Here is a 272,040-nt window from a genome sequence, read left to right on the forward strand (position 1 = left end):
TGGGGAGGAGGTCGCGGTTGATGGATGCGTCGACAAAACGTAGCCGAGACGGCCCGTTTCAAACCGAGAGTCAGCGACGTTTCTTTCAACGACGACCACGATCGTTCTATAACCTCCACCAGCGTGACCATGATGGTGAAAGTCCTCCAGCCTTAACGAGGCACTTATTTTAACCCCAAACTGCGATCTTCTCTTAAACCTAACTAAGCCGTCTCTGTGCCCAAACCCAACCCGGACCTTTGCTGTAGCGTCGTCACATCATAAAAGAGTCGGATGTTTATTTTTCAACGGTGATTTTTAACAGTCATGGCATTTGTCCTGCCGCCGGCAGGGGGCGCTAATTCGGGACACGCTCCTAGTGCTTCGTCTAAGAAGGTACGGGCAAATGATCGATGATCATCATTACATTTTTTTTTTTTTTTTTTTGGTGGAGGACTTGGGAGGACTCGTTGCAGTCGTAGCCCCTGAACACACCTTCTAGACCTGCGCTCCACACATTCAGACCAGAAGGCACGGAAAGTTCGCACAGCTGACGTTATCCGTGCAGCACACGCGCTGATGTTCGCCAGTTGTAACAACTTGCGCCGCCTGCCAAGTTCAGCCCAGCTTGGGGTGTCATTAATTGTGTTCCCATGCCTTTTTAATGCAGCCTTTGAATGTGTTGCGTGGAGCAGTTTTTATGCTCGGCTGTGGCAGAAAAGTCGTTGAATCGATAAAAAGAAATGTGACAGAGAACAATGGAAGCCGGCAAATGAATAAATCATGGCATACATGAAGCGTCTGACTCAGATGTCACTTGTCACTGAAGAGATGAAAAAGAGCAGCAGACAGGAGCATCAGATCTGTGTGGAGCCATGAGGAGACTGCAACCGCCCTCACATTAAGACATGAAATAAACACAATTACAATATTTTGGTCATGTTTTCCCTCGAGGTTATGACTGGGGCCCTTTTATTTACATCGTCTCCGTGTTGCCCTCCTCTTCTTCAGCGGTTTAATGGCACCGACTGGAGAATTGGCTCCGCAAACCGTTTAGCCCGACACGCTCGAATGTTGGAGTGAACGTGAAGGTGGGGGACGGATGCAAACGCAGGGGACGGGAAACGTGAAACGTGAAACTCCTGTTGAAAAGGAAAAACTACCTATCGGAGAAGTGCATTTCTTAAAGCCGAGGTCATTCGGCGACGGAAGCCTGGATGAAAGTATGCACACAACACAAATATGTGCAGACCTCATCCTCGTGTGTGTGTGTGTGTGTGTGTGTGTGTGATGATTATACTGTATATGTAAATTTTTCTGTGCGTAGTTGTATGTATGTTATTTGTCTTTTTCACTTGGTCTGATATTCTCATTGAACATTAATGTTTCATTTGGTTAAGCAGCGTTTGATCTGAGCATGTTCTCATTCTCCTTGTTCCCTCGTTTTTTTTGTTTTTAAAAAAAAAAAATGTTGTTCCAACGTCTCGCACTGATCCATGCAAATAAAGTGAATTTGAATTTGAACTGGAATTAGAGAGAGAGAGAGCGCGGGAGAGTCTGACAGACAGACGGGAAATGTTTCACTGTGTTTTCCCTGCAGGCTGTTCTTACATTTAACTGTGTTCAGCCCACAACATTCACATGACATAAATTATTCATTACATCCACACAAACTGCGTGCGTGTGTGCGCACGTCTTCGTTTGTACGATGTAATGTATGTGTATGTGTGTGTGTGTGTGTGTGTGTGTGTGTGTGTGTGTGAGCTCATAACTCTTTTATACCGCTGACTGTTAGCACAGCCTTCGCTTCTCTTCAACCCGTTCTTCTTTTATGCCGGGATTTGAAAACAATAGTGAAAGCAAAGTGTTTTTGAAAACACTTGAAACATAAACCTTATCTACTAAAGGTGTGAAGCGCGTGCGTGCGTCAGGATCGATATTTAGCTGTAGCTTTATCTAATGGTTTCAGCGGGCTGAAAGTGGACACCTGCTGCACCCCCACTTTATCTCAGAGCACCGAATATACATTTCTGTATGAGCTGCTAAATGCTGCAGAAATACAGTATTTCGTCGAGATGCGGTGATGAACTAGAACATTTTCATTTTAGTGGTCGAAAACAACAGAAGCGTCAGGAACTAGAGAATGTAGCATGTGAATGCAAATAATCGGTGACACTGAGCGGCATTTGCAATAATGATTGCGCATGTTTCTGCTAAAAATGCTTTGAAACTTACTACAGATGCAAATGAGTTCAGCAGCGGAGTCCTGCTGTCACCCGCTGGAGGCTGCAGCGCTAACACGTCTGATACTTGACTCATACCAGTGTAATTGATTGAAGGACTAAACCAACAATCTTACAGTCACAGTGAAGACAGATATCCTATTATTATTGTGCTGAAATAGAGTCAGACTGTGGACCACTGGAAGCCTTGTTTAACAAACATGGCAGCTGCTTAATGTTAGATGAAGAAACTGGTGTTTCTATTGCTTTGAAAGAAAATAAAATACGACAAATTATACTCGTGCCGCAGCGGTGTACACGTGGATGGACTGCTGAGTGGCAAACCAGGCCCGAGGGATCAGGGGACCCCTGGGCTTCACCTTCAAAATGTCACTCAAAGAAACACAAAAATAACCAGAAACAGACACAAAATGACCACAAAATAAAAGATTTACCCCTTTAAAGCGGCACCGATGAATATTTCTAAATTGACACCGATGCTTACTACTTCTAATGTTGTGTAATGTGGTGCCTTTAAGCTCCTAGTTTTGGTTTTCTGCAGCACATTTCCCTGTCTGCTTCGGTCCCAGTGTTCCCAGCGCCCGTTTTCACCAAACAAGCTCCGGTGAAAGCCACCGTCCACCACCTGCTCGGCAGCAACCGGCAGAAAGACCCAGTCAGAGACCAGCTGGCGAACACGGTGGAGCATTTAGCAGCTGAATAGCCAGAGATTTCCCTTCAGGAGCTGGTGGAGACCAAAACCAGAGCTAAACTTGCACCCTTCACAGGGACACAAACACCACACAGGTGGGGTACAAATGTTGCTCCGTGACTGCTGGGTGTGGAAGTGGGCAGTCATTTGCTAACAGGTTAGACGTAACAACTTTATAAGGAGAATACTCAGGCCTGTGGGTTTGATAGTTTGTTATGTAGCACTCCTGCCCCTAAGTGGCCAGAAATATCAATCAATTCAGCTTTAGATAATCATCCATCAGTAATCAGTTATAACTATTCACTGAAAGTTTCGATTGCCTGGAGCCTCCACAGTTCTTCTCTTCTCTATCGAGTTTTAACGACGACGCCTGAGGAAGTCGTTCTTGTTTAACTAGACTGCTCCCACACACACTGGAGCTGCAATGGTTTTATGGGCTGGTAGCTGAATTAATGTGATGACTGATCATTTAGTTGGACAATTCAGTGTAGGCGTCCACTTTTCAATCATTTTTATTAGAGAGGAATACCAGAGTCACTTTGACGGCTGAGAATGTAACTGTGGCTGTGTACATTAAGGCTTGGCGCACACTAGAGGATTTTCAAATCGTAACCAATTTTAAAAACATGGGGGTACACAGACATTACGACAGATGTAACCGATTTTTAATATTTTAATCATAAAAACGCACACACTGATTTCAGGATTTCGGAACTGCGATTCCGGGGACTTGGGACCTCGTGGAAAACATCGTGATCAAACATGACTTCCGCGCAAAACAAACATGGAAGGCGGACCGTCGTCGTCAGCTGGTTGAACTTGTGTGTACTATGTTTTGCACCGAATAACAAATATGAGAAATAACCGAGGTTGAGGTCATGGCTGAGAAGACAGAATCGGCATTGCTTTAGACTTTTTTGCAGCGCGAGCTGGAGGTGAGTTAGAAATAAAGTTTTATTGTTAGGACGCAGCATCTGAAAATCTTGATCTTTACGGGATCTGTATGCTCCGTGACCGCTGTACCAAGTGTGTAAATGTAGGAGGGAGCTATGTTGAAAAATAAATGGTCTAGGTTTTCTAAAATGGACTCCTTCTACCTTAGGCCACGAACTTATCAACCATCCCTCGTATTTAGTGATATATGGGTGGTAGATAATGGATAAAGATAAAGATTTTGTGGTGAACTGTTCCTTTAAAGATGCCTTCTGCACACAGATAACAGCCAAAACAAATGGATCCGCAGGTTTCAGGAGAGGAATATTCGATGCTTGTAAGTTTGCAGAAAGCCAGACACAAACAGAAAAAGAGAAGAAACATTTCTGTTGAAAAATGTAACCAGAGGGTTTTGGTGAAATATTAAAGCTGCTCTGACTCATATTTTTGTTCCTGTAAACCTACAGACGACTTTGTTGTCAGTCTACAATAGGAGGTGTGTTATCATCTGAGCAGAGTGTCCCCATTAACACTCGCTAACCTTCCCCTGAGTTTGTCCAAATAAAACTCTTTTGTTGCTAACTGCTGGACCGTCCTCACAATAATCAGTTCCCTCACCAGAGGCAAGAATAAATCAGAAGTTATTTTATTTGGTCCTTGATTGTGAACCTGCCTTGTTACTGAAGATTATGACGTATCATTCTGAAGATCAGTTGGAGCGATATCCACCTCAAATCTACTTTAGATGAACTACGACTCATTTCCAAGTTCAGCTCCCCTCTGATTCTCCCTGCCTGGTGGGTTACAAGGGTCATGATCATGATCAGGGGCCACAGGAACAGACACCGGGCTTTGAATCCAGGCAATTTGGCAGGAGGAGGCCATATGGCTCCTGTTCTTTCCTCCCTACACAGGTTTCATGTAAGTGTCGGACATTAATTTAAAGTCGTAACGTTCGTGCACCAGGCACCCAGTGATGTAGTGGTAACTAAAGAAGTTGGAAGACTTTAAATATTCCACCAAAAAACCCAACAAAAATCTAGACCTGCAAGCAGGTAAAGCAAGGTCTAAGGACCCAACACGTCTCAGAACCATGGGCATACCGACTCAGGGCAACCAGGAGTAAGGTCCAAGGTTCGAGGTTTGATGTCTCTATTTGTCACATGCACAACAGCTACAACCATGGCATTGCCATCATTGCTGGATGGCCATCACCGAGTAGGGTTAAAACAGATTTAACAGGTGTAGGATGAATCCTGCTGACCTCAGCGATCCCCCTGGTTTTCATCTATCACTGTTTTGAGGTTGACGTTGCTGGTTCTTAAATTATTGAATAGGTTGCCATGAAATTCGGCTCAGATAAATAACTTTTCATCTATCATCTGGTCAAAATTTCAGTTTATCCAATACTTTGGTTTATGACCCATCGGCCTCAGCTGTTCTTTGTTTTTCATTTTCATTTTGAAAGACAACATTCGAAGTGTTGATCTTGGTTGTTCACAGGAAAAGTGACAGAAACAGTTGTGCTAAAAATCAAAAAAGAGACAGAAGTTCAAACCCCTGGCTTCTTTCTCATCTCCGCACATCTGACCAATCACGCTATGGAGTGTGCGTGAATGTCAGAGTGTCGATTTCAGAGCGTTACAGAAATGGTCGGACACGGAGCCTAGAGTCGTCATGCTGCTCGGACTTCTGACCTTATCTCCATTCCGGTTTTCTCTCTGAAATGTTGCTGGTATGGGATCTGAAGCTTGTGTGAAGTTGAGGGAAGACGGGGGGGGGGCAAAGTCAGAGTTTTTCTTTGCTCCAGTTGTCACGTTTGCCCGGTTTCCAAGGAAACTGCATCATTTCCCGTCAGATGTAGCCTGCTGCTGTTTTCACTGTGTGTCGACAGATTAATGCTTCATACTGGGAAGAAGAACTGAGGCCTTACACATATGCCAGTTTAACCACAATCCGCAGGTGTTCTACATGCTTGTCTTGTATACTGAACAGGTGTAGAATTCGAAATGTAAAAGAGAGACATCGTGGTTTTAATAGCAGTTAGCGCGGGAGCTATTTGTTGACTGAACAGAGCATCTCATTGGTCCTAACCTCATCGGGTGGTTGTAAGGTTTGAACTCTGCCTTAACCCTACTGTCAACTAAACCTCGCTGACTACAGGATGGTGACGAGCTTGTCAGCAAACAAGATACTACAGGTGACTCAAGCGGCTTTGGGGTTGTAGGGAGGTGTATCTTTTTCAGGCTAACAGTTTTTCCCCTGCTTCCAGTCTTTGTGCTAAGCTAGGCTGAACACAACCTGGGCCCGTCTCTGTATCGGCCACACAGGGATGACACTGATCGTGTATTTCCTCATTTGACTCTGGTTTCAGACCAAAAAATAACTGTGTACTGCCTGAGATGGAAAACTTAAATGTCAACGTGTTACTTTAAGGATTAATGTCTTATTTTAGAAGGTATCGAGGTGACTGCTACACCACATGCCTTGAAGCACATTGGTGATATTTTTGTTGTTTTTTTTGTTTTTTGTTTTTGTTTTTTTTACACCAAAAATCATTTGGTTTCTACTGAAAATAAATTTTCATGACCCATTCACAAATTGGCGGATAGCACTGCTGGGTCCTGTCCCTTTTCTAAACTTACTGTCTCCAAACCATGTAGCAGTTTATAATTACAGGCAAAACCATAAATCATTTTGTTGATTCAAACGATTATTTTCAATATAAAGTTAATTTTACGTTATATTTACATCATTACACACATCAATAAGTCATCACATCAACATTCAGGGTTGTCTTGGATTCTAAGTACTTAAGCTCAGTCTCTGGGCTCATACGAACAGTTTTGTTCAGTTCAGTGCAAAACTAGGCCTATAAAAGCACAGTTTAATATCTCAGCAACCAAACATTTGCATCAGATTTAGCGCATCATGACTGCACGTGTGGACTCCACGGTCTTTAGATGAGCTTTTAATGACCCCTACCAGCGAGGGAGCTCCAGTACTACAAGCTGACAATTCAGTCTGTGACACTGGTAATTCTGTATACTCAGTTCAGGAGGGGATTTGGTGTAAAAGATTAATTTGAATCCTTAAGTGCACAAAAATTCAACGACGTGCTGAGTCTCATTAGTTTCCTCCGGCTTTGACATCAGGATGGTTCCAGAGGTTGCGGTTTCATCGCGTGAGAAGAAGCTGAGAAGGCAGCGGTGAGCACGAGCTTCGTGCGTCAACGTCTCCATCTGTAAAACAAACCCCCGTGTTGAAGGGCCCGACTGCTTCCGGTATCTCCGAGACAGAAGAGTGTGTCTCTGTTTGGCTTGTTTTTGTGCCACGTCTGCAGTTTTATGAAGCCGCTCAGAGAGTTGACCACAGCTGTCACACTGCTGAGACTGTAAGCCTGTGTACGTCTATGTGAGTGTGCTCCAGTGAGTTTCTGTAACTTAGTCTTGTATTGCCGCTGACACCGAAACCTTTTTAAAATGTCTGCCCCGATATCTGTTCTTTATAGCAGCGACTAAAAGGTGTGTGTGTGTTTACTGATCATATTCCCTGTGACAGTACAACAGCACTATAAATGGAGTTTAAATTTTAAATGACCTTCTTGACCTCAAACTCACTTTCTTTTTCCATCTCTTTCTCACACGGACACACACACAGAAACACGGACACACACACACACACACACACACACACACACACACAGAGACACACGCACACACACAGTACATCTCTCAGCAGTGTGACAGCTGTGGTCATGACCTCAGAGCTTTGAGACTTTCCTCAAAACAACTGAAACTAGAAACATGACATGGGGAAAAAAAGAAAGGAAAAGGTAAGAAAAAGTCTTTTTTTTTTTTTTTACATGACCAGTCCTGGACCAAACACAAACTGTAGTCCCGCCCACCACCAAAATTGAGACCTTTTGATGGTTGAACATGGTCTTCATCATGGTCGGTTGTCATGGAAATGTAGATGTTCAAATGCCCATATTTGTTGAACACACAAAAATATGTTTTCATGGCATCTGTGCAAACCCAATCTCTTGATTACGGTCATGTGATACGATCGAAAGCTCCAGAACAGATACCAAACTGACCTTGAGGTGAGATTGTTATGTCAAGCAGACACTACATTTGCCGGCACACCAGTTATCCCGATTCTGATCTGGTGTTCCTGTGTATGTTTTTGCTTGTGTAAACATCAAATTCTGGTTTCTAAAAACCGGGACCAGGTCTTATCCTGGTTTAGAGAAACCTAAATAAGCTTGTTGACGTATTTCTGGCTGAAACCACTTTTCTACAACCCTCTGGAATGCCACTGCTTTGACCAACCATACATTCATCCCCTTTCTGCTGCTTGTCCAGGTCCGGGTCACGGTGGCAGCAGACTGAGGCTGAATTCATGCGTGATGCAGGGGGTTAAGCGGTCCAGTCGTACCTGGACTTGTGGTACTGAAAACGAGGAGGCTGCTTAGCTTTTCCTACTGTAATCTTGTTGTCAGTTTCATCCGGAGAAATAAAACCAGCCAAAGCTGAATTACAATTTTTGTGGCCACCATGTAAAAAACTATGTAGCCACCAGATGCATGTCCAGCGTAACTACCCGGATGTCCCTCTCCCCAGCAACCTCTCCACTAGGTCCTCCTAGGGGGTCCCGAGGCCTTCGCAGGCTCCGTTTCCTATTCCCCGTTGAACATGCCAAGAAAACTCCACAGGGATTGGTCCAGACGTGAATGAGCTCATTCTTGATGGACGGCATCCTCACCCTATCCCTGAAGGTGTATTCATTCATTCGTTCAAGTTGCTGGACTATTTTTGCAGACTGTGTTTATTCGCCCAGACAGTGAACTGACTGTACGGACATTAGATTTAAGCTAGATATCCATGTTTGCACCGACCGTATGTGTAACAGCTCGGCCTCGGATTGATCTCGCAACTTGTCAGGAGCTGCAGTTCTCTTTTTTCTTCTTGTCTCTGTACATTCATAGAGTCATAAAGCATTTATTTGTTCATCGTTTAGGACAAAAGCTCCTGACAAAGGAGTACATGCAAATGTAAACGTAATAAGTGTAAATGTTTCGCTCAAGCTTAATCATTTTCAACTCACACGGATGCTTCTTCGCCTCAATTTGTGCCACCTTCAGTGAATTCACGTGCCCTTACGTCGTAGCATTGACTTACTTACAGTATGTGAACCATTTCTTTGTTACATTAACTAAATAATTTGAAAAAAGTTAACATGTTTTCTTGCTGTTTAAACTGAGCGGGAGAATCTGATCATGCTACCTTACGGACATTACCGGGTCCTTTAGTCATGGTTATTGCCTAATGTTGGCCTGTTAGCTTAGCCACACTCGAGTAGGTTTCCTTTTATTTCAGTTAAATTTATTTGTGTAGGAAATCTCTGATGAGAACACAGGAGCCATGTGTGCTTGGACGTGTAATGCATTCCCACATTTACATTCAAAGACAATCAGAGACCTCTTGGAGGATGCAGAAGATAAAACCGGATGAGCAGGTAACTGCTAATGGCCCTGGAGAGCCGTGGTCACAAAGGCATCGCTAGCAGCGGGGGGCCACCGGGCTGTGCTGCCCTGCTGGAACTGCCTTCCAAACCAGAGTGGATTGCTCTTCAAGGTGGATTTAAGAGAAAAGGGAACCCAACTCCACTGCCGGACAGACAGAACTGAACACAAATCCCTCACAGTGAGACTCCCCCCACAACCGTCCAAAAACCCCAACTCCTTCCGACTGCCGCTCCAAACAGAGACTCTTTCCCCAGAACGCAAGTAGCACTTTTACATTTGGCTCCACCGTCCAAACGTGGTACCACTGCCAAACTTCATATTCATATTCATCCTGTATCTCTATTGTCTGTGTAGCTGGGGTTTTGTTGTGTTGTTGTTGTGTCATCCTCTGTTAGTCGTGTGTAGTAATGATCGTTTCGAGCTTAAAGTGGTTGCGTTTGTTTTCTGTAACCTACTTTCAGTCATCTTACACATCCGACTGGTGCTTGTTCTATCTCAGTTCTGGTTAATTCCCTCTTAACGTCCATTTGTGCATTAGAAGAGAAGAGAAACGGTTAGTTTTATTGTGCTGACTCTGAAACTATATTGCTGGTCGAATCATTAAAGTGGTTCTGCATGATAATTCTGATTAATGCCGTAATTCCCCAAGTTGAGCTTATTTTCCTTACACTTAAAATCTGTGATGACTCCGGTTAATGAAGGTTATCATTAGTTCTGATGAGCAGTGGAGCCTGCCCACTGTTTACACCAACGTTATTAGACACAGCGAATTAGGATTTTTGGATGTGCTTGTCCAAAGCGACACGCAGTAAGTGCCTTCAAACTCTGTAGGAAAATAAAATGAGCGAGAGTGTGATCAGAGCTACGTTACACGTTCTTTTTCTGTTACCCCCTTCTCCTACTCTCTCTCTCGGAAGGTCATAGTTCAGATGGGGTGGAACTGGAATGACGAAATATGAAATAAAAGAGTATTTGAAAAAGTCAGGCGCAGTTACCAAAGGTGCTCTCTGGAGTCGAGGGGCCACGGAGCAGAAAAAGCAGAGCGCTCAAGAGCGCTGAGTGCCTTATCCTGACGCCTACATGAAACGTATAGATATAGGCCATGAAATATTAAAAGCTTTATATTACACTCAGGACTGTTGTGCGGCCGGTTGCCTCTCAGCCACACAACAGCTCCATCCGGTAGTCAGTCGGTGTAGATATCAAGCAATAACTCTGTGAGAGGTCTCTGTGAGAACGGGCCCCAGTTTGCGCCTCCCTGAGCATCTGCTCTTCCCCGACCATCTTTGAAAATGTATTTAACATCACTTTCTGCTGTTTTGAAGGTATTTCCAGAGTCTTCAAACAATGTTCCAACCATCTGGAAAGAAAAAATGGGATACATACTATAGAACCTTTACCTTTCACTTTTCTAACCTTTTAATCATAGAATTTTAAGAGTGTAATTAGCCTAATTTAATTTTGACATTTATACACTAATTTGAAGATAACGAACACATTTTGTTACATTTTTAGCCATGTTAGCGGTGTGCCTCTAGGGACAGCGGTGTTGGTCTGCTGGTCCTCCATTTTGGTTCACCTCAGCAACTACTGGATGGATTGCCGTGAAATCTTCTTTCTCCCAGAGGATGTATATTTATGACTTTTCCCTGACTTTAAAAATGGCTTGTGGATTAAGTTCTTAATATCTTTATAGCTTCTAAACAATAGCAAACTCTCAACACATGACAGAGAAGTTATACTTCGTCATAAATTCATTCCATGTATACCAATGTCCATTACCATTAAACAAATCACATACATAACTGGTACCATGAAGGTGCCAGTTTCTAAAGAACATGGTTTTCTTAAATTCATTGCACAAACCATAACATCTATGGTAAGATAACAGAAAACCCAAGACACCCAGTTTGTTACAAAATAGCGTGGGGTAAAAAAAGTACAAATCCCAAAAAATGCGCTCCGAACCCTGACGCGTACTATCGTCTCCAAACCCCTGTAGCCGCTGACAGCCCCACAGCCCTCACAGCTCTGTTGAAATGTTGGGGCAGCCTTCCCCTATCTCTCCCCCCTGACTAAACTGACAAGTTTCAGCCATTTTCAACCCTTTTAATGCTCAGATGTAACATCAGACGGTCATCAAGAATTCATGGAGCTGTAGTTACATAAGCAACCCTTGTTTCAATGTCTCTACCAGCCAGTAAAGGCTTGTGCCTATTTCTTTTTTTTTTTTAATTTCATTTCTTTTTTACCATCCAAAATTGAAAGCAGGGACTTCAGTCTCCCCTCCACGTCTCCACCTTCAGTGACGGCCAGGATGGTGGTTTGGATCTGTCTGAACCCCCACACTGGAATGTCGCAGGGTAGGTCGTAGAGTTCTCACAGATATTTGGTGGGTCCTTCATACAGGATTAGTGGATTTTCTCCGGGTAAAAGAGAAGAACTTCTGCCGTATTGATCTCTACTGACTAGGACCGGGGCTAACTGATACCGTGATAAAGTGACCGTACGTGTCATTTACTGACTGAAAGATGTGGATTACTCTTTAACAGCCACAATCCTTTTCTTACCTGAAGTGTTTTCGTAGACTGAACCTAACCACGGCGGATGTCGGGACCCCCGGTGACGCAGTCCCGAGCTTTGTGCCCCCCTCCGTCCACTCCAACCTCTTCCCCCTGACTTCTGTGCCGTACTTCATGAATAGGAAAAAACACGTCACCAGTGATGATAATCCACACCGCTACGAAAACCTGCAAAGCTTGTGTTGGCAGAAGACTTTGGTTAATATAAATGTACTCTTTGGGAGACAGGGGTGCATAATTCAGTTAGTGAAGACTGACATTATAAAGAGGCAGAGGCATATGTGAAAGCCGAGTTCGCAGCGGGACACTGATGTGCAGGGAAACAGTCAAATTGATCACATCCAGAAAGCTTGGCTCAGTTCAATTCAGCCAATAATACGAAGTACTGTATGTTTCTTTCCTTCTGTTTCCTCAGTTATTTCATTAATTCTTAATCCCGCCCTCCCTCTCCGTATCTCATATCCTTTCTCGCTCTCTCTCTCTCTCTCTCTGAAGCTCTTGCTGAGATAAACTTGTGACAGCAGAAGAGAGGGAACTCAGAAATGTCAAATGCATTTGTGTGTGTGTGTGTGTGTGTGTGTGTGTGTGTGTGTGTGTGTGTGTGTGTGTGTGTGTGTGTGCAGGCAGAATGGTTCTGCTTCAAAGCCCATTTTGAGACAATGGGTGTGTCGTGACGGATTCTTGTCAACCCCCTGTGGTGATACGAGACCCAAGATACGAGTCTCAGTGTGCGTATCAGCAGTCGGAGTGTGTGTCTGTGACTGTGCGTGTGTGTGTGTGTGTGTGTGTGCGTGTGTGTGTGTGTGTGGTAGCTGACTCCAGTCCTCAAGGTAGATCCCTGAAGCTCAGCTGTCAGACTGTTTTACTTTGCCGGTCTTTTGTTTTCATCTCTCTCTTTTCTTTCTTACTATATGTGTCTTTCTCTGTTTCTCTCTCCCTCTTTCTCCTTAACTCTCTTTTTTCTCTTCCTTCCTGATGTAGTGAATCCTTCCTACATGGACGAAGGATGTCATGGTAAACTTTCAGACGTGTGTTCCCACACCAGCCATTTCAAGGTTTTGATCATATCAGTCTCATCAAATCCAAAGCCTCGTTCCTCTGAGCCGCAGAGCTCCACTGTTTTCAAAAACTGCTAGAAACACTTCAGTGAGCCAAACTGTTGCACTGGGTGACATGTTCCTTCATCACCGTGAAAACACACACTGTCGTTTCTTTTGAATTAGCCACACACACACACACACACACACACACCATCCTGCTGCCACAAATGCTAGAGCACCAAATGTGGATTAATCCGCTGCCGAAAATAGTCCAAAACAAATACACTATTCCCTTCCATTTTTTTTGTTTTAAAACTACAGTGTCCAGCTGTACTAGGAAATTACTGAGCCTTTCTTTTTTTTTTAAAAGAAAGAAAGAAACTATACATTTGTGAAGTGTTTTTAAGGATGTACGTCTTCAGTAGGAACCAATGGGCTCGGAGCTGAGAGCGTCAGGGTAAAGGAGTCAGACAATGTTGAGAGACGGAAAAACATGGTGTTGGTTTCGATATTTTAATGGGACTTATCATGGAATAACGCTAGCCCGTCCATTAACCACCGATCTAAATCAGCTGCAGCTAACCACGGTAACAATACTTTCGCCTTTACACTTCCGTTAACAGACAGCAACCCTGTCGCCTGGAAACTATGTTCATGCGACGGCAGAGATGTTCTGCCCGAAGCGTAAATGTGAAATTATGTTTCCTATGAACGTAACGAGACAATTTGGTTGATTAACATATTTAGCAAGTCGGAAATATTCTTAGGTTGATGCTGGACGCATAAGTAAAATCTTCACAGACAATGTATTTTATTCAAATTTATTGAAATTGATGTTGCTGGATAGACGTAGCACTTCCCTCACTCCAAAAAACATAACCCAGGCAGGGATTACCTCCATCACCGCAGCCAAATTGGGAAAAGAAGTTAGTCTTATATCGGCGTCGTTTGTGGGAGACGGGGTTGGAGAAAGGCGGCTGCTGGACGGCGGCGGATTCGCTCTTACCGCGTCAAGTCATGTGTGATTCTGCAGATGGACGCAGGTTGTTGAATAAGACTTTACATTAAAACACTTGTTTGTCCATTCGTCCTTCTTTCCCATTATCATTACCTTTTTATTCATTGACCAATAATCGTCACTGTTTTCGTTGTTTCTTTTGATTTAATTTTCATCATTAAAGAAACATTTAACGTCAACAAAATTTTTTTGACACAGTTTCCGCCCGACGAAACAAAGACTGATCGTAACGCAAGTTATTAAATTTACTCTTGTGATTAACAGCTGCTTAATGGCCATTGGTTACGTTTATAATAATCCAGGTCACTGCGAAAATGAGAAAACAATTATAAAAACCTAATTTCAAACACATTTAAAAAAAGCAGGGTGATTTAAACGCAGTCTCTCTTGTTTCCTGTGCTCGATAGTCATGGTGCCATCGGTGACGTTAAGGAGGTTAAAAATCCCTACGGCCGCTGATGTGTCGTCTGTCTTGAAAAACTCAAACTGACCGGTCACGGCAAGGTAACAAAGTGCAGAGGAAACGGGACAGGTTGCTCTCCATCCAGCAGCTCAGATGGCGAACGCGCAGACGGTCAGAGAATATTCAAACACCCAGACCCGGAGCCGGTGAGCCTGCGGGGGCTCCACAAGCGGGCGACAGGGCTCGGCAGCGGCTGATTTTACACCGCAACATCCCTCACCCAGACAAGAGGAGCTGACCGGGGAAATATTAGAAGTCCAGCTGACGGGAGGGAACAAATGATGGAGAGCATATTTCTCATTTTATCATCCGTGTTCTGAGGGTCCTTTTTCCCATTTTCAGTTTTATTATTTTATGGATTTTTGAACGTGGAGCAATATATGGTCACTGTGATTGCATTGCATCAGCTGTTGCCTTTTGGGTTGTTTAAAACCCCTCTCTACAGTAGCTCAGCCTGTTTCCACCTGATTTTACACACCTCTACTTAGTGCTTACTGACGTCTAATGTAAATATCACTGAACCGTGGTTAATGGTTCAAATCGAAGAACACACTTGTACGGTTAAATGTGTCAGCAGAAATACTTCGTTTATTAATCTCCACGAAAACTATGGGACGTTGAAGACACATTTAAATCAAACAAGGCCAAATACTAATCGTGCTCTTGAATATTTTTGTCTTACGGTGAGGTATGAATCATAAATGGAACGGTTTAAACTTTACATCTCGTGGTTCCCACACTTGTCCACAAGTGCAACAAGTTCAGGTCGAAAAAAATCATAAAAAAAAAAGACTAAGAGCCTCCAGCTTACGTTGTGTCTGTAGTGGCTCTGTGAGTCTTGGAGCTAAATGCTAAGATCGGCATTGTTAAAATGCTCAAAATTGTCAGGTTTTCGTCCAAATGTAGCTGAAATTCGAAACAAATTTCAAGAAAATCAGGAAAAAGAAAATGCAAATTAATGTGAGTTTCCATCCACTAATATTATGTGAAAATTAGGAGTTGGCTCATCAAGATAAACAAGCTGGTGGAGCTGATTCTCCAGTCGGTGCCACCAAACCATTTAAGAACGAGATGAGGTGATTCAAAGAGCTCCAGTCGAAGCTTAAACGACAGGAAACGATGTAGAAAGAGCGATGGAAATGTGGCGTCTCTGTCCATTTCATGTATTTCCACCTCAGCCAGGCATAAAAAAAAATATGCTAATCAGCAACATAAGCACAAATACCAACAGACCGACCCACTGGCATTGCCGGCCCCAGAGCTACGCTGCTAGCATGGCTAATGAAAGCATATTAGCGCCCTCTTTAGTTCCGTCATTGTTATTTTCAAATGGATGAATAACTTCATCAGCTGCAGCAGTGCGAGTGTCAGACTGGCAAAGTGCAGCTGGGATAAAGGCAGGAAGTTATTGAAAATGTGGTGTGTGTGTTTGTGTGTGTGTGTGAGCGCGCGTGTGTGTGTGTATTAGCTGGACAACTCAGCATTAAATCTCATTAGGAAGTGAGGATGAGAGAGCTGGTCTACTGCCTGGGGACACACACACACACACACACACACATCCTGGTGCTCGGATGCTGCTGGCTCCATTAGGAGTGGAACATCCCATAATAAGGATGTGTCTGTTTCCATGGTGATGAATAATATAAGGCTTTTGGCCAAAAATCAATTCAATTATATTGCTGATTCTGGGCGTATCAATGACTTGGACCAAGTGCAAAGTCGGAGGAGCACTCTAAGGTGAAGGTCCCGTTCTAATCAACTTTACTTTTCCTGCCCAACTCCCCTCCTCCATCAGGATCCGTCTCTCTCCATCATCCTCCTTCCTCTCTGCAGTTTAGCCTCCATCCTGGTCTTCCTCTCGTTATGTCTGTTTTGAAAACAATTAGTAAGTAATTATCTTTGTGACTGCCATTCAAAAAAAGTTGCACTTAATTAGCCAACATACAAGAGGAAGCGCTCTGAATACATAAAGAATAAATTACCAGCTGGATCTTACATACTTTCTCGGTTGCTGTCTTGGTTTGACGCCAGGACTCTCAGCGCCTACACGTCGTCTTTCTCTCTGCGATAATTAAAAACACACTCTCTGCCAAGATGAAGTAGGTATCTCTGGTCAGACTCCAGGAAAAACAAAACAAAACAAAACAAAACAAAACATAAAAAATAACACTGTAAAGGCTTTTAGAACAACTTGACCGCGGCGAAGCAGACGAAGAAACGACTGCGGGACCACTCACTGTGACCTGAGTGGAGCATGTTGACCGAGATGGACGTTGTTAGTCCTTACCGACAAACCTCAGACATGGTCTCACCGCAGCAGGGAGAGCGTCCTGAAACGTTCAGTTGCTGGGAACTTGATATATTCACTGTGTGAACTACCCGTCCTTTATTTCTTTGTACGCTGCCGTTGTCCTACACCCGGACCCGCCTGGGGTTGCATTTTCGTCAAGATGACGTAATCCCAGGTGGAGAATCCTCATCTTGGTAGAAACTCAAACTTGCTTTAGCCTTCCACCTGTGTGAGGATGTTCCAGGCCAAGTGAAGCACATCTTGTCCTGGCTTGGGCTGGACAGAGCATCTTGACACCCAGTAGGTGCCACATCTTTACCTGGTGACGGGGTTGAACATGAGAGAGGTTGAACCCATGAGTAAAAGGTGGCCAGAACACTTAACCCTAGGAGGTCTGGGCATGGACGGATTATGAGGAAAATGGGCCCCCCTGGGCACTGATAGGTAAAAGGCACCTTACCCCATTTTGAAGAAGAAGAAGCCATTTTGAGTGTCTGTGTGGTCATTTTTGTGTCTTTTAGCTGAGATTTCAAAGAGGAAACCTTTGAGGACCATCTCAGTAAGGGGCCTTTAGGATGATGGAGCCTCTTGACTTGGACGATCAGTCTCTAACAGGGTCAAGCATTGTATGAAACAGCACCTTGACTTGGGTAGAGCACATCCAACCATCCCGTCAATATTTTAACCAAATTAAACATCCAGCCACGCTGGGCGTATCATGAATTATGGGTCAAAGACCGTTTTTCCGATGGCTGCTCGGTAGCTGCACGAGTCCCGCCGACTAAATTAAGCTTTCTGCCAACTGAATTGAACTTTGACCCAAAATGCGCTGCCCTGCACAGTCCATGGGGGGATTCTGGCATTGATGGGAGGCCGAAGACACGACAGCGGTGATTTGAATTTTCTTGTTACTTACATTCCAAGGTTGTACACAGCTGCTCTTCGTTCCGTGCCCTACCTCGCACAAACTGCTACTTTGTGAGTGTTTGGCGTGCTGCGTGTTGCCGATCCGGACTCGGGTTAAAGAACCGGACCTGGGGAGGCACCTTGACCTGATAAGCCGGACCCAGTTTGACACCTCACTTCGTCTTTAGCTTTCTGCTGGCCGGCCTTTGAACGAGCCACACCGTCGTTACTGGTTTGAGCGTTTGCTCATTTGCTGCCTAATCACAGAACAGGAGTTGACTGGTTTCCAAGGCAGCGATCAATGAAGCGCCTCTACCAATGTCTGACTGCTTGTTATTAATATGTTATTAGAACAATCTTTTATAAGACGTCAGTGAAAGGTAACACACATAAGTACATATTCTGCTCCCCCTAATAGGTTCTGCATGACAGATTTGCTTTAATAATATTTTCATGATCCTTCATATTTTAGCCTGAGACGTCCACTGTGTTGTTTTACGAGTACTCGTTTTCTCCTCCCGGTTCTCACGAGTAACAAATTGAAACAGATACTAAATAACTCCAGTTCACATAAACTCACACACAGTTTTAATAGGATGGCATCAATCAGTGTTTTACATTCCAATAAATCTGGAGGACAACTTCTGTTTCTGTCCCTCTGTATAATAAACTGCGGGACAACAGAAGAAATAAAAAATCTTAGACGCATGAAGAATCAGCTTTAGATTATATTCATTCACTGATAAGTTTTTAATAACGACGAGTTTACCTCTACTGCTGCAGAATAATAGTAATACATTTCACAACAGTTTTCATAACTGTGCTGCATTTGTTGCTGTAAAAACCCAGTCACAGCAGCGACTTGAGCGGCAACTGGGGAAGATAATTACACATGCACGGACCACACGCATGTACACGGTCAGGGTTTCACGACTTCTGCTTTTGACTGGGTCGAGTTTCAAGGTCCATACAAACCAATAAAATAGATTCGTGGATAAAAACAATACCGAAGTAAGTTCTGGCCGGTAGCCGTTCACGCCTGACTCGTTGAATACAGCAGGGTCGCTGCTCAGAGACGATACCCATCGTGAGCAGCTGTGGTCAGAGGGACGCTGCAGGAACGCTGCCCTCCCACTGTCGACGGGACCGGTGCATGATGGGAGGGAGCTTTTCTCTTCTTTGTTTCATAAAAGGTCTGCCCTACATCTAAATACATCTTCTCCGTGTGGATCCCTCTTTCTCTATTTTTTTTTTTTTTTTTTGCTCAAAAAACCACACTTCGGTTTGTGTGTGTGTGTGTGTGTGTGTGCTGGGGGAGGGGGTTTACTTTCAACTCCCGTGAAAAGTGTGTTGCTGTCAGTCCTATATTTCTTTAATCACGCTTTTGTCAGCTTTGTCAGCCATGCAGTAATTTTCCATTTCATCAATATGATGTTTTCTGAGCCGACGTCTTGTTAAGAGGAACTGAAACATGTGTAAAACTCCTTTTATAAGATAAATCGACCCAACGAGCTTTGATTAGCTAACGTTTCCTGTGGTGCTTTCATAGTAAAGGCCCGACCAGACTAAAAAGCATTTAATGTGGAACAAATGCAAGAAATGTTGGGTTGGGATGTGTTCAGACCGGGTGTGTACAAAAAAATTACCAAGACGCCGCTGGGTTTAATATAAATATATGCAGGCCCCCCCCCCTTATGGTTTCCCATCATCCCTTGACAGGTATGTCTATGAAAACAAGGCAGTAAATTGCCTTTCGTGTGGTATCAATACCAGAAGTCTCCATTTTAACAAGCAAGACAAACAAAAAGCAAAGAAAGTAAACTTTTACGGTTGCATTTTTGGTAGAGCTCTTTTGTAAGATGAATGCCACATTTCTACTGTTCCCCACAAGATCATCACAACAAAAGAGCAGCGAAATCCTGGCTCATAATATTCTAAATTGCTGTGCAGCGTTTTGGCCTCTGATAAGCCATCAGACTCGCAGATGTACGACTCAAATTAAACCTTCTGGATCGTATTTCACCCTCACGATCACCGATCAACGCACCAGCCCCTCGTTCTTGCTTTAACGCGGGGCTGTTTACAGCCTGAATGCCTGCATAGTATCCACAGCAGCTTTTATTGCTGCTGCAAATGAGTGCCAGAAAAAAAAAAAGAAAAAAAGTGCAGCTGCTGGGCTCCTGCTCTGCATATTTTTACATGTTATCTTGAGCTTACTGCTGCAAATGAATAGTGCAGAATAAAAAAAGTGCAGCGGCTGGGCTCCTGCTCTGACAAGGTACAAGTAAATACTGATAAATAAAGCAATATTATGCAGAGATTTCAGTTTTCTGATTTTTCATAAATGTGCAAAAGCATGTTTTCACTTTCTCATTAAAATTAAATCCACCACAAAGTAGAGTTTGCAAAAAGTGAAGGGGTCTGAATACGTTCTGAAGCCGCCGTAAATATATGCAGGTATAGATGCTTTACACATTCACTACTGTAAACCTGGCGATGCTGTCCACTGCTGCCCATCAAACAGTTGATGAAACCCGTAGTAAACACATACATATACATAGACGTAGAGTTATTTATAAAACATATAAACATACAGATGTGAATAAAGTCTATGGATGGGAATAAAAGATATTCAAATTCCTAGAAGTAGAATTAAAATGACCGAGAGTAAATGACTTTGACCAATCTTTATGCAGCTCGTAAAGCACTGTTGTCAGTACTTTCACTCATAAGATTAAGCAGAGAGAACACACACACACACACACACACACACACACACACACAAATTTCTTCTCAGTGTTGGTGGTTCGATATCGATCAGCTTTCTCCTCTGTGTTGGGTGAAGGATTCATTGCGGAGCAGAGCAGACAGTCAGGATGGAGCTGTTTTAGATGAAGCCTTATTTAACAAAGTTAGTCCCGCTGGAGTGGCAGTCACAGGGAGACAGAGAAGCAGAAAAAGAGGGTGGTTGAGAGAGGTGCTCGGCCGTCTGCAGGTCGGAGGTCGTCACACAGCGCTGAGCGTGCAGAGGGAGCAGGAGAGGATCCGAGTCTGTTCAGCTCCATTGGGTTCAATTTATTTCTTTGCCGTCAGTCCTACAGTTTTCCTTCATGCTGGTTTAAGGGACAGCAAAAAACATCCGATGCCTTCTTTGATCCACATCTAAAAAACATATTCATACTTTTTTTTTTCTTTTCTAATTGTGGAGCTAACTTTCTCCTCGACGTGGGTAGTTGATAGAATTGCTTCGGTTCACCGTGTCCTGTGGTGTATCCCAGGGCTCCATCCTAGGCCCCTATTTTATTTTTCACTGTACAGGACACAACGAAACTGAGTGCACCCCCCGTCAGTGTCACTGAAACGTCAAGTAAATTACTAGTCATGTCCATTTATTTGTCTTTAGTTCAAAGCCCAAGAAGAATGAAGCCGATTAATTTGAAAAAAACAAACATTTGACCAATTGAACTATAATGATTAATTAAACTATAATGACTAATGAAACTATAATGAACGTCTGTCCACCCTTCATTAGTGAGACTCCTTTCTGTTGTTTTTTTTTAATTTTGGTCGTCGGCCTTTATTTTTTTTGACAGATTAGTTCCTCCTGGACATGGATGGTACCAGTCCAACACAGATCTGTGGAGGGATGTTCTGCTTCTTCACAGATGATTCTTTTCAGATGCTCTTTGCTGGAGGGGTTTAGTTACTGGCACCGGGGAAGAGGTACTACATCTCTGTTGCACTGGCCTCCTCTCCGCTGGATGCCAGTCGCATAGACGGTGGAACTGATTTTAAGATTCTTTTATGAGTTTCTGAAGCCCTGCGTGGTTTGGTATCAGCCTATATCTCCCTGGTCTCCTCAGACTCCTCAGAAGCTCTGATCAGTTACAAAATCCAGCGGTGGATGAGCTTTCTCCATTGCTGCCTCCAGACAATGGAACATCTTCCCCTTCTATTTCCACGGCTAATGACCCACCTTTATATAATTAAGATTTTATATATAACAACTTATGATACGGTTATAAAATAGGATGCTTTGATTTAACCAGTTCCAAACCTTTCTGGCTTTTCACCTCTTTTTTAAAAAAGCGGAGGTAAAATTATCCGGCATTTTATAAAAAAACAAAAACTAAAAGAGCAAATCCGAGAAAAGTCTAAAACGTGAACACAAACTAGCGAATCAGAACTTTTTAAAAAGTCTTTCCCCTCCCATTAATCTTCTCAGGGCCCTTCACAATTATCATATAGACCCTTTTGAGGGGCCCGACCCCCAAGTTAGGAGCCCCTGGAGTAAAACTATCAAAAATTAACCTTATAACTGTATATGTCTACTTCCTGGCTCCTTAGGTCCATTACAACCAGATTTAAACTTGCATTACCTGCATACATCTATATCCTGGTCCCTTTCGTAAAATCAGTGTGAAGACTGTATACGTCTGTTTGCCGGTACTCACCTCAAGCCAGTGCCAAGGTTAATGTTGCAGCTGCAGTTTACATGGGTCTGATCTCCAGTCTCTGCTGTGAGCACACTGTATATAAACCCAACGCCACGCGTACGGGTCCACTTGCTGGTTTCCCGGGTCTGTGCATTAAAATAGGGCTGCGGTTGCAGGCATCCGACTCCTGGGTCTGATCGTGAGCTAACGCTACAGCAGGTCTGATTCATTTCATGCGAATTCTTCCCGCGGCTGCGGCATTTGTTGATGTTTGTGTTTGTGTTCGGTGGGAGCGATGCCAGAATGAAGAATGTGCACTTTTGTATTCGGTGTGTGTGCGTGCAAGCGTGCGTGTGTGTGTGTGTGTGTGTGTGTGTGTGTGTGAGTGTGTGTGTTTGTCCTGCTAATGACTTGTCAGCTTCCACCACAAGTGCTAAAGGTGACGCTTCCTCCCCGGAGAAACGCACACACACACACACACACACACACAAAAAAACACACACACACACACACAAACAAATTTTTACCGTCAACAGGGTCAAAAGGGGTCACATAAACTGACACCATAATAAGTCTCTGTCAGTCTGATCAATGACTGCGCACGCACACACACACACACACACACACACACACACACACACACAGAAAATAAACACACACACACACACAGTAAATTCTAATTAGCCGGTGGCTAAACGAGGCAGTGATCCTATTTACTGCGCACAATACAAAGAGTTTAACTTTCTCTCTCTCTCTCTCTCTTTCATTCCCTCTCTTCCTCTCTCTCCTTCTCGCTCTTCTCGTGTTACCAAGTTTGTTTTTTTCACGCGCCAATTCATTTATCAGGCCGAGGGAGAGCAAACATGAATTAATCAACTTCTGTTTGTTTCAGCACAATTAGTGATCAAATCAATTTCTGCCCTCGGAGGATGGAGGGAGGCAAGGAGAGGAGAGGAAGAGGAGAAGAAGAGTGCAAAATTAGGGAGTGAAGACTGAAGGTAGAGGAAGGAGGGAAAAAAAGGGGAGGTGGGAGAAGTGAAGGAGAAATTAAGGGAAGGAAATTATAAAAAAAGGGAAGAACAGTCGTAGAATGATGGAGGGATAAATAGAGGAGGCAGGGCGAGGAAAATTGTTTGCAAGATTAAATGAAGCAACGATGGAAGAAGGCAAAGAGAAAAGGAGGGTGAAGTAGAGGAAGGGCGGTATGGGAAGAAAATCAGGGATGGATTAGGAACAGAAGGAGAAAGAATAATGAAGGAAAAATGTAGAGGGAGGAGAAATGCAAGCGGAGAAAGAAGAAAGATAGGAGGGAAAAAGAGGAAGAATGAATGACGGAGGAAAGAGTAAGAGAGAGGAAGAAGGTGGAAAAGAGGGAAGACAGGAAGAAAAAGGGATTACAAAGATGTGGGAAAGAGAGAAGGAGTGAAAGACGCAGGAGACAAGCATGAATGGAATAGAAAATGAGAGAAAGGAGGGAAAGGCAGAGAAGGTGAGGACGCGTGTGAGGGAGAGAAGAAAGGAGGAAGAGAAAGGAAAGAAGGTCAGAGAAGATCAGAGGAAAGGAGGAAAGCACCAGAGCTGGAGGTCGAGGGGTGAAGGAAAAAGAAGGAGGAAGGACGGATAAGTACAAGAGGAGGAGAAACAACTGAAGGGGGAGAGAGGGAGGAAAATGAAAGAAGGAAGCACAGGGAGAAAGTAAGGAAGAAGGAGAGAAAGAGCTTGGAAAGGGGAAAGAGGAAATGAGGAAACACATGAGAGGAAAGAACTGCGGAAGAAAAAGATGTAATGATGAAGAGCAGAAGGGAAGGGAAGAAGGAGAGAATTCGGGAAGACAAAGGGAGAGTAGGAAAGGAGGAAGGTAGGAAAAATGAGGGATGACTGGAGATGGAGGGAAGAACAAAGGGATGCAACAAGGAGAAAAAACAGAGAAGTGAATGAGAAGGAGGTGGAAAGGAAAGGAAAGGATGAGGAGAAGGGGGATGACAGGAAGGAAAAAGGAGGTCAAAGGACAAAGTAGAAAGAAAGACTGAAAAAGGAGGGAAGGAGTGAGGGACGTACAAAAGAAAGGAAGGTAAGGAGGCGAAGAAAGAGAGTGAAGAAAGGGAGGATAAAGGGGGAAGGAGGAATGAGGGGAGAAGGGAGGTATGAAGCAAAGGAGGAAAGGAGGAAGGATAGAGAGGAAACCATCAGAGGAACAAGGAGAGAAGGAAGAAAGGAGGGAAGGAAGGAGGACAGGATGGGGAAAAGGGGAAGGGAATGAAGAGAGTTAAAGAATAGGGAAGGGAGTAGAGGAGGAAATGAGGGATGGAGGAAGGAAGAAAGGAAAGAAAAAGAAAGGAATGGAAAGGAGAGGAAGGTGGAGCGATGAAGGAGAGGAGAAGGAGGAGAAGAACAATGAGGACAGAGTGAATAGTGGAGGAGGGAACAGTGAGGGAAAGAAAGAGTGAAGAAAGGAAAGAGGAAAGAAGGCAAGTAAGAAGGAGTGAGGAAGGAAGAATACAGAAGAGACGTCAGAGGAACAAGGAGAGAAGGAAAGATGGAGGGAGGAGAGAGGGAAGGAGGGATGAAAAGAGGATTGATGAGCGCAGGTTTGGTCCGAGCATGTGATTAGCATTTAGCTGACGGAACTGAACCGATGCTGCTTCATCACTATTTACTGTTTCTGTTCACACACACACACACACACACACACACACACACACACACACACACACACACACACACACACACACACACACATGTCCACTTCAACACCAACTCAGGTCAAACTGCTGTTACTAACCCGGCCAATTCCATTTTGATGATGTTCCTGCGGGTCAGAGGTCAGCTCTCCTCTTTCTGTCTCCTTTGCTCCCTTCGTTTTCACTTCCATCCTCCTCTTTTTCACCACTTTTAAAAACTTTATAATTTTTATGAAAAGACAAACATCAGTGTCAAACGTTATTTGTATTGTATGAGCTTCCAACGTTCTGACAGTGTGAACACTTCCGTGACAGATACGCATCGGATCTCCCAAAGCCTTCCCTCCCCCTCCACAATAAACAAAGTAAATAAATAAAACGAGATAAAAGTATTAGACAGAAATTGCAGAGACACTGTAGCTGCATTAAAATTGCATGAATACAAACAAACCACATTTTAAATTTAACTCGAATGCACATTAAAAATATAAAACGGTGTCTGCTGCATTTAAGGTCATCAAAAGATGCTGAGCTTCAGCTGGTGAGCAGCCGCCCCGACGTTGTCCCGTCAGACGCGTCCGAGTTGCTCTTTGGCCCACGTCCGGTGTGCGGCGACGCGCTTTGGCGCCTGGTCTCCAGCCACGGACACCGGGCGCCGTGCAGCCGTGATCCGCGTGTGGCGGACTCATGACCAGAGACGTTGACCAGCTCCGGCGGTTCCTTCAAGCCTCCAGCTGTTACTCTGACTTTCTTTTTTACCTAAACTAACCCGTCTCCATTTGCAGACAGTCCGTCTGACCGTGGACTGGCTGATGCCTAAACTCTGAGATGACGCCGTAACAATTCCTGATGGAAGCCTGGTTCACTCCTGAAAGTAGTGCTTGATCTGTGACTCAGATCTAAGGTCTGACCATATTTTAAGACTCATTCACACATAAACGCGGATAAACCCCAAAGGGTTCATTTGCTTTTTCCTGCCACTTGAAACAGGAGAAGGTGGATATTTTTGTTCTTCCATGTCATAGCGATACATTTATATCCAGCAACCGAGGCCGTTTTAGTAAAACGCACTCGTCTTTTCGGGTTTCGTAACCAAGGGTGACACCGATGCATCCCCAAGGCGCCGTACGTCTGGGTGAGCGGGGCATTTCAGACACATCGTTGGGTTGTTCAAACGCCTAAAAAGACAGGCCGACGGGTTCCTAACAACGACGTGCAGAGGGCCTCCCTGCGTGGGTTGTGACTGTCACGGTCGGGGTGTTGCTGCCGAACCGAAGCTTGCCCCATTTTCCCACTGTTTCCCACAGTCAGCGCTGGTTTCCCTTCGAACCACGGCCGCGGTCTTTCCCTAACCCGACCCAGGCAGTTTTTCGGCCTGGGCCTTGGATTAACCAGACGTGGCGGGTCAGGTGCCGTCAGACCCCCGTTGGACGGCGCTAGCAAACCACTGCATCGGCGTTTAGCTGTTTAGGTTGGACGACGTCTTGGTAAAAAAAATCCTGGTTTCTGTCTCTGAGAAATCCCCACTGCTGGTCTATTTGTTTTACATCAACATGTTGGTGGAAAGTATCCAAGTACATTTACTCAAGTACTGCGCTTAAGTACAGTTTTCAGGTCCTTGTACCAACACCCGAGTATTTTCAATTTATGCTACTTTACACTTCCTCTCAACCACACTCGAGAAGGAAATATTGTACTTTTCACTCCGCTACATTTGTCCCCCATCTGCGTTTACGAGGTACGTTTCTTTTACACACTAAACGAAGGATCCGCTCGCCAAAAAGGGCCCAAACACACCCACACACTTGGATGTGCTTCCTGTTACGGGTCCAATCTGACCCGCTCAGGGCGGAGCCGTGCAGAGCCCTGCCGGGATTCACATGAGGTCAGGAGATCTCGTTTATAATAACCTGCATGCACAGGATGTTATCTCGCCCGGTCTTCCCGGACTCCGTACTTGAACACTCCCAAAAGGGGCACTTCTGCAAAATGAGTACTTTTCAGTACACGTCACTGGTCGTACTTTTACTGGAGTAGAACTTTGAGTGCAGGACTTTTAGCCTCTACAGTGTGGTATTGCCACTTTGACTTAAGTGAAGGATCGGAATTCTTCTCCCACTGTTGCGTCCACAGCACGTCCGTGAAACATTATCATCAATCGTACGTCGTGTTTCAGTGTAGAAGGTTTTCTTTTTCATGTGCGGGACCATTTCTCGGCCAGGAGAGCGCAGTCTCACTTTAAATTTCGCTCTTTGTTGGACCTTGGTGGACTTCGCATCCTGGGAAAACCCGGTTGGATATCAACTCTACCGCGGTTTCCCTTCGAAAACGTTACTTCAGGAGATTTTTGTACCGTTATTTAATTTGACCATCCTTCTAACATGTTTTCGATCCGTCTGTCTTTCTGTTTTTCGCTTCCTTCCTGAGGAGCCCACACGATGGTCCCAAACATTCACATCTGTCCTGACGCTGGCGCTACGGCAGCTGTCCAAAGGCCCACACATCATCTGAGTCCTCGGTGCGTTGTGTGTAATGACCTCCGCGGTCCCTAGGGGGCTCCGGGGGGGCCCCATCCTCTGTAATCACGTTGAGATGTTATTTCAGCAGGTTTCCTCTCTCATCTCGACGCTCACTGAAACAGTATTAAACCCGATCTCCGCTCTCCTCGCTCCTCCTTCACTCAGCTCCGACGGCATCACGCTGCTCTGCATCTGCCGCGACCGTTTTTATGTGTTTTTATTGTTTTTATTGTGTTTTCATCATAAACTGTTTCTGCAAACCAAATCATCCTCGCGGGACAATAAAGTTTTGAATTGAATCGAGGGATTTTATTCAGCAAAAGCTGCCACGGAGGCGCGCCAACGAGCAATAACTGCTAATGGATTTATATATAGGAGCCGGGCGGACTGTGTGTGTGTGTGTGCGCGCGTGTGTGTACTGTAGCAGTGAGTATCTGCGAACCCCTGCTGAATATAAACGACTCAAAATCCAATACTGATCTGTCTCTCTTGCTCTCTCTCTGAAACACACACACACACACACACTCTCTCTTCCTCTCTGCAGTAGTGACCAGTCCTTCAGTGAAGCCGTCCATTTGCTGCATTAACTCCTCCTTCAGTTTCAAACATAAACCCTCTGCTCGAGTCCAGATCTCGCAGGGCGATGTCGCATCGTAAAAAAACAAACAAAAAACACTTCCTGGTTCCTATTGATGCTCAAACGAAGGCGCAGGGGAAGAAATCGGGACTACGGGGAACGAGGAAGCACTAACTGGGCATTTTAGAGGAGAGGAGAAATAAAAATGTTATCGTCGGGGTTTAGCGCCGGAAACATGTCAGGATAAAATCTTAACTACTCACTGTACCATTAAAGAATAAAAAGGATCATTACGAGATCCCTTGAATTAGCCGCGTTTGATCATCCTACACCCCCCCCGTGTTGTTGCTTGACTTTTTCCTCCTCGGCTCACGACAGAAACCGTCCACAGCCGTGCGTCGCAGGAAGCTTCCTTTCCCACTCTTACCAGCTGCTGCAGTGCAGTGCCGGAACAACGTGCCTGCCAATAAAGTTGATTGCGATTGTCAGCGGAGGCTCGTGGATTGGGTTTTGGTGCAGCCTCGGGATAAGCGGGAGTTTTCTGTTTCGTTTTTTCGACACGGTTTATGTCAGCGAGAGCGAATACGCATCCACTTTGCATGTCTTTAAATGCAGCCCGGTCGCCCGTAAAATTGATTTCATACACACCATTGTTCTTTACAGTGTTCCAGCTACACTTAACTGTGATCTGCTCAGTCTATCCGAGTGTAAAAGTAACACTCTCAAGCTGAAACTGGTGAACACAGGAACTGTCACTGTGCTGTGGAAGTAGTTGGTTTTCAACCAGAAGAAAACCGTTGTTCCCAGTTTGAATAATGTCACATAAATGATGCTAACGAGTCTCTTTTGCTGTCTGTTTTAAGCTTCGGCTATAAAGACGCCAGGATGAATCAAAAAAGGTCGTCTTACAGCCTGCGTCGCGTGACTCACACACACACACACACCTGTATGGTAAGAGCACTGGCATCGTGATCAGTTTTGCTGGTGAAACCTCATCATGAGCGGCTGTGGACTTCCTGCTGCTCGATCTGTTACAGTGATGGAAACGCAGCGGCGGCAGAGCTGAAATGTTCATTTGTGAAACGAGCCTTTAAGTGATTTTACACATGAACTCCCTGACATCTAAAGACTGAAATGGCAGGTGAAGGTACCTTTTATATTTTACGTGTTAATTAAGAGCTGTTTCTTTTGTTTCAGTGTTCACTGAATATCACTGAGCTGCCGTTTAATTCCAACCACAGGTTTAAATCGCAGGAGAACATCCTGTCTATCCATCCCTCTATCCATCTATCTATCTGTCTATCCCTCTATCCATCCGTCCGTCCGCCTGTCTACGGTCTCTTTCAGTGTCGGTGTTCATCTCTTGTCTAAATGGCCTGCAGAGATGGATTTTACATCCTCCATCCATCATCTCTGCAGAGAGACGTAACCTGAAGAATCAGCCCACGCCTTCAACACCGCCGCACTCAGAGCGGGGGAGCGTGTGCGCGTCCGGCTGCAAGAGTGCGTATTCACGTGCGCACACCGGGATATAATAAAGGTTAAGCAGAAAGGCAACGTGACTTTGGATGCCTGAAGGAAAGAGAGAAGTGTGTGTGTGCGCATGTGTGTGTGTGTGTGTGTGTGTTTTAGCTCAATAACTACACTTTCACCTCTGTGTAAAAACGACCCTGAACATTAATGTATTCCTCGCTCTTTCTGTGCCTCGTAAAGCCAAGGTTGCTCTACCATCTGCGAGATGACCTCCGCACACACACGCACACAGACGTTAGCTTCCCGCAGCGTTACGCTCTTTCAGTCGGCGGAGAGTGAGCCAAGTGAATTTCGCTGCGTCGCCGCGGTAAAGAAGGTAGACAGCGTAGTTGTGGCCGTGTCTGACGGAGGGAACAGAACGAGCCGACGTGAGGCGCGAGGGCCGAGCCGGCCCCGTTTCCCCAACGCGTCAGCTGGTGAGGAAATTCAAAAGAAGACGGAAATTTGTCACTGTCACACTGGCACGGGAAACGTAAATAAAAAGTGGCCGGTTACACTGGGCTGAAAAACCACCACCACCTCAAACATCCCCCCAAACAACATGTCAGTTCACACCGACGCAGGTTGGAAAAAGTGAAACCCGCTGTTGCACGGTTCGACATCTGAGGTTAACACGACGATCTAATTGCAGCCATCAAAATTTTAAGATGAGATCCTTTTGAGAAAAGAGTTTGCCTCACAATCTCTCTGTTATCCGGAAATAATACACTGGAATTTTGAGATAGATACTGAGTGTTGCCGTCAAGAGATTTTAAATTCTGGGGTAAAATTCTGGCGATCATAGAAAAGATAACGGATAAAAGCTGTTATTTTGAAATAAAAATAAAAAACAGCCTTGAAAACAAGCTTACGTGATAATGCAAACTGCCATAAATTGAAATCTCCAGACAGTGAGACGATTGGAAGCTGATCCAGAGATGAGAGACGACGGATGAGGTACTGTGGTAGGAGTTGTCATTTTAGGAAAACAGCGTGGAAACGAATGTGAAGTTGCTTTCTCAACATAACAGATCAGAGTCTCAAGACAACGACATCATTCGGTTGCAGTCGTAAGGAAAGGTTTTAAAATTTTGAGATTATGACAGAGTGGGTAAGAAAGAGAGGATATAAATCTTGAGAAAACAATTCAGTAATGTCAATCAAAGACATAATTAAGTTGCAATCAGGAGATAAGAGAAAATTCAGAGAATGGGCTAAAAATGTAAATGGGAGAAAAAGCCTTAAAAATCCAAGTAAGCATGATCTATTGTATTTGCAGTTTTAATTGAGATAATAGTTTAAAGCTTGAGATGATCAGATAATTAAGTACCGAGCTCAAGAAAAGGTTTTGATCGCAACATATTTAAATATTGAGATGACGAGATATTTCAAGGGTGACTTTCCCCTGCTTCCAGAAGCGCGTTCTGTTTTACCTGTGGCCACGCCCGGCAGCGATGTCAGCGCGTACCGACGCGCCCCGAAGTACACCTCTACGTCGCTGCAGCGAGGCTGGGGATTGAACTCCCGGAGGTCGGCAGAAACGCGAATTGTAAGAGACGTCCCGCTGCTCTTCCAGGCTTGATGGGAGGCAAAGTTTCAAATCTGAAGATTGTGTATAACTTTATAATTTTAGTCAAACTCTCGAGACAAAAAACAAAAAACAAAACACGAAATAGTGATCACAGGGTTCCTCTCGCTCTGACGTAACTTAGCAACCCTTTTCAGGCTTGAGCTGGTGATGACAGGCGTGGTTGCCGTTGTCACGGCAACAGTAGGACGATGCGAAATGCCAAAACGCCCAGACCCGTATGAGAAGCCAACAACCTGTGGTTTACCCATCATCACGGCCCGCCGGTTACCATAGCAGCGCAGCTGTGTGTGTGTGTGTGTGTGTGTGTTACACTGAGGCACCGTGGACACACAGACAGCCACTCAGACACTCCTGCCAGATCCAGATGCACTGTGGGTACCAGGGGGGCAATTTAGTTCAAGTGCCTCTGTCTGAGCAAACACACACACACACACACACACACACACACACACTGACATGATTCACCGTGCTGAGTTACAACCCAATTTGCAGAGGGAGAGTTTCACTGATGACCTGGCAACCCGGCGGTTTCTTTATTTACTATCTGGCAACCCGACATCAGATTTACTTTCACCTGAGCCGAGGGGACGCTGGGCCGCGACCGCGTGTGTCTCTTGTTTCAAGGCATCCGTCCGCTGAGGTGAACTTCTTGTGGGGACAAACGCTTGAGCCGTTTCCATGGCGATGAGGAGCTAATTGTTTCCGACGAGCCGATTTATCCATCGTGCTCTGCTCTGGACTCGTGTGAAACAAACTGGAGTCTCGTTACGACAAAGCGGTGCGTTGTCATCGGATTCAATGGCTGCATTATCACAGCGCTGTGAGTGTGTGCATGTGTACGTGTACGTTTTTATGCGTGTGTGTGTGTGTGTGTGTGTGTGTGTGTGTGCGCACGCGTGAGTGAGTGTGTCTTCCAGATGGTGACACATCAACCAAGCAGTCATTAGGAGGAAATTAGAATAATGAACAAACTGTCCATTTGTCTCCTCCAGTTTCCTCCAACCAGTTCCCAACCCTATAAATGCAGAAGCATAAAGAGTGTATATGCAGCGTATAAACACCTGTTGCTTTCTCACAGTGGAAAGTTTCAACAACTGGCACCCTCCGGCACCAATAGTCGTAAATTAATGAGAAAGGCCTGGAGATTAATGGGACTACACGGCTAAAGTGGCAACTAATGCCCGTCTGAAGATTTCTAATCCTGCTTCTCTTGTAGTTTCAGTCCCCATTTCCCAAGACGGTTTTTCATGACCCTTGATTGTCACGATTTAAGGCGAAATCCTCTTGTTTACCACAAAAGTCCGATGAGAGGATTGACTACAGCTCAACCTCTGTGCACGCTGGGACAGAACATGTTTAGCCGAGCTCGGCGGGGTGAAACCGCTAGCCTAACTCAACAACCCCGAAGCTAAGTGCCCCCGAAACCACTAAAACAACTGATTGTTACCTTTCCAAGTCCGCACACGTTCAAGAAACACGATGCCATGGGCAAAGAAGTTCTGGATACAGACTTTTCACGGAGGCTAGCGGCTTACCCCTGATTCCAGACTCCGTCGAAGCTTGGCCAAACCGGCTCAATACTCAACTCAATGCACTGGCAGTTTTGTTTTGACTTTTTGCACTTGTACTTCGAGGTTATCTGTGGTATCTGTGTCTGGGGAACGACGAGCTAGCTGCGCGCGGCTATTAATGACATTATAAGGATTTTTGTGGGTGTGATGAGTTTTTGATGATACTATCAGCCAAATTTTTTTAAAAATATTGCAGTTTTCCTGACTCTCAGGTGTCCGTCTTTAAATTAAGGAACCCTCCAACAATTTAAGTCCTTGACATGATCAACTTAGTTTAGCACGAAAAACGGAAGCAGGGGGGAAGCCGCCAGCCTAACTCAAGAAATAGCTGTTCCCAAAACCACCAAAGCTACACCTGTAAAAAAGATTCATCATGTAATGTTCAGTATGGTAGCTTTGGAGTTGTTGGAAGTTTTGTATTTTTTTCTCCTGGAGCTAGCCTAGCAGTTTCCCTTGCTTCCAGTTTTTCGAGCTAAGCTTGACTAAACATGCCATCTTAACTGGATGTACTGAGACGCACTGTTTTTCCACCACTAGCGCAGGCTAACTGCTCCTAAAAACAGAAAAACACCCGTAGCATGGAAATGAGACAGCTGGAGGGTGTATTTTTCACTACTTGGTGGAGCTGAGCTAGCCGTTTTTCCTGCAGGTCTGAGAGGACCTCTTGTTTGGCGGTAGGATAACGTGTTGGTGTCGGTAAAAAGAGTGAATTTGGGTGAATGTGAAGTTTAAAGCGACAATAAATGACATAGTTTGGAGTTTTCAATCCTGATATATTGTGGCTTCGATAACGAGCCTAGTTCAAGAAATTTCTCCGATGCCAACCGATCCTAAAACCACAAACTAAGTCTAATGCGTCTGTTCATTAAAAAACGCATACAACGTGAAAATGTTGCAGCTTTGGAGGTTTTGTGAGTTGTGCTTTTTGGCTATGCTAGGTGTCCCCCTGCTCCCAGTCTTTGTGCTACGCTGGGCCATAGCTCTGCACCGGGTAAAGTCGGACGTCCATCTTTGAGGGATTTGCTTCTTTACAGGCCACGAAAACTTTTCTCAGTGTCAACCAAGTGTAATCAAACCACACACACATAGTCCCGATGACGCAGATTAGCCGAGTTTTCGACAGTTAAAGCTCTTATGAACTAATTTATAACTAAAGATGTTTATGGAGACATACTTATGATTTAAGTCGCAGAATCCAGTACTTGAACTGAACCCTTACTCACCAACTGGCAACTTTGATTTTTGCCTTTTTATTTAAATACCCGCTACTTACAAACAAATATTAAGTGTGTACGTTCTTCTTCTGAGTGTTGGGATGGGGAAATGGTCCCCAAACGAACCCTGAAAAAGTCTGAGAGGTACAATATGTCGCTCAGTCCTGCCGGATGGCCGCTGGTTGGAAGCTCAGCCGTTTCCTGTCTGTGTGTAAATGGTGTGCCACCAGATCACAGTACCGATGCGGAGGCAGCTGAAGGGTCCAGTCGGAGGAGGGTGAGGACCGGCCGACTGGCTTTACGGTGCTTTTCACGGATGAGGTCCCCCCTACGCGGTGGTGTCACGGCAGGTAAAACCATCCGAGCTCGCTTTACTCGTCTTTTGTAGCCGCACCAGTCGCATATTTATCCGTTGAAATGAGAAAAAAAAAATATTTGATGAGTATTTAATAGCTGCCGCTTTGAAGAAACGGCACCTTTTAAGGACCCAGTTTGAAAGAGGTTTTAGTGGGAGACGACAGAGAGCTGGAGACCGCTCTCCGTACACAAACAAGCTCATTCATCTATTACTTCGCCTCATCTGCATAAATTTAAATATGGAGAAAAAGAGTGAGGTGTGAGTTTGTTAGCTCGGCATTGAGCTCCTGGATTGGATCCTGTTATATGTAATGTAGAAGAGAAATGCTCAATTACTCACGTGTGCGTGTGTGTGTGTGTGTGTGTGCAAGCTATGCTAATAATTCTGCGGAGGGTCGAGGCAATCAAAAACCTCTCACTTTTAATCAGCGTCACACAGAGCGACACACACACACACACACACACACACACACATGCGCGTGTACACCTTCTAAACGTTGTAAACCAGTTTGACAACTACAGTCTGGTGGGAGAATACCACACAACCACACACAAACACACACACACACACACACACACACACACATGCACTTGACAAATTAGAAAAATAAGTGGGTTTAAAAAGCTGCATGAGAATGGGTAACGCCGTATGACAGACACGCACGTGCACACTTTCACACACACTCCTGCACACACTGCCGCGAGGATGAATGAGGAAATAAATGACAGGACAGACGGATAAACTAATCAGAGAGAGGAGAGAAGCGAGCTGCTTAACATTGGTACAGTGAGCTGTTCCGCACACGTTGCTCAAAACGAACGCTACGCGGCCCCCTGGTCGCCCCTGATGTGATCTGGCTCCGCGGCCTTCAGCTCCTAAACAGCGAGAAGCGGAAAAAGGGAAAAAAGGAAAGAGCAAAAGGAATACGAGGCAAAAAAGAGGGAGAGACGAACACAAGATAAAACAGCCGACAAGAAAAGGAAATGACAAGACAAAAGCCCTGACTTTCAGCCGCGCAGAATCAATACCTGCCGTTCAGCCATTGTCTGCGGAGACCAGCCTCTGTTCCGCTGTCCACCGACCGCTCGCCATCGATCCAAAGGAGGGTCTCTGAGGACGACCTTACATGTAACTTCATGCGCTTACATGTAACTTCATGCCCCTGCGACTTCGCGGAATGCGAGTTTCTACTCTCGCAGACTTCTCCTGGACCTACCGAGTCTCGGATTGTGGCCTAATTTGTGCGTCGCTTTGGACAAAGGCATTTTCCAAAAGAATAAATGAAGAAGTAGTTGTAACCACACGTGTTGCCATATCAACCATGACCAAAGTCTTAAGGATTACAACCTGAGACTTGCAAATTCAAAACTCAAGACTCGAAGCACAGCTCGGGGGGCCTCTGACGATCCAGCAGCCGACAGAGACTGAACAGTATACTGACAGTCAAAAGTCCGGCTGTGAAACCCTACGCTACACCAAGCCGCTGTCCCACTGCGCAAACACACACACACACACGCCCTCGATGATTCACTTCAGCACAGCAACAGTGAGCCTCTGTTCTTGTTCTGCGTAGACTGACCACAGGATGCTCAGTCTCTATCTGCATCTCCGTCTCTTTAATGTGGTGTAGCTATGAATCATGGATGGATTTGTGCTTTCAAGGAATTTGAAATATTGATGTTTGGATCTCAGCGTGTTCAGCTTTAAGTCTGTCCTCCCTCTGTCACGCTCACTGCGCTTTTTTTCCCGCTGCCACCGCCGCCGCCGCCGCTCCTCCTTCTTCTTCTTCTTCTCCTTTTTCTGCTGCTGCCGCCGCTGCTGCTAGATTGGTGTCAAGTGCAGAGACCACGCACACACATACTCTCTCTCTCACACACACACACACACACACCCGCGTGCTCTTTCTCCCTAGCAAGCGATACACATTCATTACATTTTCTGCCCACTGTGTGTTCTGACACCAATCTACCCTGAGGCAGACGAGTGTGCCACCCACTTAGATCTCTCTCTCTCTCTTTTTGTCTTTCTCTCTCTCCCTCTCTCTATCGCTCTATCGCTCCCTCTCCCTCTCGCCCCGCTGTCTTCCACCTTGATCCAGTTGGCTGAAATAGGACTCTAATTGGCCATGCAATGTCAGAGAGACTGTGTGTGCGTGCGCGTGTAGAGTGTGTGTCCGTCGACTCTGCCCAATAAAACAGTCTAATATTCTCAGGCACTGCTAGTGTGCCCCCCCCCCCCCGTAAGATACAGTGCTCGTTAAACCCCGGTGATTTTGTAAATCTTGGGGTTTGGAACATAAAAAGTTCGTCCCGGTGGTGATGCTACTGGAAAAGGGCACGGAGTCACTGCGATCAAAAGGGGTTCATCGGCCTATGGATCAGTTATTGAATGGGCCAGCTGGTTAAGTCCCGGGGCCCTCTGACCCCCCCAGGGGGGCCTTGTACAGAGCCTCTGTTTGAACGGACTCTTAACATCTCTTGTTGGGAAGTCAATACAAAGAAGTATGGAGACTCAAACCGACTGCAAACAGACGCAAAATGACAAGAGAGAAGTCCCTTTTGATCTATGGCTCTTGCTCTCGTGTAGGAGCGACCGGAGGGGGGGGGGCATTATGGGCATTAGCTCATAATCCGTCCATGCATCCATCTGGAAGTAGTACTCAAAAGCCATTTGCACCAGCTCTCGTTGGTTCCAATTTGGCCTCTAATGGACATTTCACGCATCACTAAATTAAAATGGATCGCACCACCCAAACTAGTCGTTTCGCAGAGGTCGGTCGTCACAAAAAAAAACGTAGCATCCACCGGGTGTAACCGTCGCCTGTCTCGCTGAATTAACTGACAGACGTTAGCTTGCTAACATGTCGCCCGCTTGGAAAAAAAAAAAAATCTTCTCTGATAACAAAGAAACTTGAAACAAAGCAGCACCTACATTTACAAAGGACTGGCAGATATGTCGTGTGCCCCCCTGAAACTGTCATTCTGGACAGTTGTGCTACGGCTTATGACGCTACGGTGACCTTTTGTGTTGACACAGCTGGTTGTAGCTGATTTGAGGCAGCTGATATACACCTGAATCAAGCATTGACTGCTGAAGTCTGTTAGAGCAGCAAATACGAGACAATTACATATCGGTGAAAAGTTTGGGATGTCCTCATACTTCTGGCCACGCGGTGTCGTTTTTCTGTGTTGTCGTTGTTGTTGGACGGATGGACAGGACGACTCGAATCGCCATCCTTTAGCCTCTGGCGGGACAAAAGCATCGACCACTGAAGCATCTGAGTTGGCGTCACTGACCGTGGCATGACAGAACACACCACACACACACACACACACACACACACACACACACACACACACACGCACGCTTCAACTATCGCCATATACGTCAGAGAACAGATAGTTTAGAGGGAGACGCTAACCACACACTCAGACACACACGCATAAACCCACCCACATTCTGAGACAGATGGGCGGGAACACGCCATTCGTTGTAAAATTAATGGCTCATGCGATAGCCAATCAAACGCTTGGCAGGCAGTGTCAATAGGTGGTCAAACAGCTGGCGGCACGAATGCCGATGAGCTTGAGATCCGTCAGTGTCACCTTGGTAACGGCGGGGGAACACCTGACCTTCAACACGCGACCAGACATGGTTTAACGCCACACACGCAGAACATGTGTCATTGGCCTGAAACCCATTTAGTTTCATGTAAAAGACCCCGCGGCTGTTTTTTCTATGGGTCTGCGTTTTTTTCTTTTTTTGCATTTAGTCACAAAATCAGTGGTGGAACTTCAGTACTTTAAATTTGAGGTACCTGCACTATACTTGAGTGTTTTCTTTTCATGTCGCTTTATACTTCTACTTCGTTACAATTCAGACGCAAATGTTGTACTTTTTACCGCGCTCACACTTATCTCATCGCTTGAGTCATTTTCACGTAAAAACGTCAAACGTTTCATGGTTCCAGCTTCTCAGATGCGAAGACTCGCCGCTTTTCCCGTTAATTGTTTCAATCCTTTTCATTCATTTCCAATAATTTTGAAGTTTGAGGGCTCTGGGCAACTGCGGATAGAATTTGTCAGCACTTGCTGAATCATTACAATTTAAAAGATCAATCGATAGATCGAGAAAATAATTGAGAGATTAATCCACAATGAAAATAATCCTTAGTTGCTCAATCACAATTAGCTCCACCTGTGAAAATACTAGATTATCACTTCAATAATCCAATGATAACGGTGTAACACTCACAGGGGTCATTTTTCTGCATTGAGTACTTTCACTTCCAAAACTTTGAGTGCATTCTTTCTCATTATACTTATATACCTTAACTTAAGTAACGTTTTCACCAGAGGACACGTACTTGTAACGGAGTATTAGTACTTTTACTCAAGTAAAGCATCTGACTTTCATGGCAGTCAGCCATCTAATCCATTCCTATGATGATAAAAGGAGTGTCACTGACTAATATCTGGCGTTCCGGCTTCTCCTCTCAAGCCGAACCCAGACGGCGAACAGTGTCTCGGTGAACGAGCGGGCGAAAACAGCCTCCGGGGATCCGGCTGCTCTGTCGTGCAGAGGCACATACGGCGGCTAGCGTGATGCGAGGGCGAGCGGGAACAACGGAGACGGAGCTGTTCAAACAGCCGTGGAAATAACAGCTGGATTTACCGAGTCTCCGATATTACTGCAGAACAAAGTGTCATGGACACCGTGAACCATCTTTATCATCGAGGCTGGTGTAGAAAAAAAAGAAGTCAGGTTTCTCCAGAAGATCAGCAAAAGTAAAGAAAACGTAAAGAGACGCACTGTGTGTTGTGAGGGGAATGTTACGCCAGTCAGTCCTCAAACTGTGGAGACGGTTCCCGTCTCCTCGTCGCTCCACGCAGATCTGATGTCCTCATCTCGTTCGCTGGCTGCGTCCGTCGCGTGCTTCATCTACGTCATGATTTTTCTCACGAAGTCTGTTGCACTTTATCACATCTTTTCAGATCGACGCTCCACCTCGGCCAAGCTCAGAAAACCTTTTTTTTTTTGGAATACTTGTGCGCATGAAAACAGATGGATGGAAAATGCACTTACGCTCGCGATGGACGGGGACGACGCCCGTAACCTTGGTGACTGCACGCCATGAAGATGGCCACAGCCGTGGCCTCGAGACGCTGAGAGGACGTCATGGTTAAAAAAATGCACCGGCGTTAAGCCCACGACCAAAACCTGACTATGTTTTAACAGAAGTAAGACTAAAACTGAGTCAAAATCAGGTGGCAAAATGACAACTGGTTACAAGCTGCGCTAAGAGCATATCATTGATGTCGAATAAGCCTTAAGACATGATGAAAGACAGCATGAGAGGTGTGTTAATAACCCTCCTGTTAACTGAGTGAAATGAGTTCCTAACTTTTAGTGATGTTATTAGGAAATGTGAAATAAATATGTAAATATGTTCGTATTCACATCATAAATATTCATCTCCGTCTCTGAATAATTTCCTCATTAGAAAAACCTCTTCCAGTGTGTCCTCTCTCGCGCCGGCATCAAAGGATCGCGCCGGATTTGGCTGTTGACACAAACGCACACGCGTGAGCAGGGTATCCGCCCCGCCGTCATGTCGGCGAGCGGCGTCCCCAGATTATAGACTCGCCTCTCATCGCACCCTGTAATCTGTGGGTGTCTTTCGCTAACACCGGAACGGCGGCGGCGCGCGTGTGTGTGGTTACTGAGGTCTGTCAATATTTTTCTTCCGCAGCAGTAACGCAGTCAGGGTGTCCCATGTCGGCTGCTCTCCCTCTCTCCGTCTCCGACTGAATCCGAGATTGCAGTGAGGCATCGGCAGAGGGAGAGAAAAAGTAGTCGAGTCTCGGGGAGCGCTCTCATTTCAGCGCCGCGACTCCACGGCGCGACGCCGGCGGTTCCCCGGACACAGGCGCTGTTGAGCCCCACGTCCGGGAGGGTTCGCACGAAGCAGGTCGCATGTTAGAAAACTCCTGAGCTGCGAATACAAAACCGCAGGTGCGGATAAGTGGCGGAAAGCGAAGCCCTTCGTGGTGTAACTGAGTCCTTGGATCTGAGGCGGACATGCTCATGACAGGAAGCGTTACAGACGGCGGCCTCCTCGCGGTGTCCGTAAATTGAAAGTGCTGGTCCGCTGCCCAGACTTGTTTGAAGTTATTCTGCTGGTAACTTGCTGTGACGATTTCAGCTGGTCCAGTTTTGTGGTTCTCGACCTCAGTAGTCTGAGGACACCTGGATTCAAAACGGCACTTCTCAGGCAGGCGCACATTTTCACCATCGGCCGTTGGCTTGCGCGGCGGGTTTTGAACCTCCCTTTCTCAACCCGGTCTCCTCTCGCTGACAACGAGCTACGCTAAATACCGCTTCGCGTCTTTGACAGATTGACAGCAATTTGTCACTTCTGTCACAAATTTTGTTTAAGGGTCGGGTCCGGATTGAAAAGTCCTCTTGGTCCAGATTTGGACCAGAGTTCGCCTGCTGAGTCTATTTCAAAGCCATGTTCACCTCGCACCGACGGGAAATTGAGTCTCCAAGTCGTCCAACCTGCGTGTCTTCGCCCTGTGGGTGGAGACCGGGCCGCAGAAAGATCTGGTCTCCACACGGAGCAGCTCCACCCGCTCATCAGGGTTCAAAGGCGAGATTTGGACACAGCCAGCGGACGCATGCGTGACTCTGAGTAAACGCACGTGGACGAGGACAGGGGGCGCTCTTAGGTGTCCGTCGCGGGCTGACGTGCCTGCATCTTCATGGATTCGGTCTCCGCCAGGTTTGGCCTGACAAGCCGCGTAGCATTGTCCCCCCCCCCACCAGAAGACGACGACCCAACGGGCGCGTCGCCATGAATCTGTAAAACAAAAACCGCAGTAGCTGAAAGGCAGGAGCTCGGAGAGGAGCCAGCGGAGACGTAAAGTAATAACAGATAAAGAAACCGAAAAACAACCGACCTCAGCTGAGACACCTTCATGTGGAGAAATGCACCAACCGGCCCCAGTCTCCACCACTGGGTCACTCTCCACCTCAGCTGGAGAACAGCAGAGTGTGTGTGTGTGTGTGTGTGTGTGTGTGTGTGTGTGTGTGTGTGTGACTAACTGCCTCCCTTGTCTTTCATCCTTCATTTTCTTTTGTGTGGTTTGGAATATATATGATAAAGGTAGAGACAATAGAGTAGAATAGATTTGAGTTGAGTTGGTGGGTGTAGCTTTCATTCAATGAGTCAGCCCCCCCCCCCCCCGCTCTCTCTCTCAGTCAGCGCGTGCCTCTCGGTTGGAGCAGGAGCGGCGGTGGCTCGTGCTCACACGCAAACGCACAGCGCGAGCGGACTCACTGCTGGTCGGGCGGCGCGAGACTCTTCCTCGCCACCGTCGCCACCGTCATCGCCCTCCTCCTCCGCGGACGGGGGGATGCAAACGGGCGAGCTTCATCTTCAGCATCCTCATCCTCATCGTCGTTATCACCATCATCATCCTCATCAGAGGAGCGGCAGCTCTACCGGGGGCTAAAAAGTTAAGGAGGATCCGGTCTAATAACGGGGCACCGGAGGGGCTCGTGCCCGGCGTTAACCCGGGACAATCCGCCTGTCACGGTTCGTTTCTACTTCGGACTCCATGGGAACGGATCCGGTGGCTTTGAAGGGCTTTATTGTGTACTTAACGGATCACCGACGGCGCTTTCAAGGATCGTTTTCCAAACGGTCCCCGGTACGGAAACTGATCCCCGGTGCGTTTCAACGAATCCCAGACTTCACAATGGGTTCCCGGGGTTCGGTTTTTTAACGGATTCCCGGTGTTTTGCGTTGACCACTTTACGTCGGAGCTCATCTCCGACGGTTTAAAACGATCCCCAGATGTGCGTTGTGACGGATCCCCGCCGGTCAGATGGACCGGTAACGGATTCCCGGTGTTTGACAGCCAACTCCGGTGCTTTCCAAGCCGGATGTCTCCGTGTTTAAACCGACATCTGAGGGGTTTCACGGTTCTCGGACGGTAGTGCAACCGATCCCTGGACAGTCCCGTGTGGACTTGACCGAGGGTAACCTCAGCCCCCCCCCCCGGTACTAAAAAAAAAAAACCGAACAAGACAAACCGCAGGTACAAGGCAGGTGCCGACCGTAAAGTTTACCGAGGAGAAGACGCAGCTCTTCCCGGGACCGGAGAGAGTCTCCGCCATCAGAACCGGACCCGCGGGCTCGCCGACTTCCGACGGGGGCGAGAGAAGAGAAGTTACCGGAGGACCGGAGGAGTTGACCTGGATCCTCGCCGGCTGCATTAGGACCGTTAATGATTGGATAATAACGTCCGTCATTAGTACCAGGCTAATCTCATTAAAGCGTTGGATCGATTGCCGGGATTTTAACGGATTTAAAAAAAAAAAAAAAAAACCGCCTCTTTCTCCCGGTTTCCGCTCCGTTCTCCGGACTCCGACTGGAATCAACCACCTCAGCTCCATTTTTCATCCATCAGCCCCATGAGCTGCGGAGCGGGGACCGCTCAGACCCCGATGTTCACCGGTGGGGAATTGTCTCCTCCACGCCGAAATAAACCCGCATGCCGGCCGTGAATTATCCCCTTAACCCCCCCTCGAGAGAGCTAGACCCGGGCCGCGGGGAGAGCGTCATTACCCTCATTGAGCATCACCTTTCTGGAGACAGGTCAACTGAGAGCGTCTGGCATCGGATTGGACCAACTGAGACGCTTCCCTCCCTTTTTTTTTTTTTTTTTTTCTCCAGCCAGTTTAAACTCTTCACCTGGTTGGTTTTGATGTAAAAAAAAAAAAAGAAGAAGAAAAGGAAAGAAAGAAAGAAGTAGTTTAACCAGAAGAATCAAATATACAATTGCAACATAACGTCCCTGAAATAGTCTCATAGGAGACGTTTGGAAAGTTCTTTATTACGAAAATAAGTGTCTATGCTTTAAAAAACCGAGGAACCTGCAGATTTTTCCGACATTGAAGTAACTGGAACCAAAACCTAACTTTACTCCAACAAACGGAGACAAAACGTTTTGCTGCCGTTGGTCATTCGTTTTGTTAATTTCTCCACTAAAATACAAATTTTAATACAAAAAAAAAAAAAGACCTTCTGAAAATACGTTGACCTGGTTCCACGTCCCGAGTCTCCACCTGACTCCGAAACCGAAATGTAATCATAATATTCATCGAGACCTTAATGTTCCGTGAGGTGTTTTCATTTCCCGCTGTATCGCAGTAATAATCCCATCATCGTTCAACGGGGGTTTATTTATGCTTTATTGCAGGTCTGGAGGAGCTTTTAACTCAGAGGAAATTAACTTCATAACTACTCGGGGACACGAACCTGCCGCTTTAAATCCCCCTGCGTTAGTTTAAGCTCGAGTTTAAGGTCCCTGTCTGGTTCGGTTGATTGTTCCTGAGGCTCGAATGGGGATTTCCACTCCGTGGGGAAACTGGTACCTCGGCTTCTATCTGTGTTCGTTGAGAGTTTAGCTTACCCAGCTGATTCCCCGCGAAGGTCTATGGATGGTACGCTCACTGTATAGCCACATCCTCAACGGCATACCTCCTCCGCCTCCTCCTCCTCCTCCTCCTCCTCCTCCTCAGCCTCCTCTACACTTGAAATCAAGCCACGCTGCATTGATTTTTTTCCCTCCTCGCCGCAAACCCGAACCGCGCGCGGCCACCTCGTCCCTTCTGGTTTGCCGGTTCTGTCGCCTGAAATGTGAGACGTGCCGCGGTGTTGGTTTTCGACCTCGAGGCCCAGCTGAAGGAAGCGGCGAGGTCGGAGTTCAGGCGTTCAGAAATAGTCTCAGAGGCGCGCACCGGAGGTTGGACAGACTGAGGACCGGAATCTCCGGGACGATCAGAACCCTCGAACGAATCTCTCCCCCGGAAGAAATCGTCTGTAAACGAGCTGGAATCTGACCTGAGCATTAATGAATGTTTTCTTTGACTCAGAACCCATTTCTGGCTTCGAACCTTGACGACATTTCTTCGTTATTAAAGTGACACTTTTCGCTAAATGGGACTGAACGACACTAGCCCCGGCGCCATGCGAAATGGCCGCGGCCTCTCAGACCAGTGGGCTGAGTCGGTGGTGGTCCGGCCCCGGACCACCGAGCGCCACATCACGGTGCACAAGCGGCTGGTGCTGGGCTTCGCCCTGTCCATCCTCACCCTCATCGTGGTCACGGCCGTGGCCGTGGCGCTCAGCATTCGTTTTGAGGAGTGTGGCGGGCAGGAGCGTGACGGAGCCACGGGGGACCCGGGCTCCCGGGGTTCCGGAGGGTCAGCGAAGCTGAACGGGAGCAGGGGGGAGAGGACGGGGGAGAGGGGGGATGAGGAGGCGGTCCAGCCGTGGAGAACCTCCAGGCTGCCGGGCTCGGTGAGACCACGGCACTACGACCTGCGGCTCGCCGTCTACATGGACAACTTCACCTTCTCCGGAGAGGTCAGCATCGAGCTGGAGTGCATCAACGCCACCCGGTTCATTGTGCTGCACGCTGACCGCCTTGAGGTACGGTGGCCTGTATGAACCCTCTGTGTCAGGAATCGGGTAAAGTTAAATTATCTTTAAGAATTTATATACTGGATGCTCATGGTGATATCTGTGACACGCTGGCCAACAGAAGACGGGCGATTAACAGACATAGTATAAATTCCGTCATGACCTGACATAAACCACCGGGCTTATATCCGGGCAATGTGGCTGGCGCCGGGAGTTTGGCGAGGTAGAGTCGACTTACTGTGCAGGTCATCCAGTAGCCTCTGTTGGTAGCAGCTACTGGTTTAATTAGAGGAAAGCTCCATTGGGGCTGCTCGTCATCTGGCAGGGCAGGGTTATACGACATTGGGTGGTGCGACGCTGCTGGCACCCGCGTAGCTTCCCTTCGTTTTTCAGGATCTGGACGGCACCGTCGGCGCCGTCAAGGTTGCAAAAGGGCAGCGGCACAAATTCCTGTGACAAAGGTCGCCAAAGTCGAGCTTTAAATGAAAGCGCGGCAGACATTTATTTTACCTCCGTGAGAAATTCTCCTGATTTATCGGCCGAGTCCAGTGTGAGATTTCACTGTTGTGAAGGCCGACTGTGACTGAGCCGTCGGAGGAGTTTACCAGTAGTGATCCTAACACTGAAAAATGTCTCTCCGGGGTAGTGCTACGGGAACGACCTTTTGACCCCTTTAAAGTCCAATGGATTCATCCCCCAGCGAGAACCGATGAGCTCAATAAAATTCAATTGATGTCTCCACAGTAGATGTTCGTGTTTCTTGTTTACACAAGGAAAATCTGGCCTGAAATGAGGAGGAATCATGGTTGGGAATCCATGAATATCCACGGTACATTTAATGGAAAGCTGGCAAAATATGTTGTTGAGATATGATGTCATAAGCGTCATTTCCTGGTAAGCGCCGATTCGGGGATTTGCAGGACACGTGGAAACTTTAGGTCACAGTAACCACTCTTTGAAAATTCCAGGATATTTCAAATGGGAATATTTCCCATCCATGCGGCCATTGTGACTCTGTGGGTCGAGCCAAGTTTGCGCTCTCCGCATCCGCTGTTGAGAAACGGCGCATATCAGAGGGCGAGCTGCGCTTTCACGCCTGCTACAGCTTTCCAAAGAAACCCGATCTGTACATTTTTCATTTCAAATGCTCGTCTCCGAACGCAGACAAAACGTAAACACAGGTCACGGCGGCCATTACGGCTCTAACTGCATAGGGACAAGAGTAGAGAGCTCTCCTAGTAATGCGGCGGCGTACACGCTCTACGCCCCGCCCGCTCACTTCTGTCATCCAATCAGATTTTTCCGGAACGTGGGACAGGTACACCCCTGCCCGCGGACGTGTGGTAACTTTCCCGATGACTCTTTCCAAACAAACCTCCTCGTTTGCATCCGGAGGTCTGCTCCCTGTGTTGGAAAACAACCCGCCCTCCAACAAAGAATGTTTATTTCCAGATTTGGCCTCGGAGATTTCCTTAACAAGGCTAATTAACAGTCAAAGTTGCTGTTTCAGCCCAATTTTTGAGACGAGCGAATGTTGAGAGAAAGCCTCAGAGAAACGCCAGAGCAGGCCGGTCATCTCGGATAATGTGTGACGGGGATAAATCTGTGTAATTTGGGCAGAAGCGAATTAAAAACCCCGCAGCCCCGTTTGCAAGTGTGTGTGTGTGTGTGTGTGTGTGTGTGAGCACGCTGTGAATTAAGAGGTGTTGTTGCGGCCTCCTAAGGTATCCTCACAGTTAACGCATTATGAAGAGAAAAATTGTCAGGGTGTGAGAAGGCCAACAAAACAGAAATGTGCGTAAAAATAGGAGCAGCTGGTAGAAATGGGAGGGAAAAAAAACACTCCCGCAAGGAGCGCTTTATTCTCGGAGTCACAGAAATGTCACGAGTTCAAAATACATTCAGCACTAAACAAAAGCAAAGTAGAAAAGTGCTGAAAGCCTCATCGTGGTGGTTTTATATCTCCTTTCTTTTTTATTTGTGTTTACCTGAAATACAAATCCTTAATATTTCCTGCTGAGCATTTTTCAGAACATGCCAAACACAGAGTCAGAGTCTTAGATGGATGTCCTTCACCCGAAGCGACCAATGGTTTCAGTTCAAGCCGCCGAGAGCGAACCGGTACGGTGGCTCTCGAGGGTCAGCTGACCAGCGACGCTACTGATTGCAGTCTTCTATTCAAACTGCCGCACAGCAACGGCTGAGCGTTCAGATGTGTTGACGGCGATCACTTCAGCTGAGAAAGTCAATCCGATCGGCGAACACACGACACAATTAAAAGGAATTTGCGGTTGAGCGGCGCGTTTGAAGGCATCGCGAAGCGTGGACGCTGCGTTCGCTGACTCACCAGAAATCCCTGAAAAACATCCTTTTAATCCCCGCAGTTTCCTCCCTGTGTCAGCAGGCTCTCTGTTCGTATCGATCAGTTCATTCATCAAAGAACAAACACACACTCACGCAGACAGATACGGACACACACACACACACACACGCACGCACTCGGTGTTTGATTGGCTGAGGATTGCTGATGTGTGACAGCGCAGGGCCCCGGAGCTTCCTCCCAGTTCCCACCGCTACCAGGTGCGTTCCCATCATGCACTGCTGTTGACCTCGGAGGATATCCCCACTGATGTTCCTCGGCATCGTCCCTGTTCCTCCTTCCCCCTCACTACTTGGTCAGTTCGGTTCCTCTCCAGTTTGCGGGAAGCCGGTGCAGATTCCCTGGATGTCGTAATACGCATGAAGATTTTCTGGGCAGAGACTCGGGTCAGAATTGCCTTTGGCACCGGCCGAGACCGGCTACACCTACTGAGCGGGAATGAATCTGTGCGTCTTTGTGAAACAGCTGGTGGCGCGGTGACTATCTGCTCTCTTGGCCGCTCACTGGACGGTAATTTCACTGTTGGTTTAAGCGAATGTATTTGTGCCGTCCGCTCCCGTCTCACAGCTGACTTCGGAACCTGTTTGATGAAGCAGTTGATGGTCAGTGGAAGCGGGCTAGCGTGAACTTGGATGATGCACTGTAATGTAGTGTGGTAGCTCCCTCCATTTTTTGACTTTTTCCTCGAAAAGTCAGCGCTGTCAGGACGGTGTGCCGTGGGCCGGCGATACAGATTTGCGTGTCAGAAAAGGAAGTTGAACGCTCCTCTCGGCTGTGCTCTGCCTTAAGAGGAGCACCAACCGATCCACTGACACCTTCGGGGTGATGGATGCTGTTTGAACCGAGCCCAACGAGTGGAAATAGATTGGACGAGATGCTGCTTTTCCTGCAGTCACTCCCGCTTATGCGCAGGCAAACTGAACATCTGTTGAGCTTCCTTGGCATTCAACAGGACACCCCCACCCCCCAAGAAGTGTCTTGCCTTTCTGCATCAGCGCAGACTAAACAAAGTTTAACACGAGGAGCACTGCAGAATTTCTTTGATATTATTTTTAACCATGCACTTGGGGCACACCCACGCAGGTGTTTTCTCTCACTTCACCTGATCAGACCTCTTCTCAGAGCTACGTGGCGGTGTGCAGACCGTGCTCGACTGACACATCCCCCACTTTCTCTCAGCAGTGTTGCACCTGTTAGGGTGAGACTCCTTTTTCTTCAGCGCAGTGAGTTTGGTCCCATTTCATTCAGCTACCAGAAAACCCCCGACCAATCTTCAGGTCTAATCAGCAAGGGTAAGTGAAAACACCCGTGAGGCCTTGTGGTGCCTTCAGTGAGTGAAGCGCTTTTCTTCGTTCAGTCTTAGTTCACCTCGGTCACTGGCTGCCGCTGTTGTTTCGTCACCACGTGGTCAGTTTGACCCTGCGGCCTCAGAATGAAACATGGATGAACTCAGGCAAGATTTCTGCTGACTTTTCTTTCCATGTTTGCTTTCTTACGCTCTTCTACTGGTGCACGACGATGTCTATCAGCAGAACAGTGCGATCACGTCGCCCATGTCCTGGTGCATGTGCACAGTACATGGTCAAAATCTCCACAAGGTATCTCCCAGGCATCCATTTATTTGATGATATGAAAATGAAAATCTGATTGTAGCATCTCTGAATAAGATATTCAACATTTTTATTTTTATTGATACATATGGATCATTCTTGTTTTTTAGATTTACACCAAAAAATAGCCGGAATTTTTTTAAAAGGAGGAGTTCCATCTGAACTGGTCTTCGCCAGGATTCTATGCCCCCATGTTTCCAGCTTTCGACGCTACAGAAAGACACTGTTTCCTGCGCGTTTATCACAATAATTAGTCTTGCCCGGGCAAGCTAAGCTCAGAAAATGCTTCTGTTATTAATTCAGCGTCTGGCACCCTGGCTCCAGACCACTGAATTGCTTCCCGCATCTGACCTTTTTAAAGCGCCCCCAATAGGTCTGCTGTTGTGCCCACTGATGGCACCAGCTTCCCCCAGCTGAAGAACCAATCTACTAAACAGAATAGTCTTCCTGTGATAGAAATGTGTTTTGCTTATTGTTACTTAATTTGGATGTTCGATCGTGGACGGATGGGTCATTCCACAGTCCGTCAGTCTAATTCCTCCTCTTCCTATCTCCAGGTGGACCGGGTGTCCGTGACAGCGGAGGGTGGCGTCGGCAGTCGTTCTAACAACCGGCCCGGGGGCGGGGCCATGCGTGTCCACCGCCACTTCCCCTTCCCGGCCAATCAGATGTACGTGGTGGCGCTGCACCGCGAGCTGAAGCCGATGAGAGTCTACCGGCTGAATGTGAGCTTCGACGCTGCCATCGAAGACGAGCTGCTGGGCTTCTTCAGAAGCTCGTACACCCTGCAGAGGGAGAGACGGTACATACGCTGAAACACACATACTGGAAAACACACACCTTGAAACACACACACACACACAGGAACACAAACACACTCAACCAGCAGGTGGTTTTGGCTAGAAAAGGTCAGAGCTTCACATCCATGACATTGATTAACTCACACAAACCACTCAGCGTGTGTGTGTGTGTGTGTGTGTGTGTGTGTCCCACATCTCAACCCACACACGCGCACACGCGCACACACACACACCACTCAGTCCCTCCCTGTGAATTTCCCATACGCCTCTGCCGCAGAGTGTTTTTTTTCCACATCAGATTTCTTCCCCATGCTGCTGATGGGAAACAGACTGTTTGCTGAAACATTTATTATTTCATGCCTGAGTTCGTGTCTGCGCGGCCTCCATCTGTGAGTGTCTGCCTGTGCGTTACCAGAGCAGCAGAACATTTGATCAACGTCTCTCCCATTTATTGCTGAAACACACAAGTTGAAGATAATTAATGAAATCAGGGGAGGCTCACCTGTGATTGGCTAGAGGAGTAAAGCCGTGTACATATAAGGACCCTTTTCAGACTGAAGCTTCTTATTCTGAATTTTAACTGGAGTTTTAGGTCATAAATACACAGTGGGTATTTATTATTTTCCTGTTATATATTGTAGGCTATTCCTGTGGCTGCTTCACAATAAAAGCCACCCGAAGTTTTACCAGTTGAATCTTTTCATGCGAAGCAGCAGTAGTCAGGAAATGAGTAAGCATTAGCGATAACTTTCTTGAAAACTTTTAACGATTGTAGCTTTGAGGCATGAAAACGTGGTGACCATACCGCGAGACCGTAAACCATAAAACTGAATTATCGCAGAGGTCCTCCACCTCGTCCGTCACCTGGACACTGTTTTCAAGATTTTTTATGAACTATGCGATCAGCAACTTGTATTCTAATCGTATGTAAAACGTGAAAATCTACAACGGGACCATCAGTGATCTGCAATAAGTTGTTTCCCGAAAAGTAATATTTTTTATCTCAAAACTTTCCTGGAGATTAAGAAAAGCCTGTTTGTTTTCATAATCAGTGAAACAGACGACAGCATCATCAGCAAAAATGATGACAATTACTAATTTTTTTTTTTTTTTTTTTACATTTTGAATCTCATTCTCTTGTTGAAGTAGTGAACCCTAGAAATATAGTGTTATAATAGTGTTTAATATTTAGAGAACTGGATCTAATGCATCATCTGAGATCTAAAAGGGTGGACAAAATAAAAGGAACACGTTGAGGCAACCCGGCTAGCCAAAATGTTTTTTTGGTTTTTTTTAAAATTTTCTTGTTGGAGTCATGTCAGAATCATGATGAATGATGAACGGAAATCGACCTTAGTACTTTTAATGGTTTAAATAGCAAGTAATGCATTATCATTAGTAAAGATTCATCGATGAATTGCATAATACTGTATTAGGATATTTTCAAAACAGAAGCCAAATGTCCATGTTTAGTTCAGAGCCAAAAGTCATGTCTTCTGAGTGCATATTAACGCTGATGAATAGTCCAGAAATCAAATGATATTTGTTTTACAATGAAATGAATCAGGAAAAAGCAAAAAAAAAAAAACTCTCTCACTAGAGAAGCTAGAACCAGATGATATTTGGAGTTTTTACTGGAGGAAACCTTGAAAGCTGTTCCATTCAAAACCAAGCAAAACCATTATCAACACTGTCAGATTAACTTTCTGATGACTGACTGATCGATTAGGTAGCCAAAGTTTCAACACTGTGAGCTTTGGAAGGGTCGCTCCAAATTTGCTAAAAGACCAGCGAGCCGCAGCGCTGTGGCTTATGAGACGGTTCTGTCCACCCAGGCAGCAGCGACGTGGTTCTGTTTTTTTAACAGAACTGATGTCATCAAACTGTGACTGCGAGTCAGAGAGCGACGCCGCTGATGGGTCGATGAACAGGGACAGGACGGGACAGTGGCAGCTGTCTGTGCGGTTCAGGATGTCAACTGCTCGCACACAGGGGGCAGATAGTCGAGACCGATGAGAACAGAGAACAAAAAACAACAAGAAATGTTCTCAACTACATCACAATCCTGTGAGATCTAATTAAAACAGTCATGACGTTTGTATAGAGAGAAGTATGCAACTGGCCTCAGCTGAGTTTCATTTTCAAATCCAGGAAATTAAGATTTGTGTACCCATCTGTGGACTTTACTTGTGAAAAGGAAAGTTTGTCTATTTTTGAAAACTGATGGATTAGGACATCATCTCGTGTTTTGTTGTTTTAAAACAACATTTCAGGATTATTTCCACCCTCTGCGCCTCCATAAAAGGCTGATTCTAATGCTGCTGGACCTCCTACTGCTGTATATGATACATAAAAAGACAGTGATGGCATATGTTTCCTTTACTTTTTTGCATCACCGATTTCTTCGTTGGCTTCAGTGGTTTCATTTAAATACACGTCGAGTTGAAATTCACCATCAGTGGTCCCATATTCAGGGGTAGCTGCCGTTCGGATCGATACTGGATCAATGCAACAGCTGATGAACCAGCAGAGCTCGATCACAATGCAACAAGCTCTTAGTTAAAGTTTAATGCTCCAGATGAAAGAAACCTGGTCACTGTCGACTTTTTGCTCTAACCAGATTCCTTGAACGTCACATAAAAAGGGAAACCCAGTTTTATTAGTGAGGCGAAAGGTATTAGAAAAATGTGGATAATACAGATAGCGTTAACTGTTTTTTTGCATGTGACCGTGTGCATTACAAAGAAATCGTCGGGGACAGTAGCCGTGTTTCCGTCAACGTATTTTTATGTGCATTTTGAAGAAATACATTACAAAAGGTTGGTGGAAACGGCAAAATTCAAAAAAACACAACTGCACAAAAAAAGTTTTACACTCACGTGAAGAGGTTTTTTTCAAAAGAGTTCATGGAGATGGAAACACTTTGCGTAACGTAGCATGTACGGCCTTCTGACGATGCTACGCAGCCTAGTTTCTTTGCTTCAAAACAGCTGAAGCGGAAAAAAACCTATTTTGTTTTTCTTTTTGCCTTATTTGCATTTTCTTTTTTTTCTTCCCTTTTTTTTGCGACATTTCAAAAGTTTGCTTCAAATTCGCTTGACAATCAAATGGAAATGAGTGTTGCTGTGAGATGCGATGAGGCGGGGTGAAATTATTAGAATTATCCGTCGAAATAAATAAATATAAATATCTTTGTTTCCTCAGCTGAATAGTAGAATATTTGTCAAATTCAGACACAGAGCAAGAAGAAATGTATATATGACTAACATCCTTTTAAAGGTGTCAGTCTGAGCTCATAAATATGTTAATCTGATGACTAACCAGCAAAGCAAAGACATAAAATACAACACAGCTGATTATTAAACAAAAATAAATTTATTCTGAAGGAAGCTTCAAAATGTCAGATTCACACAATGTAGCTGTCCATGGGCTTCTACTGCCCAAATTACACACTGCTGAGATGTGTGTGTGTGTGTGTGTGTGTGTGTGTGTGTGTGTACAAAGCTCACTGTTAGCTTAAGGATTTGGCTTGATGCAGCGGTGCGGCTAATGCTAACACGCACACACTCACACACACAGACACACACAGACACACTCCCAGACACACACATGCAGACATGCTCCTCTGTGCTATTTGCTTAATATCCAGAGTTACTATAAACCCCAGGCTGGGCTTAAATGCTTAAATGCTGGGAGGGGGAGAATTAATTATTGCTTACAGACACAGACACAGACACACACACACACACACACACACACACACACACACACACACATATATATACACTCTTGAACGCAGTAACACTGTTTAAGTATTGATCTTTATGCAAACGATGGCTTCAATGTTGACGGTGCCGTCGTCTCCCATTTAAAACCAGTTCAGTTCCGGTCTCTGCAGCAAAGTCCGTACGGACTCCACTGACCTACTCACATGACACGTGACGTCAGGACACCGTCGATACTCAGCCGGCGCACAGGAGACCGGACCAGGCGGGTTTTAGTTGGTCCGTCCGCTCAGTTATGGTCTCTGGGCAACGTTTAGCGGAATCATGATTCCAACATAGATCCACGGAGGCTTGAAAACCAACTCTAGAAGCTTCGCATTCGCTCCTTGTATGGGCAGCCACCGCTGTGATCAGCCTCAGTTTATGTCGTTAGCTACATTTGAACAATCTCAACAGCCCCCCCTCTCTAAGCAACTGCATGCTCAACATGTCTAGAGCTGCAGCAATTAGCGGACGACTGTTTTTCCTAATTTCTTCTTTTTTTTTTTAAAGCAGGTTGCCGCCTCTCGCGTGTGAGGATTCGGTGCATTTCTTTGTCGTACATGATGCTGAACGTATCTTTGGGTTCTGGACGGCCGCTGGGACAAAACAAAACATCCAAAGACGTTGAATTGGGCTCTCGGAAACTAATACAGGCGTCACATTCACTATTTTCTGACATTTCATGTACAAAACCATCTTATCAGTCAAGAAAAAAAAACCTGAAGAAGAGTCAGTACTGAAAATGTTCTAAACATGATATTTTGACTAACTTTGTCAGATTTTATTGTTTGTTTGTTTGTTTGTTTTTAAGCTAAGCAGTTGCACCACCACTCTCATACACACATGTGGGCACATGAGTAAGCGCTAGCGACACCGTGATGGCATTCTCTCCGTCCGTCCTGGACTCTGATTAGGTTTCAGTCTGTTGCTCGTCAGAACTGCGCTGTTTACAAGGTTAAGTGCTCCCCTGCGTCGCAGCGTAGGAAGTACCGATGACGTGATTTCTCCTCGGCCCCGGGGACTTAATGCCTGCTGAGCCCCGCGGCTACTAACAAGCCGCACGACACAATCTGAACGCCGTGGTCGCCAGTCGGCGAGAAAAAGGGACTCAATGACTGTCGGCAGCGAACCAGCATGAAGAGTTGCAAAGAGGCGGGAGCCGCGTTTGACAGTTATGCAGGGCAGACTTTATTCCATAAGCTGACGTTTTGGCACAAGCGTGCCTTCTTCAGAGCTTGAAGACGAGAGCAAATCCCGTCACGTATAAAGCTTTTCCCCTTGCAATGAAGAAAACCTCGCAGGATTCTCTATACACTGTGAGACCATACATGCTGTTTATACTGAAGCGTACGATGAAGGGTAGATTTTTCTCACAGAACAATGACGAAGGTTAACAAAGGTAATACCTTCAATACAAAGAGCACAGCCCAGTGTGGGCGCACGTAAAAAAAGTACGAGTACGCGAGGAACGGAGAAGAGTAGGTAAATACTCTGTGTACAATCTGACAGAAGGAAATTCAAAAGATACCATCGAAGTGACCTTGCAGAGAGGAAAACAGCACAAAAAGGGAATAAGAGGAATATCCTGTCGATCAAAAGAGAGGCCCTAGTTCTCTTGACCACTGTCAGAGAATACTTGTCTATTGATCTACCTGGGTACTGTGCATGTGTTGCTTCTGTTTTTTTATTTGTTTGCACAGTTAAAAAACAAACAAGCAATTACTATAAAAATCTGATAAAGGAAAAGAAAGACGCACAAACTGTATATAGAAACGCGCCAGTGCTAACCTGGTCGTCACACCACATAAACATCCCGAATAAACTTCCAAACACAAACAAACGGTGTATAGCTCCTTTTTCAGATGAGCCGACTGGACGGAACTAGTCTTAAAGTTGGCTTTTATTTTGCCGTAACAACCAGCGGTGGTGCATTTGCAGCCGTTCTGTCAGCGGTCTGGTGGCAGGTCTGTAGTTCTTCTCACCAACCGAGAGACAACGTTCGGTGAAATTCTCGATATCCCCAACGTGAACGTGTTTTGTTTTTTTTTTCCCCCCCGACGACGCGACGGACCGTGGACGCAGCGTAACCACCTTTTCCGCAACAGAGTTACCGCACGAGTTTCAAGTAATCTGGTTTATGACTCAGATTTCCAGTCAACCCATGCAGCTTTCCCAACCAGCACGATCCAATTTGTGTCATGTAAATATATATATTATAAAGTGCACTTCAGAGAGGATCCCCCTCGAGAGGGGCAGTGGTCTTCTCTGGACCGAATCACTGTGTCTGGGTGTTTACTCTTCTCTCTTTCTTTTGATGCACAACATTCCTGAAACACAGACTTCTAAAAGAACCCCCCCCCCCAAAAAAAAAAAAAGCAAAACAAACAAAACCCCCAAAAGCCCCTTCGGATCCTGTGAAGAACTTTTTCATTACGCTGCAGCTGTTTTTTGCGGAGCTGCCTTCCTTTAACGAGCAGAGGAATTACAGTTAACGAGGGGTAGTAAGGCAGCTAACGAGGCAGCGTGTGATGAGCAACAGAGATGTCGGAGTGTTAATGAGGGAGACAGACGGTTAACGAAGGTCAGGTGAGAGTCCGGGTTTTTCTTAGAGAGGGTGGAGAGACGCCGATCGGTCAGCAGATCCGCCTCGTCGCCAGCTCCCCGTCCCTCCCTCGTTCTGAGTGATCTACTGTTGCGATGAGATTATTTCAGATCGATACCGCGCGCACACCCACTCTGCAGCGTGTGTGTCGGAGGATGACCTATCTAACGTGGCAGTCAAGCGAGGCGACTTAATAAATGGATTCGGAGGAGGAGGAGGAGGAGCCGCTGTGTGATACGGGTCGTCCCAAATCCAAGACGTTGATGTCGACTCTCTCGCCTCGACCTAAACCCGGACCCTGTTTAGTCTTGAGCCACTGCGGCCGCGTGGCCGTGCAGGTGGCGGCGGCTGTCCGGGTCGTTTCAGAGGGAAGTAGCTCAAAAACTCCTGGACTGAGGACGGAGGATGAACCTCGATGACTTTGCTGATGCCCCGACTTCTCATCTAACGTCACCGACGGGTCAAGATCCATCCCTCTCCACCTCGTCATGTGTATGAGGGACTGACCCCGCCGTCCCCCAAGGCGACAGCTTTCACCTCGCGCTTCATGTTCATATAAACGCATCGCTGAGAGCAGATTTATAAATCCACCCCCCCCCCAGCATGTTTTCTCACGTGTAGACCTTCACAACCTCACGGGGCCTCCAGCATGGATACCAGTTCAGTGGAACAACCTTGTCTTGGACTGACCCTCGATGGTTTCTTCTTCTTCGTGGGTTATGCTTCTCGGTATTCTTGAAGGCGAAAGCGCACTGGGTCCCTGTCCTGCAGTACTTCCTGTAGGTCTTTGTACCGGAGGCCGTTCACACTTTGGAGTTTCCGGTACCTCTCAGTGTGGCTGGACAGGCCGGTACGTGTCTCTGAGTTGGACGTGAACCTTTGGTGGCTGCGTTGCTGCCGCCAGTCAAGCACTGGCAGGGCTGAACTATATTACTCGAGCTTTCCGGTGTAATATTGAATTTCTCGCTAACTTAATTTGGAACGCACAAAATGTCTTCATGGACCGTCGGTGGGTCAAGGTCCACACTTTGAGAAACTTCACACAGGGAGGAACAGTAAGATGAACCAAAGCAACCCCCCCATATCTCCTACATCCTTGCCACCTCCTCCCTCGCTCTCTCTAAGTAAAAGAGCAGAATTGAAATCTGATCAAATGACCCCCCCCCACACACACACACACACCCGTCTCCTCCATCAGTCACATATTTTATATCGAAGATGATGAATCAGCCTCTTCACCAGCTTCCTGTGTAAAACTATAGCTGCAGCAACACACACACACACACACACGCACAGATCGAGGTCACTTCTGGGGACATTACATAGACTTGTATGCGTTTCCTGGAGCCTCACCCTAAATCAGCTTTTGCCCTATTGGTGGACACGGCTTTTGTCCCCAATTGGACAAGCCGCCCCCAAGTAACTGGTCTTTAGCATGAAATTTGTCCCCAAAAGTAGCCTATGACAGACACACACACACACACACACACACACAATGCAGTCTTTTCAATGTGAAAGCGGGGAATTGCAATTTGAGACATTGCTTGAAGAGATCAGTGTCCAACATGGTGTGTGTTTATGTGTGAAGCAGATACAGAAATGAAACGCGCTTCTATTACATGCACACACATTCACAAACACACACACACACACACACACACACACACAGAAGCACCTGACTCAACAGTTTTCCCATCAGTCACATCTCTGAATCTGAATGAGGAGTGTGTTTCTCTCTCTCTTTCTGCGTGTGTGTGTGTGTGTCTGACATGTCACTCAAATGCCTGTACTCTGTAGGAAAGATAATGACAAACATTACAGCAGGAAATGATGTCATTTTTCTTTCTCCTCTGTTGTTCAGGACACGAAGCGCCACCGCATGAATTCATGCATGACTGTGTGTTTGTGTTCACGTGTTTGTATGTCTGTGTGTGTGTGTGTGTGTGTGTGTGTGTGTGTGTGTGTGTGTGTCGTGGTTGTCCGGGGCAACCCTGTTGGCTTGGTGTCGATCAGGATTATTGTGACAACAAGCGTTACCTTGGCAGCAGTGAGTGTTGACAACCTGCAGGACATCCCATTGTGTGTGTGTGTGTGTGTGTGTGTGTGTGTGTGTGTGTGTGTGTGTGTGTGTGTGTGTGTGCGTGATACAGACTCATCCTCCCCTCTAATAGATCCTCTCTTTATCTCGCCCCTCTCAGGCTTTCTCCATTATTCTCTCTCTCTCTGTCAATGGCTGCCTCGTTCGCCCTGTTTATTATTCACGTTTCTCTCGCCCTCCATTCTTCACCTCCTCCCACCTCTCCCCCTTCTCCCTCCATCGTCACCTCTTTACGTTTCTATCTCTTCTTCGCCCTATTTTCTTCTCCCTGTCTCTGTTGTCGACCTCTTCCCCTTCTCACCACTCCTCCTCTCCTCCTTTCCTTTCCTCTCACTCCTCCTTCTCATGCCACCTTCTCTCTTATGTTTTTCTTTCTTTTTTCTCCACCTCTCTTTTCCACCTCTTCCCTTTTTGCATCTTGCCGCTTCTACTGTCAACTCTCTTTTTAGTACTCCCGTCTTCCCTTTCTCCTTCTCGCTCTTCCTCATCGCATCCCTTCCCTCCTCTTCTCCTCTCCTTTCATCTTTCACTCTTTTCGTCCTCCTCTTTTTGATGCTCCTTTTTCCTTTTGCCTCATTTTTTACTCTTATTTTGTACCCTTTCTCTTCCTCCTCCTTTTCTTCCAGTCCTTTCATCTTCCTCTTCCTCCTCTATACTCTTCCTTCTGCTCCTCTGTTCTCCCTTTGTCTTTCATTTTCTCTTTTATTATCCTCTGTTTTTGCATTTTTTGCTGTGATCACATGCCTTTTATTTTTCTTTGCCTCCTCCACTGCGTTTTCTCTCCTTTATCTTTCTCCCCCAGTGTACCTCCTCTTTTTTAGTGCTTAATTGCAACTTCTGAGGATTTTCTCCTCTTCTCTTTCTTTCATCCTTGCTTTCCATCTCTTGCTCTCTCCCTTTCCTCCTCCTCTTGCTCCACCTGTTCTCCCCTCCATCCTCTCCTCCTCCTCCTCCTCCTCCTCCTCCCCCCTCTCCTTCCTTTCATCTCTCCCTCCACAAACACCCGCAGTAAAATGCACGAGCGCGATAGCAAAGTTTCCGGAGGGATTATTTCCTGGAGTTTCTGCCTGTGTCTGTCAGGTGACTGACAGATGAACGTAACAAAGCTTTGATACGAAAACATTTAACGCGGCTTAAAGAAATCAGGAGGAAACAGAAAGTTTCCTGGTGTTTATTGTGGATTATCTCTCTCTGCGGACGCTGTTTTTCATACTGAAGCATAAAACTTCTTCCTCTTTAAAAAGTTCTGCCCGCAGACAGCCGACCTGTCGGCTCTGACTCCAGAGGATTATCCCTTAACCACCTGAACTCTGATTCCACCTTAAATTTCTCCTTTGATAGGTTTGAAAGGTTCAAAAGCTAAAACAAAATCCAGCTTTGTACGACAGCATCACATATTCCTTATGGATTTATTCCAGGTTTTGACGTAGGTGTGTAAAAAGCTCCGGCCGTGAAGCCCGAGCCAGAGAGCAGACGATTTCAGGCCATATGTCAACAAGGATATGATGAAGGGAATTGTGGGTCACTTTAATGCAACGGCAATTCTTTTTAATTAACCCGGTTTAATGACATCGTTTACCTTCTGGGCCGAACGGAGAGCAAATTGAGGTCAGTGATGTTATGATATAGGAGCTGACACCATTGGTAGAGATTTCGATAGACCTCTTCTAGTCAAGCAGTTGTTCCTTTTTATGTCTCCGCTCGCATCAAACCCTTGTGGGCAGTGTTACAAACGAGCCGTCATTTGTCTTGTGCCGTGGCGTAGGAGTTTGTTTGGGGGGGGGGGCTCAGGACTGTTTTTCCCTCAGAGCTTAAAGAAGCCACCATGACGTCAGCTGTGGTTCTATGATCGCCACCTGAACCCAGCCTCTAGTCGGACCTAGGTCATACCAGGGCTAGAGGTGGTCCGACTGCGGGGGAAGTTTTTGGCCCCCGTTCAGTCCGAATGCTGAATATGAGACTGAGTGACTTGTGAGGGTGGATGGTGTTTCCATTTTCATTCCCTAAAACCAGTTTGAACTCCTGCGCCCTTTCACTTTGAGATGACTTCTTTCCATCGTTATCTTTCTTTGTCCGATGACGATATCGCCCACTTATGTCTCCCGCACAGTTACCTGGCGGTGACTCAGTTCAGTCCGATCCACGCCCGGAAGGCCTTCCCCTGCTTCGACGAGCCCGTCTACAAGGCCACGTTCTCCCTCACCCTCCGCCACGACCCGCAGTACACCTCTCTCTCCAACATGCCCGTCGAGAGCAGCTCCCCGTCGAACGAGGACGGCTGGGTGACCAATCGCTTCGCCCGAACGCCCCGCATGTCCACGTACTACCTGGCCTGGGCCGTCTGCAACTTCACCTACAGAGAGACACAGACCGACGGCGGCGTGACGGTAGGTCTCTGCACACACCGAACGCACAAAATAAAACCGTGAGTGCCGCTGGGACTCTGAGTTTCTTTGATGCAGCTTTAGCCTGTTAAGAAAGCAATGCGGCTTTTAAGGCTAAAGGATGATGACAGCTCATATTCTAAAAGTGCGAGCCTCTCTGAATATTTCCGCCGTGTCCGACACAACGCAGACATATGCAGAATGTTTCAACGTAACCTCTCTCTTGTCATGTTGTGGCCACAGATGACGGGAGAGCAGTAAAATCAGGACGACACAGAAAGAAAGAAATGCAGCTAACACACGTAATAAAATGCAATAAATTGATACAGGATGAAACTCGTGGAGGCAAAAAATAATTAAACTGAGCAAGCAAAGTTATTTTGTTATTTTTCTCAAGGTATTTTTATAACTCTCATCTCATCTCTTTTGCTGAGATAAGGAATTATTTTTTTGTCATGCTCCTATTTATTGTTTAAAACTCTTCTCCGGGGATTTTCGCTTAACGTTCTTGTTACGTACCAGACACCAAATGCTGTTGAATCTGCTCTGTCACTCCTGCTCTCTTGACCTCCGGCGCTGCTGCTTGTCTCGAGGCTGAGGGCAAAGACTCCCCGATGAATCCTTTGCGGATAGCTCTTGAAATACAGAAGCGTGTTACCTCGACATAATGACACATTTAAGCCCCGATCACCTCTAAGCTTTGTTTCATATCATTCAATCCCCATGTCTGGGGTTAAAAACTAAATATGAGCAGTGGTTGTTATCTTCAGCTAATAAATGGCATAATGAAGTTTGGATATCCCAAGATAACCAGAGAAAAGAGGTCAGTACAGTGAGTAACGGGCTTAAAGGAGAACTCTTTATAATTTTGCACATCACACAGTTTTCCATCAGGGAGTTGAGTGGAAGAGGTGGTAAATACTCCGCCCCATTTAATATCCAATAAACTGCCACAAATAAGTCAAAAAAGTAGCTGCAAGTGGTGAAGAAATTGTTAAAAGAGACCAAGCCTAAACACTGACATTCCCAGGATCAGTGTGTTGCATGAAAAACAGATTTTAACGGTGTTAACTAACGTTCAGGTTAAATTCGATGCCGGTAACTCCAGCGAGCTGTATAACGTCCCGTGTAACTGTGGAGGAGCTTCGTCGGGTTCTGACCGATGTCCGGATTATCTCGCGTTGGGGCTGGACAGTACAGATTTACAGATTTACAGATGCTGCTAGGAATTAAAAGTGAGTATAACTTGGCCTCTGTTGCCTTCATCTGTCCGTCCTGAGTCCTGAGCTTTGTGCTGCAGGCACCACACTAAATCACCAGACTGCCCCTTTAAGGGGTTTAATAAGATCCGTGTTCTCAAGACCTACATGACTTCATCTGCTGTCACGAGATAATGAGGCCGTGAAATAATTCAGGTCTTGAGAACACAGTTTGTCATCTTGATAAAATGAGAAGTTCAGGCTCTTATCACAGGAAAACAATGCTTGATATCTCCAGATATATCTTAATTAGATGGTTATGTCAGGGTAACTGGTTTAAAATACGACAGATGAGCACAATTTCTCATCTCTAACTAATGGTGGAATCAAAATCTCTGAAGTGTAAATATAAAGATAAGAATTTATTATCTTTACATGATATAATGAAGTGAGATAGCAGAATTTGTTATCTCAGGATAACACAGTAATTAAGATGTGAATTCAAGATAAATGTTTGGTATCTTGAGATAAGAGATAATTAACTTTCTTCTGTATAGAGGGCGACACGGTTTTGTTGCTTCCCTTTCTCCCAGCGTAGTCGTGTGAACACACATGGAAGTGTCGGGAGACCAGTGAGACAAATCTGGCGACTTTCTGGACGAACCTTTGCCACTTTCCGTAGAATAAAGTCGCCAGTGTTGCCCCGCGAACGCGAGGTCGGGCGATCCCTCCGCCGCCGTACCCCACGGCGGCTGACACAGACGTGGACGAGCTTCTAACTAAGTAAATATGGTTGAAAATCGCAGCACAGCCGTCGTCTTCGACTCATGCGTCTGGTGACTCCGTCAGACGGCGTCTCGGTTATAAAATCAGGATTCTATCAGAGCAGAGCAGCAGCCGGGAAGTGACCGCTGGTTAAGACGTGGTCTTAACGGGCCGCGTGTCAGTCACCGTTTCGTACTCGTTACGTTTTCTGAGAACAGAAAAAGAAAAACGTGTAAACGAGAGCAGCTTTATCGTGAATCCAGCTGCATTAAATGACTGTATATGAGCAGGAGAGAGGCAGACAGATAATGGTCAGGCCAGACATGTACTAGGTCTTGACCTGGTCTCATTGGGGGCTAATCATGCTCTACACTTTGGAACTACAGTTCCCATAATGCTTTGGGAGATGTAAACTTCAAATATCAGTGTTGCCATGGATTGAGCGATAGCGTCAATTGCGCGCCAAGGGTTTTAACGTACTTTAATTGTCCCCACGCTCGCTGCTGCTGCAGACTGTGCTGATAAATGAAATAAAACTACAATAACTAACTTTGACTTGGTGTCTTTTGCAACCTCCCGGGTGGCTGCGCCTCATAGTTTGAAAATCTTTGGTTTGAATCGTTTGGGGCTGGGAATCACCCCCGGTTATAAGCACGCTTCAGTCTGGTCAGTCTTGGCACCCAGAACCAGACCGATGAATTTGGGCCAATTGTTTTGCGTCAGTCCAACCACTAGGCTGTTAACGTCCTGGGAGTACGGCTGCTCTGTCCATTTTATTTCTTGGCTTCACAGCGTTTATCATGTCTATCATGTCTGTTATGGTTCTGATTTGAAAGTCAAACCGTCCACTGCTGAATTTGGCTGATAACCCATGATCCTTTAAAGCATTTAAAACCGAAATATGCACACGCACGCGTCCGTGTTCTGGTACAAGGACAAATACATGCACAACCTTGTTTCTCCTCTTCCTTCTTATTCCCCTCCTCTGATCATCTCTCTATCAGTGTGATTACAGCTCATCCATCTCGTCTGCCAGAAGCTCAAGGACAGCACTACAACACCCACCCACACACACACACACACACACACACACACACACACACCCACACGCACACATGCTCGCCCTGCGTATCCTTGTTACTGAAAGATAATTTGGGTGAAATGCTTTTTTAATGACAAATCATATCTGGGTCATTTATAACCATCACCGGCCTCAAACACTGCGTATGAGTGTGTGTACATAAGTGTGTGTGAGAGTGTGTGTGAGTCACCAAAAACAAAAGCTACCACTTCTATTATTTCACATTCATCTCGCACGTAAATAAAAGCGAGCAAAGGTTACACATTATAACCCGGGTTCTGCTTCAGGCAGTGCAGACTCCACTGATGTGACAATTCCCCTTTTAGAGCAGCAAACAGAAATGTAGAAACATGCGTTTTCGGGAACCAGCGGCCAAGCTAGGCCCCTTTCCGTCTGGGGTCTGCTGTATTAGGAGTGTGTGTCTCCTCATCTCAGATTATTTAATCTTCATGAACCAAAACTAAGGACGGCCCCGTACAAATGTGGGCCTGGAGCTCGTTAGCGACATTAGCGTTAGCTCCAAATAAGCCACAATAATTAAATGATCTTCCAGCTCCCCTTCTGGAGCTGACCACTGGGTGGTCTCAATTATTTGTTTTAGTCACGCACTGCATTATATTCAGTGGTGTGTACATTATTCTCATGTATGTAAAGGGGGAGGACAAAAAATTAGAAACGCCCCTGTACAACAACACCTTTAATTACGGCCTCGGTGCTAACCATGAAGTTGAATTTACACGAACAGTTGTATTGGACTGCATGAGATTGTACAGGTGTACCTAATAAAGTGGCCACTGAGTGTACGCTAACCCAGTGATAGAATGATGAATTGTCCCGTCTGTCCCCTGCCTCTTGCCTGTTGTGAGCTGGGCTCCGACAGATAATGAATGAATGGACTTCCCTGGATGTCAGGATCTGACTCCCACTTCCCACCAACCGAGTCTACCTAGAGCTGATGTTTCAAATCAGCAAAATCACTGGGTAATTCATACGCTTACAAATATTACGTAGAGGCATCGAGCTGCTTCCAAATATTCCTATTCTATGTTACCATGAAGTGGAGTCCTACCGCACACAATACGCACTGCACACGCATCATTACAATACTCAATAAGACTAATTTAACTCACGGCAAAACTCCGAAAATTGCTCATTCTCCTTCCTTTTACTCGCTGCCTCAGTTTTAATTCACTTTTTTTGAGTCTATTAGGTTGCATTACCTCACTTTGCCGAGTACAGGTCAAATACTCATGGATCCACACGGGGATCTGAAAAAAAGGAATCACTCACTGGCAAATTAAATCTGCAGATCAGTTAAACTCAACAAAGTGCAAGTTGCAAGAAAACAGTAACAAAAGGCAGAAAAAAATCATCAGTAAAAACCCCATCGGTGTTAAAGAGGGAACAATTAGCAGGTTGCTTGTAGAGCAACAAGGATGCAAAATTCTTGAAGAGCTGATATTGATTTCAGCATGATGATGAGGAAGTGATTAGAATAAAAGCGGGCATGCTCTGGCCAGGTCTTCTGCGAAGAAGACATGAACATACTAACTCAGCAGTCACGATGATGAAATGCCTCCGTTTGTGCATTGATAAATGTTGAATGACTGGATTTTTCTCGCGCAAACACACAGATGAGATACCGTTCGTGCTGTTACATACCTGATAAATCACGAGGGCTCAGCACCAGGGAAGGACAAATTTGAGACCGAGTGTGAGATTGTCCTGTTTGAATAACAATTTTTAAAAGACAGGATATGATTCTATTTGCAGACAAATCGCATGCAGAGCATGAAAGAGATCCAGGAAGTGGCACATGCATATTTTCATATTTACAAACAGTCGCTGGATACGCTCTCTTTGTCTATGTTACAGCATCGCTCTCGTATTAAAATCCTTGTTTCAGCCCGAAGGCAGTAAAGACGCTGCTGTCTGTTTGCAGAGCAGCTTCCTCTGACAGAAACATTAATCCTCCCATCCCTCCATCCTCCTCTTCCAAACCTCTGAAAGAAACAGCTTTATGTGACGGAGTGGGAAAAAAAAAAAAAAATCCCTCCTTCCCCTTCATAACTGCTGAAACAGCTTCATCTGACAGAAACATTCATCCTTCCATCCTCCTCAGAACAGAAGAAAGGGAAGCAAATCATCCGTCGGCATGCTAGCCTCGGAGCAGGAATTTAGTCAGTGTATAAACAAAACGCCATTTACCCTGCACGAACCGTGTGCTGTGTTTTACATTTAAAGATAACTTCAACCTGTAAATCATAAGGGAGAGAGACGCTGAGGACGAAAGGTGTCATTTTCCTGACATTTTTTTCCTGCCTAAGCTGCCATGCTGGCCGCCGCTGCAAAAGTCAGTATCTTATTGTTAATGTGTTGCTACTTGGTTCCTAAGGTGATGCAGAGTGTTACCTAGGTAAATGGTTGCCAACAGATTTGCTCATTTCCATTTTTATTGTATATTTGTAAGAACATTTTACCACATAAAGACATGGCAACTTTCTCCTGCATTAACTACATTTTATAGTGTTTCAAACAGAAGAAACCAATAAATAATATTTGAAAATAAAATGGTTGCCGCATTTACGCAACAAACTTCCCAGCAGGTAAGTTTTCCACATGCACAGCAGTCAGAAATAATGGCCGACTGAGGAAGAGCTGGAAAGATTTGTCAGTGTAAATAAAGTTCAATCTCTATGAAAGAATGTTTGGGTGGCTGGTGAGGTGTTGCTAGATGGCTGCTGGCTGGAACCGGCTCCTCGGTTCCCCTCGGCCCCCGTGTCCTGCTCCTGCTCTCCTCTCCCAGGCCACGTTCTTCCCTTCAACTCCCCAGACCTGCCTTCCTCAAACTGTCCGCCCCATGTCCTTAGACATTCCCACCTTTTCTCATCACCTCACTACTCCAGCCATCTGCATAACTGTTCCCACTTGTCATCAGCCCTGCAGTCACTTGAGCCTCCCCACCTGCACCTCAATCCCTAATCAGCCTTTCACTACGTACACCAGTTCACTCCCTTTATTCCTTGCCAGATCGTTATGTTTTGTCGCTGCGATCTTCACCCCATGGTTCCCGGTTTCTGCCTGCTTTACCTGCATTCTGACCTTTTGCCTGTTTATTGGATTTGGATTCCTGCCTGCTCCTTACCGGATTTGTTTGCCTGGACTGCCTTCTCTGCCTGGACTGCCCCTTGCCTGCCTCATCATCCTGTAAGCCTTTGTACTCTGTTGTGTGAATAAAATTACTGTCCTCCATTAGCTCTGCCTGCGGCATCTGCATTTGGGTCCTATCCCCTGTGTTCCTGTTACCCTGCTAGCTCAAGCCTTGACATGAAGCTAGGGTGTTGCTATGTGGTAGCTATGATTCCCCAGGGGTTTCGTTAGGGTGTTCACTTGGAGGTCACTTGGTGGTTGCTATAATGTAGCTAGTTGCTTGTCAGGGGATTTAAGGTGGCTGCTGCAGGACTGCAAGGTGGCTGCTTGTTTCACTCTAGAGAAGCTGTAAGGGTACAGGGGAATTGCTTTATGGTTGATAGACTGTTGAAGTCAAAGCAAGTGTTCAAAGCGCTTTCTATAACGCGTTAAAAACACTTAAAAACAAAAGCCAGCATAAGAACCATTAAAATGCAAATTAAAGGAAAAGAAACCATTTTAATTGCATCCAAGTTTTTAACCTGGATTTAAGAGCGGTAAAGGTTGGAACAAGTCTAATACTCAATTTTAAGTTTGTTCCAACTCTGAGGTGCACAGTTACTAAATGCTACTCCTCCATGATTTTGGCTTGTGGGAAAAGCAGCCCTCTAGCAGGTGATCTGAGAGGACCAGACACCCTGGAAGCCAGTGAAGAGAGACTGGCTGTGACGTGTCGACTTTTTCTCAGTCTTTTGTTAGGACTCTCGGAGCACTTTCTGAACGAGCCGAAGTTGTCTGAGACCATGACAGTAAGCTAACCTGCGGGAAATGAAAGCACGGATTAGTTTCCGTTCTGTTTTTGAGATGGTGCACTGCCAAGGTGCCGCTTAGCCGTTGCTAAGTTGTTCAGGATGATTTCTGTGTTAACATGTTTATGGTTAATGTAAAAGACAAAGGAAGGTAAAAATGAAATGAAATAAAATAAATCTTTTTACCAACCCCTTCGGGGGCCTACTTGCAGAATCCACTGTCAGCACATTAAATTAAATACTGAGTGTGTCCGAGTTTCAGTGACAGCCTACTCTAGTACTATTACCCTTTCTAACGGTAGCGATAATTTTACCATTCTTAGACATATTCAGTATGGAACAAAACAAAGTGTAAAAACAACATAAAGGTCTCAGGATGAAGGAGTCATTTCCATTTTCTGATGATCTGAGCTACACAAACAGATCTTCAGTTAGTCTGGGACTCTTCCAGGCGTCATTTTCCTCTTCTTTTCCTTATTTCAAAGTGTCCTTTCTCTTTCTCCACCTCCTTCAAAAACAGCTGTTTGTCTTTCTGTTGTGTTGTCTTTGTAATGTGTCGCTGTTAGAATCTCTGTTCCAGTAATGAGCCGCTTTCCCTTCAGGGAGGATTAAAGTCTGACTGAATACAAACAAACAAACAGTGTGTGTGATGACCCACTGAGCAGCCCCTGTTTCAATAAAAAAAAACCCATCTTTCAGTCATTTAGCTTGTTATTCCTTCATCATGTGTCATTTCACCAAATGTCATGAAGCAAAGACTGTCGGTGTTTATCCATCAGCTATTCATCGCTGTGAATCTTCCCCCGTCCCTCCGCCGAGTTTGGTGCAAATCGGTCCAGTGCTTTTTGCGTAATCCTGCTGTCAAACAAACGGACACGGTTGAAAACGAAAAGTAATTATGACAAACTTTCACACAAATGTCTATTAGGATAAAAATCATGAAGTGAGGACCTTTTCTATCCTAAAGGTCATAGGTCAACTTCAACTTGACATCATAATGTTCTGCAAAACTCTTTTCCGGCCATTACTCAACGCCACAACTCAGGAACAGAAGGCGAGATTCTGACCATATTTCACATTTGGTTGGATCCTGAATTGTTGACGCTAATCTTGGGTTCCCCACCTTGGAACTAATAATCGTACGGATCTCCTGTGCTGGCGGGTTGAAAAGTCTTCAATGCATATATTATGAGTCTGGACAGACTTGGCTGTAAACTGCGACTCGACTGGCCGGTGGAGGCACGCCACCACGACGAAGTAATTCTCGCTGTAGTAATAATGGTTTCGTTAATGGTCTTCGATGAGTAAAAGTACCATTGACATATTAACATTCTGTAATGAAGAAAAAGCGAAACGGGAGAGAGCTTCTCCTCCCACGACCAAAGTGAGCCGGGAGAAAAGTTGGGGGTTTTGTGGCACTATAACAAAATCCAGGAGCAGACCATTAAACTTCTGCAATGATATTAAATGTCACATTAACATTCCATAATGATAATAAAGGTCAAATTAATGCTCAGGAATGACAATCTACTGTAGGTCAGATTAGTATTTTAAAATGATAAAGGTCACTTTAACATTTGATTTTATATGCGACACCCATTACTTTAGCTAAGGTTTAACAACATAGATAAATACAGCTCTAAGGAGGTGGACAGAGGACGCGGATCGAAGGCTCATGGAAGCTGTGGTTTAATGCTAACAAAATACTGTGGTTTCAGTAGCGTTGGAAAGGATTGTGAGACTTCACTGCCCAGTAGAGTTGTAGATACCCATTTAATTTAGAATATAGAGAACTTTGTTGCGGCTTTGAGAGAGACTGATGAAAGAAACGCTTTGTTAGAAAACACACTGAAATGCAGAACACAAAATATGCTAACGACGCAGTGCTCAATTCAACTTTATCATATTAGAAATTATTTAACATGCATCGCAAATCATTTGACGTCTTTCCTTGACCCTTTGTTGCTTATTTAAGCAGTTTGGTATCCAAACAAATCGCAACAAGCAATTCAAGCAACAAAGTGTGTTTCAATACTGAGAACTCAGCTGGGAAAATTGTCTTTTTTGTGTATTTGATTGTCATTTTCTTTGAACTTTAAGAGGCTGCAGCTGCACATGTCCTTGGTTACTAATTTTTCACCTCTGATACCATTTTCAAAAATGTATCTGTCAAAAATTCAGTCCGATTATCAGGACAAAGACATTCTGTTACGAAGACAAATGCTTGAAAATTTAGGACTGTCCTGATTTAATGAGGACACTTGTTAGGTGGGGGACAAATCTGTGACAGCTCAGGTTTAGGAGGACTCAAGAGAATGACTCAGAGTCACTCGACTCGGCAGGCAGACACAGGCGAGGGCACGCAGTGGGCGAAGTCGGTGCAAAGGCAGCGGTTGGTAACAGGCAGGCAGGTAAATCAGGCAAAAGGCAGAAGACAAAAACGGGCGGAAAGTCTAAAACAGGCAAGAGAGGCTGGAAAGCTACGGCGTGGAAAGCACAATAGCCGGTCTGGCAGGGACTGAGTGGAAGTGGTCCAGTATAAACACAAAGAGCTGATTAGGGAATAGGGAACAGATGAGTAGGTGAGCGGGGAAGAAGCTTTAGCCTAACCTGCCTCCTAACATGCAGCACTGGCTGCTGCAGGTTAGGAGGGCATGGCAGGGTCTGTAGTGACAGGAGAGTTAGTAATACGGCAGAGGCAGGCAGAGGATAAATGAATGCATGGATGAAATGTGACGAAAATCTGCTTTGACAAAGAAAATACTTTTGTATACTATTGAAAAATGAAAGCCACTGTAAAGTTTAAAGACTGATCTAATGTGTGGTTCTCAAATTCAGGGGTTTTCAATCATTTTTTTCACATAACTTCTTGTTGACCCCCCCCCCCAACCTGGGAATCAGAACCTCCTTAAGGTAACCCTTTTGATTCGTCCTCCTCGCAGGATAAATCTGTTGAGGGGGCTGACTAATGTAATAAGAAAGAAGCAGAAAAACCACAAAGAATTGATTTCCTCTCTACTCTCTACTGCTTTTCTCTCACGTCAGATATTGGATAGTTTTACCTCCTCAGGCTTCCAAATATTACTCACATTAAACAGTGTGAGAACGGAAAACCAAGGGCAACACACACAGGGGTGTATGACGTACATCCAACCACCTATGCCTACTTTCCTATTTCCTGGCATCCACAGACACCAACACGTCACAAAATAAGCAACTTTATCAAAATGACTCCCATGATAGGGACATCACGACGACTTCACTAATTCCTCGATTCCTAAACTCCCAGAGAATCACATTACCACGTCAGAAGAAGGCTTTTATTTGTCTTACGATGCTGAAAAAGTAGAGGAAAACTACTCTGATGGGTCAATCTATACATATCACGTATGGCATTTGCATGGAGAGCAACCTGCTGCCTAAAAACACGTTTGTACAAGTAAACATCATATCTTGGTTTTGAAAAAACCAAAATATGTCATTTGAGTGCCAATTCCAGGTTTTTGATGTCTTCCATGTCGTTGTATGTTGTTTTCTTACGCAGAAAAAAAGAAGCAGGAGCATTTTAGAAAAAGACAGTTATATGGCACAAACACTATTCCAGGAGCTGTTTGTTTTTTGGAAAAAAGCCCACCGAGCAACAAGACTGAGACTCTGCAGCCGAGCGTGCGGCTCTGTGAGGCTGAACTCATTTCCTTCCCTAGAGCCACGCTGTTAGCCTGGCTAAAAACAATTCAAAAAATTCAATAAGCCCCACTCTAATATCCTTTGACCCTTTATCAGTAGTGATGTAAAAAAAAAAAAAAGTAACTTATTCTGAGGGTTCATTTCCCCCACTGTTGTGGGATAAATTTCAACTTGAGACAATGACAGAGTTGACCTGAGCATCTCTGTTTTATGGCACCGTGAACAGTTACGTGAGTAGAAGATGAACTGGTCTCCAAAAGGCAGAATGTAATGCGATGTGCACGATCAGCCGAGACATTAAGCATGGGCACCCGGACCGGTCTGCGGCTACGCAGCCCCATATGCAGCAAGCAGCAATACACAGTATATGCTGACAGCTTTCTATCATAGTCAGCCACCACACGCTTCAACAAGCCCTGGGTACCCATGGCCCCGCACTGGTTCACCGGTTGTCCTTCCTCTGACCTTTTTTGGTAGATACTGACCACTAGATACCAGGAACACCCCACGTGACCCTCCGTTTTGGTGATGATCTGACCCAGTCGTCTAGCCATCACAGTTTGGCCCTTGTCAGTTGCTCGGGTCCTTACGCTCGCCCATTTTTCCTGCTCCCTGCACCTCAACTTCAGGAACTGATTGTCTACCTGCTGCAGGTGTAACGCCATAATTAACAATGTTATTTACTTCGTCTGCTAGTGGCTGTAACGCTCCGGCTTATCGGTATATACTGTAGGCTAGTCTAGAAGCAGGCAGGACTTTGTCTCTCTATGGAGGAGGGGATTTTTTTTTCACCAGAAGACGCACGTTGCCTCTGCCGGCTTGCCGTTCACGCTCTGGTCCCTCTATAGTCAACAATCATCTCTTTTTGTCTTGTTGACATTGACAGAGAGACTGTTCTCCTTGCTCCGGCTCTCGGGCTGTCTCACTTCATCGCAGCGGTGTCGTCTGCAAAAGTGATGATGTGACTGGACAGATGTGTGGCGCTGCAGCCACGGGTCAGCAGTGTTTGTTATGGAGGGAGTAGTGCCTGTCTGAGGCCTGTTGATCTCAAAGTCAGGGACCCACATGCGTTGTGAGGAGAGTGTGTTTGTGTGTGTGTGTGTGTGTGTGTGTGTGTCGGCGTACTCTCTCGGCGCTCGTATCAGTTGCTAAACCATCCATCAAATTACCGTGGCAACCGAGCGTCCATCACCCCATCCATCATCCAAGGGCGACAGACGAAGCACCAGAACGCAGCGAGAGATGTCACGGACGACTGGAGAGATAACAAGGAGAGAGGGGAGGAGAGGAGGAAAGTGATGTAAGGAAGAGAAAGAAGGAGAGAGGAACCAGACGAGAGAGAGTTGACATGAATTAAGAGATGAGCGAGTATAAGGGAATATTTTGCATTTGTGGTTTAATCTGTCTTGTTTTCGTGTCCTGTTTGCCCGAACATTGAATGATGTTCAGCTTTGAATAGAAAATGTCACCGTGGCTTTGGCTGTTTCTCATGTTGATTGACTGACTGATAAGAATGAAGGGATGTTTCAGACCTGTCGGCGTGCCTACCTGACCAGACGCCTTAAAATCAAATCAGATGGAAGCAGCTAGCGTACCAATAGCCTAAGAATTGAAAAAAAAAAAAAAAAAAAAAAAATCTATACTGGCAAATCCAAAACTCATAACCCACCATAAAGGGCGTATTGTCATTTTTTTATTATTTTATTTTTGGTATAGAATAAACAAACAAGATATAATATGTTAATTTTTGAACTTTAGAGGTGCTGCTAGGCGGATTCTGTCTTTGTCGGCTGCTTTCCCCTGTTTTCACTCTTTATGCTAAGCTAAGCTAACTGGATCCCGGCTGTATCCGTAGATTTAAACGGCAGATATGAAAGTGCTATCGACCTTCTCGTCAGTTAAGAGTAGTAAGCTTATTTCCCAAAACGTGTCATTCCACTTTCTTCCCAATAAGTGTAAAGTAATTATATTGATATTTTTAGATCCTGGAGCAGAAGTTTGAGTCATTTTCGCGCATAAACCCGTTAATGAGAGATAGTTTTTCGTCAACGCACGTGTGTAGGGCCGGCATGTAGCTTATAACGCTACACAGGTACAGAGAGCAGCTACCGCATGCACGGCGGACCACGTGAATGTGTCTAGCATTAGATTCCTGAAATTGTGGTCCCTGTCCACTACAGAGTGAGACCCCCTACACGGCTCATATAATGGCCAAGATATTTATTTCCCTTAATTGCAAAGATTTGACCAGTCTTTTTTTCTGACAGATTGTTATTGGAGACAGGCCTTTCCTGTAGTGCTTGTTTTGAAAGTACTGTATGTTTGATGGTATTATGCTAAGAACCCCCCCCCCCTTTTTTTTTTTTTTTGATCTGCTCCAGTTTGCTGTGATAATTTACCACTGCTGCTGTTTGCTGTTAATCTGCTTCACATTAAAAGCTTTCCAGCAGTTCAGGGGGAATAATCCCTTCACCTCTCCAAAGGGATTTTACTGTGAAACATGTGAAGAAAGTGTTTATTTCATTAACAGCAGTTTAATTCAAGATGGCAAAGTAGAATCCACCAGATTAAATGATGAATAGAAATGTTATCTCTGTTAAAAATAGAAACTCAAGAGCAGCAGAGTGATGAATATTACAAGACTCTGTTGTTGTACTAATTGAAAATAGCCACTAACATTTTTAGAGCGCTAGCAGTAGGGCTCTGGTCAGTCAATCCATCACTTTGGTCCAAACTAAAATATCTCAGTAAATTTTGGATGACTTGACATGAAGTTTGATGCAGACATGCATGGTCCCCAGAGGATGAGTCCTAATAACTTAGGTGATCCCTGGGCTTCTCCTCCAGCGCCACCGGCAGGTCAAATGTATCACTTATCCGATGAAATACATCAAACAGCTGCTTGATGGATTGGAACAACATTGGTACAGACATGCATGGTCCCCAGAGGATGAGTCCTAATGACTTAGGTGATCCCTGGGCCTCTCCTCCAGCGCCACCGGCAGGTCAAATGTATCACTTATCTGATGAAATATATCAAACAACTGCTTGATGGATTGGACCAACATTGGTACAGACATGCATGGTCCCCAGAGGATGAGTCCTAATGACTTAGGTGATCCCTGGGCCTCCCCTCCAGCGCCACGGCAGGTCAAATGTATAACTTATCCGATGAAATATATCAAACAACTGCTTGATGGATTGGCACAACATTGGTACAGACATGCATGGTCCTAAGAGGATGAAGCACACAGATCTGCTTGCATGGCTGTATACGCTTGTTTCTCAGTTTTTTTTTCCCCAGCTAACATTTTGACTTGTAATATTCCAGTATTCCATACACAGGGTATTAATAAGCTCTGCCTAAGTGGACAACTTCAGTAGAAACAAAGTCCCTCATTTGTGAATATAAGGGCAGTAATTGGTCAAACTGGCAAACATTCCTCTGATTTATGGAAACATTGCAAACACTGGACAAAGTGGAAGCTTCATCAGTCACTTAAGAGATTGTTTGGAAATTGGAAATTTATACATCCGTACATATATTTTCCAAACAGCTTAGCAGGGTCACGCGGAGCCGTAGCGAATCCCAGCATGCAGTGGGTGAGAGGCAGGGTACATCCTCAACAGGCGGTCACAGAGCTAAAAAAACAGGACCAGCAACCTTTCACAGTCACGATCACATGTCGGGGCAATTTAAAGTTTCCACTTCAGCTGACCTGTGTGTTTTGGGAAATCCACACGGTACAGACAGAACACACAGACTCGGAGGGGCGAGTTTAAACCCAGGACCTTCTTCTTGTCATGCAACGGCGCTAACCACTCAGCCACCCTGGGTAGGTTTTATTTCAGTTGAAGCAGCATAAGTCAGTCCGGGGAGACGCAGGGAATGTGTATATGCTTATACTTTGAAGGGAGAACGCCCCCCCCACCCCCCACCCCCCTATTGAAAAATGTAATGTGCCATGGTTTCTCCTCACCTGGGACAACATGACTGGAGGCGTTTCAGGAATCCTCAGGAGATGATACTCAATTCAGCAGCTCGCTGCCAGTCCACCGAAAGAAGCTACGATTTCAATAAAGCCTCCACTTTCTGAGCAAATATTCACTCTGCTGGCTGCGGCACTCTGAAATGAATTCTGGTGGAGGGAGGAGAATGTGGGGAATAAGAGCAGAGCATTACAAAGTCTGAATTTTCATTGAAAACTCAGTCCTGCCGGGGGAACTTAGGAGCACAGGAGAGGAGAGGAAAGGAGGATGAAATCGAAGAGGAGGAGCAGGATTGCGAGGAAGCATCAGCATAGTTTTAGTATTTGTGGTAGTGTTTATTCATTAGTAATAATATTAGTATTTATTATTATTAGTAGCAGCAGCGTTTGTGTTAGTAAGTGTGGCTCAGGATCTGTTGGCAGCACCTGGAAGTTGCTCCACGTCTTCCCAGATCATTTCCTTCGTTAATTTTTACAATCTATGACGTTGTCATCCTGTAAATTTACCATGCGCTCTATTCTGTACACAAGACATCTGCTGCATGTCTGTCCGGGAAGCGGGAACCCGCCTCAGTTGCTCCTACTGACATGTCTTCCATTTTTTTCCCCCTGCGAAACGGTTTTTCATGGGGAGTTTATCTTTATCCGATTCAAGGGTCCAAGGACTGAGGGTGCTGTAAATATTGTAAAGTCCCTTGAGGCAAATTTGTGATATTTAGTATATTTTGATGGCATATTATTGAATCAGAATCTAGCATCAGATCCAATTAGGTTTAGCTTCCTGATCTGTAATCACCTTTTTGGGCTGAGAGGCAGAAAAAACTGCAGTTTTTGGTGGTAGCGGAGATGCTCACAGCCTGTTGGAGCATGTTAACCTCACAACAGCCAAAAGTTTCACTGTAGCCGCTACAGAATTGAGTTTGTCTGTAGTTTTGACGCATGTCTGATTTTATTTTATTATTATTTTTCTTTCCAATTCCTCTATGCATCCGTCTCAAATCGATGGGCTACTCGCTTCTCCGAGTTGACACGAATAATCCTTCTTTCACGTAGCGGCGATGTGTTTTACAAAATAAAATCCCTCTTTAGCAAAACAAAACTATAATCCACAGGAGTATCCAAAAAAAGATGATCCAGAGTAAATGGATTCCGAAAGTCCAAAGTCAGTGGCGAGAACAGCTGTGTCGAGCCAAACTGTCAGCGAGGCAAGCTCCGTCCTTCAGTGACTGCTGACTACTGGGCTTTTCACATCTGACCTCGGGCTCACAACAGCAGGAGGCTTGCCTTACATACAAAGACGGCATAATTGAATCATGCAACACAACTGACCATCTACAGAGCAAAAAAACATTCACAATTGCTGAACACATATCTTCATGCAGAACTGGGATGGCACTCGGAGGGACGCACGCCTCCGCCAAGGCCAGTGTCTAATGAATGAGCCGAACGAATCCTGCAGGTTCACCCACAGAGCTGGATACTGGACGCAGTCTATCTTCTCCTTAGTGTTTTTTTGCCCCCTGCGGTTTAACAGGTGATTTTTATGTGACACAAACGTAGCGATACCCTGCAGAACCGGGCCTACTGTGCGTTGGGACTGTACAGAATCCGGTGTTGTTATGCAGCTGTGCGAAATCTGAGTTCATGGGAGTGGAACTAAGAGAGATGGCAGAGTGACATTACTGGGACAGCAATGTTTACCTTGTGCGTGCGCGTGTGTGTGTGTGTGTGTGTGAGAGAGAGAGATATGGCTGTGATACAGCAGCATTACATTATGATGCCACTGTGTTTATGTGTGTGTCGACTCGCTTCCATCTTCATGTGAAAAATGATATGAAACGCGTGTGTGTGTGTGTGTGTGTGTGTGTGTGTGTGTGTGTGCGCGCATGCGTATTTTAACTTTGTGCACTGTGTGTACGTGTGTTTCATTGTGTCTGACAGCCAGTCGCCCGTCGTCCTTCGGCTGGCGGTGAGCCGGATTCTCTCTCTGATAGTAAAGACCATCCAACAAGCACACACAGCTGTAGCCGTGCCCGGGCAGATTTTTTATTTATTTATTTATTTTCATTCACAGGGGCTGACACATGCATATTGATCAGTGATGTCGCCATCTCCCATCGCCACGGTAATGTCGGTCTGTCAGCTGATAGTGTCTCTGTGTGTGACCAGTGTGGCGGCTGCTCCATCCGTCACAGACCCACAGGGCTGGCAGCTAGCTGGACGTGAAGAGGGATGGCGTTGTAGAGCGAGCTGCGTTACAGCTAAACAAACGCACGCGGTGGATGTTCCCGCGGTGGCTCGTCGACCGGTGTCAAAGCCAGTTACACCCCAGGGCGTCCGGTACGTGGACTTGTGTGGACTCGTGGCGTTGGGGAACACTGCTGTCCTCGCGTGTTGTCACTTGGTCTGGGCTGAAGACGACAAGTTTGAAGAGTTAAAAAAAATAAATAAATAAAATAAAAATCAGTTGTTCCTCCAGCGCCACCTTCAGGACAAACCTTACATGTTTTAGCCCCACTGATGGTAAGACTCTAAAAAAAGAGCTAAGTCATCCTAACGTTCATACAGAACAATGAGCTCCTGCTAGCAGATGCTAACAGGACCTTTAGACTTGATAGGTCCTTGAGTGCAATTACACAGCGAGATTAGCCCAGTTGACATCAAACTCTGGATGTGGATTGGATCAGGCAGCTGCAGCAGCTCATTTTCTCTTGGAAACTTGCCAAATTGGTTTTAGCTCAGAAGCAGTTTTTTTTTTTTTGTTATTAGAAAATCGACTCAGACGGAGCAGACGTCTGTCCGTCCGTCAGCCTGATAGAATCGCTTCGGTTCAAAGAATCAGTCGGGAGTCACTGACGAGAAACGTTTCTGACAGAGCCGTAGAATCACAACAGACAGGCAGATTGATGCCACAGTAACAAACAGTAATATGGTATCAGGGACAGTTAAAATTATCAGTCACGTTTTTGTTTTTAACTTCATTTTCAATGAGGTTGCCAAAGTTTTCAGTCAGACGGGAAACGCTCTCGTGTGTTTTCTGCAGGCAAACAGCGAGGATCCCAAAGCAGCGGGTTTCCTGCTTCAGTCTGCTCTCTGGGAGCAGAACTGTTATTAAATGCTGGCTGCCTTTTTAAAGCCAACCTTTAGAGATCGTTTAAGGGTTCACGTTTCTCCTGTTGTGTTGGAATCTTTAGCCATGTTAGCTGCATGGACCTAGGGGCGGCAGTGTCGGTTGGTGGATCCACCACTTTGCTCCAGACTGAAATATCTTCACAATTATTAAATGGATTGGCTGGGGATGTTGTACGGACATTAATGATCCACAGAGGACGAATCTCAGTGACTTTGGGGATCCACTGACTTTCCACCGTGTGCCAATAGCAGGTCAGAATTTTAGCTTCGTTGTTCCTGGAGGATAAATCTTAACTTCATTAGTGATCCCCTGACTTTTCCTCTAGCGCCACCACGAGGTTCAGGTTTCTGGCTTTGAATGAAATGTCTCAATAACTGTTCGGCCGATTGCCATGAAAATTTGTTCACATACTCGCGTTCGCATAACTGTAACAACTTTAGTGATCGTTTGCCCAGTTGACCAAATAACCAATGACATTCCCATCAGGCCCCAGCTGTATTTTGTGTTTAGTGCTAGCTGACACATTTTTGACTAAACAGAGAGGGTTAGCATTGTCGACATGACACCCTCTTAACATCAGCATTGTCATCGTGAGCGTGCTAGCATGTGACGTGTTCATCGTAACGATTGACATGGCTGGAGGAGTGGGAGCTATACATATATTAGATAGGTGAGCGACAGAACACTTTTGCACATTGCCAGTAGCCTTTCTAACTGTTTAGCCCGGTGGAGAAAAAGAAGGTGAAGTGTCAGACGGTTTCTGTCACTGTTCTGTTAGTCAAGTTTCGGGGCAGTCGGCGTATCGAAAGAGGCTGCACGCAGGAAGCCTCGTATCCGCCGTAATGCACTGAAAAGTTAACTGTGAGATAGTAACGATGAACAGAAACAGTTTTGAAACATCAGGTAATTATTTAGAATTGTCCCATTAACAGTGATGTGAGTGTAACTCGTGGCTGTGGAGCTTCAGGGACACACACACACACACACACACACACACACACTGTCAGCATGTCATCCCGATGTTCTTTCAGCGAGGTCACTGCACTACCCGAGCTCGCTGATAGGTGCGGAGCAGTCACGTGACCTGGCGGTATTGATTATTGATCGCAACGTTTGCCAGATGAGTGTCTCGTGTGTGTGCCGGGGACGGGCAACATGTTATTTTTCCTCGCATGATCTAATCACACAGCCAATCCTCATTGTGGTCTGTGATTATTGGACTTTGACTGTGAGAAAATATTGGAATTCAACTAAAGCAGAACTTTTTCTTCCCCTTGATTTTTTTTCTCGGCGTCTAAAAGTCAATTGTTTTTTCTGGTGCAGCTGTAAATCCATTTTTCTTTGTGTAGATTTGAACAAAACCTCAACCTGACTCCATTATTTTGCCTGGAGAGCTGAACATGATCTCGGGCCTGATTCAGTTACTCTCTCTGTGGGCTTGTCCTGCGTATCGCCGGCCCGATTCCGTCTCTCTTTGTCTCTGTGCACATTTGGACAAAGAAATTCCCTCAAACTTAATTTCTGTGTCTCTGCAGATTTGAATTTAAACTCAGTCTGCTTGTATTATTTTTTTTTAAGTAAAGTTTAATGTACACTCAGGCTCGTTGTGTTTGTCTCCTTGTAGATTTTATCGCAAACTCTGCCAAATTTAATTTCCTTCTCTGTATAAAAAAAACATGGCTTAATTCCATTTTGTTTTCTCTAGGGCTGAGCATACACTAATTCCATTACTTCTGTATGTATTTGTGTTTAGATCCATCTCAATTAAAATAAGCCTGTTTACATTTCTCTTTCTCTGCGTCTTTGTCTTCAGATCCGTCTCTACGCCCGGCCGGATGCCATCTCTAGCGGAGCAGGGGACTACGCGCTCCACATCACCAAGAGGCTTCTGGGATTTTACCAGGACTACTTTAAAGTCCAGTACTCACTTCCCAAGCTAGGTAAGGCTGCGGACGTCGTCCTCTCCCTCTGACGTTACTTGGCGTCGACGTTGCCGTGAAGGTTTTTCGGTTGCGTCCCGCTTTGTCTCGCCAGGATGGCGTCAGCGGGTTCACGTCCAGTCAAAGGCAGCAGGAACAACGCTGTTCCTCTGATGTTTGATTTTCGTGTCTGCATTCATTAAATAAAAATCACACTGTTCACTTTCTATCCCCCTGCTGAAATCAGGAGAGAGAAAACAACTTCTCCTTCCTCTGCTGCCCATTTAAGGGAAGTCAGCCAACTCTTTGTCCTTTGTACAATTACCGTTGGGTTCATCAATTTGTACTCATATCAGGCAGAGAAAATACTCCCTCCTCCTTTTCTGCCTGCGTGTCAGGGGGCTCTACAGTGTGATTGGGTCTGGGAATTGAACCTTCAGTCAGTTCTTGCACGACCGTTTGTGTTCAGACATTAAACGCCGGTGCATCCGAGGGGTTGAGCTTATTTAGTGAACTGTTTTTTGTATGAAGATGTGTTTATACTTTGCAAAGTAAGGACTCAAAGTAAGAACTGAGCCTAATTGTACTGAAACTCAGTGCCGTTTCTGTCCATTTTTAGATTCATGAAGTAGCTGGTGAAGAAAATTCAAGCGTGCTTTTGTCCATTGCATAATTGGAAGAGCTAAGGTCTTTAAGTTTTACTGTTTGGAGCTTTTTAAATGTACTTGTATGGCATCAATGGCTGGACTTGGTGCACTCAAAGGAACTTAATTGAAGCAGGGAAACTAAGGTACTAAGGAAAAGTTGAAGTGGCAGTTACTGTAAAATGGACGCCATGCAAGAAAAGTGTGACAGTTCAAGTGGATGTGATGACAAGAGTCGTTTCAGCTGAAGCGTAGGTACTAAAAGGAGCCGACTGAGGTGACGATAGCCAAGTTTTGCGCTTTCTCTCTCCAGAAATGTAATTTTGTTGTAGCGGTAACAGCTAAGCTCTAAGCACCTGCTGGAGTTGAACTTGAACCCGAAGATGAAGCACTGAAAGAAGTTGAAGTGGCAGTTAAAATGAAAATCACTGGAAGACCAGTGTTTGTTTGCATTGTGAATGAATGTTGTACTCAAGTTTGAGCTGTCTCGAGGCTTGTGTTCAACCAATTACTGACATTCTTGGCCTGTCAGAAGGTCTTAGGGTTTAAAGACAAACCACACTCTAAATTATATTGTTTGTGCTGTACACACAATCACAAAGATCCTTGTTGGCATGCGATGTTAATGAAAGTGATTTTTTTTTCCCAAACAATACACACATTTTGTGTAAAAACATCTTTTCCTGCTTAAAATGAGCTCGAATGTGTCTGCTCGGATCCGAAAGTTCGGTTCAGCCGGATTCTGTGGGCATGTAGTGGGCAAAACTCCAAGCTCTATGTGGTACATTGGCTCTCACCAACACTGGCAGCGCTGCCTAACCCTAGTCCCAGTTTGTGCTTCTCACACACAGCTGCCGGTGGCATTAGCGAGGTTGGCCAGCCTAATACACCCCGGTAGCAAAACGTCATATATGAACAAGATTTATTTCTCCGCAGCGGCAGTAAACACAGCACATCAGCCCCCCCGATAACTGTGAGTTTAGGGCTGACAAACAGCAACTTTAACCTCAACAAATAGCAGGGCTACAGCTACGCACTCCGCTGAGAGGGAGGGTTCTAGCAGGGAGCCTTTTTGAGCCAGAGAATTTGAAACCCCAAAACAAGCCTCTTCTGCCAAAATGGAGGTCAGTCTCTCGAGTTCGTGAAAACATTTGTGGAAAAGTTCCTGCAGCCAAAAAGAGACATCAGTTGTGGCCAGGCAGCACCCTCGTTTTGGGATGGATGGTAGATCCCTCCACCCTAGTTCCCATTCCACTTTGCAGTGTTACTATATGGTACAAAAAAGGGACATGGGGGAATGATTTTAGAGATATTCTCATTTTTCTGTCTGGACCACACGTTTTCCCTCATACTGTAAATCTTTCAGCCTCTCAGCAGCAGCTCTACCTTATAAAAATGAACATGCAGCTCAGTGCGGCCACATTTGGTGTTTACGCTCCCCTCTTTCCTGTCCAACTTAATGAATCGTGTCAGAGCAATCGAATTTCATCTCCCTGTCCTCCTTCTCCTTCTTCTTCTTGTGTCTTCATAATTGTTTGCGTTCTACTCTTCTGTCCTGCAAGAATCAATTAGCCGTGTCACTGTGCATTTCCTTTCTCCTCTCCACACCCAAACAAGCTAATGTGATCACTGTGGCTCCATATTGCATGTGTCAGACACCTCCTTCCTGTCCACATTCATTCGTCACATTAGAAATTCCCTTTCAGTCAAAGTTTGCCGTTTGTTTCCATCCGCCCAGGGTAGCGTTGACATTTACTTCCCCTCCCCGACCTTTACACAGGTATTAGCTGCATTAACAGGCCACAGAGTCCAGGCCAGGTCACCCAAAGGTGTCAGTTGAAAATCTTGTTTCAAATTATCAGGACACTCTGAGTCTCAGCTGTTACTATAACCAAATGATACTGAACTTTTGGCATCTCCCGAAGAGCTCTGAAAGGCTTTTAGGAACCTAGTGAAGTTAGAAAATAATCACGACCATATCATCTCTTAGAACAGACAGTGTGTGAAAATCTACAAATTTACAGTGGGCATGAAAGGTTTTCATATAACGGCAGTGATGTAATGGAACAAAATACTTATGCAACACAAAACTGTTTTCAAGCACAGAACATGCTACCTAACGTGCTGGCATGTACTACGCATCAAAGCAGCCAATTAGAGGCCTACAGTCCAGATGTGGAGACTCCTGCATAGCGTTGTTAAGCATTTTATACATTTATTAGAGTTATTAGAGACTATTAGAGTTGTTCATCCTCAGGCAAGTGCATGAGAACAAACAAAAAGGGAATCCACACATCAAAACGTTGCTCCTAAGCACTACTGGAGGTGAAAAACTCCACATGGTACCTGTAAGTGGTGATGGCTGAGCAGTATGTCAAGAATTCAATGGCCTGGAGACAGAAAGTCTCCGGTATTGTGCGTCGGGATGCTTCAGCCCCGGGCAGCAAAAACACCTTTGCTTAGCCGTGCCCTTCAGTAAAAACCTGCCACACCTGGCTTCTGGACTCATGCCCGACTCGTGATGGATGACGCACCACAATCCACCCAGGTGTGCTGGTCTGATTCCAGGTTGCCAGCGTTTGCCCAGAGCTCGGCCATGTGCTGCTAACCGGAGTTGACTCTCGCTCCAAATCAACCCGTGCCCCCTGTCCCAAAACCGAGCCAAAAGTGGGGCCAAAATATGGGCCAGAGCCAGCCCACGTTTGGCCCTCCAGGATGCCAACGCTCTACATTTGTCCTACAGAGATGGATATTTTCAACTTTTTTTTATCTGCTACAGTATCTCTGTGATGGAAGATTTGCACTTTAACCGGATTGTGGTGCAAAGTGGATAGAAGAGCCCCTCGGGTCACGGGGCGGTTCGCACCACTTGGTTCTGGTTAAGATCGTGGCAGCTGAGCTCTGTACAGTCTGAGATTTGTGGTACGGACAACTGGAGACACTGTTACAGTGTGTGAGGAGATACAGTAAAAGCTCCTGAAATGGGGTCTGTGTCCTTAAAAGTTCAACTAGATTGTATTTTTTAAGATATTTCTAATATGACGGTAAGATGTTGCCTGAACTGAAATCACCGTCGAACGCCACTATCGAATCGCTTTGGATTAGAGTTGCTGCTGTGCTTTCTTGGCCCGGGAGGTGGTGTTGAGAGTCCAGGCTGGATAATCGGGATGGATACCCTTGTAGCCGTCCTGGTTTCCTCAGTGAGGTCCAGGTGAGGATACAGCAGCTGTTGGAGTTAGAGTTCAGGTACTGTAGGTAATAGATGGTGTGATGACGGACGTTACGCTGCCAGTTTAGCGGTGAATCTTGTGGAACGTGGTTCAGGGTCATTTTGTTGACTGTTGTTAGGGTACCCCAAGAGAAAACCCAGGATTCACAGGAGAGACCACACCTCCCATCATGCCTAGGTGTTCTTGGAGACCGACCAGGCGTGGATAAAGAAAGTTGATGGGAAGAGGATGTCTGGGGTGGCTTCGAGCGTTGCCACAGTGGTCCTTGACTAGAGTCAGACTCTCAAACGGATAGATGGAAGGGTTACTATGTTGTTGTGCCAGTACTCTCCAAATCCCCAAACGTCCTCCCAGCCCAGTGTTTTTGAAGTTTTGAAACTCAAATTAGCTCAAAACTCGAGTGTGAACTGTTCTCAACACATAAATGCAAAGAGAGCAATCTCTCTGTGCGGATTCTTCTTCTTTGATTTGGTTTTCTGTTTTAAACGTAGTCAGATTTTTTTTCTGTTTTTCTTCCAACTGTGTGTTTGTGTGTGTGTGTGTGTATCTGAATGCATTCTTCCATTATGAATCTGCTTTGTGTGTGTCCTCGGTGCTCATCTACATCTATCCACATAACTGTAGATTCTCTGAGGTTGTGTGTCTGCATTCGTGCTGATGTTGACATCAGTCTTTACCGCACCTTGCCTCTTACCCCACCCACTGCTGCCAGCTCTCACTCTATTTGTGTGTGTGTGTGTGTGTGTGTGTGTGTGTGGTCCCACAGCCTCAGGGCTCCATCTGTTGTCATGCAGGGCCTTGAGCTCCCCTGAGAGAGCGAGAGAGAAGTGATGAGCTGAGATACAAATTTAAAGGGACAGAGAGAAAACAGCTCTGTACAGCGGCATGAAGACAAGGATCCATAACAGTGAAGAATAGTGGTCAGAATAATTGAGTCCTTTGTCCTGTTAGAGACGACGCGTAAAGACGCCCAACTGTGTGTCCAACGCTTCTCATCTCAACCCTCGAGTGACACTGAATCCCCTGTGGATATTCATGGTCCCCAGATCGTGAAACCCCCCCTAGAGGTTTCCACAAAAATCTTTCCCTGGAAAAATCCCAGCCGGAGCCGGGGATTCTAGCACGTGCGGCTGCGTGTGTCGCTGAGCCTGCTGAAGACATCATAATCATATGTGCTAAAAACACAGGCTCCCTCTCCAAAAACCCTGTCGATGCAACTGGCCTGGACGTATTCTGAAATGCAACAGCTGCAGTTTCTTTTTTTTTTTTTTCTTTATTTTGATGATCGATTTTCACTTTTTCACACATTCATCACAAAAGACGCAAACACAATCATGCAGATTAAATCCACTGCAGTGCGTGGACGTGCAGAAACACAAAACAAATAAAACAAGCAGCTTAGACAACAGTCAAAGTGCTACGCATAAAACCCCAGCATGACACTGGATGAAATACTAAAAGTGAAATGAACTCATACATAATTGACTGACATGCAGATTATAGTAGATACATTATTACTCATTATGCAAATTGTAGATCTTTACTAAAATACTAATCACATTCCCCATCTCTTTGCTTTAGAAGCTTTAAAAGTAAAGTTTTTTTAATCCTGTTTTCAAAAACTGTAACAGATTCTGAGGATCTCATTTCATCTGGTGCTGCTCCAAATTCCACACGCTGAAAGGATTTCCATCTAAACCTACGGTATCTTTAATCCTCACTGTGCCTCGTGTTATACTGATTCTGGTCTCCAGTGCACCCGGACTCTATGAGCAATGTTTAACCACTCTAATGATTTCAAACGGCCTGTACTGAATTAACAGCGGAGCTGTGTGGCAAAGTATTTCTTGGAATAACTGGGGGGCAAAATCCTAAAAAAAAAAACGAAGCATGTGGTTCGGCAAGTGGCTTAATCTGACTTGCAGGCCTCCAGCCCCCCAGAGCAGAATGTAGGGGTGCTTTCGACGTAGTGGACGCTGAGTTCGGGGCGCAGTGTTTCCGCAAAATGCCCGAGAGCAACTCTGCCATTGCTCGAACCCCGGAAACAAGCACGCAGGAACGGCTGCTCGCAGCAACCGTTCCCTCTCTTTTCCCTCCACCCTGCCTCGCCTCGGGCCGGCGCTGAGACCTTCGTACACTCACAACACCCGCGACCACTCCGGCGTGCTCGAACGGGTAACGTCGAGAAGATATGAGGAACAGCAGGATCAGAAGCGCGCGTGTGTGTGATCGGCACTTCGTAAGAACAACAGTGCGATGGACCAAAGATCATTTTATCAGTGGCGGAGGAAGTGCTCAGGTTCTTGTCTATGACTATAACAAAGCATTCAAACTCCTACTTAGGTAAAAGAACAAAAGTTTTTCGATTTAATTTACTTAAACTGACAAAAATAAAATGACTTATTATGCAGTAAAATGGTTTTTTTTTGAGAACTACTGCATAGTTCACCTTTTCAGGCCTCAGTCAGTTACTTAGTTAAGAGGGGAAGTGTCTCTTTGGTTTAACTGTTTTCAGCTCAAAGACATCTGAAACACGACAACAGGCCCAATAGGTTCAGAACCGCTGGCTTCATTTTTAACCCGGGGTTACGTTTTATAAGCTTATCACATTTTTTAGATAGAATCTTAATCTGCAAAGTCGCTATATCAAATAGATGTGGTGCAGGAAAAAGTACAACATTTGCAAGTAACAAGTGTTAAGTGGCAGAAATACTCAAAATCTTATACTTAAGTAGGGTACTTGAGTAAATTTACTTTCCAGCACTGGAAATGGATGTAATACATGGCGAGAAGCCACTGTATTCCTGGCAAGTAATACTTTTAAAATGACGGGAAACCCCTGGAATCCCGGTGCCACTTGGATCTCGGGCGAACTCCTCTGAGGGACGGTCAGTGTACGGCACAGTAATGAGCGTGCCAATGGGGTCCGGCAGGCGGGGGAACCCTAAGATCCACCGCAGCGGGGACAAGTGAGTCACCCGGGAAAGAGATCCCGCTGGGATCAGTTCAGGGTGTCAAGGGACAGACGGGGCCGGTGAAGACTCCGTGGAGGCTGTTTTGACGGCCCACAGTATTATTATTACTGGAGGTGCCGTTCTGGATCGTTCCGGCCCACTATAACCCAGCAAATCCACAGACAATGTGCTGCAGATGCGGTCTGTGTCTCAAAGAAACCTTGACTCTCACTCCCTCTGAGAAGTTTGAAGTTATGAGTTACGTCTTGACTTTACAGGATTTTGTAACTAACTCGTACGGTGCGTCCAGTTTTTCTAAGTTACAGTGTAACTCCCCACACCGCACATCCTGGGAGGAGAAGCTATAATCCACGGAAAATCTGAATAAAATATCTCCCTTCCTGCGCCTCCCAGACGGACAGAACGGCACCGAGAGAGCTCTGAATCTGAAAAATATGTTTTCGGGAAGTTGGTGCCTGTTGAACTGATTAAGTCGAGTCTCGGAGCAGATGAGTCCACGTCAGACCCAGGTCTAAAAGCTGTAGCTCAGGAAATAACAGATCCAGTGGAGCATTCCTTCATTACTTCCTCCACTTCTTTCCCTCTTTCTTCTACCTTGTAAACGAAACCGAGAGATACCCGCGCCCCTCCGCTCTCTGCAGAAACTCAGTCCCAGCCTGGGAGTTGGTTTTTCTCTGATTCTTTTCAGTGCCGGAGTGCAGATAGCTAAAGAAGCGATAACGGGCCTCCCCGGGCTTCCGTAGGAATTCATTTGACTGTTTCCAGCGGAGCAGAAATCTTGCAGCGGCAGAGCGAGCGGGGGCTCAGGTGATCCGACTGTCAGGAGAATTACACTGAATATCTGAGTGTGTCTGAACGTGTGTGTGCGAACACGCCGAGTGGACTAATGTGTTCTGTTGAGTTCTGGCTCCATCTGGGATCCGCAGAGACACACGGACAGCACCGCCTGAGGTCCAACACACACACACACACACACGCACTGAAACACACAGAAACACACCTAGATCCCTCTACTTGTGTATCTTTTCATCTTTTTTCTTTTCGTCTTTTCTATTTTTTCCCTCTTTGTCTCTCGCCCTTTCTCTCATGCCGTCGCCTCAGGGTGACACGCAACAACAGATGGACTAAAGTGAAACACTCGCGCGCACACAAACAGACACACACACACACACACACACACACACACACACACACACACACACACACACACACACACACACACACACATAGAGCTGCAGGCCAGTCAGCTGTCAGCCTGCTGCTGCCTCAGTGAATCTGAGCGCTGATAGTCTCTTCCAGTTAGTCGGTGTGTCCGGCTCATTCAGGGCTGTTTGAAAGAATTTAGCATTGATATTCAGTTCAAGTGAGGAGGACAATCTTTTCAGACGGGGCCGACTTCACAAAGTTTCCTCGCAGAGCATGAGAGGCTGCAGTAATACGAGAAACCGAGCCTCTGAACATTACGTCGCCATCGCAAAACCCGCGGAACTTTATTTTTCCTTCTAGCGGAGATCGCAAAGTGTCCAAAGATATCAGATATATTGGGCTCAATTTTGGAAAACTGCGCATGAAACGAAGCCCTAAACGTCTAAAACATTTCCATTTGATGAATGGGTGCAGCCATAAAAAAATAAATGACCTGGCATTTTAGGTTTGAATATTTCATTGACTGTAAGAATCAAACTTAAGAGCTGGAAGAAGCTGATACACGAAATGCAAGTATAACCCGACAGTGTGTGATTGAAAAAGCCAAATAAAGGGATTTATGACCCACTAAAAGTAATTTCAGCTTTAAATTTGTTTGAGATCCACAGAGACCCTTTTGACAAATACTCCAAAAATAGTTTATTTCCAACTGAAGACTCAAATCAAGTTTACTGCTATTGTTGCCTGTAAGTTAACTAATGAGGCCAAATGACTGTCCTACTGTGGACAAAACACCGTCTGCTCGTTTAAAGCTTCACTAATCAAAATTTTTATAACAATGGACTAAATGACTATGTGTAATATAAAAGGGGTTGTTTGTACTGATCAACCCATAGAAGATTATCCCCAACCCCCTCTACTCAATGTAGCATTGAGCATTTTTCAGTTAATTGTTTTGGTTTTTACATCCTGCAACTTTAATGTTTCGGTTCAGTTTCGCCGCTCTCATTAATTCTGGTTCCATCCGCTGTAGCCTACACTACCTGCTCAGCAGGAAACAGCAGACAGGCACAGTCGGAGACCAGCCGGCTAACGTGGTGGAGCATTTAGCAGCTGAAGATCCAGATGTTTTCCGTCGGGAGCTGGTGGAGACCAAAACCAGAGCGAAAAGAAGAGGGAATACTGGACTTTGATTTGTTGGATGGCCAAAAGTGTGTCTCCAAATTAGTACTAATGTTTCTCTGTGTGTGCTGGATTTGTAAAATAGGCAACTTTTTATCCTCATTCATCCTCTCAACTGTTGCCCACAAGTGGCCTAAACAAAATAAATCAATACAGGCAGAAATTAAAAATAAAGACGTTCCTGAAAAGAATATTTCTTAACAGCAAAAAAAACCCAAAAGATATAATTTAGGCCAAGTCTTTCCGACAGGCACAAACTGTAGCTATTAAATAAAGTTGTGGAAAGTAATTCAGAATCTGTCCACGACAGTTGGCTTGTCCAAGGCTTGGTCTAAACCCCTGTTAGAGCCTTTTACAGGCACATACAGCATGTTCATTACACCCCACATAATGAAAGTGGACAGAACAAGTAACATACTGGTGATTTATCTATAATGGAGCCTTGCCAGTGGTGCAGCTACAACTTATTTTCCTGATGTTGGCTCCGGAAGAAAGGGCCACTGGATTTTTAAATGTAAAGCTTTTATTAAAATACAGACCAACATTAGAAATAAAAGAAAATGTGTCTTGAGAAGATATTTTTGAGGAATGTCGGTGTTCATGAGGTTGACGCATGTTTCATGTCTGTGTGTTCAAAGCAGCCAAATCAGCAGTGTTTGACAACCTCTGTTCTGGTCGGTTAAATATCCGAACATCACTGATGACCATTTTCCAATCTCCATCAGTTTTTCACTGGAAAGAAGTGGAAGTGCCTCAGTCCATTAGCTGAATTTCTCTCGTTTGAAGAAAACACAACGCACTGGAATAGAAATACGTCCTGTCCAGAAGGAGACTTATCAGAGTTTACAAATCAAATGAAAAAAAACGACATCTACCTTTGTACCAACGAGATTGCTATCAGACCAGGCTGCTCTTAGTGCTTTTCTGCCCTTTAAAGATGCTCAGAGTACATCCACTCTGCAGGCCGTTTCCGTGCTGCCGGGAAAAAAAAGCAGACTCAAAATGAATGAAGATGTTATCGCTGTTATCTACTTCCAAAGTCTTTTAGCAACAATTTCTTTCCACGACCCCACCACAGAAAGGTAATTTGGAGGTTGGTCTGTGGTTCAGAGGACAGGATAGATGAACGCCGGGTCTCTTTAGGACACAGTCTCTGTTTCAAAGCAGTTTGGGAAACAGCCAGAGGTGAGGAATTTATTTCCAGCAGTGAGCAAAGCAGAGCCAAAACCATCCTGGAGAGAGGAGTTTAAAGGGATTATTTCCAAAGAGCTGGAGGACAACAGTCAGTGATGAGCCTGAGCGTCTCAGATCCCGAGGAGATACCGAGGTGAATTGATTTCACAGAAGAGAGCGGAAAGCCGCCTCAGCTAAGGAGACAACATCAGGTTCAGGGTTAACAAGCTCATCACTGTTTTGCAACTAAAACAAAGAACTGTATGGAATTGTTTGTGGGTGTGCTTGAAATGCCTTTTTTCCTAACTAGCTGTGGGGCCTCAGGACGGGGGTGTTGTTTCGAAGCCACACAAAACCTCATGGATGCTTTAGTCGTTAATAAGACGTATTAGCGACTGTTGCGTCTTTGTTAAAATGGCGAAGCGTGCAGAATGCTGGCGTCCGGCCCGGCGCTTAAGTGAGGCCTGCCTGCGGACCAATCGCTCTATCTGGCTGAGGGGTCGACACGTCAATAGCGCCGGCGCTTTTGACCAAAACGCGCCGTCACGCTTGGTCGCAACACCTCTCTGCATGTTGTTAGAGCAATCCAAGTAACGTTGGGGCAGCGCTTTCTCCCTAAATGGGGAATGAGGCTGTACAGAGCTCACTAGATAGTTGCTCGAGACATGTTTTGTGCTCTCGATTTTTAAGTGAACCCTTTACACTCTAGGTATTGAGCCTAGACCCCCAAGAAGTCAGAAAAATTAGTTTTATTTTTGTTTTATTAGTTTTATTAGTAACATTAGAGTAAATGTTACTTTGAGTAAAGGTTTGTTGCAGTGCTTAATCAACTTTTGCCTGTTATTTGATAGTTATTGGGCCGTTGTAAAGTCATTGTTGCTCTCAGTTTCACTGAAAACCTCACAGATTCCACTAGTTAGTTGTGGTACTGTTCTGTAATGAGCGATTATATTTGATGCTTGGAACAACCTACCCGCCAAGAGCCTAAAAAACTGTGTGCAGGCGTCCCGAGGAGAACCGGAGCTGGTTTAAAAGCAAAAAATGGGGTCACAGCAAAAACTGATCTGCTTTAGATTTTTTTTCTGTCTACTGCTCTATATATGATGTTAACCGATAAATAAAAAGTATTCATGGCATCATTTTTGAAGGCATCCTCGCTTTACTTTTAGTGCCTTAAACTTGCGCACAGTGATGCACGTACTATTTAAACTGCATCTCCGTGACATGTGGTTAAAACCTGCCTCACGTTGAAAAATGGAAGCCTGAAGTGAAGTGATGCTGAAGCCATGGTTATAAATCACCTAGATGTCTAAAAACTTAAAATTTAGTCCGGTTTTGATCCGCACGTCTAGACGTTGCCCGGTCAGCAAATCAGCGAATCGATGCAGGGTCATCTATCTTGGAACACCGACAGAAACGCACCGTATCATCTATCACCTTTTTAGAGGGCCAGACAACAGAAAACCTTTTGTGAGAAAAATATTGACAAACTGAAGGCTTGTCGCTACCTGTCAAAGGCCTATTTGGGGGTTGGATTAACTTTTTTTGACTTGAAATGAGTGAATGAAATCAGAACAGAGCCACAGTAGAGCAGCTTTCGCTGATTCCACCACCGTGTTCCTCTGGTGTTGCAGTGGACACTCACTCCCGAGTTGCTGACTGATTTCTTTTGTCGGTTTTTACTCAGGGAGCCGGGGGGGGGGGGCTCTTGTGCAGTGCCCTGTGCCTTATTACAGGTGGTTTTACATGAAAAGTGGCGCTCTAGCCCCATAAGTCCCTGGGGTGGAGGGGGGGCAATCATATTTCAGCGATGTACACAGAGACACGGTTGGTAAACCGGTCAGCTTACGGCTCCTCCGCGAGCCTGTTCCACCCTGTCTCTGTGTCCGCAGATACCTTTATCCTGCCCTGGCAGGACTGTAGATCCGGCATCGGTCAAGACCTGATTGATTGGCTGGCTGATTTGACTCCTTCGAGGGAAACGGCCAACAACAAGTGAGAGCGATGAGTTGAACGACTGGTGGGGAGACGGAGGATTTTCAGTAGTAGACAGTAGGTTCAGTGCAGATCAGTTTTCTCCTCGATAGCAGAAGTCAGTCTGTTTATTGGTTGGTTTGTCACTTCAGCACGCAGACCAAAAAGACTCGCGTGATCTCGACGCCGCGCGTGTGTGTAGCTCTTACTGTCACTTCAACATGAGAACTCATTATGCAACACACACACACACACACACACACACACACACACTTGCTCTGTCTTTAAGAGCACCAATTAGAGACATTTAATCACTGCACTGTCTGGACCAGTTACACTCAGTTTCATCGAGAGAGAGGGACTCAAGAGTTAATGTGAATCAGCCTCAGCTTGCTAACGAACCACGGAGAGCTGCGGCCTCGGCTCATGAACAGCGGTAGATTTGTTTAAATCTATTGATGGATTTAAATGCGTTGAATTGAGTTTGAAAAGCCGACTGCAGCGCTGTGAACACTTCTAATGATTATAAAATACTACGCTATGATGCCAGAGGAGCACTCCCCCAAGGTTCCCGTCTTTATGCTAAGCTAAGCTAAAACGTGTCTCTGGACCGGACTCTGGTCGGACTGTTCCTTCACTTCCATCTGTTTAGCTGAAGGAAGGAAAATGACCTCTTACGTCCCACCGACCCAAACATTTCCCGGCTCGCGCTGCTCGATCCTAAACGTTTATGGAACGGTGCAAAAGACATGTTTAATATTTCTGTTTGATGGAATTGTGCATTTTACCTTTACACAGCATCTATTAAGAGCTGGAACAAGATGATACAGAATATTATACATTACTGTCAGATGGACATATGATGGGTTCAAATTTTCATGCTAAGATTTTTTTTTTTTTTTGCCAGAAATATCAACGTACACGTTTTTTTTTAACCAATATTTGCCAAAAACACTTCCACTGAAGCTGAAGTGTAATTAAATCGCTTTACATCATGTTTATCTTATTTTACTGGATCAAACCGGTAAAAAACATCAACTTTCAACCAAATTTAGCAACATATTGATGCTTACTGTGTCATTTTTCTTTCAGTTTTATCTCAGTAATTTAATTTTCATTGACGACTAATTGACTTTATTGACTTTTTATTAGAACATTTAATCCTCATACAACATCTTTAACACTGAACAGTAACGCCAGTGTTTGCTGAGTCATGGTCATTGTGTACTCCTCTGCTGTTTCTTACCCTCACATCTTACTCGTACATTTGAAGCTGAAATGATTATTCACTTAATCGATTAGTGGATTTACTATTCATCAGCAGCTGATTAATCATTTCAGTGATTCTTTTAAGCTAAAATCGCCAAAGATTCACTGGTTCCATCCTGTCAGATGTAAACTGCGGTGGTTCCTTAGTCCCCAGTGACAATTGAGAGCATTTGGGTTTTGGACTGATGGTTGGACAAAAATACTTTTATTAAAGCTGAAATGTATCATAAAATAACTTTTCAGCGCCTTCATCTTGGATTATTTCCAACCTAACAAACATTGAACAGTGAGCTGTGTGATGCGGCTTTGTTTCATCATGCCGGTAGACCGTGGCACCGTGATATGAGGCTCCCACGAGCCACTGACGCCCCCCCAGCTCTCTGCACCTCTCCGTAGCGTACCTCCTCACCCACGCGAAGGCGTTTCCTGGTCTCCTGGGTCAGGCGGGGGTCCTAGCGACCGGGTGGTGGATGGTTTCAGTTTACCGAGGGGGGAAAAGCAAAGTGGCAGCCATTAATGGTGTGTGAGAGGCTGATTATAAAAATTTACCACGCTGACAAACATCAGACGAAGGGAAAGTGGCTGAAATGTTTCTAGAAAGAATATAGAAGAATATGGGGCTTTTTTCTCGGGGACAGCAGAGGACAAGTGAATCTCTCTCTCTCTCTCTCTCTTTCTTTCTGTGTAAGTGAGTGTAACTCGTCCGGACAGCCAGTGTAGTGATTAAATGTCTCTAATTAGTGCTTTTAAAGACAAAGACAAGACAGGGTGTGAAGCTAAAGCTGCTATTTTAGTGTCACTTCAAGACAAGGAGAGAGCTCCTTATGTAACACACACACACGCGGTGGCGTGTTCACATACACACTAAAGGGCTGTGCACTGTGTGTGTATTGTGTGTGTGTGTGTGTGTGTGTGTGCCGCTCCGCCGCTGTGGACGTCAAAGACGACCAGCTGAACAAATGACAGGAACTAAATTTAAAAAAAGAAAACAGGACAAAGAAGGGATATGATAACCGGCTCCGATCAAAATTTCTAAAAGATGTGCTGTAAGAAACACAGGCGCCGGTTCACCTGAGGAAACGCTGATCGATTGAGGTATCGATCGAGGGTCTGAGCCGATCCATCTGTCTCGGCAATAATGAGGCTTCGTGGGGTTTACAACTGAACTCCTAAAACACCGGTGGACTGCTCTGCTCAGCTGCCGAGCGTATCGAGTTTTAAAAGCCAACACCAGCGAGGTTGAGGGAAACCTGGATTGAACAAAGTGAGGCTTTGTGCCTTTAAGATGTTAAACACATGTAAACTTCACATGACGAACTAATTGGCATAAAAACTAGGCCACGCTTTGGGTTATTCTAGTACTGCTCCAAAGGAAACACCTGAGACGACAGCTTCAGGAATTGTTTCAGATTTAAATAAACTGCCGTCACGTCATTGAAATGCTCTTGAAGCAAGAGCTTTATGTGACGTACGGACCTCTGGCACTGCCCCACTTTTTCCTAGCGTTGTCGTGGTGCGTTGCCGCCGTGTAACTCCGGTTCTGTCAGCACGATATCCCGTCCCCCAGGTCCTCGTCTCATTGGTCATCGGCCCCGTACACTCCCTCCTGATTGGGGGAGAGTTGCGTCATCTTGAACCCTGTCGGGGGGCGGGACTTGGACTCTGAGAACCGGGGTTGTATGTAGAGCTGAACTAATGTTCACGCGGTGGTGTGTTTGCGTGTGTGGATCCAGGTGTGTGTGTGTGTGTGTGTGTGCTGGTTGGTTGGTTGCCTGCTTGTTGACTCAAACCTGGCATCAGAACCAAGGTCACCCACACACACACACACACACACACACACACAGACATACAAACACACACATTTTTTTCCGCCATCTTTTCTCTCTCTGCTGTGTTTCACCATTTTCCAAAACACACCCGCTCTCTGTCTATATATAACAGAACAGCGCGCACACACACACACACACACACACACACGACCACACAAGCACACACACGCAAACACAACCACACACACTGAATCCAGAGTGGAGTTCGCTGGCCTATAACCGAATCAGTGACCCAACATCTGTTGCCATGGTAATGTCTCTCCCACTCTCTCCGTCTCTGCATCCATCTGCTCCCCCTCTCTGTGAAATTCAAATTTTCTTTATTGGCAGAAGCAGGAGAAAGCGAGTGTGTGTTTCCACAGCAGCACGGTTACAGTTACAGTCCCAGAGTTTCACAATAAAACCGCCCTCCATCTGTGTGTGTGTGTGTGTGTGTGTGTGTGTGTGTGTGTGTGTGTGTGTGTGTGTGTGTGCGCGCGCCGTATGCAGTGGTGAGTTAAACTTGTTTAAAATGTCAGTAATTAAATTACATTCACTCGGCAGAGGCTTTTCCTTGTCATAGGAGCCTGCTGTAAGTGGGCTGAAACCTGATACGAACGAGCGCTAGATGTTCCGAGCGCCTCGGTGCAGGTGCTCGGGTCTTTCGCGTCACCACATCAGAAGTCACGACCGCCTGGTGTCGAGGTGTCGCCTGAGGACGTGGAAAGATGGCCGCCGGCTCTGCTGTCCGGACGTCGGCGGGGAGTTTAAGCAAGACAATGTTAAAGTCACAATGACAGACATTAAGCTAAATGTAAAAAAAAAAACCCAGTTACGCTGTTGTGGTAACTGACTTCTGCTGACGCTCCCTCATCAGTTTGGGTTCCCAATGACCCCACTTTGACATACGTATGCAATGGTAACGATAGTAGCAAAATTAACCTCTTTCTTCCCCCCTGTATTTGCTTTAATGCTCTTCTTATTACCTTATTAAAACCCAATCCGTAGAAAACTATTAAAGTGGTGACATGAAAGTGCGTGGAAGGAGCATAAAGCATTGTTGTTGTTAATAAGTACCGTCGACACCCATCACAGACATGGAGGACCTGAAAAAACCGGGTTTTACAGCCGGAGTCTTTTTGATCCCAAACATACCATATAAGATAATCGTCCTCTGAAACGGGCCTCATTTCAAAATCAGATTTATGGGCAATTCTCATTGTTGAGTGAGTTTCATGGCTCTCCGGGACCTCAAGCAGGGTTAGAAGGGTTAGAGGAGTCACTGCTACAACATACTACTACATTTTAGACAACTCTGATCCGCCGGCGGCTTTTTTCCAGTTTGGTACGGAAGAGCACAACTGGCCCTCACTCAGCTGAAAGCAGTGCCGTCGCTTGCCGCTGTTCGTATGTCGTTTCAAAAGCCACAGAATCCACCAGTGGGCTCCAGGTCCTGGAAGCTATTATCGTCGCCCCCCTCCCCCCCACTCCCTTCTGCGCCGAGCCTGGCGTTTCCTCGCGGGGGAGCGGCGAGGCCAGAGCCGAGAGGCCGAATATCAACGCTGTGCATGCTCTACACTCGCACAACTGTCCATTCCGCTTGAATAAGCCGACTGAAATGCTCTTGTGGCTGCCCCGGGACAAAAAATCCCCGCAGCCACGCTCCAAAAAAAGTCTGGTGGAAAGCCTGGAACCAGAGGAGGGAAAGGCTGTTACAGCAGCTCATCCGTACCCTCGCTCAACTATCACATATGGGTGTCACTCTCAGGTGTCCACACGCTTTTTGTCATGTAGCGCATAAAATCGTAACCTATAAAGCTCATAAATACCATTATATAAACAGAGGGATACGGTCCAACTAAAGTAGGTGAAGGATCCGTGCTGGGGTAATACGTAACGTTTGAAGTAAAGTGCTGCGCGGAGGAAAGTCGTTTGGGCCCCAGACGAAGATGTTGATGCGTCTAATGAAAAGTCTGATCCTTTCGATCGCTGCTGGAAAAAACGGAGAGTCTGGCAGGAACTGAGGAAAAACAACAGCCTTAATTTTGATGATTGCGCAGTTACACCTAATCCGGAGGGTTTTGGCAGAGTATGAGGTGGTGAACTTTCTCAGCCTGTGGAGGACTCAACTCATTATTCATCACTTACCTGTAAACATGGAAATTTCACCCATCCTCACCGAAACTAAAAGCAGACGGATGTGTTCCTGCGGCGGCCTTTGAACAGTCGACTGTGCGACGGTACGTGGTGGGAATAATTTCCCATAATTCCTCCACCACTCTGATCAGTGACCAGTGGGCGGAGTCAGCAGGCTCGTCAGCACAGCGGGACTGTTAAAGCTCGTATAGAGACTAATACCTCTGATTTACGCTCTCTTGGAGATCAGTTGACACACACACACACACACACACACTATAAGACATCAGGCCATTTAGTTAAACCTGATTTGGTGTTTTTACACTGTGAAACTTTCCTCTCTATTCTCGCACTCTAACCGGCCTGGTAAATTTCCTTTCAATGGCTCCCCAGTGATTGGTTGATAGATTGATTTTGAGGTCTGGATTAACACTAGTCTCTGGCTAATTATTCACATTCTGTGTGAGTGTTTTCCAGAACTTCGTGCATCAGAAGGTCTTTTATTTTAAAAGAAAAACGTTCTTTCTAAGTTATTGTCTATTTTTCTTCAATCCATCGCTCCTTGATTGGGATAATGTAGCTAAGCAGCTCATGAAACGGCAAACGCCAAGGCAAGTATTTGATATCAGAGGGCCCTTTAATGCCGTCTCGTGCACCGAGACACATGTTTAGGTGTCTTTCTTTCGCGACAAGCTCTGCCTTCTATTATGTCTTACGAGATCAGTGGCTGCCAAACTTCGAGCGAGCGAAGGCCCTCAAACTGCTTCGGAAGATCAGTCTGAGAGGTTCTGAGATAATAAACAAAAAACGGAAAGAAGTAAAACGACAGAACGTCGTCTCTAAATGTGGCTTTTTCGCTGCGAGATACTTTCATCTCTCCTGGACTCTGTTCACTATTTAAATGAAACAATCCAAGGAGGGAACATCACACTTTGGTTGAACACATCAGTTCAATATCAAGGATGTGAAAACCGACAACCGCGATAAGATCTCAAAAGCCTCTCGGTTTCCAGACTCGTTAACATTAACGTGACAGCTTAACGATCCCAATCCACTCCGGAGATGCTGAGGTTCATCTCCCCAAACCCTTTATCTCAGGCGATGGCTGTCACAGCGCCGTGTGCGTCGGCGTCTTAGCGACTGAAATGTCAACACAAACCGATAGCGCTCGTCAGTCAGGCTCTCCGGCGTTCCCCGTTGCTCGCGTGTCGGCGCGTGGTCGGTCATTAACACCCTCCTCCGCGGCTAAGCGGACAAATTAGGACTCGTGTCACCGACCAAATTAGGACGTGTCAGGAGCCACTGTGGTTTCCGTGGCCACGGCGTGGCCTTGGCTTGCCCTGGAAACGTGTTCTGATTCAGGAAGGAGAAAAAAGAGCGACAGCAGAGAGAGTGGGAGGATTGATCGATGCAGTCAAACCTCATGATGTGAGGACGATGACAGAGAGAAAGACGGGACCTTAATTTCCAGGTCGGAGGTTTTTGATTGGACGGTTGTCGGTTCGAGTTCCCATCAATAACTACTCCTCCGACAGGAATTGTGATTTCACTGTGTTTCTTGGCTCAGCATGGAGCTGATTCCTTCACTCTGCTTTAATACTGTATCTGCTCGGAAAAATAAAACACACACACACACACACACACACACACACACATCTTCCCCCTCCCCTGTGTGTTTTAATCAGATCCTCGTGGGACCAGATCATTGTTCTGTCTCTACAGGAAGTGTCTATCAGAGGTTTTAATTTAAAAAAATGAAGTATGCCGGGGGAACGATACGTAAACTTCATCGGGAATAAATTCATACATTTTGAGTCATACCAGTCCCCCAGTGAAGTTTCTCTTCTCAGTGTGAGAAGTCTTTGTTTTTAACCATGGTAACCACCACCTGCTATATAAAAAAATCCCCTCCAGTGTTACAGGCCAGACTGGCTTTTCATTTACCTTCAGGAAACACACCGGGGAGCTGTCCAGTGCCGAAGGTCTCGGAAAACTAGATGGTTTCTCTGCTGATTTCTTTAAATGCTGCTGCTACCACTAATAATAACGAACGGTATTTGGTGTTTCCGGTGAACCGCAGTCAACACGTTCAGATTTATGTTACTAAAGACAGAACTGGTTCAGCCTGAAGCTGCGCACACGCCACTGGACAGCACCTCAGCCGAACAGTGACATCCTCATAATGAGCCCGATCGTTAGCCTGAAGGCTGCTCGGGCAAAGGAGGATTAACTTCATAAGTGGATTAAATCACAGTTAATCTTATAATGGCACAGCAGCGATGACATCCTTTCGTGGTCCAACCTGGATGTTGGCTGCACTTTGGGTTCAATCAGCTGTTTTCGTATGGAAGTTCAACACGATGTACAGTATTTGATTAGAGAATATTAAGGAAATGTTTCATGCTTAATTTCATAGTTGTACAGGGCACGATGGCATCTTATCGTGTGTTTGTTCCACTCAGGGTTAAAACGGCAGGTTTTCAATGGATGTTTTGAATTAGGTTATTGATCGACAAGCGGAACCCGAGTGCAGTCGTAAAATCCAGCTGCCGTCATCAGCTCGCGCAGATCCAAGAAAACAACACACACCACAAAACCACTACATAAACTCACATCCCACAGCAGGTGTGATGTCCGTTTTTCTGCATTACTGACGGAGGGTATTTCAAGCCTACACACACACACACACACGCAACTCACCTCTGCTCAGGACATGAGAACAAAACCAACTAGCTCAGATCACATTGAGAAGTCCTGAGTCATTTAAAACGACTCCCGTGCCTCAGCGGAAACATGAGCTGTAGCTTTATTTCATTTTTATCTCTTATGTCAGCCTTTGCTGGAGTAGAGATCTTCCCAAACTCCTCCCGAACTCGCCCTGATATTGCTTTCAGGTGTCTTTCTGGGGCGGATCCTGGTCCCGAATCCAGAGCAGCAGTCCACATTCGCTGCGGACGAGGCGTGTGATGTGATTAACTAGTGCATGTGTTGTTTTGGACGTTTTCGATGTGCCTGGAGGAAATGTTAGCGAGAGCAGCGCTGACAGAGTTAAATAAAAAGCACAATGAAGCCAAATTACATTTGAAAAAAAGTTTAATTACAAGATTAACTTTTCCTGCCCCCGTGTGTGTGTGTGTGTCTGTGTGATCCTATGAACCGGGCTAATTAATCTTCTGTATTCGGTCTTTCTGTCTCTGCAGTGTTTTGTTTGAAGTGGATAATTTATTACTACAGGGGCTGTTTTCATAGACTTCATTAGATTATAAGGAGTCGTGAATCTTTTTATTATTCCGTTGGTTGTTTCCGTCTACCTCCACCTGCCTGTCCGTCTGTCTCCTTCTAAATTTGATCATTGTCACGCTGAACACATTATTGGCTCCGACATCCCATTGCGATGGTCTGACAGGAAGAAGCAAATTTGTTCTGATGTCACGCTCCAACCTGTATCTCTGGAAGCATCTTTATGCCTTTTTAACCTCTTTATCCTTGTAAAAAAAAAAAAAAAGTGAGAATTCATCGCATGCGAAACACGTGTTTGTTTTTTTTCTCGTTTTTTTTTTTACGTACAGTGAAAATTCGCATCATCGTGTGTGAGGAAATGTGGGGGGGGGGTTTTGACGCATTAAGCAGGAGGAAATGAATTTCATGTGTGTCTCGCCGGCAGCCATGATAAATAATAAATACCATGGTAACTGCTACTTACCATGTAAACTATTCAAACACCGCTTCAGCCACAGTGACTTAATAATTACCTCAGGGCAGCTGCTCAGTGCTGAAGCCTGAAGGCTTTATTTTAGTTTTTCATGAATGGAGACTTTTTTCCTCTTATTTCTTTATTTTAACGAGCGAATAATAACCACAATAATAAAATCTCTATACAGAGCAAATGGACACTAAAAAGATGAGTGATTATATTGATTTGAGCGGAGCGGAATCTAAACTGTGCCTCTGTTCTCTGTTCCCTCCTGGTAAACACTGTGAAGTTTTACCTCGTCAGGCTTCAGAAACGGGTAAAAAATTACTCTTTGATTGAACCGAACAAGCCTGAAAATAAAGTACCCAAAATAGACAGCCTTGTGTTGTTCAACCCTTTTAAATGTAACCATGGCCTCCCTTGAAAGTAAAGTCTTTAAATTTTACAACCGAAAAGTCAGAATGTGTTTTTGGCATCATAAATGGAATCAAAGGCAAAAGGACAAATGATGTAGCTCCAACGAGCCAGAGCGTCCCATGGGTCGCACGGTGTACTTGAGAAGTTCAAGCATTAGTGGTTTTATGCCTTGATATGGCCTTTTGTTTCTTTTTTGTTCATTGGGCCTAATTGTTAAAACTCGCATGAGAAAAGATTTTATTGTGTGATGCTCAGGAAACGTTCTTAGTAGTTTTTATAGTTTGGTTTTTTTTTTTTTCAAGTACGTACAGTGAAAATTCGCATCATCGTGTGTGAGGAAATGTGGGGGGGGGTTTTTGACGCATTAAGCAGGAGGAAATGAATTTCATGTGTGTCTCGCCGGCAGCCATGATAAATAATAAATACCATGGTAACTGCTACTTACCATGTAAACTATTCAAACACCGCTTCAGCCACAGTGACTTAATAATTACCTCAGGGCAGCTGCTCAGTGCTGAAGCCTGAAGGCTTTATTTTAGTTTTTCATGAATGGAGACTTTTTTCCTCTTATTTCTTTATTTTAACGAGCGAATAATAACCACAATAATAAAATCTCTATACAGAGCAAATGGACACTAAAAAGATGAGTGATTATATTGATTTGAGCGGAGCGGAATCTAAACTGTGCCTCTGTTCTCTGTTCCCGTTCCTGGTAAACACTGTGAAGTTTTACCTCGTCAGGCTTCAGAAACGGGTAAAAAATTACTCTTTGATTGAACCGAACAAGCCTGAAAATAAAGTACCCAAAATAGACAGCCTTCTGTTGTTCAACCCTTTTAAATGTAACCATGGCCTCCTTTGAAAGTAAAGTCTTTAAATTTTACAACCGAAAAGTCAGAATGTGTTTTTGGCATCATAAATGGAATCAAAGGCAAAAGGACAAATGATGTAGCTCCAACGAGCCAGAGCGTCCCATGGGTCGCACGGTGTATTTGAGAAGTTCAAGCATTAGTGGTTTTATGCCTTGATATGGCCTTTTGTTTCTTTTTTGTTCATTGGGCCTAATTGTTAAAACTCGCATGAGAAAAGATTTTATTGTGTGATGCTCAGGAAACGTTCTTAGTAGTTTTTATATTTTTTTTTTTTTTTTTTACTAATGGATTTATACGGCAAAAAGTCTGTCTCTGGGTCCCAGTCTGACCTACAGTTCAGACTGTGGCAACCTCCCCAAAACTGCCGCACAGTCCAGCGGCGCTCCTCTTAGGTCGGCTGTAGAAACAGCTGTCGTCAGGTTCGGATACCAGAGCTGAGACAGGTAACCTGTGGTCACAGATGGCCTTGTTTTGTCTCCTCTTCGTTGCCCCCTTTTTGTTCTGGCCTCCCCTCAGGAGCAGCAGGTTCCTCGCTGCCTGCAGACCACCTCTGCGTACGTGCTGGGTAACACTGCAGCCTCCGCGACTACCTGGCCAGGTCTTTGATTCGCTTTTGATCTGCTCCCCTTGGTGGTCTACCAACTCTCCCCAGGTGTCATGCGAGGACATGGTGAAAATGTTTTCTGGCCCATAATGAAAAAATTCCGCAGATCCTGAGTCGGCCCCATCGCGTCCCCTCACTCCGACTCTACCACAGGTTTGTCACACATGATCCTAAATTTTCGTCGGCTAGACAAAGCTGTGTAAAGCTGGCTATGAAATTCACTCATGTGACCGAAGAGTTCTTATTGCTTTCACTTTTGTATCATCAGCGATCACTGGAGTAGGATTGTCCTCCTGGGGGTCCTGTTTCTGGGTCTTGACTTGCCCGAAGAAACGGATCCCGCGGACTTTATTACAGTGTGGACATAGGTGCTGCTGGTAGTTGGAGGTGGACGGGCCTGCTTGGTGCGTCTCCTTTCTCTTGTTGCCTTTTGTCCCAGGCGGTCCGTCTGAGACCCTCTTCATGAAGTGTGACCCCTCTTTGCCTTAAAGACCAGCACCAGTTCTCCTCGGCGCACCTGCACACAGTTTTCCAGGCACTTGGCAGGTAGAACTTGCCACGGTTGCGTCTGCGGATTTAGTCTGTCTCAGTGTCTCCTGTCTCTTCGTGTAATCCCTGACTGACTCCGTGATGCTGAGATCAGGGCTCTGTTGGGGCCAGACCATCTGCTGCAGGACTCCTTTATGACTCTGGCTCTATGTTTGGGCTCATTGTCGTTCCGCAGAATTAATTTGGGAACGATCGGACGCCTCCGGAGAGGAGCTCTCTGCTGGCTCTGCAGAACTTCGTAGCGAGCGGCAGCAGATGTCGTTTGCTTCGCCTCGCCATGCCCAACTGTCAGTCCCAGTACGAACCAATTGTGCTGCATCGCACAAAGACCAGTGACACTGACAGTTTGTCACCCTTTGTCCCCTTGGAGCAATTATGCAGCGATTATGGGTACGCCTTCCAACTTATTGGAACTCACCAGAGTGGCTTCAAAGCTCATTACAACCTATTATATTGCAAACTTCAGTATAAATTATACACCATTATAATGTTTCACAACTTTGAGCCACTCTGTAGATACATAATGACTGTCGGAGCCCGAAAGCCTCACCGGGTCGGCTTTGCGTTGCCGGTGACACGTTCCCACAATCTGCGGCGATGGCATGGTCAAGGAAACACTACGGATCTGGAGCGCGCCCGGTCCACCGCAGTCCAGAGGTCTGCGCCGGGTCAACGCCACGGTAAAACGCACAGAGACGGATGTTGGGGCGGCAGAACGCAAGCGGCGGGCAAAGCGGAGAGAGTGATGGAGGAAGCGGAGAGAAGCAGATGGCGGCGTGAAGGAGTGATTTGTGTGACAAAATGTAAAGAGAAATGAACAGACGGAGAGACAAGAGGAGAGAAAGAAAGAGGAAAAGGAGGAGGTGGCAGGGAGTGAAGAGGAAATGAACAGAAAAACAAAACAGACTGAGAAATAAGAGTGAAAACAGAACGAAAGGCAGAATGAAGACGTTATATAAATACCCCATCTGCTGGTTGAAGAGACTCAGTCTTCTGAGAGAGACGGAGATGTTACCATCCGTCTGTAACATCCTCATTGTTCTGCCACTCGTCACTCTGTCAGAAGCAGATCTGACGTGACGGTGGGGCGGCGTTCAAACAGCAAGCGCTCGCCGCCGCCGCCGCCGCCGCCTCTGCCGTTCCCAATGTAAATATGAGGAATGAAAAAGAGCTGCCGCCACCGCCGCCGCCGCCGCCTGAGTTCAACCATCTTGCACCTTCTCCTCCTCTGCGCTCGGCATGGCCATGGCAACCACACGGGGTGGGGGGATAATAGAGTGATTCATTTTGCTGTTACGTGACAGCAGTTAACTGCATGACAGCTGTCCACCGCTGATAATGGGTGTCGAGCAACATCAGCTCCTCGGTCGAGTCATCTGCTCTGAGCCTTCACACGGCGTTTAAAGGTACTAGTTAGCTCGAACTGCCTCCTTGGGTGTCCTTACTTCACTTCCTGTCTCAGACTAGACAGTCAGCAATGACATTTGAATTGAGTGAAACCCAGTTGAGGACAAACTGTTGGTGAGCACGTTCATGGACACTGTGTTTCCATCCAGCAGTTTTTATAAGCATTTTCGACCTGCACACAGTAAACGGACAGGAAATGCCTGAAAGTTGAACATCAGATCTGTGCGGAGCGATGAGGAGACTGGAACCTTCCTTCACATTAACACATGAAACCAACAGAAACGTCACATTTCCATCATGTTTTCCACACGGTTTAAGTTGGTTTGAGGTTTGACTGGCGCTCGTGTAATTAGCCGCCTCCAGCTGCGTATCTCAACGAACCAACTCCTAATATTTGCATCGTGGATGGAAACGAACATTAATTTGCATTTTCTTTTGATGATTTTTCTGGGAGCTTGTTTAAAATGTGTGCTACATTTGGGTGGAAACCAAATGCAGTCGAAAACTTAAAATGCCATTTTGGGATGCAAAACACATTAGACGTCCCTGTCCTGGTTTGGAAATGTAACCGCTGGGCCAGCGGAGAGCGTGTCCAGTCGCGACGTGGTCACAACGAGCGGCGGTCTACTACAGAATAAATAACAGAGCATTGTAGTGCGACTCGGCCTCTTCTCTACGGATCACTGGGAATGAACAACGTATTGGGAGGGTGACACTAAAAATTGATGCGAGTTAATGCACAAGAGTTTCAGAGTAGGAAAAATCCCCACCGTGACTTTTCGGGGGTCCCCGTGGTATCTCCTCCTCAGCTTCTTGTCGTCAAAAAGCTTTATTCATACCGTCCCACATCTGCGATCACACATTGCCGATACAATGAGTTCTTCCCCGGATCCCTTGAAGGTCGGTGTCAAAGTAAAGCAGTGTGTGAAGACGGAGATCTGAAGGTAGAAGAACTCTCTTATGCCGCCAGAGGGTTAAATTTGCAACAGCGGACGTGGGGCGTGGACAGTAATCCTGCCATTCAAAGCGGTTCGATTCTGAGAACGGGAACAAAGAGCGGGGGTAATTCATGCGAGGACGTAACCGAGAAACATCTCCACGGTGTCAAACGGAAAGTCACCGCAGCATCACTGGAAAAATAGCATTTTCCACTGACCAGGCAGCTAATGAGACTAATCGGGTCATTTATAGTATTAAACCTAGAATTTCCAGGTGTGCTGCGATACTTCAGTTTAAAGGTCGTCTCTGCTCAGCTGTAAAGTGTTTTTCAGCTTTTATCGCTGCGGTGAAATCGAGGCCTCTGATTGGCCGGGCTGGCAGCGAGCCAAGCCAATCAGCCGGCCCCGGGGCGATCTGATGGTCCTGACGGTCACGTCCTCTGAGTCTCCTCTACGCGCAAACACACACATGCACACACACGGTCTCATATATAGATTTTCCACTTGTGCAGAGCAACGGGGAGAGATTTTCAGCTTGTTTCAGGACTGACAGCTCGAAATCGTCACGATCCCTCCAGTTTGCATCTGTGTGTGCGCGCGTGTGTGTGTGTGTGTGTGTGTGTGTGTGTGCGCGTGTGTGTGCGTGCGTACTTCTGTCTCTGTGAGAACAAATCATAAACCCTCACACAGAGAATACTGTTCCTGTTCAGGTTTAGTGTCCACTCAGACCAGACCTTCATCGAGCCATTTTCACAGCACCTTCATTTTTGAATCAAGCAACACATTTCTGCCCCCCTGAGGTTGAACTCTTGACTTTAAGGATCTTTCCTTTAACCCCGGCCACAGGACAAACTTCATATTTCAAGCGCCACTCCTAAGAATAGCTACATCATCTGTGTGTTATTTATTCTGTACTGCACTTTAATATTATGGGGTGTAATGAACATCGCGGCCTCCGGCAGCGCTTGCTGCGGCTGTTTTGTTATTTGTGTGACTGCAGGTTGTCTGGTGGCTGTGAGGGGCGTTTTAAAATTCAAAGTATCTCCTCTGTTCTCTCTTCTCGCGTCTGCTGAATATGGAGCAGCTCTTATCTGAACGAGCTGAAGATAATTGGTGGACAAGTGGAGCTCGACCGCAGAGAGGAAGAGAGAGAGGGAGAGAGAGAGAGGAAGCGATGAAACAGAGACAAACGTCGCAGCGCGAGCGATACCGAAAATAGGGGCGTTACGTGAATGAGTGGCCTTATCTGGGATGTGTGTGGTGGGGACAGAGGGAGGCACACACTTGGGTCCTGCCCCAAAATGTGAAGCACTGAGGAGAGCAAGCAACATGACAGTGAGCTGAGGTAGAAAAATACTCTGATCCCTTACTCAAGTCAAAGTAGCAGGTCCCTGATGAAAAAAGGCTCATGTGATCGTACACAAAGAGCGAATGTTCACACTGAAGAAGCTGGAACAAGTGAACAGGGACTAAATCTGGCTAAAGACCGTGTTTCCACCAGCTTGAACAGCCGTTTTTTAGCCTTTGACAGTCACGACTGAGTAGCACCGCACTCAAACACTGATCAGTAACCACCGGAGCTCTGGTGGTAGACGACCCTCAAAGTCCCGCGAGAGCGCCGGCCGTCGCGTGTCCAGACAACTCAAACAGAACCTCGTGGGTAGAGAAAGATCGTGGCTCTGGTTGAACATTTAAAAAGTCCTCGCTGACTCGGAGCAGGAAGCAACTGCCTTTTTTCAATATTTGACCAACGTGGCGTCGTAGCGTAAAACCTGTAAAACAGCATGTGGGATGCAAGACTGCTGTGGTTTGTACGCCATCCCCCCCGATCCCCTTCCCAATGGCTTCTGTGGAGTCATGTCACTTCCTGGTCTGTAAAAAACATTTTGCCGGTCAATATAGCCCAGGCAACAATAACGTTTCCTCCAAAAACCGTGTTCGGTAAAGTCTCACTGGTATTTTTAGAGTCATCTCAGCCTCCACCATTTCCGCATTTGTTGTTTTTAACGCAGATTGTGGAAAGACAACGTCGACAAAAGCTTAATTTTAGATCTGAGTCTTCTGCAACTTTTGCATTTCTGCTGCTTTGTACTGCTTGTGTATGAAGTATATGTGCGTCTGCTTTAGTGAAGCTGAAATAATGCTGTAATAGTGCAAAAACTGTTACCTGACTAATCTATTCATGTATGCAGCTCCCTGTGTCTCGATTTATGCATATATTTTTGGTAATTGGCTAATTGTTTATTGGCAAATGTTGACTTAAAAGAGTTCTGCAGTGATATAGGATTGCACTTCTGAAACAACGGGGGACTCACAGGAGGCAGATTAAAAATACAATGGTCAAAAAACTCTACACGTATCGTACTGCGACTTAATAGCATCTTTCGTTTGAGCTGGGAAACACCCACATCTTTCAAAGGCCACACCCCAAGTCCTACTCACATCTGCAGCAAAGTCCTTGTAGGCAGGTCTCGCTAGTCGGCAGCCATCTTGGCAACGCCCCCCGGGGCAGTTATTTTGGGCTAACGAGACCGGGCCCCCCTTTCTAAAAAAAATGGGGAGAGAGTCTGGACTTCACTTTCAATGGTCCTAAAGACCGCACGTACCAAAAACCCGCTTAAAAGGTTCGGTGACGTTGACGCTATTTTCCCACAGGTGATACTTCTGCTACGCATGCGCCAGGTTTCGCTCGCGTCGGTGCAACATCAGGACTGGCTTGATATGACGACGATCGGCTTTGGAGGGGGAGGGGGCGGGACGTGTGCCGTAAGTGGTTTGTTCCGCTCGCTTACAACGTCTCTGTTTTCAGTCTCCGAGCCAAAGCAAGAATACCTGAGTGATTATTCTCTCAGGCGCGACTGCGAGAGGTGGCGACAGAGGCAGACGCGTGGGAATCACTCCAGTGGAACCCTCACTCCCAGTGGGTTGAATGAGGAGATTTAATTTGCTGGCTTTTTACGAAGCGAATGCATTGTCAGTTGTCTTTGTTTTTTGGTTCGTTTTTTTTTGTTTGGTTTTTTTTGTTTCTTTTGTTTGTTTGTTTCGTTTCTAAACTGTTTTAGGTTTCGGTCCCTCCATCGTGTGAATGGGGCTCCCCCTGCTGGGACAGACCTGTTGTGCCAACTGGACATCCATAATTAACCCCACCTGTTGATTATTGATTGTGAAATCGTCGATACACACACTGCTGTCATGGTCTTTCAGTTTCCAAGCTTCTCCAGAGACGTTAGGAAGGGAACATTATACAACTGCGTGCAGCGGCTGAGTAGCACTCCATGCCGCTATCACTCTAACTCTAAATCTAAAATCGGTGTAGGAGTTCCCATTAAACAGTTGGACTAGGACAATTCTGTAGTGCATCCTGCACCTGGACTCAGCGTGCACCGTGCTGCTGCAGAGCCCAAACCAGCGAATGCATTATGTCGTTACTTTCCATCTCTGCCAAAAAGAAAGAGAGAAAATCAGTCGTAACAAGGAGGCTGCAAGCGGAGACCGAATCCGGGTGAAACACCAGACCAGCCGCACGAGAGTGACGACGGAGAGTGTGAGGTGAATCTAATTTAGGTTATATTTCACACACACTTGTGTGTGTGTGTGTGCGTGTGTGTGCGTGCGTGTGTGTGTGTGTGTGTGTGTGTATTTTCGAGACAGAAACCTCCTGAAGGGCTCATTCTGCAGTAAAATGAAACAATTCATTTCCTTTTAATTTAAATGTCTATTGAGTATAATGCCCCTTTTGCATATTCCACCTTAAATCAGTCTCATTTGTGTTTCCCCCTTAAGTTAAACCAATTGCATTTCCATTTCTTCCCTCAGCCGGCCAATCACTTCTGCTGTCTGAGCCTAAGTCATGTGGATAATGAGCTGTCAGCCAATCGCACCGAGCCTAGAGGCAGGGGCTGGAACGTGATTGGACGCTGGCTGCGGACGTAGCGCGTCGCCGCTTGGGAATTCTGTTTCCATGGCGACTCGTATGTTTTGTAATGCATTCGTTCGAGCTGCCCGTCGTACTCCCTCTGTCTGTCATGCTCCACCTCCTCTTGGCTGTGATTAGTCGACGGCGGCGATAAAACAAACTCCTCTCGTTATAACATGATGTGTTGGTATGTTGTTGTGACAAGAAAGAGTCCATTACCGCCTGAATGGGCACTGCGGCCCGCGGCAATCATAAAACATGACTGATAAGAGTATCTGGACATGTCGGCGGGCGTTTTCATCTATTACGGCTGTGGGTTGCTTTCGTTTTGCTTGCGGGCCGATGTGGAATCCCTGTGTGTGAATTTGATTTCATCGTTTGTCGGAGACCGGGCTGCGACTCGGCACCGGTCGCCGCAGTGTTGGCAAACCGCGGCCGCAGACGCTTGAGGGGAAGTGCCCCGTTGTAACGCTAAAGTGAAACTCGTTTTTTCGGTCGTGGACCAGGACTTTGAGGAACCTTGTGGCACAACGGAGACAACGCTCACACGTGGTCGCTGAGCAAGTGCGGCTGTTTGGTTTCCGTTGCGGCAGAGGACACTTTGTCTCTGACCCGCAGACGCTTTCTACAAACCGCTACGCCGGCCGATGACTCGGACATTGACACAGAGTCCCCGCCGTCAGTCTGACAGCTGGATGACAGACCATGTCTGAACGGTGTGAGCAGCTTGACGCTTAAAATATGATGTGATGAATTATGTCTGAGGCCGTCGCACGGCAGACCTGTATTTTTCTACCACAAAACAACAGCAAACGTCGACCCCAAAACGGATCTTTTATGTTTCCGTTCGGAGCCCGAGCTCAGATTCTATGTTGTTCTCAACAAAAATTGCGTAATTGAAATTCAGTATTCCACACCAGATGATGTTTGTTGAATTTTATTTCCTGACGCTGAAAAATAAAACCACTCTTCCCCCTGGCAGACTCTGGTTCTGTACGTTTCACCTCACGACCTTCCCGACTTTACAGTTTTTCATGATCGGGAACTGACGCGCACTCCACCGAGTTCACTTCTTCAAGACTCGTCACGTGGTGCCTCTTGACGGACATGCGGCACAGCACAACACTTCATCTCACGTCCGAGACCACAACACTTCATCCACATCTCAGGGTCGACTCTTGTCTCCCAACAAGAAAACTTTGTCGCTAATCACACGCTGACCTAAAAAAACTCCACCAACAACTGGTGGCCTTACAACACGTACCTGGAAACCTTCTGCACACATCCAGCATTCATTGCGTCCGGGGTGGACGTCTGATCATGAACTGTCCGCCTCCACGAGGAGAAGAAATCCTCTGTGGGGCTGAGGAACTGGAGAGCGAGGTGGAAGGAAAAGTGACGCCATCCTGGGATGGGCCGCGGACCGGACTGTGACCGGGAGAGAACAGAGCAGCTGGTATTCAAATTGAATTCAGCTGCCTGAAGCTGACAGACAATCTGTAGGCGACCTTGCCCTTACATCCTGGCATGGCTGAAGTCTTTCCCCGTCCAAACTACAAACGACTGAGGGCAAACCCGCAGCAGAGGCTAATGGGTTTAATTGATCATCGTTTGTTTGTTTAAAGCTTTTCATATAGGCCATCAATCGCCGGGCGAGCGAGGAAGGACAAGTATTCTCTCGCTCTCCCTGTCAGAGAATGAACAGACTGGAGAAATCATAATTAGAACAAAGGAGGAATAACTGCACAAAAACACACACACACACAATGTCCTCAACAGCATTTAGTGTGTGTGTGTGTGTGTGTGTGTGTGTGTGTGTGTGTGTGTGTGTTTGGGTTTGTTCGTCACACTTCTTCATCAGTTGCATGAAAACTGTGAGAAGAAACAGGTTGTCTGTCTGTCTGTCTGTTTATTCCAGATGTTGAGGTGGGTTGGTAGGAAAAGGAGGAAATCCTGTGTTTTTGGAGAATCATAATCACAATCATCTCTGCTTCAACTTTGACCTGTTTTTTCTTTTTAAAGCTGTCTCTTGCGTGTGTCCCAGTTCTATGGAAGTGCAGTAGTAAAGTGTGATAGGACCCCTGTAGGACAGTGTTTGAGGCTGAGTGGTGCGGCGCAACCTGTGAAAGCCAGCCGGCGACCAGAGCTCTTCCCCTGTCATCAATGACACCGTGTATCATGAAGCATGACTCGCCGTCTTTATACCACGGATAAATAATGGTTCTACAACAAACGTCTTATCTGATTGTTTCAATTGTCTTTGGATTTGTCACCATGATGAGCGTCCCGCTGTGGGCGTTTCGAGTCCCTTTGAGGTGGTTTTGTGTCCTTTGTCTGAACCCTATGACTCTCAAACGAGAAATATTAACAGTTACTCCAGTCAGAAGCACAGGCCCCCCCCGACCCCTTGGGCCCAGCTGGCCCATTCGGAAACCCATCCGTGACCGAATTTGACTCAATGTTGTGAAATCACGTTGCGATTTTAACCCGTTTATTCACATTTTATCCCTTGAATTCTGAGTTGTGAAACAACGTTACCAGCCTTCAGGCTGCGCAGAGTTCTGGGTGTCTCAAAACATTTCAACACAGCGGGTCTCCATGACTGCCTTCGCTCCGCCAGAGAGGGCCCTGCTGGGTAAAAGAGGCCACCCTGCGGTGCACGGATTCACATCATGTCATGTTCATACCTGATTAAGTTGCAGACAGGGCTGAGTGACAGCTGCTGCAGAATTCTGCTTTTAAAACACAAAAATCAGGAATCTGCCACTCAGCTCGCTGCTGTGAGGCTGTTTCGAAAACCGACATGTCGATTGTTTCTTTCTCGAAGGTTCATTTTGGCTCTTAACCACTTTTAGGCCCTTTTCTCTCACTTCCCCGCTCTATATGCAAATAAACGTGCACATTACGCCAGGTTTGCAAAGACCGAGTCCGACTATGACAGACAGTCTGTTGTCGGTGTGTTTGTGTGAGAGAGACAGGGAGCAGGGCAAGGAGGGGCTGAGCGTGGAAGGCAACGTGCGCAGCTCTATGATGAAATAGTAAAACAAAAAATAGAAAATCAATATGTGGCGGCCAATCTTGGTATTGTAGCGGGCCGCCACGAATAAGCCAAGGAATGGAAGCACTGTGACAAGTATAATAGTATCCCTGGTTCGTTATGTAACCGTGGCGGGACGAGGATTTCAGTTGAGTGGCCGGGCCACTTGTGATCGGATCACCCCAGACGCATGTTGATGCCAGGTGTGACCGGGGCCCTAGTCACTGTGTGTGTCTGTTAAATCCCCCGCAAAAGAATCCCTGAAACCAGGTGATTCCGGCTGCAACTATCAGTCGTTCTCATTATCTCTATCCGTGGTTCCCAACCTCTGACATTTAAAACAAAGCAATGCCTTCTTGTGACCCCCCCCCCTCAGCAGTAGCACAGTGTATGTCTGCAAGGTGTGACCAAATTCACCAACGAGAAAAAAAAAAAATTCCTTTCTCTAATTCATTTCCATTCCTATTCTCACCACCCCTGGCAAAGGGGATGACCGCTGATCTATATGATTATTATTTTTTCAATAAACTGAATACATTTCTTGGTCCATAAATATCTGAAATTGGTGAAAAGTGCCCGTCAGAGTTTCGGATTACTTGTTTTGTCCGACCAACAGTCCAAAGCTCAAAAGATATTTAATGTTACAACAATACAAAACAGAAAGAAACTGCCAATTCTCACATTTGAGGAGCTGTAACCAGTTAATGGTTTGGCTCCGTAGACGACAGGGACCGTCAGTAATTTCAACACTTTAGTCCAGGCTGAAATATCTCCACAATCATTTGATGGATTGGAATGAAATTGGGTTCCTAATAACTGTGTTTTCCAAAGGATGAATCCAGATTACTTTGGTGATCCCCTGACTTTTTCTTCCGGCGGCACTATAAGGTTCGCTTTTGTGCTTTGGGTGAAACGTCTCAACAGCTATTAGTCGTATTGTCGTGAAATTGCCAATAGCAGCTTCTCTCTGAGCACTTTCTAGTCTTCCCTGTCGGTGTTGGAAAACAGAGCGAATCAAAATGTATCCTTTCCATGGTGCAGACTCACCAAAACAAAAAACGGGCCTCGGGTGGTGACCACAACTAACGCAGCTGACATTAATGGAGACATTACACGTTACATCACAAACGTGCTCCTCATTAAATTTAATGAAGAAATGAAAAGCAATTTGATTGACAAAATACATGGAAAGTAACTAACTGCTATTGGTTCGGCATTATCAGTACATTTCTTTGGCGTTATTTTAAGGCTGAGAAGGTCCCAGCAACTGGTTCTTCTATCCCATACACACCGACACTCTCCCCTCTGCATTCATATGCAGATTTTTGCTCATATTTTTCTCATAGAAATAGTCAGGGAACATGTATAATACCACCGATAGACCAAATGAAGGCATTCCCGAGCACCGTGACTCATAATGGAAACGTAGTCCCATGAAATGCCTGGTCAACACATAGTAATTTAAGATCTGCTTTTGCTTTAACTTTCTGCGGATGACTTCCAATTTTTCTCGGCTAAGTATCCAGCCAGGTAACTCTTACTTTTCCTGTAGTGTGATTTTTAATTACCTCTCTCAGTCGCTAATAAATATTCTCTGTTGAAGTTATTCTCCTTCTTCACCTCCTCTCTCCTTCTTTATCCTTTTCCCCGCATCTTCTCTCATCTCTCCGTCTGTCTGCCTCTTTCTCTCCTACAGATATATGTAGAGTTATCTCTGAAAAATTCCATCTATCCATGTTGTGGGGATAAAAGGATTCTATGGCAGGTTGTTAAAATGACTCATGAGTTTAATTTTAACCCAAAATGGGATTTTCAGTCACTCTGTCACAGCCAGCATCGCCTTTTATTTAAATGTTGGAGTCTCGCTGGATGAAACTGACTGGGAGTTTATTAATGGAGGAACACGTTCATTGTGTGTGTTGAAAAGCCATAACGTGTTGCTGTGTTTTTTTGTTTTGTTTTTTTCTCAGACTTGCTGGCAGTGCCCAAGCATCCGTACGCTGCCATGGAAAACTGGGGGCTGAGCGTCTTCGTGGAGCAGAAGATCCTGTTGGATGCAGAGGTGTCGTCCTCGTCCTATCAGATGGAGCTCACCATGGTGGTCGTCCACGAGATCTGCCACCAGGTACGGAAATTGTTGTCTGTTGCCAGTCAGTGGCCAAAAATTTCAGATTTTTTGATCTTGTAGGTTCTTAGTTGTGTTCTTAGTGTAGGCAGCGTATGAGGTGGCAGCCGTGGCATTAAATCTCTATCAACTGTTGATCAAGCAGCCGGGGCTGAAGATGCAGTAAACTTTGATCTTCATCTTTTCATCACCAACTTTTAACTGCTGGCAAAGAAACTAAACGACCTTTCCCATTTGGAGCTCGGCTACCGCGACGCGGCTATTAGCGTATGATACTGCCGGTAGATGCAGCATCTTGTTTTCCAGCCGCACGGAGCCATCGATTCAGGTTGTTATATAATGTTACTGTCACGTACTTTAAAATTTAGCTTTCTGGGTTTCGCAGCTAGTGTAAAGAGAACCAGTGTTTGCACAGGTTTGAAGGAGTAGGAGACATCTTGTGAAACGAACATTATTTGCATATCCATAGAAAGAGGATTTTTCGCTCAGTCTCACTCAGCGGAGGTGTTGATGTTGAAGCCGCACGTTTCTCTGTTCACTACCGGAGCAGAGAAAGATGTGCAGGAGATTTTAGAAATGCAGCTTTTTCTTACAGAAAGTTCGGCCGCAAGCCAAGAAAAACTGATTAGTTTTATTGACGACCTCTCAAGATGGACTATTTCTGAACATTTCCCAGTTTTCATAGGAACTCCCGAACTTAACTGAACTCCACAGGCATCACTAGATTGCCTCGCACTATGTGTATTTCAATGCAGATCCAGGCGGCACTTTAAAAACTTTGCCACATTATTATTACAATAACTATTTTAAAGGATTCTGCAGCCCTGGCAGAAGTAAACAATATTTGTATGCCTCTCTTTCTGCTTTCTAGTAGTTTATGTTTGATATCTTGACATTTTGCGGCCTTGTGAATGTGAAGCTATTCAAGTCTACATCATTTTGACTTTAAATAGAAAAATAAAAGTTAATAGTACACCCTGACATAAGGATGGGAAAAAAAGAACAGAATTTTCCCTCTCAACACGTACAAATGATCCGGCTGTAAACAGACTGATCGTGACACAAGTCACAACAGCTTCAACTGCGACATCAGTGAGCTCAGTGCGTGTCTGTGTGTGTGCTAAAAAGTTCCCTGGGCCACAACAACAGCAGAGGAGATGAACCTGTTTTTACAGCATGACACTGAATGCATGACAGGCAGACAAACACGATGAGGCAGAAGAAAATTGAAAGGTTTCAGTCAGCAAAGAGAAAAGCAGCGCGAGCGACGCGAGCGGGCGAGCGAGCTCAAACGATAAAGAGAGCCGAGAAGGAGAGAGAGAGCGCTATGGAGAAGGTAGGGCGTAGGAGATGGAGATATGAAGAGGTGAAGAAACAAAGTGAAAGCGAGACAGAATAGAGATGATGTCTGTAAAAGGAGAATCAGAGATACAAAAAGACGAACAAAGACAGAAAGAGAGCAGAACACTGTAAAAAAAAATATATATATATATATAAAAGAACAAAACAATCTGTTTTATTCAGTTCTGATGGTGAGGATCAGAAATCTGTCTCCACTCTTTGAAAAACAACAGTTCTGTTTGAGTTGGAGCTCAGACTCAGACTATTCAAACTGCTTTGTTCTCCTCGTTGGGTTGATGTCACAAATTGAAATCGTGGAGGTACACGACCAGTCAATGACCCCGATCCGTCATTTACATTCACACTGATCATGGTAACCAGTTAAATCACTGAATGTAAACCAAAACAGTGAAACTAATCCCACAGCCACAGTTCACCAGAATTCAGAGGGCATTTCCCCAACTACCCAAACTAATTGTGGTTTCAAGTGGTTTCCATGCAGATACCACAAAGCCAAACTTATGTGAACATGTCCAATCATATTGACCTGTGGAACATCTCATTGTAGAATAATGTGTGTTAAAGCCTGGTCAAACAAGCATCGGACAATGCTGAGGAAACAGAAAACCGCTATGTAGCTTTTTAGCTGTTAGCTACTTTTATTTACCCTCCTCTGTCGGAGTATGAGCTGCTCCACGTAAAACTAATGGCTTTGCAGACAGTTAAGAGACAGGAGTCGATGGTACAAATAAGTCTGTTGAATAAACTGTGTCAACTAATTGTCCCGGTGGCGATAGAGCTCGCAAGCGTGCCAAACGACTGTTAGCAAACAGTTAGACAACTTGTCGGCTTGGAGATCTTTTTTTCCCCTCTTCAGCAACGCTTTCCTGAACACACAACACGCTCGGGGAAGCAGCTTGGAGAGCTTCAGTGAATGACTAGTGCGAGCTCGCAAGCTAGCCTGCTAGCCTGGTTAGCCAGCAGGCTAGCCAGGCTAGCTCGATATCAAGCCTGGCTATAGGTAGCGCACGCTTGTTCCTTTTTACTGTGGATTATAGCTTTATATTGTTTTATCTGTTGTTTCATTTAATGAATCTTTATTTTCTATGTTCTGTAATCAGTGTCAGTTGATTAGGATGGGAGAGGAGAACTCTTTTCTAATTTCCATGATTTTATGGATGAATAAGTTAAACCTTGATTATACAGTCAAAATTTTTGCCTCCACCTCACTACCGTGGAGCTGAATGCAATTTTTTTTTCCGATATCCACAGCATCGAATAATTAAATTTAAATATTTCAACATGGCTTTCTAGTAAAAAAAGTTAAAGTAAAGCCCAGTTTCTGTGGATAATTAATAGACCATTTTCCAGAAGGACTATTCGCTATTAAAGAAACAGTCCCTATGAAAACATTTTACAGTGAGGACTATAGATTATCAAGAATAATGGGGACATTTTTGCTGCTAGAACACACTGATAGTAAGTTTTTAAATGCCTTCTTTTCAATGCTTTGAGCACCACAAACTAAGGTCCATTAATAACCACGATGTAATTATTTGGTGGCAGAAGTTACAGAGGCAGATATCGCAGAACCTCAACATAAAACCAGATCTGTCCGCAGTATTTTTTGTAGTTTTGTTGAACCGGCCTTTTAAATGTTCAAAACAAGCTGAAGTGGTTTAGCTATCATAGTGCTACATGGGATCATTTTGATGATGAAAATGAAAAGCTGCAGTGTATGTATTGCAGTGCCTTTGGCTGACTGAAGAACGTGTCGTTTTCATTTAATTTCCTTCAGGATGTGGCCTCAGAACCACATCTCTCTCTGCTGAGTCTGGATGAATATTACCTTCAGGCTGCTGCTGGTGTGGAGCAGACTGAACAGACTGAATAACAATGTTAAGCTTTAGAGTGTGTTGCTCTACAGTATATTAAGTCTTAGATATTATTGCACATGTCATAAAAATGTAGTAATGGTGTTTTTGTCTGGTTTTGACTCTCTCAGTTTTGGTTTTTGTCGTTTTGTGCATCTTTCCTTATCTGCTTTGTTAGTGTGAGAGAAAGAAAAATAAGTAATGTTTTGTCTGCAGCTTTGCACTCCATTTCATCCTGAAGCCATTTATCTCTCACAAAGAGAGAGAGAAAATAGTTTGAAGCTTTCAATAATCAGCTAGTTCAGTTGTAAGGAGTTTAACGGGAGAACAGAAACAGACTTTATTCAAAATCCTGTTTAAAGAAATGGGTTATCTGTACATGGGCTGTGTGTGTGTGTGTGTGTGTGTGTGTGCGCACGTCTGTTTGTGTCGGCTGTGGGTCCATCGTGTTGTGGGGACAACAGTGTTTTCACGCAGTCACGTCGTGGAGACCGACAGATCTCCAAGGTTGAAAACATTCTTGATAAATGTCAGTTACGAGGGTTATTTATTGATCCAGGGTCAATCCAGATTTCATTTAATTTCAATTTAATCTCGGACTAAAGCATATGAATCTACGTAGCTGATATGATGATGTATATAATAACCTCCGAGCTAGTACTGATTGCTGTTTGAGACTGATTTTGTTTTTGTAAAGCTAACAGATCTGTTTAAATATAGGTGCGAGTTGCCAAGAAATTATATTGACGTGCTTATCTTTCAAGACCACGTCCTTTCTATTGTCTGCATGAGCACCGTTATATGTTGTTCTAGTTTTAATGAAGACAGAAACAGTTTAACTGAAAAAGTGTGTTACAGAATTAAACATAAAGCACTCTCAAATTTGATGACCTGCCGAATATAAACAAGACTAAGAGTCTGCGGCCACACTAGTGCTTTGGCACGGTGCTAACGTGAACACGCTGCCAGGCTCACTGACAATGCTAACATACTGATGTTTAGCAGGTTTAATGTCTAGTATGTTCGCCGTCCTGGTTCAGCACGTTAGCAGGCCAACATTTACCTCTTAGCACTGGCAATCCACGGAGAACATTTCTGAAAAAATGTCACTGGATGATTGAAAACATTGCCCTGCCGGTGTTGCTATGTGAAAAGGTCGGAGAATCGCCGGGGTTACAAGGATTTAATCCTCGGGGCTTCACAAAAATCCCTCCGAATTACCTGCCACCTGGGCGCAAAAATGCAGTCCCCACAGAAGTTCATCATTTACTTCAGGGTCGAAGTTGTAATTACAACCAGGTTACGTTTGGTGAAGAGGTTTTTTTTTGCAAAGCACTCACAGGTAATGTAAAGCCTCGAGAGACGGCAAGTCGTTGCCCTCACATGCATAGGAATACAAGTTTATGTGTGTACGTGTGTGTTCGAGAATATATTGTAGCCATCTGTCAGATTAGCCTCCTCTGGCGCTGCCGTGTGTTTTATGTCGACATCCATCAGAAACTACAGCATGAGACGAGGACTTAAAAAATTATATCAAAATCTGACCATTATTCTGTTGCTGTTGTTTTATATTCCAGCCTGAATCTGAGGTATTTCTTCTATTATCATCTTTCGTGTGTGTGTGTGTGTGTGTGTGTGTGTGTGTGTGTGTGTGTGTTTCCAGTCGACAGCCCGGGCTGCTCATCAGGCTGCTGTGTAGACTCCTTGTCCGGAATCATTATACATACAATGCATAGTCATTTTAACAGCAGACTGGTGATAAAAATTCAAGGGGTGTTGATGTCTTGTTGGATGTATGCCGCTGCTGCTGACGGGTTCAGAGGGCGTACACTGTGCACCGCTGCTGTCGCTGTTGTTCTCAGGAGAGCAGATGGAGGAACGTGGGCTGAAATGTGCCGGCTGACGGGCTCCCCCCCCCCCCCCGTCAGCTGAGGGAAATGCAGATGGAGCTACACAGTAGATCGGTTCAGATCGCTGAGATGAGCGCAGACGTTGCTTTGAGTTGCGGTACCGTTGGTGGCCACTACATGCTGGCTCCGAATTATCGTCTTTCTGCAATAACAGAGTCCAACAATGTTTATCACAACGCACTTTGGCCTCATTTCGTGCAGCGCGTGTCTTGGTGGCTGCTTTGAAAAGTATCGCTCCGTAATTAAGATATTAGGGATTATAGAGGGCTATATTTTGGGCCATATGGGCCTTTTAATTAGAGGGGTCCTGCACAGATGCCTCCTCTGTTCCAACCTTCTGGATAATCCTGGTCCTGCCCAGCAAACATGTCAATGAGCATAAAGCCCAACTAGAGGCTTCAAATATGTATGATGCCATTAGACGCGCTGCCAGCTCTTTATATATGGTCTACGGTGTAAACAGGGGATTTTTGCAGGACATGGGCAGGTAATGTGTCCAGGTGTAATGTATACGACTAATGTACAAAGGCCGTGCAAATAGCGATTAAAGTTACATACAGGAAACTTACCCGGGTGGTTTGTGAAAGTTTATATACAGATGACGAGGCCATGTGTGTCCAAGTGATGTGTGCAGGGTATAGCCAGGTGTGCTCAGGTGATATGAGCATGCTATATACGGGCAATGCATGCAACCCCGACTCTCGTTCATCAGCAGCAATGGCAGAAGTTCGCTGTGGTTATCGCAGACAAACAGCGTGTGCACAAAAATTCTACAGGTAGCTGGATCAAGGCAAAGGCAAAAAGTCAGACAAAGATCTGCACACTGCACTGATAACGCCCGGCAAATTTCATTTCACAGAGCAACGTTTCGACATTGTCACACAGGCATCGCAAAGCAGAGGACCGGGTCTGACGGATCACAACCACCTGGGCGCTGAACGAGCTTGTGTCTTGTGTGAGGGTTTTTCTTTTTTTCTGGTCACGTTCTGATTGACTATTATTGATCGATACTGAGTTAGATTGCCTTGGATTTGCTATTGTTGTCGCATCTTTCCAGACTTACGGTAATTGTGAAAATCAGGTGGATGAAATCTTATGCGAAAGCAGTTTGGTGAGGTTTGACTAAAATGCTCATTCTTTGTCTTGGCTAAAACTACACTAAATGTTTTTCTTTGACAAAGACGAGACTAAGATGCCCGGAGTTTTAAACAAAGAATTGACTAAAAGCAAAAAGAGAGAGGTTGACTGAATTTTACTAAAAGTAACGTGGACTTTCTATCACGGGACTAAGATTAAATCTAAAAATGGTTGACAAAATTAACACTAGTTCACTAGACACTTTGGTCTGGATTGAAATCTGTCCCAAAAGTAGCCTATGACAAACACACACACACACACACACACACACACAAACACACACACACACACACACACGTAAGATTGTGTTTGTCAGTTTTTTTTGTTCAGTTTATTCCTATCAGCTGTCTGTTAATTAAAACAGACAAAGAAAAGCACTGGGACGAGATTCAGGAAAACAGAATTACACTCTTTATCTGTTGATCTCTCTCTCTCTCTCTCTCTCTCTCTCTCTCTCTCTCTCTCTCTCTCTGTCTCTCTCTCTCTCTCTCTCTCTCTCTCACATTAATTCAGGCATATGCAGGAGGAAATAGCACAGTGTGTATTCTGGCGCTCTGTCAGCAGATTCAGGGGCATTCAACACACACACACACACACACACACACACACACACACAAACACACACACACACGTTTGTATCACTGCACTTGTGAGGATTCCCAAATGGACGTACTGCAGTCCCTTTCCTCACATCTTAACCTTGGCCAGGTTAACACCCAAACCGAAGGTCTAACCGTCACCGAAACCCGTTCTAACCTGAACCCTGAAACCCTCTGGAGAGTTCGGTCTGGAAAACCTCATGGGAGTTGATTCAGCCTTGTTGGATACTTACCAACGAATTTAAATCTGAGGAGTTACCGCATCATTTAGATGATGAGACTCATCTGCCTCTCAAAACTAGAGGTCAACATTAGTCCACTTGGATCCAAGTAACCAAGACCTGCACGAGACCAGGTCCAAAATTTAGTATTCAGTCCAGTCATTGTGTATCATCATGGGTCTCTGATCTGCTCCATCAGCTCTGATCATGTGATAATAGTCATCATCACTAAAACATTATTTTGGTTTTAGAGGCAAGACCGATGTGAACTGTGGTACAGGGCTGGATAACCAACGGACAGAGGAACTGAAAAGTTCAACACCTATAGCAACAGAGACTTGTCCAGGATTATTACCCATCCTGTAAACTACAGGGGGAACTGACGCATATCGCTGCTCGCTAAGTGGTACAGCATCATGCTTCTGCCAGTATTGGTTGTTCTCCATTTGTTCGTGTCCGTTTAGGTTCCAGTAGTGGTTGACTCAGTTCTAGTGGTTCTTGAAAAGGGTTCCTAGCAATCTGTAAAAAGGTTCTTGAGGTAGGGCCAAGAGTCTAAAGAGATTCCAGCAGTTCTTGAATGGGTTCCAAGAGTTCTTGTGGAGGTCCATGAAGAGTTATTGAAGGGGAGAGTAACTGTACCCAGTTGAATAATATGGTTTGTACTGCCATCTCAAGGTGACAACATGCATTTTCTACAACCTGATGAATGGTGGTTCTTTATTACCACACTACATCACGAGTACAGCAGATCACACCTCACCCGGTCGGACACAGACCTCCGAATCCAAAGGTGTGTGTGACAGGTGTTTTTCGAAGCTATTCGACCGTCCGACGAGCAGTTTTAAACAAGCACACTGGCTGCGCTACTCAGTTCTTCAGACTGGTGGGCAGTGCCAGACTTTTTTTTTTTTATGCTCTTTGGATGGTTCGTTGACGTCATTAGTGACAGTTCTCAGTTCTTCTAGATGTTCTCGGACCCGGACGACTGAGAATCCTCACAAACAGATCGTTCAGGGGGAATTTGTCGTTTCTGGGGCAGCCACCATGTTTTTTCCAGGTTGACATTCAGTCCAAAGCAAAGCTGACTGACAGCTCAGCAAGACGTGTGTTTTGCCAGTCGGGTAGAGTAAGGAAGGAGAAGAGAACCATCAATCATCTGTTTTAAGGCCTACTGGAAATGACGCCTGTCTCAAACCTTCAATGCCACCCCTTCTCTTCCCAGCTGCCGTGTCAGTGGATTATATACTATATATAAATATATATAAAAGAGGTTAGGTCGTGAAAATGAGCAAGACTCCAACTTAGAGTCACGATGTGTCATTCCCTGCTAATGGGCCAGGTTGCAGTATATGTGGTGCAACAAACTGCTCGAGAATGCGACGTGCGTTTGTTCCTCACAAGAACAGAAATACAAGCGCACACGCCCTCACACACACCGTTGTATGTTCGCGTGGAAGCTGTCGTGCCGTAGACCTTCCTCCGCAGTGTTTCGGTTCGAAGTAGATCATTTATTACTGCAGACCATGTTTGCATAGAGTTCATTAGAATAACAGGAGCCATAAATCATGGCATTGTTCCCTCTCTCTCTACCTGTCTCACTCTATTTCTTGTGTTTTACAATCTTTTCTTTGCGTCATTCCATTTGTTTTATTTATGAGCGAACGTACACAAAATTAAACATAAACCTTATCGTGTTACGTAGGTCAAACGATAAGGTTTATGCGGGTCACAGTTAAAACATCCCTACAGTGACAGAACAAACTTAAAAATAAAAGAGAGAAAACGCTTAAGGATTAATTTTACTACCGAGGAAAGTATTTTTTTTTTTTGGAAGCTTTATGAAGCTGGAAACAAACAGCTACCTACAGACTCTTTTGCTGTTTCAGTGCTGAAGGACAGGAGCGTTTAATCAATGATAATATGTGAGAGGAATACAGTTATATTTAGCTCTGTGTGTGTGTGTGTGTGTGTGTGTGTGTGTGTGTGTGTGTGTGTGTGTGTTGTTCTGCCTCCTGCTCATGTCCGAGGCTAATTAACAGACCGTAAACAAACATCTAACACCCTGAGTGTGTGCCTGTTTGTGTGTCCATGTCGGTTACTGTGTGAGGCTTATTAGCGAGGCTGAACACACTCCTGCAGTCACTACACAGTAGGCGATCACTCACACACACACACACACACACACACACACACACTTTGCACTAAACAGATATAATGAACCACGGACACAGTGATGCTACGCTTACACTCCAAATGGAACTGCAGACCGCGAAGGAAAGTCAGAAAATATTGAGAAACGAACTGATAAATTCCAGAAACACAAACAGAAACAATGCGGAGTGACCCCCCCCCCCCCCCCCGGCCCCGTCTTTTAAATAATAGAAATACCATTCTACCATCCCAATGCACTTTTGTCATATTTTATTTAAAAGAACCTCTCATTTATTTATGGGTGTATGTGTATGTAAGGTCGAGTCACTGCAAGATACGGTCGGGGCTTATTAGACGTGTCATGTAGTTCATTACAGTCTGGAAAGTACCGTCTTTAACATTCAGTGTAACTTACGGTGAAGATTTAACCCGTCTCATCAGACTCTCCCTGTTTCAGCCTGTCTCTCTTCAGGCTGAACCGTTTTGCTCTGATTCGGTTTGCGCTTGTTTATTTTTAATTGACAAAGCGCATCGAAACACGCCGAAGGACGTACACACACACACACACACACACGCGCGTACACACACGCACACACGTTCACTGAACTGTGTAGTTTTGTTGCTGTAAATCAAAGGTTTCATGGATGTGACAGATTGGTTTTGCCAGCTGGCTTTATATAGCAATTTAAACATCACAAACGCATGCACACACACACACACACACACACACACACACACACACACGCATGCATGCACACACACAAACACACACCTAGTGAATAATGGGAGTGTGGCAGGACTGTTGGGAAAAAGAAGAATATAAAGCGAAACAATCAGAGTCACAGAGCTGAACACAGTAACTGTCTGTCTGACAAACTGTCTCTCTGCACAAATCTGTCTTTCTGTCTCGTCTCTTACTTTGCCACCCCCCCGCCCCGTTTTCCAGCAGGTTACCGACCAGAAAAAGCCTCGACCAGAAATATTTTGTGTCTGTTAGAGTGGGAAATTAACTTGCCAGCAACTTTTCTATGCAAAGAGCTTGTACAAGATGCGTTTTGTTTTTGTTTTTTTGCTAATAACGGCCATTTGACAAAAGTGCAAAACAAAATAGTTTCAAAAAACCAACAACAGATCTTGTAATGAACTTTATAATAATAAGGAACTTTATTTATGCAGCACTTTTAACAAAAAAAAAGTTACATGGTCGACCCAGGATTAAAACATTTCAGGACTGCAATGAGGAAAAAAGGAAAATAAAATCAGGCAATGAAGAACAATGCAAAAAGAGGATGGATTGAAATCAACAGTATTAATTTAAAAACAACGAGAACGGCTGATGTAGGCAACTGAAGCTGACTGTTAAAGTTAAAGTCTTGCCTGAGTGTGAACAGAGCAGACTTTTCAAAATAATTTGCACTTTCATCAGCTTTATCAGTGACTGAATGTTAAAATGACATTCGGTTGGACGTTCGCTATAATTAGGCTGGACCTCTGTCAGAGTTTTGAACATCGTTTTCAGAGATTCAGTCGTGTCGTTGTCTGCAGAGAAACGCTGAGAAAAATACTTCAGTCTAAAGCCCCAGGATGAAGGTCATCCATGCTGTCTCGTCCCATCTGTACCACCCTTGGTTCAGCTGGTCAGAACTCAGCAGCAGCTGTGTCCAAATGGTCAGGAACTCCACAGCCAGGCTCTTGGCCCAGTTCAACGAGTCCAGAACTCGGTATCGAGCCTCTTAGTTTGGATCCAACTGGTCTAGAGCTCAGCAGGCAGTGTTTTATCCAGCACCGATCCAGATACTGAGGCTCTTAGCTCATGTCCAAATAATCTGAACTTCACTGATAAACTTCACATCTTGACCATTACCCTAGGTCCACCTAGTCCAGAACTCTGCACCAAGCCTTCAAGGCCAGGTGCAACTGGCCGAAAACGCTGCAACAATCCTATTAGCCTGGATCCAGCTGGTCTTGAACTCTTCAGCAAGGCTCTTATCCTCCATCCAACTGGTGCAGATGCTGTGTGGTTTCTGACCCATGTGTCCAGAACTCCCCAGCCAGGCTGTTAGCTGTGACTCCAGGTCGATCCCACTGGTCCAGAACTTACCAGGCAGGCTCTTGCAACATCTCCTTCTGATCCAGATGCAGCTAGGTTCTTCTCCTGGATCCAACTGGTCCAGATGTTACTACTTTCTTATCCCTGCTCCAAATGCTTCAACTGCAGCTGACTTCTTTTTCTGCTCCCTGTCGGTCTCTAATTCTGCAGCATAGGCTATTATCCAAACTCAAGTTCCAAAACTAACCAGCATCTGGCCAGTGGCCACTGTTAAATCCCTGACCTAACAGCAGTCACACAAATGCTTAATTAAGCAGGAGAGAGACTTTGTTGCAACTGTTGTTGATAGTTTGAAAGTGTGAAAGTCAATATAGTTTGACAGCTGTGTATGTGTAAACAGAATTTGTGTCAAATGACAAACAAGACTCATTCCTCGTTGGCTGTCATAGAGCTGCGAGACGCTCCGTCCAAACAGAAAGCGAAAATCAGATTCAGTCCCTCTGCTGAAGAGAGGGATGAATATTTATCATTGAGGGTCAGACGGAGGGAGGAGAGGAAGAGGAGCATGATCAAAGGCACAAATCTGCTCTGTTCTCAGAGGCAGAGAGAGAAAAAGAAAGAGAGGCAGAAAGAGGGAGGTGAAGGAAGGGAGGCATGAAGGTGCTGATGTTGAAACAAGCTGGGAAAGAAGAAACAGTAGAGTTTGTCCATTCTGTCATTTTCACTTGTTTTAATTCAGTGCGTCATTGCATAATTAGTTTGAAATGATATGCGTGACGCAAGCAACATTATTTTAAGATCGCCGGCAACTGTAATGTAATTTCTATAAATAAAAATTAGTCCAATACACTGCCATGTCACTGTAACATGGTTCCACTAATGCTGTTTGTTGTCGCACAAGGAAAATTCTCCCCGAAGGTTCCTTGGAGCAAGACGCCGGCATTGCTGCTGCTACAAATACTGATCTGCATTTAACAAGTTGCCGCTCTACCTGCACTAAGTGGCTTTTGACAATTGGGAGTAAAAGCAAACCGAAAAAGAAAAAAAAGCCCCGATAACTAACAACACACACATGCGCCATCCAGTTTTCATGTCTAGCTATGTCACCTTGAAGTATCACTCACAGCAATGAGCATTATGGGCAGCAGCGAGTGTTTTCCCTGGGTTTTGCTTCTTAGGCTACAGACCCTACCCCCCTCATTGGCAGAGGTTGTTGGAGCTGTATGCAGCCAGGCAGAAAGGGTACAGTATGTAGTCACTGCTCAGGTCTGAAAATAAACTGCAGTCTTCTGTGCATGTCTTGGCAGGAAAAATCTGAGTAATTGATAAATGTAAATGTGCTATATGCATGAAAAGTGCCGTAAATAACCTTCACATACCCAGCAGCCTTCCCCTCTGGCTTTTCCAGCAACGTGTTAACAACACAAAGACCATTTGTTTCCCTTTTTTCTTCAAATTTTTTACCCCTTAATGTAACCTACTTCCCACCCGGGACACATGGACATACACGATGAAACTGGCACACATCTATACCCAACCCACCCTTAAAGAATCCCTGTCCTGATCTAAACATCACTATCCCGTGGATGATTAAACGAACAAAGTCCTGTCCTCAGATAATCCACAGAAAGGCTACATAGGTAAAACTTACAGATCATTTATGCCATTAATCGAGAAAAAAGACAAATGTTCCCAAGGTCCAGGCCCTTTAACTCTAAGGACGTGCCCAACATTTACGTACCTACACTTTTATGCCCACTTGATTATTTAACCCCAGTTCTGTTCTTTTAGCTTTTGTTTGGGTTTCCATTAACTCCTGAGAAAAATATCTGTCTATTTAACTTCTAAATTTTCCTCTTTCTTCGCCAGCTAGTCGCGCACTTTGCTGGCTAGCGTTTGGTGCAAGAAAGGGTCAAAAGTCCAGCAGCACTCGTAGTGTAAAGAACAACCTGTTGCTTGGTGCTGGGCAGGTAGTGTAATTGGGTTTACCAGAGCTTGGGGGTTGATGAGAGTGCTGAGACTCAACCATAAATAAATGTGCCATAGAACCAAAACTCCAAAAGCTCCATGAAGCCGCAGAGTTGGTGAGAAATCTCAGCGGCCTTCTTACTACAATTGACAGATTCCATCTGAATCGTCTTCATTTATAATGATTCAGTTGCTTTTAAAGCCAAAAAAATTGAATGGCCTATGACTACAACCTCCATGCGCCCTTCGCTTTATTGTTGTGCGACCTCTGGCAGCCATTGTCATGATGACGGGTGCAAAGGAGGAAGTCAGGTGATGCGGTTTAAAGGGCAACAAAGTCTCCGTTGGGAGGAGCAGGTTGGGTTGAACGGATGGGTCAACAAAACACAGAACTTTCACCTGGGAGACTGCTGTTTGTTTCGCACATGAAACCGATAGTCAACGTTGTTTCCTCTATCCATGACCGCCCCACAACCTTAACTGCGCGTTTACTATTGTAACCATGACAACAGAGGTCCTCTAACCTTAAGGAAGCACTTATTTTAACCCAAACCACGATATTTTCGTAAACCTAATCTAGTTCACCGTTCCATAACCTGAACTGCGTGTATTATTGTTACCATGAAGACGAAAGTCCCGTACACCTGCCGCTGGTACGCTCCTACAGGCCGTATGGGACAAACGACCTATGTGGTTACCTGGATTGGAGACAATCCAGGGCAGGATCAGTGCTACTCATTTTTTACATTGTAAAAACTGCATCAACATTTATTTTGTGTTGGCAAAAATGAACACCATCCTATTTGGGACTTACACTGTTTAGATTGTGGACAGATAATGAGACAATGGGCCCCTGGGCACAGACATTAATGGAAGAGCCAGAGATTAAAAAGGACACAACATTTCTACAAATGATGTGGCCTGCTTCTCTTCTGTAGTCGTTTGATCGACTTTCCAACAGGAAATATTAACAGTCATTTAAAGCAGAGGGCCTTGCACAGGGACACCCAAACACCGTTTGCCACTGGGCCTGTGCCCATTAGGCTTGCTCAGAAATCCAGCCATGATTTCAGAGTAATACAAAAATTAACAATTTCAAATGTTAAATATAATATGTCTCAATCCTCACGTAACTTTAATATTATTTTGTACCAACTCACTGGGTGGACAGTTTTCACAGGATATCCTCCCTCTTGGATGGAGCAGTGACCCCCATAGAAAAGGGCTTCTGGGCCCCTTTAACTCCCTGCCAGACCATCCATGAGGCCAAGACTCTGTGTGTGTGTGTGTGTGTGTGTGTGTGTGTGTACGTCCATTATTGCGATGGCGGTTTCACAGGTAAAAGCTGCGTTTCCGCCCAGCATTCATCCATCATCTACCAAATCTTAGCCAGAGACCCCCCTGCATCTCTCTGTGACTCTGTTTACTGACTCATCATCGTTCTTCCTGATGTCGGACTTTTCTTTCCTGAATCCTCCGGCTCAGCAGTCCTTCGGTTCAGCTGTGCATCGTTTCCCCCGTCGCCAGCAGTTCGCCAGCCCCACCCACGGCGCGCTCGTGTGGCCGGAGCAACAGTGCAGCCGCAGCAGCCTGAGACAACTTCCCGTGCAGAAACGGCTGACCCGCTGGAGGCGTTTTTTTATGTCTTAATGAGACTGAAACAGGATGAGAGATGACAGAGCAGCTAATGAAGACAAGTGTGTTGTAAAAACTACAGACGTCGTCATTTTTAATTATTAGAGAATAGCACCAACTATAGAGGATTAGTCATCTTCATTGAGTCTGTCACTATGAAGCAAAAAATCTCTCCAGTGTAAAATTAATTATATTCTCTATTTGTCAGGAGGCTTGAACAAATTGTACCAGTATGAAATGAAGGGTTTGATGAAAACTGAAAAAGAGGTAAAATCCTCTCGAAGCAGGAGAACAAAAATGAAAATGTAAACTGTCCTGTTTAATGAAAGAGCAGCTCAGCAGCAGTTTGTCTGATACAGAAGAAAAAAATCCAGAACGCTGGAAACTGGTTTTAGTGCAGAGTGGAGACCGGTGCTTTGATCAGAACGCTCAATAATTAAAGAGAAAGGCTTTTTAACGGAAAGATCCCTCCGAATGCCCTGTTGGTGAGCAATGTTTTCGGTGGTTTTTAGCTCCTTTTTCTTCTTCCTGGGAGCACCATGCCGACGACACAAGAACCGTTGGATCCTTTTTAACCATGTTCACTGGCTTTAATCCACCCCAGTGGCGCGTACGGGAGCGTATGACTATCCGTGCACAGCTGGCCCTGGGTCAGAGCTGCGCGTGGCGATCGAGAAGCATAGAGTGTCCCATGCAGCCGCCTTGCTGTAGTTCTACTGCGGTTGGAGGCAACGGAGAAATGTTGTCGGACATTTAGTTGCAACGTGCGGCCACTCCGCCCTCTGATTTCAGTCAGCGGACGAGAAATGCGTTTTCATGCTTGATCCATATTCCTCGACACGCAAACGGGGGAATTTTACGCCGAAAAGGCTGCGCCCTCGTGTATCACAGACGGCCGAGGCCTCGCGTTGGCCTTGGTTGAACTGCTGCGTGCGTGTTTGCAAAGACAGAGGAATGGATTTTTTCTCCCGTCATTCACATTGGAAGTGCGTTAGGCAGGGATCATTTAATGGCCAGGATGAACATCACATGGGCACCTGACTGCTGTCTCGAGACAGACTTGTTGGGCCTGCCCTTTAAAATTTGGTTGGGCTCAGGGAAACACTGTGGCCCTTCTTTGGAGGACAGCCTTGGACAGCGGCAGACTTGACTTGACCCCCTGGCTCACAGGCTTCACTTCATTTGTTCAAGCGCTTGCATGATGTTTAATTTTACAAGTTTGCCACTTGCTTTCATTCCTAAAAAATATTTGGCCACACAACCGGAGCGTGAGCTGCTACTTCTGCGTCAGATGTAACTGGAGGAAATCACTACAGCAGATAAAGTCATCCAGTTATATCACTTTATTTAACAGCATTTCAAAAAGGGGGACTTCAGTATTTAGCTAAAGCAGTTGCATTGTAGTGTTTCTGAGAACTGGAAAAAGGCTTCTTTGTTTTGGTACATTTTGTTACAGAAATACACGCGAAGACTCCAGAGTTCCTGCCGGTTTTGATTAGAAGTACCAGGGTCGCGGTTTCACCCTATTGACCTTAATAAGGGTCGTTTTCTATGTTAAGCAGCTCCATTGTAGTTTTCTTTGGTGCAGCGAAAGAAACTATCTTGAGACACCGACAAGAAACAAGAAGAAAAGTCAATTGTCAGCTTACTTGCAGGTGTTCAGTTTGTAGAAGTTGCCGCTCCAAAAGGAAGAGAGGGAAATGTTCACTGCTGTGGTAAAAGAGCAGCTTCTGAAAACCTCAGCATTTATTTAGCAAATTTGTTAGGTGAACTGCCGACCCCACGCACCTCATCTTGCCGGTACAACTTCACCTGGCGGAGTTTTGCTTTCCATAAGCCGCCCCCTCGGTCTCCGGCGCGACTGCAGCTCCGCCTCGGGGAGTTGAGCCGGCGCCCGCTACGCCAGCCAGCCAGCGGCCGCAGCTGAGCGGTCTGCCAGCTCCCACAGGGTGGTCGGTCTGAATCCCTGCCCAGGCGCAGGCTCGGCCCTGCCAGAGAGACAGCAGCAGAAGTCGGTATGCGTGTCTGAGCACATTCTTCCGCTTCACTGCGTCTGCAGGCTTTAGGAGCTGTGGTCTGCGTGTGTCCATGCAGGCGGAGGAGGGTGAAACCGAATAGGTTCGTCGGGCGGTCTTCGACGGTAGAAGTACACCAAAATAATTGAAATGAAGTAGGTTTTTTTTAAATAATTCTGGCTCTTTCAGCCTCTGCTGAGAATTAAAGTTAGGCAGAGCGAGAAGCAGCGAACAAACAGGAGAGCGAAGGGAAATGTCAGTCACGGACGACACCTGTTCATCCCAGGCAGAGCCGGTGAGAGGTCCTGAGTCGCACTCGCGTCATCTCAGGGGGCCGGATGGTGAAGAACGGGTGGTCTTAGGTCACTGGAAACACTTGAAGTGGATGTATGGTTGCAGAGTTAATCGTGGAAAGGCCAAAAACACTGTGCATTGAGAACATAGCTCTATATCATTTGAATTTACAGTTAATTATCATGCATGATGAAGTGTAGCTGGTAGGAGGCTTCATACGTGGGGTTTTTTTTAGTGAAATGAGCTTTTGAGAAACACCTTAGAGTTTCTCTTTTATTCATTTATTTTGGCCCTTTCCTTTCCCACGTTTGGCCTCAAACTTGCTCCCCGTGTTGTCCACATTATACCTTCCAGTGGCTCAACAAGAACCACTCAGCACCGCTGGTAGCGTTGCCGCCTGGCCCCTGGAGACACGGGGCCTCCTGCTGTGGGCATATGTCCTGACCTGCAGGAGGCAATATGGTCTTGTTTGTGTCATTTTATTTGTATGCTGACTGTGGCGTATAATTCTTACTATGTCACTATGCCCACTCTTTGTTATCACTAAATAAGAAAAATGCTTGAATGTTCACATAAATACTGTTTATAAAATTGGAAACTGTTAGTTCTGTCGTAAAACCTGACATGAACATGAACCAGGCCTGAGACATGAAAACACTTCTAGGGGGGAACCATGATGTTTTGTTTTTTTTAAATGTATAAATGTTTGGTTCTCAAATTGATCGAATCTCTGACAACAACAAAAAAACAAACACTTGAATCTGTCCAGAGATGAAATTAAAGTTTGGCCACGGTGACAGTTGCATCGGTCACGTAGCACAGAGTGGTTCCCCGTGTTTACAGTTTTAGCTTTTTCTAGTTCTACAATTTAAGCGCTACCACTGCATCTCCTCCACCTGCTGGTGTTTGATCACCGGCCTCAATCTGCCACCTACGCTCCTTGAAGTGTGTTTCTTCGCCCTCGCTGCCACATTGAGACGGCAGCCACCGATTTCCACCGAGGTGGATTCTGACTCGTCCTCCTTCACTTTAAAGGCGAGTCAACCCCCGGTCGCCCGCTTCTGATGAGGCGCTGTGGTGGCGCCCGCTTTTGCCCGCGACGACTGTACGTTTTCACACCTGCACTCAGAGCCCGTCCACTTGTGATCGGATCACCCGAGACGCATGTTCATGCCAGGGTCAGAAAGGGGGGGCCTATCTGTCCCAGAGCTACCGAGACCAGTTCTGTTGCAGGGCTGAGTTGTATCCTTTACAGCGGCAGATTTGAGAGTTTGGGCTACATAATTACACTTGACTTGTTCCAAGTGGAGGGTAAATGATCCTAATATGACTTTAAGACTACACACACTCATACTTACACACACACACACACACACGCTCTGGATTTTGCCATGCTGACTTTGATCAGCCGAACGTCAGTTTACTGTGGAAGCACTGCACGCTGCCAGATATGTACACTCTCTCACACACACACACACACACCGTGCAGAGGTATGAAAACTGCAGCGTGTGCCTCTCCTGCAGACGGAGGCTTTGATGAGGGTTTGGAGTGAATTAAGCGGTGAACTTTTTCTTTTTTCTTTTTTTTTTGTCAAAGATCGTCAGCCATCCACTCCACAGCTGAAAGTTTAAACGGAGAACAGTCGGACTCAAAGCTGGCAGGGACACACGTTTGTTCCCCAACGCTACACCGTTTTCAATCAAACTCTGTTGCCAGGAAACAGCCTGGGTCCAAACGTATTACTCTTGTGGCCAAACGATTCAGTATCAGCAAAGTTCAGTCCGCAGTCCCATTTTTTACGAGCTCCGCCTTTATTAGACCCGATTGTTGGTTTACCCCGACGAGGCTCCGAGGCACCCTGAGAAAAGACTCACCACCCAATCAGGTGGTAGCACGCCCCGTAAACAAGAGCCAAACCCGCTGCACTTGTGAGCAGCGCTGCCGGCTGCCCCCGGGTATTGCTGATGAATAAGACCTGCGTCGTCATGCCGGCTCAAGGCATACGCTCTGCTGGCTGCCGCCGGTTTGGCACCGTCAGGCGGAGAACGAGTCGGTCCTTCAGGAGGAGCAGGAGCAGCAAGTCCCCTCCCTGCCTGCTCGGAGTTGGAGTCGGGCTGGATTTACTTCTCTGTGCTTCGGCATTTTGAGTTTTTTGTCATGCCAGCGCCGTGGCTCTGCAGAGGGCAGTGTTGGTCTGTCGGTCCGCCTCTGGGGTCCAGACTAAAATAGCTCAACAACTATTGAATGGATTGCACTGAAAATTTGTACAGACATTCATGGGTCCCAGGGGATGAATCCTAATGACGCAGGCGATCCCGACTTTTCACCTGTTGCCACCATCAGGTTGATATTGGTGGTTTTGAGTGAAATGTCTCGACAAATATTGGATAGATCCACATCCAGCACCATCATTAGGTTCAATTTTTTTAGTTCTTCGAATTGTAAAGAGAGTCTCAAGATAACCATAAACCATGCCGTAGTCACTACAAGTGCTTATTGTACCGCAAGATATGGTCTTTGGCGGGAAACAAATTTGTTATTTTTGTGTGACCATTCCACCAATAGGTCACGTTCGTGACTTGCCGGATATCCGCTCGCAGTTACATTCGCAGTTCCTTCAAAAAGAAGGTTGCAGTCGCACATTGACTGTATATAAACCGAATTTCTAGGAGCCATGTTCGGACATACGCATCAGCCTCAGCTGTACTTTGTGTTTAGTGCTAATTAGCTAAACTAAGACGGTGGAACGTGGTCAAAAATTTCTAAACATCTGCGGCGTTTGGTGGACACTTGACGAATAATCATCATTTAGCACCGGGTGTAGATTTGCACAAAGGTATTTTTGACATCTACGAAATACAACACATTGCCCTGTGGGAATGTTACCAGAAGGTAGCGTACACTCGCAGGATTATATGTTTCTTAAAGCCACTTTGCGAAGTTTGGAGAGCACTATACAAACTTGCTTTCGGACATAGGCTAGGTCTTGTTCCTCTCAGTAATGTTTGACTACGAGAAAACCCTCCTCGGCGTGGAACTCTGAAAGGTTCGGAAACTCGACCCGTCTCAGGGTGTGAACCAGTTTGCTTTTATTTGGACATCGCTGAATCCACCAGAATTTGTCTACCGGAGTTTATAAATGTTTTCAGATGAAATGATTCTATCTGACAGAAAACCAAAGGAAAATAATGTCTTCTCTGTGTCTGTCTTGCAGTGGTTTGGTGATCTGGTGACTCCGGTCTGGTGGGAGGACGTCTGGTTAAAAGAAGGTTTCGCTCATTTCTTTGAGTACGTCGGCACTGACTTCCTCTTCCCAAAGTGGAACATGGTGAGTGAAAATTCTAAGTCTTAATTCGTTTCAAACCGGGTCCACAAGTGCTCATCCCAACCGCTGGTCTTCCTAGCTGGCTTTCGGCTACGTGCTTACACTTTAAGTTAGAGACTTCAGTCAAACAGACAATTTTGAAAATCTCCAGGAGATGATTTTTGTTAGTTTTATGCTCTATAAAATATTTAATCTTTTATATCCTTTTTAATGACTGAAGAAAATGGGACACAGGCCCCAAACCATGAATTTTTGATACTTTTTTAAAAAAACTTTCTGAACAGTATGTAAGACAAAATAATCCAGGATTAAAGGTCCACTGATGATCTTTTCAGAGCTTCAAACCACAGGTGTCTTTTAAAGCGAATGGAGCTGAGGAATTTAGCCAATCACTTATCATATCTGTGTGTGTGATGTGATGTGTGGTGAGTGCAGAATTCCTCAGTATTTGATAATAGGAGTCTGATCTTTTATCCGAGAGAAGCAGGAAATTAAGCTTTTTGTTCAGCCGGTTCAAGTGCATCCGGATATCCCACTCATGAAATTTGTTTTTTCTGCCCTGTGACGGTTTCAAGTGAGTCGAGATTTTTAGCTCAAAGCTCCAGTTAGTCACATATGACTTCGACTTTTTTTTTTATTTTAACGTTAGAAAACAAAGACCTGATGTAAAAAGAAAAAAAGATTTGTTTTAAGAAATAAAACAAACAAACTGCGATATTAAATCGAACTTTAAACCAGTCACAATAAAACTGAAACTGTCTGCATTGTTAGATGCCACTACAGGGGATTGGAAACATATGCTGTCCTTTAATAATTTAGTTGAAGTGACACTTTTAAAACTTAGCACAAATAGACTGTAGTTAAAGCAGTAAAAACAGTTTAAGGTTTGAATCGACACGAAACTCTCTCGGTTGAATCATCGGTGCAAAATGAAAAACTTTGTTAGAAAATATCTGGTTCTTTGATAGGAAGTTAAAGGTACAAGCCTGTGGACATAAAGACTTAACTGATCGGCTGGCTGTTATTTTACATATCTTTATATCGTCAACGAATCCCACGAAAAGACCTAAACCAACAGTGCGTCCGTCCGTCTGCGACTACTGTCTGACTTCCCTGCCCTGGCCGTCAAGCCCACTGGTTCCCGCTGAAGACACACATCTCGTGTGTGTTCACGGCCGCGAAGGAACATGCCACGCATCAGTCTGAGTTTTTGGAGCCGAGGAGTGGGACACGTCAGGCTTTGGATGCACACACAAAACTTGGTAGCAGGATACGTTCATTGTTTTTACATCAGTAAAAGTACGGAGCATCATCAGTCATCGTGAGACAAAGCGAAGGACTGAATGATCCTTTATTGTTTGAGTGAATTCTTCTGTCTCTTGGGATAAATAAATAATCCAAAAACCACTTGGATTGTTTGAAAAATGTCACAAAGCTTAAAGCGTGAAACAGGACTTTTTTTTTTTTTTTTGCTCATGAGAAGCTGACATTGTGGAGATGCAAGGTTTTCACAAGACAGTGACGAAAGAGAAAAATTACACTGGAGGAAAATAACTTCCAGGACCAGCAGCTCTCAGCCGGATGGGAATGTTCGAAACACATACTCCCAACCACAGATCGTTCCGCTGCTGGGTTTCATCCAGCTCTTTGTTGTGTAAAACTTTACATAACTTATTGCAGCGTTTGGGTGTTCGGTGTGTATGTAAGAAGACAGTTAAAACTGGCTTTTGAGGAGGAGTAAGTCCTGACTGTGAGGTCTCCTCCTGAACTCTTCCACCTCCGTCCCCTCGCACGGATCGATATCTGTTTCCTCCTTTTCTAAAAGTGTGTTTTCTTGCAGTTCAGCAGTTAATATTCCGCCCAAATGCGCAGCAGGTAAAATCCCGTTCTGTCTTATTCCACTCCGGTTGGTAAACAAGTTGATGCAGCGAGGGTGAGTCGGTTCGAAACAGAATAAAATTAGGAGCGAATCCTTCCTCAGATTCGCTCAAAAACTCCCAGAACCTCCGCTCCCTTCCGATTCCCCCTGAAACTCATCGAAAATTCCCCTGAGAAACAGTGAACACCGCAGAACTTTAAATTACAGCTCACACTCGCTTCCTGCTCTGTTTCTGCCAATGTACATTGTGATTTACTTCCAATAGAGAATGTGTTTACACCCAAAACACCTTATCTTCGGCACGCACGCACGGCCTGTTATACTGAGCGACATGACATTTTTAAATCCCTGTTACTGCGGTTCTGCACGGCTGGACGCTTTAATAGAAACAAAGTGTTTCTCCAATAACAAGCACAACGATGATAAAGCGGTCTGTTCCTGATAAAGCAGTTTATTTATGATACAGGTTTTTATTTAAAAAGCAGTTTCCATCAGCAGTGAGTCAGAGCGCTGCAGGGGGAAGAACTAAACACAGCGGGGGAAAAAAATGAAACGAATAAAAATAATAGGAGGAAGGACATAGCCCGTCGACTGGTTCCCTATTACACCCAACCACTTAGCCAACAGGTGTTATGTTATATTATTCTTTAACTGAGCCGATCTGGGATTACGGTGCTTTATAGTCATCTCGGAGCTAATGTGTGCGTTAAAATAACTGCCCATTCAGGGCTTTAAAACTCAGATTTAAGAGACCCAGCACAATGGCATCAATTTAAAGCAGACATCAAGGAACATCTGCAATGTTTTGGAGCCACGGAGCCGCACGCAGCACACACATTGTAGGCAGACTACAGTGTTAAATTGTGAAAAAAGGTTCATTAATTAAAGCTAAAAGGAACCTTTGGCAAACACGGCACTTTGCTTGGATCTTGTTGTGTCTGACTGTGGTCCAGCATGATCAAAATCCTTCCTTTAGTCTTAATTAATAATTAATAACAAGAGCTTAAAAGTTAATGTAACCTCTCTCGGGTTCTACCCGACTAATTTATGTCTTTAGCAGAATTACACCACTTGGTTTCTAAACGTGTAATAATAGCCGGCTTCTCTCGTATTTTCAGTGAGAGGCCAAAGTTAGTGTCTGTTTCTCTTCCTTCATCCTACTTTCTACTACTTTACGCTACTTTCAAAACAACAGCAGATTATGAAAATGGGACTTTTCCTACAGCCGCAGTCAAACATTTCAATTAGCTGCATTTTCATTTTCATTTTAATGACCAAATACCAGTTCCATTTGTTTTTCTTCAGACGCCATTAGTGAGACGGCGACCTCACTTGTGAACTCACGTCTACCGTACGCAAAGAATTCCCCAGCAACACTGTCCAGCAGGCCCTGCAGGATTGGCTATATCTGGAAACTGGCAGGATTCACGTTTTACTGGAAGTGGTTTCAAATAGTATTTTACGCAAGAGAACGCTTCAAGGATGAAGACTAACCGGTTGGGTTGGGAAATATACCTTATGTGGGGTTAAGCGGCAAACGTCCTTTGGAGAGCAGCGTCTGGCGGCGTCCCGGAGCTTTTTGCTGGGACCTTCTTGAGCAGAAAGAACCCAGGTCAGAGGTCAATGCCTACCAGCACATAACTGGTGTGAAACAAATGGGCTTCCAATTGAAGATATGAAACAGCAGAGGACAAGCGATATTCATCTTCTCCTCTCCTCCCTTCCTTTCTTAGAAATACACACTTACCCAACGAGAACAGAGACTGTTGTATCCACCCTCCGCTTTTCCGGATGTGTTCGGAGTCTGCTGAGCTCGTGGTTGGTTGCGCCTGAGGTTTAACTGGTAATAGATAAAATCATGTATCCTGGTATATGTCATTTTATTACGTGACAAAGTCCGATACACATTATGACACATTAAATATTCTGAGGGCAGTTTATGGAAAAAACAACCATCCGGTAAATTTAACATCACAAATCAACAGCACACTGATGCAAAAAATCCTGCCAGTCTAATATTATCATTAAAGTATTAGTCTGATGATATTTTGTATTTTTCTTATACTCACAAAATTTCCATGAATCGACAACATTAATTGCATCCTGCTGGCGCGTATTTCCTGTGTCCCCAAACCTTAAAAAATGTTCCTCCTCCGAGACACAGAGCTCCATTATTATCCACAAACTATTAGAAACACATCAGTGAGCCAAACTGTTGCTCTGGGTGACGGGTTGCTTCATCACCATGAACACACACACACACACACACACACACACACACACACACCGTCCTGCTGCCCCAAATACTCACTAGAGCACCAAATGTGGATTAATCCACTGCTCAAAATAGTCCCCAACAAACGCACGGTTTCCTCCCGTTTGTTTGATTAAACGTTAGGGTACGGTGAGCAGCCGTTTGAGGAAAATTACTGAGACTTTTCCAAAAAAAAACTCAAGTATATTTTTTGTGAGGTGAGTTTTTACAGATGTCAATCATGGGGAGGTCAAAAAGAATTGAAAGGTGGGATGTTATGACAAGAACTAAAATATCGAACTGTCACTGCCACAACGGTGTAATACAAGCAAAGATATTATGAGAATAAATACTTTGGGATAATCAGTATGACATCAACAACAATAATAATAATTATTATTATTGCTGTTGTTGTTGTTAAGTGTATTTTTATAGAACATATCAAAATCAGCTGAAAATGTTTTATCAAATAGTAAGAACAAAGGACAAAATAAAATAACACATACACAATAATATATATTAACGCATACATTCGCACATGTATAACACATATAGTAGATTTATACTTTACGTGAACAGGAAAAACGGGATGTAATGATAAGTTGCCGGTATAACTGTGAAACAGGTATTCAGTGCCACTCTGTGTGATGTTAAGAAGTCATTTCAAAGTCTTAAATTTAATGTTGATGGACCTGCGGAAAACCCTGCACAGTGTGCGACATACCGTCCAATTCTACCCGGTAACAAGCCATGAATCGTCAGTATTGTTGTGATGGAAACCTTCAGTTTAATATATCCAGAAAGGTGGTTTAACTGTGGACCTGAACTATATTTGAGTTATTCCCATTTAGCCAGACAGTTAGTAGTATAAACTGGACATTTGGAGTCAGTGGTCAGTATGACCGCGTCACGCAGAGAGAACTGTCTGTGGCCCAAACACGGCAAGTTTGAACGACGCTGAAATGAGGGTCACGGTGAAGGGAGGAGAGGAAGAGGAGGGGAAGAGGAGTGGAGGTGAAGCAGGATGGAGGGAGGAGACGAGCAAGCGTTAAAAAGTGGCCCCTGAACACAGTCCAGTACCTCCATCTGTGTGTGTTTGTGTATACACTGACTGTTGGCCTATTAGCCAACCCTCCACATGTGGGTCCATCTGGTTCATAACGACCATATGGACCAGGTAGACCCCCTTTCTCTCTCTCTCTCCAGGTGATTTAAAGTCTTTGTTAATTAGAGCCGATGTCTCATTTAGTCTGATTGTTTTGTTTTTTTTCTCTCGCCGAATAATTTTGGTTTCATCCAAATGTGCCATTTAAATAATTAACTAATTGTGTAATTTGCGGTAAAGCCCTTGAGTCTGTCTGTTTATGATTGTGTGTATGTTTCTGTTGACTCGCAGATGAAAACAGTAGTTTGTCTCCACCCAGGAGTTAGCCAGATCCTTTGAAGAGGGATCAGTCTAGCGCTTGTATGAAGAATCTGTTTATCTGACACATCGTTGAGTTCATTTGAGATTAAACTGCCATCACTCACAAATCAGATATTAGACAGGTAGACTACTATTGATGATAAGGAACAACTTAAACCTTAAGTCTGAATCACAGAATTAAACAGTTCCTACCACGCAGTTTTAGTTTTAAGTAGTTCAGACTAAAACAGTCACATCTGCCAAGAAATAGTCTGATCCCAGCAGAAACCGTAAAGTCAAAATAATTCGTGTTGATTTTTATGTTCATTATAAACGTAACATCTTGAGAAAATTTTGTTTAACTAGATGTAGATTCAATAAAACCATATCTATTTAATAAACAACCTTAATCCATGTATTACACAGGGTCACATTAGGCCAAGAATTAGCCAGATCCCAACAGATACTGTTAATTTTAAAAAAGGGTTCCCGTTCATTCTCTTCATTGACATCTAAAACTTAATAACCCACCAATTCCATTGCATAACAAGATGGAGGTTCATTAAAACCAAATCTCCATAGTAAACACTGTAATCCATGAATTAAACAGAGCCACACTTCTTCGGATTTAGCCTGATCCCTGGGGTAATTTGGACAGAGCTCGTTAAAGCTCAACATGTTTGCAGATGTCTATTAAAACCCTGAAACCAGAAGAGCAGAGGAGGAGAGGAGAAGAAAGAACAGGAGTAATGGGAAGAAACGAGAGGAAGACAGACAGAAAAAAAAAGAGAGGGAAAATGGAACAGATGCAATAAGGAAAATGATGAAGGAAGGAAATGAGGAGAGGGAACAAGGAGATAAAATAAGGGGAGGAACTAATTAGGGAAGTAAGGGGCTGAAACCGGCGGAAGAATGGATGAATGAGGACCGGAAAGGAGAGGAGAGAAAAATTAGAGGAATGAAGATGAGACAACAATGAGAGAAATGACAAGGAGAGTAAATGGACAACAAAGAATTACGATAATTAAAGGTTAACCAGACAAATTACACAAATAAACCTTTGTTTACTGAACCAGCTGTTCAACTAAATGAGAATTTGTGGACCGACTTTGTTTTCCAAAGTTAATTAACTTAACTGGAATCTGTTGAAAGCTGAGCATGAAGAAAACAAACTCTGGATTCCAAAAAAATAACACTGTGGAAACTATTGATCATTTTGTGGGAACAATTACCAGATCATTTACCAACATTATGGGGACTCCTGTGCGGGGACAAACATCTGGTCCCCCTTTGTTAGTACTAACATCTGGTTTCATGGAAGCTGAGCTGGGAGAGAACCGAGACAAACTCCAGATTCCAATAATTACTGTGGAGAGCGTTAATCACATGGTGGGCACTCTTACCTCATCATTACCTCGCATTATGGGCACCCGGCTCCCATGTGGGGACAAAAACCTGGTTCCATTTGGTACAGGCACGGTTTTATGGTTACAATTAGGTACAAGATTGGTCCAGGGTCGGTTGTACATTGCAGTGGTTACGGCTCATCGTCAGCCTCCAGAGAAGGAATGTGGATACGTTGTCTGAGTAAGTGACAAAAAACAAACATGTGTGTGTTCTCAGGAGAAGCAACGCTTTCTGACCGACGTCCTCCACGAGGTGATGCTGTTGGACGGTCTGAGCACCTCCCACCCGATCTCCCAGGAGGTGGAACAAGCGACGGACATCGACCGAGTCTTCGACTGGATCGCCTACAAAAAGGCAAGTGCCTGCTCATGCCCGGAAAAAAAACCACAGTGAAATTGATCTGTATTCATTCATCCCAATCAAATGTGGTGCTGGAAACACGGTGGAATCTAAAGAACCAAATACCCATGTTGGTATTGGTTTCTCAAGCCTAATGGGTGTTAGATCCCCAAACCCTACAAAACTAGTCTTTGAGATACTCAGGGGCTCTGTTGTCAAAGATATTATGACTCAAGCTGAGATGTAGTCATCCCTCAAAGGGAGCCACGCGAGACTGATGAACTGCTGTTTGCTCATGTGTGCTCTTGAGTTTCAACTCTACACAGATTTCTGAGTAGCTTGTTATGAGATATCTGTAGTTCGCATTTTAAGTCTTGTTTTTCCCCAGACCTTCAAACCACAGACAGATTGAGGAGTCAAAACAACAGCAGTCTCAAACGTTCTTCATCATTTAAATTAGCTTTTGTTTTCTTTTTAAACAAAAAACCAGGTTCGACAACTAGCCAAGACAACTAGCCAAGACAACTAGCCAAGACAACTAGCCGAGCGAGCTAACCTGGAAATAAATGAACAGTGTCAACAAACAGTGCCACGTCTCTATTGTGGAGAAGGCTTTAATCAAACAGACCAGGGTTATGTAGCATTAAAAAGTGGGACACAGTTAATTTGATAGCTTTGGACTCAAAGGGCAACACTGTCAGGACAGTTTGAAACCGGTCACCGGCAGGAACTCACATGTCAAAGTTCACCAAACTTTAACTGTCCTCAAAAGCTCAGCACTGATCTACTTCGTCTCTGCAAGCTAATGGACTGATCCCTGCAATTACAATGAAATTTAACTCATTTGCGTCACGGTAAAACTTGAGAGGATGTTTTGACCTGCCGTTGCATTAAAAAAGTGTGTTTCTCTGTGCTGTCTGTAGGGGGCGGCGCTGATCCGGATGCTGGCTAACGTGATGGGACAGCCGCTGTTCCAGAAAGGTCTCAACGTAAGTTGACGTCGTCCTGCGGGCCCAGTTGGCCATACAGACGTTACATATATCTGAGGACAGCAGGGACAGCCGGGGTTTTGGCTTTAGATTGATTTGTCCCCAACACAAATGGAAGAGCTCAGACTGTTTGGGACGTACTGAGCATACAAGTGGGCGGCAAATTGGTGGATTTGGGTGCAAAAGGCGGTTTGAGAGGAGGTTCTGCCACTTTTTCCTCTGCTGTAAAACCACGTCGCTGGTTACAATCCTATTTACTTTAACTGTCCGGACTACAAGTCGCGTACAGCTGCAGTTTCTTTGAAAACTACAAAATGCAAACTCTTTAGAGCCACTTAAGTGTACGTAGGTTAAATTTGCGAGATTAAAATGATCGATTTTGGACATCAAGGACAGTATCCAACTTTAGAAACATACTGAGTTAGCGAGTCGGTTCAAAGCCTTCTCCCCACTGCCAGAAATGTAAACCAACTCCACAAGAAATACCGAGAACTCGATGTCGGTGTCTTCAGCGGTAGCTAGATATGTATGTTTGCAGGGTGACAGCAGCTAAACATGAAATAATAAAACTTCAGTTTAATGAGGTACCATAAGTTTCTGTTTGTTTTTACTAAGGGACGAGTTCAAAGAAAAGGGAAATAAATTGATCCATGGTGGCGCAGGGCAGCGCTGGCTTTTGTACAAAGTGATGAAACATGGATCAGAGAGAAAGAAAAAAGTAATTTGTGGGGACAAAAATTCTTTTTTTAAAACTCCCACCGTCGCCTGTTAACAACTCCATAATAATTGAATATTGAAAGTATTTTAAGTTTAACTTCTGAGGTTTGATTTTTGAAGCAGAACAGTCATAAATTTGTTATATCGACTTTACCGACTTAAACGCACAGCAGATAACATTATTGGTGTTAACAACAGACTGCGTTGCATTATTTATCATTTAGCTGTATGTGGCTGCTAACTGGCTCTCTGATCGTTCACACTGGTTAATGTTGATGTCTCAGAGAAATCGGAGCAGCGAAAACTGCGAATGAACTTGGTCAGAGTTTATTTTCCAGCAACAAATCACTTTTTATCCACAAAATTGGAAGAAATCGGTTTTCAGTTACTTCAAAAATGACGTCATTGGATTTAAGGTGAAAGTGGGTTAAATTCTGTTTTTATTCTGGATAAAGTTACGGAAATGTGCATGAATCCCCCGCACATGCACATACAGACATAGGCACACTGTGTCCTGATTTTCCTGCAGAAACTGTCAGTGACCTGGAACACACTGAGAGCCAGATTCTATATAAAAACCCTGCTGATCCAGATCCACACAGTACACTGTGTGTGTGTGTGTGTGTGTGTGTGTGTGTGTGTGTGTGTGTGTGTGTGTGTGTGTGGGCGTGGGTGTGTGCGCCCACTACAGGTCCATATACAGTGTGCTGAACATTACGCCACGCTACCTAATAAGAACATCAGTTTCAGTCCTCAGCTGCATAGAAAAAAAAAATCTTGGAAAAATATTTTCCTCGGCAGTTCAAAAAAAAAAACAGGACTTTCACAAATACAAACTCATTTCCAGAGCTTTTTTACGGTCTAATCGGATGCTTAGTGAAAAATATAGCATATAACGAACCATACAAACCAACTGCAGTGAAGGATATGAAGGAATCTCACTCTGACAGTTTGTGATATGACAGGTGCCTCAGGCCAAATAATTTAGCCACAACACAACTCCACAAAACTGAACTAAAACATAAAAAAAAGGAAGTGGCAACAGCTTTCATTTCATTTGCAGCGTTGTTTCAAAAGATAAGGGTCTCGCTTCTCTGACGATATGATGCGAACATTTGCAATTATTCACTGTTATGACGGGCACTGCAGCCGATGGCGTCCGCGAGCCCACAGAAAAGTTTTCAAATGTCTCAAATCCCGTTCAGTAATTGAAGGCCTCACGTGGATTTAAGCAGTGCAGTGAAATATGATATTTTATGTATTAAGGTCACGGCATCTGGAGGCAAACCAGAGTACATCAGATACTGATTAATGGACCTCAGCTCAGGTTAGGAGCCCCACGGTTCAGCCTCTGTAAGAGGACCGATCACTGACCGCTGCCACTCCACAGCCATGTTCCCATCCCTGCCGTCCAGAGACGGGAAAGATTCCCAGGTCTACAGCATGCAAGCGTACACGTCAGCGGACGGCTCTCGTTGGTTTTGCATAGTCCTTTCCGTTAAGTCTGAGCGTCTTTGGTTTGTATTATTGAGGACAAAAGTTGGATGTATCACGGCTTATAAATTAAATCAGAGTCACACTAACCGCCCCCCCAATCTGCTCGATACTCTCCACAGTAATATTTAGGAATATTTAGGAGTTCACTTGCTTCCAGCTCAGCTTTCGTAAAACCACGTCTGAACCCTAAAAAAGTTGGGGAACCAGATGTTTGTCCCCATGTGGGAGGCGAGTCCCCGCGATGTCGGTGTTGATCGGGTCATTATCTCCACAGTAATTTAATAACTGACGAACAGCTACAAGTCATCGACATCAACAGCTACAACTTTCTGATTAAAAACCACTGTTTAAAAGGGGAGACATCGGACTTAACAGAACATTTCATGAAAAGCCAGTAGCTCACTGAGGCGTCACCTGCGTATCTGATGACCAGGGAAACCGCCGCTCAGCCACTTGATGGAACATACCCACATTTAAAGGGGTTTTAACTGGTGCTGTCATATATATTTATGTCAGATCTGTATAGAACTATATGCCTAAAATTTTGGCTCAATTACCCTGAACGAGGGCGCTTGGTCGACGTGAGGCGTGCGTATCGGTTTGCCTTTTCAGGCACTTCCATCTCATCAAGCTCCAATTCAGACAGAAGAAAAATCACTTTCCCAGTTGTAGTTGTTACTTGATGGTTGTCTGGAAGCTATTTGCCAGTTGGAAACTGGTCATTACAGTAACTCTGACTTGACGACTCAACGTCAGTTCCTAATTTTTTCATGCTAGGTGATTCTAAATGAGAGGCAATGACAGCCCGAACAAGTGGTGAGATTTGTCAAGCCGGGTGGAGGCAAGGTTCGCGTTGATGCACGAGTGGAGGAGAGAGGTGTTCGCCCTCTGTCGCACAGGCTACAAGAAACTGCTTCTGTCCTGAGCAAGTGCCTGTTGAGCCTGACAGGCATACTGATGAGAAAGTGAATTAATGTTCGATGGATCCACCAGGTGCTGCAGGTCCGTCCGGTCGAAAGAGACGCTCACGGCGCGGCAAAACAAATTACACACAAATGTTTTAGGCTTTTTCTTTACAAGGAGTTTGCTATTTTTCACATGCAAAAAAAAAAGATAATGTCACAAGTGAACTGAAACCTTGCACAAGCGATGCTGCACACGCGAAGCGCTGTTTCGCGTGGGTTTGATTATAATACGTATCTGACGTCAAGTATCAGATCACTGTCAATAAAGTGCATTAATGAAACGTATCAGCAATACAGACGTTTACGTGGCATTTAAAACGATTTTGTTTGACTTATCGTGACGAGATAACCACGTTCATGATTATCTGTTATTTCTAGTTTGACATTGATCTGTTGAAATGTAGGAAACAGTGTTCTCATGTTTTCAGGGTCGTTTCATGACAGACTCTGTGTGAACTGAGCTCAGAGGAACCCAGGCCGATAGAGAAAGACATAGATTCACTAGTGGCCTGTTGAGAAACCTGGAGAAAAACCTTTATTGTGTTGATGGAGGATGGTTCACATCTTCCTCTGATGAGGGACACCAGTCCTCGTTACCATGCTCTAAACCTGCGTCTGTACAGTCAGAAATCTTTCACTTTCACCCGCGTAGCTGCTGATAACAGGTCACTCACACCCACCCTCCTCTTACTGGGTGTTTCTTATCACCGGACACAGTTTGGCTCCGGGTGTATCATGCTGTTAAAACTGCGTCTGGGTGGGAATCGGGATCAGACTGTGAGTATTGACGGCGGTGGGGGGGTGTTTTATCTCTGCTCGTGTCAGCTTCAGTGGAGGTGACAGGGTCCAACTTATCAAAGCCACACACAGACACACACACACACACAGATACACTCTGTTGTTATCATGTGTGTCATCTTGTCCCAATAAAGAGCTCCTTCTTGCCGTATCAACCTCCACACACACCAGGAAAGCTGACTGACTGGCTGTGAGGGACACACACACACACGCTCGCAGAGGACAGAGAAATCTCCCCTATCGCTGAGAAGCAGATTTCGGCTCTTCCTCTGTAGGTGTTCTGCGTTATCTCGCAATGCTACCCGGCCTTTTTCTGGTTTTATTAAGAACCGAACCATCCCTAAGCTTTAACGCTCCCCGATTCTCTGCAGCAGGAATGAGTTTTTTTCTCCCGACACTGGAAACGGACAGAGATCAAAACAGGGACAAAAGTCACCAAGGAACTACAGGTTTTGAACGGAGCCACCGCGCCACTAAGCCCCTTTTGAACTGGGATATTCTCTGCGGGAGCTTCTGAGTCTTCACTTTGTTGATTAGCTTGGAAAATAGAACTTCGGAGCGGGGATTGAGTCCAAAGGGCTTTGGACTCAACACAGGAGCTAAACCCGCTGCGCCACGGGGCCCCGCTGGCTTGTCGTGTCACTGAGACTCCATGTTCATGATGTTTGAACCCACGGTTTCAAAGAACAGTCATCCAGCGCTTTCAGTAGATTTTTTTTTTTTTTCTTCAAGCTTTTTAAGGTTTCGCACTCATTGTTGTATCTTAAATTTACAGCTTAACTCGGCGATAGGTGTAAGTTCGCGGGGACACAGGAGGCATTTCACCCGTACGATCGAGTCTCCTACAAATTATCTGCACACGCAACCAATTCGCACTCGTCAATATGTTTGGGGGTAAACGTCATGATAATCAGATCTAGTCTCAGCCTGAATCGCTCCCCACATCTCATGCCCGACTTATTCCACGTCTGGCGCTGTGCCCACTGGCTGCTATTTCGGCCGGTCGGAGACCAACAGCGGACCAACCGGAGCTTTGTCGGCAGGATAGAGAACGTGGACGTCATTTGCCTACATGTCTAACTACTTAGCCGCATCCAAGAGAGACTAGCGACAAGGTGAATGGCACCGACACAGCTCTGCCGGCTGATGTAAGTGGATTTACGGAAATAACGAATCATAAATCAACGTATTTCTTTGATCGTTGGGAGAAACGCCAGCTACTCCCAGCAACGGCAACCGCAGCTTCTGCGTGAACTGAAAACGCTGCTGTTGCCCGGACAAAGCAAAAATATAAAGATGTGATGATATATATGACGGTAAACATCGTACATCGTGATTTAGACACTGTCTCACGCTTCAAGTCCACAATCTTCTCCCAGGTCCTTAAAGGAACCGTTGGACGAATTTGGGAAAATGCTTATTGTTTGTAGCGAAGCGAATAGAGAAGACAAGACAGACACACACACACACACACAATGCACAGTGGTAGTAGGTGAGCAAAGACAAGTCATGTGACGTCATTTTCCCGTGGCACGGTGTGTGTAAGCTCTGCGGACTGATCTGTTTTCCCGTTGTCGCTTTCAGGATTATCTGCTGACTCACATGTACAGCAACGCAGCCAGAGACGACCTGTGGAGCAAACTGTCTCAGGTAACGCCCGCCGTCTGTCCTCCCCCCTGGCCCGCCGGCTTCGTCGGGGCAGACCAGTCGGACCTCCAACCCTGTGGCAGTGCCTTGCTCTGCGGCAGGGATCTAAACCTGTAACCGCCCCCCAATTCGGCTCGTCGGCCTGAATGAGGCTGATAATTATTAGACGAAGCCGTTGTAATGAAGACGCTCATTAAGACTGACTCGATGAGAGTCTGTTTGCCACGGTAATACCACTGACAGGTGGAGGGGAGGCTTGTTTGCTTGTTGGTCCTAAACACAAGAAGCTTCTGGAAAATTGTCGCTGTAATTAGATTCATTTGCATTAGTGCAGTCGATTAAACAGAGACTTAATTAGCCGCCAGCCAATCAGATTTTTAATCACCTGAAAGTCAGTCATTGTTCTCTCAGTAAGTGATTTTGAAACAGATATTGGTTAAACTCTTACTGGGTTATTGATGAGTTTTTCAGATGGATAATGATCCCATTAATAATGTAAGTAATCACCCATTAAACTCATAGTGTAAATTAGTCATTATTACTCATTGATAATTCATATTTTGTGATTTTGTGTCCAGGCTATGCGTTCAGAGGGGCGGGACATCAACATTGGCGAGATGATGGACAGGTGGACTCTACAAATGGGCTACCCTGTGGTCACCATCAGCAAGAACCAAACGGAGCAGCTCCCCACGCACTACATCACTGTCGGCCAGGAGCACTTCCTGTACGGACTGGAATTCAGGAACAACCTCAGGTCAGGCGAGGTTTCAGAATCCGTCTTTACACCGCCAACGTTCATGCTAGTGGTGTCAGAAGGTCTGAAGCGGCTCGTGGCGGGTTATCGTGAGGCCGTGACCTTTCACCTGTTAAAACACAGAGGGAAAATCAACACGGGCACGTATTTAGGTGATTTATTGAGCAGAGAAAATACAAAACCGCCGCTGCTTACATCTTCTCAAATGTGGAGATTTCCATTTCTCACAGCAGAGTTCAAACTTGAATGCTAAAAAGAGAAGCGTTGATACGACAACTTATGGGCTCTGGTAACTTGTGCGTGCATTTTGTTCATGGTTTTTGGCATTTTATAGGACATTTCAGCGATGAATTGATAATATACAAACCAAACGGTGCACCAACAAACTTTAAAAAAACCACAGAGTCGACAGCTTTCGTCAAATTGATGCGAGACGTCCACTAAATCTCGGTTGCTGCTTCAGCCCTAAAGGTTTCCTGTGGATTACTCGCGGTCCGTCCGGTTAACTAGCTCGGGAACCAGCTAGTTTTATTTTTGGAATCACACGTGCACTGACTGCTGAGGGCGGCGGACGCACAGCGAGCGGCCGCAGAGGAGCAGCTGGTGTTTCTAGTTATAGCGCAGCAAAACAAACCGTGGCCCGAGAGGATACGTAACGTTGTTCCGCTTCATAAAAAGAAGCCGCTTAACAATGCAGTCCCACTCCGTAACACTCTTGACATCACGTCCTGTGAATCCTTCGTGTCGAATTGCAGACTCTGCCAGTGACAATGAAAACGGCCATACTGAGAGGCAGTTGGCTCCTGCTAAAAATGCCGTCCCGATAGTATCAAATGAATGTTTGAATCTCAGAGATTAAAACTTTCCAGGTTTGCTTACATATCTGTAAATATCAGGAAAAACAGACCGGTATCCTACTTCTCCTCACATTCCTTTCCACATGGAATGGAGCGAGACACATTCGGCCTCCGGTGGCCGACGGACCCTTCGAGTTCAGTCGGAATCGCGAGGTTCTCCACTGCCCAGCTGGTTTGAGAGAAGACAGACCCCTCGTTCGGGTTCTTGTTCTACAGCTGCGCTGTGACGTGATAGAAGCAGCAGAGAAGGACAGAGGCTGCGTGACGACAGTGACAGAGCTTGACAGTAAAATGTCACTGAAACGCGGTTTAATTCACGACTTTGTGGACTTAATGTTTACAACACAACCCATGCTGCTTCCTGCTTCCTGCTTCCTGCCTCCTGCCTCCTGCTTCCTGTTTCCTGTTCCCTTCCGCTTCTGGCCACACCGCACCTGTGCATTTTGCCAGGCGGGTTTTCCGCTCTCACTGCATCCTAACTCGGGTTGTGACTGGTCTACAGACAAGAGGCTGGGTCCTGGTCTCTCAGAGTTTCAGGTTCAACCTGGGAGGATGACCCCTGACCCTCAGGGCCACCGAAACATTAACCCCACTGGTTGAAACGCGGACGTCTCTGGGACACTAGCCAGACTTTAGGCTCATATTGGCTCATTCACCGCTGAGACGATCCTCCTGGAACGTTTGTCTCCCAGTGATCGCGCTTCATTTTCTCCTGAAAAAGCGCTTTTACGGTTTTCCTTCACATTCTTTACCACCTTTACATCTTTTATATTTCATTTATATTTGATTCACATGATGTTTTATTCAGATGCTTCACTACCTCTGGAGTTTATTCTCTTCGCTGTTTTATCGACCCACTTTCTCCTTCCATCAATATTTCATCTTCTCCTTTCCTTTTTTTTTTTTTTACCTGTTGTTCACTTCTTTTCTTTTCCTCTTTTCATTTCAGTTCTTTCTTTCTTTGCATTTTTTCATATTGCAATCACCTACTCGTTTCTTTTCTTTTTTTTTAGCTCTATGCCCCCCCCCCGCCATCCCGTTCTTCTTTCATCCGCAGTCTTCTGCGTTTCACCTGAGCTCCTGTGCACAGCGCCGCTCCCGAGCTCTTGTCAGTTGGTGAACTGAAGCCGTTTGTTGCGGCTGAAGCTGAACTCTTGTTGAGTCTCGTGGGGGCTGCGTTCAGACACGCTCGGTAGTCTCAAGGCGTTCGCCAGCACTTGTAAAAGAGAAACTGCTGTTGTGCTTTTAGCCGAACAGTCGCCGCAGCCGAACGCGGCAGCGGTGGATTGAATCAGAGGCCTGCGCTGCTGTTTGATCCTGCCGAGCTGCGCTCAGAAGCACAGCGGTGTCCCGCAGTGTTACAGGCTGTTGACTTAAGCTACTGAAAAACATGGACTTCTTACAGGAATGAATATATTCTTTGTAGAGGAAAGAGCTGAAATATCACTGGACTGCCAGTCACTTCTGTCTTCGCTGGTGACGCTTGAGCAGTGTCTGAGCTGTCCAGTCTGTCTAAAATCCTCGAATAACTGGGCACCTCACCACCGTCTGCCTTTCTGGGGGAAAAGAACAATGTCCGTCAGCCGCCGTAGCCAGACTTTAAACCTCCCAATAGTGAAATAAATTCCAACTGCTGGTGTGAATGGCAGTTTCTTTCCATCGAGAGAGTCAAGCAGTTGCTACACTAGTTGTCCAAGGCTTTTGATACTAGCTGTTTTCAGTGAGGCTTGAGGATTCTTCTTACACCTGATTGAAATCACGCCTTCCTGGTAGAGTTCAGGCCGTCGTATCACCTCCCCAGAGGGTTGATAACGGTGTCACACAGGGATCGACATCAGCCCCCTCTGCTTTTTTTTGTTTGTTCGGGTTTTGTTTGTTTTGTTCGCGCGCATCTTCTTGGCGTTTTTATGCCTTAGTTAGGATATCAACCGTAGAAAGATGACAGGAAATAAGAGATGAGGTGAGAGAGCTGGGAAAGGACATGAAACAAAGGCTCCCACCTAAACCTGACCAGAGACGTTGCAGCTAGCCCTAGGCCACCAGGGCGCCCCAGGCCGCCTGCTTTTTACTCTGTACAGAGATATTTAATTTTCAGCCATCTTGTACGTCACTGGCTCTCCAGGTTAGTCTAACCAGACGTCTTTTATCAAGAGATTTAGCGCTTGACACGGCTCCTCTCTGGCGACACAAAAGGCTTCATACAACTTTTTTCTCATATGCAGTCGCACTCCCCCACACCTGTAAACAGACTTTGATGACGTGTAAAATTGGCGGAGCTCCCCTTTATATTTACAGCTTGTTCTAAACTACAGAAAAGAGCAAAATGTTTTTTTTGCATTTCACGAGAGCATGCGGCTTCGATATTCCCAGTGCCATCTGTACGGGACGTCTAATAGATACGGTGCAGCATTGTTTGTACCGGTCCTGCAAAACTCACAGTGAAAACCTCGCTCAACTGCAAGAGGATTCCTCTACGCCAACTACACTGGTTCACGGAGACGCCCCGTTTGCTCAGGCTGCCGCCGCCACCCGTTGTCTCCTCTGGACCTTGTTTACCACAGTGCCATTCAAGGCCATTACTGCAGTTAGCTGCTGCGCTCACCGCTGTGAGTTATGTGAGGGCGTCGGCATCCCCGTGTTTTCATTTAGTACGGTCGTGTTGCTGAGATATTTAACACCCTCGCTCGCGTTCGGAGCCAATAACCACGGCAGCGGGTCACAGAGTAGGTTCGTTTTGAAAGGCTGAACTGGGGAGGACTGGTTTCCAGTAACGCGCGCCTTGGTAATGGAGTGAACTGAAAAGCAACCAGAGAGGCTCATTCTTCTGAGGGACTTTAAAGTTTTGATATTTTTAATACCCTTGTGAATGTTTTAATGAATGTGTGTGTGTGTGTGTGTGTGTGTGTGTGTGTGTGTGTGTGTGTAAGATGACGTGTAACTACATAAAGCTTATACTAATTGATTGCTGAGAGCCAATCAGCTGTCTCTAAGTTTGTGACAGCCAATCGCTTGTTTTTAAATGCCGGACAAAGAGTCATCTCTGGCTTAAAGAAAATGAAGTTGGAAGCTTTTCATTCAAATAATAAAAAAAAAAAAATCTCTCTTTTCAAACTTTTTGGTATATTTTTAACTTAAACTGCTAAGGTGACATTTTAAAGACCACTTTTCCGTTTTTTATTTTTTGGCTGTTTGACACGTCTCAAATTTGCGTCTTTTTATTTTCCCACCATCAAACAGCCGACACGGAAAAAGGGAGCTGACAGAGAAAAAGACAGAGACGAGGAGAAAACCGGAGGACGGCGTGAGCTAACAATAAGGACGAGCTAATGCCACTGAAAATAAATCAAACAGGATCTCAGTCTTAAACAGATCACAGCTCGTCCGCGTGATCGCACACAAGAGGGCCCGTCAGCTGACAGGTGAACAGAGACGTGATTGGAGGAAGAGCGGTTTTCTGTTTGATTTAATGAGCTTTAATGCTAAGCGGGACAGTGATAAATTATTTATGAGTCCACCTTAGTACAGCTGTAGGGAAGTGGAGTTTATTTATACACCGCTTCACCCTTCCGAGGCAGATGTCCCAGATTAAAGAAAATCGAATGAGATAATAATTAAATTGGATAATAAGTAGATAAAAGTATGGCATGGAAACAAACACTAACACAATGGAAACACTGTAACTGTGTAAAAATGGCATTCATTTCTTAACTCGTCGATAAGAAATGGAAACACTGGGAGAAGTCGGCAGAGTCAACAGCAGGATCTGGTGCTCGCCATTGAGTTTTGAGGTAATTGTTGGAAAATACTGCGCGAGGTGAATTTGAGTCAAAACTCTTCCTCCCCCTCTGAGTCATAAGTCAGTAAAATCTGAACCCTCGGACATGAGACACATATTGATGTCATTCAGTCCGGCTTACGCTTCCAGAGGACGTCTTCTCTATAAGTGTCCATCACGAATAAAACGTCCATAAACCTGCTCAGAAATCATAGAAAGTAAGACGCTTCAGAACCTGCCTGAGAATCGTCACGTTTTAAAGTTTCCTTCAGTGTCGCAGTGATCCAGTGACAGTTGTCCGTACCTCCATGGCTGCGCTGCAAACAGGAACTGCTAATGGCTAATTTAGCTACTTCCAGTGGTGCCGGTTTTCCAAACAGCAAACCAATAAAAGCCAAAAAAAAGGGCAGGGCTCGAAAGACGGAACCAGTGCCCTCCCGTAGCTGACCTCACAGCGGCCCGTTCGATGAGCTTTGACAGGGTCCTTCCTCCGCTGGCGGCTTTAATTTGTTTCCTGTCGTCATATCGGTTCCGAAATAGGCCAGGATGTTGGTGTTAGCAGGTTTCCGTCTATCAGATCAGCAAAAACAGTTTTGACTTTCTCAGTTTTTTTAGTAAAAAAAATCACATTTTACGTTGAGCAGATTTAAAAAAAAAAAAAAAGAAAAAGTAGGAAGGAAATCACTCAGAGAACCTGTTTGAAATACAAGGACGCCGCTCTGGACAGGATTTAAATTACAGGAGGACCGGCGAGATCACAGGGAAAACAGTGGGTGATTGTGGCTGCAATTGTTACTGCGGGCGGGGAGGTGGAAAATTACCCCACATACACGCTCCAGGCGGGATTAAACTCACCGACCAGAGGAGGCAACGTTAAAATCACCCCATAACCCCGAGAGGCGTAAATCCAGTCCGGGCTGAGGGCGCTCCGGCAGCGGTAGCACCTGGACACTCATTTTTATTCCCAACGCCGCCTGTCTGGCGGGTCCCGTCATTACCAGGCTGACATCTGGCATGAGCGCTGCTGGTGGGTGTATTTTTTTTAAGCCTACATTTAGATTTTATCTGGATTTGAGACACCAGAAGTGGCGAGCGCAAATGGGGTCAAAGTGTTCGTGAATGGAGGAAGAGGAGGAAGAGGAGGGACAGAGCGAGACGGGGAGGTGAAGGGCTGTCTGAAGAGTTCCCCTTTCGCTCTACCTGCAGTACACCGTGCAAGTGTGTGTGTGTGTGTGTGGGTGGGTTTCGGCTTGTTTCTGCCTTTGATGAATAAACCATCACTTCTGAGCACACACACACACACACACACACACACACACACGCACGCCCACGCACACGCACACACAGTTGTCTAAAATAAACAGTCTTCATTTCGATCAAATATTCATAAACACATTCTGCTCTCCATGCTTCTTACTGCGTGTGATTAGGTGTGCGAGTGTGTGCGTGGGGGTGCGTGCGTGTGTAATTGAGTTCTGCTCCTGTCAATCACATTGATATAAATATGAGATTAAATATCTGGTTGCTAGGCAGTGGTATTGATCCAGGGTTGCCCGCGGTGACAGATGGCTGTTAAGGGGCATGGTAAATGGGTCTTTCTCTGGATTGTGTTACAATGACCGTGGCCCTGCACACACACACACACACACACACACACACACACACACACACACACACAGTTTCTCTTTAAATGGATGAATTGATTGCAGTGTGTAAATCTGATTGTTTGCTCTCTGTAATTAAAATCCACTTTAATTAAAATATGAATCACTTTCATCAAAATGAGTCTAATTAAAAACTGAGTCTCTGAAGGTTGTTATTGGAACTAAAGAGAAGGTCTCGCTTTAAAGGCTCTTTCATTAGCGTCATTGCTACGCATACAGTAAGTGTTCAGATTGAAATAAAGCTGCTGCTGCAGTGTGTGTGTGTGTGTGTGTGTGTGTGTGTGTTAAAAGCATCTACCGGTCACCGTCAGAAAGCATCAGAAAGCTTTTTTATTCTAATGAGCACTTAGAGTCAACTAACTTCTCTCGTCACACACTATTATTTACATGGTAAAAGGTATTTGTGGTTTTTAGACTTAAGTCGACCGTCGAGCAGAGGAACAGGCCGCTTTTTGTCTTTGGTTGACGTGTCTGTTTTAGGCCGCTGACGTCCACCTCACGCCAACTGTCGGAGACTCGGCTGACTTTCGAGACGTCTGTCCATTTCGTCCCAACACTCGGAACCCAAAACTTCCTCCACGTTGACCAGTTGTTCGGGTAAATTCAGCATAGAGTCCATTTTCAGAGCGCTACTTCGCCGGGACGACAGTCAGTCGTGTCACTTTTTCCCCCAAAATATGTTGAGACGCCGCGAGCGAAACTCAACACTTCCTGAAGAATTTTCACACTTAAAGTCGCGCGGCCTTTTTACTTAACAGGTGGGCCTTTAATGTGGAAGAGATCAGGAAGTGTGGAGTTGTGTGGTGTTGTGTGGCAGCTAACATCAGTCAGGAGTGGGAAAACATGATTTCTGATAAAAAGAGAAACTTAAAGCAGCACGGTGGCATTAATGTCGTACCATTTACCAAAATAAACCACTACAATCTACCGTAGTTCTTTTTAAACTCGAGCGTGTCGCTGTTTGATACCGATTGAATTGCATCGTTGGCAGTTGTGAATGTCACGTCCACATTGTTTTGTACAACTAACAATACATTTGTGTCAGTTCTCAGGTAAATTCTGGGTCGAAATAACCACAATTTTACTTTGGGGAAAAAAACGGCTTAGTAATAAAAAACTAACAGCAACACTGTTGATGCTGGGTGAAGTTAATGGGTAAAAGACCAATTTACGTTTGAGACTTTGCAGAATAAAAAGAAAAGGTGGAGGGTTTTGCATCGGTAAAGGTGTTGTTGTGATTTCACGGGACCGATTAAAAAACCCAAACCAAAAATCAAGCAGTCGCATGATTCTGCAGCTTCTCTGGTTTTTCTAAAATGAGAAACTGCTGCATGGACGCCTCAGAGCTTCGCTGTTAAATGTAACTTCATTAGCAAATAGGTTCTATTCCACATTGGGATTATGAGACATCAATTACCTCTGCACTAGAAAACAAATTTCCTTTTTTTTGGGTGGGGGGGGGTGTCTGCTGAGGTGCCGTTGTCCTTCTGTCTCGCTGCTATTCAGAAACCATTTAACTCCTAAATGTCAGCCACTTAAAAACTAAGAAGCGGCATTTTGAGATAATGGAACTGGTTTTGAAAAGGTTTCGTGGGCCTGATCGGTCGGGGGATTCACTCAAGCAGCAGAGGAGCATTTATGTATCTCACATCTGATCTGAAATCATCCCCACACACATCTTTTGACCGGACCGCACATTTAACCTCCCTCACTCCCTGAAAATGACAATAACCCTCTTCCCACTTCACTTGACTGATGTTTGCTGACTGCCGCAGCTATTACACTCTCACTGTCTGCCGCTGCGAGTGTCGCTCGCTCCATTTCCGGCTGACTGATGCTGGCGGATCATGGCTGACCATCACTCTCTCTGATCTCTCTCTCTCTAATGTCTCTCCGTCTGATAACTGAGGCAATAAAACCCGGTCCAATTTCGCCGAACATTACTGGCATCACTCTCCCTCTCTGTAGTTTACAGTGGCAGGTCCCGTTGACGGTCGCGGTGGGAAACACGTCCGCTGTTTGCACTGAGAGCCTCATCTGGATCAACAACAGGACAGGTACGGTACGGCCCGAGTACTGGATCTAGAGAGTCCTGCTGTGTACTGCTCTGAGATCTGCTATCGTGTATTGAACGTCTCCATGATCTTTATGATCAGGATTTCATTATCCTGTTGCCTAGAGATAACAAGCTCTTAGTTTGGGATTATTTTGTAATGTTAACGGGACAAATTTTCTCACGATCACAAATGAATGATCTCATTATCTCGAGATATGTGATTTGTAATTAACGGACTAAAAAAACGGAGGCTCGCAGTTGTATTCTGTTGAGGAAAAGCTCAGAGTTTTCCATTTTTCAGTGTTCAGAGGTCCATCAGCACTGGGAATAAACCTCATTCCTGTTTTCATTTTTGGAGAATAAAGGTCTCTTTTTGTGTCTTTCTCAAATTTCTGCTCTTTCTGTCCCTATGGACGTCTAAAACTCTCTCTTTTTATTTTAATGGAAAGAAAAACTCATTCTCGATCTGTTTTGTTTTTTTTGTGATAAATAAAGATTGATCTGCTTCTGTTTTTGTAGAATGAAATATTATTCGAAAATAAAGCTTGTTCTTCTTAGGATTTTGGATCAAAAAGCCAGTCCTAGTTTTATTTATTGGGATTAACACTCGGTTTGGTTCTGTTTTTTCACCTTTTCGGTTGAACCAGCGTTGACGCCTTGATTAACAGACTGACTCAATTCTCTGTTTTGCCTCAGAGACCCACAGGATTGGTCAGATGGACGACAACACCTGGTTGCTAGGCAACGTAAACCAGACAGGCTACTTCCGTGTGAACTACGACCTCCAGAACTGGAAACTGCTGATCCAGCAGCTCCACGCCAACCCTCAAGTACGACTGTTTGCCTGGCTCTCTCTCTCTCTTTCTGTTTAACGCTGCATCTTTTTTCATTTTAGACGCATTCTATGCCGATCTCTCTCTCTCTCTCTCTCTCTCTCTCTCTCTCTCTCTTTCTTTTAGATCATCTCGGTTGGAAACAGGGCAGGGCTTATCGATGATGCCTTCAACCTGGCCAGGTGAGTCCTCTTCCGGCACCATTTAGGTGCAGCTGGGCTTTAGATGCCTTGCTCAAGGGCTGATCGCAGGCCTCGTGCACACACACACACACGCACATACAGAAATGGACAGTTTGTTCTGACATAATAAAGTAGCGGACAAATAATCTCTTTTCCACTTTTTCTTTCTTTCTGATTTGTTCATCTGTCACTGAGCCCGTAAGACATCTGGACACGCAGACGGAGAGCGCAGAGAGGCTGATCCGCCGTGTCTGTCACTGTTTCTAATTGTTTCCCGATAAGGACAGTATGTCTGTTGAGCAGGACTGATAATGTGTCTGCCTCAGTCAGATATGTCTGTTTTGATGGACCGTTTCTTTTTTTTTTACTTTTTAACTGGAAGGATACATTTCAGAGTTGTCATTATCTATTTGGCAGACAAGATGGCTCTGTGCTGCTCTGCATGTAGTTTCACGGAGTCAGCTGTATATACATTGGTTTCCATACTGCGAGTGAATTCGGCTAAAACCTGTGGATTTTCGTACACAACTTTACATTCATACACAAGGCCTTGGGATGGAGCTTGGCGACGGATTCCTCCACCGTCCGCAACTCAGTTGCTCAGCTCGGTGGCTCAGGGATCACCACTGTTGCCTTGCAGCAGGAGGTCTTCCACGAGTTTCTTTCCGTGTGAGGTTCGCATGTTGTCTTTCACATTATTTTCCTCAGCTCCTGCCAATAGACGTGCATGTTTAGCGCGAGCCCATCGACAGCTGTCCATCCGTTCAGGCATCAGGCTCGCGCGGCAGTGAGCACAAAGCGCAATGGGATGACTCTGTGTCGTTTCCTCGTATATGAAAGTCGCGCTTTGGTCAAAAATATTGCAAAGTGTGTTTGTTATTTCATTTTTGCTATTCGGAAGACCTGCTGACACAAATCATCGTTGTTGCGTTCACCCCCGCGGTGCTACAGCACCTTAAACATGCGCCCGGGCCGAATCGAAATCGAGCCACGATGACTAACAACAATATGTCAGGATTTCGCTCTAGGCAACGTCCTGCTCTCCGGATTGTATTTGGTTGCCTGTGGTTTCCCCCGGGGAGCCACATCTGGGTCTGTCAGATGGCCGTCCTGTCGGCGTCGCTGTATTCAGAGCAGGACGGAATTCAAAAGTGGCCTGAGCCAGACGCAAACTCCGTGAGAGCAAGAGAGGTAGAGGAGTGAGTCGTTTTTCATAGTGATGTTTTCAGCCTGGGGCTTTTTGAACACTCTAACCAAAATCTACTCTGACACCAACCCTATAACTCCATTTACCCCCCCGCCCCCCAACCACCACCCACCCACTCTTTCTGTTTTCTGTATCTCTCTCTCTCTCCCTCTCTCTCTCAGCCATCTGTTCTCTGTCATGTTGAATGAGCAACAGCTAGAGACAACTGCGCTGCCGTACTCTGTTCAAGAGTGTGTGTTGATGACTTAGGAGCTCGGCGGGAGGTTTCCATCTTCCGCAGATCCATTAATATTCACGCTGACAGCGGAACACACTCTCGCCTCAGCCTGCATCTGTCGCTATGGCGACGCCCAACACCACTACACCACATTACAAGAAACAGGTTGTTGTTGAGGTTTTCGTCGTCCTCAAAGTAGTTCAGATGGGAGTACTTACTACCAAAGAAATGGTCCTCGTTGATCGTGTGTGGATTGTTGGATTGTCACTGGTTCTGTGGGCTATTTAATGCCGTGAGCACCACAAACTCCCTGCCGCGCACCTGCGTTGTGTTGGGGTGGAGCAGAAATGTCAGCGACAGATAACTCAAAGCCCGGACAAATAAAACCGTCTGTATGAGCGGAGGCCACTAATGTTGTCGTAAAGTTTTTCGGATATTTGGGTGAACTGAACCTTTAGATAAAAAAGTCACTGTCCCTCAGCGCAGACACTCGGGAGTCTTCTGTAATGGTTCAAAGGAACAGTTAGATATTTTGGGAAATCCTCTTGTCTGTCGTATTAAACCCGATGTCCACTGGGCGATGTAATGTTGGAGGACGCCCTCCATCACCTGGTGTATCTTCTATCGTGACAACGAGCAGAGTGACACCCTCAGGTTGCGTCACCGCTGAGACTGGAGATGAATGAAACACCCAACACTTTTGAGAGCTGAACTCGTGGTTTTGTCAGTTCTGACAACACTGCTCAACTCAAGTCACACGCCAGTATCCCTAACAAGGAGTTCGCTAGTAAAGAAACATGAGCGGTGAAGACGATCCTGCAAGAGAAGAGTTATTCCAGCGCACCTGACACGTCGGTAATAACTCCTCGCTGAAGAGGAAACACGTGCGCGCAAATACAAAACAGTGTACGGGAGTTAAAAAACTTGAAGTTGTGTTTTTCTTACAGAATGTATGGATGTATTACGAGAGAACTGGCTTCATTCGTTCAGTTTTAAGTTGCTCAGTGGCCGTACATCAGAAAAGTTTTTTAGGCTTTTAGAACATAAGCAGGAGAGACTTCCCCTGGCTGAGATGGCTGACTTACCGCTGGCACACATGAATGGCGTAAAACTGATTTACTGATGCAACTTTACATTTGATCGGACCTGATGGATCCAATATTGATAAGGCAAATACTCGTTTTGGGGTGTTCATGACACTAGGTAAAAATATATTCATCCTTTTCCAGGCATCTTCTTTTGGAACGATTGCGTCAGGGGAAAAAGGCCAGTGTGTATTGAATGACCGGCAATTCCTACCGTGTGGACGTTGTAAACTGTAATGGATGTTTTCAGTGGCCAGTTTCGGGGAATAATTTTAACCGTTAACTGTCGTTTTCCCGTCCAAACAGGTCGACTAAGCTGGAGGTTTGTTCCCAACCTGCCTTCATGTGTTCCCGTGATCAATACATATCTCAGCAATTAATTCGGTGAATAAACCAAACCAGTGGAACCAATGGACAAAACTAAAGCTTGCTTTCTCATTGTTACAGGTAGAAAACTACGAGAATAAGAACAAGCTGTAAAAAAAAAAAAAAACCCTGGAAATACTACATCACCCTTTCACAACGGATGGTGGCTCTGTAGTGACCCTGCCAACACGCCGATGCCGAGGACCATTCTGCGACAAACAAATCAGCCGTCATCTTACCCAGAGTCAGACAGAAAGACCGAGATCGGTTCAGTACAGAAACAGGTCCTGGATATGTCTCCAGGCCATTTTAGCACACAGAAGACAAGCAGGGGGAAAAGCTGCTAGCCAGGCTTATTCTAAAGCGTCAAAGAACATACTGTCTGATTACCCCTCAGTGAATTCATTACAGTTTGATAGATCTTTAATCTGAGAATTCATTTCAGTTGTGCTGATTCTTCTACTGTTTACAGTTCAGCTGGCTGAAGCCTGAGCAATCCACATAGCACTTAAGGCTAAAGGGTGGCAGCAGGACCCTGTGCGTGTGTGTGTGAGTGTGAGAAGCTAGTTTAGCAGTAATAAATTGCTGTGTCTCTCTGAGTGTGCGCTTAAACAGTGATTGATGTCACCTCTCTTTCTCTCTGCGCATGTGTGTGTGTGTCTGTGTGTGTGTGTGTGTGTGTGTCTGTGTGTGTGTGTGTGTGTGTGTGCGTGTGTGTGTGCGCGTGTGACCGCTGCAGTCCCTCGTTAGCTCTCCACTGAGCCTTGCTAATGGCTAATGGACAAACAATTAGCTGGCCCTTAACGATGTTAACGAGTTAATGAGCTTAGTTTAAAGCCCTGTTAGCGTCCCCCGGAGGCTGCAGTGTTCATTACAAACACAGTGTGAAAGTTAAACAGAACATATTGATGATGTAGCAGTTCTTAGGGCCTTACCAGTGCTGGGACTGAGAGTGTAAAGTTTGTGCTACGACTGAGTTCATCAGATGGTTAGAGTGAGTATTACTTGGACCCAGTCTGAATGGTCCCAGGTCAGGTCTTTGTTACCAGGAAACAAGTGGACCTGTGAGAACCCCTACTTGAACGGGCTCAGTATATTATTTTGCAATTAGGAATTCTGGTGTTTCATAGTAAAACTTTTCGTGATCAACGGTTTTGAGCCTGTTATTTAAAGCAATAGTTTGACATTTTGGGCAAGATACTGATTTGCTTAGTTGCCAGGAGTTAGATGAGGGGATTGATACCACTGTCATAATAATCCGTACAGTATATATGAAGCTAAAGCCAGCAGCGGGCCAGTTTAGCTTAGCAAAAAGACTGTAAACAGGGGGGGGGGGGACAGCTAGCCTGGCTCTGTCCGAAGGCAGCAAAATCCACCCACCAGCACCCCAAAAGCTCACTGATTAACACGTCATATCTCATTTCTTGTACATTCAGACGGAGCTTGAACTATTGCCCCAAAGGTTGTCAGAATCTTACAGACGTAGGAAGCCTCAGGGGTTGAATTCCCCTCTAGTTTCGAGGTTTTACTTTTCAGCGTTCCTGAATCTCCCCGGTTTTGCACTCATCGGTTTCAAGCTTTTCAGACAGTTTCAAGAGTGCCAGTGTTTTCAGGTGCCTTGGGGTTTTTGTAATGATTGTTTTCAGGAACAGTAATTTGGTTGGAACATTTATTGTTGTGTTCATTCATACAGTATAAATGATTTTGAACACTTCAGTGTATATAAAGTCACTTTAACTCTGTTTTTTCAAGGAATTTTTTAATGTCATCTTTGCCTTTTTTTGAGATAGAAGGCAACACAGATAAACAAGAGAATGGGAAAGTGGTCTCATACATAACGTTTGTGAGTACAGAGACAATTAGAAATAAGAAGCTGAGAGAGAGAGAGTGAGAGAGAGAGTGAGAGACCTCCGCGGAAAATGAGTAGACGGAAGAAACACGGTTGTTCTGACGACGGGTGACACGCGAAGGGTACAAGCGACGCGTGACGACTATGCTACAAGTTGATGTGGCTGGATGATCAGGTGACGGATGATGATGTTCGGAAAAGTAGAAAACGCTGAAAAAAAAAACCAGGTAAACAGATCAATGGCTGGATGCTGTTGCCATGGTAACCGCCACCTTCTCCCCCTCACTCTGCCCTCATGTTCAGTCCCATCAGTCCTTCAGAGAGCTGTAAACAGGAAGTCTCGGCAGGCTTGATGGATTATGGTAATGTCCCAGAGGCCAGTTGCATGATGGGAATGGAGATGAATGTGTGGAGGTCGGTCGGGTTGGATATGAGGCAGATTATGGAAATATGATGGTCTGGAATTTAGAGTTCCTCGGCTGGCTGCTCAAAGACTTAGAGAGTCTTATCTCAAACAGATTAACTTTCTGCGGAGGCCTGTAAAAGAACTAGACGTGTCCCGAGACGCTCCTAAGGATCGGTATCAGGGCCGAGGCGCGCATATTTTAATGAGTCGTTTTTGGCTCAAACAGCACTGACCGAAAGTCCGATCCAGCGTTTGGTCCACCCGACCCTTCTGGTGTTGAAGCTGCTCTCCTTCAAAACAGCCCGGCTCTACGGTGAATGTGAAATGTCATTTGGGCGCAGGGATGAGTGACTCCTGGTTCGGGCCCTGAGGCTGGAAAAAATGCAAGGACTCACTAGGTTCCGATCTCTGATGATGATTTCCAAGGCAGTGGAGAAAACATTCAGCCGCAGCTTCTCATTTTTAGCCGCTGCTCGGCGTCACATCCACCGGTTAAAATGGCAAAGGGCGCCGGCGGTACGTCACATCAGCTGTCACTATTTAATGTTAATGACAGGCCTAAATTAAACTTGGCTGTCGTCGGTTTGTGTGCTCTCCGCACGCCGCTGTCGGTGCTTGTCAAAGGTTGTGTACAACTGTAAAACCACGAGAGAAGTGAGTGTTTCTTTAGTTCCATCAAATCCAGCAGTGGAAGTCGTCTTTCTTTCTAGCAGATCACGTCATATCAATAATTTAAGATAGTAAACTTTATATTTCGGAACCTTGACCTTCAGTATTTGGATCAAGAAGCTCATAAACACAAGGTGTGTGAGACTGAGTGTTATTTCAACGTGTCGGATATTTATTTCAACGGGTTATTTAGTTGACATGTATGTAGCAACATGTAAGCAACATAAATATAAGTATCAGGGCCAAAAAAACTTGACTAGGGCATGAAGAAAAAAGAAAAAGAACAACAAATCCCTTCTCCTCCTCTCTGTGTGTGTCTGTCAGTCACTTTGATTGACAGCCCTTGATTAAAGGTCGCAGCTCGGCCTCAGTCGGTGTGAAGGCATAAATTTCTCTGCGGCGCTTCCTCATCGGTCACTTCTCTCTCTGCCGAACACCAATAATCAGAATAAAACTAACGTCACCTCTCTGAGTTCACTCTCTGTCCTCAACCTCCTCGCCTCATTAATATTCATGAGCTGTGGGCGGGGCTGAAGGTTGAAGCAGGAAGCAAGAGAGTTGCCCCCCCCCAAATAAAAAACAGAATGAATATTAATGAGTGCACGAAGGACACTTGTTAATATTCACGAGGCAGCGGCTGTAACCTGTGCTCCTAAAAAGATCCTGTGGCATTTAGAGGCCAAGTTGTTCTTAATGTGTTCATAAAGTAGTTTATTCACAGACAAACACGCACACACACACACACACACACACACACACACACACACACACACCCATACACTCACACACTCACACACTCACAGACCACAGAGATTGTGGATCTTACTTTGGCCTCAAATTGGATTCACGCACCAGAATGCACTTCTGTGTCCCCTTGACTCTGCTCTAAGTCCTAAAAGAGAAAAGGTTGCGGTACGGAATGCCAGGTGGGTCAAAATACACTCTCTTGAACCAGTTCCGTTGAGTTAAGGTCACTTGTGATTTTTGACATGTCGTTTCGATTTAAAAAAAGGGGGGCAGATGAAAGTAAATAATACATAATCCATACACTTGCGTAGTCAAAAGACGCAGTGGCTGTATGGTAGCTGGGATGAGCCAATCTAGGGAGCGAGTTTGACAAACTCGTTACTTTTGACGGGCATCGGCTCTCGGAAATACGACATTCGACGGCGTATCCTGATGAGATCGAAGAGTCGTTGTGCGACACCCTCGCTCAGCTCAACACACAGGGGCGTTCATAGCCTGGCCTGACCACTAGCTTACGGTGGCTAAAGTTCGGTAACGAAAACTTGACATGGACGTTGCTGTGTAACCGACGTTACCTAGTCAGTCTGCTGACCTCACGGCGCCCTTGCGAAGGGCAAAGCTTTTGTCTTTCTGCCCACTGTATTCCATGGAGACCTGTTTCAGGAGAGGCACTTGGTTTTCTGTGACGCGACCTGTCAGGATACAGCGGTGCCCTGTTTCCCAGCGTCCGTCAACTCTCCGGAAAAGCAGAAATTTCCATTTCCTGCCCGCATCGGCGTCAACTGACACTCCAGCTCACCTCAAGTGTTCAAAGTCATTGCGTCTTTGTTCTGTTTAGCTGTAACAGTCTACAGGGTTGTTAGTTCTGAATAAATCACGGCCTACTTGAAACTGTCTTTGAAGTGACTAATAACATGTTTGAACCCTTTGGATTGTTTTTTTTTATTGGTTGAGGTAATAACTTTTGTCCTATTCTCTTGCACGTTGTGTAAAGATCATGTGCATTCTTGGATGCTGGGCTGGTTTTATTATATCATTGTTTCCAACTGTTTTTAACCAGTGGAAGTTGATTATTTTCTTGCTCAGTGAATGGTGAGTAATGGTACGAAGCTGACTTTGAGCCTGTCAGATGGTTTTGAAGTTTGACTGTCCTCTTTTTCGTATCTCTCCCTCCCTCTCTCTTTCTCAGGGCCGGGTACCTCCCCCAGGGTGTTCCCCTGCAGCTGATCGGCTATCTGCCCGAGGAGACGTCCTTCCTGCCGTGGCACGCCGCCAGCCGAGCGCTCTACCAGCTGGACAAACTGCTGGACCGCACGGAAGAATACAGCCTCTTCAGTGTAAACAACCAATCAATAAGTCAATCAATCACTATCTCAATTAGTCCTTCAGTCGATCAATCAGTCTGTCAGCCAGTAAAGGTTCCATGTTAGCAGAATAAGCTGTCTCTTCTGTGCTGACAGCTGGCTGTCGCTTAATTACCCCTAAATGGTGTGTGTGTGTGTGTGTGTGTGTGTGTGTGTGTGTGTGTGTGTGTGTGTGTGTGTGTGTTGAAACAGGACTACGTGTTGAAGCAGGTTGCATCGCGGTACCATCAGATGGGTTGGCCGACAAATGGCCCCGGCAACGAGGGCAACGTCCTGCAGGCGTCCTACCAGACTGAGTATGCATCACGCTATGGGCCACATTCCACCCACAAGAAATTATCCTAAGGTTTTCCACGCGTTTCGAATTTATTGTTAAATCCACCCAACATATAATTTCTTTATTTTCACTGTGGTGATGTTTTCCTCTACTTTTGCATCATCATTCAGTTTAAGCAATTTAACAATTGACTTTTCTTTTCACTTTCAATACAGCAAACTGCACAACCAGTCAACATAAACACTGTAAGACCAACAGCACTCTGATGTACAAACACACACCTGATACCTGACACCAAAATTTCTTTTCTTAACCAAAAAGAACAATTGGCTTTGAGGACAGGTAGTTTCAAGAAAAGTTTCAGACTGGATGTTCAAAGACTGGAAGTGTAGGTAAACTGCCAGCCTAGCTCAAGAAAACCGAGCTCCACTGCTAATGGTTCGTAAAATGATTTCTACACCTGTTCCAAAACCAATTCACGAACTGTAAATCTGCTAGTTTTGGAGTTGTTGGGAGGCATTATTGGACTTTTCGCGAAGGGCTAGCAGTTTCCCCGTTTCCCGTGCGGTAAGCTAGGCAACACGTGTCCCGGGCCCTCGGTATCTCTGTGCTTGGTGTGTAGGAACGAAACTGATGTCAATCTTCTCACCTGACCCTGGGTGAGATTGGTAAACAAAAACGTTCCTTCCAGTATGTTATAATATACAGTACTTTCTCTCTGTCTCTGCAGGGAGTTACAGAGGGAGCTCCTCATGCTAGCTTGTAGCTTCGGGAACAAGCAGTGCCACCGTCAAGCTGTCGCCTACATCTCTGACTGGATCTCTAGCAACAAGAACAGGTACGAAAACACACACACACACACACACACACACACACACACACACACACACACACACACACACACACACACATAAAATTGGCAAAATTAGTGAAGGTTCATGCCAGTCTTGAACGTACCACTTTGACTAAACATAGGATTCCGACTTGAATGAAGTGAGAATAAATAAGAGTCCAGAATATGTTGTTAACGGCTGCGGCTCTAGCACCTGAACCCGCAAAAAACAATGAACCCCAAATTGCTCCCCGTGTGTGTGGTCGTGGGGGGAGAAATGGAAGTCAAAACGCCAGATGCAATGTATCATTCCAGATTCTCAAGTCCAATTGTCTCAAAGTTTGAAGAGGAGTAAACCATGTCTGACATCCAGAGACGGCAAAAAGCACTGCAGCTTTCATCCAGCCAGCCTCTCACCCTCCTTTCCCATAGATCCATTTGTTTCTTTGTTCCTTCCCATTTCACTCTCCTCATGTTTGCCTCTTACTTTTTCTCTTTCATGTGCTGCTGGCTTGTTCGCTCCCTCTGGGTCCTTATCGAGATCCGCAGTATTAGATTTCAAACAGCGAGTTAAATAGAAACAGATGCTGTTGTTGTGTACAGGACAGCACAGAGCTGAAGATAAGAGGCGTGCTTAAATAAAAAAAAAACACTACACTGAACACTGTTTCAGACCCTGTCCAGCAGATTTTATGAATGGATTCTCAGAGAAGGAGCTCTGAGGAGGATGTCCTCGCTAAAGTCACATGCGCGTTGGCGTGAAAGTTCGCCATTCAAAACTAATTGTTTCTGGAGTCAGTACAACTTGTGTCCTTTCCAGCATCCAGGTTTTTTTTTCAGTCGTTCAAAGTTAAGTTGTTGTTCACAGAGCGAGCGACGAGGGAGCAGCTCACATGACAACCATATGGCAGCGTTTTGGAAAAAGCTGCTTTTTCCATCCTCACTACAACACGGGTCTGGCCTATTTAAAATTTGGGAGGCAATTTGGAAATGGTCCATCTTCAGTGATGGAAAAGTGCCAGATAAATCCACACTCATGCAGGATTAATCTCTCCAGGGGTGATTTTTTTAATACTGCACTCTCCATTCAGTGATTTAATCCCATCTGGAGGGCACATGTTTGTGGTTTTCATCCCAGGTATTAATTACAAATCTGCTTTGTATCAGAACGCCACAATAATTGGAAGTCTTTTCAGGCGAGAGCTCCTCTGACCTGGCTTGACAATTACCTGAAAAAGAGAGAAAGACATGAAGTTGAACTTTATTTAGCCTCTTTGTAATTCTCTGTACATTCATTCTGGGGTTTTGCAGTGGTGTGTATGAAGCTACAGTTACAGTCGCTGTGTGACAGAAAGGTCTTTGATTTGAATGAGTCAAACAGCAGACCTGCGTCACACCTGAGTCTCCTGTGTAAAAAGGGTGTTAGAAACCATCTGCTGTAATGTGACTGGCTAAAATCCTTTCCCGAACAATGAGTGTAATTACTGCAGAGAAAAGCTAATGCGCCTACATCCCCCTGGAATATTAATCATGTCCCACTGGGGTTTTTTTGAAAATGAACCCTCTAAATCGATCCAAAAAAGATAAGTTTTGAAATTAATCTCAGTGTGGCTTGCAGCCATGGCTGGATTAACCTGGTAGGGGGGTTCCAATGCAACAATGAGCTGCTTGGCCTTCATTACACTGCCATGACATTTAGTGCAGACATTCATGGTTTCCCGACGATATATTTGACTGTCTGAGTGCGATCCTCTAACGTCTCCTCTAGCGCCACCATGAGGTTGACATTTGCGGTTTCGAGTGAAAGACTACCATTGAATGGATTGCCATAAAATTGGATTCACGCGTTCGTGTTCCCCTCAGGATTAATTGTAATCAATTTGGTGATCCTCTGATTTTTAATCTAGCACCGTCATCGGTTTGTCCAACACAACGGATTATGACCAGATACCAGTTAATAAAAACAAGAACAAGGACCCAAACTCGCATCTCCTGTGTGAAAGTCACAAGCCCACCCACCATATCTGCCTCGCTGCATATAAGGAAAACTACTTCCCACAGTGGTAATCAACCCTAGTGTTGGACATAAATCGTGTGGCGCTGACTCATCCAAACTTCCATACTTCCAGGGACTGGGATTTCAAAAGCCCTGAATTTTGGACCCCATCCGAAGACGCCCCCTTGGAAACCAACACACATAGCGTATATTTATTTATGCCGACAGTGCCAACGGTCATTTTTACTGGCTTCACAGTTCACACCAGGGCTAAACGTAGTCTCTAAATACTGATGATTCAAATCATCAGTTGAGAAGCACCTGAGTCGAGCCTTATTTTCTAAAAACACATTTTTCTCCTGTTACGGTGATGACAAACCATATGGTCAGAGCTTGTACAGAGTCGCTCGGCTCCACTTGAGTATTGAAAAACTGACAAACAGACGTAAGACTGAGTCAGACTGAATTCAGTTTGGACGCAGCTCAACTCGGGTCCCAGGTTGACTCTTGGTCATTAGGAACCAAAGGGACCCATGAAGACGTCTACCACGAATCAGTTGACGCTTGATGAAACCTGGTGTTCCGGGGATCCCTCAGTCGGTGAAGCAGCCTTGGATGTGGCCTTATTATAGTACGATTAAAGGACATAGTGTATATCCACAAACAAATACATAAGCCCCTGCTTTTTAAAGCCTCTGTTTGCTGGAGGGGTTGTATTCGCTTCTTTTCACATATAGAGCTACAGTGGCTGATGGTAGTCCGGGTTGTGAAATGAGTCCCAGCCAGCTGCTTTTAGTAGCTCGTGGGCTGTGCTGCTGATAGTACAGCTGGTTCTGAGGATAGCGACAGCATAAAAAAAGGTCGGAGTCTGCGTGGATGGAAGGTATAGGCGCTTCAGTAGCACCCATCATGTCTGGTATGATATTGGAATTAACAGTATATATACAGTGGGCACACGGCAGCGCAGCAGTCATCTTTAGTCAGGGTTTAACTACCTGACCGAGCTCACGCTGGTCTGTCGAGTGCCTTAAATGTTTTATCAGTCTGGCAGAGTGATTTTCAAAATTCAAAGTGACACTTAGACTGCATAGTCAGTCAGACAGACAGGCAGACATATGGACGGACAGACAGAGCAGATGGTGGAGAGACATGTTTACTGTCAGAGTGGGAGTTTGATGCTGAGGAAGAATGAGAGGGAGGGAGAGATATTTCCGGAGAAAGATAGAGCTTTAGGACATAAAACATCCTCTACAGGCTCTTAAAACACACTCACACGCACACTCAGAGTGAGTGTGTTAGTTAATGGGATCAGAGCCATCTGGAGGTTTCCAGAGACTCTCCTCCTCCATTTCATATTCTGCAGAGAAAAACTACTTTATTACTGTTATTTCTATTAGAAACAACAAGAAGTCAAAGTGATAAAACAGCAACATTAGCAGTAGTAGGAATAGTAGCAGTAGTACTTCACGTTTTACATGATAAATAATCTGCTAGTGGCTTAGACATCGTGTTATCTGGTTAAACACACTCACATTCATAAATGCACACACTTCAGTACACAGTGTTTGGCAGATGTCGTCTGAGAAGGACTTTAACGCCACAGTCAGCAGTAATGTGGAAGTTAGCCAGTGTGTGTGTGTGTGTGTGTGTGTGTGTGTGCGCGGGTGTGTGTTGAAGCTTGCTCTTAAGTGGAGCATCTCTAAAATGATTTCCCAGGTCGCTGAATGATGTAATTGTCGCTGCATCACTCACTCTGCACTCACACAGAGTACGCACACAGCCACAATACACACACATATAAAAAATATACATACACAGAATATATCAACACACACACACACACACTCACACGGTGTGGTAATTCAGTATATAATTTTGCTGCCAGCTGAGCTCACTGTATTGTGATGAAAGTTTTGATTTACTGACAATTTAGGTCAAGTCCACACACGCATGCACATTACAGTGTGAAGGAAATGCTCACCTTTTTGCTTTACTGATGATTTAGGCCAGTGACCAGCTGGGGCACGGAGTGTGTTCGTGTGTGTCAGTAGCACGCTGTCGGTCAATAAAACACCCTACAACGGACGCAGAAGTTCCCCGTGGTGATTCCGTACGCGCTGCTGTCCGTTAACTCCATCGGGGCTCTGGTTGCGTCGCTGTACTGTTACTGCTGTAACTTTATCGCTCGACCTCCGCCTTGAGGGAATTTTTGTCACAAGCCTGCGCTTGGACTCAAGAATGAAGTGATTGGATTCTGGCGGTCAAAGGTCACTGCGACCTCCCGTCCGTCCCATTCTTGTGAACGCGATATACCAGGAATGTCCGGAGGGAAGGTCGTTACAACTGGCACGAACATCCACTTTCCCGATTCTAATATTTTCATACAGGTCAAAGATTTGTAGTAAGTTATTATGTAGAGCATCCTTTTTTTTTTTTAAAGTGAAGGCATAATGGCGTTATGAACACAATCTTCAAAGCTGAGCAAAAAGTGCATTTCCATCCACCTGTTTTAATGTTTTATGTATTTGTCTTATTTTCAGTTTCCATAGTAAAAAACAAACAAAAAACAACAATATCACCAATTTAAATGAACATATAGGTCCATTGTCAGTACCCGCAGACACGACCCACAGGAGCGGAAGCTCTACCAGACCTTTGCCGTCAACAGGCAGATGAGGTGGTGGAACAGGCACAGGTTTAGGCAAAGAACAACTTGGTTAGGTTTAGGATGGGTTCGTGGTTTGGGTTCAAATAAGTACTTCCTTAAAGTTAGAGGACCTTCATCGTCATGGTTACAATAATAAAGGTGCGATTAAGGTTATGGATAAAAGAAACAGTGACTGTTAATTCAGTTTTTTTTTTTAGCCAATTTTTTGGTGAAAATTTGCGTTTGGATGGAAACCTGAATACAACAGTGATGTGCATGTATTTTTGCAAAAGAGTTATCACATCAGGAAGTACAGGTTGTACAGACAGGTAGCACACACTGTATACCATGGCTTAGCTGACAACAGTGCTTTCAGTCGGCAGTTACCGATTCATTCACTGACTCTCATGATTCAGTATTGAAGATTTTGTGTAAGAGATTTGTTCATACATTTACCACCTGGTGTTCACTCACAGTCTCCCCTCCCAGGTCCAGGACTTACTCGGGCCCCTCGTGTGGTACCAGTTTGCCAAGCAAGCCAAGGGGCAGGATCCCAATTTTTGCTCAGTACCCAAGAATGCACATGTATCTCCTGAAAATCTTTATAAATCTGACCAAATTATGAAACGCAAAACATATTCCAACACAATTAAATCAGTTCATCTGGCAGAGTCCACATGCCACTTTGGCTTACTGAGACTTCTTTGGGTTTCAGTTGGTGAGAAAGTGTTTCCAAATGTGTCTTTGTCTGTGCATTTCATGACCTGAGTCCGCAGGAGAAGCGAATGGATTTTTTTAAAGGAGCTCCCTAACTGAATCAGAATTTCTCACTTTGCACCCAGAGAGAGTCCTGGTTAATCCTGCGGACGTGTCTTATCAGGGTTTTATTACCTTTCCTGGTCCACTCTCACATTTGCCCGTCTCTTCCCCTTTTACTTAGAGTATACTTATTAACATGCCGTAAATATGACACACAATTTACTTTTGCTGTATTGGACAGGTTTTGCGTTGCGGCTGATTGACTTGGTCAGTCCGATGGCTTTATGTCGTGTCTTTGTAGGATTCCTCCCAACATCAGAGACATTGTTTACTGCACTGGGGTCAGTCTGATGGATGAGGACGTGTGGGAGTTCATCTGGATGAAGTTTCACTCGTCCAACGCCGTTTCAGAGAAGAAGATCCTGCTGGAGGCTCTGACCTGCTCGGACAATACCTTCCTCCTCAACAGGTACAAATGGCACTGCTGTTTCTGTTGGTGTGCATCTTAGTGGTTAGAAAAGGATTCGGCATTGTTTAACCTTGTAACGTAACACAAAGATTGTTGAGTGATGGATAACAAAGCTTTTTTTGCAATTGTTTGCCATTGAAGCTCCACTAATCAATATCATTGATCTGAACATTGGGTTAGAAATGTCTCTGTACTTTTGAAGGGCTGCTAGTCCCACTCATCCCACTGGGAATTTAATTATGCAGCTTTCAACTACACTTTGTGAGGCTTCCACAGACTGTTTTTCGGCTCGTTTAAGGATCCCCTGCAGTTGCCAAAAAAACAAAACAAATTAGCATTTTCACAAAATCAACATTTTCTAAAGTTTGGGATCTATGTGTTTTTTTATGAACGTATAGGCGTGGACAAGTGCCTGTGTACTTGGATCAGGGCCAATGTTGACCGCGCTGGTCAACATTGGAAAAGCTTCCTTAAAAACGTATACTGGATACTGTGTTATTTAAATCATCAGATGAAAAGAACCAGCAGTGACAAATTGTAACTACACATTTTTTGTCTGTTGAGATGGTCACTGTGTCAGATTAGGTAATCATAGAGTCTGAAGTACTCATGTGACTTGGACAAGAGACTTTTACAGCTTACTTAACATTGATGTGTGTTGGGAACCATTTTCGTTGTTTCCCCTGAGAGCACCAACAATAAATGTTTCCATGCGTTGTCAGGATTTTATCAGTGAAAGGGAATTCTATGTTCTTCCCAGTCGCTAGAAACAGGGTGGGTGTGCAGGTGAGCATCAGACATAATATCAGTGCAGAAGGTGATGTAGCAGGCCCCAAAAGTCCCAGATTCACTGTGTGTCAGTTGGTTTTTGGTATTTTATGAATTTGAAACAATAGAGCACATACAGTATCAACTGCAATTGTGTGGCTCTGTCTTATAGACGGGCTCTGTAATACTGTGTAGTCTGAACTCAGGAGTAGTTTCTCTTTTAAACTTTCACACACACACACACACACACAGCCAATACCCATGCAAAAGTTTAGCTATCGCAGCAGTAATTGATCACTTCCTTTGCCACTTGAGGGCAGCAAAACAAGCTGTAAACATATTATCACCGTATACATTTGCTGTGGCTAACGTGTTAGCAAACTGTTTAGACATTCAGTAGACAGAGCGACATGATCATCCACCTGGAGTCATGTTAGTGTCCACCTGATGAATCTAAGTCGAGTATTCCCTCTTCTTTTAGCTCTGGTTTTGGTCTCCACCAGCTCCTGAGGGAAATATCTGACTCTTTAGCCGCAAAATGCTCCACTATGTTCACCAGCTGGTCTCTAACTGCGTCTGTCTGCTCTTTTCTGCTGCGAAGGTACTACAAAGTGGCATTTTAAGGTTTTTTCGTAAAAAAAAGCCGCCTGCTGCTGCTGCTGCTGGATACAGGAATAACGAGAGCTCTGAGACTGAACCAAAACAGTAAAGTTGTAAGTCATAAAACCATAACAATGAGTTGACAGACATTAAAAACACTCCATGGAGTTGAGTCGGGCGATAATTCTCTGGCGGTTTGTCAGTGAGAGCAACACCTTTTACATTACATGCTGCCGTTTGTTCCGCTGTTAATATAAAAACATGCATTGGTGCAGCTTTAAGAAGTATACTTCAAGCATTATTTGCTTATTTTTGCTTAATTGTGTTCATTTTTGACAGCTGACTTAAAACTGTCGATGTTGGAGATCCTTAAATGCAGCACGAGAAGAGTTTTCCAAACAGGCCGGGGTCTCAACTAAATTACTATATGATAATAACAAAACACCTCGCCAAAAGATTAAGGTGACTAAATGCTGAGTGATGGAATTTTTTTTTAACTGCATCAAGTTTCCGGTCTGCAATCTGATTTTCCATGGCTCACTGGAAGAGAAACCAGATTCCAAACTGAATGATGGTGCACTGAAAATTTGCCCAAGGCCGTGTGTGTGTGTGTGTGTGTGTGTGTGTGTGTGTGTGTGTGTGTGTGTGTGTGTGTGTGTGTGTGTGTGTGTGTGTGTGTGTGTGTGTGTATGTTGCCATCAGTGTAATTTATCAGGAGCCAACTGCTGATATTTCTCATTGAGAAAAATAGTAAGGATGGCTTGTGTGTGTTTGTGTGTGTGTGTGTGTGTGTGTGTGTGTGTGTGTGTGTGTGTGTGTGTGTGTGTGTGTGTGTGTGTGTGTGTGTGTGTGCGCACGTGTGTGTGTGTGTGTGTTTGTACTTGTACTTCTATCTTTCTGAGGACCAGTTTGAGTTATACATCTTGTGGAATGAGGACATTTTGGCTGGTCCTCACTTTCTGACACAACTTAAAGGGCTGTTTGAGGGTTAAGACCTGGTTTTTGTGTTCAGGTTAGACTCAGGTTTAGGTTAGGGTTAGGTTTAGGGTTAGGCATTTAGTTGTAATGGTTAAACGTAGGGTAAGGGGCTAGTGAATGCATTATGTCAGTGTGTCCTCACAAAGATAGAAGTACAAGTTTGTGTGTGTGTGTGTGTGTCAGGTATTGATTTTCCAGCCACAGTAAACTGTTCTGCAATCAGAGAGGTAGTACTGCATGCTCAGATAGCTATCACGCGCACACACACACACACACACACACACACACACACACACACACACACACACACACAAAATCTAAAACCACAGCACAGATACACACTGATTGGTCACACAGGAAATGGTTTCAGCACAGAGGGATTGTGGGAAAATAGAGAGAAAATTGATTTTGGGGTTTAATGAAAAGACGGCAGCTACAAACAACCAGCTAACACACACACACACACACACACACACATAGAAAAAGCAAACCCACACAGATGAAGATAAACTCTGAACACCATGTCGGATGAGTGAACATAAGATTTCCTGTGAAACTCTCTTTGTTCCGTCTCTTTGTCTTGCTCAGTCTCCAATTTTAAAACACACTTAAGAAACTAGGATTAATGTGTTTACACGTCCGAATTATCAGGATTCTGGAGCCGAACGCTTTGTGTGATTGCCAGGTTTCTGTAAATCCCTGAATTCCCTCACAATTCCAGGCAAGCTGGGAGTAATCAGATTACTGTAGCTCATGTAAGTGTTGTGTGTCTGTTTCAGAGGACTGATTCTTTTCTACCTAAAATATATGAACAAATATACAGCTTGTGTCTGTGTGTGTGTGGCAGCTCAATGCTACGGTTGTCTGAAGACAATCAAGAGTTGAAGCAGAAAAATAATCTTTTTTTTTGTCTAATTTTTTTTCCTTTCCTTTTTTGTTCTGAAGAATCCAGTTCATTCCTGTTCATTCAAACTCATCCAACAGCTTATAATCGTCCACCTATTTTGCGCTAATGTTTGAATTAACTTTTAATTTTTGGTTAACAGTTTTTGGTATGGTGGGCTAAAATATTACCCACAGGTTAAAATTTTAAATATTAGCATACAAAAATGTGTTAGCATGTCAAAATATTATTCACATTATAGGAGTAGGATGCAATGCTAATAATTAAGCAGGCTAATAATCATTAGTTTTTTAACCTTTTACACCAATAACTGTTTAAGTTATATTTCTAATATGCAAATGTAATTAAAACTTACAATAAATATACAACTTACCATTTTAGCATGCTAATTTCGTCAATATTAAAATACAAAAAAAATCATATTGACATCAATATCCACAGGCTAATGTTTTATCATGTTAATCAAGTTTATTGAAGTTTGTTAGTATGCTAAAACATTTTAAGATATACAGTACAGACTAATGTTTTAGCGTACCATAAAAAATGAGCATACTAATATTTTCTGTGACATAAGCAGTCGCATAATATTTGTTACCATTCTAGCACATGTGAGACTTTTTACCCACAACCTCATTTTTAGCATGGTAACAAATATTAGCATGCTAACATTTGTTTAGGAGAATCCTTAGCATGCTAACATGCAGAGGAGTACCTCATCGTGGCTCCATTTAGACAACATTAAAGATGAAACGTACACTTTACAGGCTGCACCATTGGACCATCACAACCGCCTCTGACCTCTCTAATCGCTGTCAACTTTGTCACTGAGCCTGTCTGTCTCTCCCAGGTTATTGAACCTGTCTCTGACCTCAGACCTGGTCCCAGAGCAGGATGTGATCGACGTCATTATCCACGTGGGAAGAAACCCTCAGGGTCGAAACCTGGCCTGGAAATACTTCCGAGAGAAGTGGGACGTCCTCAACGCACGGTGAGAGACTGGGAGTCTCGATCAGTCGGTCCACGTGGAGGGTTTCTATATGTTCTAATGTTGAACTGTAAAGAAAACAAAATTACTTGTAATTTTAGGCCGACGACAAACGGAAATAATAATTGTCTCTCTCTTACTGTCTCTGTTCAGTTATGGCGAAGCGTTGTTCATGAATTCAAAGCTCATCAGTGGAGTCACAGAGTTCCTGAACACTGAGAGAGAACTCAATGAGGTAAATACACAAACACGGACACATACACATTACTGAGGTCCTAGACTGACCTTTACATCTAAATGGGATTTACACCTAAATGGGGCGAATTCCTACACTCTGAACACCTGTCTCACAGAAACTCCTACAAGCTACTAAGATACAGCGGATAAAGCTGTTGAAAATAGTAATATGTGTGTCCATATGCAACTTTAGCCAGCTCAGCTAGAATTATCTGGTCCTAATGACCCATAGAACGATGCTCCCTTACACTGAGGTAATAAAAAAGAAATAAAACAAAATCATGAATATCACGAATTACTGCAAACATCAGTAAACATCATATCCCGCTGCAGGAGTCATTTGACCATAGTAAATGATGACACAGCGACAAAAAAACACTGACAAGGCACATTTTCCCGCATATCAACACAATAGGTTACGATAATAGAATATCATGTGTGCAACGATTCTAAATAGGTTCTATTTATTAAGTCATTAACACAATGTGTAGTAACCTACAAAAACTCATTTACAATACTACGTGTACTTTGACAAATCCAACTGACCTATCTCAAGGTGTCTACAGTTACATTTTGAAGTATGAAACTTGTCAATTGCAACACAATCACTGACAATCGTTGGGCTTCCACCTTCAAAGGATGAGGCTGGTCTTTTTTGTCATCCCATGAAAAGACCAAAACCAAAATATGTAAGTCTGTCGGTCATTACTTTCTGACTGGATCACAAATATATAGTTTCATCTTTAAAGAAGGCTCAGTAATTTCCCCAAAACAGCTTGACACTGTAGTTTTTAGCAAACAAACAAGAGGAAATTGTCACAGCTCAGGTTTAGGAGGATTCAGTACTCCAAAATATGTAAAAGTTCAAAACAGTTCACCTTTATTAAGGCTCAGCAGGCAGAAACAGGCAAAGGTAAACAGTCGCAGGCAGGTAAACCAGGCAAAAGGCAAAAGTAGCAGGCAAAGGCCCAAAAATGGGCGTTTGGTCAGCAGGATGATGTGTGTGGGATTGAATCAGAGACGTCATCTGCAGGACCTTCAGATTATCATCATTCCTATGTTAATTCATTTCTCTGCTAGTGCAGATTTTATTTGGCATAATGAACGTCACGAAACTCAAAGATGCCTTATCAAAAGGAGGAAGTAGAAATCAGAAGTACAATGAAAGCAGAAGGAACAAGTAAGAGGTTAAACACTACAGAAGAATGGTTGCTTTGAATCCAACGTCGCGCATTCACAGTCTCACATTTTCTGTAAACATAAAGGGTTGTGCGTGTTTCTGAATAATAAGCTCTCGCCTCATTTTCTTTTGTGATGAACACTTTCTGTGAAAAACAATTTTGTCTGAGATCTATGCTTACTCCTGTTGATATGGTAACAATAAAAAGAGCCTCAGAGTGGGTTTCAGTGTCAGTGAAGCCTCCGAACAAAATCACTATGAATTAAAATGGGACCTCTGAAAAAAAAAAAAAAAAACTGAATATAACGAAAAGTATGGTGTGCCTTTATGTTTGCTTTTCCCAAAAATGTAGCGTGTATAGAAAAGTAAAGTCTTCTTCCAACCACTAAGCAAATCTCAAAATGTGTCTCAAGGTGTCTCAGAGGGGAAAGAGGAATTAGAAAGGTTAAAAAGCACAGTGTATAAGGAAAATTTAAAAACAAAAATGAAACTGTAGGATAGAGGAGAAGAGGGCGGGAGGAAAAAGACAGAGTTAACAATATGAACTGGATTAAAGTGAGTTGAAGGGATAGATTTTCTCCTGCGCTCCAGCGAATCTGTCAAACTCTCAACAACACTAAGTTTCCTCTTCGGTCCTTGACTTTGGGAAAAAAATTAATTCTCTTCCTTCACAAAGTTTCTCTATCGACAAAAAAAGGTTTCTCTTTAATACCTCACCTCTCGTGCTGGAAACCTTCCATTTAATGGCCATCCTTTAAAGCAAAGCCTCACTTTGATAGCTAGATTTCAGTGCTGAAAATTTTACCTCTAATTATGAACCTTTAAACAAGTTTCTCTTTAATTATCAACTTTTAAAAGACAGTTTAGCTTTCACATTCTCTTGCTGGAATGTTTCTGTTTAAAAGGGAAAGTCTTCTTTCACTAAAATATTGAGAAACCTTTAGTTTTGACTCATTGGTAAACATTTGTTTGTACCTTTGCAGAAAAGTAATCTTTCCAATATGGGAATTTTTCACGTTTTCTGCATCCCACTTGATTTTTTTCCAGTCACCTGTAAGTGCAACTGTAAGATTACGACCTGCAAATGTCTAGGTTCATTTGGTGGTAACACACTACCATGGTCGCTTGGCGATATTTTAGACAACGCTTCTAACTTTGTAGCAACAGTTTGGAGAAGAACCTTTCCTGTGTCAACGTGAAAATGCCCCAGTGCACAAATCTAGGTCCACTGGTTTTCCAGTGGTGTGGAAGAACTTGACTGGTCTGCCCAGAGTCCTGAGCTTAACCCCAGACTGTACTCACTGATGCTCTTGTGGCTGAATGGGAGAAAATCCCTTCAGCCAGGTTCGACGTGTGGTGCAAAGACCAAAACCGGAAGAGCAGAGGCTGTTATAGTATCAAAGCCTGTGATGGGTAATCTAGGTACAATAGGCAATTGTCCAGATAGTTTTGGTCGTGTTTCTCAACAACTAATGGCCAGATTTCCCTGAATTTTTCTGAAACTCCTTGACATTGTTTAATGACTCCATAATCTGTGCCACCTTCAGGACAAAACTAATATTTTTAGCTACAGTGCTGAAGACCCTACAAATAGGGAAATCATCAAAAATCAACATGTTGCTGATTCTGTCAAACCCTTTTTTTATTATGGATATAATGAACTCTTATACATCTATGGGGCTGCAATATTTCTGTCATTCTTTTCTTCCCACACAGAGGGGTTACACAGTTCTAATATTCGAGTTACTGTCATCTCCTTTTCCTCCCTACCTTCCTTCCTTCCTCATTATTCCCTTCCTCAGTTAAAGGAGTTCATCCAATCCAGCGGTGTGGGGGCCGGGCCTGCTTTGCCGCGAGCGCTGGAGATCGTTGAGGGCAACGTGCGCTGGCACCGCCACCACCGGCGGCAGTTCTACCAGTGGCTGCGCAAACCTCCGAGCCCGGCCCTCGGCTAACGCTACACCAAACTAGCTCAATTGAAGCAACTGCAAACTGACTGCTAAGCTCGTGCTAACGCATTGCTAGCATACAGCTGCAGTCAGATAGAACAGAAAAACTGACTGAATGACGAGAAAGACTGACCTGACTGGTTATTTAGCTGGTTTCTCTGCCGGTTTTGTTTTTAAAGAAACTTCATTCCAAACTACTTATTTCAGATGGATTATGTGTTGCTTCTTCAACAAGTGGCTTATGTGGTTAAACTGGTTTCTGTGTTGTGAAACAGTAAAGACAAATTTAATTGCTAAGGCTGAGAGCTTGCTAGCTGTCACTGATTCAGTCATTGCTAGCTAGCAGCTAGCCTCAAAACTCCCCAGTGACAAAATCACCCTCAAGGGCTACAGAGAAGACAATCTGGCCAACAACACTAAGAACTTCTGAATTAAAATTGAAACAGATTAACTTCTCAAACTTATAATAATAAACATTTATATTGTACTAGTGTCACAACAAAATCTGTACCACAGTGAAGACATATTCATATCTGTAGTTTTCGGTATTTAACAAGGCTAACCAAAGATGAAGCCTGTGTTTTCAGCCCCCCTCGGCTCCAATCCAAATTCCTCACTAACCAGAGAACCGGAACAGTTTAAATCTGACTTTGCTGTGTTCACTACATTAAACTACAGACCATCTTGCGATGGGATCACACCAGCCACGACTCCCATCAACATGTAGACGTTCCGACCCATGGTTACTCAGTGGTCATTACTACATTATTACATGAATACTCACAACTCATGGGTCAGACCACACCCATCTTCAAATTCTACCTTCATTCTGATCTCAACCACACACCTGTAAAGTTTCGTGACCATATATTGCACGTTCGTGACGCTATCGTGGTGCCAAAATCTGTCCACGGACAGACAGACGTAGAAACACCTGCCAAATTACTCGAAATCGTCTCTGTGGTAGTTCCTGCTATTGTTAGGTGTATCCAGGACCACATTTTGCCATGATGATGCACACACACACACACACACACACACACACTCACACACACACACACACACACACACACACACACACACACACACACACACAAGGTGAAAACAATACCAGCCACACTGTCACCGCTGCTAACCAGCTGACAGTAAAAGGCGGACAGCTGCATGTCGATCATTGAACAAAGCTGTAATTACCGCTACATGGACTGGTTGTCCTCTGATCACAGCTCTCAGAGGAATCATTCAGTCTCATTAAGTCTCCACAACATTCAAACTGCTTCAAATTGAATTTAAAGAGCGGCTTTATGTTTTTTCATGATCAAAATCTCCAGCAGTTTGGAAAATATCAGCGGGCTTGGGAGGCTTTTTTCGAGCCTTGCTTCAGAAATGTACTTTGAATATAAAAGATCACAATAACTTCAAAATTTAGCTCTAAACCATAGAGAACGCCACATGTTGTGATCTGTTTTTTTTGTTTGTTTGTTTTTCGTTTTTTTGAACATGCAGAGCTGGAAAAAATTTGAGGGAGATTTTAAAGTGAAAAAAATTAATGAGGCAAAAAAGTGCTCTCACATAACAAGCTTGATGGGATGTGGCAAAGTGCAGAACAAACACATGACAGAACAGTGAAACATAAAAATAAAAACAAGACATTTAGCTTTTTGCTAAACTAAATGTTCTGGCCACAAACAATGAATCAATCAATCAAACAACCAAATCAATTAAAAATGATACTCCAAATGTTACTGTCAGTTTCACTAAACAGAAAACTAAATTATAACTTTCTTAATAATCTTCTGTTGATTTTTTTTTTTAGTATGAGAAACAAAACAGAAAGAATTTTCCATAAATTACAAAACGTAGGTCATGTGACCCAGGGCGTTAAGCTTTGCTCTTCCTTAATTTCAAACATCAAACTTAACTGTGTCAGAAACCCATCCCTCGTTCACTCATTCACTTTTCCTTTTTAGTTTAAAATTTAGTTGTAAATAAAGATTTCACTCATCAGCAATCACCATTTTGCATCACCACTGACATGGTTTTATGTCAAATGGCACCAATGTCAACAGAGGCTAAGTGGGATTTTAGTAAAAAAAATAAAATTAAAAAAAAAGTACTGTACATGCTCTGGGCATTATTTTTCGTACCATTTTGGGAAACAAGTACATATTTTACAGTTACAATTCAGACACGAATGGTAGAAAGTAAACATGGTATTAAACAAAAATAGGGAATGATTTTGGACACAGCTCACGTCAAAATAGTTTTCCCAAACACCAAACACATAAATCTGTCAGCCAATGAAGTTTCTCCTTATTTAGTGACCTTGTAAAACCTGATAGCAACTCCTAAGAGGAACTAATTTAATACAGGACCTGACAGATGGATCAGACTGTGCAGACAATGTTTCCTTGTGGAAAACTGAGAGAGTGTGTCAGGGGACTATAAATGACGTGACAACCTTTCTGACTGACTGCAACCTTGGAGATCAGAACCTTGACCAAATTTAAAAAAAAAACACTAAGGTTTTTTTTATCCTTTTAGGCCAGTCAGTGGTTAGCTTCAATTCCACTTTTCTGTCTCTGGATGGAAGAATAAATGAGTGGACTTAAAATGGAGGATAATAAAATTTGGGCAAGTAAACAGCTGACAAGGAAACAGAGACTATGTGGCTTAAAGAAATATGCTCAGTGTCATTATATGCAGATGATGTGAGACTCTTTATTCGGGGACATGACAGCTTCAAGCTCACCATCAGCGGACTTTTACAGCTTGATTGAAAGTTTGGAAAGAGTGATGGACTTTTCATTGTGAAAAATTCTTCCAAATTTTACAGCCTGATGAATTATATGTTCGACGGATCAATGAAATTCGTAGCCTTACAGACCTTATATGGCTATGAATTTTACAGTGGGATGGCTTCTAAATGTGATGGATTCTTCAGTGGATAATATTGTTTGCAGAGTGACAAATTTGGTGTGACAGATTTTATGGCATGATGGAAATTACAGCTTGACCTCTGCAGTGTCATGGCTTTTAAACTGCAACGGACGTTACAGTGACAAAATTTACAACAAAACTGACTGAAACTCCACAGTTGGACAGATTTTGCTGCATTATGGAGTCTAAAGTGCAACGGATTTTCTTCTGCGTGACGGAACATATAACACAACGGATTCTGTAATGGTGCGGTGGTGGAAAGTGTGACAGATTTTACAGATCAACAGCAGCATGGATTGGATTTAAAAAGGATTGCACCTGTATGAATTTTTTTGGGTCCATCTCCAAAGACAAGACTTTTAAGAATCTTGGTAAATGAATAAAATGACTGATAAGGAACTTTTGAAAAGTCTAGTGAGTTGCACCTCCGTCCTGTTGAACAGACTTTTTTAATTTTTTCCTCTTCTGTTAGATCCAGCTTTGATGTTAATAACTGAGCCATATATGAATTAATGGGCCTGCCTGCTTCTATACACTGTGTGTCCAGTGATGTGTGTGTGTGTGTGTGTGTGTGTGTGTGTGTGTGTGTGTGTGTGTGTGTGTGTGTGTGTGTGTTGAAGAAGATGATTATGATGAAGATAACAGCAGCAGTGGTGGCGATGATGTCTGCTCTGCCAGTCATGATGATTAAAATTATGATAATTCAAATTGTTATGATTATGATCAGGACGGAGGCTGATGGTGGATCTGATGATGGTGGAGTCAGTACTAATAATTGCCGATGATGTGAAAAAGCCAATCAGTATTATTATAATTATTATGCTAATTATTCAGTGCATTTTCAACCTCTATTGTCCTGTCAGGGAAATTTGGTGATTATAAAGCACACAACAGATCTGCCCCATGTACAAATAAACACTGTAAATGATAGAAATATGATATCTAAAATTAAAAATGTGGGATTTGAAAATGTTGAAGTAGATGGAAATGGTCTTCACAATGATCATGATCATAATGACGACTTTGATGATGAGGTAATGATGATGACGACTTGGGACCAAGATATGACAAAAACAGGAAGTTCCACAGAAGATTTTATTCCTACTTCCTGTTTGCCCTGCTGTGGTTTCCTGTGTATTCTGATTGGACAATATTAAAATGGTTAACCCGGTGTGTGATTCAGTCTGTTTCTAAATTAGGGAACAAGTAATGAGAGGGCCTTCATATGGTGAACTACTCAGTTATCTCCACAAACAATATCTTCAATGTTACTTAACTCAGAAACACAGGAGTCTCCCGGATAATGTAACGACCCTATAGGGTTTAGATATGGCCACCAGTTCTAATAATTTCAACTTTTTTGCTGAGAAATCATATTCTGACATTGTGGATGGATCTAAATACTACAATACCCATGAGCCTTGGGCACCATAGCTATGGAGAGGAAACCAGCCAGAGGTGCGAATCATAAAGGTAGGAGATTCAAAACGCGCCGATGTTGCAGCTGTTAACAAAACGTGGCCCCACAGCTGCCGTTTTCTCAACAGCGTAGGCTAACCTTTAGTTCCATTAGCAGCTCACATGACAGCATTTTAAGCTTGATGATTGGTGCCAAAATGCACCTTGGGAATAGCAGTCAACTTGTACCTTCGACTTTTTATCAAAGAACCGGGCTTGGATTAAAAGAGTTTCATGCCGATCCAAGCTGTAGAAGAGCTCTGGGAGTCAGCTAATTTTTTCTGGGAAAAATAAAAGGGACTTCTACTCCTGTAACCAGGGGCGCCGAAATTGCTCCTCTCACTTTGCACCTCAATTGTGATAAACAATGTTTTAATTTATACAGAACCTTGAAAAAGTGGATACTTGCACACACCTTCCAAGTACTTGGCAGGTATGTTGTTCCAACCATCTTGGGGAACTCACCACAGGTCTTCTGTGGATTTACTATGTTTCAGTGTCCTGTCTCTGCATGTTAACCCAGACTGACTCCATGATGTTGTAATCAGGTCTCTGAAGGGGCCAGACCATCTGCTGCACGACTCCCCGGTCTCCCTGTTTATGAAGATGGCTCTTTATAACTCTGGCTGTGTGTTTGGGCTTGTTGTCCTGCTGCAGAAGATGAATCTGGGACCAATCAGACGCCTCTATGATGGTATAAAAATCTAAACATCCAAAGTGCCTAAAAGCTTTTCACAGTTCTGTACACACACAGACCTATAAAAGCCCTCTTATTATCAAGCTTATAGACAAGGACGCTTAAATGTCATTTTGGCGGGTTAGATGATGGTGCGGTCCTTCACTCCTTCACTGCATCGGCGCTATAAATTACTGTCTGATCTCTGCTTGTAAGCTACACTTCGGTGGTATTTTTGACTGCAGAGAGGGATGACTTATTCATGGAGGTTGCCACAGGTGAGATTTCCCACAGAAACATGTTGGTGTTTGCAAAGCTTGAAGTATTAACTGCGTTGAAAACAGTAGTTGTAGTAGTAGTAAAGTTGGTAGCAGTAGTGTTGAAGTGTCTGAAGCACTATATCAGTGCTGTTGATGGTAGCTGGTTGCCATGGAAACAACGTGAACCCGAGGTGGCCCACTTTTTGAAAATACATCAGGGCAAATTGCAGCTGGCTGAGAGTTTTCATTAGTTAACGCCAGGGGAACGCAACCGTGCCACAGCATCAAGAGTGGGATTCAAACCAGCAACCTCCAGAGCTCAGCCAGCGCACGCACAGGCGCGCGCGTGTGCGTGCGGCTGACATCTCTCTAAACTTCATCCTCAGTGATGAATGACTCCACTCTTTTCATAAGGCATCATGGGAAATCACGCTGCAGATACACACTGCAAGTTTACACTGAGTGTGATTGTGTGTGCGCGCCTGTGTGCGTGTGTGTTTGCGTGCGTGCGCTGAGATTAATGGGACTCGGAAAAGATGTGACAGAGAGAGAAATGAGCTAAAGAGATGATAGAGAGAGAGAGAGAGAGGAGTACTTTGGTGTTTTATGAATGGAAAAGAGACAGTCAGTCAGTTTACTCCAAAACCAAATTGAATCGCTTGTTTTTCTCTCAGGCAAAATCGTGAGTTTATAACCAAGAGCTGCCAGTGGAGGGAAAAAAAAAAGGGGGGGGGGAACAAAATGAGAGAGAGGGACAAAGAATAAGGGGATAAAAAGGAAGAAAAAGCGGAGGGAGACAAAGAACGAAAAGTTAAGATGGGAAAGAGGGAAGGAAGAGTGAAAGGGCAAAGGACAGAAATAAGAGAAAAGAGCATGAAAGAGGAAGGAAGAGAGGAAAAATGAAAGAAAGGAAGGAAGAAAAATACATTAAACAGTGGAGAGAAAGAATAGAACAAAGGAAGAGTGGGGGAGAAAAGAGAGAGAAGGAAGATTTAACAAAAATGAGAGGATGGAAAGAGAAACTGGAGTGAAGAAGACGGAGGGCGGGAGAAAGGTGTAAAGGAGGAAATGAGGAGGGGAGGAGGCGGAGTAACAACAGCAGTGTGTAGGTTATTATTCTAAATGTCTTCTGCCTGTTCAGAGGAATCCCATTTTAGATAACACACACACACACACACACACACACACACACACACAGTTTAATGGAGGACAGGAAGACGGAGAGAGGGAGAGAGAAAACTGTATTTCATTTTCTGATAAGTATAATCCGTGGTTACCTTGGTAACGGCTTCACTACAGTCAATGGAAAATACTTGTTTAATTTTTTTTTTTTTTTTTCCAACAGAAACGTTATAATAATAACAATATATGATAATAATAAGGTTACCTGTCGTTACGGAACAGCACTGGACCGTGAATACATTATTACACACTGACTTTCCTCTGCGTCGTGGGGCCGGACGAGAACGTAACACGACGCTCTGCGTTGGGACCGTCACAGAGCGGGCCCTGCGCTCGTTAACGAGGCCGCGGCTCGTGCAGAAATCGGTGCAGGGGACAGCGGGCGGAATTTTGGCTTTTTTTTTTGGTTTGTTAAAAGACAACTTGTCCGGCTTTGTCCGGAAAAGTGAGACAAAAAAAAAAGGAAGGGCGAAAGTTGGGAAAGAATGAATGAGGAAAAAGGAAAGAATTGGGAGAAAGGAATTCAAAAAAAAAAACTACACTGACTTTGGCTAAAATGTGAAAAAAACATTTTTTTGACACGCAGGTTTTACAATGCAAAGAATGTACAGAAACTCCTCACTTAGAAAAAGCACTGTTACGCTCCGTTTATGTTAATGAAAGAATACGTATCAGAGAGACTGCTGCATTGTCTCGTCGTGAAGTCGTTCGGCTTTTAAGCAGACGAAGTGCAGATCACCTGTCAAACTGCAGTGGGCATACTTCTGCAGCGAGCCGCCGCGGCGTGTCGGCAGGCAGTGTACAGCAGCGGGAAGTAGCTGGGGATGTGCTGACACTCCTGCTGGCTGCCTCGGCTCTGCGCCGGCGCAAACACAAGAGATGCGACGGCTGTGGTTTTATCGGAGTTCAGGGGTCACGCGGGGCGTGACGCAAGACAACGTAACCGCAGCAGCTCGAACAATGAACATCTGGATCGGTGTCTCCGTCTGGCAGAAACACACCTGTTTGGCCTGGGTTCAAGCAACTGATTGCAGGCAAGAGATGCTAGTTCTCCCACTAGGCTCCAATGTATTTTGACTATCTTTACTGTGTTGAGTGAGTTGAATTAAATGTTATTTTCCTGTCGCCAATGGTTCCTCTGACCTTGAATAAGAATCAGCCGCGGACCTCTGAGAAATAAGTTTTGAGGACCCCACGCTTCTTCTGCGAGCCGAGCGTTGCCCGTGGTTCCCGTCTACGACGAGAGGCGTTGACACGTGTCTTCGCAGAAGCGTGAGTCCAGCCTCGCTCTCGTAGGTTACGGGGTGACGGCATATGAGAGCAACTGTGAATGGTCGGCTTGGCCCGCACGTGTTTTGTCCTGCAAGTCCTTGATGCTGGTGAAGATTGTTGAGAGGGAAGACGACATGGAGCAAGATGAAGAAAGGCTCAAGTTATCGTCGTGTTTTCAGTAGCACACATCTGGCAACGTCGTAACCCTCCATGAGCCATGAGTTGTGTTTGAATGTGGATTTTGAACCTGCAATAACTTGATTTTTTTCTTCTTTTTTTTTCTTGACCACTCGGAGGCAGCGGAAACAATTTGGGAACACAACACTGACATATCATCACCCTTTGCATGTGGCTTATCTACACATCCAGCAGTTACAGAGCAAAACGATCACTCATTTGGAGTGGTGTCTACCTCCACCTCCACCACCACGCTCTTTTAATCCGTGGGCCATCCATCCCTCAGACATTTCACTGAACGACAAACATTTCAGCCCCATGGCTGATTCATCCTCTGAGGACCATGAACGTGTGCAGAAAGTTTCATTGAGATCAGTCCTTTAGCTATTTCAGTCTGGACCAAAGTGTTGGACAGTGTCCGGTGTAGGGCCAGGCCACTAGCATGACTAAAAACTGCTGTCGGTTTATTGTTCATTGTCTCCAAAAACTTCAGGCCAACCAGAGTCCAGAATTCTCCGTTGCTATGGTAAAATGGTATATGTAAAAAATGGTATAATGCTCTGTTGGACTTGTGTCTCACTCACACACACTCTGTCAGTGGTGTGAAGACATTATATCGACATAAATTACATTCATGCCCTGAAAGGTTTAAACCAAACTGTAACCAATGTAACTGTGTGAAGTAATTCATGTCCTACACACTCTCACCCACAAACACACACATACATACACACACACACACAAACACACACACACTCTCTCTCTCTCTCTCTCTCTCTCTCTCAGTCACACACACACACAAAGACATATAAACCCTTGAGTCCACTTTTGGCATCTCAGTGTGAGCGAAGCTGAACAGAAATTGAATTAATTCAGTTTGCAAAGATGAAAAAATGCAAATGAATATTTAGTGTGTGCGCCCATGTATGTTTGTGTGTGTGTGAGAAAGAGTGTGTGTGTGTGTGTGTGTGTGTGTGTGTGTGTGTGTGTGTGTGTGTGTGTGTGTGTGTACGTATGTGTTTCGCCCCGAGGAAAATCAGCTCAACTTTCATTCATATTGAAATGAACCAGTGAGAGAGATGAAGAAGAAAGGAGGATTAGGAAGAGAAAAGATAGGAGAGGAGAGAGGAGGACTAAGGAGGCAAGGGGGTAAGGAGGAGAGAAGGGGAGAAAAGAGGGAGATAGGGGAAGAGAGGAGGAGTTGGGAGGGGAAGGGGAGAAGGAGAGAGGAGGAGAGGATATTGTGTGACATTATCTCTGCTTCCTTGTTTTGCTTTTGTCAGAGGGAAAACTAATCCACTGTCAACAAACACACACACACACACACACACACACACACACACACAACGCGCAGCCTTTCACAGTCGGTGTAAAGGCGTGTTTATACCTCTACCTAGCATCAACGCAGAGCTTCCGCGCAACAAGACGTTCATTAAGGGTCAATAATGATCAATAGCGACCATGTACTTCACAGCCAATCAGGAGAAAGATAGAGTGAGACTAATGGAAAGAGAGAGAGAGAGAGAGAGAGAGAGAGAGCTTTAGGGTAAATTGAAATGTTCAGAACAAATTGGTTGTTTCCTCAAGACAAGTGGAGAAAACAAAGGAAAATGACAGACTTTTTGTGTGCCTGTGTGTGTGTGCTTTTGTATGTGTGTGTGTGTGTGTGTCTTTGTGTCTGTGTGTCTGTGTGTGCAGTAATTATATCAACAGTCAGGGCTGATGGATGATTAAGGTTCTATCTGCAGCCCGAGGCCCCGAACGCACCACAGCACTATTAATCTGACATCCCTACACTCTGTGTGTGTGTGTGTGTGTGTGTGGGGGGGGTCAGATAGAGTCTCTATGTAGCAATATATGTCGGTAGCGTGTGTGTATGTTTGTCAAACGTTGACCGCAGTTTCAATATCAAACCACGTTCACTGTGAGGGTCCGTCAGCATGGAAGTCCACCAGTGCCAACGCTGACCTTGCAGAGCTCTTCAAACCGAGGCCCAAATGCATCCATGCTAGCTGGAAATGCGTCGGCTCGGGCATAAATATTCTGCTTATCTCGCAGATGCGTGACGCCGTTTCATGAATGTTTGGAAACAAGAGAGAGAAGGAGAGAATCTGAAGGAAAATAATGGGAAGAAATTCCTGGATGAGTTTGGGAATTTTAGTCTGACGTGTTGCACAAATACACACAGTGCATTAGCTACAGCTAACATTAGCATAGCCTGTTTAATGTTCATTTTTTCATCAACATTAAAAAGGTTTGAAATACATTATCCTTGCTATAAGACTTATTCGGTGCAAAGCTGGGCTGAAAAACAAATCATCCGCCCCGTGGAATTTTTCTCGTAAAAAAAAAATAAATTTACATTTAAAGTCAGTGTTTTTCAGCAACTTATGTATGTGCCCTAACAAACGTGTTGAATGCGTGTCCTTTCCCTTTCCCGTTGTCATCCTGCAAAGTAATCTCACCTGACTCTTTTCCCAGACGTTTTAAATCACGTCTAAACCCCCGCGCGACCCCGCCAACGCATTTCCTTGCTTTGGGCAACCTGTAAATCGCGCGCAGGACGTAGGCGCGTGCTACGCTCCCGAAAGCGTCGACGTGTCAGACACCCAATGCGGTATAAACAGAACAACCGTGCGCCTCTGCAGTCCACATCTGTCTGGTCGCAGCTATAACGAAACACAGCTGGCAGCCTGTTGCTAACACTTAATATTAATTCACTGTAGCAGGAAACTGAAATTACATCTTACTGAGGAAAAGCCCCCAGACTGCTGGCGAGTGCTAAAGAACAGCCACGGAAATACGAAACCATATGTTTCGGTATTTTTGGGTGCAGTGCTGAAGACCTGAAACATATTTTTAAATAACAATGAACTCATTATGAATATGTGCTCATTACGCATACATGAAGTAGATCTCAGTGAATCTAAATGCGCCTTTTGCAAGTCGGATTTGGTGTGAAAAGGCTTTAAAGGCTCAAAGTGTGTCAGGTAATAATAATAATTATAAACAGTCAGGCTTTGTCACCTTCACTGCGTTTCGTTTTGCACAAAGTCACTTGAATGCAACACCTCTCTCCGTCTCTAATGAGTGGTTTCAGTCTCATGTTGTAATGAAAGGTTTGTGAGACAGAAAATGAAATCCTCTATTCTCCTGCTGTCACACTGCAGTGGGCCTCAGTGTGTGTGTGTGTGTGTGTGGTCCAGGTATTACTAATGTTGTGGGGACCTAAATCCATTTACACAGTCACAGTATGGGGACTTATGGGGACTAAAAGCAAGTCCCCACAACGTAAATCATTAAATCCTAAGGTGAAGACGTGTTTTTATGGTTAAGGTAAGGTTCGGTTTAGGCAAGTAGCAGTTATGGTTAAGGTTAGGGTGAGTCTCCAGGAAATGAATGTAAGTCACTGTAATGTCCTCAGAAGTCGTGGAGACACAACTTTGTGTGTGTGTGTGTGTGTGTGTGTGTGTGTGTGTGTGTTTCTGACAGATATTAGCATATCAATAGTTCTCCTTCCACCCACATCCTCTGTTTCTTTCTGTTGGGACGTAATTGTGGCTGATTATCAGACGAGCGCACGCACACGCATCACACGCACACACACAGGGGCAGACACGTGTACACGCAGACTGGGAACAAAAAAAAAAAAAAGAAATCCAGTCGTTTCACTGGAGGGAGAGATCTGAAAGAATGATAAACAGACTGGCGGCCAGAGTGCACTCATGGTTTTTCTTCCCCGTGATAAATTTGGAAGTGAATTTCAGAAAACGGGAAACTGAAGTTCGTCATCTCCTGCTGCTGACCTCCGCTCTGTTAGCTACACCGCAGCCTGTGGTCGGCTTCGGTAACCGAACGACACCAAGCATCAAGAAAAAAGTGACACGGACAGTCAGATTTTTGGAGCCGAGTGAGTTTTATGTGCTTAAGCCCAACTCACAAGTTTGCCTCAAAGGGGCTTTACAATCTGTACAGCATAAAACAGGCTCTGTGCTAGAGACATGTCATTTTGACAAGAAAAAAACTCCCCCCAAAAAGCTGCGCTGTCCCGTTTGAATTTAGACCAAACGTCCGCCCCGTGTGAAGGAGTCACAGTAGCTCGGGCTCTTGTTCACCAGTTTAAGATGGAGTGGGAGGTCAGGCACTGTACCAGGCTACACACGGGTGGAGCACTGATGCCGCTGCTCCGCTAACGTCCCTGCTAACGTCCCTGCTGACGTCCCTGCTAACGTCCCTGCTAACGCGGGGGGACATGAATGTCTTAGGCAGACTTAATCGCAATCCATCCAATAGTTGTCGAGATATTTCAGTCTGGACCAGAGTGGTGGACTGACACCGAATGACCGACATCGCCATCGCTAGAGTCCCGCTACTAGCTTAAACTGCTTTTATTGATTAATCTTCGATTTCAGCATCTTTTTCAGGATAATAACGCAACTACACATCGACCAGCAAATTTAAAAAAAACAATAATAATAATTTTTTTTCCTGTCAAACATGAAGAGGAAGAGGTATCGTTTCTTTTCAGCCCCCCGTAGAGTCTGTCAGGCCCTGTAAGGCTGCAAACAGCCCCAACATTCCCCCGCAAGCTCCACCGACCTATATTTCAGGGCAGGCAGTGCACGGTAACAGCTGACGGTGACCTGGACGAGCGCACCTCTAACTTTAGTAACTCACGGCAGCGGTAACGTGTAAAAGTAAGAGGAACAGAATTAAAATAACAGCAAGAAGGGCAAATAACAAGGCAATCAATTATTATCTTATTATGCTTATATGAGACAAATTTGTAGAAAATTAGTTTTTACCCCGACATTTCTAGGCTTGTTCTGTTGACTGAAGTGTTAAAAAGATGAATTAATTCAGGATTCAGAGTTGCAAAACAATAAAGCACCAAAAAAAACCCGGGGAAGTTGGATGGTTTTTACAGACACTGGTATGTTTGATCGCTTAGTCACTGTGTGAAAATAGATTCAGTCTCTATCACCTTCCCTCTCCTGTAAATATATGTGGTGTGATCATGTGGGTGAGGAAACATAATTGACGCCCTGCAGGTTTTCACCACTTTGCCGCGTCTCTGCAAAATTCACAACTTTCCCGAGAAATCTTCAAGCAGCCGCGGCAGCGGCAGAACAATCGGATGAGAGCCGGGGACTTTCAACCAATCGGCGCTTTTCATTATCTGCTAATGAAGCTGGATGTTTCCACCAACCGTCGCCACATCCTGTTTATTTTTGCCACCTGCAGCTCCTCAGGTGCCTGAGGAGATATCTGTACTTTCTCTGCCAAAGTTTGATCATACTAAGAAGTATTTTGTGTTGCATTCATTCAAAGCTGAAAATAGTCCCCAGCAAATGCACTATTTCCTCCCGTTAGTATGCCAGCAGCTAGTACTGCCGAGCCTCGTTCTCAAAAAAAGGAACCGTATATTTGTGTTTTTACAGTTCCGCGTCTTCATTGGGAGCCAATGGGCTCGGAGCCGAGGGCCACGGACATGGGAGGAAAGTCAGAAAGCATCGAGAGACGCGAGGTCGGTTTTTGTTGCTTTCGTGAGATCTGTTGACAATAGCAAAAAAAAATATAGATAGGATTTTGTTTGTGCAGCATCTGGTAATTCATTGGTGGGACTACTGTAATCCCTCCCTAGCGCTGTCAATGGAATTTTGTTCTCTACACTCAATTACGCGCTTGTTGTCCCAGTATTTCAGTTGTTCAAATGTATGAAATGAAAAACTGATCACCGCAGTCTTTTATTTGGTGGCTCTTATTTTTTATTTGGTCTATCGAACATAGACACGGAACTACTTAAAGTTCAGGATTGTTCCTGCTGTTGTGCAAAAGTGCCTTAAATTTGCATTTGCATACGAATAAACTTGCAAGAGACACAAACAGTAAAGGGATTAAATCACACTCGACTGGGATTAAACCAAATTTTACTGGGATTAAACTCCACTCTGCCCTATCATTGCACTGGCAGTGTTTGTGGAAGAGAAAGGCTTTAATGTGAATCAAACAGCAATCTGCCAAAAAAAAAAAAAAAAAAATGATAGAAAAACCAAACAAACCTGAGGCAGGATGAAACCTGCCAGCCTCTTCATCTCAAAGCCAGAACACCTTCTCCTGCAGCAACACCGCCAGAGTCTACTGAGCGGTGTCCATCTCAAAGACCTCGCGCTCACAGTCGTGGTGACAAACACATCAAATTCCATTGTACGGTGAATCCAAAAACAGAGAGGGTCAAGGGGCTTTTATTTTGAAACAGATCAATATCGTTCTCACTAACCGTGATTTTAAATTGACTTCAGCTGAAAGAGTGAAAGAGCTCTGATCTGTGTGCTATTGATAGCGGTGTGTGTGTGTGTGTGTGTGTGTGTGTGTGTGTGTGTGTCTGTGTGTGTGTGTGTGTGTGTGTGTGTGGGTGGAGGTTGGAGCTGATATAAAGGGAAGAAGCTCTTTAATGGAACAAGATGACACACATGATAACAGCTGTGTGTGTGTGTGTGTGTGTGTGTGTGTGTTGTCAGTTACTTTCGCTGTCCGTTTTTCAACCCTAACCTACCCCCGAGCCGGTCCTTTAAAGACGGGACATGTCCTGACTCTCGAGGCCCGTGACGCACGGGACACGGAGCAAGGCATGGGTGTGGCAGCGGTGTGGCTTTAGCCGCCGTCCGGCCTTTTTTCTCCGCTTGATGTACATTTTCGTTTCAGCCGGCAGGTACGACGAGGTCCTCCCTCCATGGTTTCCTTAAGTCGTGTTTCTACACCCGCCTACGCTCCCCTCCATCCCCGCCCATCAAAGAGACAGAGGACAGAGGGTAATGGAGGTGACCACAGAGTGTGATTCGTCTTTTCACCGCTGCACACTTCCTCCTTTCTTATTTTTTTCTCACTCTATCATCAGCTTCTCTTGACCCCCTTCATCTCCGCCCTTTTCCCTCTCCCCCTCCCGATATTCTCCCCATCTCTTCTATGTACAGTGATGGATTTTATTTTATCTTTTCCTCCTCTCCTCGGCTCCCTCGTCTGTTGGTTCGGCGTCTTATTTACCGCTTCTCTTCCTCTCTCTGTCTATTTTTACGGCGGCCTCCTCCTCCTCCTCCTCCTCCTCCGCCTCCTGCGGTTCACTTTGGGACTTAAACAGGGCCAGTGTACCAGAGAGTTTTACAGACGGTATACATTATACATACAGCGAGAGAAAGAAGATCAAAGCCTTACACACACGCAGCAGAGTCAGAGAGGGAACATAAAAGCAGGAGAGTCGATGAGTCAGATAGAAATGACATGAAAAGCATAATGATGGAGCCAAATCCTGCCTGAAATCTTCAGATCTGAACCCGACACTACAACAAAACTCAGATCAGAAACACACGTGTAAACAGCATTTTCTGATCGCCATCTGAGGGGGGGGGGGGTCAAAGTCGTATCAACAAATTGCTGTAAGACGTGTGGCAGTGAGCCAGTTTTCCGCCACGTCCCAGTTTCACACCGGCACTAGAGAGTACCTGCCGATGCTGACGGTGCACTATCTTAGCTGCCAGTGGGAGGAAGTGACACGAGGAACGCACCAAAAGTTGTCACACCGCAAAAGCGCGACAGAGCAACACTGTTTTTTCCCAGGATTTATTAGTTGTGGTCCAAAGCGTCTCGTCTCAGAGCGTCATGTATATGTGTCACAGCTCTAGTGGTCTCTGATCAGCGCTTTCCCTAAAATTCATAAAATTTGCTACAGGAAGAATTTTGAAAATGCAAACTCAAATGATGTTTGGCAATATTCAATTTATGAGGTGGTGCTGGTGGTGGTGGTGGGGGGGGCATGTCAGGCACTGTAAAATGATTTAAAGCAACCATTATGATAGCTTCTGATGTCACACTCCAGACGTCTGCTGCTTTGAATGAGAAACCATATTTTTGGCTGGACGGCAACAGTGGGACCAGCCCTACAATCCTGAATGTCTGTGACTGACTGACTGACTGACTGATGGGTGAATGATAAAATGACATTGGCCAGCTGAATGCCGTGTGACCGAGTGCTGACGTTAAACCATCGGCCGTCGCTCTTTCAAAGTGAACTGGCGCCAAGTTTGTGTCAGGACAGAGTTCACAGCCAGTGTTGCCAACTTAGAGCTTTTGTCGCCACATTTTCCGACTTTTCAGACCCTTTTCTTCACCAAAGCACAAAGCGACAACTCTTGCGACTTTCTGGACGAACCTTTGCTACTTTCCGCAGAAGAGAGTCGCAACCGTTGCCCCGCGAGCGCGAGGTCGGGCGTTCCCTCCGCCGCCGTACCACGGCGGCTGACACGGACGTAACAAAGTAAATGCAGCTGAGATCGCAGCACAGCCGTCGTCTTGGACTCATGCGTCTGGTGACTCCGTCAGACGGCGTCTCGGTTATAAAATCAGGATTCTATCAGAGCAGAGCAGCAGCCGGGAAGTGGCCTGGAAGTGACCGCTGGTTAACACGTGGCCTTAACGGGCCGCGTGTCGGTCACCGCTTCGGACTCGTTACGTTTTCTGAGAACAGAAAAAGAAAAACGTGTAAACGAGAGCAACTTTATCGAGAGTCCAGCTGCATTAAAGTACTGTATATGAGCAGGAGAGAGGCAGACAGATAAAGGTCAGGCCAGACATGTACGAGGTGTCGACTTAATCTTATTGATTGTTGGATCCTTCCGTTGAACTTGGAGATGAAGTTTTAAGGGACTTTGTACATTGCTGTTACTGCCAGGCTGCTCTGAATGTACGGAGAAACCATATTTACACACTGCTGAGTGTCATTTAACGATACTAACATGTTCAAATAAATGCAACCTCTGACGGTATTAGCAGTCCACAGAAGTTTCCCTTTTTAGCATCCTGTGAGCAGAACAGCGTGTGGTAAAAGGTTAACGTTGGATCTCTGTGGGCCTCTTTGAAAGCCCTTTTTCCCACAGCATTTGATGTTGACACCTTGTTACTATTGGAGAGTAGAAAATGCCGAAGCAGAAACAGTCCACGGCTTATTTCTCCCTCAATGGACATTTGCATGTTCCACATTTTCGGTTGTGTTCCAGGTGTTTTTCTCCCCGCGGCGCTTTGACTCACTGCGTCCGGAAATGGGTTTTTTTTTTTTTTTAAATAAAGACCTGTGTTGTAAATAAAATGCTTTATCTCGGTTGGGCTTTTTATAAGAGAACAGAAACCGCGTGTTTCTATTAAAGCATCCAGCCATGCAGAGCCAATGTAACAGGGATTTAAAAATGTCACTTCGCTCACAGAGACACCCCAAACACAGTGCGTCTGTGTGTGTGTGTGTGTGGTAAGGTATTTTAGTTCAGCATATTTTCTATTCAAAGTAAATCTCACAAGTGTAATGATGATTTAAAGATGATAAACTGTGATGACAAAATAAATATTTAAGTGGCATTTGTGAAGTTTCCTGGAATAACTTGTCTTTTTGAAGGTTAGAAATGTTTGCGTGTGTGTTTCCTCTACATTCACCATAAACATAAAAAGACAACTGCTGTTGTAAAACTTGTACTCCAGCTCTTGACCCGTCACGGTGAACAAGTGCATCCTTTTCGTATCATTTGTGCGTCTGAGGCTCCAGCTGTTTAAACATCTGTCTCTCTGAGTGGCGTCATCAATGGCTGTGCCCAGCTGCTTGCTTCCTCTAATTTTCAGCATTTCCTCTACATCAGGTTTTAGGTCAGGGTTTTCCAACTGCGAGGCGCCTCCCCAGGAGAGCAGAGGCGAGCGCGGGCGAGTTGGCCGGGTGGGGGCTGCAGAGGGAGAGATGTGAGTCAAAGATACTGAGTGAGGTTAAAGGGACAGGTGCATGTCAGTGCTCTAAAAACAACAGGCAGTCAGTTATTGAAGCAAATAACAGGCTTCATTATCACGACTGTCAGCGGGGAGGCAGCCCCTGAGGGCCAACCAGCAGAATGTGTTTTTCAGTAGGCTCAGCACTGACCCCCAGCTGTGCCTTCCCACCCGGGACCAGTCTTCACACCCTCTCAGACACCAAAACACCCTCCGTCCTACTCCCAAGCCCCCTGCCTGCTTAGCACCTTTGCTCACAACCCCCCCAACCCCAACCTCCACGGAGATAACCACACTCCACGGAGTGGCTGTGATGACCAGCCAGGTTAGGACACGTCTGAAGAGAGTCCCAGGGTCCTGGAGTCCTGCGCTACCCGGCCCTCTGGTGTCCTGCAACATATCTTCAACCTAAGCCTGAGACTGGAAAGAAAACCGGTGCTATGGAAGACATCCTCGGTCACGTCACTCATCATGAAGGTACTGGAGAGACTGGTTCTGGCCCACCTTGGACCACAGGTGAAATCTGCTCTAGACCCTCTCCAGTTTGCTTAGCAGCCTAACGTGGGGGTGGATGATGCTCTCGTCTACCTGCTGCAGCGTGCTCGGTCTCACCTGAACGGTAGCGGCGCCTCTGTGAGGGTCATGTTTTTCTTTCCATTTTTCTAGTGCTTTCAGTACTATCCAACCACTTCTGCTGTGTGAAAAGCGCCGGCAGGTCTACTGTCTCCTGGATCTCTGACTGTCTGTCGGACGGGCTCCAGTTTGTTCGGCTGGTGGGCTCCCTTTCTGATGTGGTGGTTAGTAACACGGGAGCACCACTGGGGACTGTCCTGTCCCCATTTCTGTTCACTCTGTACACCTCAGATTTCCAGTTGAACTCGAAATCATGCCACATGCAGAAGTTCTCCGATGACTGCGGAGGTCGGGGGCACTAGAAGCACAGGGAAACGGTGGCGACCTCTGTGGACTAGAGTGGCAGGAATCATCTGCACCTAAATGTGGACAAGACCAAGGACATGGTGGTCGACTTTAGGCGGAGGAGAACCACGACCAAACCCATTATCATGACGGGTGAGGAGGTGGGAGTTGTGGAGCCCTACGAGTCCAGGATGCCGGAGCTCCTCTACCAGTCTGTGGCAGCGAGTGCCGTCTACTGTGCTGTGGTCTGCCGGGAGAGCAGCATCTGTGCCAGACGTGCCAGCGGGATCAATCAACTCACCCACGGGGCCGGGACCGTCACTGGTCAGAACCTGGCGATGAGTGAGTCGCTGGGGACCAGTAGGTCACTGGACAAACTGCTCCCCATCATGGACAATCCATCCCATCCCCTTCCAGGACACACTGCAGAGACGGCGGCGGTCGTCTCCTTACAGACTCATTCAACATTTTCGGGAAATCGTTCCTCCCGTTCACACGGTGCAACAGCTGACCTCTGGCGTGACAGGTGAGCCCACTGCAGCACTACCACCTGTACATACTGTCCCTATCATACTTTCAGTGCATTTATTATACACTGCCACCTTGCTCAGCTCTTATTGCACACCAACCTTTCTTAAATTTCAGACCATGTTTCTGATCAACGCCTGTTTCTGATGTATATATTCTATATGATGTATATATTCCGCTGACTTGGCTGCTTGTCAACACTGTGAGCAGCTGGAAGTGCAGCAGTGGCCGTGAATGCATATCGTCAGATACAGTGCGACTTGAAGTTTTGCAAGGGAAATCATTATCTCCTTTAAAAACTCCGGAACCTGCCTGAGAATCATAACGATTTTAAGTTTTCTTCAGTATCACATTAATCCAGCGATCTTTATCCTAATGTCCGCGGGTGCGTTGTAAATGACAGCTGCTTCAGCATTACCTTTCACGGCGCCAGTTTGTCCGAGTGTGAACAAACACGGGCTGCAAATAACGGGGATCAAGTTATAGCCCGCAGTGTGACTCACTGGATGGCTCGGATAGCGACGTTACACTTCCTGTTTATGCGCCCCAAAGCGTCATGTTGCACCATCAATATCTTTTGATGGTATTAAGTCTCAGTCTAAGTCTCGATGTTGTCTGAGGCTGCAGCGTGCAGCATCAGCATCGTTGCCTCAAAGAGTAACCTAATAACATGTGGGAAAGCAGCGATTTCACCGCCTTTTCTTTCTTTTTGTGTGTGTGTTTTGAATGTGTGTCCAGGTTGCCCCAAGCTCTATAAAACCCAGCAGGGGTTTTTCCTTAAACGCAGGATAACAACTCAGTAAGGCACATTTATTGACCGCCATCATTGCTATGGGCTGTAAGCTTTGAAGTGTCCCCTAAAAGAAACAATCAAGGTTCCACAGGTACGTCTTTCTCTCCGACGACGATCGTCAAGGTCTCCACAACATTTTTTCCTAAAGGAAAAACTAACAGGCGTGGATAAAAATCGGCCTCTTCTCATTTACATCTCGGACATACTTCATTAACTGAAGTCTCTCCGGTGTCAGATGTATTTAATGAATCAAATTCACTTCACTCATTACACTTTCACCTGCTGTTAAATTGCTGTTGAAGTTTAATATTCTCCCGGCTAGGTCCGCGGATGTGGCTGAAAACCAGATACATAAATGTATGTAGAATGATACGTACATGCTCAGGGTGAAGTGTGACACACTTATGTATTATATCAGACAAACTCTTCACTAAATTGTCTTTTGGATTTTTAAAACGTTTTAAAATATTTTTTTACCGAAGCTCGAAACGATAACACCGAACTGTTGCCCAGCCCTGAGCGCGGATTTTAACCGGTGGTCAAACTCTTGACCGTAACTACGTCGATCATGTTAACGCGATTAGTGGGCAGACACGGCAGAGCCCCAGCAGGGGCGAGCGCAGAGTGAAACCGACGAACTGTAACGTCTCTGCTCCGTGTCAAGTTCGCATTAGAGGAAATCCACATTCACACCGACGCGCAGAACAACTGACTAATACATCACACAGATAAGTAAATGAAAATAGATACGGGCCCAGACAGAGAGACAGATGGATGCGGAGTGACTCTTCTTGTTTTCCTGTCAGTCACCCTGCACTTCCATTACTCACTGTGTGACAATGGGATATTTAGATTGCTTTATGTTTTCCCCCTCGGCAACACCGTTCTGTCACAGCCATGATTTACAACACCGTTCAGTGTGTGTGTGTGTTTGTGTGTGTGTGTGTGTGTGTGTCCGCCTGCATGGCCGTACCCTCCACTGAGGACACTGAGGTCCGGGCCTGCGGAATTTTTTTCTGCCTGAAACGAACTCTGCAGAGATATTGTACCGCGGCAAGATAACCGACTTCCTCGTCCGATCGCCAGCGTCACCGGTTGCGCGTGGGCAGGTTGAGCGAATGATCTCGTCGCTACTGCTAAAATCTTTGCTCAGATAGCTCCTGTGCGGTCGCGCTACGATAAACAGCGACGTCGGCTAGTTAGTTTCACTTGAGCGAATTAACTAGCCAGCTAACGTCAATTCCGTCCATCCGATGTCAGACTTTCAACTCAGTTTGTGCAAAGGTCTGTCATACTTGTTAAAATGAGGTTCCCCCATATATTTTTATTTTCATGTTAGGAGTGTCCCAGCAGAGGGGGGTAACATTTGCATATAAATCTCAATTGACCCCGTGTTTGTTTTCTCCGCTGGCACAGAGGAAAACGAAGAGACCTCACTGACAGCTCAGCTGCGGGAAGAGGAGGGGAGTGAGAGAAAAAAAGAAAGAGGGAGGTCGATGGAGATGAGGGAGGAAGAGCAGGTGCTGCCCACTGTGCCCCGGAGAGGATCAGCAGTATGTCCCTGTGCTGTTCAACACAAACTAAAACGGACCTGATCACACTTAAACAACGTAGGAATAAATACCACAGGGATCTATGTCCTTTGGTAATTACAGTGGAACCTCTGTACTATAGCGTCATAATATATTGTTACTGTACGAATAAATTATTGTATCAAACACATTTTACGGACGTTTATGCAATAAAACACCAAAAACTCAAACGCAGAGATGAAATAAAGAAGGTGGATATAATTTTACTCAGTTATTTTTTCATACACTTTGGCAGGAGAGACAAGTGGAGAGTCACTGAGAAAGGGACAGGCAGTGAATACAGAGGGGGAGAGAGAATTGAAGGATAGAAAGAGTAGAGGCCGGAGAGAGAAACGAACAGAGAGAATGTAACGTTGAAGACAGAGACAGAGAGCAGATGAGAGAGAGGAGAAGGAGAGGCTCAGAAAAGGAGGCTGATTGTAGTATGGATCGTTTAAGCCTGATTCTCCTGCTCTGCTGCTTGACAGATCATTCGTGCTGCTGCCCGATGGCATGGTTTTAAAGCTACGTTTGTCCAATTTTTGTCCTCCAAACGTCTTAAAATGCACATATGTAGATAAGGGGGAATAACATTTTGCTGCACCTTGGAAGTGTAGGTTTGCATATGTAAAGTAATACTTCACTGTACTTAGTCACACCGCCACTGCCGATGCCGGCGTGGGCCTGCGTGCGCCCTCTGCCGCGTGTGTCTTGTTGTTCAATTTGGAGGACTCGTTGGATGTCTTCTCGGGTTCTTCCAGAAGGCGGACTTTAGCTTCTGGGTCGCCACTGCCAGCAAACACAGCAGATGATGGCCTGTTTTGCGCTGAAATGCACCTTGAGAGTCCGAGTGAACCGCCCTGCTCACACGCTTGCACCTTCGCCTCCGGAGGTAAGAGCGCTCTCCTTAGGTGACAAACAAATTGATATTTGATGGACATTTTTACCATCGACCCGCTGCATTGTTTGACAGCGAACGCGTTGAAACCTCGCAACTCGTAGAGTCTCAGCACCTGCATCAAGCTAGCTCTGGGATTTTCCGCTGCATTAGCAGCTCCAGGAAGCGTGCCTGCTGCTCATCTGGGAAAACTGGGAATTCACGAGTTCACGAGCAGCGCCTTTAACACACCATTAGTTTTGGTCCTTTTTGAGGTGAGTGGCACACACATAATGACTTTGTAAAGGATCCAAAATGGCTCCCTTTGTGAAAGGATATAAAATGGCTCCCTTAGAGCCATTTCACCTCAATCAGGAGGCTCGGATTTACATAAACCAGGTTGGCTGGAGTGGCACTTCTTTCCACTGGCTCGGTTTGAGTCATGATTTTACTCTCTCCACCCATAAATGTGATGTTGAAAGGTAGAGCACAAAGAAGTTGAGGAGAAAAATGTTTTTTTTCCCTCCAGGAAAGAAACTGAAAAGTAAAGAAGACAGGAAGAGAGGGAAGAGAGGAGCGTTTTCCCTGCGGCCAGGAGGAATCAATCAACCAAACAGACCTGTCTGTCTTTCTGTCCGTCTCAAACAAAGAGATGAGGAAAACAACTGAACTGCATTATTTAAATGTAGTTCTTGCTGAAAAGTAAGCTTGCATAACTGTGAACACACACACACACACACACACACACACACACTCGCACACACACACACAGAGCAGTCTATCAGCTGCGTTTGTTGCTCAAAGCATCTGTGCGTCTTTTTCTCTCTTTTTTTTATCCCCTCCATCCTTCCTCTCTAATCACAGCCTGGCAGACTGCTCACTGTATGTGTGTGTGTGTGTGTGTGTGTGTGTGTGTGTGTGTGTGTGTGTGTGTGTGTGTGCGCGCACGCACGAGTGTGTGCGTGCATGCGGGCGTGAAGCGTTGGAGAAAAACCTGAGGAAATAAATTCAAACCGGAGAGCGAGAAAGAAACAAATTCAAAGAAATGAAGAGTGTGACAGAAGAAAGGAGGGAAAGAAGGACGGGAAAGAGAGAGAGAGAGAAACAGAGGAATGGAGAGAGAGACTTTAGTGGCCTGAAGACAGAAAAACACATTCTGCAGATGGAAAAAACACACACACACACTCTGGACGAGGACAATCAGCATGTGTGTTTATCTGAGCGCAGATGTTCCTAATTTGTTCTAATTATCATTTCTTCAGTCGGTTTATTCTCTGATACGGAGAGGACTCACTCTGCCTCAGATGGCCGTGTTACGGTGTGTTCCGAACAGTGCAAAGTGAAACCCAGAGGTGGAAGGAGAGCAAACAAAACCCCGCTGGGGTCCCTGATTCGAGTCTGAACACGGATTGGGTGAAATCCAACTGGAACTACAAACAGGACAAACTGAAGAGGTGATTAAAAAGGTGGCCATGCCCCCACATCAGCAGCATTCTGCTCACTGCACGAAGCTTCGTGAGCCCTGGCTTCTGGCTCTCAAGGACAGACTTCGGGCCTGGAAAAAAAATCAGTGAAGCTGTTTTTGAGGTTGGAGAGGAAAAAAAAATCTTTATTATCATACACGTTCAGTATTTTGAGAAGCTCCTAGAATTGAACACAAATCAAACATGAGGCAGTGAAGGAGAGCTCCTCGTGGAAAAGATGCAAATACAGCGTTTCGGTATTATCAGGGCTGACCGGTAAATTGAATGTGTATTTTAATTGGCATTAGTGTTTCGACAATCACGGCAATTTCATAGCATCTTAAAGTGTTCTATTAGATCACGACTACTGGAAGGCTCGCAAACCAATCTCACGATATAATTGATAAAAACACATCCACGTATTCTCCTTCTGTGTTTGTCGGTGGCGGGCTGCTCTAGCGTAACGCGCCCCCTTCCTGTAGCTTGTGCCCGCGGCAGTAGCCGGGCGTCACATCCGGTGAGCCGATGAGCCCCCCCCCTGAACTGCCACATTGCTTTGTGACATTACAGGTCGGGGTGAAAACGACCCCGCCCTGCTCTTTAGTATGTGTGGGAGTTACAATCTGGCAACCGCAGCCGTCGTTACCCAAGACAGCGTCACAGTCGCCAAACGTGTCAGCCATGCCTCATCTTAAGAGGCCTTCCTGTCTTTAAAGTGGAAAAAGTGAAAATATGCTGTTTGAGAATATGAAGTATGGAAGCAAAGAAGCCTGCTAATGTTGGAATAAAATCACTAATCTTGATTAATCATGCCGTGAACAGGTGATTGTCTTGCTCCCTCAAACGTGAAACGACCCCCCACCTCTTCAAACCCAACTTCCAGAAGAAAACATTGCCTTACATTCGGGCCAATGCGGTATAACACCAGGACTAACAAGCTACTACGCTGCAACACAAGAAGTAAATCAAGTTTCTTCCTTCAAACCACATGGGTCGGGGGCTGGTGATGGTGGTGACTTTTTGCCCAGGACATAGAGTTTTAGCCTCAGTCTTTTAGTAGGACCAGCGTGAGGCCACTAGGTCCATATTCAGGACCTCCTCTACGGGCTCCTTTGTTTTAAAACGAGCCAGCGGTGAACGTTACATGTCAGCCAGAGACAGCGTTTTCTGCCCGCTCATCGAGCTCATGTCAGTTCATTAAGCTAGCTGCGGTCGTTGGCTCTAATTTTCCAAAAAATGTGCCAAGATTTGTGAGTGGTAAATTTTCCCCAGTCTCGGTAGCCGGGTGCACTGTAGCTTCAACGGCGGCTGGTTGGCTGCGCGGGTATTACCGAATTCAAACATATTAGTCGCTGTGGATCCAAGTATTAAAGACAGGGACACACAGCATCCACAGCCAGGCCCCAATCACGTGCCGGTCGCTCCGGGCTAAATGTGATTGGCTGACAGCTCATTATACACATGACTAAGGCCCGGACGGCAGAACTGATTGGCATGCTCAAGGGAAATGAAAGTGTGATTGGTTCGAGTTAAGGGTGAAATACAAATGAGGCAGTTTGGTTTAAGGTGGAATATGCAAATTTACTCAGATGAAATGTCAGGGTCGGGGTTGGGTTTTTTTTTTTTTTTTATCCGTCCTCGGACAAAACATACACAAACTTAATCTTTCTGTTGGTGGGTGGGTGTGCACTCGTCTCGATGGGGTAATAAAAAACTGCCACGGTTGAAGAATCCGAATCATACTCTCCTTTGTAGACATTAGCTTTTCAGCTTTATTTCCGTTACCATGCTAACAGACACACACTCTTCTTGGTGACAGGCAAGAATTCGTATGAGATTTTTTTTTTCTTTTTTTTTGTCTTTAATGGCGAAACACATTTAAATGCTTCCTGCTCTCTCTCTCACTCTCTCTCTGGTCATACTCCACTCGTCCACCAATTATCTGCAGCTCGTTCAGGAAACAGCTGCTCCACATTCACAAGAAGACGCAGAGAACAAAGGGGGAAGAGGAGAGAGACTTTGAATGTTAAAATTGCTCCGGTAGTCACAGCGCAGCCACCAGACAACCTGCAGACGGACACAGAGTCAAAGGGAAACCGGCACCACAAACATGTCTAATAATCGGCGTTCACGCCCGTTTGCAACAGGCTGAAGGTTTAGCTGTTGATAGAGAAGGATGAAACACTCTCCCTGCCTCCTACGCACACACACAAAAATCAAAGTGGGGTAGAAAAGTGCGTGGGAAGCGTGGCATAACACCAAACTTGCCTTCCACCAGTTGGTTTTTTTTTTTCTTTATTTAGAGAAACCGTTTATGAACGACACCGTGAACATAAAAACATAATAAAGACAGAGCATATTTCAACAGCTTTGTGCTTGAAGAGAAAATTGTGTCAGTAAACTGTCGAATTTCATCAATGAGTGTCGAGAACCAGGGTTTTGAGTTTGTATGTTTAGATTTGTGGAAATGGTACTTTGCCATTAATGGAGCTGAATTAAGGAAACGCGTTTGTTTTTGCTTATTTTTATACCTGCTGAAACCAGAGTCAGAGCATTTCCCAAACACAGGTTAGAGCCAGAGGCTAAATCATTAGTTATGAAAGGACAGTGAGGGCGGAAGTATCAGAGATCAGGGAAAACGGACGCTTTTGGGTCCTTCTTACCAATCTGCCCTTTTAGATTTTTTCTTGTGTACAAGAGGATGATGACTTCAGAGGAAAGGTCAGGGGGTCACCAAAATAAGTAGGAAAGATCTGTGTCTTTCCATACAGATCACACAAAACGTACAGGTGTCATGTACGCACATACAGACTCATGAGCCGAGAGCCGAGGTTCACTCAAATTCCTCTAAATTATCCGATCTCGCAGTGCAACGTCCACTTGTGGCGGCTCCAGCGTTATTGAACGGTTTTATGGTTCAGTTTAGACTCTCACACCACCTGGTTCAGGTCGGGGAAAGATCCTGTTCCGGCTTAATACAGAAAAGGTTTGTTTATTCGTATTTAATCGAAAACCACAATCTTTCCCTAACCTTAACCAAGAGCTGGAGCTGGAGCTGGAGGTTCTGGTCTATGTGGATCTGTTGGGTAAGATTTGCACAACTTTTGTCAACATGCTTTTTATCGAGTCGAGCAGACAGCGTGCAGATTAAACCCGAATTCCTGCCTAATCGGTTGTCGCAGTTTCGGGGAGGCTCACGCCACCTAATCGCGATCAGTCGCCCTCAATGATCAGCCATCTGACTCCTGGACGATCGGCTGGGTTTCTGGCAGGCCGGAGGTTTTCGTTGGCTGTCTTGTAGTTTGAGTATTTCTGTGGTCCAATTTCCCACAAAGGATCCGTCATGAACTGTAGTGAGCATCTTTAATAGTGCTGGAGCGGTATTTTACACCTTCTGACTGAAACTGTAGTCATAAAACAAGAAATCTAAGTCTCACTCTGACAGATCGGATCAGTGTGTTTTTCCTGACGCACTTAGACACACTTACAAACACAGTGTGTTGCAAGCTGAGGTGACAGCAAAGATGTTGAGCTGTCACTTCTGATTTAAGCTCTGCCTCTCTCCCTTCACCCCGTTTCATTCACTGTGTGTGCACATTTTACTTTTGCCTCTTTATTATCTCCACTAAGGAGGTTACGTGATCACCCGTGTCCGTTTGTTTGTTTGTTTGTTTGTTTGTCAGCAGAATTACGCAAAAAACGACTGAACCGATTTGCGCCGAACTTGTTGGAGGGATGGGACATGGGCCAGGGAAGAACCCAATAAATTTAGGGGCAGATCGGGGATCATTGACTGAGCTCATTTTTTAGTTTACGTGTTAGATGATTAAGGTATTTTTAGAGCCGTATCAGTAGTGAAGGTAAACATGTAAAAAGTGTTCAGGGAAGTCTGATCAACAGTTGTTGATATGAGATATCCACCTCTGGATGTGATACTTGGTTTGACAGACACCGCCATCTTCAGGCAACACCCTTAAAACCTCACAGGTCTAAAGTGCCTCCGCGGGCCCCCAGAAGGTTCGTTTAGAACCCTGGAGTTCGGGTTCAGCCCCTTCAGCAGCATCTTTATCGGTTACTGGAGCCGGAAAAATCCGAACTGGGGCAAAACGAGCGGGGTCAAGACCGAGCTCACGAGGGATGTTGAAGCAGAAACCCGCATCGACGGCTGCGAACTGCCCAAAGGTGTGTTCAGAAAGAGCAACAAGGTGGATGTTAGATGTGGTCAATAGAAAAGGGCGCAATCACATTCGATTTGTCCCGGGGTGGCGGGAATCAAGGCAAAAAACACATCCGACACCTGACACCCCTGACATCACTTGTCAGAGCATCATGTAACGTTACACATCACCCTTACAAAAAATAAACGAGTTCTCCGCTCTGGCGTTCTGCGGTTATGGTTTGGTTAGGTTTTCGCAGAAAAACTACTCGGTCGCAGTCCCACATTTTGTTGATACATCCATTCACCCCTGATCTCCTCCCTCCACAGACTTTGTGGCCCCATATCAACTCCACACAACTTCCTTTGCTCACGAATCATGATCCGTGGGGCTTCTAGGTGGCTTTGTCACATTTGCCCTTATTAGACACATGCTGAAATCAATGATGCCGTCATTTTTCTCGGGAGGGCAGCATCCATGGGTCTCATTAGCCTTGTTGCCAGCAGCAGCAGCAGCAGCAGCAGCTGTTTTCATCAAAACAGGTCTAATAAACCCACTGTAAACTACCTGACCAGCACCATACAACAGACACACAGTTAGAGACCAGCTAATGAGGAAGGCGGAACATCCAGTGCCCGAAGACTTAGTGGAGACCAAGCCAGAGCTAACAGGACCTACATTCATCAGCTTGAAACAAACACCACTCCAGATGACTCCAACTTTTAGGTGATAGTGTGGCAGGGTTCGGCCGGGGTCCACGCCCTGACGTGAATAAGTTAGCCAGCCTGTGAGGAGAGGAGCCAGAGGAGCTCAGGAAATCTAATGTAACCCTGTTTACTTTCACTATCCTCGTCCTCAGGAAATCACTCACTTGTGCAACTAAATTAAATTCTGCCTGAAAACAGTCCACCAGACTCATGGGCCAAAAGGAAAAGTCAGTAAAACGTCCTGTGGGAGCTCCGTTCCCCCGCAGACGATTTTCAGTCTGTTTTATCCAAACCGGAACGGAACTCGTATGGAAGTCAAGTCAATAATATTCTCTGGCGGGATGAAGGTGTAAACACACAGACAAGTTATGAAACGGAGAGAGGAAGAAGAAGCAGTGGAATGACGAGGGCAGAGAGATGAGAGCAGGCGGCTCATTACACCGGACGGGGATGTAATCTGGTCAGGGAGCAGCGTTTGCCTCGACTTACCCTCGAGAGAAGACGAGTCAAACCACACAACATTGTGCACTTTTTGCTGTGAGAAGCACGTGACTCTCTACTCTCCCACCTTCTTTACTTGTATCCTCGTTTCCTGTACCGTTTCTTCACTCTCCTGGTCTCCTGCCCTCCTGCTTCCCTCCGTCTCCGTCTTCTCTAAAAAAAGGACTAAAAGTCTACGGAGAAGTCCGACCCCGAGCTCCAGGCGGCGCTGTCTCAACAACTACTGGACGTACTTGCCATGAAGCTTTGTTGACTTGACTTTCCCCTCTAGCGCCACCGTGGGGTTGGTTTTTGAGTGGACTGGAACACAGTTCGGTGCCGTCGTTCATGTTCCTCTCAGGATGAACCGAAACGACTTCGGTGATTCTCTGACGTTTCATCATCACGTCCAAATTAAAAATTTGCCCAGTGTTTTTGCCTTATGACCAACGACCTGCGCAGCCAATGACATTCACCTGTTCATTCACGAACTAGCGACAAAGCTTTTGCCACCTTCGTTAGTTAACTGCAGTTAATTTTGACCTGACATCAGTCGGAGATAAGACAGAAAAACATCTCTCTCCCTTTCCTCTTTCCTTTCCTCCTACCCTCTTCCTCTAGTCTTCTGCTCTCTTTTTTTTCCTCCCCGTGTTTCCTTCTTTTCTCCGTGTAGTTTCCACAGTTTTTGTTTACTTTCCTGCTTCCTCTTCTCATTTCCCCTTCCCTTCTTCCTTTACTTTTTCTTTTCCTTCCCTATACGTCCTTCTCTCCACCCTTCCATCCCTCCTTCCTCCACTCCTACCTCCTCCTTCCCTACCTTCTGCTCTCTACCTCAGCAGAGTTCTTATGTTCAGAAATACACAAGCACGAACAGAATGAGGCTGCGAACACACACACACACACACACACACACACACACACACACACACACACACACACACACACACACAATTCCTCTCCACTGAATAACAACTGTTTTATCTTCTTCTTTCTCTCCACCTTCCTTCCTTTATCTTGTCATATTTTCCCTCTCTCTGCGGATTTGCCTTCATCCTCTCCATTAGCTGCTCTGTGTGTGTGTGTGTGTGTGCTGCATGCGTGTGTGTGTGTGTGCACGTGTGTGTGTGTGTGTGTGTAATTGGGAATTACAACATAATTTACAACTTCACCTTGACTTCGGCAAAACTGAATCATTCTGCTCTCTGCTTCCCTCCGTGACACAAACAGTCCACGGCTCCATTTCATTCCATCTTTCTATTTTCTATTCTTCCTCCTTTCTTTTCACCACACTTCTCATTTCATCTCTCCTCTCCTCGTCTCATTTTTCTCATTTCTCTTTCTTACCCACCTCCTCTTTTTCTCTCCTCTTTTCTCCCTTTCTTTCTTTCCCTGTCTCCTGTTTTGTTCTCTTCTCCTCTTCTAGTTTATTCTCTCACTCTTTTTTATCCTATCTCCTTGTTTCCTTTCTTACTTCCTCTTTATGTCTTTCCCACCACCTCCTCCTTCTCATTTCCTCTCCTCCTTTTTCCTATCTACTTCTTTCCTTCCCTGCTTCTTTTTACTTCCCCTCCTCCTTCTTTCCTCTCCTCCTCACCTCCCTTGTGCCTCTTCTCATCCTTTCGTTGCCTACTTCTTCTTGCCCTGTTTTCTTCTCCACCCTCCCGCTCCTCTTCTCTCCTCTCCTCCCCTCCCCTCATCTCCTTCTCTCTTCTCTTGTCTTTCCCTCTCCTCTCTCCTCTCACCTCCTTCCTTCTTTTTTATCTCCCCTCATCCTCAGTATCTTTTTTCCTCCTCATCCTTGTCATCATCCTCCTCTGGCCATCCCTAATTCCTCCTCTCCTCTTTTTCTTTTCCATCTCCTTATTCTCGTTCATCTTCTCTCTTCTCCTCCCAGTCCTCCTGTCTTCTCCTTTCCTCTTCTCATACTGCGTGCGCTCACTCGTTACTTCTCTTCATCCTTTTTCCTCCTTTCTTTTACTGATTTTTTTCATATTTTACCCATCTTCTTCTTTTTCTTGTCCACTTCCCTCCTCCTTTCTACTCTCCTCTCCTAGTTTCCTCATTATTTCTTCTTCTTCCCTTCCGTAATTCCTCTTGCCCTCTTTTTCCTCCCCACCTTCACCTCCTCCTTTTCTCCTCTCCTGGTTTCCTCACCTCCGCCCTCTTGTTATCTCTCCTCTCTTCTGTTGAATCTCTCACTGTGTCCTGTCTCTCTCGTATGTCTTTTTTTTGATGATGGATGGGCTGATGGATGCTGTGTTGCCACGGTAATTTGATGGATGGTTTAGCGAGTGATACGAGGGGCAACGGAGCGACACGCGACTGCAACCTTTTTTCTGTCAGTCTGACTTTGTTGGTCAGACCCTATTAGATTATATTTGACTGCAGGGTCACAAGATCAAATCCCTGGACTTTTAAATATACGATTATTGCTAAAATAAGAGGCTAAAGAAACCTACGCTTCACAAAGTGCCTCGTCCCAGTGTCCCAACGGATAACTGCCGTTGGCGCGGTTGCTGTGACGACGGGTTGATGTTACCGCACACACACACATGCTGCCTTACGCCGGTGATGGTTATGAATGACCCAGATATGAATCATAATTAAAGGAGTATTTCCCCAAATTATTTTCCTGTAACAAGGAGAAATGGGCGGAGTGTGTCTGTGTGTGTGCGTTTGTGCGTGTGTGCGTGTGTGTGTGTGTGTGTGTGTGTGTGTGTGTGTTGTCCTTGAGTCCTGGCAGAAAAGATGAATGAGCCGTAATTATGCTGATACAGAGATAATCGCAGGAGGAAAGGAAGAAGAAGAAGAAGAAAGAAAAGGAGAGTCAAGGTCGACGACCAGAAGAGGAGAGCAGCCTGTGAAAAAAATGAAAAGTTAAAACTTCAGGGGTCAAAGAATTAGTTTTCAGTTGAGGGGTAGAAGTTTTCAGGGGATTATAACTTAATCTAAACCTGCATATTTAACTTGTAAAATGACATTTCCTCCCGTCGTTACAGTGGCAGATGAAGGCGCCGCGTTTTCATCTATTATCCGATTCATTTGATTATTCTCTGTGGTTTTTGAGATGAGACGGGAGCACAAATATGACCTGGGTCATTTTTAAATTAAGGCTTTAGTTTCTGAGATTAGTTCCCGTGCTGAGCTCCTAAAGTCCAGGCCCGCGGATGGAGTTTCATTTTACCCTCTCAGATTATTGCATTAGTTTAGTCCCCGAGTTATTAAAGTTAGTTCTCGAGAGTTTTCTGAGTGCCTTCGTTTGGTCTTTGTGATAATCTCCCGCCGTCCGCGTCCTTGCACCTTACTCATCTGAACACTACCAGCATCTACTGTACCTGCCGTTATTGTACCTGTTCTTATCGCGTAGCCCTGAAAGAACGCGGTTTCCTTCCGTCTGCGGAGGGAATGGTAATAAATCCTACCTCGAACCCAGAGTCGAGTAATTCCTGAGCTTGGACGCTTGCGTTTAGCTAACCGGGGGTTAGTTCCTGAGTTCTTTCTCTTTGTGAGGAGTTCCTGACTTTAGTTCAATCCCCGCGTTTGGCTCTCACATTAGTTCCTGAGCTTGTTTTTTCTGAACTTTAGTTCCTGGGTTTCGGCCCTAGATTTGGTTCCAGGGTTTAGTTAGTTTAGTTCCTGAGATTAGGTCCCAGGTTCATCCCCAGGTTTAGTTCGCGCTTGTAGTCCCACGGTTTCCTTTCAGAGTTTAGCACCGGGTTTAGTTCCTTGGTTTAGTTCTCGGGTTCTTTTTCTCATTTTTGGTTCCTGAGTTTAGTCCCTGGCTTTAGTTGGTGAGATTACTCCCTGTTTCCAGTGTTTAGCCCCTTCCTTGGGCCCAGCTTTCACTTTCCTGATTTTAACTCCTGACTTTACTTCCTGAGGTTATGTGGCGAAAAGGGCCCATTTGTTCATTTAGGCCGTGTTTCGTTTTCTAATTTTCTTTGGTTCCTGAGTTTGGCCCCTAAGTTTAGCGTCTGAGCTTAGTTAGTAGGATGACTTTTGTTCCTAAATGTAGTTTCATTAGTTCATTTAGATAGTGGACTGGGCACAGAATAGTAAAAAAATAACACTCAACAGGAAAAAAAACACATCTTGACTCTTCTCAGCACGAACCACAGTCCCTCAGTCAATGGGATGGTGGCGGTTGAGTTTGCTCTGATTAGTCGGCCCCCTGCCGTGTCAGGCCTGTGCGAATCATCGGCCTGTTCATCGCTGCCCTCAGCAGGACGGACGCGAGGCTGAGACTGTGATAAAACACAGTGGAAAGAGAATCATCCAATCTGGCCGGCTCAGAGGAGGATCAAAGCGAAGCCGCTGCCGTGGTTTCCACCGACTGAACTCAACAATACACCTCCTGCGGGGCGGAAGAGAAGAAGAAGGGGGGGGGGGGGATCGGAGGGAGCTGACCCGCAGGCGGCCGCGACAGAGGATCCGTTTCTACTGCTGCTCAGAAGAAGGGAGAGCGCCAGCTGAACGCCAGCGCACTGTAACTCATGTTGAATAACCCCTACAAGCGAAACAATGACACTCTGACCGTCGTTCGTCATTACAAAGACTCACAAACTACGTAATAAATTAGGTCCAGAAATCCACAGCTCAGTAAATAAATGCGTTTCCAAGGCTCTTATCCTCTGTCTGCTGTCTCTTAGTATATATCAAAGTATTTATAGTATTTATAAATATATATATATATCATAATCTTTCTTTTTATGTATTCATTTTTGTATTATTTTTTATTTTAATGACTCATCCTGCACTTAGAGGCATAAACATAAATGTGTCTGATCTTCGTTAGCTCCTGGGGGTTTTTTTTGTTTTTTTTATTTTATTTATTTGTTTGCACATTAAGAAAATACAATTGTTGTAAAAGCTATGTACACACAGACATCCACATGCTGTATACACAGACACACCTTTAACCTGCACATGCTCAGATCTTTCAAGAGCAAACAGAAACCTGCGCAACAGAGGTAGGACGATAGAAGCCAAGGACCAAAGACCCTCCCTAAAAGCAAAAGGCAAGTGAAGCAGAATTAGGTGGAATTCTGTTTATCAGTTGTCCTCAGAAATAAGTCATGTCGCGGAAGCTGATCCGCCGCTTCGCCTTTACATGAAAGTCTCGAAGTCGAAGAGTTTCTGCTACCGTAAGCGATGGGGTCCTACGTGAAGACAGCCGCGTTGGACCCCGCTGTCTTTGTGTCCCGGTAGGGAATCTGAGTAACACATCCCGATGACAGCTGCTGGGCCGTTTGCTCGTGTTGACTTTTCCCTCTGGCGCCACCGGGACGTCACAGTTTCCACTTCTCCTGTGAAATATCCTGCACTCAATCGTTCATGGTCCCCGGAGGTTGAATCCCAGCGAGCTTGTCCTCTAGCGCCACCATGAGGGGTTCGCATTTTGTGGTTTTGAGCGGGAGCTACTGGACGGATTGCCGTGAAATCCGGTACATCTGGTATTTTTCATGTAGCGCCACCATCAGGTCAAAACTTGCAGCTACCCTGCAACACTAATGACGCTCCCACCAGCCTGATCTTTACCTTGTCTTTAGTGCTAATTATCAAATTTTAGTAGACATCGGCATGTTAGCCTGCTGACATTAGCGTTTGGCTCAAAGTACCTAAGTACAGGGAATGTGAAGCTGACGTCACGCCATGTTGAATCTTGGGTAACTGACATCATTGTTTAGTTCAGGCGCCATGTCGCGAGGCTCCCCGTCGGTCGAGTTGAAGGTTGTGTTGTGATTTTCCCTCGTGATTGCGAGAAACGCGGCGGCACCGGGTCACGTGGCTCCATCGAGGGCCGCCATAGGAGGTCACACCGTCGTTCGGGGAGAAAACTGCGCGATGGAAAGTAACGCGAGTGGAAGCAGGCTGAGGTGGTGAGGGGAAGACGTGGGCGGCTGCAGAAAGAAGGAAAGACATAACTTTCGACAACATTCCTGCACCAATTAACACTTGTTCCCTGCATTTTCAGTTGGTAATGAGAGAAAAGAAAAACCGTGCAATATTTTCACTACGCTCTCGTTGTCTTTCTTACGACGGTCCGTGAGGCGCAAACATGCAGACAAAGAGAGGTTTGCAGACCAGTCGAGGAGAAAGCTGAGACATGAGAGGACTGGGGACAGGGCGGGCGAGGAAGCGGGCAGGAGGGGCTCGACCGGCTCCGCCGAGCCATCGCGGCAGAGCGAGTGTCACGCTCCTCTCCTTCAGTGTGCCGCACCGAAGGGTGTGGGGGCATTTGGAAATCATGTCGCCACCACTGCCGACTGCTTTGAAGCTTTTATAGAAAGACCATCCAATCTTCAGGCCGGGACACTAACACAGTCACGCACTGAAATACCTCCTTTTCCCGATTCAAGCCACACACACACACACACACACACACACACACACTCCTACTGTATGTTAACGGGTGTATTTTCAATGCGGTGAAAGTATGGAAAGTCCCACACCTGTGTCGTCGACCCTCAGCCACACTGGTCATAGTCTCGGCGGATGTATCTCCCCGAGAACGTTCCATTTTTCCAACCCGTCGGCGTTAGAAGGCAGGTTGACTCGTAGGACAGTAAGTTCTGTTGCTGAATTCATGGTCCGCGCTATCCAGACGACATGGAACTACAAGGCAGCAAAAGCCAGGCCTCATCACAGGAGTAAAAACTTAACTTATTCTGAGTGTTTTCAATGAAGAGATGGCTTTGTTAAGGCTCTTGCTTAGAATGTTTTGCATGCCTCGTTTCTGTTGTTTGTGAAGCAGCTTTTCACTGAAGAGCATAATGAAGACCTGAAACGACTCTGCCCCTGCGGCCACAAAGATCCTCTGAGAGACCACATTCCTCGCGTAGCTTCTCGGGCTCTCAAACTCACGCGAGGTTCCTGCGCTTCACAACGTCCGGGTATGCGGGTGCAGCTGGTGAACCGGGGTCTGTAATCCAGTCTGGGGCTGCCAGGTCATATGGATCTGAGTTATTTATCTGTTTCTTGGCGAAATTCTTAAATTATAACTGAGGATGTCTGTGAATGTGACTTTTGCGCCTATAAATATTGAATGTGATGAAGAAATACGAGATTTCGGGTGCTTTAAAAACACATTTGCATTCATCTGTTCAATTCCACTTTTATCCACACACCGAATCTGCCATCAGCTATGAATGAGTATCCGCGCTGCTCCTCCGGGGGCTGACTCTGGTTCGGCAGCACTGTGATTTCACCGGAGCGGTTGTATGTTTGTTGCTGCGGAGATCTGAAACAGCCCTGTGATATTTACATGAAAGCATTATTCAGTTTTGTTTTGTTTTCGTTTCCCTTCTCTGTGAGGGAACAGACCCAGTCGGGCAGTTTTAACTGATGCTCCTCTGGCAGCTCTGCAGAGGATTCAGCCAGTTTTATTTAAGTCTCCACAAACAGACGGCGGATTATTAATTATCGAGACAAATCAATCGCTCAGATCAATGCCGGAGCGCCAGAGACAGCAGCAAGGTGGTTTCCGTGTTCAAAGGAAATCAGGCCTGCATGTTTGATAAGTGGCCTTCGGGGGGGGAATCTAGATTATATGTTTAGTATGCGGCGGTGGACGAAGTTTTCAGCTCATTTACTTGTAAAAACAGAAATACCACAGCGTGAAAATACTCCTCAAAGTATTCGTCTCACTTAAAGCAAAATGTACTTAAAATATCAGAAGTAAAAACTTTCATCTTGCCCTTCAGAGTGTTATATTGCTGTATATGTTACTTTATTGGATTATTATCCCTGATAACGGATGTCGTGGAATAAAGCACAATATTTCCCTCTGAAACGCAGCGGAGTATAAATGTAAAGTATAAGAACTGAGGTCGCACTTGCATTCGCCGACAGCTGCTGCTCTCCTGCTCCAGCAATGGCTTCCTCCTTCGCAGCTGCGTGGCTATCAGCTGACTAGTAACGTCCAGTCATATTCACGGGGGGCAAACGAGCGCCGCTGTCGCGACCTGTCGACGCGGACGGCGCGAAGACGCGTCCTCTGTGAGCTGGAGGTGCTGGAGGAGCGACTGGAGGGGAAGGAACACGAGGAACCAGAGTTCCCGGTGAACCCTCTGCCGCCCAGCTCACGGCTCGTGTCTGTACAGTTTATAAAGCTGTCCGGGACAGTCGGCACGGACCCGACAGACGGTCCAGCGGTCAAACCAGTGTGAAAGGCGTTTCTCACTTCCATTACAGTTGAATTATTTGGACACTTTGTCGCTTTCGCCGGTTTGTTGTGATCCAAACCTAAAACAGGAGGAAAAAAACACACAAAAATCCCACTCGAGGCCCCTTTACAGTCTCTGAGACAACAGTGATGTTACTAGTCCGTAGCAGAAGGCTTTGTCAGATTGTGCAATGAGAGAATGGGGGAAAAAAAATGTCCTTTTTGCTTGTCACAAAAAGTCCATCCTTACAGCGTGTTCTGCATCTTTTTATGTCCTGTCCCAACTGAACGGGCATTCCCTGCCAGAAAGTCAGTCAAACGACAACAAAAAGACGCAGAATTAGATGTGAGACAACTTCAAAGACGCGCCGAATGTCTACAAGGAGACAGGGAAAAAAAAAACCAGAGGGGATGAAAAAAACAAGAACAAAGAGAATCGAAATGCAAAAATGACTCTAAAGAAACAGAAAACCGGAAAAAATTAAATGCACAATGACCACAGAGAGACACAAGACGATTACGACTCGATGAAAGATGGGCTGCAGAGGTGGAAAATACAAGAAAGAAACAAAACAACTGACCACAGAAAGACACAGAGTAATTAGGACCAGACAAGAAACAACTCGTGTCTCTTTCAGTGTGTGTGTGTGTGTGTGTGGGAGGGGCTGGGGGGGCCTGTTACATGTCTGTGCGCAGGGTCCCGTTGGTTCCCAGTCTGTCCGTGGTCGTGGCAGCAGCCACACTGCCAGAACTTGATCCTAGATTCCTGACACCGTCGCCAGCCCTCGTCTGGGACGGCCTGCGAGGGGGGGGGCTTCACGCGAGCTGAGCCGGCGTCGCTGACACTGCAGTACGTGGCATTTCCTCAGCCAAGGCCACGCGCCGGGCATTTTGTCACTGATCGAAAGCTTGTCCTGGGAAAAGTCGCCGCAGGACGAGCTGATCCTGCAGAGGTTTGTCCACCTTAACACGCAGGTGGAAAATGCCGTCCCCTGATGTTTCCACGGTGACGGGAAATCTCGATCACGTGCATTTCATACGTGCACGCGGATCACGTGTTCTAAAAGTAGGCGGAAATCTAAATTACATGTTTGATTCCTCGTGTGCAGAGAAATACCGAGGCCTTCGATTGAAATATAAAAGTTTTCTTTCCTCCCTTACAGACGTTATACACTGCATGTTTGAGATGCCGGCAAATGTGAGCGTCATGTTAAGCAGCTGTGCGTCGATGTTGTTCGGTGGGAAGTTGTGTGTTTTCAGCTCTTCGGCAGGTGTGTGTTTCTTTTGTTTGTGTTGTTTTGTTTTAAATCTAAACATGGAGGTCTGAACATCACGTATTGACGACAGCAGCCCAGTCGAAGCGACCCCCCCCCCCCCATGCGGGTGTGAGGTGAAGACGTGACCAAACACACGGCAGACGCACACCGACACGTCTCGTGAACGTGAGCGGTGAACGTGCTTCTCCGCCGCGTGTTAATGGGAGGAACCCGCGTATTGACAGCAGACGTCACGACTGTGCGTTAACATGGGGGGGGGGCGACGCAGACACACACGCACTGAATGCAGGAGCAGTTGATTGTAAAACGAGGTCTGAGGTTTGCGGGCTGGTCTGAGAGATGCGTAGCAGATAGAAAGGTCGTGAGGCCTTGACTTTGCTTCGTTTGAGCGGATTATTTGACCCTAAAAATCCCCGTCGATGAATCTCCATAGTACCTTTGAAAGAAAACGCTGCCGACACTCCGCTCTGCCTTCGGATAATCCCCGAGGAGAACTTGTGCATTGGTCACCAACCAGGGTAGGAACCAGAAAAGCAAAACATTCAGAAATGTTTGGTTTTTTGAACAAAATAAACCGATTCTGATCCGATTTTTCAGTTCACAGCTTATATGAATTAAATATAAATAAATATAAACCGTAAACGCGTCTCTGTCCTGCTGTTTGATTGTCCATCTGCTATGAATATTTCTATTTAATGGTTTTTTTATTTATTCATTTTGCCCCCCCCCCCCAAAGAATAATTAGTTACGTACTAATATTATAAAACGGATGTAATACATTATGATAAAAAAGACACTAAAAAATGCACAACTGCAAAAAGCAAACTGGAAAAAAACAACTGGAATAAGAACAAGAACTATAACAATATATTATTATTATTATTATAAGGAATTTTCCAGCTTGATACATTTAAATATGTGATTTTAAAGCTGCTTAATCAAACCAAACCACATAGACTCGTCTCGACTCGGAGTGTGTTGAAGGTTCTGGTCTCCACGCAGCTGCAACCGAATGTGTAGTGGCTGCGTTTTGGCCTCTGTGGGGCGGTGTGGTGACCTTCAGGTCATATTACTCGCTGGCCGGTGGAGGAGGCTGACTAGACTGCAGGTAACCATAGCAACAGCGCTGACGCTTCACGGCACCGTATCAGTTACACTCCCGGTCGAGAGTTTTTCTTGACACCCCCCTTTTTTAACGGCTGTTATTTAAATTTACACAATTCAGTGTCTCAGTGTTTCTGAAATTAAAGCGAAGAACAAGTAAACAATCAGGGATTTTTTAAAGACAAGGAATCACTGAATTTTCTTGTTGAACTAAATTTGATCTAAATTTTGGACTCATCCAGCGGCCGAACTCACTCGTGACGTTCCTTTCTACGACAGAAGTGAATCACCGCCGCGGAAGTTCCCACGAACGTGTCCATCCCAAACCGGCTCCGTGGGTTCGGGTCCGGAGACTGCGCTGGTCTTCCATCATGCGAAGCCGCCGCCCGGTTCTGTTCTTCCGACGTTCTGGGTCATTATCCGGCTGTAGGGCGAAGCCCCGACCAACCCTAGTCTGTCGTCCTCCGTTACTCGCCTTTTCCCCTCCATTCTGAGAGCAGTAAACCAGTAACTACCTCCTGCTGCCCAGTGTTGTCCTAATGATGCATCCGAGGGTGTAGTAACGCAGTCTGCTCCAACGCTGCCTTTGTACAGACGGAGAGTTTGTGGGTCATCGGCTAAAGTTGGGGAACCTGTAGAAATTCATTCAGTTCCACTGCTGCAGGAAAAAGCCGGAAGTGAACCGGTTTTGTTTTCTCTTAAATTTACAGGATTTTTCATTTTACGGTGACCTCAACTTTTTTTGTCCTTCATTTGTAATTTTTTTTTTTTTTTTTTTGCCCTCCGGCAGTTTAGCGCCGACCTTCGTACCATTAAAGGCTGTTCACTGGACTTGAACTGGAAAAATGGGGGCGATCTGTCACTTTTGACCGGTGGCGAACTGAAAGTATCGGTGGAACAAAACAACCTAACGATGCGTCCGGCTGGTTATAAATACACAGAAGTGTGTGTTTCTGCACTGCGTGTGTGTGTGTGTGTGTGTGTGTAATACAGCAGGGGATGATGGGAAAATTCAAAAGGTGAGTGCTGCTGGAATCATTATAGACACACACACACACACACATCAGTGCTGAGGATGTGAGGCTTTGACCTTTTCCAGCCAAACCACCTGCTGCTGGAGAAAACCCAGTCTGTCAGTCTGTCACGCACACACACCAACACACACGCACACACACTCATGTTGGTCTTTCTATAGTTGCGAAGACGCTCGCACTCGAGCCAAGTCTCTGGAACAGTCCCCTCGAAGCTGTGAGGACTGGCCACGATGTGGAAATGTCCTCACAACCGTAGAAAGACGTGTACAAACATACACACTTACTCACGCACACAGATGCATTGATGCAATTCCTAGCCCCTAATCCTGGTCTCGATCCAAACCTAGTTCTTACCTCGACAATTAAACCAAGTCCAAACCCTGAAAAAACCAATTGGAGAAAAAAGGACCGGACAAAATGTCCATACGTCCATGGATGTTTATAAAATATCAGTCAGAAGCCACTTCAGTCTAGACCTTGTCCTCACGGGGAACTCCACTGATTTTACGCCTCAGAACGGGTTTTGGGGGTTTTGGGGGAGTAGAACTGCATATGTGAAAAAAAGTTGCGTCAAGCCAATCACGATCGTCACGAGCGTCTGGGTGATTGACAGCTCACTGAGACAGACACGGTCACAGTGATGCATTTAGGTGTGTGTGTGTGTGTGTGTGTGTGTGTGTGTGTGTGTGTGTGTGTGTGTGTGTGTGTGTGTGTGTGTGTGTGTGTGTGTGTGTGTGTGTGTGTGTGTGTGTGTGGTTGTGTGTGTGTCTGTGGTTTTCCTGAGTGCATGTGCTTGTGTGTGTGTGTGTGTGTGTGTGTGTGTGTGTGGTTGTGGTGGTGTTGAACTCTTTCATGTTGAACGTGATGTGAACTGACACATGAAAATATCCATGATCCCCTAGTACAGGTCTATGAGCTCTTTGCTGAGCCTATTACCTGCTGCAGGAACACACACACACACACACAACAAACACACACACACACACCTTATCTCCCCGTAAGAAGTGGAGAGATAAAAATGGTTTGTTGCTGATCTGTCGTTCTGTCTGTTGGAATCTAACTTCGGTTTCTTATCAATTAAGGCTGAGTTTTCCGATCGCAGATCTTTCCGTAATAAAAATGATTGCATCTCACATAATGACTTCAAATGATATCAGGGATGATGAATTTATAATCAGCAGTTGTCCTGTTAAATCCCGAGTCTTTTGCCTTCCACACGCTTCGACACTAAATGCCAGCAGCAGGTTTCCAGTAAACTCAAAACGTAAGAGTCTCAGAGTCCGGGGACGTACTCGCTGTACTTTGGCACAGCCACGCTCTGAGCCAAATGCTACGTCAACATGTCAATCCAGAAAAGTCAGAATGAGTGGAGGAGACACCGAAACCAAAGTTAGAGGAACGAACACGGCAGAAATGTAAGGGGGTTTTTTTGGTTTTTTTGTTTTTTGCTTCACCCATTTTTCTGGCATGAAAAGGGAACTATCAGCTGTGAAGTAGGACCTATTGGGCCTGGAGCCATGGACGGAAAGTCTGGATCAGTGACGTGAGGATCCTAAAACGCTCCTCACAGGTAGAATCAGGAGACAAAAGCCTGTTTCTGCGCCTGCTCTCGGCGAACAAATGGCAGAGCAAGACGCAGCTGGAAAACACTCAAACGGGCTGCAGATGGTGGCGAAACAGCTTCCGGATCCAAGAAGACAAAACCAAACAAAAAAGAGAGAAAGGGAGAAATAGTCTTACTGAGTAAACAGTTTGCTCTCTCTTTGGGGAGTTTGAAGTGCCATTTCAAAGTCACGGTTTGTTCAGTATTCATTGGTGGAAGTCTGTTAGTACAAAAAAGTCAAATTCATTGATTTCTGGCAACAGCAAAAGTGTTATGACGGCCAGTTCATGGCTCGTGCTGTATATGTATTAGTATCTCGTATGGAGCTGGGACACGGCAGAGTTCTGGCAGTACACAAACCGGATTCGGACCCTGAAATAGAAAAGTTTGATACTAAAATATCATTCGCTTCTCTTTCCAGATGTGACTTTGCACCGAGGAGTTTTGTGTGACTTCTTTGAATAATGCAATTTCGTCTTGTCGAAAAGTCGGCGATGCAGTGAGCAGTGAACGCCTCGTGCTTCAACAGCACTTAAATAACATCTGCAACTGTAAAACCCCCCCTAGAACAGACATTTCCTGTTTTCCATGACACTGCATCTCTAAAGAATCTGCCACAAACAAGAAAAAACCTCCAGCAGAGGTGCAGAATACTCCACTGAGTCTCTGCCTTCCTCCTCCTCCTCCTCCTCATTCTGTTTTACAGACACTGATGGATGGATGATGGAGTATTGATAGAGGGACGGAGGGATCGATACAAGGAGGAGAGAGGCTGAATCTAGGCCACCCATCTGTTCAGACCCCTCCATTTATCAGCAGGAAGTCGGCTATTTTTTTATCTGGACGGGAAGAGAGGACAGAGGGAGAAGGAGGAGAAGGAAACGACTGTGACGAAAGAAGTGTGCTCCCGGGTCATAAAGGAAAGGAGGAGGCAGGGTTGGGTTAGGGAAGGAAATGGAGGAAAAGAGGAAAGGAGGAGAGAAGGACGGAGGAGGGAAAGTGGAAAGTAGGGAGGGGGGGGGGGCGAGGAGGCGTGTATGGTAGGAAGGAAGAGTCGAAGGATGGAAAAATATTATTACACGAGAAGGTAGAGAAGGAAACGAGGAGGTAGGGAAGGAAATGCAGGAGGGAGGTAAGAAGAGTAGGCAAGGAGGAGATACAGAAAGAAAGGAGGAAGCTGAAAAGGAAACAAATCAGTAGGTAATGAAAATAAAAAGGAAACAAGAGGGTTGAAAAGGGGGAAACTGGGACAGAAGGAAATAAGGGGGAATGTAAGGACGGAAGGAGAGAGAAGGAGGAAATGAGAAAGTGGAGAAAGAAACAAGGAGGCAGTGTCTGAAAGGACGAGTGAAGGAAGAAAATAAGTATAGGAGGAGATATGAAAGGAAATGAGGAAGTGGAAAAGGAAATAAGGAAACAGGTCGTTAGGTAAGAAAAGGAGGAGGTAAAAAAATTGGAAGCAGGAGACGCAATAAGAAATGATAAGGAAAGAAGGAAACATGGATTTTTGTGGATAAGGAAAGGAGAAAGGGACCGTGTAAGGAAGAAAATTAGGGAGGCAGAAGATAGAGAAAGAAAAGAAGGAAAGAAGAAAAGCAGAAATGAAGGAAATGAGAAGGGCAGAAGGTAAGGAAGGGGAAAAAAAGGAAAGGAAAGGAAAGGAAAGAAAAGAAATGAAAGAGGAAAGGAGAAAGTGAGAAACAGAGGGGGTAGGGAAGGAGACGAGGAGGCGGGCTAGGAGAAAGGAAGTACCTGGGTCTGCTGCCAATTAAACAACCTGGACAGAAGCTGGTGATGTTGATGGACAGATGGACAGCACCCCCCAGTGGCTGCTGGCAGAGCTGCACGATCTCTAGACAGACTCCGCCCAAGCCGTTTTCACACACACACACACACACGCACACACACACACAGGCGTAGCGTTTATTATAAACTTTATATAAAAGCTCCACATCATTACACCGATGGAATTAATACACAAAATCCTGTTTCTCTCTCGCTCTCCTGATGAGAATAAATGAGTCTCGCCCCAAATGAGAAGGTAATGGAATATTGGATAAATGATGTTTCCTCTCCACAGCCTCAGCCTCTAACCTGTGTGTGTGTGTGTGTGTGTGTGTGTGTGTGTGGTTAAAGTCAAAAGGGCTCATCCGCACTTTTAAAGTTTGTTTTATTCTTCTTTGTGAATATTTCGTTTAGATAACTGACACGTCTTTAAATAATAAATAAAGAGTCATTGTAAAAACGATTGGCTGTTGTTGGGCGTTTAATCACCAGGACATTTCATAGCAAGGCCCAGGCAGTTTGGTAGTAAAGGAAAATGGAGAAAAGCCAGTGGCTCTGCGGCCACCTGACTCCTCCCCGCCCGCCCATTCCTGGCCCATTGCCGCCCAAACTCGGCCACGTTGTCGGCTGCGGCAGCTTTCCCGCCCCTCGTTTTCCACCTGCCTGTTTTTTGGACTTTGCCTGCCGTCGCCTCCTCGCCTCCCTGGCTTCCCCTGAACCGTTTTTTTTTTTATCTCGAGTCTCGGAGGACATTGCGGGCGGAAAAAAAAAAACAAACTGGGGAACGGGAACGCTTTTACCGATACGCTCAGTCGACACTTTTTTGCTTTTTCCGAAAAGCATAATTTACCCATATCACATTGCTGGAAAACACTAATGCTGCCGCAGTTACGTTTCTTACGAAGCATATTCGCTGTTGCACCCTAGTTGCATATAAAGGTCATTTATAGGAGACAGGGTTGGACCAGGACGTCCCTACTCTCATTAACTGATGCTGTGAAATATTGCTTTGTGGTCTTAATTCTGTTGAAGGACAAAAGTTCACGTTTGCTCAACCCAGTTCTCATTAGTACCTGCACGCAGTTCTCCTCTGTCTACGGACATTCGTAGTTCGATATCAAATCAAGGAGGGGATCTGGTTTAGATCTTGGAACACCGAATAAATAAATCTGCTTTCCGGACAAGAAGCTGACATTTTTATTTGGAAAAATTGCCACAATTCACGCTTTGATTGGGTTTAGCTACTGCGCGTAGTCGAGCGCGGTCACGTAAAATCAAGTGATTACGGTCTGACAGAGAGCAGGGCTGCGATCCCGTAACATTATTTTACAGCGTAAACGGGCAGAGGGCAGAGCCATAATCCCTCAGACACGATGAGGAAAACCAGAGTCAACAAGCAGATTCAAAACCGAAATGGACGAAAATTGGAACGCAGAATTTTATGTCAGTTTGCTGTTTGAAGAACCAAAGGTCTGCTGACTGCACACACACATTTCTGTGTGTGTGTGTGTGTGTGTGTGGGTGTGTGTGCTGTCCTGGTAGTTGTAAGTGTGACACATGAACCGACGGAGCAGTCCCATCCACGGAGCGACACACGCCCACTCAAACTCACCCTGCAGTGCTCATTACAATGACGGATCTGCCCTGTGATTGGCGGCGACGTTCTCATGCGAGGAGGAATTTGATTGGCTGAGAGGAACGAGCCCGAGGTGAAAACCATGATGGACGGATAGGAAGAGGAATCTGTTGCTCCTCTCCTGTTATTCGCGGCCCCTCATCACAGCCCGACCCCCCCTCATTAGACTGACGTTAATGCCGAGGTAACGAGCTCTTCCCGGACCAATCGCACGACCCAGATAACGGGAGGGGCGGGGCTAATTGATTCATTGATTGCCAGGCGAACAGGGGAACCAGCTAATGAAGTGGGAAACTCTAATCTCTCGCTCCTGTGTGGTTTATTAACCTAGAATTAGGAGGAGAGTCTGTCTGTCTGTCTGCCTCCATAACGAGACCCTGGCGAGGCTCGCTGTGGCGGCGGCTCTCTCTGAAAATGAAAAACTTCTATCGCACATAGCATTTCCAAATTCTTTACCCCCTTAATCTGAAAAGCACGACAAGCAACCTCGTAATCATCTGGGAACCAAACCCTTGTGAACATCCTAGGATTGATCCAAACACAGAAGACTAAATATAAAACAGTTTGAATTGAAGGGGGGAGGAAATGTTTTACAAGTCGCCGGGTTTGTAATATGTAAGTACTGCTAACTCGGTCATTCATAACGGCAGCGCCCGTCTCCATATAAATACCGTGTGTTTAGCACAACCGCATGTGTTTAAATCTTCTCTAACATTTCTTTGGGGCAGTTTTGTCTCAAGGGTTCGAAGGATTCGATTGCGTCCGACTGACTGACATATAACCAAATGCTCCTGTCGTGCTGTAAACGAAATTGTTTTCGCTTCTCGCCAACGCACCTGATGTAATGCTGCAATCTGTCCTGCATCTTGACCCCGTTGATTATTTACGTTACATTACCGTATGACCCGAAGTATGCGGACTCCCCGACTTCACACCCAACCGAAATGACTGCGCGTGCGTCTCTATAACAGCCTCCTCTCCGGGACCCGGTTGCAGGGACGTGCTCCCATTCATCCACTGAACAGCACTGGCGAGTTCCCAGAGGTGTTGGACGGGGGGGTTCGGGCTCGGGGCTCTGTGCAGGCCAGTCAGGTTTATCGACACCAAACTTTTAAAACCATGTCTTTGTGGAACCTGGCTATATTAATAATGATAATAATAAATAATATCAAAATGTCATGGCATGCTGTAGCATTAAGGTTTCCCCTCGCCAGAACTAAGAAACCCTAACCAGGACCGTCATCCGCAGGCTAAAAGCACACTACAACATGTTGACTGGGGACAGGGACAAGTGTCCACATACTTTTGGCCAGGTATTGTAATGTACCACTGGGGTTCTGGGGTTGGGACATCATTGGCCTCTCTGACGCTTGACATTATTATTATTCTGCTTATTCTGGTGTGAGAAAATAATGGAGGAGGTGGAGGTGTGTCCATCGTTTTCCATATTTGGACAAAGCATCGTTTTTTTTTTTGTTGTTTAAATATTTGAGCGTGTCTGTTGTCACTTTAACTCACAGTAAGATCTGTTTTACCCATTCACCGACTAGTTGGTGTGCGATGCGTCGTTGTTCTGGCCGTAGTGGCCCGCAGTTGAATTCATTTTACCCTGAGCAGCCATTTTGAGCAGTGGCAAAACTTCTGCACTCCAGTCCAGTAGGTGGCGGTAGTGCACTCATCAGGAAAACCCAAGGGAGAAAAGGGAAGAAAAAAGTAGAGGAAGGGTTTCCCCAGGGCTTCACCGCATGGTCAGAGAGCGGCCATCTTTGACACGTTGCAGCAGCTGACTCCTTTTCCCTTTCCCGTCCTCTGAGCGCCTTGTGAGTAACAACGGACGTCGATTTCCAGGGGAATTCCATCCGTAAGGTACAAACAGGAAGCCGAATGGGAAGATTGTCGGTTCATGTGCAGGTTTTACTGTTCAGAAGGCCGAGCGTTTTGTCCGTCCGTGTTTTCTGGGTTGTGCGCTTAATGTTTGGTAATGTTGAGGGAGCTGAGGCGTGAAGGGACCAGAGCCCCGTTCTTCATACGCGGATCATCAAGGTTATCCAGATTACAATGATTACAAATTTTTTTTTTTTTTTTTTTAGTTCTTTGAAGTAGTTTCAAAGTTCATCTGGAGCGGTTGTCAGAGCAACAAGTCCCTGAGCCTAAAACCTGCCAAAGCGCAGCTTATTGGCACTTGAGTTACCTATACTTGAACTCGGTAAATCATACAACAGAATGAAAGTTTGCACACTAATAAAAAGAACCACACCAAATTTAGTTTAAGATACTTCAGATACAAAAAGACACAAACTCTGCTATGAGATTCTTACTCTTAAATTTGGCATTTGATTAAACTAAAATGGGAATTCGTCATTTCAACGCCGACACCAATGAAACGATTCACGCTCAGCCAGCGATATCAGTGCCGTCAACATAGTTTCCACTCTCCGCTCGTTTTGCCCTCATTTCAAAATAAGAGTAATTCCAGATTACATCAGATAACAGGTAAATCCTCAAGGATTACTGTTTGTTTATGTTCCCTTCACACTACAGCTGCACAGCCTGCTGAGGCTACAGTAACATTTCATTAGAATGGAGTAACATTACTTATGCTAATTCAAATCGGTTTGACGGCCGAACGTCTGTGTTTTAGGTAAATATGACCTGCACCTCAGGTTTTCTTGGACGGTTTCCCACGATGTTCCGTCACCGTCGGTATTTCCGCAGCGATCCGGTTAAATTTGTGAGTGCATCTCTACGTCTCAGCTTCAGCCCTCTGATCAGACTAAAGCAGCGATTTTTCTCTGTGAGGAAAAAAACGGAGATTTTCCAAAAAAAGATTTTCCAGATTGTGTAAAAGCGCCGGCTCGGTGTTTCGGCGTGCACAGGGAAAAGCTTGACGCAGGCTGAGCGCCGCTGATGTGAGGGAGGATTTTCTGTCACCTCAGACCTGCTCCGTGATTTAAAAGTACACAACAGCCCTGTTCGCATTTAACCTGGATTTATGCCGATTTTCGTGGGGCGGCGCTGTTTTGGTCGGCCGGGTGGAGCCGAGGCAGTGTTTTTGTGGTTGTTGTTGTTGTTGTTTTTGCAAAATGAAAAGTTGGCAAAAAGAAGAGATTTAGCTGTTTTCACACAAACACAGCATTGTACAAATTAGACACAAAAGGGAAAATGCCAGAAGACAGAATGACCACAAAGAGACAAAAAAGGGGCACAAAACTACGACTGCTGCAACGAAAAAATTGGACAAAAATGGGAAACGTAGTTCAGTCCGGATGTGTTGCTCCCATGCAGCCTGTTGCAGATGAGAGGAACCCCGTAAAGACCCAGTCCACCTTATTATCTGTGCAGACCCGTCTTAACTCGTTCTGATTTAAGTGGCCCAATAATAATTTCACATTTTAGTGATGACGGATTTCTTTTCGAACAATGTACAGTAGTTTTTCAATTTTGAAGTTATGACCGTTACAGATTCGGTTTAATGGCTTTTATTCCCGTATTTAGGTTTGAGCCTTTAGTAATTTTGGTTTAAGAGGTGCTTTACAAATAGACTCAATTTATACAAATACACTTAATGGACTTTGAATATAGTAGCAGCTTGAGGTCTGTTTGTGCTTAACTGACTTAATCACAATTCCGGCTGCTGTTTTGCACAACAGCAAATATGAATATTAATGAAACGGATGAGCGCTCGTTACAGTTTGTGTTCCAGCCTGAAGGGAACCACGGTGACAAAAAGAGCAACAACAGATAGTCAGTGTCAGCTACGTATTCCTGAATCTGCAGCTCTCCTCGTCCGTACGCGGCCTCACAGTGAGTTCCAGCCCGGCGTTTACCCGATTTTTAATCGGGACCACAGGCCCCGTTCAGAGCTGCCGTCGACACGCGTCTTGGGGCCGAGGTCAGCCCTAGGTCTCGGGCGTGAATGCACCCAGGATGACCAAAAGACGGTGGCCACGTCCGGCCGAGTTGGATGTGGGAGCGTGTGCGAGTGGATCTCGTAAGCTGGCTTTGACCATGACATCTGAAAATGTTGAAAAGACGTCTGAAACGTTCCATTTTTTTAAGCTTCAGTTTGCAGCCAGTGTTGTCAAGTTAGCGCCGTAGTCGCTACATTCACCGACTTTTCAACCCCCTTTAACGACTTTTCTTCACAAAACCACCGAGCGACAAATCTGGCGACTTTCTGGATGAACCTTTGCTACTTTCCGCAGAATAAAGTCGCCACTGTTGCCCCGCGAGCGTGAGGTCGGGCGTTTCCTCGGCCGCCGTACCACACGGCGGCTGACACGGACGTAACAAAGTAAATGCAGCTGAGATCGCAGCTCAGACGGCGTCTCGGTTATAAAATCAGGATTCTATCAGAGCAGAGCAGCAGCCTGGAAGTGACCGCTGGTTAAGACGTGGCCTTAACGGGCCGCGTGTCGGTCACCGTTTCGTACTCGTTCCGTTTTCTGAGACCAGAAAGAGAAAAACGTGTAAACGAGAGCAGCTTTATCGTGAATCCAGCTGCATTAAAGTACTGTATATGAGCAGGAGAGAGGCAGACAGATAAAGGTCAGGCCAGACATGTACGAGGTGTCGACCTGGTCTCGTTCCAAAACTCTGTTCAGTCGACCAATTTATTTTCTCTTCTCGACACGGGGGATTTTCTGCTGCTTTATTTACCTGCTCCCATTCAAATCCTTCGTGCGTGTCCCATGGTTGAGAGGTATGGGGGGTAGGGTTAAATGATTTAACATTAAGAGTGTGTGTGTGTGTGTGTGTGTGTGTGTGTGTGTGTGTGCGTGTGTGTGTGTGTGTGTGTGCGTGTGCGTGTGCGTGTGCGTGTGTGTGTGCGCGTGTGTGTTTGTGTGGTTTTCTGTGTGGGACAATTTTGGTTTGTTTGACACCATATGGGGGGGACATGGTTGAGGGCTAGGGTAAGGGGTTAATGAATGCACATTGTCGTGTGTGTGTGTGTGTGTGTGTGTGTGTGCGTGTGTGTGTGTGTGTGTGTGCGTGTGTGTGTGCGTGTGCGTGTGCGTGTGTGTGTGTGTGTTTGTGTGTGTGTGTTGATAGCAGTGCTCCTCTAATAATCAGCCAAAATTATGTCTCAGCAGAAATGAGAGAAGAAGTGGGTGGAAGCTTTCAGGAGGAAACCATTGATATGGTAATATCCATCTCTCTCTCTCACTCACACACACACACACACACACACCACTGCAGTGTGACAGCAGGAGAATAGAGGATTTCATTTTCTGTCTCACAAACCTTTTATTACAACTCGAGACTGAAACCACTCATTAGAGACGGAGAGGGGAGAGTTTGTTGGTCGTGTCCATCAGCCGGATCTCTGCTCATTACATTTTCTTTCTCTTGGGTAATTTTTTGATGTTCTTTCTCTTTCTCTTTACTTTCTCTATTTTTTTATGGTTTCTGGTCTGAGTGTAGTGTAGTTTTTCTTAGAATCTTTTATTTTGGTTTGGTGGTTCTTTGGAGTCTTTAGTTTGAAATTTCCGTCAGTTTTATGGTCTTTTAGTTTGACAGTTTGACAGATTAATGACAGACTCGTCCTCCGTCCTCTCTAGAACTGTGTCTTTGCCCCTTTTGGACGGATTTGCTCAGGGGCACAGAGGCAGCCAGTTTCCAACTCGCAGCCATGGCAACAAAGGCAGGCCCGTTACCATGGTTACCCCAGAGAGAGGGAGCGCGAGCATGTCATTCATTCCTCTCTCTCTTATTTGTGTCAGTCTCAGGAACCTGAACTGACGCGATTATAACCTGACACGAAGCCGTTAAAACACGCACACGCAAACACATACACATACGCGCGCACGCGCACACACGCACACGCACACACACACACACACACAGAGTCTGTGACATTGAGAGGACGTAGAAATGGAGGCTGCAGAGTCACAGTACAAATCAGACGCTATTTACCCTGGGGCGCACACACCCAAACACACACCCAGACACAGATAATAAAGTAAACACACACCAGCAGCTCTCTGTGGTTTGGATTACCAGCACGCGCCTGTGTGTGTGTGTGTGTGTGTGTGTGTGTGTGTGTGTGTGTGTGTGTGTGTGTGTGTGTGTGAGAGAGAGAGTGTGAGAATCTGGGGGATTCAGCAGCAAAGTAAATGTGCACGAGGCTTTCACACACTTAATAAAGCCCTTTTAAACCCAGTTAGAGGTTTACACGGCTGAATAATCAGGTTTCTCCTGCTGAAATCGAGCTGTATTAACCAGGTCTCCCCGCACCGGCGTCACGGCCCCCTCCCTCAACCCCAGCCAACCCCCCCCCCCCCCCTTTGAGGCCTTCCCCTCCCAAACAGAGCGGCTCAGCTTCAGACCACTGTCCCATTGTCGGTGTGTTACGTATTCGGCAGGAGCAGGTGAGACTTTTCTGCTCTACGCTGAACCTGATCATTAAGCCGGACGACCATCCAGCATCTAGCACTTGACAGCCCACTGCTGTTTTTTTTTATTTATTTATTTATTTTTTTATAACCTCCTTAACGAGGACGGCTTTGCAGGTAGTGCAGGGTTTTGTTTTGTTTTTATGATTCTTGCACATGAAGTCATGAAAACGCAGCAGAATCTACCTACCAGCACCTGTAAAGCTCCGCGGTTGACACCGTTTCATCTGTACACAAACCCAAACCAAAAAAAGAGACGGACAACGCGTCCTGAGCATTTCAGTCACATGCTACTTCACAACTTCTGCACTTCAGGGGAAAGTATCTTTCTCTTGGCTCCACTACATTTATCTCCCAGTTGTAGTTACCGGTCGCTTTGCAGATGAAGATTTTTTACAACTTACAATATCAAGCATCAGCATCAATAATAATAATAATCCAATATTGTAACCTATACAGGTAAATGTAACAATGACAGAGCCCTTTGGGTTGTACAGTGGCCCTTTGAGGACATTTTGCTGGTATTACTCACATGTTTAAATAGGGTTTTGAATGCAGCACTTTTACTTGTAACTAAGTATTTAGAAGTTGTGGTATTTCTACTTCTACCTGAGTAAACGGTCTAAATGCTGCGTCTACCGCCGTTTGTCGTGAGCTTTATAGGTTATTGTTGCCTTGGGACGGAGCCGGGCTGATCTGCCGTGCTCGACGCAGACGGAACGGGAACCTTCTGGCCCGAGGCTCACCGGAGTAGACCACCTCCTGACCGTCGTGGATTACTGGGCTTTGTTTTTGTCGGTTTTAGGTCAATGCCTAATAATCTGACTGCTGGACTCGCGTTCCCACGACCTCTGGCGCAAACCCGAGCGCGCCCGAAAATACCGGTTCACCATTTAGAGTCCGGTTTAAGTCCAACTGAAATCACAACTCTTCATCCTGTTTTGCAATCTAAAACCACGTCACTGTGTTTTTCTAGAGGCAAGGTAAAGAGTCCGTCTGCAGGAGTGGCCCGCCGGCATCTGGTCCAACCCTGCCGTGCGCACCAGTCTGTCCCTCTGCCGGAAGGCAAATCCAACCGAATCGGTCGCATTTTCAGCAGCACGGCAGCAGTTTCCAGCCCCCACGGGTCGGTGCGGTTTGTTTATCTGTGGCTGTGTTTTCGGTGCGGACCCCAGAAAAGGGGCTTGGAGGTGTTGGCAACGGTCTGGCCTCACAAACCTCAGTTTGGTGAAGAAGGTCAAACGAAGTTCCCACGGCAGAGAAGAAGAAGTGGAGCATGCTGCATCACCGGTGTCTCAAGTTTACGTGGGAGATTTAACCACCAGCTGTGACAGCGTGGTTGGTTTTTTCCTTTCACACCTGCAGTAGCCAGAACTACCACGTCTGTCTGTCTCTGTCTGTCAGTCTGTCTTTCTGTCTGTTTGTCTGTCTCTGTCTGTCTGTCTGTCTGTCTGTCTCTGTCTCTGTCTATCTGTCTATCTGTCATTCTCTGTCTCTGTCTCTGTCTGTCTGCGGACAGATTTTGTCTCTGCGACAGCTTCACAAACGTGCAGGATACAGTCACAAACCTTTTTTTTTTCTTTGTGTGTGTGTGGTTGAGATCCAAAGATGGGCGTGGTCCGACCCGGGAGTACTGAGCACTTATGTGATGATGTAGAACTGGGGGCTCAGTTCTCCTGGGTCGGCATGTCGCGGGCCTAGCAGCTGGTGTGATCCCATGGCTTGATGGTTTCTAGTGACATGAATTTCAAGTAACAGCTGCTCTCCTCTGTGGAGGATCAAGGTTTAACAACCAATTTTCAGATTTTTAGACAGTGTTCTGCCTCTGAGAACGACTGCAAGCAGATGAACTGATGAGAGTTTGCTTGAGGCTTTCTGTGGTGGGATGTTCCGGGGGAATGCAGAACGGGATTCCCGCCGTTAACGTCGAACATATCGCGTTTCTTAATTTAAAATGTAATTAAAAATTTCTTTATCCTTCTTCATTTATCTCACAGCGTCTTGGCATAAATTGGAGTCTGCAACAGTAGTACAACCGCTACAAGTCACCAAAGTGAGGAATTTTCAAATCTGATGTATTTAATATACTTGTTTAACACATTTCAACAACGGAAGACAACAGAAGAGCTGTGTGAAGACATTGTTACGTCTTCCTCTCCGTCCTCCGTTCTCTCTCTACCTCCAGAGTATCAACGTGTCGGTCGCCGACTGTCTGCTGACTGAAGAGCGGCCCCTGTGCTGCATCCGCCCGGAGCTGTTCACCGATCCGGTCACGTCACCACGTGGACACAACTTCTGCAGGAACTGCATCACGCAGCGCTTGAATTTTAATTCCAACCGCCAGTGTCCCATGTGTAAAGAGCGTGTGGATATGAAATATAGGCTCGGGGTCAACACGTTCATATCGGAGATGGCCATCCAGTTCAGACAGGGGGCTGGAAAGGGAGCCAGTAGCGGCTCAGAGCAACACGCTGCCAAACCAGGAAAGGTTTCTCACGACGTTCCCACTGGACCCAAACGGACAGTCCTGAAGTCCTGCCTGTTATTAGCATTAGGCCTGACGTGTCCGACCATCTACTTTGTGACTAACTTAAAGCTTCATCAAACGCAAACCTCTGGAGCTCTGCTGCAAGAAGGAACAAAGGTCCATATGCCGGTCCTGCGCTGACTCCAGTCACAGATTTCACCACGTGGTTTCTCTGAAAGAAGAATATGAAGCAAAGAAGACAGAGCTGGGGAAAAGAGGGGATGAAATTCACCAGATGATCCAGGAGAGACGACTGAAGGTTCAGGAGGTCATACGTCGGGCGAAGCTCAGCAGGGAAGCTGCAGACAGAGAGATGGCAGATGGTTTTCAGGTCTTCGCCACTCTGACGCAGTCTTTGGAGCGAGCCCAGGATGAGCTCATCAGGATGATCGGAGAGAGGCAGAGAGCGACAGAGAAAAAGGCCAAAGGTTTCATCCAAGAGCTGGAGCAGGAGATCTCTGAGCTGATGAGGAGGCGCGCTGAGGTGGAGCGGCTCTCCTGCTCTAAAGACCAACTCCACTTCCTCCAGAGCTTCTTCTGAACGCTGCCCCGCCCACCAAAGACTGGGAAGAGGTCAGCATTTGTCCAGCTGGATATGAAGGAATCTTGAGGACGTCTTCGGTGAGAGCCGTGCATCAGCTGACAGAGACAGTCAAAAATGAGATGACGAAGCTGCTTGCTGACTTTTATGGGTGTTTTCTACAGGCTAGCATTACTAAGTGGTTGCTATGTAGAGATCCCACAGGTCTTCTCTGCTTCTTCACTGGCTGCTTCTAGACTTACGAACCGCACCTGGTCCTCAGTCCTGATCCCGGTCACGGTGGTAAAAACTTCACCCGACTGACTCAGTGTTCAGTGTTCTGTTTAGAACCTAAACAGAACATGGTGGCTGGAGTGTCCCTGCCACTAAGGGCCCAGGCCACATCATGTGCCCGCCTGTTTCACACCCCTCCACCTCCCAAAATAAGGTTTCAGCTTAAAGAAAAAAATTGAGACTGATAATTGTTTTTTTCTTTTATGGTTTTGGGAAAGGCCACTCTCCATACTCTTTAAATGCAGAGCATCAATCTTCATCATGGGAAGAAAGCCAAAGCTTGCAGTGCCTGTAATTGGACAGTCGCTGTCGGGGTGAGGAGGCTGGATTCTCTACTTTTCGTTTTTGCGGCAAGTATAGATTAGCTTTTGGTTGTCACTGCAGCACCAGCTGCACCTCCCAGTCTGCCTCCTCACAGAACTACAGCTGAAAGTATCTGCAGGCTGGGTGGGTGATGGTAATGTGTCAGAGGCCAGGTGCACGATGGGAATGGAGATGAGTGTGTCGGGGCTGGTTGGTTACGACATGCGGCAGATTATGGAAATACGATGGTCTGGATTTCAGAAATTTCTTCTGCTGCTCAAAGACGTGTGAAGTCTTATCTCAAACAGATGCAAGAGCCTGTCTCTCTCTCAGTCTCTGCTTGGCAAAAAATGATCTGATATCTCTCTGCAGGACTGCAGCGTGAATCAGCAACTACACCGCGAGAACTGATAATGTTTCCCCCTCAACTTCAGAGTGGCTCATTTAAAGTATCGTATTGGCCCAATTTATTATAAGATCGCCTCACCCTTTTCCAACATCTGTTTTTGGAAAAGGGTGAGAGACTTCTTGAGGATGGGAGACACTTTGACACTCGTCTTGTTGGGAAAGTTTCCATGAATTACCATGAATCGAAGGAGAAGAGATCCTAATCGCTGAAGCCTTTTACTCTTTCACAGAAGTGAAACGTGTACATTTTTTTATCTTGTCTAGTATCTACAGCTCACAATTTCTCCTCCCAGGTTCCTTGGGAACCTGTCAAACTGGAACCGTTCTATCTGACAGCATTTTTTTCTAGTTTATACAATGTAAAAACATTTGGAGACAGTGTGAACTCGTTTTCAGACCAGGTCAAGACCTGGTGACATGTCTGGACTGACCTTTATCTGTCTGCCTCTCTCCTGCTCTCTGTGCTCACATATACAGTCATTTAATGCAGCTGGATTCACGATAAAGCTGCTCTCGTTTACACGTTTTTCTTTTTCTGTTCTCAGAAAATGGTGTCAGTCACAGTATGAAACGGTGACTGACACGCGGCCCGTTAAGGCCACGTGTTAACCAGAGGTCACTTCCCGGCTGCTGCTCTGCTCTGATAGAATCCTGATTTTATAACCGAGACGCCGTCTGACGGAGTCACCAGACGACGGCTGTGCTGCGATTTCAGCTGCATTTACTTGATGCGGTCAACTGAATGAGTCTAATAGAGAGCTGTGCATGCGGAGGAAACGCCCGACCTCTCGCTCGCGGGGCAACGCTGGCGACTCTCTTCTACGGAAAGTAGCAAAGGTTCGTCCAGAAAGTCGCCAGATTTGTCGCTCGGTGCTTTTGTGAAGAAGAGTCGGTAAATCTAGCGACAAAGGCGCTGAATTGGCAACGCGGCCCGTGAACTCCCTCCTGATGACGCAATACAAACTGTTCACGCCAATTCATTTTGAAAGAGCAACGGCCAATGGGGAAACTCCGACCCTCAGCCAGCCAACCAATGGCGTAACATCAGCGCCCGCTCAGTCATGGACACTTGAGTTAAATGTTGGGTCGGCACCAGCTGAAACTCGATCCAGCCCCAATATGGCTGTGAGAGAGTGTAAACAGCAAACAATGAGGTTGAGCTCAGTGAGATCAAATTACGGTAATACTGGATTACATATAGACATGCTTCGTGTGTGTGTGTGTGTGTGTGTGTGTAGTGAGAGAGAGAGAGAAGGCAATTTGAATGCAGTGTGCCACTAACAATGAAAACCGTTTATCTCCAGCCGCCCAACTCCTGGTATTAACCCAACAGTACTGACTCTTTTGTTCTATATGTCATACACGTTAAAAGAAACATTTTCCACCTCCTGCTGCTAATCCCATTTTCAGGTGACGGCGACAGGTTGTGAACAATAATTAAATTTTAAACTTTTGCTGCACGTGTTGAAATCTCAGTCGCTTTTAAAGGAGTTCAGTTTCAGTGAAGATGGAGTCAGAGTCAACGAAATGCGATTGAGCCCCACCCAGTGAGTGAGTGAGTGAGTGAGTGAGTGATGAGGAGTAGCACAACAAGCCTGACAGCCGCCACCTTGAGTTTTCCCGATGTCCAACCCTCGCAAGTCGTAGACATGGGAATATCCCACATCCTCACGCTCCCTCCGACGTGACGCAGCGTAATGGGAGAAGTAGCAGCAGCGTGGCGCTAGAGATGACCAGCCGGTCAGTCAAACACTTTGGTCCAGGCTGGACGGACCGGCATGAAATTTTCCACACACAGTCATGTTCCCCAGAGGCTGAGTCCTGCTGGCTTTGGCGGGCCCCCGACTTTTCCTCCAAGGTTGCCTCGAACCGCTTCAAAGCCCTCCTTAAACCTCCCCAGAGCCTCCTGCAACCTCCTCAAGGACCACTTCCCCCTCTCCGAGTCCGACCGAGACAGATCATTTCTGTAGACTCCACTTACATCTGTCGCTGTCTGTTGAGACTCTCACTCTTTGTTTTCAGGTAAATTGAAGCTCTTTTTCTGCAGCGTTTGGTTTCGGAGAAAACGGGTGAATCAGCATTACCTCGGTTTTACTAATTGAGGTTTGAATTACACAGTTGTACCTGTCGCTCATTCCTCCAACTTCATTAACTTCCTGTTTCAAGGCCTCGCCTCTCATCACTTTCGCCGTGTCTGTTTTTAAATGAGCTGTCAATAAACCGGCCGGCCCCCCGAGACACAATTACTCTGACATTATTAACTCAACGCACGTGACGGAGGATTAAAAACACTTTCAGCGCTGTCGGTTTCCTTTAATGCAAGCATTAGCTGAAAACGCAGAAAACCACACCTGACACCGAGTGAAGGAAACATCAGAATATTAATTTCACCTCTGATGAAAAAGACACTGACCTTTAACAGCTCAGCTGATATTTACTGTCCCTTTCGGTGTCTCAACATGTTTCCGCTATTGCTGAGTGTGCACAGCTTTAGCAGTTAGGATACAAAAAGTTAATGTACTGTACAGTTTTGTAATAACAGAAGGTGATGTGCACCAACACTTTGGGACTGTGATCACTGCAGCAAAATTCAAATCCAAAAACCTTTCTTATGGTCAGTAAAAATGTTTTTCTGAGGATTTATATTTATGATCCGACATTTGTTTGATTTGTTTCCAGTTTTTTCTTATGAAACCCCTGGAAGGACTCCTACAACCTCCTCCTCAACTGCTCCAGCCTCTTCGTGGACACCAGCCTCTTAAAGAACACCTACAACCTCTTCAATGGCACCCACAACCTCCTAAAGGACCGCTATACCCCCCCACCAGGACTACAACATCCTCCAGGAACCCTACAACCTCTTCAATGGCACCCACAACCTCCTTAAGGACCGCTAAACCTCCCCCCCACAAGGACTACAGCGTCCTCCAGGAACCCTACAACCTCTTCAATGGCACCCACAACCTCCTTAAGGACCGCTAAAACCCCCCCACAAGGACTACAGCGTCCTCCAGGAACCCTACAACCTCTTCAAATTCCCTGCATCTTCTTCAGGACTTCCTCAAGGAGCCTGCATTCTCCTCAGAGATTTCTAAAGCCACTTCAAGGTCTCCTACAGATTCCATCAACGACTCCTACAATCTCCACAAAGACCCAACAACCCCTTCAAGGACCCTGAGACCTCTCTAAAGACCCCTAGAACCTCCTCAAAGACTCCAATAATCCTTGCACCCTCTTCAGTGATGTTTACAACGTCCTCAAGGACTCCTACAACCTATTCAAGGACATTACAGCCTCCCTTAAGGACCACTGGACCTTCACAGGGACCACAGAATCTTTTTGAGTACCCATAAATTTTACTCAGAGGCCCGAGTTGTTAAATACGGCTGCAGAAGTACATATTTATCTGTGTTTTAATTTAGTAGCTTTAAAATAACTTTTTGTTTTGTTTTGTTTGTTTGTTTGTTTGTTTTTTTTTTTTAAATTTCACTTTGGGTGGTGATGAAATTTGTTGTGTTGTAGGTCAGAGCGACAGGCAGCAGATGGCGCCAGAACACCATAAAAAAAAAAAAAACCAACCCGGTCGCCGCTGAAGCCTCGTGTCCACCGACCGGTGCTTCCTCCGGTGAACGACACCGTTGCCCGGGTGGGACTCGGCTCCTTGGTCCCGTGTTCGGTCCCACTGAAAAACACAATCAAATCGTCTCTGTATTTTTTTTTTTTTTATTTTAATTTTGGATCCCTGCAGGTACCAGAGGAGGATCCTTGGGCCGGAAACAGCGGAGTTTAAAGGCATAAAATTAAACAGCGGTTTTGGTGTTGACATCGTGTGGAAACTGGTTTTAGGGTAAACGGGGAAAAAAAAAAAAATTGTGCTCGTAACTCCTGACAGGCGTTAGAAATTAAAATTTGTCTTTTTTTTTCAAACATATAACCGATATTTTCCCAAGGTTTCGCTTTACAAGTGAAAACAAGGTTTGTCGACAGACATAAATTCAGTGTATGTACATACACACCTACATACATGCAACAAGTCCTCTGACAGTTAAGATTAATAATAAAACAAGAGTAAAGCATGTACTGTTTAACAAAGAGCGCTGCTGTAATCACACATCACAATACACCGGCGATGCTTTAAAAGTATCGAGGTTTCCAATTGTTATCGTTTCAAAATACTTCAAAAATTAAAGCAAAAAACATTGTTTTAAAAAAAAAAAACCAACCTGAAATAAAGGAAGGATAGAATCAAAACGGGTACGAACAGCTCAAATGTAAAGTCATAAATAGGCACAGCTTTACCAGTGGGTGGGATTAAAGGCTAAAGGGGGAATGTGATGAGTTTTCATGTTGATCCTGGAGTCTGTCGAGTTATTTTTTAAATTCGAGGTTTTGGTTTCGGTGCGTTTATTTTTGTTACTGCCGCTTGGGGGCACAGGAGCTTTTCAACCCTACATACAAACCTGCTACAAAGGAGCTGGTTTTAGACTGTAAACGACACTGAACTCTGGTTTTGTTTGTTTTTTGTTTTTTTTTAATTTTAAGATAAGGACTGAATTTAATCCCCGGTGGACAAAAGTGAAGCTTTCCGTCTGTCTCTGAGTTCAGGATTTGGGACTTTAAACTCCACGAGGACTACAGCTTTCTCAAGGACCCTAATGTTCTCACCCACTCCTACAACTTCCCCAGCGACCTCCTCGCGACCTCCCACATCTCCGAGGACGCCTACGACCTCTTCCATAGACCATATGACCTCTTCAAGAAGTCCTGCATTCTCCTCGGGGACCACCTCCTCCTCAGGTCCCCTTAAAACCTCCTCGGTGACTCATACAGCCCCCTCAGGGGCCTCCGCCACATCTTCGAGGACCCTTAAAACCTTCTCCAAGGTCCCTGCAGCCTCCTGAAGAACCAGTACAACCTCCTCGAGGACTAAAGCGTCCTCCCGGACTCCAACAACCGCACCCCATGACATCATCCTGGAGGTCTACAACTTTCTCAAAGACCCCTGCGTCCCCTTCAAGACCCCTACAAACCTCCCCGGGGGCCCGCACAACATCTTTGGGGGAATTCATTCGTTGTAGAGCCTCAAAATCTCCAAATTGGAAGGAAAAAGTCAGTGTCCATCCTGTGTCCTTTACTTCGCCTCAGCAAACACTTCCAACTGCGACCTTTTTACGCGCGAAGACCAGCAAGAAATTCGACATGTTCCACAAACAAACAAACAAACAAACAAACAAACAAACGCGTGATGTAGACGTGGCCTGGTCCATTCTTACACATTCATTCTACTGAGACACAAAGCAACTTCCGCTCGGGTGCCGATGAGGTAAAACGCACTTTTGTTCCCAACAGGCGCCTGTTCATGAATCATCGCGCTGTTTCATTCAGAAACCTGTTGAATGTGCGCGTTTACGCCCAGCGGGCGCGCTCACGCTCGCCTGCACGCCCACACACACACACACACACACTTCTCTAAGCTCCGCCCCTCGCGGACAGACAGTCGGGGAGAGCCGCTGATGAATAAGAAACATCCATTCAAAGAAGCGACAGACGGACACAGACTCCTCTCTAAGCTGTCTGTCCTCCGCAGGGAGCGGGAGACTGGCCGGTGTGGTCCGGATCGGCTACGGCGCACGACCCCGGCGGACAGGTACGACCCGACCCCCCCCCCCCCGACACTCGGTGCCGGTCCGAGCGTCTGCTCCAGGCCGATCGCCGGGCAGGAGCCCCGGGGACCTTCCTCCGGTTTTTAACCTCCGGCAGTCCGGTAAAGTGCCGTGTGTCACGCGCAGATAGCGGGACACGGTGATCCTCGGTGTGCGTAACTTTACCGCACTTCCCCCGTGTAACGCGTCCGCGGTGCCCAGGGGCGACCCGCAGGCCGGTGATGCCTCCGTTCCCAGGTGGTTGCGTTCAGGTCCTCGGTTGTTACAGGAGCCACGGCGGCACTTGACGGTCTGTCATCGGCATTTCTAGAACATCCGGTCACATCCCCGTTGGCGCGTTGCTTTTCGTGCCTTCTCTGTAAGTCACTTTGTTTTCTGGAACAGCTTCCTCCTCTTTTCTTGATTTAATACTCCCGTGTGTCTCTTCTTTGATGGTTTACGGTTTGCAGGCTCTATACGAACCGACCTCGTTCGTTTGACCAGCTTTTACGGTTTCACTGTAATAAAATTTATAACAGCTAGAAAACATCTCCGTGGGTCGTTTGCTGGGAGCTTTCTCCCTTTTTGACCGGTTTGTTTCCGGACGACGTCCTCAGCTCGAGGCCCAGTTCCAAGGTCAAGACTTGACGCGCGGACGTCAAAGACCAAACCGAGAGCCACGGAATCATTAACTCGACCGGTTTGGATCAGCAGTGTGAGCGCGATGGGGAGGTTCCGATCCCGTGGGGCGCAAGGACTTTTCTGCAGTTGCCACCTGCAACTCAACCGCATTTAAAAGAAATTAAGTTAAAAACAAAAATAAAAATAAACAACACTAAAATACAATCAGCTGTAAAAAAAAAAAAACTGAGCCAAAGCTCCAGCGGAATCGGTGGAAACACAGTGAAGAGTTTCTACATAGGTTGGTTTTTGTGTGTGTGTGTGTGTGTGTAACTTGTATAATCAAGCTTTGCATCTACATGTGTTGGACGCGGTTAATGCGCCAAAATGTGCAGGCGCCGGACGTAAAGACCGCAAACGGCTGGAGGCTGAAGGTGGCGAGGACGTAGGTTGGACCCTTTAGAAAAGTGCCGGCGAGGAGTTAACGGGGGAAAACCGAGCCACAGCCTCAGAGACAGGGGCAGCAACCTGTCGGTGGAGTCGTGCGGCGGCTCCCTGAGCCTGACGGTGGCCCCCCGAGGGGAGACCCCGCAGACCCCACAACCGGCCGCAGAGGCACCGGCTGAAGGTCCCGAGCAGAAACCGCCCAGTCGGTCCGGAGGCAGGGACCGAGTCCAGTCGGTCCGGAGGCAGGGACCGAGGCCCCGCAGGAAAAACGTTTTAAACCAGCGGCGGGTCGTCTCTGAATTCACCGCTTTCTGTCCGCAGACCGGTTTAGTGAACAAGTCACCCTCCTCCTCTGGAGTTACTCCTCCATCCACCAGAGTGTCGAGCAGGGAACCTTAATGTTTGAGAGGCTGTAAACGGAATTTTTGGCTGCGGATTATTTTCGGGGTCGATCGACTTGTCGTTACATCCCTGGTGAGTGCATCGATTCGTTTGCCGTCTTCTCCCTGTAAATTGGATTTCTTTGCATTCACCAGAGGAAAAAAACCGCAGACCTCACCAAATAAATCCGGGCTGCGTCCGCTGGGGAAAAATCTTCAGCCCGACGTGCAGCAGTTTGCTCGTTGAATAGTTGCTTTTCCATAGTTTTTGGGGCCAGTAAAATAAGAATATCTGTCATTTCCGGAATCTAACTAAATAAAGGTGGTTGCCATCCAATGGTTGACGTCGAGTAGACGTTTCCGCAATGAGCATTACATTAAAAAAAAATGAAAATAAAAGCAACAACAACAACTTTCATTTCCTATTTAGACTTTTTGCTGAAATGCAGTTTACACTGAGCCAGAAATAAAACAAGAAGTAAGAGGTCCAACATTGTCCCCATTATTTTATCAAAAAAAATCTAACTCTGTCCTTCATTCCAACAAAACCTCAGACAGGAGCAAAACCTTGGTTGGGCTCGTTCTCGACTCCGGAAGCAGCCGTCGACGAAACGGCTGCTGTTCTGGGACTTTCAGTCCCATGTCCCACGAACCTGATGAGGATTTATAAATCTCTCATTCTAGTTTTTCGGTGTTTACATTTAAAAATCGCATCCAGGGCGTTCAGAGAAACGGGCGTCACAAAGGCCACTTGAAGCCCCTGGACACACATGTTCCTGACTGAATCAGAGTCCGGGTTCAGAAACTAGGTCGAGTCTTTCAGGTCTCTGTGAAACCCGGACAAAACATAACGGAAGATTCATCAGATGAAACTACATTTTCATCGACTCTTCTTCCTCCGGCATTAACCCGAAGAACCTTCAGCATCACGTCTGTCGCCGTCGTCCTTTCACACCTGTTGACCTTGTGTTGTCCTCTCCTACAGGTCCCACTGCGGTGATGTCGTCCCCCCTCCTCCTCCTCCTCCTCCTCCTCCCCTTCCTCCTCCTCTTCCTCGCCCCCGCCCTGACGCTGGAGTTCCGTTACCACAGCAACCGTGAGATGGAGCAGTACCTCCTCCAGCTCAACGCCTCCGACCCTGACATCACGCACCTGTACAGCATCGGCCAGTCCGTCAAAGGTAACAGCCGGGGCTGCGACTGGCGTTCTCTCCCTTATTGATTCATCTGCTCATCAATCGATTCAATCGATTTTAGTCTAGAAAATGTCAGAAATAGTGGAAAATATCCAACGCAGTCGGATGTCCTGTCTGACCAACAGTCTTTGAAGCCAAAATCTTCATGTCTGACAGGCTGTAAACACTTGATTAGTGATTATAAATAGTTACCAAGTATTTTTCTCATTCGATCGACTGACCAATCGATCGGCGAATCGTTGTCATTTACCGGCAGGTCGAACGCCATCGACGAAAATGGATTTTAAATAAAACAACGGAAGCGTGGCAGGCGGCGGGTGGCAGCAGCCGTCGCTAATCAAGGTTAACTCTGCGAGTGATTGGGTAACGGCCCACATTTCTCCGCCGCCGCCGCCGCCGTCTGTACTCAGCCCTTCACTGTTTGTCAGAGCGGAGCCTCCGCCCCCGCGGCGTCTCTGCGATTCCGACGGAGCGACGCGTCCTCTCTCCCCGGCTGATCCCGTCACGCCAGTTTTTTAAAATTCAGTGGATTTTACATAAAGCGAGAGACACACACACACACACACACACACAGGGGATGATGGTTGACTGAAGTATCAGGTGTCGCTCACCATGGCGACCGTGACACTGACCGACTGTGTGTCTTGGTGTCTTTGTGTGTCAGGACCGCAGACCGAGGCTCATTTAATCTCGGACTGCTTAATCTGGCTAATCACTCTCTCGCACGCACACAAACACACACACACACACACACACACAGAGCTAATCTGAGCTAATCTAGGACACCAGCTGGCCTGCGTCCAACCTGTTGGGTGTGTGTGTGTGTGTGTTACCTTGTCTGTCTGCAGGTAGCAGATAATTTACTGCTCTGTGTGTGTGTGTGTGTGTGTGTGTGTGTGTGTGTGTGTGTGTGTGTGAGCGTTGCAGATTTGCAGAGGCTTGCAGGGCTTCATTCATTCATCGTGCGGCGCTGACGTCGTTACCCGTAGTTGTGCACATGGAAACTTCTACCCCACTGAAAAGTCACCAGCACCCAGAGCTCGGTGAAAATACGAGCTCCTTCATCAGACGCTGCCTTTAAACTTCCGTAATCTGATCAAATCACGGAAAACTGACGTGAATGTTTTCTCCGATTGCCTCTTCACCTCCCTGATTACCTCACAAACTCTCTCCCCCAGTAGCACGTACGCATTCGGCTGCTTGGTGAAGTCGTTGGTGGCAGTGGGGATCTGTCGGCCTCCTGGGCCAAGGGCCGATTTACCGAAAATGTTTTCAATTGTAGACCCGCGCTGTCTTTTTTTTTTTAAATGAAACGCGTGCGGCCGTGCTACAGAGGTCGAGTGCCCTTGTGGCCGACGATAAAATGATCGTCGCCTCGTTCGCTTTTTTAAAAAAAATGGCAAATGATTCCACGTTTTCCGCATTTCCTCGTCCTGCCGAGAACAAGTCGTGAACACCGCATCGGCGGGGTCACACTTACTAACTAACTACCTGAACCCTACCAACCATCTGGACGAAGAAATATTCTGTCCACTGCACGACGGAAGAGATTTTTCTGACCCTCAGCAATGACATGCTCTGTCTATTTCCTCGGCCTGTGTCACGTGAAGGAAAGTGAAAAACGTCAGGCGTTTCGGTTCTAATCAGTCGGCTGCACTTCTCCTTGTCGATGTTACTTTCTATCGTTTCAATATTTTCGCTCGGAAATAGCACTTGCGTGACGTTTGGAGGGACTGTCCCGAAACCTGCCGCCGACTTCTCCTCCGGCGCCACAAGCAGGCCGATCTTTTTGGGTTCTAGTGAACTGCCTCTGGTGAACGATCGGGTGGGTTTGTGGTGACATCTGGTCCCCAGAGGATGAATTGTAATAACTTCGGACTTGTCATCTAGCGCCATCATCGGGTTAAAATTTAAATTTTCTTCCAGTACTTTGGTTTATGGCCCGATATGACTGTGAGATACCAAACCCAGGATCTTTCGCCAAACCTCACCCACCCTTTGCTATGGCATTGTTCCGCCATAAAAGGGTTACAGTTAATCTGCGTCATGTGTCCTAACATCTCTAATTCAGGAAACGCTCCAGTGGGTCGTATCAGAGGGCGGGAACAAATAACCAACAGCGTGCGGCCGTCCAGGGTGGAGCACTTGTTGTGAACATCATGTTATTGTATTCAGTGTCGTGCAGAGTCTTGAGCACTCCGGGAAACCTCTCGGCGGATTCCTGCACAAACGGAGGGGCCGCATGCAACGTGACTCTGGTGGGTGTTTAAAACTCGGGTTGCTCTCTGCCTCTCTCAGGTCAGCAGTTGTGGGTGTTGGCTCTGGGTCTCAGCCCTCAGCGTCACGCCGTCGGCATCCCGGAGTTCAAATATGTGGCTAACATCCACGGAAATGAGGTGAGAGAGAGAGAGACACGCACACGCGCACACACGCACACACACACACACACACACACACACACATGACAGGACCCCTCCCTGTTGACAGGAAGCAGGAATAAAAGGAGACTAAAGAGATCAACAAAAGCCATTCAAAGTCAGACACACTCCATACACACTTTTGTATTCAGAAGACAGACTCTGTGTGTGTGTGTGTGTGTGTGTGTGTGTGCGTGTGTGTGGTGATCTGTATTATCCCTCAGATGGAAACAGACAGTACCATGAGTCAACATTAAAACATTAGACAACGGCGTAAAACAAATGCATGGATTCAAAAACTCAACAGAAACAGCGGCAGCAGTAGCCGACAGGAAAGAGTCATCTAGCAGCCGCCACAGGTACGGCCTACTCCGGCAGGCTGCGCCTGTAGGAGCCACGCCTCGGCTTTTGTTTTAGTTCGGGTTAGCAGATTTTATCAAGCCAACAATATGGTAAACGTTACGGCTGCTAGACGCCAGCGTGTGAGAAGCAGCGCTGTGCCTGAGCGCGGCCTCGCGGGGCCGCTAGCACGGCCGCGGAGGCCTCGGTCTTGTTTCTGACGAGGGCGGCGCAGTCAAACCAGCTCGCATTGTGTCTGTTAACCCTTAAACGCAAGCCTCCGGCCTTTGGCGACTCGGGGCCACATTACACCCTGTCTCAGTCGTTGTTTTTTCATTCGATTAAACACTCAACTCAAACTCGTTTTGTTCTGGTGTCAAAATGGTTTTTTTTTTCCCAACGTTTTTGCTCTAGAAAAAACCCACCGTTTAAAGGGTTCGTCATGTGAGTTCGTACAGTCGATGTTTGGTGTCGAAGCTCTGGACTCATCCCCTCCCCGTGGCACTTTGGAGGAGGGATGATAACGGGTTCGGCTGCGTTAGATGCGGATTCCTGACACCGGCTTTATTAATGTGGTGACTTTGCGCTGACGCCGTCGGCGGGCCCTGCGAGAGTTGGGTTGGCGTGAGGTCGTCATTGCGGGAAAAGCGGTAAATAGAAAAAGTTGAGGGTCTGTTTGATGCCAGGAGAGAGAAAACATTGAAAACTGTCCATCAATAGAGTTTAATGAAATCGGAACAACGGGTTTATATTGTGGCACCTTTTCTGCAAAATTACTGTTTGACATTATATAATGTAAAGTAACAGAAGTAAAGCAAAGCACATGTGGATAAATCTCCATCGAGAGCAGCGTAAAGGAAACTCTCGGCGACCTCTGACCAGCATCTGGTTGCCGTGGTGACGGTCAACGGCGGATCACTCGGCATGCCTGTGAAAGTGCATGGAAATGTCCTTTTAAATAGATAAGTCACGCCTGGACACGCACACACACACACACACACACACACACACACACACACACACACACACACAGGCAACAAACAGAGTCACTGGAGTGTGTCGGTTCAGAGGAAACTTCCGGAAAAGGAAGAAAAAGGCTTTTTCACTGCATCCGTGAACACACGTTCGCACACACACACACACACGCACACACACACACACACACACACACACACACTCACGCAGAGACATTTTGACAGCAGGAATTTAGCCTAAGTGGTAAAAGTTGAAGGGCTGTCGTGTGGAGATTACTGTCCGTTGTGTGTGTTTATCTGAGCAGTTCTCAGAAAATAACTTCCTGCGCGACCAGACTTTGTTTCCTGTGAGGCTGGAAAACAGACCTAATAACCCTGTTTACACTGAGAGTCGTTTGGTCTCAGCGGTGACAAAAACGGTTTTACCTTCTTTTTATCTTGATCCTGCTCATCTCCTCCTGACTTTCAAAAATAGAAACAATGATTTGATAAATTGAGTCAGCTCTAACACGGAACTGCACGATTTGCGGTTGAGAATGTTTGAAAGATAAATAAGACTAAACTTCTTTAAACTTTAGTTATCCGGCTAAAAGTATTGGATAAAATATTGAAATATAATAAAAGTAATGAATGAATACCTAAAATAGTTAGCTAAAAGTAATGGATAAAATAGTTGAAAGAGATTAAAATGAAGGAACAGTTTAAATATTTAACTAGACGTAATGGCTAAATGGTTAGCAAATGGTTTAGCAAAAACAATACGTATAAATAGCTGAAATAGTAGCTAAAAGTGATGAATACATTTTAGAAATGGTTAACTAGAAGTAGTCCAATGGATAATTGGTTGAAATAGCAGCTAAAAGTGAGGAATCAATGGTTGAAATGTCTATTTGAAAGTAATAGATGTATGGTTAAAACTGTTAAAAAAAACAGATGTTGGTCCCCAGAGGATTAATCCTGCCGACTTTGCCAATGAACCAACTTTTTTCTCCGGTGCCACCAACTGGTCAAAATTTTCCCCTTGTCCTGTGACACAGCTCGACATCTGCTGGACGGAAAGGCACAATGCTGTTTAACGATGTTCGCGGTTCCCAGGGGATGACTCCTAATTAGCGCGGCAGCAGATGGATGTCCGCGTTGTCAGAACTGCCTGTTGGCGGTGAAATGTTTGCGTGTCCGCGTGCTTCTGGCCACAGACTGAAACGTCTCAACGACTGATGGATGGATTGCGATGAAAAAATTTTTTTTACAGGCATTTGTGGCGTGCAGAGAATGGATCCTGCTGACTTTGGGGATCCCATGACTTTTTTTCTCCGGTGCCACCAAGTGGTGGAAATTTCTCACTTGTCATGTGGAATCGAGATAGAGAGAGAGAGAGAGGTCACATGAGCGAGGATGCATGTCATCGGCGTCCGAATGAGCAAAAAATGCAAACGCTCGCCTTGTTTTGACGGCGTCTTTGTCTGTTTGTGTTGGGGTTTCGCTGCCAATATCACTGTTCCTGGGTAGGTTCAGTACTGTCAAATCGCACCGACGGCTCTCAGCAGTTTTACTCTCTGCTTGGACAACGCAAATTCAAATGCAAACAGAGAAACCACTCACGCCTTTCGCTTGTCGACCAGACGGCCGGCCTGCTGCCTTCGACCTTTCTGTGATCCACTCACGCCACAGTGACAGCTCCCCCATCACACTTAGATTCCCTTGGAAACCTGATGTAGCTCTATATTAATATATAGCATATATCTCAGCTATAATCGCATATTTTCTAGGTGTAATACACTCCTCGGTGTCCCGATGTACAAAAATAACAGGCAAGGCAGAAGTAAACAACTCCAGGACACAATATGAGTGGTGTTTCCTCCACTGACTCCATTGTCAGGGGAGGAAACCGCTAATCGACACACAAACGTGTAGTTGTGTGTCCGGGTATTTAAAATAGTCAGCCTATATCAGGAAGAAGCATTGGGACAATATAGTGGGTGTGAGGTTGCTCTTTTCTCCTCTAAACTGAACCACTGCCCCTCAAAGTGTCCGTGCACATTCCCGTAATCCGTCGCAAATGTTGAATTCAGTTCTTCGTATCAAACATTTGCCCCTTTTTCAATAGCCCCGGTTAAATGTGCGGCAAGAAAAATAGGACAAAAATGTTGTTGTTTTTTTTGACTTGGGAATGTTGTCCAGGTCTATATTTGAGTTGAGTTACACGACAACAAAATTCCCAGAGACCATCAAAGTTGACGAGTATTAAATCAAGAATCACATGAGGAGTGGGAAACGGAGTCATCTGGAATAAACCACGAGTTAAGAGATTAACCGAGTGACGTAACCGCACAGACCCACCGCCTTTCAACACTTATCTGCTCACAGTATCAGTCTTGTTTTCTAAAAATTGATTGTTTGGGTCACATTGTGTGTTTTTGTTTGCGTGGCCGGGAGGAAATGAGGGCAAGCCGGGTTTCCTGTGTTTTCCGAAAAAAAGAAAACTCCAGACAGACTCTGCCGTCTTCGGCTCTGCTGTTGTCTCTGAGGACGTTTCGACAGACCTGAACTTCGATCCAGGCGAGGCCGCAACTTTTACTCGCCGCCACACTGGACTGAACCAGCCCACATCCGCTGGTGCACAGCGGCGTAAACAACACCGGAGCGGTTGAATCGTCCCTGTCCTCCCACTGCTGATCAGTCGGTTCCCAATGGCAACTGTGCCGTCATCAACTCTTCAGGTGGACGGTACCACGAAAAAATTTGGACTAGATCTGATACCAAGTGACGCCAGAGCCAGAATTAAAGATATCGGTACTTTTTATTATTAAAAGCGGTTAATATAATAGTGTGTAGGGGAGAGAAATGTGTCTTGATTTACGAGGTAAATGCATCATTAGTTACCACTGAATAAGACACTTATTCGGTTCAGAATAAAGGGACACGCACTACGACTGTTGAGCCAGCCAAAAGATTCTGGAGCGCGACGACCGATGGGACCAGGTTGGACCAGGTCTGTCCCGGTCTGGGTCAGTTGGCAGTCGAAGATAAAATCATGTAATGTGTGTGATACGTAGAGATTCTACTCTAAAGTCCTCAGATCCAGTCGCTGCAAGTTGTACTCATGAAGATCTTTTTTTTTTTCTTTTTTAAACATGCGACCAAGAGAGACTTTGCCTGAGGTTAGCGTCGTTTTACAGAGTTCGCTCCATCCCGGATCTCTTTTTTTGGCCTCTTCATCACAAGTATAAACATATAAACATATTAACATGCGTATAAACAGCCCAAACTGCAGGTTGCCGTCCACATTTGTTTGGTACAGGAAAACGTGATAGTTGGCGTTCTCGCTGGATTCGTGGGGTCGTCTACTGACCAGTGGTTCGATGTGTTTTTCTCGCGTGTTCAGCGAGTCCCAAGGTTTACGATCCTCCTTCCTGACTTTCAAGCTGTTGGTGGTAAAACTCTTTGAGTGTGGTTTGTCCGGTCTTTATGGGTTCCGGCTGGTCTCTGGGTGTGTCCCGGGCCTATCCGAGGTGATCACCGGACGCGTCAGCACAAGCTAAGAAGAGCGTTCGTGAGCCCAGAACCTAATCTGACACGAGATGGATCCATTTATTTATTTTTTTTTGGTATCAATACTCAAAATTAAAATCTACATACAAATCCCATAATAAGACCAAATCACTCAATGTGTTGGTCTGTCTCTCGATACTTTACGCTCGTTGGTTCCTACTGGAAACACAGATCTTTAAAAAAACTGCACGTTCATTTTTTACTATTCTTTTTTACTGTTTTAAGCGGAGGGTTGATCCACATTTGGTGCTCTAGTGAGCATTTGGGGCAGCAGGACGGTGTGTGTGTGTGTGTGTGTGTGTGTGTGTGGGACTGAGTCAGAATAAACTACACAGTGTGTGTGTGTGTGTGTGTGTTCATGGCGGTGAGGGAACGCGTCACCCAGCGAAACGGCGTGAGCTCACCGGTGTGTTTTCGCTAGTTTCTGGGAACAGTTGAGCTCTGTGGGTCTGGGGTGTGAGATGGATCCGGCTCTGATACACACACGATACTTGTTAGTGAGAAACCTTCACTGCTGGTGTTTGGTATTTTCATCGGATTTATTCACGGTAGGGGGGAAAATATAGAACAAGACTTATCCCGTAAGGACACAAGTATAGAGGTAACTCCAGGTGTGTGATTTATTTTCTTTTTTTTTGTCTGTGTGTGACAGTTTAGACGAGTGATGGAGGGAATCAGAGGCAGAACTAGTCCTAACGTGTGTGTGTGTGTGTGTGTGTAGTTTCTTTGTACACGAACACACACACTTTTTCCCTTTTCCCACCCTTCTCCCTTTCTCCCTCCTGAGGCTCTCATTCATTCACAGTCTTTTTTTTTTTTATTCCCTCCCTCCCATCCAATCAGCCATCTGTCTCAGAAAAACGGCCCCCGACTCATCCCCGGGTTGCATTTCAATTCCTGGCTGACTCACAGCATCGCTTCCTCCCCCGCTCCCTCTGTCAGGAGAGCACGTGCAGGCTCATGGAGCGGAAATTTCATGTCATGTAGTAAAAAAAAACAGCTGTCGGGTAGAAGTGAGTGAATGAGTGAGTGAACGTATGAAGCTGAGCAGCGGTGACAACAGGAAGTGTAGTAGTTGTTGCAGTATGTGTGCATTCTAGTTCGTTCACGCACCAGACTCCATTTAACTTTTAATCAAATTAATCCCAGAAAAAATGGATCACTACTGCACTTTTTCAGATTGAATCACATTTATCGTATTTATTCCATTGAATTAAGACTTTTATACTTTTATATGTTTGGTCAGTTTTAATTTTTAAAAAAATGCGTGTGTGTGTGTGTGTGTGTGTATTACTTATGTTACGGGGGCATAAATCTGTTCACACGGTCACACTGTGGATGATTCAGTGATTCATTCCCCACACCGTAAACTGTTCAGTTGTAGGGTGAAGACTCGGTTTGAGGTGAGGGCGAGTGTCCAGGAGACGCCTGTAAGTCAACGCGATGTCCCCTGAAGGGACTGAAAGAACGTCTCTGTGTGTCTGTGCAGGTTCTCGGCCGAGTGCTGCTGCTCCAGCTAATCGACGACCTGGTGCGCGGTTACCGCGACAGCGAAACGTGGGCGCTGCGGTTACTGAACAGCACCCGCGTCCACATCCTCCCAACCATGAACCCCGATGGCTTCGATGAAGCGGGCACACATTGCCAGTACAGCCAGGGCAGGTACAGACACACACACACACACACACACACATACTGTTTTTGTTCAGTGTCGGTGTTTCCAGCAGCTGTTTTCCTCAATCAAGCTCTGATAAAACCGCGACCCGCTCAGCAGCAAACAGCAGACAGATGCAGTCAGAGACCAGCTGGTGAACACGGTGGAGCGTTTAGCAGTTTAGCTAAAGAGCCAGATGTTTCCCTTCAGGAGCTGGAAGGGACCAAAAACATAGAGGGAAAGCTGGACTTAGGTCCATCAGCTGGACACAAACACCAGATCCAGCTGGAAGCTCACGTTGCTCTGTGTCTTCTGGAGGCCGGAGCGGGGAACCGTGGCCTGCGAAAAACTCCTGAAGGCGGGGAACCAAGACCGCGAGCATGAATTTTACATGTACAGGAGAAGTCGAAGGCGAGTGCTACGAGCGGGAAGACGAGCGGTTCCCTAGTCGTCGGCTGTGTTTTGGAGACAGTCCTCAAGCTGTGGACGTCGAACGAGTGTTGACACTCTAAAGTTACCTGAGGGAACATTCTTCAGGGGGAAAGTCGGGGGGTTTAAAAGGCCAAGCGAAACGGCAGCCGAAGCATTTTTAGCCTCCGACGTGGGAAGCTTTTCCAAGGGAAAAGGGTTTGTGGGCGTAGCATCATTTCAGGGGGGATTTGATCAAATTGCTCAAGAGTTGGACGGGATCGCCCACAAGTTGGTGGAGTCCCTGGGGATCCACAGCGATACTGAGCTGTATTTTCTTTTTCTTTTTTATTGTCTGAAACCCCAACAGCTTTATGAGATGAACACCCCGTTTATCTGTTATCTATCGCCTTTGGCTAACAACCTCAACTGCTTAGCCCTCTTCTTAACTATTCTCTGCTCGCGTGGCAGCTCGTTTTCATGGACTCTCAGTGGCAACATGTGGCGCTAACTGACTCAGGTTAATGGGAGGTGTGTACTGAGCTGTCAGCCAGTCACACGTATACATGCAGTAAAAGCTCAACATCACGCCGGAGAAAACCACATTCGGCCGGAGAAATGAATGTTTACGGCTCCGGGAGCAGGATGAGTCACCGATATTCTCAACGTTTCACAGGAAAAGAGTCAGATCTGGATAAATAGATGATCAAAAATGAATTTTTACCACAACGGAGCAGCACAAGGGACACAGGATAGGAACTTGGGGAAGATGCACGTGTATTATCTCACTGGCTTTGAAGAGGTTAAGGAAGCAAATGGATCTGATTCAGTTGCTACAATACAGGTCAGCCTTCAAAATGGCTGTGTATCGTACCGAATACTACAACAAGATTTTAAAGGCTTCGGGACGACGCACACACTCCCGGCAAGGCGTGTTTGTTCAGTATAGACTAAACTAGGCGATGCTCCAACGCCCAAAACACTCTGATAAGCAGGGAACCAGACACACACGCTGCAGATCTGTATCACCACACATGCAGATTACAGTCCCGGGGAAAAACCTCTAAGTATCTAATTATCAGTGTTTGGACTGTGAGTCTGTGTGACTGTGTTTAGAGAGTAGTAGACAATGTCAGGATGTGCGTCTGTTCGCAAAGTCTCATTATGGGGACTCACCTCCCATTAAAAAAAAAAAAAAAAAAAAAAAAGAAACAGGTCCCCCGTGTGTGTGTGTGTGTGTGTGTGTGTGTGTATACATAAATATATGTCTACATGTGTGTATGTAAATATGTATTTGTGTCTTTCGATGTATATGTGTATATGTACACACATATAAACATATATATATATCTATATCTATGTAGATATAGATATATATACACATCAATATACACACACACACACGTATGTGTGAGTGTGTGTCGCTTAACCTTGTGTTAGTTTAAAACAAGTTTCACTCATTGCAATATATAAAATTCAAAAGGTTCATAACAGTCAAATTTTAAAGTAAAGTAACGTCCCCCCCGTGTTTTTCCCCGTCGCCTGGTTTTTGACATTTCTTTCACTGAATCATCCAAAAGCCAAACCAGAAATCTTCAATTTCCTACTGGTCCAGAACTGGTCCAGAACCCAGCTGCGATAAGGCGTCGGCTGAGACGCATCCCACGAACCAGATGTACATATCGCTGAAGTCGGCAACCCGGTGACCTTTGACCCAGTGAGCTTAAACACTGATGGCGGTGGACTCGTCTTTTATTGTCTGTCTTCCTCCTCCGCCCAGCGTTTCCCTGTGTGTTTGCATCAGCTACCACTGACGACCCTAAACTCCCCGTATGCTGCTCCGTGTAGCTGAGTCTGTATAAATAGAGATGCACTCATTTCCTGGACACCGTCAAGAGGCATCGTGGGAAACCGTCTTCAGCACGAGTGCCTTGCTCGAGGGAGCCTCGGCGGCGGCAGCTGTGTTTGCTGGGCTGACTGGATACACGCATACTACAAAATAGTTTTTTTTAAATAAAGAATTTAGTCTACGAAACGTCCAAAAGATAACAAGAAACGCTGAATTTGGTTTCCCAGAGTTATGTTTGCAAAATTCTACTTTTTTTTTTTTTTGTCCAACAAATAGCCTAAATTTAAAGCTAGTAAATTTAGTAAGGATGTATAAGCAGCAAATTCTCACATTTGAGTCTTTTGTGCTCGACTTCATGACTTCGAGAGCTCAGGAAGGCATCGAACCCTCTGCCGGCAGGAGGGGAGGATGAAGCTGACGGGGTCGGTCGGTCGGTTCCCGGCCACGCAGTCAACGGCGTATTTCTGTCTCTGCGTCCGTTTCAGGTTCAACTACAACGGCGTGGATCTGAACAGGAACTTCCCCGACGCCTTCGCTGGTCTCCGGAGGCAACGGCCGCTTGACGAGGAGAAGAGGGAGGCAGAGGTCGGTCGGCAAAGTAATAGTACTCCATTACTAGCGAAAGGCCTGCATTCGCGCGCCTTCTAAAGTGAAAGTATCATCAGCTAAATGTACTCGGTTTCAAAGTAAAAGTACTCGTTCCTCAGTGGTCAGATATGAGGGTGCAATGTGTTGCAGGTCAGGGCCGTGATTGGCTGGCTGAGGACGGAGAGTTTCGTCCTCTCCGCGAACCTTCACGGGGGAGCTCTGGTGGCCAGTTACCCGTACGACAACAGCAACGGAGGTAGAGACACACACACACACACACACACACACACACACAGGAGTTGTTTCTGAAGTAAATTCAGTCTGCCCAGCAGACTGCCTGCCCATCACGTCTCCCACGTCTGTCGGTTTAGTAGAGGAGACGATCCCCGGACTCTGAGCTGAGGGGCAGGCATTGGTCCAACTGGTGCCGGCTCTGGCTCAGTCATTAACAGGGAGGAGCAGACACACAGAGCACTGCGGCATGAAAACCAGCCGTTAGTGGTTTTATTTGGACATTTTCATGAACTCTTTGGCTGTTTTCTATTTTTGCTATTTTATTTTTTCAGTCTGCCATTTTCCTCTGTTGCTTTGGCCTCAGTGTCTTCAGTTAGTTACCTTGTCCCTTATTTACACATCGATTACTTTCACATCTACCGTGTGTAAGATTTGAGGGTTAACGTCGGAAAGAGCACGGAGTTCAAGATGCGTCTCGCGTCCGCCCGTTGCAGGCGGCGAGCTGGTGGGCGGAGCCAGCGTCACCCCGGATGACGACGTGTTCGTGCACCTGGCCAAGGTGTACTCCCACAGCCACGCCTCCATGCACCGGGGCGACCGCTGCGACGACAGCACGTCGTTCCTGGAGGGCATCACCAACGGGTACCAGTGGTATCCGCTGACGGGTCAGCAGTGTCAGAAACCTCCAGCCAGATTAAATTAAAAGGTGTAGGCTCAAAGTTTCTGTTTGAATATGGGCGTGTGTGTGTGTGTTTTCAGGTGGGATGCAGGACTACAACTATGTGTGGGCTCAGTGTTTGGAGGTGACTCTGGCTTCCTCTGTGGATGTTTCCTCCAAGCAGGCTGGCCCAGCCCCAGCAGGATCCACCTGGGGGCTCTGCCTGTCTCTTCATCCTTCTGTCCTACCCTGTCTGACTCTTCACCTGCTTATCCGTTTACCGGTCTGTCTGTGTGTGTGTTTACCTGCCTCCTCTGGTATTAAACTGAAACTGAACCAGGACAATAGTAACCCGATACTGTTTGTGTGTGTTTGTGCGTGCCTGCGCTTGTTTTCAGGGGTCAAAGGTCGTGTGTTTGACGGCTCTGGAGTCCCGGTGCAGAACGCAGTGGTGGAGGTCAAAGGTCGCAGGAATATGTGTCCGTTCAGGACCGACCGACATGGAGAATACTACAGACTGCTGCTGCCTGGAAACTACGTGTTCACAGTAAACGCGCGCGCAGCGATACGGTGACCTCTAGTGGTAGGACAGTTACACTCTCATGTGACTTTAACAGCTCTTTCCTCTGTTTGATTGACAGGTGACGTACCCGGGCCACGAGGTTTTGACGGAGACACTTGACGTCCCGTATGGTCCCGATCGCTTCTCTGCCATGAAACACGACTTCCTGTTACGACGCACCCCGGCCAACCCCACCCAAGCTAACCCCACCCCTAGCTGCAACTACACCTCACCCCTGGAGGCGGGCGGAGCCGTCAGCAGGCCCACATGGACGGGGCTAGGTGCGGGGCTCGGGCTCGTGGCGGCGCTCCGGTCCGTGATCGGCTGAGGCGGCCCGGTGCTCAGTGTTGCCTCTGGTCAGCGGGGGGTCGCATTTTCAGTCCCGGCGGCGACACCTGACCCGCGCGCTGCGGCGTCTCCGAGCAACACTGAACCCTCAACCTGCAAGAACAAAAAGAACACGTGGTCCGCCAGAGGTTTCGACGCCAGGGTTTGTCGCGGCCAAAAAAAAAACCAAAACATTTGAGGGCAAAGGGGCGAAGCCAGGTGGGAGCGTAAAGCCCCGGTCACAGCAGAAAGCGGCAAAGTTCGTGTCCATGGTATCCTCGCAAAATAGGTGGTGCCGGACGCTGAGGAACGTGGGAACTGCTCACAGTGGAGAAAGGCACAGATGTAAATAAAAAAAAAATTTAAAACAATGACAGCTGAAATCCATTTAGCTGCTTCAGGCTCAAGGTCCTGGTGCGGTTGATGCTGGCTCGCTGTCCCGGCTCACAGGGACGCTGGAATGTTTTCAGTAACACCTGTGCTTTTCCTATTATGAGTCCAAACATTCGGGGTAACTGACAAACCACAGCCAAGCCGGTCACTAACTGGACAAAAAGTTCACACAGCTTATTCAAGAAGACGTATGTGTATCATCTTTTTTCGTGCTCCGTCAAAGGAGGGTGCGTAAATTTGATGCCTATAAGCTACAATAGCTTCCTCTGTTCTGGACTCTCGGGCTCGTCGGCAGCGTCAAAGGTCGCCGGCGTCGAGACGTTTTTTTGGTATCGGTCGGCGGCGGAAATTTGAGCTCGACACAAAAGGTTTGCACGGCTTCGCTTCGCTCTGCAGTGTGAGTCACGGCTTCCGGCGATTTCGCTTAAAAAAAATCATTTACTTTGCCGCAACATTTCGTCGTTTTAAACGCTGCCGTGACTGAGCCTTAGAGAAATGTTCCCTGACTGAAATTAACTCGTGAATAATTGTGGAAGGGGAGAGTATTGACTTTGTATTTCTACGGAGAAGTTGGGGTTTTTCCTATTTCCATTAACGTAGACCCGGCCTGAACCTCTAAGAGCGGGAAAAACTCCGAAACAAAAAATTAGGATTTAAAGGAAAAGACAGAGGAACCTCAGGAGAGTTTCAACAAAAACAAAAAAAAAATAAAGTACCAATACTAGGAACATAAAGTACAACTTTCCTACGCTATAGAGACCAGCTTCGCACTCCCACCGGAATAGCCAGGTTTCAAATCTGGCGATGAACTTCCTCAAAAGGCAGCTGAGAGTTTATCGTACTCACAGGAGGAAAAAGCTCCTCTGCCTGGGGGATTTCATCTCAGGGAAAACGAGACGTCTTCCCTGCCAAGAGGTCACGGCGTGTGGAGGCGCGCAGGGAGGGGTGGGGCTCATTGAGTGTGGGGGCGCTCTTTAAAATGAGCTCTTTTCAGAAAGGGCGGTGTTTTCAGACGGAGGACGGGGCGGGACGGTAGACGAGGGTGGAAATTACTGAGCGTTACTCATCTGTCCGGACTCACCGAGGTGTGTTTGGTGCACGGCGCCGGAGGGTCGTGCTCGGGCAGGCGCTCATCCTCTCTGCTGATTTCATCACATTCACGCCCACAGGGCAGTTCAGTCCCGTGGCTTGAGACTGCCACAGGGTGGCAAAGTTAGTCTGGGGGGGGCACAAGATGATTAACAAGACAGGAAATAACAGGAAAAAAAATCCCATTTCTGCGACACAAATTACGATTATTTTCTTTACTTTTTTCTGCTTGTTTTACTGTGAAATACTGGATAGTTCCATGTCTTCAGGGCCTTTTAAACGTGTCAGGGACACAGCTGGACGCTGGGATCCAGGTGAACTCGCTGCGACTTTATTCCTGCACTTTACAACGAAAGCCTAGCAGGCTCGGCTTCTGTTCCTCTGCCGCTCCACCGCGTGGAGCTCCCCGACTCTACACGGCGATGCACAGCCACAGAGAGAGTCGTACTTCCTCTGCTACTTCCGCCTCAACACCAGCTCGACCTTTTTGTCCGCTGGTTCAAATCAACAAAACAGTAAATAGTGACTTTCCAGGAATAAAAGAGAGAGAGCAAGAGACTAAGTGCAGAAGGACAAACAGAGGACAACAGGTTGACGTAGAAAACATATGTAAACATTAACAAACCAGGCAAAAATGTAAATAATAATAATAATAATAAGAAGAAGAATAAACCAATTATAAAGTATGATAAATATAAGTAACTTTAATTTAAAGAAGTAAGTAAGAAAAATAACTCAAAGGCACCACCTGGTGGCAGAAGCAGTGCAGCACATCCACAGACGTCAGGACCACATCGAACTGTGAACCTTGGAGCTTAAACACACGTTACCTCAGTAAATCTGGAAACATAACCGTTGCCCGAGTATCGAGGAATGAAAGCACAATTACAAATAAACCTGTCGACTGAATTACAGTAAAAAAAAAAAACTGGTACAAAATAAGTCACAAGCCAAAAAAGGTTGGGAGTCACTGAAAAAACCGGGACGACCTGACGACCGGGAATCAAACCTGTGACCTCCATCTGAACCCTCGGCCGCAGCTCGGTACGGTATCTGCACGCGGCATATATGTGAGTGCAGCATCTAGATGGATGTGTATCAAGTGCAGAGCGTCGTCCCATAACCGAAGGACAGGCGCGTTTCCCGTTTTAACGCGGGGTCAGAGGTCAGGGGGCGCCCTCACTCGTCCTGCCCAGCATGGGTCTACAGATCGGACTCGTTTCACTCATCCTCAGGACAGAAACTCACCGGCCTTCTGCAGGTTTTCGTTCCCCTCTTTCAAACCTTATTTTTGCCAAATATCTTTTTTTTTTTTCTACTTTTGTACTGTTTGTTATTAAATGCTGCTTCATTTAAAATGAATAAATAAACAAATTAGACAAAAGTCCTATGTGCCGTGTTGAAACTGAAGTGACTGCAGGCTTCGGTCACACCTCAGACACCAGCCCTCGGTATTGTTTTTGCATTTCTTCTGTTTAATGATTCATTAGACTGTTGAAACACCACGGTGGACACTGGACCCTGCTCTGGACTCGACCAGACGTAAACCCGCGCTGCTCAGTAGGCCTGGTTCTTGAAGGAAAATCTTACATTAAAAGTACGGGGGGGAAAAAACGGGAAAAAAAACTGAAAAGCCTGAAAAATTGCATCGTGTTAATTGTGTCGATGGTCTCTGACTTAATCATCGTTCATTCTTGATCCGGCTGCTAAGTTTGAAAGTTGAAGTATTTGCTCTTTGATCTGTATGGAAGTCCAGAAATGGAGGAAAACAACAAAGATACTTATGCTGAGTCCTAATTTTAACTTTCTAAGACAACGTCATGAGACCAAAGATATACCTAGACAAAACTGTAAAATAAGGAAAATATTAGGTCAAAATTATTAAATTATTATTGTATTTCATTATCATATTTGAAATGATAATTTTGAGACATTAAGTCAGAATTTGAGAAAGTGTCTAAATTGACATCATGAGATTGCCATTGAAATTATGAGGTAAATAAAAAATGTCCCCTATTAGGAGATAATAGGTCAAACATTTTGCATTTTTAATCATGATTATGAGACACCAAGTCAACATTATGTGATACTGAGTCAAAATTATATTATTCTGATATTTTAAATTACATTTATAAGATACCAACTCGGGCTTTTGATATATTTATTTTGATAAATCAAAATTATTACAGTATAAAATTACAATTATGACATAGTGAAAATGTTGAGTAGGTCAACATTATGATACAATGTCAAAATGATTTCTGCTGCTCAGCTTTTTATTTTAGCGCAAATTGGCTTCCACGTTTATTTTAATAGTTTCTAACTTTTCATTTTTATTTGTTCTTTTCCTGGCACTACTGGGCTTCCATATTTATCTAAATCAGTTCTGAATTTTCATCTTTTTTTTCTCTCGCTTTTCTTTTCTTGGTATAAACAGGCTTCCAGACATATTTGAATAATTTCTGGCATTTCATCTTTTTTTCTTTTTTTTTAATGTCACGGGTGGGCTTCCACAGATGCGTGTCTGACAGTGATGAATCTGATGACCCCGGGGTTGAGGGTGGACCGTTGACCGTTGCGGGGGCTGTTGATGGAGAAACCTGCACGAGACCCGGATTTATTTTCACCCAAGACAAAAAATTCCAGCAGACGACGAAAAACCTGGTATTTGGACGCTGCGCTGAGTTCAGCCACAACCTGATGGAAAACAAACCGGCAACAGGCGAATTTTTCCTAATGAATTGTGAATCGGCCGAGATGTTGTGTTTTTAACGTGCAGGTTTTAGCTTTGGCCCGATGTGTATCAGGTTTTCCCTCCGAGACTTAAATGAACCTTGATTCACGTGTTAACGTGGAGATGCTGCAATGATTTCATGCACATGACGCTTAAAAATGTATCTAAATACTACGGTGCTAATGTAGTGTATTTAAGTTAAATGGGCAAATGAAGCAGCCTGTATTCTATTTATATATATATATATATATATATATATATATATATATATATATATATATATATATATATATATATGGATTGTGCTTTTCAGTTTCTAAAGTTTCATTAAGTCCTGCACCTATTGGACACACTGACAGCGGTGGAAGGAGTACTCTGAGCTTTTTACTTAAGTAAAAGTAATAGTACCACAATGTAGACAGGTAAAAGTCATTGATTCAACATTTTTACTTAAGTAAAAGTACATCCAAATATACTTCAAGTACCAAAAGATGCTGATAATGCAGAATGGCCCATTGCACAATAGTGGATCATATTTTCATAGACATACACACACAAACTTTATTGCAGCTGGTGAAGTTTGGGTCGATTGTAGCTGTTTTTTTTACTCCTCAGTAGCCCGTGAATTTCCCTCTGGAGATGAATAAAGTCTTATCTTAACCTCGAATAATAGGTCATAGTTTATTTGTTGATTTATAATTTGGATCATCAGTATGAATCTGAAATGTTACCATAGTAACTAGAAAATGCGCTCAGTAGAGCTCAGACGTCCGCCGAGGCCAACGTCAAACAACATACACCAGACTTCAGAGAAAAAGAAAAAAAAAATTATAGTAAGTGATCCGGATCTGCCCCAAAATGTAGTGGGTTCTCCCCTGGCCCGTGTCCCATCCCTCCACCAAGTTCGGTGCAAATCGGTTCAGTAGTTTTTTTGACTGATTTAAAAAAAAAAAGGTCATAATACAGATGCATGTGTTTACTTGTTGATTCAGTTATTTGTAGGTGTGACAATGGAAGTTTTAAAAGATGAAGGGGGGCCCACTGAGCCTCCATATGCACGGGGGGCCAAGATTTACGTGCGACGTCACCGTTTTCTAAAATAAACAAACTACAAACTTCACAAACTACACAGCAAGTCACCGGAATCGAAATCCGTGTTTCTGAACGAAGCCGCGATGATGCCCGGCGACACTGAGGAGACGAAAGAGCTTCAGCCGATTAATCAGACATCCACCTCACGTATTCGCGCATCACGAGACTGGATGTTTCACAGCAGAAAACTGTGTTTAACTGACAGACACACTGGTGCGCTTCAGGTAGCCTGAGGCAAGGACACGACGTATCCACAGTTGTAGTTGGAGAGGAGCCTCCTGTTTATGATTCATAGAACCTGATCGTTCAAGGATATCTGCTCACACGGCTCCCGTTAAACTCCGGACAGAGATTCAAATTCATGGGTAGTAGCTGGTTGCTCCGTAAGGAAAACATATTATTGATGAATATTGGTTTGTTCTGAATTACAATTATCCTTTCATTGCGTGGAATTTGCATAACTTAGAGCTGCTGGGGAAGGAAAAGGTTTGTCTCTGTTAATCTGTCCTAAAAAAAAAAAGAAAAAACTCACTAGAACTGTGTTTTTTCTGCATTGAACAGCAGGTACAATCTGACGGGAATTATTCAAACTGATGAAACACACCAACACTGATTTACTGTTTGTTTTTTCTGCAGAGCTTCCACCTGACATGGACAAACGTGAAGAAGTTTTCACCGATGGCTCCTTGTCCAGCTCGCCAAGTGTTTGTACTTTTACATTTATTTCTGTTTCAATTTTGTACTACGTTTACTTTAAAGGCGCCATATGTAAGTTTTCGCTATTGCTACATAGCCAACGTTAGCTTCGACGGCTGTTTGGCATCAAACTTGGTTCCTTTACTCTTTGAAGAGCTCCCTCCAGTGCTTGAAACCAACGCCAGTGCTAACTCTAACTCTTTTCTGCTACTGAAGTCAGCATGCTAAGCAGCTAGCCCCGGCTAGCCAGCTGGCCTCGTCACTTTCCGAGCGGTCCGGTCTGCTAGCGGAAGGAGCAGCTCTGCTCAGAGGGCGTATTGAATTGTAGACGCAACAATGGCCGAAGCTCTTGGCTAAGTGAACCGCCACCACCACCCGCTCCCAGCGAGAAAACCTGCATATAGCACCTTTAAGTTTGCAGCGCGGCAGCATGAACAGCTGATATTTACAGTTGCCTGTGAATCTAAATTTTGGTAGATCAATATCAGGTTTTGCTCCAGTGAATCTTGACAACAACAACAACAACAACAACAACACGTCTTAAATCTGATGTTTCTGCACTCTTGCTCTGATTATCGACCAGTCAACAACACAGCATGTGGATGTAAATACATAACGACACTGCCTCTCTGTGTTCCTAATGGAGAACTACACTTTTGAACAACAGCAGATTCTACATACGTACTGTATTTATAGGCTCATGTTTTGTTCTGTGTTGACAGTGGCAGTTAAAACAAATATCAGAGAGGCCGAGCTAATGATATACAAGATGGACAAGGGTCCTGTAATAAATCCTCCCTTCAAGAGGGTTACAATGTTCAGTTTTTAATCGAATCTGTTTGAAAGAGGAAGTCGATTTATTTCAACGGTCACTCTGGAGGCTGTAATCTGTGCTGCTGTTGAACTGCGCTGGGTTACGCTGAGAGGCGTCCCTAATATTTTGCCCGTCCCATTTATGGGAATTAAGCTTGACAAAATATTAGGAGCACAGTTTTGTCCGGGTGTACCTAATAAATTGGTAAGCGAGTGGAGATTATTTCGGTCACGGTGTGTCACAGTAACCTGTTCCCTGAAGCCGGGGTCTGACATGGATTTAATGCAGCGCTGGAGTCACAAATCCCTGATAACTGGTCACTTCTGCATCAGCAAGGAAAATACCCGAAAAGATTTACCGTCATTCTCTCGCTCATACATGGCCGTTAAAGGGAACAAAAAATACACAACGGCCGAACAGCACAGTCAGATGGCTTGTGGTGTAATGTTTCGTTACCATAACGGCAGCGGTGCATAAATCTCTTGTCCCGCCTGTTACTAATCCTGATATATCATCGCGCCTGGGCGGGGGTAAGGCGTCAACAGACGCAGTGCTGTCTTTCTGCGGCTGCGTCTTCAACACGGCGCTCTGGGCTCTGGGCTATGCTTTCGCTTCCAGTGACCGCGCAGAGCGGCTGCTCCTCTGCGATGAGCCGTTTCCAGTTGGCAGCGCTTGGGTCTAAAACGGTCCCACACTTTGGATGATCCCTTGCGGGGATTTTGTAGCTGCAGTTTGTTTTCCGGTGAGTCCGCGCTTTGACCCGAGGGCCAGCCATCTGTGCGACGCTCCTTGGTGTAATATCCATGACCTCGGATGCGCGGGTGAGTCGCCCCCGCCCTAACCCGCTGTCGTTTAATGTTCCTCTTCTTTGTGTTTCTCGAGATAAAAAAAAAAAGGTTGGTCCAAAGACCTTCACAGTCGACACTGCTCTTCCTTGGGTCCTCAACAAAACACACGTGAGGTCCGGAGTGGATCGGATGAGCGGCTGTAGGAAAAACTAGGAGGACAGGCAGGCAGAGATTTCCCCATTTATTACTGTGATGACTTACCTGTACGTCACCTGTGCATTTTGCTTTATTTCAAAGCTTCTGTTCCTTGTTACTGCGGTTTGTGTCGTGTAGCTTACAGCGCTAGAGATTTGGAGTTTCTGGCGATTCCACGTGATTGAAACCGGTGAAGAAACAGCAGAGGTGTCGTATCAAGCCCTGTGTTCTGTGCGGGCTCCGCGCGCTGAGCCACCGTCTGATGAAAAATCCTCCAGCATGTGGCCAGAAGTCACTTTCATTTCCTGCCGGAAACGATCAGAACAATCAATTATATTCTGAAAGTCACTTTGCTTTACCCTGTAATTGAAGTGTGTGCAGCAGTTTGTGTGTGTGTGTGTGTGTGTGTGTGTGTGTGTGTGTGTGTGTGTGTGTGTGTGTGTGTCTAGAGTCATGTTTGGGCCGTGCATGTGCGTGGGCGGCGTGAGTCATTTTAAATTGAGGCATTAAAGGAGCAGAGAGGAAGGAGGCCGGTGAACGATAAAAAGTACTTTTGATGCGGAATAGAGGAGCAGAGCGTTTTCCACCTTTAGCTCTCGGGGCGGAAACACAGAGTCGGTTATTATCAAACAATCACAGACCAGAATCTGGGATTTTTTTTATAGCATTTGCATAGTTTGATTCAATGGAAAAACTTTAAAAACACTCAGTAGAGTGCAGACCTCTGTCAAGCGCTACGTGAAACAACACACACCAGACTTCAGAGAAAAAAAGATTCGAATTCATAGGAAATGATCCGGATCTGCCCCAGAATGTAATGGGTTCTTTCCTGGCCCAGACCCCACCCCTCCACCGAGTTCGGTGCAAATCGGTTCGGTACTTTTTGCGTAATCCCGCTGACAAATAAACCAACAAGCAGACTCGGGTGAAAACATAATAAAGTTACTTGCCCCGAAGGTGGCGCTGTAGCGACTAATGTTTTACTGTTTCTAATGTTTCAAAATCTAGAAATTTCCGTTTGAATTTAAATTTGACGCAGGCGACAAAGCTCGGTGGATGACGACACCAGCTGGCGGATGGGTCCCTCACTTTGGTCCGGACTGAAATGTCTCAACCACTATTTGATGGACTGTCATGGATTCTTTTTTTTTTTAAACAGGCATTCGAGATCCCCAGAGGATGAACTGTACGGACTTTGGTGAGCCCTTCCCTTTTACTCTAGCGCCATCACCAGGTCAAGATTTCACTTTGTTCAAAACCTCGGTTTGTGGACCTTCCCGTCACGAGTGGTTTTTATTTATCAGTTAACTTCATCCGAAGTGCAGTGAAGGGAAAAAACCCAAACCAAATCAGTATTTGCTGTGACCCCCCCCCCCTTTTGCCTTTAAAACAGCTGCGGTTCTCCCCCGGTACACCTGCTCACAGTTTTTTCCAGGTACGAGTTCGACGGGGGGGTTGATGTCGGTTTGTCGTCCGCGCCGTTGGCGGGCTGACTGTCCCGGGCCGTGGCTGAGGTGCCGGGCAGGCGACTGCGGGTGGCTCCAGCGTCGCTAAGCTAGCTGAGGGATGGTCAGCGAATCCCCCCAGACTCCCTGTTGAACTTGTTGAAAGGAATCAGCGGTGGAAGCGGCAAGTAACGTAATGCATTACTTCTGCCGCAGAGTAATTAGTAATCTCGTTAGTAGTGTCATTAGTAATGAGTAATTGATTACAGTTTTCAAGGAACCTGCCCGACGTGCAGCATAGCGTCAAACCACGGCCAGGGTTCGTCGCTCTTTCGCAACAATCGTGTTGTCTCGAATTTGTTCTCTGGTTTCCCAGAGTTCGAGAGGTGACTTATGAGAAGAGAACCACAAATAAAATCCAGTCCAAACAGTAAATGTTAGGAGGTGTAAGAACTAATGGAGATAGCAGCAGCTACCAAGACGTCCATCCGCTCCATGTTCGGCTGAAACCAGAAGTTCCCTGCAGCAGTGAAATTAATCCAAAAAACATAATATATGAAAGTAAAAACGCTGGCAGGAGTCTGATTTTTCCGCATAAGCAGTATTTTAGCTTTCAATCCTACTGAGAATAATTTACATTCTTTTACTCAAATAAAAGGTTTCGAATGCAGGACTTGTCCTTGTGGTGCAGTATGATTACAGTGTGGTATTGCCATGTTTCCATCTAAAACAAAAAATGGCTCCTCCGTTCCCACTCTCCCTCTCTGCCTCCCCTCGGATGTATCCGGGCAGAAATGCACCAATTAAATCGATTCTAGCCGACTTTGATCTGCCTCCTTCAAACTGTGCAGAGATTTGAAACCACAGGACGCACGCTCACGCCGGAGAGGCTCTGCTCCCTCAGCAGCAGCGGTGAACACACTCCGCTTCTCTCCCCCTCTCTCTCTCTCTCTCTTCCCACCGCCTCCCTTTTTTCTTGGCGTCATTTTAATCCTCTCTCCATCCCGAAAGCTACGGTGGATAGACACAGAGTGAAGGGAGGCAAAAGGGAGACGTTTTCATCCCGGTCCCGTCTCCTGCTCTGTTTCTTCTTTTTTTGTTTTGGCTTTTCTTTTCCTTTACCCCGGAGGTTTTCAGAGTCTGATGAGAGATGGGATGTGGAAATTCCTCGCCAACCACCACCAACAACAACAACAACAGCAGCAGCAGCAGCAGCAGCAGCAGCAGCAGCAATGCAGGTGAGAAACACTGTGTATGAAACAGAACATTTGATTTGATTCCTCTAGTAGCAAATAACAGACGACAAAGCAGATTTAAAGTCTCTTTTCTCGGCTTTTAGGGTTATTTAGGTTATTTCAGCAACTTTTCCTGTCCTATGATACCGTTAAAGGAGCAGTCCGTAATGTTTTTGACCCTATGAAATGCACATCTGGAGCTGAGGGTTATTACATTATTACACACATGGGAATTTTGTGGATGTGATGTTTTCGTACACGCCGCGTACATGCCTGCTGTGTCGGGCGTTTCAGCCTAAGTGAAAACAAATGGGACAACTTTCGATCGTTGTGATCAATTTGGACGGAAAGTTTTCAGGGATTTATGACACTGTCGGAGGTTATGTTGAAGCTGGCTGCCGCCGTTTCCATAATAATGCGACTTTAACAAAAAACAAAAAAAAATTGGTGGATTTTTAAATGTGGACAAAAATAAAAAAATCTATTTTCAATCCACAGGGAAATCTTTATAAATATAAATCTTAAACCTTTCCGCTGTAAATACTCTGTAACTACTGTAATTCGGCCGCATTTCTGCTTCAGCTTCTGTAACTCACACAAATCTCTCATTCAGCATTTCTTTCTTTCTTTCTTTCTTTCTTTATGAAATGTTGACTATCCATATTCTGAGACAAATCAGTTCCACTGCGGCAGCAGCCCCTCCCCCCCGTTCATGCTCCCGAGAAGATAAACCTGTCCCCTGACCTTTTCTCCACCTTCAGGACAAACCTAAAAAATGTTGACCTCACTCAGAATCTTCCAATTCTACATTATGATTTGAATATTGATCTGTATGAAATCTGTAATGTCCATGTATGTAAGCTGTAGTACACAGTATGCTGGTTTTTCCAGGAATAATTTTAGTTTATTCTTAATTAACATGTTCTCATTTTTAGTTTGCTATTTGTTCTTAAGGCTCTTGAGCCTTCCCCCGTTTTACACGTCTTCCTGTCACAGTAGGTTGATGACAGAAAAGACAAGAGACGTTTCAGGTCTTCGTGTGAAAATGTCACAGATTAGTTTAACTGTGGAAACACTGAATCAAATCAGTGGAAAATGGATTTAATGATTTCACTCACGATTGCTCTTAATCTGTTTCTGACCTCAGGTCAAGCTGAGTCTTCATTAATGGTGTAAGTACATATTACACCTTTTTTCTTTTTATTAACACACACACACACACACACACACACACACACACACACACACACACACACACACACACACACAAAAGACCATTTTCAAACACATCCTGA

The 272,040-nt window shown here is 45.4% G+C and overlaps 2 protein-coding genes and 1 pseudogene across 2 annotated transcripts; all 3 read left to right on the forward strand.

The window, feature by feature from the left end:
• The first annotated feature begins 44,143 nt into the window (after positions 1-44,143).
• Positions 44,144-182,116, forward strand: LOC120797455 (thyrotropin-releasing hormone-degrading ectoenzyme-like). Its single transcript, XM_040141143.1, has 20 exons — positions 44,144-44,638; positions 49,177-49,421; positions 59,997-60,273; positions 79,876-80,002; positions 114,923-115,077; positions 135,488-135,601; positions 142,760-142,897; positions 143,806-143,871; positions 149,433-149,498; positions 150,074-150,252; positions 158,517-158,605; positions 159,301-159,434; positions 159,564-159,619; positions 167,355-167,502; positions 167,722-167,825; positions 168,537-168,644; positions 174,342-174,509; positions 178,607-178,747; positions 178,898-178,979; positions 181,964-182,116. The coding sequence occupies exons 1-20, from the start codon at positions 44,144-44,146 to the stop codon at positions 182,114-182,116; spliced, it is 3,045 nt and encodes a 1,014-aa protein (XP_039997077.1).
• A 53,857-nt stretch (positions 182,117-235,973) lies between these two features.
• On the forward strand, positions 235,974-245,526 carry LOC120803784 (annotated as a pseudogene).
• Positions 243,965-263,038, forward strand: cpm (carboxypeptidase M). The gene is made up of 10 exons (XM_040140497.1): positions 243,965-244,064; positions 246,493-246,687; positions 249,001-249,098; positions 255,474-255,646; positions 258,381-258,480; positions 258,634-258,739; positions 259,212-259,382; positions 259,477-259,537; positions 259,667-259,922; positions 260,017-263,038. Exons 2-10 carry the CDS (start codon positions 246,507-246,509, stop codon positions 260,263-260,265), a joined length of 1,395 nt encoding a protein of 464 aa, XP_039996431.1. The 5' UTR covers positions 243,965-244,064; positions 246,493-246,506; the 3' UTR covers positions 260,266-263,038.
• Positions 263,039-272,040: the final 9,002 nt, after the last annotated feature.

Source organism: Xiphias gladius, chromosome 2 (assembly GCF_016859285.1).
Source record: "Xiphias gladius isolate SHS-SW01 ecotype Sanya breed wild chromosome 2, ASM1685928v1, whole genome shotgun sequence".
Classification (NCBI taxonomy): domain Eukaryota; kingdom Metazoa; phylum Chordata; class Actinopteri; order Istiophoriformes; family Xiphiidae; genus Xiphias; species Xiphias gladius.

Excerpts from the sequence above, each read along its gene's own strand:
- LOC120797455 (XM_040141143.1), top strand. The coding sequence starts at position 44,144 with ATGGGACTGAACGACACTAGCCCCGGCGCCATGCGAAATGGCCGCGGC. Across the intron at positions 80,003-114,922 it reads GTACTCACTTCCCAAGCTAG|ACTTGCTGGCAGTGCCCAAG; the intron begins GTAAGGCTGCGG and ends TTTTTTTCTCAG. Across the intron at positions 174,510-178,606 it reads AATACCTTCCTCCTCAACAG|GTTATTGAACCTGTCTCTGA; the intron begins GTACAAATGGCA and ends TGTCTCTCCCAG.
- cpm (XM_040140497.1), top strand. The coding sequence starts at position 246,507 with ATGTCGTCCCCCCTCCTCCTCCTCCTCCTCCTCCTCCCCTTCCTCCTC. Across the intron at positions 255,647-258,380 it reads TGCCAGTACAGCCAGGGCAG|GTTCAACTACAACGGCGTGG; the intron begins GTACAGACACAC and ends CGTCCGTTTCAG. Across the intron at positions 259,538-259,666 it reads GAGGTGACTCTGGCTTCCTC|GTGTGTGTGTTTACCTGCCT; the intron begins TGTGGATGTTTC and ends ACCGGTCTGTCT.